This window comes from Hemitrygon akajei, chromosome 7 (assembly GCF_048418815.1).
Source record: "Hemitrygon akajei chromosome 7, sHemAka1.3, whole genome shotgun sequence".
In the NCBI taxonomy this organism is placed as follows: domain Eukaryota; kingdom Metazoa; phylum Chordata; class Chondrichthyes; order Myliobatiformes; family Dasyatidae; genus Hemitrygon; species Hemitrygon akajei.
Window position 1 is genome coordinate 84644388 of NC_133130.1, and position 216048 is coordinate 84860435.

Sequence of the window (216048 nt, forward strand, 5' to 3'; positions counted from 1 at the left end):
CTCCTCCGTGCGCACTAGCCTCCCCAGCACCGAGAATGCTTTCTGAAGGCATTGCCTCAAAAAGGTGACATCCCATCTTTAAGGACCCCCATCATCCGGAACATGCCCTCTTCTCATATCTACCATCAAGGAGGATGACAGGAGCCTGAAATCACACACTCAACATTTTAGGAATAGCTTCTTCCCCTCAGCAGATCTCTGAATAGACAATGAAGTCATGTACACTACATCACTATTTTCTCCTTCTTTTCCTGTTCTCTTTTTGCACTACCTATTTAATTTAAACTGTTATACATACATATATATCTTATTGTAATTTATAGTTTTTATTATTATGTATTGCAATGCACTGCTGCTGCAAAACAACAAATTTCACAACATATGCCAGTGATATTAAATCTGATTCTGATTCTGAGTCCTAAAACTGTGATGGTGTTGGGTTTGCTGTCCGCAGCATTCTGAACTCAGATGAAGATGTTAAGCCCTATTGAATATAGATGGCTATGATACCTCACAAAAGGGAGGTTATACTGCAGCCGCCTACTCTTCCCTGTTTATGCTCTACGAGTTTCGCTGCCAGTACCCATTACTTGAGCACTGGGTCTTCCCTCTGTAATAAGCAGAAGATACTTCCAGATAGTGAAGTAGTTTGAACACAGTTCATTTGTTTTTAGCAATTCAAGTTTAAATTTAGATAAAATTCTTAAAACACATTTAAAAACACAGAGGTTTTCTATCTTTTAAAAGGTTTCCAAAACACATTCCTATAAGCCAAAAATACATACCAAATAGCTCCAGACAAAAAAGAATCAAGATCAGGATTAATATCACTGGCATATGTTGTGAAATTTGCTGTTTGCAGCAGCAGTAGATTGCAATACATAATAATAAAAACTATAAATTATTATATATATTATATTTTTATACATATATATATATTAGTCATGCAAAAGGAGAGAAGAAAAAGAAGTAAAAAAAGTGAGGTAGTGTTCATGGGTTCATTGTCTATTCAGAAATCTGCTAATGGAGGGGAAGAAGCTGTTCCTAAAATGTTGAGTGTGTGTCTTCAGGCTTCTGCACCTCCTCCTTGAAGGTAGCAATGAGAAGAGGTCATGTCCTAGGTGATGGAGGTCGTTAATGATAAGTGTCACCTTTTTGAGGTTATCCTTTTGAAGGTGTCCTCAGTGCTGGGGAGGCTAGTGCCCATGTCAGAGCTGGCTGAGTTAGCAACTTTCTGCAGCTTTTTCCGATCCTGTACAGTGGTCCCTCCATACAGACAGCGATGCAACCAGTTAGAATGCTCCTCGTGGTGCATCTTCAGTTGTCTGTTGCAGAAACCAAAGACAGAGGAATGAATTCAAGTCACCCTGTCTTTCTATGTTTCTTCTTATCATTCCCTGACCATTCATAAAAATCCTGACTGCTCTCTCTAACATTTATACTGTATTTTTACTACTTGATGACTTCACATACATGGGAATTTTTTCACATACCTTTGCTGGGAAATTCACACAGATTGTCCAAAAGCTTCTGGGGACAGGCACACAAAACTAATGATGATAGGGCTGACTCTCTGAGCACACAGATCTCCCAAGTGTTGGATAGATCAGCTATTTAATGTGCTAAGTGATGGTATAAGTCCGGTCTGCAACCTTCCTTGAAATAAATAACTTTGCCAGTGTGTCCGGTTTGATTCAGGCCTGATTAACATAACCCCATTGTCTTACATTGCATCTCCTGAGCAGTCAGCCCCATGCTGAGGGCCAGCAGACTGTGCCTGTGACAAGAAGCTGAGCAAAGACTATTGGCTGGGAATTTAACTTACACAAAAACAACACTGGAAGAGTCAGCGGCTGTGTTAGAAAGCTAAGCTAGGAATAAAGACCACCCGGGTCCCGGGCAATGGATATCCATCACAAACCATGGGACAGTATTTGATAGATTGTGGCATGGTCTGATCAACTGGATCTCTTACAGCATTAGAAGCTTTCACTTGTAGCTAGATTATTGATATCAGTCATCAGTCATGACTCTGCATTTCTGATGTACTGACCTGATTTGATGAAGGCTAGCAGCAAGAGCACAAGGTTCCCTTCAAAAGAATTAACACAGGTACTTGTGGTGTACTGACGACTGGTGCCAATAACAAATTGTACATTTTTCTATTGAGAATGTAACACTAGTTTTGGATAGCATATAGTGCAATATCTGTAAAGCCTCATGATCTCTCATGTTGAGAATATTCTCTTAGAATACAATGTCAATCTTCCATAAAATTACCCAGGACTTGCAATTCAGAAACAGGTCATTCATCCCATTTGGTCGATGCTAGACTTTATGGTCCACAGAATGAGCTGTCACACAATTCATTTAATTTTTAATTCCTCTTCCACCTCTTTGTTTTTTAAGCTTCTTAAAATACTGTATAAGACTACAATTATGTGAATGTTCATTGCATTGTGGACTTTGGACAACGTGCCAGTAATGTGATTAGTACAGAAAGATACTTCTTTCTTTTCTTTCTTTTTCAATCTTTTTATTATTATTATTAATATCAACATGATAAGATTAATACATAGATAGTGGGATTACAAACTTACAAATTTAAACTGAACATGAAAGGATACACAAGCAATAGTTACAATATAGTTAAGTCTTCCCAAATCATGAATGATACAAATATCATATAAACAAAGCAGAACTAGGTATATCATATTATATGTAAAAAAAAACAGAAAAGAGAAAAAGAAAAAAAATAATAACCCTAAGAAAAACTAATCTAACAACCTAATAGCTAATAAAGAGAAAAAAAAGGAAGAAAAAGAAGAAAAAAATAATAATGAAAAAGGGGCTGTTTATAGAATCTATAAAAAAAATACAAAATCATCAGTGTCGCCAACTCCGATCCTCTCAACATATATATAATCAAAACCGGAAAAAACGAATAGGTTTGGAACAGGGTCAAATTACATCATATGAAAATAGATAGATACTTATCCATATATGATATGACTATATCTTTATCAATGCTGTTCACATCAATTATTCCTAGTTTTAGCAAGTTATAAATTTGCATCAGTTTTTTTGTGCTTAAGGTTTCTATTGCATTCCTATTTGACGTATTAATAATAATCTTATTAATAAGTCTGAGTATTGGTCTCCTATCTTCTCTTTATCTCCCCATTCTCAGGTTCCTTTTTAACCTTGCCCCAGGGAAAACAACCTGGCATTTTTATTCCAAATCAGTCAATTTCATCATCCAAGCTCCCATCGACCTCAATCCCACCACCACCACCCCAGACTTTATTTCCTCTGACGATACTATTATCATGCTTGTCCAACAAATCATGGAATGACAAGAACTAATTCCACAGGAGGTATTACAGCAAGCTGGGTTCTGTCTTCACCTAATATCCACACACAAGCACTTCTGTGCAAAGTTGTTGGATGACTATCAGGAATTCTGGCTTTTTTTTCTCTCTCTGTGGTTCAACACTGCACCACAGCTGTGTTCAATCACCAGAACTTCAGTCAAACCCAAACGTGGCCCTCACGATGATTACAAATGGAGAAGGAATTGTCTGCTTTATTTGCAACTATTTGCTTCAAGGAGTGGATTTTTTTATTTGCAGAGAACTATAGAAAGACTCTGAACTGCTTGTTTGATCCTGACCACACCTGTAAGGGAAATTTTAATGTTTCATTATTTATGTAAAATGAGTAACTCTCCAGATTGACATCTGCTAATCTACGTATGTAATTACGTGATTTTCCGAAACAATGTCAAAGCATACCACAAATAATCACAGCCTAATTTTTTTAAAAAACACCCAATAACACTTGAGGTTCAATTTGTTTTGTTACTTGATGTGTTGATTCTTATTACACACTAAGGTAAAAATGAAATGCTGCTGCTAAAACTAATTAAAAGATGCAGTTGTAGTAATGACAGGTGCTGTTAACAGCTTCTAAATTATCAGAGGCTATGATTTTTGGTCCTGGGTATGTAATGATAGAATGTTGGTAGACCTCACACCCCTTAATGGCATTCAGAGAGCACTTACCACCATAGCCCTTCATCTGAAAGTGGTTGCCATAATAAGGTTGACATACAAGGCACTGCTTGTTGACTGAGTAATTTGTAATTGGTTTTACTGAACTGTGAGGTTTACTTTTATCTGGCGTTTTCCCACATCTGAGCAATCATCAGGAAACAGGAGAGAAAAAAATCTTGTTTGTCTAATGTGGCCACAGGTCCTGTTCTCTTTTCTTATATATACAAGCTAAGTGTTAAGAGAGGACTGTTAATTTTCTCATTGCAACCAAAGAACAGGAACGCATAACAAACTTCTTTCTGACTTCATTTAAGGTGACAAGCTGGTGAAATATGGTGTGAGATCATTATATGACTGTGTGTTTAAAAAAAAACTTGATGGGAAGAAACAGCAACTTAGCATAGAAGCAGCACAGAACCTTAACATTTTCAATTCAAGGGTAGCTAGTTAGTCATTAGGAATAACTACATCTTTATTCTTTGAAAACACTGAGGTTTGATTCAATGAATAACATTTCCACCTGTATAAACCACAGGAAAATACGTTTGAAGCAGATCTTTCTCCTCAAAATCATTGAAATTACTGTCATTTGTATTTTTTATAATTGGAAATTTGAAGAGGGAACAAGTTCTTAAGATGGCCTCCCCATGCAGAATCCCCCACCTCCACTTTGGTAGCTTTGGTTATGACCTTGAGGTATGGTGGTAACTGGCAATAATGTTATTAGAAATCACAATGTACATTTTCCATTAAGCAAGATAATTTGTACAGAATCCTCTCCCTCTTAAAGCCTGTTCAAATCACTTTGAATAATTTTAATAATTTTAATTATGTCAGTGGTGATCTTGATGAACTATGTACCACACTAATAACATAAGCAAGTGAACAGAATTGGAGAATTAAATGAGATGATGGAAAACAGTGAGCTAATAGATGATACTGAAATGACAGGCGGCCTAAGTTATTGCTTGTGCCAATTGTAATTATGCTCACCATACTATTGAGCAAAGTAACTCCTCTTAACAATTGTCGAATGGCATCATACAACTAATTATCCACCTGCATGAAGATTTGAGGGCAACTTAAGCTGGGGGGACTAACATTTAACTGTCATTCATTTTTTGGGGACATTCCTCTGTTTTCATGGATGGTTGCGAAGAAAAAGCATTTCTGGATATATATTGTATACATTTCTCTGACATTAAATGTACCTTCGAAACCTTTGAGTTGGGGGCCGATCAGCTGTTTCACACTATTGCAGAGTCAAAATAACCATCAGGGAACCAGACTGAGAACGGAGAAGGATAACTAAAGTAGAAGCTGCAAAGAAGGCACCTTGAACATTATGCAAGTGGTTGGTAAACTCGTAGCTAAAGTCCCCAAATTAAAGGAGTCCAGAGTGTGAACAGCAAACACAGTGTAATTCACATGTTTCAATTAAAGTCCTGTTTCATATGGATATCAAATATGCTCCTGGATATTAGAAATGGAGTAAGTATTTCAGGGAGGATTCTACCATTTAAACAAAATCCACCACACATAGTTGACCATCATCAGTATTTATGAGATTTGGCCAGAATACAGAAGAAGAAATCAGTGCAACAACTTGCATTTATATAGTAACCTTAATTCATTAAGAATCCCAAAGGAAACATAACAGAATTCAGAAGCTGGAATATGGAGCAAAGTACAAGCCAGCAGAACTCAGTGGTTCAAACAGCATGTGTGGAGACAAAGGAACAATTGATGTTTTGGATCAAGACCTTCCATCAGGACTGAGAAGGTGGAAGGAGAATAGTAGGTGGGAGTCAGAAGGAGGGGTGAGACAGGGGTTGGTAGGTGTTAGGTGGAACCTGATGAGTAAAAGTGGTGGGCTGATGGAGTCAGGTGTGTTTGTGGGGGTGTGGGGGAGGTGGAAATTGATGAGTATAGGTAATGATGAAGGGAGAGAGGAAAAAGGTAAACAAACGGAGAGAGACCATGGCTGTACTGATGGGGTGGATATCATTCAGTAGCACTTACATCCACAGTGATGTAGTGTTTTGACAGGTTGGCGATGAATCTTATTAATTCCTGCTTAAGAAGTGACTTGGATCTGCTCCTATTTGCCTACCAGAGCAACGTGTCCACTGCAGATGCCATCTCATTGGCTCTTGACTCAATCCTGGAACATCTGGTTAGCAAAGTTGCATACAACAGGATGTTCTTTATTGGTTACAGTTCAGTATTCAATGTCATCATCCCCTCAAAACTAGTCAATAAGCCTCAAGAGCTTGGCCTCAATACCTCCTGGTTCAATTGGATTCTGGATTTCCTCACTTGCAGACCCCAATCAGTTCAGCTTGGCAACAATATCTCCTCCATGACCTCCATCAGCACAGGTGCACCACAAGACTGTGTGTTTAGCCCCCTGCTCTACTCACTTTACACTTATGACTGTGTGGCCAAGCACAGGTCAATGCCATATTCAAGTTTGCTGACAACACCACTGACGTTATTACCCTCAACCAACATGCTCTTGAACTATAGGGGATAACCACTCAGCTTCACTTGCCCTATCATTGAAATGTTTCCACAACCTATGAATTTACTTTCATCTCATATTCTTGATATTTATTGCTTTTTTATTATTATTATTATTTATTTCTTATTGTGTTTGCACAATTTGTTGTCTTTTGCACACTGGTTAAATGCCTAAGTTGGTGCGTTCTTTCATTGATTCTATTATGGTTATTAATCTATTATGGATTTATTGAGTATGACCGCAAGAAAATAAATCTCAGGTTTGTATATGTACTTTGACAATAAATTTACTTCGAACTTTTAAAGAACAAAGGGGTAATGGGCAGAGTTCTGGTTCTCCATGAAACGATAACCTGGTCAGGGCTTGTTCTCACCAAAACAAAAACACCAAGATGCTTTGCAGGAGTTTTGTCAAACACAATATAACATCATGTCACTAAAAGAGATATTAGGATTGACAACTAAAGATTTCATGAAGGAGGTTGATTTTAAGGAAAGTCTTACAGGAGGCAAGAGATTAAGAGAGGTTTTGAAAGGGAATTCCTGATCCTGGGGCCTTGGCAACAGAAACCATCACCACCAAACATGAAGATATTATTTTCTCAACACTGGAGTTCAAAATCATAGAATAATACAGATTTGAAACACGCAATCAAGCCTAATTTGTCACATTGATTGAGGTGCCCATCTAGGCTGGACCCAATTGGCCATGTTACCCCATTATACATGGCCTATCAGTAGCGTCAACGGATTTAAGAGCGTTTGTCCATTGTACATAGCCTATCAGCAGCTATAACCGGAGCACTAATTGTGAGTTAGATAACAAGGAAAGTTCAGGCATAAAAGGGAGACACTGCAAAGCGGAGTGGTCATCAACAGAGTGATCTGAGGCAGAGTTTAGGGCTTTGGCTCATTCGGGCTTCAGCGATAATGGATCAAGGTGAGGTAAGTTTCCTGTGAGGAATGGAAACAGGAAGTATGTCTGTGAGGCCGGTGTTCTGTACTGGTTGTCAGATGTGGGACGTCCGGGACTCTCCCAGGCTCCCGGACAGCCACATCTGCACCAGGTGCGTCGAGCTGCAGCTCCTTAGGGACCGCATTAGGGAACTGGAGATGCAGCTCGATGACCTTCCTCTGGTCAGGGAGAGTGAGGAGGTGATAGAGAGGAGCTATAGGCAAGTAGTCACACCGGGGACTCAGGAGACAGATAAGTAGGTAACAGTCAGGAGAGAGAAGGGTAAGAGTCAGATACTATTGAGTACCCCTGTGGCTGTCCCCCTTGACAATAAGTGCTCCTGTTTGAGTACTGTTGGGGGGGACGGCCTACCTGGGGGAAGCAACAGTGGCTGTGTATCTGGTACAGAGTCTGGTCCTGTGGCTCAGAAGGGTGGGGGAAGGAAGAGGATGGCAGCAGTGATAGGCGACTCTGTAGTTAGGGGGACAGACAGGCGATTCTGTGGACACAGGAAAGAAGCACAGATGGTGGTTTGTCTCCCAGGTGCCAGGGTCCGGATTATTTCAGATCGCGTCCCCGATACCCTGAATTGAGAAGGTGAACAGCCGGAGGTCGTGGTACATATTGGTACCAAAAACATAGGCAGGAAAAGGGAGGAGGTCCTGAAAACAGACTACAGGGAGTGAGGAAGGAAGTTGTGCAGCAGGACCACAAAAGTAATCATCTCGGGATTACTGCCTGTGAGTACAGGAATGGAGTGAGCTGGAGGATAAATATGTGGCTGAGGGATTGGAGCAGAGGGCAGGGATTCAGATTTCTGGATCACTGGGACCTCTTTTGTGGCAGGAGCGATGTGTACAAAAAGGACGAGTTGCACTTGAATCCAAGGGGGACCAATATCCTGACGGGGAGGTTTGCTAAGGGGAGAGTTTGCTATTGGGGAGAGTTTAAACTAGAATTGTTGGGGGGTGGGAACCGAACTGAACAGATGGAGGAAGGGGCGGTAGGTTCACAAATCAAGAAAACCTGGAAACAGTGCAAGAGGGAGGATAGGCAGGTGATAGAGAAAGGATGCACTCAGACTGATGGTATGAGATGTGCCTATTTTAATGCAAGAGGCATCATGAACAAAGCAGATGAGCTTAGAGTGTGGATCAGTACTTGCAGCTATAACGTTGTAGCCATTACAGGAACCTGGATGGCTCAGGGGCAGGAATGGTTACTTAGAGTGCCAGGCTTTAGATGTTTCGGAAAGGACAGGGAGGGAAGCAAAAGAGGTGGGGGCGTGGCACTGCTGATCAAAGATAGTGTCACGGCCTCAGAAAAGGAGGAAGTCATGGATGGATTATCTACTGAGTCTCTGTGGGTGGAAGTTAGAAACAGTCAATAACTCTACTGAGTGTTTTTATAGACCACCCAATAGTAACAGGGACATTGAGGAGCAGAAAGGGAAACAGATTCTGGAAAGGTGTAATAATAACAGGGTTGTTGTGGTGGGAGATTTTAATTTCCCAAAAGTTGATTGGCATCTCCCTACAGCAAGGGGTTTAGATGGGGTGGAGTTTGTTAGGTGTGTCTAGGACAGTTTCGTGACAATTCTATCTCTTCTACCATAACATTAGAGAGGGATAGGAACAGATAAATTAGGAAAGCGTTCAATTGGAGTAAGGGGAAACAGGAAGCAATCAGACAGGAACTTGGAAGCATAAATAGGGAATAGATGTTCTCAGAGAAATGTGGCAAGTGTTCAGGGGTTATTTGAGTGACGTTCTGCATAGGTACATTCCAATGAGACAGGGAAAGGACGGTAGGGTACAGGAACCGTGGTGTACAAAGGCTGTTGAAAATCTAGTCAAGAAGAAAGGAATATCTTACAAAAGGTTCAAAAAAAAACTAGATAATGATAGAGATCTAGAAGATTATAAAGCTAGCAGGAAGGAGCTTAAGAATGAAATTAGCAGAGCCAAAAGGGGCCAGGAGAAGGCCTTGGCAAGCAGGATTAAGGAAAACCAGGCACTCTTCAAGTATGTGAAGAACAAGAGGATAAGACATGAGAGAATAGGACCAACAGTGAAAAGGTGTGTATGGAACCGGAGGAGATAGCAGAGGTACTTAATGAATACTTTGCTTCAGTATTTACTACGGAAAAGGACCTTGGCGATTGTAGGGATGACTTACAGTGGATTGAAAACATTGAGCATATATCATTAAGAAAGAGGATGTGCTGGAGCTTTTGGAAAGCATCAAGTTGGATAAGTCTCTGGGACTGGACAAGATATACCCCAGGCTACAGTGGGAGGTGAGGGAGGAGATTGCTGAGACTGTGCCAATGATCTTTCCATCATCAATGGGGACAGGAGAGGGTCCGGAAGATTGGAGGATTGCAGATGTTGTTCCCTTATTCAAGAAAGGGAATAGAGATAGCCCAAGAAAATATAGACCAATGAGTCTTACTTCAGAGGTTGGAAAGTTGATGGAGAAGATCCTGAGAGGCAGGATTTATGAACATTTGGAGAGCCATATTATGATTAGGAATAGTCAGCATGGCTTTGTCAAAGGCAGATCGTGCCTTACGAGCATGATTGAATTTTTTGAGGATGTGACTAAACACGTTGATGAAGGTAGAGCAGTAGATGTAGTGTATATGGATTTCAGCAAGGTATTTGATAAGGTTCCCATGCAAGGCTTATTGATAAAGTAAGGAGGCATGGGATTCAAGGGGACCCTTCTTTGTGGATCCAGAATTGGCTTGCCCACAGAAGGCGAAGAGTGGTTGTGGATGGGTTATATTCTGCATGGAGGTTGGTGACCAGTGGTGTGCCTCAGGGATCTGTTCTGGGACCCCTTCTTAATTTTTATAAATGACCTGGATGAGGAAGTGGAGGGATGAGTTAGTAAATTTGCTGATGACACAAAGGTTGGGGGTGTTGTGGATAGTGTGTAGGGCTGTCAGAGGTTACAACAAGACATTGATAGGATGCAAAACTGGGCTGAAAAGTAGCAGATGGAGTTCAACCCAAATAAATGTGCGGTGGTTTATTTTGGTAGGTCAGATATGACGGCAGAATGTAGTGTTAATGGTAAGACTCTTGGCAGGGTGGTGGATCAAAGTTATTTTGTGGTCCAAGTCCACAGGACACTCAAAGCTGCTGCGCAAGTTGACTCTGTGGTTAAGAAGGCGTATGGTGCATTGGCCTTCGTCAATCATGGGATTGAGTTTAAGAGCCGAGAGGTAATTTTACAGCTATATAGGACCCTGGTCAGACCCCATTTGGAGTACTGTGCTCAGTTCTAGTCACCTCACTACAGGAAGGATGTAGAAACTATAGAAAGGGTGCAGAGGAGATTTACGAGGATGTTGCCTGGATTGGGAAGCATGCCTTATGAGAATAGATTGAGTGAACTCGGCCTTTTCTCCATGGAGCAACAGAGGATGAGGTGTGACCTGATAGAGGGGTATAAGATGATGAGAGGCATTGATCGTGTGAATAGTCAGAGGCTCTTTCCCAGGGCTGAAAAGTCTAATATGAGAGGGCATAGTTTTAAGGTGGTTGGATGTAGGTTTAGAGGAGAGGTCAGGGGTAAGTTTTTTATGCAAAGAGTGGTGAGTGCATGGAATGGGCTGCTGGCAACTGTGGTGGAGGTGGATACGATAGGGCCTTTTAAGAGACTCCTGGATAGGTACATGGAGCATAGAAAAATAGAGGGCTATGGGTAACCCTAGGTAATTTCTAAAGTAAGTACATGTTCAGCACAGCATTGTAGGCCGAAGGGCCTGTATTGTGCTGTAGGTTTTTTATGTTTCTTGTTTAATTTTCTTGTAAAACTTTCTTATCCATTTAAGTACTGTAAAATTCATTAAGATTTGTACTGCTAGAAGAATTTACAAGGAAAATAAAAGGTAGCAGTATGAACTGCAATTAGAAATGAAAAGGCAACACCACAACTGCAAATAAGAATGAAAATCATTAACTAGACATACTATTTAACAAAGGGACAAAGTAGACCAGCATGCATAGTAATAGTTCGCAAGGTGACTTTGTGCTGGTTAAGGCACATGCAGAAGAGGTTCATATGGTCCTCAACTCTCTAAAAGTGACCTGGGAGCTTTTGCTGCCGCTCGCAAAATGATGAGCCACCTTAATGCAAGATAAATAATGCAAATCAAGCAGATCAGTGGGCACTAAAACTACTGCCTACGTACCACCAGTCTGATCTGCAGGCCTATCAATAGTTCCCTTCTGAAGGATTCACACACCTCAGTGAATCACTAGACTTTTGTTACCTTTGAGAATGAACCATATCTTCATCTGTCGCCTCATCAAAAAGCAAAAGGAACATGGTATGGGGCTTCAAGATGTCCCAAAGCATATTTGTAGCATAGTCATTGACAGGACATGTAAAATAAAATCTGACAACCCTTGGATAGCAAAGATTTCATTTGCAGGGTAAGTATTAGCCTGAACCCTGGGAAGGATTCCCCTACTCTTACTTCATGGCATGCACTTGGCCGAGGCTGACCTCCAGATACTTACTGCTTCTAATGTAACCCACTGCTCAGTGTGATGAACCAGGACATTTATAGACTAGGTCTGTGGCATTCAAGACTGATGATCCGGAACTGTGCAAGTGGTCCAGATACGACCTACAGAAGGCTATTTTAAGAACAAAAAGACAATTCCTCTTGAAGCCAGAGACAGAATCTGATGCACCTCAGCTCTGGCAGGATTTGCAGGCCAATACTCCATACAAAGCAAAGCCTAACATCATGAATGTTGTGATGCTTCACTCCCAGCTGAGCCCAACACCTTTTTGCACTCTTTGAAAGGGAGAACAAAACAACACCTGTCTGAATCCCTGCAGCATCTGGTGACCCTGTGATCTCAGTCCCGGAGACCAACATCAGAACATCTTTCAAAACGGTGAACCTTGCAAGGTGTCAAGACTTGATGGTGTACTTAGTAGGGCACTGAAAAATTGTGCCAACCAACTGGCGGAAGTGTTCAAGAACATCTGCATACTCTCACTGCTGCAGTTGGAGATTCCCACCAGCTACAAAAGGGTGTTCATACAGTGCCCGTATGGGCAGGGTGAACTGCCTCAACGACTAGCCCTCAATTGCACTAGTCATAGCCAGAATCAACTCCTCCCTAAGCAACTACCTTGACCCACTGCAATTTGCCAATTGCCACAACAGCTCTACAGTGGATGCAGTCTCACTGGCTCTGCACCCGGCCTTGGATCTCCTGGACAATCACAACACCTAGGTCAGTCTGCTGTTTATTGAATACAGTTCAGCATTCAACTCAATCTAATTCTAATCATCAGATCTAATTAGATCAGTTTTAATCAACAAGCTCCAGAACCTAGGCCTTTGTACCTCCATCTGCCAATGTATCCTTGACTTCCTCAATGGGAGACCACAGTCACTGCAGATCAGAAATAACATCTAATCCTCACTGGCAATGAACACTGGCACACCTCAGGGATGTATGCTTAGCCCACTGCTCTACTCTTCTAAACCCATGACTGTTTGGCTAAGCGCAGTTCAAACGCCATCTGTAAATTTGCTAATGATACAACTATAGTTCACAGAACTTCAGATGGTGACGAGAGGGCATACAGGGGCGAAGCAGATCAGCTTGTTGAGTGGTGTTACAGCAACAACCCTGCACTCAACATCAGTAAGACCAAGGAATTGATTGTGGACTTCAGGAAGTGGAAGTCCAGGGAACACACACCAGTCCTCACCATGGGATCAGCAATGGAAAGTCTCAACTTCCTGGGTGTCAAAATCTCTGAAGATTTATCCTGCAATTACAAAGGAGGCACAACAGCAGCTGTATCTTATGAAGAGTTTGAGGAGACTTGGTATGTCACCAAAGACTCTTGCAAATTTCAGCAGATGTAGCATGTGGAGCATTCTAAATGTTTGCATCACTGTCTGTTACTGCACAGGACTGGAAAAAGCTGCTGAATGTCGTCAACTCAGCCAGCCCCATCATGGGCACTAGCTGCCCCAGCATCAAGGATGCCTGCAAAAGATGATGCCTCAAAAAGGGAGCATCCATCATTAGGGACCCCCATCATCCAGCACATGCCCTCTTCTCATTGCTACCATCAAGGAGGAGGTACAGAAGCCTGATGCCACACAGTCAGCATTTCAGGAACAGCTTCTCCTCTGTCATCAGATTTCTGAATGGACAATGAACCCTCACTATTTCTTCTGCTCTCTTTTTCACTACTTATTTAACTTAATATATACACACCCCAGGACCTGACACTGTGAGAGACTAGTGCAGAAATTGCAGGAACCCTTGTAGAGATATTTAAATCATCGCTAGCCATGGGTGAGGTGCTGGATGATTGGAGGATAGTTAACATTGTTCTGCTCTTTAGGAAAGGGTCTAAGAATAAACCCAGAAATTATAGGCCGGTGAGCCTGACATCAGTCATGGTAAATTTATTGGTAAGTATTCTAAGGATCCTGATATATAAGTAATTGAATAGAAAGGGACTGATTAGGGATAGTCAACATGCATGGTTGGTCATGTCTAACCAATCTTATCGAGTTTTCAAGGAAGTTACCAGGAAAGTTGATGAAGGCAAGACAGTGGATGTTGTCTACGTAGACCTTAGCAAGACTTTTGACAGGGTCCTGCATGGAAGTTCAAGAAGGGTCAGTCACTTGGCATTCAAGATGCGGTAGTAAATTGGATTAGATATTGGCTCCGCAGGGGAAGTCAGAATATTGTTATAGAGGGTTGCCTCTCTGGCTGGAGGCCTGTGACTAGTGATGTGCCGCTGGGATTGGTGCTAGGTCCATTGTGGTTTGTCATCTATATCGATGGTCTGAATGATAATCTGCTAAACTGGATCAGCAAATATGTGGATGACACCAAGATCAGGGGTATAGTGGACAGCAAGGAAGACTTATAAAGCTTGCAGTGGGAACAGGACTAGCTGCAAAAATGGGCTGAAAAATGGCAGATGGAATTTAATGCAGACAAATATGAGGTGTTGAACCTTGGGAGGACAACCAGAGTAGGTTTACATGGTGTGTGGTAGGGCACTGAGGAATGCACTAGAACAGAAGGATCTGGGAATACAGACCCATAATTTATAGAAAGTGCTAGTATATGTAGATATGGTCATAAAGAAAGCCTTTGGTACATTGTCACATTGGCCTTCGTAAATGTGAGTACAGGAGTTGGGATGTTAAGTTGAAATTATGTAAGACATTGGTGAGGTCTAATTTGGAATATTGTGTCAAGCTTTGGTCACCTACCTCCAGGAAAGATGTAAATAAGATTGAAAGAGTACAGACCTTAAGGACCTGAGTTATTGGGAAAGGTCGAATAGGTTAGAACTTTATTCCCTAGAATGAAGATGATTGAGGGGAGATTTGGTAGAGGTATACAAAATTATATGAGTAGCAGGATGGAGATACACCTTTACCAAAGGAGTTGTAAGGTGCTCCTTCCCTCCGCTAGCCTGCAGGTCACCCTTGGGCAAGATGTAGCACGTGAAGCCTTGGGAGCAGGTGGTGAATGGTCGTATGAGCAGCTGGCGCAAATCACAAGTACTAGTTATTCCAACACTGACGCCAGGCAAACAATCATTGAAGAGTATTGATAATGGCTGGGGTCACCCATCTTGTAAAGACACTGCCAAGAAGAAGGCAATGGCAAACCACTTCTGTAGAAAAATTGGCCAAGAGCAATCACGAGCATGGAAAGACCACGATTGCCCATGTTGTACAACACGCCACATAATGAACAAACAATACAAAATTATGAGGGGTATAGACAGGATAAATGCAAGCAGGCTTTTTCCACTGAGGTTGAGTGAGACTACTAGAGGTCATGGGTTAAGGGTGAAAGGTGAAATGTTTTGGGGGAATATAAGGGGGAATTTCTTCACTCAGAGAGCGGTGAGAGTGTGGAATGAGCTTCCAGCACATGTGTTGGATGCAGGGCCGATCTCAACGTTTAAGAGAAATTTGGAAAGTTACACGGATGGGAGGGGTACGGAGGGTGCAGGTCGATGGGACTTGGTAGATTAATGGTTTAGTATGGGCAGGATAGTCTGAAGGGTCTGGTTCTGTGCTGTATTTTTCGGTGACTCTACGTGAGTTACTACATTTTGGGAGATTGAATCTGGATAGGACTTGCACAGTGACTGGTAGAACTCTGTTATAACACCAAGGAATGTATTGTTCACTGAAAGCAGTGTCAGAGGTTGATGGGATGGAAAGGAAGGCATTTGGCACACTTGCCTTAAGCAATCAGGGCACTGAGTAAAGAAGTTGGGAAGTTGCATTGCAGTTATCATAGACAGCACAGGAGCATAGTAGTTAACCTAATGCATAATTGCAGCACCAGCATCCTGGATTCAATTCCCATCACTGTCTGTAAGGGGTTTGTGCATTCTCCCCGTCACTGCATCCGTTTCCTCCCACTTTCCAAAGATAAATGGGTTAGTATATTATTTGATCGCATAGGATCTGGAAATACAGATCCGTAATTCCTTGGAAGTACTGTCACAAGTAGATAGGGTCATGAAAAAAGCTTTAGGCACATTAGCCTTCTGAAATCAATGCACTGAGTACAGGAGTTGGGATGTTATGTCGATATCGTCCAAGTTGTTGGTGAGGCCTAATTTGGAGTATTGAGTAGTTGTGGTCAGCTAACTAAAGGAAATATGTAAATAAGATTGTAAGATTACAGAGAAAATTTCCAAGGATGTTGCCAGAACTTAAGGACCTGATTTACAGGGAAAGGCCGAATTGGTCACATGGGTGTAATGGGGCAGCGTGGGCTCATTGAACTGGAAGGCTCTGTTACTATGCTGTATCTCTAATTAAAATAAAATTCAACAAGACGTTAGTGAGGTTGCACCTTGATCATTATGTACAGTCTTGATCACCCTCTTATGTTAAATAATTTATTAAACCAGAAGCAGTGCAGAGAAGATTTATGAGCATGTTTCCTGACTTGGGAGCTTGGGTTACAAGGAAGGGTTGCCTAGACTAGGACTTCATTTGCTGGAATGTAGGAGACTGTAGAGTGACCTGATTGAGAAATATGAGATCACGAGGCATATAAACAGGGAGAAAGCAAATTGTCTTCCCCCACCCCCGGGTGGGGAGGGGGAGTTGGTAAATATAAGTGGGCATACGTTGGAGACCAGAAACAAGAGATATAAACTGGATATCAGGGACAACTTCTTCGTGCAGAGGGTACTGCGTACTTGGAATAAGCTGCCAGAAATAGTGGTTGAGTTCAAGTTCAAATTTAATTATCTTTCAACCATACATGAACATAGCCAAACAAAACAGCATTAATGATGCCTCTGGAGCCAATGGGCAAAACACTTTAGCAACAGCACATAGCGCATTGTGCATAGTATGTATGGTTTCAATAGCAGAAAAGCATATAGTCTCAAAGTGAAAATACACAGCTCCAAGTCCCTGAGTAGCATGGCCTGTTGATTGATGGCAGGTTGTCCTGGTCCACTATGCAAGCAGTGGAGGGGCCAAACCCCAACCCAGTATGGATTTCAGCACACCCACACTGCCTCCAGCCTCTTCTCTGCTGGTGGCTGCAACAGGCAACCCACAGCACGAGGGCCGAGTCCTTGCCCCAACTGAGGCAGCACGGCTCCCCCGCTTTCGATCTCACTGATGAACCAGTGAACCAGACTTGTCGTATTCTACATCACCAACATCCAACGGAGTCTTGCAATCACAATAAAAGCGTCCCAAGACAATCACTCACACCGTGCACCTCTTCAGCACAACAGTAGGTAACAGGTCCAGGTGACAATACAACAGCGGCACGTAACAAGTCCAGCTCCATCGCTATCCAGTACTGCAGGATGGTCCTGCAGTACTTGATGTCCTTAGTATCCAGCAGTGTCTTGTAATTGTTAAAACAGACATAAAGGGCGAACAATTACAACTTTAATTGGACCCAGAGTGACTGGTGTGTCCAAGTGCATCGCCATTTTACCAGAAGAGTTGAGGTGAGCACGTTGACAATATTTAAAAACCATCTAGCTGTCTAGCATACAGGCCAATTGAGGGCAGATGCAACAAGATTCCTGGGCAAGGTAGCTGGCAGGGGCATGTTGGGCTGAAGGGCCTGTACCTTCACATCCAGGCTTCAAGGCTTCACATAGTGAAGCAACTGATTATGAGCTCATCGCTACCTGATCAGCCAGTTTTGAACTATATGTCTGTACATTGGATGACTGTTCTCTGTACAATCGGTGAGTGTATGTAGAGAGTTCCTGGTAAGGTGATCGGACTCTTCTCCCACCTGTACGTGTAAGAGTGATCAACGCTTCTCCTTGACATGAAGAGTGGACATTGTGAGTGATTCTTTCCACCACAGCACCATTTACGAGTCACAGAGAAGGAAAAAGCCGACCCTGAATACCTCGAACTACCTCGTCAGAGACGCTTTACTTCCTGGACAGTGGCGCCATCTGCTGTTAGTTTTTGGCCTTGCGATCTCTATCTAATATTCACTGAGGTTTTAATGAGGACAAGGAAAACAACATTGCAGTGCCCTGTATATATCACATTCTTTTTCACCACATATTGTACCACTTTCAAAACCAACAGCGTACAAAATGCATTTTGCCTGAAGCATTCTCAGTGGGTGGACGGGAGAAGTTAAAGACAAAAATATGCCGAATGATACACCCCTACCCTCACAACCAAATTTTAAATGGGCACAAATCAGCAGGATCAATCATGTCCAAGGAAAATGCCATATCATTCATATATATTATTAAGTAAAGCCAAATATTTCTGGAAATATCTAGCATGTAAGGTAGCATCAGCTGAAATTAATGTTACACACTGGAGACACTTCATCTAAAGATTCAGATAAAGAGTCTTGGACTTGAACTGTTAACTCTGTTTCCACTTCCATGGTTGCTGCCTAACCTGCTTCAAACATTTTCTGATTCTACTTCACATTTCCAGAATCTGCATTATTTACTTGCAGTTATTTACGAGTCTGGAAAGGTAAGCCCAAGTTCAATGAACCATTACTTAGGACCAAGCTCAGCATGTGGATCAAGAGGGCTGGCAGTTTAAAACTGACGACATTCTTCCCTTAGTCCTTTTCTATACATTTTCCCAACCAGATATCCAAGCATGAAGCACTCCTACAGAACACCACCTTTCCGCTTAGCTTCAGACTTCTGCACTAATCTTGGCTGATTCATGCGATGAGGGATTCTATTTGCAGACCATTCTGATCCATTAAGCAGCTCTTCCGGCCTAGAATCTTCCATGTTTCATATGAATGTATTTTCAAATTCACGGTATTCGTTGTCGTGACATTTGACTTGAAATCCCTTAGATATACTGTATATAGCCTTATGCATGATTGAGTGATTGTTGCCATGTTAATGAATAACCATTTAACCATCTTAATGCTATTCTGTTTCCCAACACTGCTACAGGTGATATAGATTCTGTACAAGCCCAGTACCTCATTGCTCAAGTTGGCTTCAGCCTCCGCAGAAGAAGGATCACACTTAGGAAGTTACTTTGGCTAACTTTGGCTTGTGAGCTGAGGTCATGCGCCAACCTTTGTTCTACTAAAATAAATAACTAGTGCAAAAAAAAGAATAACAACATACTGTTCGTGGGTTCATGGACCCATGCTAAATAATTATATTTTGTTTCAGGTTTCATCTTTTGATTCAATCAACTAGCATCAAGCAAGAAGCAAACACTGCTTCAGATGGAAAATAAATAAATGCAGGAATTACTGAAAACATTAAGCCGGTCACAGATAGCATCTGTGGAGAAGTCAAACTGTAGTGCAACACCTATCTCAATGTAATTTTGGGTCTGTTTGGAGCTCTCAAATCAGGTATTCGTGCACCCAATATCACTCTGCACAGCTCATCAGACTTTATAGCCCTCCTCTTTACTACAGGAACTAGAGTCATATAATCACAGAATTATACAGCACAGAAACGGACCATCTCGTTCATGCTCATCTTTTTGCCCAACTATACCGATCCCATTTGCCTGTATTAGGCCGGTATCCTTTCAGGCCTTACCCACTCTAGTGACTGTCTAAATGTCTCTTCAGTGTAAAGATCATATCCAACTCCACCATCTCCTTTCCCAGTGAGATCCAGACACCAAAAAATCTCCATGTAAAAAAAAAACTTTTCACTTAAAATTCCAAACACCAGAGATTCTGCAGATGCTGGAAATCTAGCATAACAGACACAAAATGCTGGAGGAACTCAGCTAGTCAGGTAGCATCTACGAAGAGGAATAAACAGTTGATGTTTATTCCTTCCCCTCCTCCCCCTTCCCTCCCTCCTTATTCTGGCTTCTTCCCTTCCTTTCCAGTCCTGATGAAGGGCCTTGGCCTGAAATACCAACTTTTTATTCCTCTCTGTAGATGCTGCCTGACCTGCTGAATTCCTTCAGCACTTTGCATGTGTTGCTCTTTATCAACTACAGCTGGTATTCAATAGTATTATCCATATAACTATATAACAATTACGGCACAGAAACAGGCCATCTCGGCCCTTCTAGTCCATGCCGAACGCTTACTCTCACCTAGTCCCACTGACCCGCACTCAGCCCATAACCCTCCATTCCTTTCCTGTCCATATACCTATCCAATTTTACTTTAAATGACAATATCGAACCTGCCTCTACCACTTCTACTGGAAGCTCATTCCACACAGCTACCACTCTCTGAGTAAAGAAATCCCCCCCTCATGTTACACCTAATCTTTTGCCCCCTAACTCTCAACTCATGCCCTCTTGTTTGAATCTCCCCTACTCTCAACGGAAAAAGCATATCAACTTCAACTCTATTTATCCCCCTCATAATTTCAAATACCTCTATCAAGCCCCCCCCCCTCAACCTTCTACGCTCCAGAGAATAAAGACCTAACTTGTTCAACCTTTCTCTGTAACTTAGGTGCTGTAACCCAGGTAACATTCTAGTAAATCTCTTCTGTACTCTCTCTATTTTGTTGACATCTTTCCTATAATTCGGTGACCAGAACTGTACACAATACTCCAAATTTGGCCTCACCAATGCCTTGTACAATTTTAACATTACATCCCAACTCCTATACTCAATGCTCTGATTTATAAAAGCCAACATTCCAAAAGCTTTCTTCACCACACTATCCACATGAGATTCCACCTTCAGGGAACTATGCACCTTTATTCCTAGATCACTCTGTTCTACTGCATTCTTCAATGCCCTACCATTTACCTTGTATGTCCTATTTGGATTATTCCTACCAAAATGTAGCACTTATCAGCATTAAACTCCATCTGCCATCTTTCAGCCCACTATCCCCTCAAAACTAATCAATAAGCTTTGATTCTTGACCTCAATACAGTACCTCCTTGTGCAGTTGGATCCTCAATTTCCTCACTTGCAGACCCCAGTCAGTTTAGATTGGCAACAACATCTCCTCCATAGTCTCAAACAAGAGAAAATCTGCAGATGCTGGAATTCCAAGCTACACACACAAATTGCTGAAGGAACTCAGCAGGCCAGGCAGCATCTAGGAAAAGAGTACACTCGACATTTCAACTGAAACGTTATTGGCCAGGTCAAAATTGGTGATAAATCAGCATATAGGAGAGAAATTGAAAATCTGGCTGAGTGGTGCCATAACAACAACCTCTCACTCAATGTCAGCAAGACCAAGGAGCTGACTATTGACTTCAGAAGGAGAAAACCAGAGGTCCATGAACTGGTCTTCATTGAAGGATCAGGGATAGAGAGGGTCAGCAATTTTAAATTCATCGGTGTTATCATATCAGAGGACATTTCCTGAGCCCAGCACGTAAGTACAATTACGAAGGAAGCAGGGCAGTGCCTCTACTTCCTTAGAAGTTTGTGAAGATTTGGCATGAAATGTAAAACTTTGACAAACTTCTGTAGATGTTCATTGAAGAGTATATTGACTGGCCTGGTACAGAAACACCAAGTCCCTCAAAGAGAAAATCCTACAGAAAGTAGTGGATACGGCCCAGTTAAAGCCCTTCCTACCACTGAACACATCTACACAGAGCACTGTCGAGTAAAGCAGTATCCATTATCAGCATCTCCCACCACTCAGGCCTTGCTTTCTTCTCGTTGCTGCAATCAGGAAGGTGATACAGGAGCCTCAGGACTCACACCACCAGGTTCAGGAGCAGTTATTAGCCCTGACCATCAGGCACATGAACTAAAGGGGATAACTTCAGTCAACTTCTCTTTGCCCCTTCACTGAACTGTTCCCAAATCTCTGGACACTTTCAATGACTCTTCATCTCATGTTCTTGATATTTATTGCTTATTTATTTATTTATTTATTTATTTATTTATTTATTTATTTATTTATTTATTTATTATTGCACCCATATTGTACTGTGTTAGTACTTTTATATTTCTGTGCTGTAGCACTTACTTTTTATTTGCAGCTATTTTATAAATAACACTATTCTTTTGCACTTCTGGTTAGATGCTAATTGCATTTCATTGGCTTTGTATATATACTCGGCACAATGACAATAAAGTTGAATCTAATCTAATCTAACTATTATTTCCTTTTTTTTGTATTTGCAATGTTTTTTTGTCTTTTGCACGTTGGTTGTTTGTCTGCCCTGTTGGGTGCAGTCTTGCATAGATTCTATTATAGGTCTTTGATTTACTGTGAATGCCCACAAGAAAATGAATCTCAGGATTGGATTTGGTGACAAATATGTACTTTGATAATAAATTTACTTTGAACTTTGAATTTGATTTTTTTTTAATTCCTTCCTCTCACCTTAAGCCTAAGCCCTCTTAGAATTACTATATTGACTAACAATGGGTCAATCCTGTCCTTAGAAAAAAGTGCTGACTCAGAACCCTCACAAGCAGCACTGGTCTTGTTTTTCATGCACAGTGTGGCTGGTGTTCTCTCATACCACACCTGCTAGCAGTTGCTCGGGGTTAGCCTTAGCAATGCCACTGGTACTTAAATTGTGCCAGAGTCACCAATATTGGCAGCTCTTAGTTGAGCCTTCCTTCTTGGCTCAATGTCCTTTGAAATTTCTCCATGCAAATTACATTGCATTTTTTTTCCATTCTTAAGAATTTTTTCTGTTCGAGATCAATTGCTTATGTCCCGGTCACCAACGTATATCTGAGTTGTTACTTCTAAGTGCAAAGCCGGGAATATAATGAATCATTAAGAGATGTGAAATATTGCTAAAACACATGCATCTTGTACAATCTACTCAGATTCACTTTATTTATCAGATGTACACTGAAACATAAATTCATTTGCTTTAACAACCAACACAATCTAAGGATGTGCTGGGGACATACAACAGTTTTAAGCAAAAACTTGGGTAGATGCAAAAGATTATGATGATTCTTTTACATTGTCTCTACATTTCTAACTAGCTTATAATCTTAATTCTGCAATTATTAAAATAACATAACCATCAGATGACTGGTAATTGGTAACAAATGAAATGGAGGGGATGACTTGGAAAGAGAAACACATTTGTTTTATTGCTGGCTGAGCATACTGATATTAAAGCCAAAAATAATAACTCCAGTGTCCTTCCTGCTGAAACTAGCAAAATAAACACACAACAGGGATGGAACTGTTAACGTGGTTCATTGACAAACATAAATTTTCCCCATTAGACAGAGCTTAATTCTGTAACAGGTTTATAGATTTGTAAATTGAGAACTTTACATGGAGTATAAAAATGGCAGTAAAAGCAATTATTGAACAAACCTCAAAAGAAAATTGAAGTTTGATGAGTTTAGAACAGTCACCTAATACCTGAATCTCACAATGAACACCTTCTTTGGCTCTATTCATTCTCTCCATAGCAGTAAAAGGTAAGGGTTTAAAGGTATAAAAGTAAAGGTTTTGCTGTGGAAACATGTTGAACTAAGCAAGAACCATAAAAAACATACAGCATAGAAGTAGGCCCTTTTGGCCCAGCCCAGCCACACTGACCCTAAAGCTTTTCTATGCTAATCCTCTTTGCTTGCATTAGTATATATCCCTCTATCTATGCCATTCCTATCTGACCAAACCCCTTTTAGACCTTGCATTCGTATCTGCCTCCCCCACCTCCTCTGGCAGCTCATTATACATATACACCACCCTTCGTGTGAAAATCTTACTCTTCAAGTCTCATTCAAGTTTCTCCCTTCTCACCCTAAACCTGTGCCCTCTCATTCTAGACTCCCCCGCCCTGGGAAAAGGTCTCAGTGTATCCTATCTAGAAGCCTCGTAATTTTATAAATGTTTGTAAGTCAGCCCTCGGCCTCTTAAGTTGAAGTGGGAATAAATCCAGCCTGACCAAATTGCTTATCTGTAGCCCTCCATTCCAGGCAAAGTCCTGGTGATCTCTGTCCTGTTATACTACAGGAAGGATGTGGTAGCAAAAAAGTGCCCTCTCTATTGCTAGCACATCCTTCCTGCAATGTGGCAGCCAGGACTGTGTGTAGTAGACCCAGTGCAGACTAATCGATGTCTTCTGAATTGTGACATGGCCTCCCAGATTTTGTCCTAGGAAGGCGGGCCTGCCCCAAATGAATTCTTCACTACCCTAGCTAACTCTGCTGCCACTTTTAAGGAGCTATAGGCTTTTGCCCTGAAGTCCTTCTGTGCATCAATGCTCCTAAAGATGCTGTCATTTATTTTGTACATCCTAGAGGAATAGGTTGATTGGCAGTAGGTTTATTGTTGTTATTCCATGTACCGAGAAAAATACAGTGAAAAGCTTTTCACTGTATCTCCGTACATGTGCAGCTATCTAAACTGATCTTGTTGACTTCTTGTGGGTGATGTAGAACATAGCTTACAGCACTTCTACTCTTATCTCTCTCCCTTGCCTGTTTTCCTGGCAACTGACATGTATCTTGCTGTCATTTCCTACTCGTGCGCTGAACAGGAAGCTTCCCTTCACCTTTTACTATCAAAATCCCTTCTCTTGTCTTTATGTCATCTGTTCCTTATATTTATATTGTGCTTTTTATAATTTCTGACTTAACCAAAGAATTTGCAGTTAATTAACTAGGATAGATGCACGGTCATAATTATAGGCAATCAGATTACAGCAAGCTCCCCACAAGATAGATGGCAACATGATTGCTTGGGGAATAAGTAATAATAAAAAGAATTCCTGAAGCAGTGATCAATTTTATTGCTCATCAAAATTATCATGATATTTGAATGTTCCGAGTCATGTTTGTTTCGTCAGCCTGAAATTCATTGTCACCATCACAGCCATTAGCTAACGTGCTGTGATTTACTTCATGTTCATAAGGTACAATTGCACCCTCTCCTGGATGATTCCCAGTACTGCCCTTTTATATTTGGCAAAGAACGATTTCTGGATTCTGGGACAATTTTAAATGCAGTTTCAAACAGTGGCACATATTTTTCATTTAGTGTTGGGCCAAAAGTATTTATCACTACATAAAGTCAGAGAGAGATACAGCACAGAAACAGGGCTTTGGCCCATCGAGCCCATTTAAACTGCCTAATCTCGTTAACCTGCACTGGGACCATAGCCCTCCATTTCCCAGCTACCCATGTACCGATCCAAATTCCTCTTAAACATTGAAATTGAGCTCGCATGCAACACTGGTGCTGACAGCTCATTCCACACTCTCGTGACCCTCTGAATGAAGAAGTTCCCCCTCATGTTCCCCTTAAACTTTTCACCTTTCACCCCTAAGCCATGACCTCTGGTTGTATTCCCGCCCAACCTCAATGGAAAAAGCTAGCTTGCATTTACCCTAAGTATACCCCTCATAATTTTGTATATTTCTATCAAATCTGCTCTCAATCTTCTACATCCTAAGAATACAGTCCTAAAACCTATTCAATCTTCCCGTATAACTCAGGTCTCCAGGTCGGGCAACATCCTTATAAATTTTCTCAGAATTTTTTCAACCTTATTTACACCTTTCCTGTAGGTAGGTGACCAAAACTGCACACAATACTCCAAATTAGGCCTCACCAGCATCTTACACAACTTCAACATAACATTCCATCTTCTTTACTCAATACATTAATTTATGAAGACCAATGTGCCAAAAGCTTTCTTTACGACCCTATCTACATGTGACACCATTTGCAATGAATTATGTAACTATATTCCCAGATAATAATTGATAGCTATTAAAAATTTCTTAGCACAAAAATGACTTATTTAGAAGCTAAGAGAGATAAAATGTTTTACACACATATAAAGACTTCAAACTATCAATCTACACTTTTGAATCTACACTTTAAAATATCTATTTTTTTATTTCATAAATATATAATATCTGTATTATAAACATAGTCTTTTACCTGAAACTTTTGTGCTTCCTTAGACGTGGTGCAGAAGTAGTTGTCAAATTGATATCATAATTGATAAGTAATGAATCCAAGTTTTCACTCCCTGTTCTACCCCGTCTTGGGTCTAGCATCAGATTGCAGCCTGCAGCCTCAGTACCCACTTCCAGATTTCTACTTTCAAACAAGCACTCATAAAAATCCTGAGGATGGTATCAGATTTGCAACATAACAACAGTGAATTTTGGTGGTTTTGTCATTTTTCTCCTGTAAAATCCAAGCTAATATATAATTGTAGTACACTACATACTCTACATATGGTTCACAGTTTCTATACCACACTTTTCCATCACTTCGCTGTTCCTTGCTTAGATTCTCACCTAATGCTCAGAAACCATCGGTCTTTCGTGACTTGTATGGATTTGAAATTGCGCCTCTCTATCTCAGCTATCTCCCTTTTCTCTTATGCCATGCCCAGCAACCTGGAGGTTAAAAATTATTATTTTTATCTCTCTTTACTTCACTGCTGGAATCTGAGCTAGGTTTCTTCCCTCTGAAAACCTCTGGCAAGTTGTCTGCGAAAAGCTATTTTAAAAGCCCTCTTAAAAGTCTTTGACCATGATTCTGGCTTCTCATCCAAACCGGACAGCATTCTCCTTGCCCATCTCCTCACCCTCACTTCTGGCATTTTGAGCTGAGACCCTAGGATAGATTACAAACTGGCTGGCATGCAACCAGAGGCTTGGCCCAATTCTGTTACATCCCCCGAACCTTTTTCCTGCTGCAACTTGCCAAGATCCATCTTAATACACCATTATTTATGCTCATTCGTTAACCTGGCTTGAAAGCAGTTGGGTCAAAAAGGGAATGATTCGGCCAATCATGTGGTAATGAGGAGCCCTATTCAGCAGCAATCCTTGTTATTCCCATGGAGACTCAGGAAGAATTCATAGAAACATAGAAACATAGAAAATAGGTGCAGGAGTAGGCCATTCGGCCCTTCAAGCCTGCACCGCCATTCAGTATGATCATGGCTGATCATCCAACTCAGCACCCTGTACCTGCTTTCTCTCCATACCCCCGATCCCTTTAGCCACAAGGGCCATATCTAACTTCCTCTTAAATATAGCCAATGAACCTGCCTCAACTGTTTCCTGTGGCAGAGAATTCCACAGATTCACCACTCTCTGTGTGAAGAAGTTTTTCCTCATCTCGGTCCTAAAAGGCTTCCCCTTTATCCTTAAACTGCGACCCCTCGTTCTGGACTTCCCCAACATCGGAAACAATGTTCCTGCATCTAGCCCGTCCAATCTCTTTAGAATTTTATACGTTTCAATAAGATCCCCCCTCAATCTTCTAAATTCCAGCGAGTATAAGCCTAGTCGATCCAGTCTTTCTTCATATGAAAGTCCTGCCATCCCAGGAATCAACCTGGTGAACCTTCTTTGTACTCCCTCTATGGCAAGAATGTCTTTCCTCAGATTAGGGAACCAAAACTGCACACAATACTCTAGGTGCGGTCTCACCAAGGCCTTGTACAACTGCAGTAGAACCTCCCTGCTCCTGTACTCAAATCCTTTTGCTATGAATGCCAACATACCATTTGCCTTTTTCACCGCCTGCTATACCTGCATGTCCACCTTCAATGACTGGTGTACAATGACACCCAGGTCTCGTTGCATCTCCCCTTTTCCTAACCGGCCACTGTTCAGATAATAATCTGTTTTCCTGTTCTTGCAACCAAAGTGGATAACCTCACATTTGTCCATATTAAATTGCATTTGCCATGAATTTGCCCACTCACCTAACCTATCCAAGTCACCCTGCATTCTCTTAGCATCCTCCTCACAGCTAACACCGCTGCCCAGCTTCGTGTCATCCGCAAACTTGGAGATGCTGCATTTAATTCCCTTGTCTAAATCATTAATATATATTGTAAACAACTGGGGTCCCAGCACTGAGCCTTGTGGTACCCCACTAGTCACTGCCTGCCATTCTGAAAAGGTCCCATTCACTCCCACTCTTTGCTTCCTGTCTGCCAACCAATTCTCTATCCACATCAATACCATACCCCCAATACCATGTGCTTTAAGTTTGCACACTAATCTCCTGTGTGGGACCTTGTCAAAAGCCTTTTGAAAATCTAAATATACCACATCCACGGGCTCTCCCCTATCCACTCTACTAGATACATCCTCAAAAATTCCTGTCACCTCAAGGCAGCAAAATATCTGCAGCCTCTTCAAGAAGCATTGCCAAAACAAAATCTGAGACCCAGCTCATAAGGATTTTTAGATTGTGACAATGCACTCTGACAATGGACTAGTTGGAAGTAAATTTATTATCAAAGTACATATGGAGTATGTCACTGTATATTACATTGAGATTTGTTTTGGATTTATGAAGGAAGGGAGTGTGGAGTACTTCAGTGAGGAAATTTGATTGTTTAGAACCAAGTACTGAAAGATGATCACCAATGGTGAAATGATGAAAATTGGATTACACAAGAGACCAGAATATGAACAGTGCAGAAATTTCAAGGGCTGGAGAGCCCATGGAAGGACCAGAAAAAGGAAGGGGAAACTATAGAGGGTCTGTAACACAGGAGAAGATTTACTGGGCTAGAAGCCAATGCAGGCCTGTAAACACAGTTGGGATCAGTCAAGAGAAATTGGTGCAAATTAGGAAGCAGGTTTTGGAAGAGCTGATGTTTATGGAGGCTGAGCTCCTGGTCTGGAGAATATTTGTGTAGTTCCTAAGAAAATAACATCTCACTCACTTTTTGGGGCCTCTCCCTCTTGAGCACCTGGGCTAAATATGCATGACCTCAGTGTCTTATTGACATTATAGGAAACTGATTTATTTACAGTAGCAAGGCCCTTATCTGAGCTGCCCAGCTAAAGAACCCTGGAAATATGGTGACAAAACATGATTAATTTGCCATGGCAACTCTAAATCTGGTGCCATCAAACTACTGTTGTCCATTGGATAACAATCAGCTCTGCTGTACGAAGAACCCAATATGAATGTTTGTTGTTGTTTAATAAACTTTTAACCCAGTTCCACAGCTAGTCAAATATCCCATATCCTGTTTGGATAGTAAAACAAAATGTCAAGGTACTTTTTAAAAGTATCCCTTGCAGTCAAATCAGAATAGTTTTGTAATATTCCCTTGTATTTTGAGGAAGTGAAAAATGGATTATGCATCTGAGATTAAAGAAACCACACCAATTATCATTCAGGGAAAGTCATAATTATATCCAAGATCGACCGACATACAAGATATTTAAACAGGCTTCAATAGAACGCCAACTCAAATGAAATAATTGCTAATATTTTGAACTTAATGCACATCTTTGATTTTTATTCAAAACATTATTTTTGCTTCTTAAACCTCTCTTCTTTATGATAGTGATGACAGTTAAACTATGTTCCCATATTTTCAGGTGTAATCTACCAGCTCACTTTAAGATGGTAATGGCATGACACAATGATATTTACAGCTCTGTTTACGCTGGGTATATTTAACAACTGTAAACAAGGAGGTAGTATTGTTGAATGACAGAGAACAAGAGTCATGGCTACCTGTTTTATCGAATTCTTACTTTTAAAAGACTTCTTGTTCTAGTTTGCTAATGCCATGCACCTTATATTTTTACTCCTTCATTTACTTTGCAGAGGCCACAATGCAATTTCCACTGAAATGCCTCATGATTTGTGCTTTTGGGAAGAAGAGGATCTTTGTACAGCTTAACAGGAGGTGGGTATTGATACTGTCTCTCAAGATTTACTCCCACCTCCACCCAACCAAGAAGCAGTGTTCTGTGAGGGAAGCAACTGGACTTGCATCCCACAGTAGTGATTGTCGGGATCACCAGAGCCTTGAATGTTTATAATGCAATGGGCACATTAGTAAGATCATTGTTTGATCAGTTCTGCCCAAGTACATTATTGAGAAACATGCCCTAAAACATTTTTCTCGATGGATTACAGACACAAACACATAATTGTTGCAAACAAAGGAGCATTCCATTTTTGTATCGCTTTCATATTTTTGGGATATGTCAAAATGTTTTATGACCAACGAAAAACTTTTAACAAACAAGAGAAAATTTGCAGATGCTGGAATCCAAGCAACCTACACAAAATGCTGGAGGAACTCAGCAGGGCAGGCAGCACCAATAGAGAAAAGTATAGTCGACATTTCAGGCCCAGACCAATTTTGAGTTGCAGTCCATGAAACAGCTGTTTCTTTTTATTCTTTTTTTTTGGAATCTGGGAATTGCTGGCATTTATTTCCCAACCCTTGTAGCCCTTGAGATGGTGGTGTGGAAAACTTTCTTGATCTGCTGCAGACCTGGTGAAGATTAATTAGATCTAGCCTCATCTACCATTCATGAATTAGACCTCAACATCTCCACAGCTTCCAAAGTTTTTCCTATCCATCTTACCCTATTAGCAGGAATTTTTCTTGCCGTGAAGGTAAAAACAAAATTAAAATGCTATAGTCACAATTTTAAGCAAGAAATCCCTGAAGATGAGTGTTTTATAGAATCACAGAAAGGGTGCAGCATGGAAGAGGACCATTAAGTCTCTACCAGTCTTGCATAAGAATTGTCCAGCAAGAATCAGCCTCTTCACTACTCTGCAGAGTCTTTCTTTATCCAGCTTCCTTAGAACGCAACAACTGGATCTGCCTCCATTACAGGACTGTCAAGTGCAGTCCAGGCTCCCTCCATCTATTCAACTTCCACATGTCCTTTACAGCTCTTTCTACCAGTCCCCTGCATTCTATGCCCATGGGAACAACTTTTATCAACTCCATCTAGACTCTTATAAATTTAAGTCAGATTCCCTCTCAAGTTTCCTCTGTTTTATTGTGTACAAGCCCAGCTTCTCCAGTCTATTCACATAGCTGGACATTTTCATTCCTGAAAATACGAGGGGTGATTGATAAGTTCATGACCGAAGGTAGAAGGAGATGAGTTAACTTCAAACTTTCTGCATAATCACTCAAGGAGTTGAACTGCAAGCGCATGTAATGAGAGCGTCTTGGACCTCCAGGTAGTCCACAGCGGGGGTGATTGATAAGTTCGTGGCCTAAGGTAGAAGCAGTTGAGTCATACAGCTCTCGTTACATGCATGTGCAGCTAAACTCCTTGAGTGAAAATGCAGAAAGTTTGAAGTTAATAACTCATCTCCTTCTACTTTAGGCCATGAACTTATCAATCACCCCATGCTGTGGACCACTTCTGGAGGTCCCGGATGCCAACTTCTACAGAGAAGGGATCCGTATGCTCCACAACCGCTGGACTAAGTGTTTAAATGTGGGAAAAATAAATGTGCTAGGTTTTCTAAAATAGACTCCTTCTACCTTAGGCCAGGAACTTATCAATCACCCCTCATATCTTCTGCACGCTCTCCATGTTCTGGGAAGTGGAAGGTCTCAAACGGGGTGCAATACTCAGATTGTGGCTGCAGCAGAGGCTCACCATGCCTTCCTTCCTATATTCTCAGCCTATCTATTTGAAGACCACCTACCTATGTGCTTTAGTAACCATTTTTTAAAAACTTATCCTGCTGATTCAACAACTTCTGTACATGTGCCTGCACTCCTTTTCAAAACTGGCCCTGCGGTTTTCTAGTCTCCCTTTCCTCCTACTGACATGACTCTTTGTACCTTTCTGTATTGTATTTCATTTGCTACATGCCCAATCTTTGCATCAGTTTTCTTGTACTCTATGATTATCATTCTCACTGCTCACTACACTGCCTTCTTATTTTCAGATTTACAAACTGCCTTTTGTCCCCAGATTCATTCATTAGTATACTGTAGATTTAGTGTTGGTCCAAAGACTGGCACCTTCAGTAACTCTATGTTGAAGATCATATTGGCTGTAGAAAGATGTCATGGAGACAACTTTCATACTACAGAATATATATTTCATTTTTCCTCCGTTTATTACTTAAGGGGAATGGACAAATTGGGGTAGGTAAATTGGAAAAAGTTCACTTCACTTTACCTACTTTGTAAGTGTTCATGAAGAACTATTGTGGAATATTGGTCAAAAACTTGGAAGACAGATCCAACACCATTAGTTCTTCATGTGCCAGTCACGTACAAAAGTAACTTAACCCAGGGCAGATCACACCAGCAGTCATCTCTAGATGACATCGCACCCATTGCAAAATGAGCCCATGGACTGTGCAATTGACCAAACCAGAAGTGGCATCAGTCACACATCTAATGACATCACAAGCTGCATACTTCACATTTCCTCGCTTGGACTGCACGAATGGAAGCTTTGGCATTACTGTACAACTGGGAGCACACTACTTTGTTGTATTTATGGCTGTTAAAAGAAATATTAATTGGGCATCTTCAGAACTCACTGCAGGCTTGCAAAGACCACAGTGTGTGCTTTTAATCTGTTATAAAGCTCATTCAGTGGGCATCTCAGTGGGGACACCACTGGTGGAACACCTCAGCAACCTTTGCAGCTGAGGCATTGCAGAATCTGTAACAATGCCAGCAGCTGCCACATGGTTTATTATGATATATGCAGGGAGGTTTTGATTTAGTTATGTAAGGCATTGGTTCAACCACATCTGGAGAATTGTATACAGCGTTGGACTCATTGTTTAAAGAAGGATGTAAATGCACTGGAAGCAATTTGGGGAAGGTTTACTAAACTAATACCTAGAAAGGTTGAGTTGTGTGATGACAGAAGTTTGAACAAGCTTGGCTTGTTTCTACTGAAGTTGGAAATGAGAAGTAATGATTGAAACTTACGATGCGAGGGTCTTAACAGGGAGGATGTGAACAGAGTGCTTCCTCATGTAGGAAAATCTAGATCAGTGGTCACCATTTTAAGATAGAGCTGAGTTTTTCTCACAGTGGCTTTGGAACTTATAGGCAGTGAAAATTGAGCCTCTTTTAAAGAAAAAACGGATTCCTAGTATGTAAAAAGTTATTGCAGTTAGACAGGAATGTGGAGTTGAGGATACGATTAGACCAGCCACATTAACAAATCTCAGTAACAATCTTGCCCTGAATGACAACTGTCCACTTCCCTCCATAGATGCTGCTTGACTTACTGAGTTCCTCCAGTACATTGTCTGTTGCTCCAGATCCTGGCATCTTCAGTCTCTCAGGCCCCCAGCAGCAGTCTGCAGGAGAATCTCAGTAAGTCAAACAGCAACTGGGGGAGAAAAGGAACCATCCATGTGTAGGTTAAAACCACGTATCAGGATTAAATATCAGAGCAGATTCGAGAGGCTGAGTGATCTGTTCCTAATCATAATTCATATGTCCATTCCAGTGCCAATTTTTCTGCAAGATGAAAGATATTATTTAGACGTAAATTGTGATGCACTTCATTGATGCTAATGTGTTCAGAATTATTTATAACAGAAAACACACCATAAACAATAATACTTTGGTAAAATAACTCACCTCTTACTGTATAAGTGTCAGTGAAATAGAACTGCATGCTGAGTAGTTGAAGTCTGCCAACTGGAAGACTGCCCTCGCTCTCTTGGAGTCCATATGTTTGACTCAAATGTCTCCTGAAGAGCTCTTGCCACAGATAGTCTGACTGCTGACCACAACGAAATGAGGGACGGGCCTGGATGACTGGCTGAGGGAATACAGATGTGTATGTTGATTGAGAGCCTATGTGTTTTAGTATTCTTGTGAGGATGCATCAAAGTCCTGACTCTATGCACCAGACAACCTCTCAGAGTTCTTTTGTAGATGATGGGACAATTTGTTAGTACCCAAATCATTCTGACTAGGTAGACAATGGATCAATGATGTGTAGGAATCTAAATCATTCCACCGTTGTTTCTTGCCTCGAGCTAAACTGGCAATGACACCTTTAGTCGAATGGCTCAGCTGTCACCATAGTGTTCACTGTGATACTCGCAGGCAGCTCTCGGTGCAATCTCACCGAGTAGGGTTTGACTGCAGGGGATTTCCTTTCTCTCTGCTGCAGTAGTGACAATTGCACTTCCTTCAAACTTCTGTCAGTGGGACAGTAATCTACTCACATGTGACATTGCTTTGCCCACTTGGGAGAGCAAACTGCTGCTGCTGGGCATTTCTCTGCTCATTAGGAATAGCTAGCTGTTCATGTGTAGCACCATTTTGCCCTGTAAATCTACGAGCTACTATTACACAACAACACTCTCTCCACTAAGGGATGCTCACAATTGTACCAAAAAAGATTAAATATATTTAAACAGTCAACCTAATTTTAATATTGATTATTGTACTGTGTAGTATTTTGTACGCTTTATACGTTTTTATATTTGCAGCCAATCTTTTCTCAGAGATAACAGTTGTACATGCTGTGTATTTAATATTTTAGTAACACTTGAATAATTTTTTATATATATTGCTTGATTAAGGATTCTTGCTTAAATAATTCATTATGGATTATATGCATACTGTAAATACATGAATTGTATATGGCATCACACTACCGTATTGAAACGTGCAGGCCTTGCTTAAAGTAAACCCGTAGTAGGACCCTTATTTCAGACTCCTGTGTCTTCTTTGAATTAGTTTAATGTTTTGAAGTTACAAAACATAACAGAACACAGGAGCATGTTGCACTTCAGCAACTTAAAGTTTGGTTAAAGATCTGTGATAAGCAAGCCCCAAATACAACAGGAATAAAAAACCAGAAATAACAATTTAAAGATGCCTTGGAAACATAGAACACATTATTCAGCATTTGAAAAGAAAATAGGCATCTTATTGATGCTTCTCTTTTGCTTTCTGTTCCAAGGAATTGGCTGTCTATTTTCAACATTTTATGTTTTCATTTCAAGTTTCCTGTATTGGAGTCTTTTTTTTATTATTTTTGATAAGCACAAAGAATTCAGTTCATATAACATTCAGTTTACTTACGGAATCTGTCATCTAAATATTTATACGAGGGAAGGTGTTGGAAGGAAGACATAACTTCAGGAGATATTTACATTTCATCTGTTTAAATCACATTAGGATTCTAACCCACTCTGTCACCCTTAGATAGCATTACAAATTTAGAAATACTGCATATATGCATGATAGATAAGGTTATGTCGGGAACACTGTCTTTCAAAATGGCATCAAGACAAATTTAAGATTTCGAAGTTTCCTCATAATTATTAACATATGCGAGGCAATCGCTTTCTACTGAAAGTAGAAAAGTGACCTACTGAAATAACAGAAAAGTTGACAAGAATTAATAAATGTTCATCCCAAATTATATTATTCTTTGATTTTATTTGATTACATGCAGGAAATGAACACAAACTGTAAACACTAACAAATGTCAAGGTGGTGACAGAAAATAATAAACTATTGCTCCAAAAAACAGGGAATTACAAAATGTGAAAACCTAGGGAGGAGTTCAGAGAAGTTTAAAGGAAGAGCTTCAGATTGCCAGTTATGTGCATTCTGTTAAAGTGAGAACAAGTAGTCTATCTTGCAAATCCAACAACAGCTGTCCGGTGAATGCACCTTAGCGTGTGTACCTGATGCACGCCCTGGACTCTATCACATATACTCTAGTGGCAGAAGCAGGCAATGCAACAATGATTTGATTTACTGGTAATGCAGCTAAATCTAACATCCCCCAATCCAGAATTTCCTTCTAACGGTAAACTGCCTGTGCTGGCCAAAACTCCTGCTTAAGAGCAAATGTTTGGGCATCTGCTGATCTTATGGCCAAAGGTGTCCCAGTCGTCAACGGCCCGGCCCCTGATAGTCTATTAACACATTATTTTCTTTGTTTACCAACCAGATTATTAGGCAGGCATGACGACAATGTTCATGGCCAATTTCCGTTCGTGTTTTAAAGGCACATTCCAAGTATGACACTCAATGGCAAGAATGTTGAAGATAACAAGAAAATTCACGGCCTATGTTTTTCTATGACAAATCCCAGTCTGGTATTTTAATGGGATCAGTCCTTCATTTATTTTAACTAGATTACTACTTCTTGCAAAAGAAATGGGCAGATATCATATGCAGATAGTTACATGTCGATATCACACACCAACTTCTGGGGTTGGTCTTCATTTGTTTTGAAACTTTGCTTACTTCATTTTGTTGCTGCCATTCTTTTACGAAGTAGAGAATTATGGATTGTCCATTTGTTTTGAGTTTGTTACGTATTTAATAGCACAAGAACAAGAATGAGTGCAATGCTCTGCAAGTTTATCAGTGTTATCTGAGCTCATATTCAGTTACATCCTTGAGCACCCACTGCAGCCTGTGTTATTCTTTACACAGCCAACATTTATGGAGCCAGTTTTATTCCACTTTTGGCAAGTTTGCTTTTTCTTGATAGATGACATGGCTGGTGCTTGTGATCAAGTGACTTAAATGAACTGAAGTGTTATTTTTCCCTCATAATTTGAACTTCAGTGAAGTAGGATAGAATTTCTGTAGAAAATGCAGGAGAACAGTTCTGTGTGTATAGGGCATGGAAAACTAGTTCTGGTCTCCAGTGTAAAAGCATTAAACCATTCCTTTGCTTATATTAATTTTTTCCATAGAATTCTCATTAACCACCAGAATCGCTTCCATAAACAAGATGTGAAAGTATTCCCTCATCCATTTTTAGTTATTTTCTCCTTTTCTTTTGGTTTTAATTCTCAGTGAAAACAAATCTTCAACAGACTTTTTTATGATAGGGTTTGTCCATGCAGCAGGGGTAGAATTAAGCAATCTTGGTGACAGATGGATGGCGTGGTTGGAAGCTGGGCTGTGGTTTGACTTTGGACCTGAGTTGTGGTTCGAGTTGGGACCCAAAATGTGCAGTGAATGAGTTGGCTGATGCACATATCTGATTGCGGGGTGTGGGTTAGTCCTGCAGCGAAGGACCGAGTTGTGCAGTTCTGCAAGATGCAATTTGGAAGACTGCTTGGTTTAGCTACCATTTAACACAAGATAAGATGCTTGACAAAGAAAGCTAGTGGACCATTTTGTTGTAATCAATCTTAATGACAGCCTCAGCTAATAACAAGAAATGGTGGCTAATTTGTGACCAACGGGTTGTTTTCTTTTTCTCTTCCTAGACTAAGACCCTCAACCAACTTCCCCTTCTTATAAAATTCCCCTTCTCATTTATTTGAGTGTAATGATACATCTTATATTTAAGCATTGTTTGCTACAAACATCTTTACAACCAGCAGGAAATGCAGAAAAAACTATCTTTATGAAGAGGTTGGCACTAATTTACCTCAGGGCAGCATAAAAAGGAAAGAGATGGCAAGGTTTGCACATGGTTGCTTGTCACTCCTTGTGTGTAGTTTTTCATTGATTATATTGTATTTCTTCATTCTGCTGTGAATGCCTGCAAGACAGCAAATCTCAAGGTAGTATATGCTGACACATATGTACTTTGATGATAACTTTGAACAATAACACCACTGTCAGTTTGAAGTTGAAACTTTTGATCACCCAACCCCACATACACCAAATGAAAGTGGATTAATTGGAATCCTTACACCTATTTTCCAGGTTATCCAATTTAATTCCTATTTTGCTTTGTTACACTTTCATTACGGAAAATCATGCATAATAAAGAGGTCATCTCAGACTATGCTCCCAACTTGTTGAGTATGCTTCCTTGATAGATGCATTAACATTGCTCAGTTGTAGTGTGAGACACGCTTATCCTTGGGGATCTACAGTATACAAGTAAATTAGAGGGTGAATTCTCATGTCATTTTCCTGTTTGACACTTTTTCTTAGGTTTCTACAATTTCAGTTTGACTTACCAAGCCAGTAACTTTGCATTTTTCTCATTAAATTGCATCTTCCGCATTCTGGCCTGCTCTTGTAATCTGCCAACATCCTTTCAATGCCACTTTCCTTCCACAAAGTTGTTACAAATGGTAAAAACTTTGGTTTTAAGCTTTGCATCATCTATAAACATGGACACATCACATTTGTCATAGATTAGGCTTGTGAATAGCTGTGGCTCACACATTCACTCTCCTACAAAACCAAGAATGACTTGTTTACTCCCACTCTTTGTCCATTAGCTTATCGCCAAACTAAAACAGGAAATTCTGGAAGCATTTAGCAGGTAAGGCAGTAGCCTTGGAAAGAGAAATGGAATTAGTATTTCAGATCAAAGAACTCAAAGCAAAACTGACAGATTCAAATTCTCATTGGAGAAATGATCAGAACTTCAATGTCGTCATTCCTGGAAGAGAAAGGTAGACACTTCAACCGTAAATATAAGTCAATAAACTGCAGATGTTGAAAATCTAAATCAACAAAACACAATGCAAGAAACATTCAGCAGATTAGGCAGCATCTGTGGAAAATGAAGCAGCATTCATGCTTCAGCCCGGGATCCATCAGCAAATAATCTTCAATCCATCGTAATACATCATTACCATTCTCAATGAAATAACGGCAGCAGATTGGTAGCTTCAAAATCCAGTTGACATCTTATCAAGTGCATTTTGAAAATCTCAGTCCGCTACGATCCATTGGTTGACACTTAACTACCCTGCTAGTTACAATCTCAAAAACCTATTGATTGTCCAGTCACAGCTTCCCTTCTTAGCCTTTGTTGATGCTGGCCACTTTATTAGGTATACCTGTTCATTAATGCAGTTATCTAATCAGCCAATCATGTGGCTGCAACTCAATGCAAAGCACGCAGACATGGTCAAGAAGTTCAGTTGTTGTTCAGACTAAACATCAGAAAGGGGATGATCTAAGTAACTTTGACTGTGAAATGATTATTGGTGCCAGATGGGGTAGTTTGAGTATCTCAGAAAGTGCTGATCTCCTGGGAATTTTACACATAGACTTCTCTAAGAGTTTATAGAGAATGGTGCAAAAAACATTTAAAAAACATCCAGTGGATGACAGTTCTGTGAGTGAAAATGCCTTGTTAATAGAAGAGTCAGAGGTGAATGGTCAGTCTACTTCAAGCTGACAGGAAAGTGACAAGTAACTCAAACAATCACACATTACAACAGCGGTGTGCAGAAGAGCTGCACAACATGTCGAACCTTGAAGTGGATGGACTACGGCAGCAGAAGACCATGAACATACACAAATACACTCAGTGGCCTCTTTATTACACATAGGAGGTACCTAATAAAATGGCCACTGTGTGTATGTTAACCTTTAAAGATTCCTGTCATCACATCCCTAATGATTGATCCTATTATTTTCCTTAAAAAACAATGTCAGCTTAACTGGCTTATTTTTCCTGTTTTTTTTCTCTCTTTCCTTGAAATTCAGGTTTATATTCACTGTCATTTTAAAATCTCAGAATGTTTATACGATCAAAATTATTTGTTCCATTGCCTTAACAGATACTAAATACCAATTCCCTTGTCTATTTTCCCCAGTAAATACTAACCCATTTTGAAAGGCTATTATCTCTTGCTGAGGATCACATGAGTTACACATTTCTGACCTAAAGGTGAACTGTAAGCAGTTCTCCGAATATCATCTATCTTACCTCTATTACCATATAAATTTTGACTAGAAAGGAGGTGGCATTCACTCTCTGCCTGATTGACAATAGCTGCAATCATAATTGACTAAAACAAGGGAGCAGCTGAACTTGAACTTCATGCACCGCCCCCAATAGTCTCTCCTTCAGCTGCCATTGAAGTTGACATGTGCAACAGGAGCACTCCAGCAACTTGCCAAGGATGCTGTGCTAACACCTCCCAAACTCATAACCTCCACACCTCAAAGGACCAGGACTGCAATTGGTTACAAGTTGGTTTCCCTCAAGCTCACCTTGATTTAGGAAATAGTTACCATTGTTTAATGCTTGCTGCGTGAAAATCCTGCAATATCCTACCTACCATATAAATGCCTTCATCAAAGTGAATGCAGAAGTTCATGCAATCCTCTCTGGACTATCCTTCCACTGGCAGTCAAGGATAGGTGATATACGCTGTCCTTCCGAGCAATACCCACTTCCTGTATATGTTAAAAAAACTTTCACTTCTGGTTACACCCAGAATACTTTCTGAACACTGTGTACTGAACCACCCTACTTATGCATAGCAAAGTAACATAATCAAAGTGGATATTTTGCCTCTTGACCTTGTTCCTACTTTCAAAACGATTATGTCTGATCCTTTCCTTGTCTATTTCTTTACCTCACACCAGACTCCTCTTGGTTGGAGGAATCCACAATCAACATCCCTTGTTGGGTTAAAATTCCTTCCAAGCTGCAGAACCACATTCAACATGCCTTCTGCATCCACACCTTCTCCTGAGCCAAACCACTTACAGGATCTGCAGTCACTGTCTTCCCTATTTGAGAAGTGAAGATGGAACATTTCAACACACCCCATGCCCAAATCAACATCAAGATGATATAAACGTTTTGAACAACAAAATGATGAACGAGTGCAATGGAAAACTAAACAGAATTTAAATCCCAGTGTGAGTGGATGTCCTCAGACTTCTCCGCTAGAGGGTAGGACAAAATACAGCAAGCAAGCTTTCCTGCACCTGATTGTATGTTCTTCAAAGCATGAGCAGGTTAAGCCATGAGGAGCTCTACAGGAACCAATGCTTCCTATCAACACTTCAATAGAAGAGATGACAACAAAGCGAAGATGTGTGTGTGTGTGTGTGTGTGTGTGTGTGTGTGTGTGTGTGTGTGTGTGTGTGTGTGTGTGTGTGTGTGTGTGTGTGTGTGTGTGTGTGTGTGTGTGTGTGTGTGTGTCTCTCTCTCTCTCTCTCTCTCTCTCTGAGACAGAGAGACACATAGGAGGGGCTGAAGGGACAGGGCAAAGGGCCATTGTATTCTACAAATGATGTGTTTTGTTTGAACAAGAACCATTGTATACCAAGTTCGCGAACACCTGAAGCTTTTCAATATTGCAGACCATTTTCCCAATTCCAAAAAGTACACTCAGGAAATTATAATAAAAATATCTGTCAAATCCTATTTAGCATATCTGTATTGAAACAACTACAGAAGGGGGGTTTCAATGAGTTTCCAGCCTCTGTGGTGTCATCGCTCCATAGGGGTTATGTCCTTTGTCCACTGCAGCTGCCCACTGACTTTGGGAACTTTCATTTTCACCTTTTGCATCTTTGGTGGAGTAGATAGAGAAAAGAGATGGAGTTTTCAAAGAAGATAACTAGGCAACTGATGTGGTAGATGTGGTTTATGTGGACTTTAGCAAGTCTTTTCACAAACTCTTGCACAGAAAGCTGTTCTGGAAAGTCAGAACATATAGCATCTGAAGTGGCAAGCTGAAGCCAAACTCTACTAGGAAATAGGAATCAAAGGGTCAAGAGTGTAGTTTTGGCTGAAAGTCTGTAACCAGTGGTGTACCACAGTTTGTGAAAGAATACGAAGGGATATAGATCATCTGTAAAGTTGGGCAGAGCAATGACAGATGGGAATTCATCCAGACATGAATGAGGCAATGCATTTGGGGCCATCAAGTGCTAACAGAACATAATTACAGTAACTGGGAGGAGCTTCAGGAATTCTGAGGTACAGGGGCACCTTGGGGTGCAAGTTCATAGCTCCTTGTAAATGTTGACCCAGAAGGATAAGGAGATGAAGAAGGTTTTTGGCAGCATTCCTTCAGAGTATTGAGTATGAGTTGGGATCTCCTGTTGCATCTGTATAAAACATTGTCAGGACAACTTTGGAGTATTGTGTGCAGTTCGGCTCACCACACCCAAGAGGGACTGGTAGCATTAGAAAGAGTGCAGAACAGATTCACGGAAATGTTGCCTGTACTGAAGTGCATCATGTACACAAAGAGATTGGATAGGCTATGTTTATTCTTACTGGGGTGTAGGAGACTATGATGACCTTAATGAGGTTTATAAAATTATGGGGGGTATAGATAGAGTAGATAGTCAGAGTTTTTTTTTCTAGGGCAGTGCAGACTGAAACTAGAGGACACAGCTGTAGGTAAGAGGTGAGAAATTTAAAGGAGATCTCTAAGACAGGTATTTCACACAGAGGGTGGTGAGTATTTGGAATGAGGTGCCAGAGCAACTGGTAGAATCAGGTACAATTTGTTGTTGTTCAGTCGTTAAGTTGAGTCTGACTCGTTGTGACCTCATGGACCACAGGGTCCATAGAGTTATCATGGCAAGTTAAGGAAGTAGATTGCCAGGCCTTTCTTCTGCGTAGGTTGGGACCCGCCTGGGTGTGAACTCAGGACCACCTGCCTTGAAGTCTAGTGCTGATGCCACTACACCACCTGCCAGCCCTCAGGTACAATTACATCATTTAAAAAAGCATTTTAACAACTACTTGGATAGGGAAGGAGTGGAGGGATATGAGATTAAACCAGGCTAATGGGGTTAGTGTGGACAGGCATCATGGTTGACATGGACAAGGTGGTTCGAAGGGCCTGTTTCTGGGCTGTACTCTTCGTTAAGTGTATGACTCTAATTGCACATATCCTGAACTGTGCTGTCTCAGAGATAGTGGGAGTGGTCACCCCCTCACTCTTGGGAATCACGGAGTATGATGAAAGGTGAAGGGTATGGAGTGGAAGAGCATCTCATATGAGTACACCAACCAATGGCAAATCAATGGTTTATTGCCTTAACTTGAAGCTCTTTGAACGGGCTCCAGATGAACTGAGTGGTGTAATAAAAAGGCATGAAACAGTACATCCTGATGACTTTCCCATCATTTTGTGGGATTTTAATCAGGCCAGCTTGAAAAAGTCTCTGAATAGTTATTACCAACAAATCACTTGTAGTACCAGAGGAACCAATATACTCAACCACAGTTATATCACCATCAAGAGCACTTACTATGCTATCTCATGGCCATGCTATGGAAAGTCTGATCACCTGGCTGTACTTCTACTCCCTGAGTATAGGCAGAGACTGAAGACTGCAGCATCAGTAGTGAGGACCAAGAAGATATAGACAAGGTCTCTGGGGCAATAGTCAAATTGCAGTGGGTCCAGGTTCTTGCTCAGACAGGAGTTGATTCTAGCCATAACCAAACTGTCAAAGCATTTCTGCACCACAGATGTGAGTGCTACTGGGTGATAAGGCAGCTCAACCTGCTCTTCTTGGTACTGGTATAATTGTTGCCCTCACAGGACTGCTTTGAATCGGTGGACTGGGCTGAGTTAAAGGATTCATCGTCCTGTCTGAATGAGTATGTCACAGCTGTCACTGACTTCATTAAAACCTGCATGGAAGAGTGTGTGCTTACAGAACATATCCAAATCAAAAACTGTGGATGAAGCAGGAGGTTTGTAGTCTGCTCAGGGCTAGACCTGTGGCATTCAAGTCCAGAGACTCAGGTCTGTACAAGAAAACTAGGTATGACTTGCAGAGGGCTATCTCAAGAGCAAAGGAATAATTCCAAATAAGGTTGGAGGCAGAATCGGATGCATGACAACTCTGGCAGTGTTTGCAGGCCATTGCTTCCAACAAAGCAAAACCTAAAAATCATGAATGCTGTGTTGCTTCACTCCCACATGAGCTCAACACCTTTTGTGCATGCTTTGAAAGGGAGAATAAAACTGCAGCTACCGTATGAGGATCCCTGCAGCACCCTCTGACCCAGTGATCTCTGTCTCAGAGGCCAACGTCAGGCTGCCTTTCAGGAGGATGGACCCTTGCAAGGTGACAGGTCCCAGTGGAGTACCTGGTAGGGCTCTGTAAACCTGTGCTAACCAACTGGCAGGGGTGTTCAAAGACATTTTCAATCTCTCATTGCTACAGTAGGAAGTTCCCACCTGCTTCAAAAGGGCAACATTTATACCAGTACCCAAGAAGAGAAGCGTGAGCTGCCTCAATGACTATCGTCCAGCAGTAGTCACATCTACGGTGATGAAATGCTTTGAGAGGTACATTATGGCTAGAATCACACCTCTCTCAGCAAGGACTAAGACCCACTGCAATTTACCTATTGCCACAATAGGTCTATGGTGGATGCGATCTCATTGGCTCTTCATGCAGCCTTGGATCACCTGGACAACTCAATTACCTAGGCCAGACTGCTGTTTAATGACTACAGCTCAGAGTTTAACACAATCATTCCTACAGGTCTGATTGAAACACACCAGAACCTGGGCCTCTGTACCTCCCTCTGCAACTGGATCCTCATCTTCCGAATCAGCAGTGCAGATCGGGAATAACCACTCCACCTCGCTGACAATCAACACTGGCGCACCTCAGGGATATGTGCTCTACTCTCTCTACATCCATGACTGTGTGGCTAGGCACAGCTCAAATGGCATCTATAAATTTGCTGACGATACAAATATTCTTGGCAGAATCTCATATGGTGACAAGAGGACATACAGGAGTGAGATATATCAGCTAGTTGAGTGGTGCTGCTGCAGCAACCTTGCACTCAACATCAACACCTCTGAGGATCTATCCTGGACCCAACATATCGAGGCATGACAGCAGCTATATTTCCTTAGGAGTTTGAGGAGATTTGGTAAATTACCGAAAACACTCACATTCTAACTGGCTGCGGCAGCATCTTATGTGCGAGGGTGGGAGAGTGGGTTACTGCACAGGTTCAAAATAAGCTGCACAGAGTTGTAAACATAGTCGGCTCCATCATGGGCACTAGCCTCCGTAGTATCCAGGACATCTTCAAGGAGAGATGCCTCAAAAAGGCAGCATCCATCATTAAGGACCCCCATCAGCCAGGCTATGCCTTGTCCTCATTGCCACCATCAGGAAGGAGATACAGAAGCCTGAAGGCACACACTCAGTGATTCAGGAACAGCTTCTTCCCCTCTGCCATCCGATTTCTTAATGGACATTGAAGCCACTGAACACTACCTCACTAGTTTTTATTTCTATTTTTGCACTTAATTTAACTTATTTAATTTATTATATATATATATATATATATATATATACACTCACTGTAATTCATGTTGTTTTCTATTATGTTTTGCAATATACTGCTGCTGCAAAGAGAACAAGTTTCACAACATATGCCAGTGATATTAAACGTGATTCTGGTCCTGACTGAAGATATTAGTTCAGCCAGCTGCTTCTAAATGTTTTCTCAAATTTGCGAAGTTTTTGCATGGTCTCTTGTCAGTTAGCTTTCATTGTAAAATAGTCATTGACACAGAGGAATGGGTGCTGTGTTGCCATCTAGTGTCTTATCAAGTCACGGTAGGTTCAGAGGGATCACTAGTTCTCTAGTTTCCTATCAGTCAAGTAAGGTTATGCCCATTACAAAGAGGTCCCCCTTTGTACCACCAAGCTGTATGTGTACTGTGTCTCCGGGGCAGATTAACTGAAGGTTCAATACCAATCAAGGCAACAAAATCATTGCCTCCACAATCTCCCTGTTAGTGTTTTAGCTTTTATTGTTGCACAGATGTTTCATAAAATGTACAGCAAATCTCTTTAATCCCTAGAACCACTGGGATTTCCAGGGAGGTAGAACAAGGAGCAGTGCAGTGGTTATTGCTGCTATGACGCAGCACCAAAGACACTGGTTCAATCCTGTCTTCAGGTGCTAGGTATGGGGTTTGTAAGTTCTCCCTTTGATTTACACAGCAGCATGTTACACCTCCGCATGACGAGCAATGTCAAAGGACACAAAAGTATTGCAGATGCATGAAAGGAAAGAGACTGAAATTAAATGTTCATGTTAAAGCTTGAAGCCCAAGAGATTAACCTGTTGTACTCTCCTAAAATGTGAATTTCTCCTGACTCCTTAAGTTTCCACTCACATCCCAAAGCTAGTTGGTGAGTTAATTAGCTGCTGAGAAGTGTCACTACTGTAGGTGAGTGGGTGAAGAACTGGAGAGAGCAAATGGGCAAGTGAAAGACAATAGCTTACAGGGAGTGGTGGGGGGGAGTGGTGAGACTGAAGTAAATACTCTGATAATGGACATAGACTTGAAAGGTTGAAGGGCAGGAGAAAATATAAAAATAACAGTGATGACATGGAAGCACCAGAGAGACATTCTGCAATTATCAATAAACCTATTGTTTGGAATCAAATGACCTCGCCTGGTATCTCTGGGCGGTGTGTGTCTTCAGCTGTGCCCCCCTCCCTGGCACTCCTCTGCCACCTGATCCTCTCTCATCATTCCCAACATCCTTTGCTGCCACCAGAGTATAAAATCGCTCTCCGCTCCACATTAACAAATACAGTACTGTGCAAAAGTCTTAGGCACCCTAGCGATATACAAAAGCCTAAGACTTTTGCACAGTACTGTCGATCTATCATGGTGTATTTAATGCTGTTATCTACCACAGACTGGCATACTTAGCAAGGAAGCTGTCACTGTAAATAAGAGTGCCAGACAAAGCACTCGCCCATAACAACAGGTCCTATTCACGTGCAGATCAATAACAACACTCTGAAGCACAGATTCCTTTTTTTATATACAAAATATTTTTATTACAAATTCAGTGCTTTATGTACAAAACAGTGACTAACACAATTACTTCACTACAAATAGACAATGCACATTAAACCAAAGTGTTTCCATCTCTATCAAAGATGGCAAAACCCCCCCACAGAGCCCAATGGTCCCAGAACGTCTCTATGGTCGCTGTGGACTGCACGTGTTCCTTCTCAATATTTACCTGGGCACGAACATACCCCCTAAACATTGCTAGGCAGTCTACCCGGGCAGATTCTCCCGCCACCCGTTTCCAAGACCCATGGATGGGTGTTTTCACCAGCTCCAGGAGCAAGTTGACAAAGACATCCTCATCCCTCCGTGCCCCCTCCTTACTGGATGTCTGTATATAAATAGGGTGGGGCTAAAATGCAACCAGAAGGCAAGAAGCAGCCCATGCAGATACGCAAAAAGGGGCCGCAGCCTCGCACACTCCATGTACATGTGGTACATGGTCTCCTCCAGCCCGCAGACGTGACATGCGGGTGGGAGATCTGTGTACAAACTAAAGAACTTATTACAGGGCACTGCTCTATGCAGCAGCCTCCACCCCAGATCCCCCAGGTGCATGGGAAGAACTCCCTCATAAAGGGTCTTCAATTGTGGACCTCCCTCACCTCCAGTTGGAAAGACCGACCGCCAAGACGTGTTGGGATGGTGGACAAGGGCTAGGAAGTGGAGGGTGTGGAGCAGCAGACCATACAGGTACCTCCTACTTGCATCCCTGAATGGGATTGTGGGTGTCGAGGAAAGACAGCTCAAGTTGTGTGGACTCGGCTCTCGCATAAGATTGCAGGGTCTGGGCCCGACAAGCTGCTCAGCCTGAGTCGTTCCATTTCTTCTCTTCTCAGGTGGCTAGGAAAGTAACTTTGGACTGACAGGCTATACCGACCGAGGATGTCCTGCTAAACCCATCCTCTCAAAGCTCAGCCGTTGATGCTCCGGTCCTTGAGGTCACCACCTCTCCTGCCGCACTTTCCTCCATTTGCTGCCCCTTTCTGAATAAAGCAACAAAAATGAAGCCAAGTAAACTGATCTTAAAATATCAGCATTAATAAAGCAAGCAAGTAGAAAGGAGGCATACTCAAACATTTGAAATGCCTTGCCAATTCTGTAACCTCATCATCATAGTGTGACTTTAAGTAGTTCCTGAGGCCAAGTTCAAATGTGCTGACTGGCTGCTGGCTGAGACTCCCAGTCACAACAATGGGATAATCAGATATTTTGCTCAGGAGTTCAGAGACTTCAACTGCACAACTAAAATTGCAATTGTAGTGTTGCCAGCTAGTGTACCTGGTCCACCTCCCCTTAAGAACTACATATCCATCCTATCGAGTCCTGAGACTTTGGACCAACAGACCGTGTGGACCAGGCAAGAGTTCTAACTGGAGCCATGAGGTGAGCTTCCCATAAATCATAATGACTCTCTGACCGCTTACTCATAACCACACTGCCGTGCAACCTTACGCTCAATTGCTTTAGGGATGATCCTTCACATTATCTCCTTGCTGTCCAGCCCCTTTACACTCTCAACAAATAGAGAAGGGTTAAATGGGCAGAAACAATATCAGCAAACTTGATTCTCTCCCCCAGTGTGGCCAGATCTTTCTCTTCTCCCTTTCCTGGTTCTGTCTGCATTAAACTGTCCACCGCTGCCCCTCTACCATTCATCCACTGATTATTTATCCGTTTATTTAGTGACACAGCATGGAGGAGTGCCTCCGTACGACACTGCCCCAGCAACCCCACCGCCTACGCTAATCACAGGACAATTTACAATCACCAGATAACCCTCGTTGGGACGGTGGAAGTAAGCTGGAGCACGTGTGAAAAGCCACTCATTCCACAGGGAAGACACACAGAGGCTCCTTACAGAACAGCACTGAACTCCGGATCACACTGTAATAGTGTGAGTACAAGCCTTTGCAAGGTTGGCTCTGTTCCTGGCACATAATACAAGGCCTCTAGGCACATTTTCTTAAACTCCTGAGGCAATTCTTGACTCAATTCTTGATCATGAGGTTGGTAAAAAAAAATTAAACATTAACAAAAACCTCAAAAAAAAACTCTCTTAAAGTCTACCCGATAAGAAAACTAGCAACTAAAATTTTATTTTGAATTACTAGGTTCTTAGTGCAGTTTGCCTCACTAATGAGTTTGAGAAGTGAGCTTGAGTTGTCTGCCAAAACATACCACATAAGGGCGACAGAGATTCCCTTGCAAAGGCATTTAAGAAGTACAAATGGAAGAAACTTAAGGAGTTACATGATCACTAGTTTGCAAATTTGTATGAAACCCTTAATCTTATTTAATCTCAATCTGAAGAGATTTTTGCCTGAATGATTATTGGTCTGTTAGCACCACAGTAAACACATATTTTTAAAGGGAACACATGTTGACTTGCAGTGTATTACAGGTCGGGAGAAGCAGAAGAATGTAGGGAGTGGGAAAGAATGTAAATCACATCGCATGAGGAATGTGGGAAATGTCTAGATGATCGGGTATCTGATTTGCTAATATCCTAGAGGGTTTGCACAGTTAAAGCATGGGTCAAATCAGTGCTTGAAACTTGCCATGTCTGTACAGGTACTTGGATCTTGGGTGATAACAGATATGATCTGAATGCTTTAACTGGTGTAAAGAGAGATTTCAAAACAACATTCTTCAGTGCAAATTCTTACAACGTCTATGAGATAAGTAAAAACGCCACTGGACAATTTTCCAATTGCTGGTCAGGAATTAAAGTGACAGAATTATCAATGGGAAAGAACTGGATCGTGGAAGTTGACTCTACTTTTCCTTGTCTGTGGAATTTAAAGCAATTTCTAACACTTAATTTTCAAGTATATTATCTGCCTTTTTTGAGAGGTTTCTTGTGAGCCTGAAATCTTGCAGACTGTGAGCACAGGTCAGACAACAACTAGAGCAGTACCTCTGTGGTTCTTACTAAATTATTCAAAGATGATTCTTGTTTACATTAATGCCTAGTATACTAAATACCCACTGACTATGGCTCACCGATTATTAATGTTCATGGTTAGTCATAGTTAAGGCTTCACATAAGGAGCGGTGTGATGGTAAGTGGATTAATTTCGTTCCCAATGTGCAGTGGTGCCCTATGTGTGTGTGTATGTGTATATATATAGAGTATGCAGAGGTTTGGGCACCCCTGGTCAAAATTTCTGTTACTGTGAATAGCTAAGCGAGTAAAAGATTATGTGATTTCCAAAAGGCATAAAGTTAAAGATGACATATTTCTTTAATATTTTAAGCAAAATTACTTTTTTATTTCCATCTTTTACAGTTTCAAAATAACAAAAAAAGGAAAAGGGCCCAAAGCAGAAGTTTGGGCACCCTGCATGGTCAGTACTTGGTTACATCCCCTTTGGCAAGTATCACAGCTTGTAAATGCTTTTTGTAGGCAGTGAAGAGTCTTCCAATTCTTATTTGGGGGATTTTCGCCCATTCTTCCTTGAAAAAGGCTTCTAGTTCTGTGAGATTCTTGGGCTGTCTTGCATACACAGCTCTTTTGAGGTCTATCCACAGATTTTCGTTGATGTTTAGGTCGGGGGACTATGAGGGCCATGGCAAAACTTTCAGCTTGCGCCTCTTGAGGCCTCATTCTGGATTTTGAGGAGTGTTTAGGATCATTATCCTATTGTGGAAGCCATCCTCTTTTCATCTTCAGCTTTTTTACAGACGGTGTGATGTTTGCTTCCTGAATTTGCTGGTATTTAATTGAATTCATTCTTCCCTCTACCAGTGAAATGTTCCCCGTGCCACTGGCTGCAACACAAGCCCAAAACATGATCAATCCACTCCCATGATTAACAGTTGGAGAGGTGTTCTTTTCATGAAATTCTGCACCCTTTTTTTCTCCAAACATACCTTTACTCATTGTGGCCAAAAAGTTCTGTTGTAACTTTATTACTCTACAGGACTTGTTTCCAAAATGCATCAGGCTTGTTTAGATGTTCCTTTGCAAACTTCTGATGCTGAATTTTGTAGTGAGCGCACTGGAAAGGCTTTCTTCTGATAACTCTTCCATGAAGGTCATCTTTGTGCAGGTGTCGCTGCACAGTAGAACAGTGCACCGCCACTCCAGAGTCCGCTAAATCTTCCTGAAGGTCTTTTGCAGTCAAACGGCGGTTTTGATTTGCCTTTCTAGCAATCCTACGAGCAGTTCTCTTAGAAAGTTTTCTTGGTCTTCCAGACCTCAACTTGACCTCTACCATTCCTGTTAACTGCCATTTCTTAATTACATTACGAACTGAGGAAATGGCTACCTGAAAACCTGATGATCTTCACCTAGTCAGGGAGAGCGAGGTGGTGATAGAGAGGAGTTACAGGCAGGTGGTCACTCCGGGGCCACGGGAGACGGACAAGTGGGTCACAGTCAGGAGGGGGAAGGGGAAGAGTCAGATACTAGAGGGTACCCCTGTGGCTGTACCCCTTGATAATAAGTACTCCTGTTTGAGCACTGTTAGGGGGGACAGCCTACTTGGGGAAAGCAACAGTAGCCATGCCTCCGGCACAGAGTCTGGCCCTGTGGCTCAAAAGGGTAGGGAAAGGAAGAGGAAGGCAGTAATGATAGGGGACTCTATAGTCAGGGGTTCAGACAGGCAATTCTGTGGACACAGTAAAGAAACTCAGATGGTAGCTTGCCTCCCAGGTGCCAGGGTCCGGGATGTTTCAGATCGCGACCAAGATATCCTGCAGTGGGAGGGAGAATTGCCAGAGGTCATGGTACATATTGGTGCCAATGACATAGGAAAAGAGAAGAGGTCCTGAAAAAAGACTACAGGGAGTTAGGAAAGAAGTTGAGAAACAGGACCGCAAAGGTAGTAATCTTGGGATTACTGCCTAAGCCACGCGACAATGAGAATAGGAATAGGATGAGGTGTAGGATAAATGTGTGGCTGAGGGACTGGAGCAGGGGGCAGGGATTCAGATTTTTGGATCATCGGGACCTCGTTGAGGGCAGGTGTGACCTGTACAAAAAGGACGGGTTGCACTTGAATCCCAGGGGGACCAATATCCTGGCAGGGAGGTTTGCTAAGGCTACTGGGGAAAGTTGAAATGGAATTGTTGCGGGGTGGGAACTGAACTGAAGTGACTGGGGAAGAGGAGGTTCGCTCACAAATTGAGAAAGTTTGTAGACAGTGCAAGTGGGAGGATAGGCAGGTGATAGAGAAGTTGCACGCTCAGACCAAAGGCTTGAGATGTGTCTATTTTAATGCAAGGAGTGTTGTGAACAAAGCAAAAGAGCTTAGAGCGTGGATTGGTACTTGGAGATATGATGTGGTGGCCATTACAGAGACTTGGAAGGCTCAGAGACAGGATTGGTTACTTCAAGTGCTGGGTTTTAGATGTTTCAGAAAGGACAGGGAGGGAGGCAAAAGAGGTGGGGGCGTGGCACTGTTGATCAGAGATAGTGTCACGGCTGCAGAAAAGGTGGACGTTGGAGGGATTGTCTATGGAGTCTCTGCGGGTGGAGGTTAGGAACAGAAAGGGGTCAATAACTTTACCGGGTGTTTTTTATAGGCTGCCCAATAATAACAGGAATATCAAGGAGCAGAGCGGGAAACAGATCCTGGAAAGGTGTAATAATAACAGCGTTGTCATGATGGGAAATTTTAATTTCCCGAATATCAATTGGCATCTCCCTAGAGCAAGGGGTTTAGATGGGGTGGAGTTTGTTAGGTGTGTTCAGGAAGGTTTCTCAACACAATGTGTAGATAAGCCTACAAGAGGAGAGGGTGTACTTGATTTGGTATTGGGAAATGAACCTGGTCAGGCGTCAGATTTCTCAGTGGCAGACCATTTTGGAGATAGTGATCAAAATTCGATCTCCTTTACAACAGCATTGGAGAGAGATAGGAACAGACAAGTTAGAAAAGTGTTTAATGGGAGTAAGGGGAATTATGAGGCTATCAGGCAGGAAATTGGAGGCTTAAATTGGAAACAGATGTTCTCGGGGAAAAGTATGAAAGAAATGTGGCAAACATTCAGGGAATCTTTGTGTAAAGTTCTGTATAGGTACGTTCCAATGAGACAGGGAAGTTATGGTAGAGTACAGGAACCATGGTGTACAAAGACTGTAATAAATTTCGTCAAGAAGAAAAGCTTACAAAAGGTTCAGAGAGCTAGGTAATGTTAGAGATCTAGAAGATTATAAGGCTACTAGGAATGAGCTTAAGTAGGAAATTAGAAGAGCCAGAAGGGACCATGAGAAGGCCTTGGCAGGCAGAATTAAGGAAAACCCCAAGGGATTCTACAAGTATGTGAAGAGCAAGAGGATAAGATGTGAAAGAATAAGACCCTATCAAGTGTGACAGTGGAAAAGTGTGTATGGAACTGGAGGAAATAGCAAAAGTACTTAATGAATACTTTACTTCAGTATTCATTATGGAAAAGGGTCTCAGTAATTGTAGTGATGACTAGCAGCAGACTGAAAAGCTTGAGCATGTAGATACTAAGGAAGAGGATTTGCTGGAGTTTTTGGAAAGCAGCAAGTTGTTAAGTCGCTGGGACCAAACAAAATGTACCCCAGGCTACTGTGGGAGGCAAGGGAGGAGATTGCTGAGCCTCTGGCGATGATCTTTGCATCATCAATAGAGATGGGAGAGGTTCTGGAGGATTGGAGGGTTGCAGATGTTGTTCCTTTATTCAAGAAAGAGAGAAGAGATAGCCCAGGAAATTATAGACCAGTGAGTCTTACTTCAGTGGTTGGTAAGTTGATGGAGAAGATCCTGAGAGGCAGGATTTATGAACATTTGGAGAGGTATAATATGATTAGGAGTAGTCAGCATGGCTTTGTCAAGGGCAGGCCGTGCTTTACAAGCCTGATTGAATTTTTTGAGGATGTGACTAAACACATTGATGAAGGAAGAGCAGTCGACGTTTCGGGCTGAGACCCTTCATCAGGACCCTTCTCCCTATTGATGCTGCCTGGCCTGCTGTGTTCTACCAGCATTTTGTGTGTGTTGTTGTTTGAGTTTCCAGCATCTGCAGATTTCCTCGTGTTTGCTAGATATAGTGTATATGGATTTCAGCAAGGTATTTGATAAAGCTCCCGATGCAAGGCTTATTGAGAAAGTGAGGAGGCATGGGATCCAAGGGAATATTGCTTTGTGGATCCAGAACTGGCTTTCCCACAAAAAGCAAAGAGTGGTTGTAGACGGGTCATATTCTGCATGGAGGTTGGTCACCAGTGGAGTGCCTCAGGGATCTGTTCTTGGACCCTTACTCTTTGTGATTTTTATAAATGACCTGGATAAGGAAGCGGAGGGATGAGTTCGTAAGTTTGCTGATGACACAAAGGTTGGGGGTGTTGTGGATAGTGTGGAGGGCTGTCAGAGGTTACAGCGGGACATTGATAGGATGCAAAACTGGGCTGAGAAGTGGTAGATGGAGTTCAGATAAGTGTGAAGAGGTTCATTTTGGTAGGTTAAATATGATGGCATAATATAGTATTAATGGTAAGACTCTTGGCTGTGTGGATGATCAGAGGGATCTTGGGGTCCGAGTCCATAGGATGCTTAAAGCAGCTGCGCAGATTGACTCTGTGGTTAGGAAGGCATACAGTGTATTGGCCTTCATCAATCGTGGAATTGAATTTAGGAGCCGAGAGGTAATGTTGCAGCTATATAGGACTCTGGTCAGACCGAACTTGGAGTACTGTGCTCAGTTCTGATCGCCTGACTACAGGAAGGATGTGGAAGCAATAGAAAGGGTGCAGAGGAGATTTACAAGGATGTTGCCTGGATTGGGGAACATGCCTTATGAGAATAGGTTGAGTGAACTCGGCCTTTTCTCCTTGGAGCAAAGGAGGATGAGAGGTGACCTGACAGAGGTGTACAAGATGATGAGAAGCATTGATCGTGTGGATAGTCAGAGACTTTTTCCCAGGGCTGAAATGGTTGCCACAAGAGGACACAGGTTTAAGGTGCTGGGGAGTAGGTACAGAGGAGATGTTAGGGGTAAGTTTATTACTCAGAGAGTGGTGAGTGCGTGGAATGGGCTGCCGGCAACGGTGGTGGAGGCGGATACGAAAGGGTCTTTTAAGAGACTTTTATATAGGTAAATGGAGCTTAGTAAGATAGAGGACTATAGGTAAGCCTAGTAATTTCTGAAGTAGGGACATGTTCGGCACAACTTTGTGGGCCGAAGGGCCTGAATTGTGCTGTAGGTTTTCTATGTTTCTATGAAAACACTTTGCTATCTTCTTATAGCCTTTTCCTGCTTTGAGGACATCATTTATTTTAATTTTCAGAGTGCTAGGCAGCTGCTTAGTGGAGCCCATGGCTGCTGATTGTTGGAACAAGATTTGAGGAGTCAGGGTATTTATAAAGCTTTGAAATTTGCATCACTTGGCCTTTCCTAACAATGACTGTGCACAAGCTATAGCCCTAACAAGCTAATTAAAGTCTGAGACCTTGGTAAAAATTATCTGAGAGCTCAAATCTCTTGGGGTGCCCAAACTTTTGCATGGTGCTCCTTTCCTTTTTTTCCACTCTAAAATTGTACAAAACAAAAATAATACACACGTCTTGCTTCAAATGTCAAAAAGAATGTTTCATCTTTAACTATATGACTTTTGGAGATCAGTTCATCTTCTACTCACTTAACTATTCACAATTTTGACCAGAGGTGCCCAAACTTTTGCATGCCACTATATGTGTGTGTATAATATATATTCCAGAGCGAGCGAGCTCTGGAAAATATTGCTGTTCCCTCCCTCGACTCCCCAAAATAATATTTATTACTATTGTGTCCTTTTGAAATTTCTGTTAACTTTCCTCGTTGACCAGAACATTTTCTAATGTGCAGAACCGACGACTAGGAATTAAAGCTCTAGAGTTATCATTATGAAGAATCTAGATTGATGGAAATAGGCTCGACTTTTCACTGGGCTGGAATTTAAACCAATTTCTATCATTCAAGTTTCGAATGTGCTATCTGCCTTTCTTTGGAGGAATAACTTTTATCAGGGCTCTAGTGAGCCAGAAATCTTGCAGACTGTGTGAGTTGGCAGTCTGTAAGTACACAATAGGTCAAGTAGCATCTGTGGAGATAGAATTAGAGTTAATGTTTGAAGTTGAGAATTTTCTCCCAGAAGTAGCAGAGTAAAATAGCATCACTAATGCTCTCAAGTGGCACACTCAAATCTCCTTATTACACGGGATGCAACTAAAGCAAGGCAACAGAAGCGAAAAAATGGGATGAGTGTTGATTTGCACAGCGAACAGTAGGGACACGGTGGGCCAAAGGGACTGCTTCCGTGCTGTAAAGCTATCTGACCCTAACATCAAAAAGCTAAGTACAATAACCTATTTTTATTTCTCAATTTTGCAATCCCTCAATGAAGATTTTAAAATCAAAGCAGCTTGAAGATACCACTTGAAGAGTGAAATAGTGCATGGTTTATATTTTTAATTCTTATAATAGTAGGGCATTTAAAATGGGAAGTAGACAGACCAGGGAAACTCACTACCCTTTTGAATTTAGCACTTGGGTAAGTAACATCTGAACCACACCCTCCCTTGTATACATGTCTTACTTTGAACGTGTCACCTACCCACCTCTTTGTTTCCAGTCAGCAACAATTCCCTATTAGCCCAGGGCAAGGATTAATCTGGATTCTCATATCCAAAAGATTAATGTTCTGCTTGGCATGATTTTACAAAACAAGTCTTTTCCTCTCCTTGTCACATTTATTTCCCATTTATTTTCCCTTTCTTGTGCTGCATTTTTCTTACTTTCTCCTCACCTGCTTATTTTTTTTTATTTCTTACTAACTTCCCTTTATTGGTCTCATTTTTCTACTTAACACACACAAAATGCTGGAGGAACTCAACAAGCCAAGCAGCATCTATGAAAAGGAGTAAAGAGTTGACTTTTTGGGGCCAAGACCCTTCATCAGGACTGCGGAAAAAGAAGGTGCGAAGTCAGAGTAAGACAGTGAGGGGAAGGGAAGAAGAAATACAAGGTGGTGGGTGGTAGATAAAACTGGGAGCGGGGCAGGGGTGAAGTAAAGAGCTGGGAGGTTGATTGGTGAAAGAGATAAAGGGCTGGAGAAGGGGGAAATTGAATAATAGAGGGTAGAAGACCATGGAAGAAAAGGAAGGGGGAGCATCACCAGTGGGAGGGAATCGAGAATGGGGAATGGTGAAGGAGGGGGGTGATGCACCATCAATAACTCTCGGAGACATGAGGCGAGAGATAGACTTTTATTAGCTGGAAGGGAGAGCACTATCAGCAGCAAGAGACCATCACACCACATCCTGGAGACAGAGGGAGGAGCAGTGCCTCCAATCGCCTTTATACAGGGGTCTGTGGGAGGAGCCACAGGAGCAGTCAGCAGAGGGGCGTGTCCAGACAGGTATATGTAGTTCACCACAGGGGGAGGGGGAATTACCAGAAGTCTGAGATCGATTTTTTGGCATTTCTATCTACATGAGTATCTACTTCCCTTCCTCCGCACCCCCATGGTCACCACTGGAGATTTACTAACTGCCCTTTTAGCCTTTCCTGTTTCACGTTTCAGTGGTACAGACACTCCTTCCAGGCCAGGCAATAATTTACTTGCACTTGCACTTTGTTTGGTGCTCACAATGTGGTCTTCTCTACACTGGGGGAAACTTTTAGTTGACAGAGTTTCCAGTCACCTATCACTTTAATCCTCCACCCCAATGGCCACACTAAATTTTGCCTATGGCTGCTTATGTTTTTCCAATGAAGCACCATGCACGCTCATTTGCCGGTAAGATAATGATTAACAAAGTATTTACGGTAGTTATTTTCCTTGTTTTGTTGCTGAGATTCACAAGTGCCATCTTAAACCAGAAAAACACAGACGTCGTTCATTGAGCTTGCATGGGGCTTCCTTGGTCTTTTAATTCTCTCCACGTTCTCGTGAACTACCTCTAGATTCTACTACACCCAGGGAGCAATTTACAACCCACACATCCTTGAGATGAGAGGGGAAACTGGAGCACCCAGAGGAAACTAGAATGTGCAAACTCCACCCAGACATGACCTGAAGTCAGGATTGAATCAGGATCTCTGGCACTGTGAGGCAGTAGTTTTGCCAGTGTACACATCTTCTAAAGTCATATCCCACTTAACTGAGGCACTGCAAAATGCAGCACACCTCAGCTGTCAGTCAGGACTTGATATGACCTGATTTGTTCCATCACACTGAATGCTGCAATGGTCATTCCAATGTCTTCCATTTTACACTTAATGCTAACTATTCACTCCAATACTTGGGTAGCACAGTTCCCTCTCAAGATGGCACATAATTCTCAGTTGTAAGTTCACCCCAGGTCTCAGTTGTGGATGGTCCACTGGACAGGGGGAGGGGAGGTACTCAGAATTGTCCTTACGTTGTGGGCAAGAGGGAAGCATCTAGGTCAGCGGTTCATGTTAGACGGCTCCTCACCCACGCAAAGTGAAGTAACTTACCTTGAGAGTGGAAAACCAGAAATATTTTAAAGATTAAACATGAGTTTTGTTTGTCACATGTACATTAAAACAAACAGTGAAATGTGTCAGTTGTGTCAAATCAAATCAGCGAGGATTGTGCAAGTGTTGCTGTGCTTCTGCCACCAGCAGAGCATGCCCACAACTTACTAACCCTGACCATAAGACTCTGGAATGAGGGAGGAAACTGGAGTTCCTGGAGGAAACCCATGCAATCACGGGGAGAGCGTACAAACTCCTTACGGGAAGTGGTAGGTGTTGAAGCCCAATCGGTCGTCTCATGCACTAACCACTATGCTACCAAGCTACCTTATGGAGGCCTCTCTTCCTACTTGGACTACTTTTTGCACAGATCATCTTTGCCCTATGGTTAAGCTAGCCTTCACCATCTGGTAAAAGCCTACTCATGCAGTTGAAACCATGAAATCTTCTCTATTTGCCTAGACAGTTGCCAGTGCAGTAATACCCGAGAATGTCCTCTCAGCCAGAACAAGGCAGCAGGCTTAACTTGTGCAACATACACCATAGTCAAGGTTCTATTCTCTCCAACATTAACATATTTATTTGCATTGCTGGCTGAGACATCATTTCCTTTAAAAGAGTAAATCCCATTATTTATTTGCTTATTGTGGTACATCGTGGAATGGCACCTCCTGGCCCTCCAAGCTGTGCAGCCCAGCAATCCCCTAATTTAACCCTAGACTAATCACGGGACAATTTACTATAACAAGTAAATCTACCAACCAGTATTTCTTTGGACTGTGGGATAGCATACAGACTGCGGCAGGAATTGAACCCGGGTCACTGATACTGTCAGTACTACACTACCATACCGCCAGGCCTAGCTGCCAAAGTATGACTGGAATGGGTGGTAAAATTACTAACACAAGGGGAAACCTACAATATACCTGTCATAAATCCATCTGTCCATGACAGCATCGATGGTAATAGCCCGGTGGCCTTTGTGGAGATGGTCTTACCTTGGCATTGAGCATGCCTTCCATTTAGTTACAGTGCACTAACACTCTGCTGAATCAGATACATTAAGGAGAGATCCAAAAACTGATTATGCATTGGAAAGTGTGGACCCTCAATGGCAGCATAATTTTAATTCCCCTGCAGTCTCTGAACTCCAAGCACTGTAGTTTCCATCAAGCATTGTATTGCCTAGAAGAACCTTTTCCTTCTTCAAGCATCGTCATGCTTGGGAGAGCACCATTGTACCTGAAAATAAAGTAGTACATTAGCTTACTGTACAGAGCAAGATTTGAAAGTTAAGTAAGTGGATGCAGCAAGCAGTAAAAAGAGCAAAGAGAACCAGCACACAATAGCTCTGTAGACTTGCCACACCCTAGTTATAAAGTTGGCTGGTTAAATATCTAACAGGAGGGAAGGGCTCAATAATAAGGAAGCAGAAGGCCTTACTTGCCTATAGGTGGATGAGAGCTGACTTGATAGAGGTGTACGAGGTGATAGAGGAGGCATGGATAGAGTGATAGCCAGATAGCCAGAACATTTTCTCAGGGCAGAGATGGCGAATACAAGGGAGCATAATTTCAAGGCAATTGGAGGAAAGTACCGGGGAGATGTCAAAGGTAAGTTCTTTACACAGAGAATGGTGAGTATGAGGCACGCTCTACTGGGATGGTGGTAGAGAAAGTGCAGCAGGACAACTATTTTAACACATACAGCTAGTTCTAGCTATTTATTAAAAATCTTCACATTAGCAGGCAGAAGGAATAATATTCAATGATAATTACACACTTTGAATCCCATTCCTATTTCCTTAGACACAGAAGTACTCCATGGTCTGGTGCTGTGAAAGCTGTATCACACCAGGGTTGAACAATTGATTAACAAGTTTCATACATTTATCATGTCCAACACCAAGAGGAAATAAAATGGGTCATTTGGAACCTTGCACCTGTATGCCCTCTCAATGTGCCAGTGTGCCCAAATTTGTCTAATTAGCTTTTGGTTTAAAAAAAATTCAATCTTAGATTTAAAATTAACAATTGCTAGCATTAATTATCATCAACCAAACGTTCACCCATTCTTTCAGAATAACAGTGCCTTCCAACATTACTTCCTTCTGTCTCCACAAATGTTGCCTGTTTTGCTATTACAGCTGAAAAGCCAGATCTGAGTTCAGTTGAGATGGACCCTGTCCCAACAACAAAACTATTGCAGTACAGGACCTGCTGTTACATTAGATTTTACTCTCCTTTCTCATATGTTCTTCAGGGACTGCATGTGAAGAACAAAGTTACCTGCTCTGAGTTCTGCCACATCAATGGATTTTGAAGGGAACTGCTGCCAGAAATAGCCAGCCATTTGGTTACCCTTACACCCATCACATGATGTACCACAATCTCTGGTGATAGTGCCAAGGTCACATCACTCCCACTCTAGCACAAATTAAATAGAAGGCCTTACCTACAAAATGCACTTATATCTCATCCCTCAATTGACTGGAGAAGATACAATGGCCTTCTTTCTATTGTTAATTCTAGATTTCCAACTTGGGTTCATGCTCTTTCACTTACGTTTCAGCATTTCAGCAGCAGGAATGTCAAGTATGCATTGTAAATTGACTGTTGTCACTGCGCACATCTAGCATCCTGTCAGTGCAGATGCATCGTGCATATAGATGTGTGAAAAGCAAATTTCCATTTTGATCTATTGCAAAAAATTGCATCTGCTAAGTAATATAACTTCTGGGTCTAATCATTATGCTTCCTTGACCGACAAACAATTCACATTAATTGTGGACAACAATTATTTGGTGTGGCAAAACTGGGATTAGAAAAATCTTACCTTGATTAGAATCCAGTTCGAGCTCCTTTAAATTGCCCAATTCTTTTCTTCATATTCTCTACTATGCAATTGCAGAATTAATATGAACCCCCCCCCCCACCCACTTACAAGGACAGGGTGAATGTTATTAATATCGTACTGGCCCCACCCCTAAAAGATAATCCAACTATTCAAGTAGAGCAATTTTTTTTTAAAGATAAAAACCTCACACGAGAGATTCCAACTTTATGGAAAGAAGAAAGACAATGTGCCACTACTAATCTCAAACTTGGTAAATCATCCGTAGTCAGTACTGCACCATTTCATGCTTTTAAAATATATTTGATTTCTGATCAATAATAGTGTCTGTCAATCTCAATTTGATAAACATTAAACTTAACTCTACAGTCTTCCATTAAGCTCCATAAGTACAGATATATCTGGGGTTAATATTAGCGCAAAATGCTTTCAATACTTTCAACCTTAAACATTCCAAGGGCAGGTAAAGCAAAGATTAGCTACAAAATACATTACCAACCCCAGTACAGCAGCAAAAAGTTGGTATTTTTTAAAACTCAAACTTGTCTTCTTTTAAGATCATGCCAGGAGGTATGGGCTATTCTGCAAATTGTGATCACTGCCTCCTAAGGGTTCCTTTACATTAGGCTCCCTAATAATATCTGGGTTATTTCACAACACCCAGTCTAAGATAACCTTTCCCTGAGTAGGCTCAAGCATAAGCTGCTCTAAAAAGCCTTCTTGTAGGCATTCAACAAATTCCTTCATTACCCAAGGTCAGGACTGATCCAGAATTACTGGACTTGTGAGGTGGCATTTCCACTGCATTGTGGTTGAGTGGTTACATTGCTCATGCACAAGTCTCAGTTATACTTAAACACTTGTGCTTAAAATGTAATAATTTTATTAGGCCTACTGGGAGATTTACTTGTCCAAATCCAAAGGTGGACAAGTATAAAAAAATTATGACTGGGAAAGATACACAGCAGAGACTTAGGCAAAGGTGAGGTTTAGAGGGGATCAGAGGAATGTTATTTTTTTTACTCAAAAGCTAGTTGAAATCAGGAAGGTGTTGCTGGAGGAGTGGTGGAGGCAGGAAGTCTCACAGCCTTAATACAGGTCTAGATGATTTGAAACATGAAAGATAGAAAAATGGAGGGCTATGCAGGAGGTAAGGGTTAGATAGATATAATCACAGTCATAGAACACAGCACAAAAACAGGCCTTTTGCCCAGTATAGTTTGTGATGAACTAGTAATCTGCCTAGTCTCATCGACCTGCACCCAGAGCACAGCCCTCCATACCCTTCCCATCCATGTATCTATCCAAATTTCTCTTAAATATTAAAATCGATCCCACATCCATGACTGCAGTTCATTCTACACTCACACGTCCCTCTGAGTGAAATGGTTCCCCACATGTTTCCCTTAAAGATTTCACCTTTCACCCTTAACCCATGACCTCTGGTTCTAGTCTTGCAGTGGAAAAAGCCTGTTTGCATTGACACTATCTTTACCCTTCATAATTTGGAATACCTCTATCAAATGCCCACTCAATCTTCTACATTCTAGGAAATATATTCTAACCTATTCAACCTTTCCCCACAAATCAGGGCCTCAAGTCATATCTTTCAGTGGGAGAGCATTTTGGAGATAGTGATCACAGTTCTATCTCCTTTACCATAGCATTCGAGAGGGATAGGAACAGATAAGTTAGAGAAACGTTTAATTGGAGTAAGGGGAAATATGAGGTTATCAGGCAGGAACTTGGAAGCATAATTTAGAAACTGATGTTCTCAGGGAAACATACAGAAGAAATGTGGCAAGTGTTCAGGGGATATTTGTGTGGGGTTCTGTGTAGATACATCCCAATGAGACAGGCAAAAGATGGTAGGGTACTGGAACCGTGGTGTACAAAGGCTGTTGTGAATCTAGTCAAGAAGAAAAGAAGAGCTTACGAAAGATTCAAAAAACTAGGTATGATAGAGATCTAAAAGGTTACAAGACTAGCAGGAAGGAGATTAAGAATGATATCAGGAGAGCCAGAAGGAGCCATGAGAAGGCCTTGGTGAAAGGATTAAGGCAAACGCCAAGGCATTCTACAAGTATGTGAAGAGCAAGAGGATAAGATGTGAGAGAAAAGGACCAATCAAGTGTGACAGTGAAAAAGTGTGTATGGAACCGGAGGAGATGGCAGAGCCACTTAATTGATACTTTGCTTCAGTATTCACTACGGAAAAGGATCTTGACGATTGTAGGGATAACTTGTAGAGGACTGAAAAGTTTGAGCATGTAGATATTAAGGAAGAGGATGTGCTGGAGTGCTTCAAGTTGGATAAGTCATTGGGACCAGACGGGATGTAACCCAGGCTACGGTGGGAAGTGAGGAAGGAGCTTGCTGAGCCTCTGGCGATGATCTTTGCATCGTCAATGAAGATGGGAGAGGTTCCAGAGGATTGGAGGGTTGCTGTCAAGTCAGAGTTCTTGTTCTTCACTTGAAAGAGATTGAATGCACCTACCCAAAGGTTTTTTAACCAGATTCCACTCAATGACCAAACAACTTTTCCTTTTTTCCTCCTTTTATTTTTCGCAAGTGCAGCTGTTTGATAGTTCTGTTAGTTCCATCAGTCATTAGTCATTAGTAATAAGTCACTAGTCATTAGTCAGAAGTAATCAGTCATTAGTCATAAGTCATAAGGTGAAAAAACTGGCTGCCTCTGGGACTTTGTAGACAAATACCAACCTGCACAGTCTCCGTTTCTCTCATGGACCATTATGATCTCCGACCGTAATGTTTTCAAACTGGCAAACCCTCCCGAAGGTTCATGAACTCTTCTTAAACTCCGCACCATTTCCGAGAAGCGTCTGCGTGCGATGATCCCCGTGACGAAGCTAGGACTAACCCAAATGCAGTGACAGCAGTGCTCTTTTCCATGAAACAGTCTCTAAAGTTATTTAAAGTTCAGCATCTTACTGCAAATTCCAATGCTGCTCCCAGACTGCCGCTGTGACGCTGCGGCCCCCAACCCCTCCAAATGTTCCAGGCAGAAGCAGCACTCAGGCAGCGGGTCCCATCCAGTCTATCAGTGGATTCTTGCTATTACTTTTAAATTTTATTTTCTTTTGCCTCTAGGTCCCAATACTTTCTAGAAACTCAAGTTTGACTTGACAGTTACGGATGTTGTTCCCTTATTTAAGAAAGGGAGTAGGGATGGCCCAGGAAATTATAGACCAGTGAGTCTTATTTCAGTGGTTGGTAAGTTGATGGAGAAGATCCTGAGAGGCAGGATTTATGAACATTTGGAGAGGTATAATATGATTAGGAATAGTCAGCATGGTTTTGTCAAAGGCAGGTCGTACCTTACGAGTGTGATTGAATTTTTTGAGGATGTGACTAAACACATTGATGAGGGTAGAGCCGTAGATGTAGTGTATATGGATTTTAGCAAGGCATTTGATAAGGTACCCCATGCAAGGCTTATTGAAAAAGTAAGGAGGCATGGGATCCATGGAGAAATTGCTTTGTGGATCCAGAACTGGCTTGCCCCAGAAGGCAAAGAGTGGTTGTAGACGGGTCATATCTGCATGGAGGCCAGTGACCAGTGGTGTGCCTTAGGGATCTGTTCTGGGACCCCTACTCTTTGTGATTTTTATATATGACCTGGATGAGGAAGCAGAGGGATGGGTTGGCAAATTTGCTGATGATACAAAGGTCGTCGGTGTTGTGTATAGTGTGGAGGGCTGTCAGAGGTTACAGCAGGACATTGATAGGATGCAAAACTGGGCTGAGAAGTGGCACACTTAACCCAGATAAGTGTGAGGTGGTTCATTTTGGTAGGTCAAATATGATAGCAGAATATAACATATGGTGCATTGGCCTTCATCAATTGTGTGATTGAGTTTAAGAGCCGAGAGGTAATGTTGCAGCTATATAGGACCCTGGTCAGACCCCACTTGGAGTACTGCGCTCAATTCTGGTCGCCTCACTACAGGAAAGACGTGGAAACCATAGAAAAGGTGCAGAGGAGATTTACAAGGATGTTGCCTGGATTGGGGAGCATGCCTTATGAGAATAGGTTGAGTGAACTCGGCCTTTTCTCCTTCGAGCGACGGAGGACGAGAGGTGACCTGATAGAGGTGTATAAGATAATGAGAGGCATTGATCGTGTGGATAGTCAGAGGCTTTTCCCCAGGGCTGAAATGGCTTACATGAGGGGGCATAGTTTTAAGGTGCTTGGTACAAAGGTACAGAGGAGATGTCAGGGATAAGTTTTTTTTTATGCAGAGAGTGGTGAGTGCGTGGAATGGGCTGCCAGCAGTGGTGGTGGAGGTGGAAACGATAGGGTCTTAAGAGACTTCTGGATGGATGCATGGAGCTTAGAAAAATAGAGGGCTGTGGGTAAACCTAGGTAGTTCTAAAGTAAGGTCATGTTCGGCACAGCTCTGTGGGCCAAAGGGCCTGTATTGTGCTGTAGGTTTTCTATGTTTCTATTAGCTGTCTTCCAATCCTCCAGCACCTCACCTGTGTCTGAGGACATTATAAATATCCATTCAGAGCTGCTGCAATTTCTGCACTAGACTCCCACGGGGTCCAAGGAACACCTTGTCAGGCCCTGGGAATTTATCCACCCTAATATGCCTCAAAACAACAAACACCTCATCCTCTGTAATCTGGATAGGGTCCATGACCTCACTGCTACTTTGCCTTACTTCCATAAACTCTGTGTCCACCTCCCAAGTAAATACCATTGCAAATAAAAATCAATTTAAGATCTTCCTCTAGCTACGTGCGTAGATGATCTTCCAGAGGACCAATTTTGTCCCTCAGAGTGATCTTCGAGAAGGTTAGCATAACATCGTGGGCTGAAGGGCCTGTACTGTGCTGTAGTGTTCTATGTGCTAGATTAGTGCTTCAATCCAAGATTAAGGGTTATAATAAAGGGAACTTCTTTGGTAGCAAGGTCATGATGTATCTCTACTGTACAAACCCACTCCATCACTAAACTCTACACAATATCCAGCTACAGTGCTGGCTGGGAATCCCTGGTCTTACCCTGGGCAATTGATTTCTTGGGATCTGGCACAGGATACAAATCCTAATTGATTTAAATGCATATTTTGGGGCAAAACTTTGGGTGGCAGGGTTACCTCAGTTTGGATCTCCCAACACCTAGGATTCATATACCACCTGCCTCCTCCCCCTCCCTCCACCCTTTTATTCTGGCTTTTCTCTCCTGTCCTGATGAAGGGTCTCTGTCAGAAACATTGGCCGTTCGCTTCCTTCCATAGGTGTTGCCTGACTTGCTAAATTCCTGCAGCTCTTTTTGTGCGTTGCTCCAGATTTCCAGTAGCTGCAGTCTCTTGTCTTTGTGTTCAGCCTTTCAAACTGAAAAAGCAGTCATTTTTCAAATAGCTGGGCAGCGCCAAAGAGCGAGTTGTTTGTACGGGTGAGATAAACCTTGGTTAAAGATGGAATCTCTTACATTCCTTGAATCATGTTTAATTGTTTTGTAGTTTCTTTATTTTCAAATTATCTCTCCCATTTTAAGTATATACATTTTAAGACTTTTAAAATATCTAAATGTCAGACAATATTAAAAATTGACGACAATCAATTACAGATATGCCCCTGGCGAAATCCCGCCCCTGAATTTACCGTCAACCAGAACTTTTTGGGTGCTTTCGCGGAAATTTGGGATGGTGAGGGCAGGTGAGGTCGGTTCTCCGCTTGTGGATGGGGTATTGGTTTTAAGTGAGGTAAATCGAGTCTAATGGGTTATATGCTCGGAGTATAAATTTGAAATTGCAAATATAAGATTAATTTCAATTTAACCCCACTTGTTCAGGTAAATACTCACATGTTTAGTGCTAATGATTTAATGAGGAACGTATTCCTTCATGTGGTCGCTGTAAAGGTTTGATTGCTTAGTAAAGAAACAATGCCTCATCTATTTTATCACGTTGTCCAGTCCTGCTTGGAAGGTTTTGCTTACAGTGGGTGTCCCCGCGACTCCCTGTAGCTGCTCGTCAAGGTGGAAAGCGTGGCCCTAAAAAATTCCCAGCGCCAGATACAGAGCATGTGGGGTTGAGAATTAACTTGGTATTAAATCAGGGCAAGGGAACTGTTAACCTCCACATCAGTCTGCAGTTCGGCAATAAATTAAAAGAAGTTCCGGGATCTGAATAAAGCATTACTTGGCTGGCAGGAAGTGAAAATCTCTGCATTGAGGGGGATTGTTCGAAATCTCACCCTTCGCCTTGCATTTTATCTTGAACTTTGGTGACGACTGTAGTGCTGGTGGTAGGTCAGAATGCAACTCTGACTGGAAACGGGACTGTATTGCCTCTATTCCCCCCCCCCCCCCCCAAATTCAGCCGAAGGAATGTTTTAACTGAACGTCGCGGGATTTTTTCCTCTTTCTCAACCTTCCAAAGGTGAGTTTACCTGTTGAGTGCGCAAAAGCAGTAACCTTCAGCCGAAGACAGACAACATCGTCTCTCTCGCTATAAAATGAGTGACGGACGCGAAGGATAGGGACGGCTGCCGGACAAGTACGAGACTCTTAACGGCCAGAGATGATCTCCCCCCCCCCCCCCCCCCACCCTTTGTAGCACCTCCGCCACCCGCGAGGTTTTGTTATGGTTTTATTGCAACTTTGTAGGAAGGATTTGATCTCACTTTCCTATTGTGGACTAAATACCATTTCTGCCTTGGAATCGTCCTCAATATTATCTTTATTTTTTCCCATCTATCTGTTTTTTCTCTCGCGTTTATTTTCTTGTTCTATCGCCGTCTCGCTTTCATCGACCCTTCCTCGCAAATCGTTATCAGCGAACGCCCTTCATGTGTTTGCCTGTTCAATAGAGCCATTGTTTTTCCCCGCCTTTTAATACTCTGTAATATTTTAGGAGCGGAGTATTTTTGTGGGCTGAGTGTTGTTTTGTCCCCCACATGTAATCACTTGTTCAGAAGCTAGCATTATTGCTTGGCAGGTGGTATCAAAGTTCAGTTTACATTGCCGGGTTTCCTTCAAGTTGATCACTAGGAATGTGGGACAGCCAAATTCTCTCATTGTGGACGGCTCTGTTTGCATTTTTTGGACAGCAGACTTCTGTAAATTCGTATCTAATTCTAGTCTTCTGCCTTATTGAGTTATCAAGGAATGGTGACCTAATTTTATGTTGTTACTTTTCTGCCTCTCTCCCTTTTCTCTCCCTTCCCTGAACTACACAACCCCTATCACCACATTTCTTTCCCCTCCACCTCCCTCCCATTAGTGTGTGCTCTACCTTAGTCTCCTATCAAATTCCATCATCACCCCTTTATCAGGTAAACCTAAAATGCCTCCCCACTTACCTGGATCTACCTACTCCCTGCCATCTCCAGCTCTAACCCTTCCCTGTTTCCCTTGTTTCAGTCCAGATGAGTCTTGATTTGAAATTTTCCACTGTAGATTATGCATGTCCCGCTGAGTTCTTCCAGCGTTTGGTGTTGCACTGGATTCCAGCATTTGCAGTGTCTTATCTCCAGACTTGTTTTTTGTGTTCTACCCTTCAAGCGTTATGAACAGATCGTTTTTCGAAGAGTTGAAGTGAATCAGAGTGAGGTGTTTTACACAAGTGACACAAGCCTGGGTTTAAAGAGGGAATCAAAGTAGAGTTGAAAGCATAAAATGCTGGAAGCACTTCATTCACAGATCGGGCTGCTTCTGTGGAAAGGGAATCAAGTCAGAGAATGGGTCTTGGAGCTGAAATGCTACCTCTCTTTCAACAGATGCTGTCTGACATGTTGAGTGTCTTTAGCATTTTTTTTTACATAGAAACATAGGAAACCTGCAGCACAATACAGGTCTTTCAGCCCACAAATTTGTGCCAAACATGTCTCTACCTTAGAAATTACTAGGCTTACCCATAGCCCTCTACTAAGCTCTGTGTACCTATCTAAATGTCTCTTAAAAGATCCTATTGCATCCACCTCCACCACCGTTGCTGGCAGCCCATTCCACGTACTCGCCACTCTCTGAGTAAAAAAACTTACCCTTGACATCTCCTCTGTACCTACTCCCCAACACCTTAAACCTGTGTCCTCTTGTAGCAACCATTTCAGCCCTGGGAAAAAGCCTCTGACTATCCACATGATCAATGCCTCTCATCTTATACATCTCTATCAGGTCACCTCTCATCCTCTGTCACTCCAAGGAGACAAGGTCGAGTTCACTCAACCTATTCTCATAAGACATGCTCCCCAATCCAGGCAACGTCCTTGTAAATCTCCTCTGCACCCTTTCTATGGTTTCCACATCCTTCCTGTAGTGAGGTGATCAGAACTGAGCTCAGTACTCCAAGTGGAGTAATTTTTTGTGTTTTAATTTCAGATTTCCATTTTAAGCAGAGTATTTGAAGGAGAAATATGGAACTCTTTTAAACCCCTCACCTCACTTCACCCCCATGATGGTGGCTGATAATATTGATGTCAGTGGTGGGAGCTTGTTGAAAGGATCTGAACTTGAGGTTCTGAAACTTTGCAGACTTTGAAATGCTGGAAATGGGTGCGATGTGGCAAGGCAACATCTTGAAAGAAGTTAAGCATAATAAGGATGCAGCTTTTAAAGTTGAAGTACATAGGGCTTAGGAGTCGCTTCTTGTCGGTGAGCATTGTTGCATTTTGCTGCCTAGATGTGCACAAGTAGTATGCTTTTGAAAAGTATGTATTGTTCAGTTCATGGCCAGATGTTTGCGAAGTAAAAACATTTCAGGATGTGTATTGTATACATTTCTCTGGCATTAAATTTGACCTTTGAACCTTTGAGTACCTCGGGGGGGGGGGGGGGCAACTTTTTTAAATTCAGTGTCCAGTAATGAGTCTGTAAAATTAATCACAGATGCAAAATCAGTTGATAAACTTGCAATTTACAATGACACCAGCTCTCCATTCAGGCCATAAGACCATAAAACATTAGAGCAGAATTAGGACATTCAGCCCATTGAGCCTGCTGCACAATTTCATCATGGTTGATACATTTCCCTCTCAACCCCATTTTCCTCCTCCTTCCTGTAACCCTGCATGCCCTGACTAATCAGGAACCCATCAACCTCTGCCTTAAATACACTTAATGACCTGGCCTCCACAGCTGCCTGTGGCAATGAATTCCATAGATTCATCACACACTGACTAAAGAAATTCCTCATTTCTATTTTGAGGCTGTGCTCTCTAATCCTAGACACTTCTTCCCCCCCCCCCCCCCCCCCCAAACCATCTTCTCCACAGCCACTCTATCTAGGCCTTTAAACATTCAATAGGTTTCAATGAGATACCCCTGCGAGTAAAGGTCCAAAGCCCTCAAGCATTCCTCATATATTAACCCTTTCATTCCCGGAATCATTCTCATGAGCCTCCTGTGAACCGTCTCCACTGTCACCTCTCTTTTACCTGTAACACCACTGGCCTTTAGGGCAGCAATAAAGGTCTTCCATCCCCGGCAGTGTTCACGGCTTCCTTTACGATGTGAGCACGCCCTTTCTTAAATAAACCGCTCACAATACTCCAAGTGGGGTCTCACCAGTGCTTTAAAAAGCCTCGGCATTACACGCTTGCTTCACATCCAGGCGTGCTGCTGCGGATCCTAGCTCCTGTCCATCTACTCGTATAATCTTTCAGAGGTATCTCAAGATGACCTAATAAGGGCAAATTATTCAGGCAAGGTTATGGAGTGGGAGTTATACTGACTTGAAATGACTGCTATGAAAGATCTATGATCACAGCAGCACACGGATTACAAAGCATCACATAACTTGCGCCATTCATCAATGTGTCCAACATACTAGTCACAGGTAAACCTGAGGTTGGTTACCTCAAGAATGAAGAGGAAACTGGGTGATCCTAATTGATCACTCAGATTTTGCATCCAAAATCATTAAATGTGATCTGTTATGAGCATAAACCCCTCTCAAATCTGAAGGACTGTGTAACAAAGTCATGTAAAGACTAAGGAAATTAAAATCTTTCTTATTATGGAAAGGGATGCAGTGCTATTTTATGTTAGCGCACTCCTTTTTCATGTGCACCGTTTCCTCAATTGCATATATGCCACATAAATCTTTAAACCTGGAAGAATCTGGGATTATAACCATTCAAGCCTGTGATGCCTTTAATATGTGACCAGTGACTTGAAACCATCTTCCAAATTATTATGCGCATTTTGATTCTTCAAGCAGCTTCTCTAAAAATTCAAATTAATGTCTATGCTTCCTCTGTGAGAAGTAATACGACTTTTGCCATGATTCCCCTCGCTCGTGGGCTACCTGATCCGTTCTTCTGCCACTTGGCCACCACACCCCTCCAATCATTAATTAGTACAGAGAAGTTGGCCACTCATTAATTCTTAATGAGAGAAGAGGTGGGTCATGTCAAGTGTGAAAAAGTATAGGGCTGAACACTACAGACGCTTGAATCTCAGGGAAAAGTCAAAATCAATACATTGCAGAAATCCTAGGAAAAAATGTCAACTCTTCATGCATGAACTCTTAGATTGAAATCAAGAGATTATGGGTTTTTTGCACTTATTGTACCTTTCTTTTTAAAATCACTTTTTGGGATTGGACATAGTATGTCGGGCTGGCACTTAACTGCTTTCCATAATTACTCTTGTGTGAGCTACTTCTTGAATCACTGTAGTTCTTCTGGAGAAGGTACTCGCATATTGCTGTTGGAAGGTATTTCCAGGGTTTGGAGCTAGTGATGATGGAGGAGTAAAGATGAATTTTCAAGTTATGGCAGTGAGCAATTGGAGTGCCTGTGAACCCGCTGTGGTAGTCCTTGACGATAGGGGCTCTTGGTTCGGGACATGTAGAGGAGTAGCCTAGGTCAGTAAATGCAATGTATTTTGTAACTGGTATATGCTGCAGCCAGAGTGCATTTATGGTAGAGAGAATGACTGTTTGATGTGCTTGATGGGGTAACAATCAAGTGGGCTTCTTTATCCTGGTTGGTGTTGAGCACCCTGAGAGTTGGTGTTGCAATGATCCAGACAATTGGAGAGTATTCCATCACACTCCTATTTGATGCTTCATCGAAGTGGAATGGTTGCTGGGACGCGACTCTCTCACCTCAGCATAGAGGTAAACATTAAAGTTTAAAAGATTAGCTTTATTTGTCACGTGTTCATTGAAACAACTGCATTGTTTGTGACAATGACCAACACTGTTCGAGGATGTGCTGGGGCAGCCTGCAAGTGGTGCCAACATAGCATGCCCACAACTCGTAACCCTAGCTTGTAGATCTTAGAATGTGGAAGGAAAATTTAGCACCTGGAGGAAACCCCTGTAGTCATGGGAAGAACATACAAACTCCTTAATAACAGCTGCGGAACTGAGCCAGATGGTTGGCACTCTGAACCGTTACGTTAATTGCTAAGGTACTGTGCCACCTCCGAGTGGTTCCATATAAGTAATCATTAAAGAAAGGCCTAATAGTGCAGGATGGTGAGGTGGGAGTGAACAGAAAGTGATTTCATCGTATTTGATTAGATGTTTATTGGTCGAAGGGTCAGATGCTGATTAAAAAGATTCTCTCCCCCCCCCCCCCACAGAAACTGTTAATTTGGCATAGAATGATCATAATGAATTATTCTATGTGCATGAGCACAGGGATTGAGAGAATGGCTGTTTAATAGAGCATCAAAGTGCAGGTCAGCCCTATCAATCTTTCAATTAATGTTCTCACACACACAGGAAACACAGTTACTGTAGGTGTAGGGTATAATAAATTATGATTAGAATAGGGTTTGGGATTCCAGAGACAGCAGTACTATTGTTACCTTCAAATTCAGCTTTGGTGACAAACTGAATTTGGGGTTAGCAGATCTGGCACTATGATAAAGTCTGGAGTTCTGCTTCATTACCGGTTACTGCATATGAAAGTCAAGACGTCTGTCTATAACAAAGATGTTGAGTTGCAAAAAAAAATCTTTTTGATAAGTGAATTTACTTTAACTTTAAAAATAATTAAAAAGTAGTGAAATAATGTAAATTAAGATAAAGATTCTAAAGTAAGTTATGATTAAAGATGGTGGCGTGACACAGCACGCAGCGGCCACTCCAGGAATGAATATCTGTTATCTGTAAGTAGGGGCCGTGTACAATCCTGATTTGATGGAGACGGACATGTGAAGCACGGAGGAACATCTGGTGGAACTTTTGAAATGCCTGTTTTGCTGTCGCTGCTACTGTGCGATCGGAGAAATCTCCGGGAGGAAGGCCCCGAATCCTCAGCTTTGCCTGTTGCTTGGCGGCTGGTGCTGGGGTCAAAGCGCTCGGCAGAGATGGTGCTCGGTGCTGGAGGGCTGGTCGGAGGCTCGAAGTTTTCAGACGGACTCGGAGTTGGCTGTGGTCGGAGCTCCCAAAGTGCTGTATCAGCAGGCTGCAGCGCTGGAGGTTCATGGCAGGAAGAGTTTTTCTTCCTTCTACAGTCTGCGTGAGATGATGGGCTGTCAGAACTTTGAGACTTTCTTTTAAACCGTGCATGGACTGCTCTTTATCAGATTACGGTATTGCTTTGCACTGTTGAAACTATGTGTTATAATTATGTGGTCTTTGTCAGTTAGTCTTTTATCAATTATGATATTGTCTGCACTGTTGAAACTATATGTTAATATAACTATGTGTGACTATGTGGTTTTGTGTAGGTCTTGTAGCTTTAGGTTTGTCTGATGGGTTTGTAGTTCCTTTCTGGGGAATGTGCTAAGACGGTAGCGTGATATCGATATGCAGCAGCCTCTCTGGACTCTGGATTGGGGATTACCAAACGTTATGTGGTTTTTCTTGTGTGGTCTGTTTTGTGCTTTTTCGTGATATCATTCCGGAGAATGTTGTCTCATTTTTTTAACTGCATTGTATTTGTGGTTTATAAATGACAATAATCTGAATTACCTCTTAAAATAAAATGGTTATAATGAAAACTTTGAACAAGACAGTGCAAACTACTTTCAAGTATTAAGCTATGTGAAAACTCACAGTTTGAATGTTTTGCATTATTTTTCATTGCTAGAGCTGCAACAGGGTCCTGGCAAGATGACATCATCTAATGATTATGGAACCACTTCATGGGAGCTTAATGTTCAGGTGGATCAGCCAAGTGATGATTTACCATTGGAGTTTCAGCTGAGAGTAACAGGAGACTTTCATGTTGGAGGGGTAATGCTTAAATTAGTGGAACAAATCTGTAAGTGAATTTTTCTTTTATATATTCGTCTCTCTTGCAGGTTGGTAAAATTACACAATCAAAAATTCACCTTTTAATTTTCAATGCATTATATGAATTTTGTTCTGAGAGTTTCTTAGTATAATAACTTGTTGAAATAGTCATTTAATTAGTAAGTTTCAGTGACAGGTCGATGCTTGGGGATAGGCACCATCAACTCCCCAATCTCCCCATGCCAGTTAAAAAAAGATATTAAAAATTCAGCTATACAGTTCCTATAACTTTTCATTCCTTTCATTAGATCATTGTGGAAGGGGTAAAAACCAAACTCTTGATATTGCCAAACTTCTGATGAAGGATGAAACACTATCATTAGCATCTTTGAAATCCTTACAAAGCACCTCTCCACCTTTGTAACATCTATACCAAATACTCCAGCAATCCATCCTCATAGATTATTTCAAATGGGCCAGCAACTAGACTAGGACTTCAAAAAAAAAAATTGAGTTAAAAAGAAGAATGAGAGGACGTAGAGGGATATAGAACTAATGCAGTCAAGTGGGATTAGTATAGGTTGGCATAATGGATAGCATTGACCTGAAGGGCCAAAAGGCCTTTTCTGTGCTGTACAAATCCGTAATTCTGGGTCCAGAGACCCTCAGTAAGGATAGTGCGGTTCAGGTCACTTTGTTGCAAAGAATCATGGTCTTGTAGACTACATTTACATGTGTGAATACTTGTAAAATAGGGTTGGTTTTTAGCCCTTTAGCGTACAGTTTGCTACATTCCTGATATTCCGTTTTAGACTAACACTAAAGTACAGATGCACAAACAGAAATCCAATAAATAAATTCATACTGATGGCAGTAAGGTGACATAAGCCCTGCTGAATTTCAAGAATGCAGCACACGGTGACCTGCTTAAGGGAAACTAGGGACTGACAAAATTTGGACCTTAATCAAGGTCATATTTACAAAGAGTGCACATTGTGTTGCCCTTTACAAACTTGTTGTGAGCAATCAATAATAAGGAAACAAAACTCTAAAAACTCAAGTAACTATCTAATGACAGTTAGATTATAAGAGGTATCTGAAGAATTGTCAGTGACTGACGGTGAAATATTTTCTTATTAATCATTCATGTAGAGTGAAAAACTAGTATCTACTTAAGGATGCAGGTCTTACAGTGTTCTTTGATCAGAATGTTGGCAGCAGGACAGGACTAACCTAGAATGATTTCAACACACCCTTCATCCTTACCTCTGCCACAAAATGATAACAGCTTCAGAAAAAGGTAACTTCTCCAGCCTGGTTATAACATGCCTGTTGACCTTGGAGAGGACCATTTCATCCACCAGGTTAAGTTTTTTGCAAGTATCTTCGAAATGATTGTCACTGGCTGTCAACCAGTCTGGCCAGTCTGGTGGAGGAAAGGTCAGAGATGTTGAAGTGGAGCCTGGAGGATGTGGAGAGAAGTAACTTCAATAAGGGTTAATGTGGTGTATCCGAAAACAGTTCTCTATCAATCTGTTTTTGGTTCTGGTGAAGTAAGTGAAGGGTGGTGGGGTGGAGATGTGTCTCTACCAAAGGAGGTGTAACGTGCTCCTTCCCTCCACCAGCCTGCAGGTCATTCTTGTACAGGGTGTAGCACTTGCTTAGCCCCCCAGTCACGGTCATGTGAAGCCATGGGAGCAGGTGAACAACGGTTGTATAAGCAGATGGTGCATATCACAAGTCCTAGTTATACGCCCACTGAAGCCAGGCAGACAATCTCTGAAAAGTATTGATAGTGGCTAGGATCACCCGTTTTGTAAAGACACTGCCCAGAAGGGCACTTCTGCAGGAAAATTTGCCAAGAACACTCCAGGTCACGGACAGAGCATGATCACCCACATCAAACAAAATGGCACATAACAAACAAAATATATGAGCAGAGGCTCATTTTGGAGGTCAGTCAAAGGTAGATTGATAAAGAACCCCATATTTGACACCCTGACACCCCATTTTTGTTTTCAATATATTTAAGGAGAAATGATTGTTGCTCTTCAGAGTAAGATAGACAAAATGCACATGGAATTATCTTAGAAAAACCCAGCGAAGGAGAATAAGTTGTCTTCAAGGCAGCTCTAATGACAGGGTTCATGTTATACTAGAAAATTAAACAAGTAGAACCATCTTGCTGTGAAGTACAAGGGTTATAGTCTAAAGCTAAGAAACATGTTCAATTTAATGTGTAATCATCATTTTTTTCCAAAGGGTCTTGTTATTTTTGATTCAAATAATATTGTTCAATTGCTTCAGTGTGATGGTCTCTCTGATGGGCTGAAGGGTATTTTCACAGACTTCAGTACAGGACCATTAGATCAGTGAGAGAGATTGAATATCAGAATATTGGGCATTTGAATTCAATGCCCTTGGATACAGTAAACGTTTCTTTTTAAAGCCCAAGTTTAATGCTTGCTTTTATTCTAAACTATCAAGCTTGTATGCAGAATTGGAAAATTGGGTTTTTGTAGGGACAGGAATAGGCAGTATGCTACATATATCTGCTATATGAGATAACAGTTAATCTCAAATTTAATGCCATAATCTGTTTTTAGCCCCATATTCTTGATTGCCAGATCTTAAATTCAGAACACAAATTTAACTGTTAGCTTTCAGTAGGGAAGAATTTCACACTTAAAATAAAAAAACAGGTGCCTTCCATCTTTTGTACTCTAGAGCTGTTTGAGTTTAGCCATCATGATGAGGAGAATTGGCATTTTTTTGTCTATTCATGGGATAAATAAGTCTTTGCACAGATGTCATTTATTGCCCATTCCCAGCCTTTTCATGAACATTAAGTGTCAACTACTTGACCTGGAGCAACAAGCCAAACCAGAGAAGGTAGGCAGATTTTCTTCCAACTGTATCTGAGATCATGGTTCCAATAAGTTCCTGGGACATCAGAATGCTAATGTTCAATCTGCATATTACAGAATTACAATTGATGTAATGCAGCTTCAAGTGAACCAAATACCATATACTAATAATAACTTTTCAACTGGACCTCCTATTAATAGATTAAAAGAGCATCTTCTGTGTTGTAATTTTAGCATCTTGTAATATCAACAATTATTTATTATTGCTAGTTTAGTGTTTAACACATTTGAACTTTGATATTATACAGCCTAAGCACTGATTCTATGCAGTAATTGGTGACCCTGAGCTTTCCAGTGTTTTGTCCCTTTTATTCTTTGTTCCATTTTCACTCATTCTTTACTCTATTGATGCAACATATGCTCGTGAAACAGTGCCTCATCTTCATCTAGGCATGTTGCAGCCCTCAGGTCATAACAATAAATTTAATAATATTGCTCTCGCTCACCCTCTCTCACTCTAAAAAGGGCTCATAGTATCATATAATTAGCATTCACAAGAAAAACATAAATTATGTACAATTTTTGCAAGAAAGAACATAATTAGGATGAAAAAAAGCAAAGTCCATTCTAATGCAAAGTGATCATAGTGTTGCTAAACTGTAGTGATTAGGATTGTGCCGATTATTTCAAGAATTGAATGGTTGAAGGGAGGTAGCTGTTCTTGAACCTGGTGGTTTGACACTTCAGGCATCTGAGAAGAAGATCACATCTCCTGGATGTTGAGGAGTTTTGCCAATTTCTATCATTCAAGTTGCTGTACCAGTCCATGATGCATGCAATCAGGATACTTTCAACAGTGCATTTGTATAAGTTTGGAAGAGGGTTTGTAACAAGATGAACCTCCTGTGGATAGGTCTCTATCAGTTTTGCACATCTGGACACTGCAATTTTTCCCCATTTTTCTTTGTAAAACTGCAGATTGTCAGATTGCATGGGGATCATGAATGAACAGCCCTTTTCAAGTCCAACCACAAATTCTCAATTGGATTGAGGTCTGGACCCTGACTTGGCCACTACAGGACATCAACTTTGCTGTTTTAAAGCCATTCCTGTAGTTTTGACTTTATGCATGCGGTCCATATCTTGCTGGATAACAAATCTTCTCCCAAGCTGCAGTTCTCTTACAGACTGCATCAGGTTTTCCTCTAGGATTTCCCAGTATTTTGCCTGTACATTTCCCTGAAATGGTGTTTAGTCTGATGGTCAAAAAGCTCAATTTTGGTTTTTATCAGACCATAGAACCTTCTTCCAGCTAACTTCAGAGTCTCCCACATGCCTTCTGTCAAACTCTAGCTAAGATGTCATGAGTTTTTTTCCAACAGCAGCTTTCTCTTTGCCATGCGCCCATAAAGCTGTGACTGGGGAAGCACCTGGACAACAGTTATTGTACGTACAGTCTCTCCCATCTCAGCCACTGAAGCTTGTAACTCCCCCAGAGTTGTCACAGATCTCTTGGTGGCCTCCCTCACTAGTCCCCTTCTTGCATGGTCACTCAGTTTTTGAGGAAGGCCTGCTCTAGGCAGATCTACAGCTGTGCCATAATCTTTCCATTTCTTGATGATTGACTTAACTGTACTCCAAGGGATATTCAGTGACTTGGAAATTTTCTTTTATTCATTTCTTGACTTGTGCTTTCCAATAACCTTTTCACGGAGTTGCTTGGAGTGACTCCGGTGTAGTTTTTGCCAAGATACTGACTCCCCAGCAGTTGGACCTTCCACATATGGCTGTATTTTTACTACTATTAGTTGAAACACCTTGACTGCACACAGGTCTCCAAAACCAGATCTCTATTTAACTAATTCTGTGTCTTCTGAAAGCAATTGGCTGCACCAGTGATGATTTGGTTTGTCATGTTAACAGGGGTGAATACTGATGCCATCAATTATTTTTTGTTTTATAAATTTGTAAATAATTTAGATCACTTAGTAGGGGACTTTGACACGTAGAGTCCTTGTTTATTGATCAGTGTGGGAGTAAAAAAGGCAAATTAAATCCACTGTGATTGAATGTGTAAACAATAAAACATGAAAACTTCCAGGGGGGTGGGGGTGAATACTTTCTAAAGGCACTTTATGAGTTCCTGTTGCCCAGATGGTCCAGAGCAGAGTGGAGAGCCGGAGAAATCACATTCACTGCTGACCTGTTGTGGTGATATGCAGATTGGATGAATTCAGATCATTGTGAGATTGGAGTTGATTCACACCATAACCAACCTCTTAGAGCATTTCATTACAGTTGATGTAAGCACTACTGGATGGTAGTCACTTAGGCAGGTCACCATTCTCTTCTTGGGCACCAGTAAAATGGATGCCATTTTGAAGCACGTGGGAGTAAGAGGTTGAATATATCCATAAACTCCAGCCATTTGGTCTTTGCTGCTTGGCCAGATACATTATCTGGACCAGATGCCTTTCGTGGGTTTACTGTATTGAAGAATGCCCAGACAACAGCCTCAGAGACTGAAATTAGAGGGCCAGCTGGAGATGTGGGAGCTTGGGTGCTTTCTCTGCTAATTTAAAAATATCTTATATTGCATATAGTGGACTCTGCCCAATACATCATGAGCACGTGCCTCCCCACCATCTGTCGTACCTACAGGATGAAGGCAGCATCCATCATCAAAGATCCCTGCTGCCTGGGCCAAGCCATCCTTTTGTAGTAACTGTCAAGCAGGAAGTCCAACACCACCAAGTTCCAAGCACAACTACTTCCCTTCAGTATTTGTGTTCTTGAACCAACTAGCAAAACCCAAATCACTACAATTCAGTATGACAACTTAGACCACTTGACACTAACGTGAACTTTTTGTGTTGTTCTACTTAAGTTCTTTCTAGAAAAAATGTGTATAACTAATGCATAAACTCTTCTTGGACTTCCAGCCGGGTACAGGTGTTGGTGTTAACTGAAAAATATTGCGGTGAAGTTCCTCCCCGGCAGTGGGACAAGTAAAACGGTCTAGTGCTTTCCCAGTGTACATGACACACAAACTTCTCAGGCTTCCAGCTGGATCTAGATCTTCATTCGCTTACCTGTATGGGGAGGAAGTTCACTGCAATAGTTAATATTAACACCTGTATCCAGCTGGAACCCGAGAAGTGTTTATGCATCATATATGCTGGGAAAGCTTTAGATTCTTTGTGCATAACTTATGTTTATTCTTGTGAATGCTGCTTTTCTGAAATGTGCCTGTGATGCATCCACAAATAAGCTTTTCATTGTATCTCAGCAAAGTCCAGCTTAGTGCAGAGTGGTCATAGCATTGCTATACTGAGGCCCTCCATTGGTTGGGGTTGACCATGGACGTTGCGTCTCAGCTGTCTATGTGATACGCAAGCCAGGGCAGTACAACATGGAGAGCAAGCTGTTGCCCATGCTTCCCCTCTCCATGCTTCTGATGAGCCCAAAGGAACAGCAGAGGCGGATACAGTTTGGCACCAGCAGCATCGCAGAAGTTTCCAGTCAGCGTGGAGCTCAATGTAGGACTGCCTTAGGGACTCCAGCTCCAGATTTTTTTTTCCTCAGGGATTTCTCTCAAAGCCACAAGGCGGCAGAGGTGTGACTTCAGAGCTTTCCTTCTCCTAGATGAGCTGCCAACGATGGCTGACAAGCCCCATCTGCCTGGAGCAACTCGTTTTAAGGCACCAGTAACCCACTTTTGCCCTCTTCTGTCAGTAGAAATGGTTCCACCAGGCTTAGTAGCTAAGCCACAGGTGAAGGCCTGGAGCTAGACTTGGTGTCAGAGACTATTTGAGGTGCACGCCACTGGGAGCATTTACTAGGTAGTGGGAGCTTATTCCCTGGCGATAACAACTTTAAGGAACCAGTGATTAGGATAGTGAAAGTTGATTTGAAAACCAAAGGTTTAAAAGAAAATAAATGTTCTTTAACCTGGTGGTGTGGGTCTTCATACTTTTTTTTTGTACCTCCTGCCTAACAGCATTCATAATCAAAGGACAGAGAGAGTAATATGTGGTCAGGAGCTTGTAATGATGTGTAACTTGCGGGCATTCTTTCCTCTCACAAATTGCCAGCTGATTCTTTGGCGTAATAGCATCAGTTCTGTTATTTCTGCAACCAAGATTCTGAATTATAAAAATTATCTGGTTTTCTTCGATTTTTTTTTTTCTCTTTTACTCTTCAACCATTGCATTGAGATCCGGGGATCAGCTAGTACAAGATGCAGCTCTACTTGATGTGCCATGCTTGATTGACATTAATAGCAGGTGTAGGCCACTCCACTGAATAAGTGCAAGGTTGCTGTTGCAACACCACTCAATCAGCCAATCTGTCTCACTCCTGTAATCCTTCTCATTGCCATCTAGGATGCTGCCAACAGCAGTGTTGAATTTAGAAATGGATTTTGACCCTTGCTAGAGTTGTGAGTGTGGAGGCATGGTGGTTGTCATAGTTGCTCTATATTCATTTATTACTACTAAAATCAGATTTTTCAAAGAAACGTCTAAACCTCGGTGATTAATTGATTAGCCATTTTAAACTGCATCGGGAAGGAGTAGGCAGCCTTTGAATTCCATGTTGGCATGGAAATAATAGCAGCCAATGTGTCACTTCCAGAGGATTAATCAGATGTGGCAGAAGTGTAAGAAACTGTTTGCTGTAATTGACTTGTCAGTGCCAACTTTCTAGCATTCCACTCATCAAAGTTGAAGGTGAATTGCTATCACAAGTATTTTGTTCGTCAGGTACTAATTATATGTTTTCAATCATCCAGTTCACCAAGATTTTGAAGTGGTCTATCCAATGTAATTTGAGTTTTGCAATAATCACATAGTAGTGCATAATATATTTTTAAGATTAAATCCTCAATGCTGTTAGTAAGACTAATATAAAATTTTAAGCTCATTAGCTTCATTTTGTCACATGTACTTCAAAACATTGCAACATATATTCCGAGGAAGTGCTGGGGGCAGCCCACAAGTGCTGCCAAGCTTCTGGTGCCAACGTAGCATGTCTACAGCTTACTAACCAGTACGTCTTTGGAATGTGGGAGGAAACCAGAGCACCTTTGGAAAACCCACATGGTCATAGGGAGAATGTACAAACTCCTAAGATATTCTGTTTCTCTTTCCATCAATATTGTCGAGTATTTCCATTGTTTCCATTTTCATTTCTCAACCCCAGAAAGCCAGCATTTCTAGTTACCTGCATCACTGACCATTTCTCTGAGCAATTCTCGGCCAGTATCCAACAAAAAATTTTTTCACACAGAGAGCGGTGGGTACGTGGAACGCACTGCCGGCGATGGTGGTGGAGGCGGATACAATAGGGTCTCTTAAGAGACTCTTAGTTAGATACATGGAGTTTAGAAAAATAGAGGGCTATGTGTAGAGAAATTCTAGGCAAGTTGTAGAGTAGGTTATATGGTCAGCACAACATTGTGGGCTGAAGGGCCTGTAATATGCTGTAGATTTCTTTGTTCTGTGTTCTGAAATCCAGGATCTGAGTGATATTGTACTGTACTATAAAATGTAGTCACGTGATTCATCCCTTGCCTTCTGTGACTAGATTAAACTTGAAGTCGAGTGGATGAGAGACAAGTTAGCCATGGTTGAGCAAGAACCAGCTGGAAGACCAGAGACAAATCAAGAGATTGGTCCCGAAGAGCAAGCAAAGAAAGTAGAGATTTGGGTCATATTCAAGAACAGTGTGTTAAAAGTTCATTTGAATAACAATTTTCAGTTTTGCCATGATGAATTTCTTTCACCTAGAACAGAATGTAGCAACAAGTCAGTGCCCTTTTTTCTAATCTAAGTCCTTCTGTAGTCGCACTGCTTTCACAACACTGCCTGCCCCTCCATCTATCTTCATATCATCCACAAATTTGGCCACAAAGCCATCAATTTTATCATCCAAATTGTTGACATACAACGTGAAAAGAAGCGATCCAACACAGACGCCGGTGGAACACCACTAATCACTGGCAGCCAGTCAAAAAAGGCTCCCTTTATTCCCACTCTTCGTCTCCTGCCAATCAGCCACTGCTCTATTCAGGCCAGTATCTTTCCTGTAATACCATGGGCTTTTATCTTGTTTAGCAGCCTCATGTGGAGCAACTTGTCAAAGGCCTTCTGAAAATCCAAGTCCACAACATCCACTAATTCTCCTTTGTCTATCCTGCTTGTTATTTTTGTCAAAGAATTCCACCAGATTTATCAGGCAAGATTTTCTTTTAAGGACACCATGCTGACTGTAGCCTACATTGTCATTTGCCTCCAAGTACATGGAACCACATACTTAACAATCAATTCTAACATCTTCTCAACCACTGATCTCAGGCTAACTGGCCTATAATTTCCTTACTTTTGCCTCTCTCCCTTCTTGAAGTGTGGAATGGCATTTGCAGTTTTCCAGTCCTCTGGAACCATGCCAGGGTCTTTTGATTCTTGTAAGATCATTACTAATGCCTCCAGAGTTTCTTTAACTTTCTCTTTTGGAACCCTGGAGTGTAGTCCATCAGGTCCAAGTGACTTATCCACCTACAGGCCTTTCAGTTTCCCAAGCACCATTTCCATAATAATAGCAACTACACTCACTTCTGTCCCTTGACAATCTCGAACTTCCATCATACTTTTAGTGTCCTCCCCAGTAAAAACTGATGCAAAATACTTAATTAGTTTATCTCCCATTTCCTTAACCCCCATTACTATCTCTCTAGTGCAATTTCTAGCAGTCTGATATCTACTCTCACCTCTCTTTTACTCTTTATATATCTGAAAAAAAATCTTTTGGGAGCATTTTTGATATTATTAGCTAGCTAACCTTCATATTTCATCTTCACCTCCCCCATGTTTTTTTAGATGCTATCTTTTGGTTTTTAAAATCTTCTAACTTCCACTAATTTTTTTCTCTATTATATGCCTCCTCTTTTGCTTTTATATTGGCTTTGACTTCCCTTGTCAGCCATGATTGCATCATCTTGCCTTTATAATACTTCCTCTTCTTTGGGATATATTCAATCTTGTGTCTTCCACATTGCTCCCAGAAGCTCCAGCCATTGCTGCTCTGCCGTCATCCCTGCTAGTGTCCCCTTTCAATCAACATTGACCAGCTCCTCTTTCATAGATAGATAGATACTTTATTGATCTTAAAGTAAATTCCAGTGTCACAGTAGCATTATAAGTACACAGACATACAAATAGACCAATATTAGAAGAGAAGTACCGGTAAGTGAACTCTTGCTTCAGCCAGTGGTTGAATATAATGGGTGATTGCCCCCGGCCCAGCCAAACTTAAGAAATCTCATTTGAATGGATGCTGCGTGATGTGCCCCCTGTAACAAATCAGTACCCTGAAATAACAAACAGTACACCATATGCAATTAAACGATTATGCTTTATAATTCTTACTTTGACTATATGGTTAGTAAACAAAAAAAAAGAAAAAAAGGGCCCATTCTCATGAAAACAATCTATTGTGCAATGTTGGAGCTCACTGATAAGCCGGTTGTCCACCATCAACCTCCTCCGATCGTCTTTGACCTTTGGACCCTCGCTCCAAATCCACTCCATCCAACGGTCTACTGACTCTCTCCATTCGCGTCTTCTCTCCTCATCTCTCCCCGGCAAAAGACCACAAAAATCTCTTTTCCAGACTCACAAGAAAGAACAACATTTCTCTCATTGGATAGCCCCACATTCCAAAACCCTGTAATCTCTAGTCATAACCCAAACATTGCTGCTACAGAGAAACCATTACATTAGCAGTGAAGTCTCACAGTATGTTACGTAAGAAAGAATAAAAAAATAGTTACCTCAATCTGACAGGAGGGGATCTTCACTTCCCCGGCTATAGGTTGACTCATTATAGAGCCTAATGGCTGAGGGAAGGAATGACCTCATACAGCTCTCTTTAGAGCAGCACAGATGTCTTAGTCTATTACTAAAAGTGCTCCTCTGTTCAGCCAAGATGGCATGCAGAGGGTGAGAAACATTGTCGAGAATTGCCAGGGTTTTCTGTAGAGTCATTTGTTCTACTACAGCCTCCAGTGTGTCCAGTTTGACTCCTATAACAGAGCCGGCCTTTCTAATCAGTTTATTGAGACTGTTTGTATCACCCGTGTTGTTGCCATTGCCCCAGCACACCCCCTCATAGAAGACTGTACAGGTGACAACAGACCGTAGAACATGTGAAGGAGAGGCCTGCGTATTCCAAAGGACCCCACTCTCCTCAGGAAGTAGAGACATTTCTGGCCCTTCTTGTATACAGCCTCTGTGCTGATGCTCCTCTCAAGTCTGTCATTCAGGTGCAGCCCCAGGTACTTGTAGGTCCTCACCATCGGTGGTAGCAGGGAGCAGTAATTCCTCTGGCATGCCTCTGAAATTCCCTTTACTCCATTCCCTCAAACTGCAGGGTGAATTCTACCATATCATGATCACGGTTTTCTGAGGGTTCCTGTACCTTAAGTTCTGGAATCAATCCTGTTCATTACACAGCATTCAATCCAGAACTGCTGATCCTGTAGTGATGTGGGAGGAAATAAGATTGTCAGAACAAACTTATACTGCTTCAGGGAGAATGTGCAAACACCACATAGCACCGGGCAGTGTTGAACGTGGATTGCTGGAGCTATGAAACAGCTGCACAATGTTCAATATCACTGTTGTCAGGGCCCAAGATGGCTCTCTCCTCAAGGGTATGTAGGACCCTGTGGTCACCTTCTTTTCCTATTGGAAAACCACAGGGAAATATGGACCATGTTGTGCTCGGATTAGCCATTGTTAGGTACCCGATGTTCTGTGCTGAGCATGAGGCTGGCAGTTCTGTGCATTGGCCACCCTCGGCTCCCCAGGTAAGATTTCAAACCCAGGGTTGCACAGGATATCTTGATTTCCCCAAGCATTGCAGTAGAATTTGATGAGACAGAGGTGATGGGAGGACTACTTGATACAGTAGTGTGGGGTTTTACACTGATTATTTTCTTAATCTACTAAATGAAATTAATGTAAATAAAAATAGTAGGAATTGTAAAACCAGCTGCTGACTTACAATTGTCTTTTACGCAATAACATGATAGCATATTCCTGACAACACAGTAGCACAGTGGTTATCCTGATGTTATTATGGTGCAAGCGATTTGGGTTACAATTCGCACAACTGTCTATAAGGAGCTTGTACGTTACTCACATGACCGCATGGCTTTCCTCTGGGTGCTGCAATTTCCTCCCATATTCCAAAGACATACAATAGGGTTCATGATTTGTGGGCATACAATATTGGTACAGGAGGTGTCACATTTGCAGGTTTCCCAGCACAATCCTTGCTGATATGATGTGACACAAACAATGCATTTCACTGTATGTTTCATTGTACATGTAACAAATAAAGCTAGTCTTTAAACTCTTTAATACAAAGTTGAGATATACCTACTTGCATGCAAAAACTTAGTAAGGGAATCACAGCTGAAAATAGAGACCTTCATGTCTTGTATTCACATACGAAAGAGAACTTTATTTAAACTTACAGATTTATTTTAAATATTTTAACTGGATTTTGCTTTTCTAATAGCTGTAACCCAAGACTGGTCAGACTACGCTCTTTGGTGGGAACAAAAGAAGTGCTGGCTTCTGAAAACTCACTGGACTTTGGACAAGTATGGAATCCAAGCTGATGCCAAACTGCTTTACACACCACAGCACAAGTTACTAAAACTACAGCTGCCTAATATGAAGACAGTAAGATTAAAAGTTAGTTTTTCTTCAGTGGTCTTCAGGGCAGTGATCGATATCTGCAAGGCTTTGAGTAAGTAGACTACATTGGCATGTTTTCTAAAATCTACAGATATTGCTTGTATGAAGCATCATGTGGATGAAGTAATTTGTATATTATGCTACTGCATTTAAGCTTTGAATTACATTGCTTGCTGCAATTTGCTGGAAATGGAAGCATTGATAGTGCAACAGGGAAGTCCTGAGCATTTGCTCCAATTGGCTAGCTCTTTATTGAAATTAAAAATAATCAAAAAGCCTAATAAGCATAAAATAGACTGGAAAAGCTTTTATAGATGTATTGAAAGGAAAGGGATCAGCTAAAGTTAGTGTGGATCCTTGTCTGTCTGAGAGGGGGGACTAAGGAAATGGCACTGAAATTAGTTTGTCCATCATCATGCGGGAAGACAGTGTTACGTACCCTGTAACTGGGTCACTTACCAGCAAAGATAGAGAGGTCCGTTGAAGTCTGATGGTACTATTTTTAAAAGTATTTATTGATAAAGGGGCACAAAAATAAGATTAATGCAAACATACTGATAATATACATCGTCAATACTAAATCTAAAAGCGCGGGTATAATAATAATCAATAAGAAATAGCTCTATCATTGTCTAGGGGATAATGTATTGTCCGATGGAAATATAACAGTCACTGTTAGTTCGTTCAAGCTGCAGCGTTTTGGGTTTAAGAGAGACGGTTTTAAACTTGCCCAGGTCTTTTATGATGCCAGTCCTTTGAGTCGGGGGAGTTGGTTTCCCCGTTGTTAGCTAAAAGCCGTTTTCTGTGGTACCAGCCACCAGTTCCAGGCAACGGAACTGAACGCACGTGGCCTCCTTCAAATGGCTTCCCACTATTATGGGATCGCTAGCGTTTCTTCTGGTGCGTCTGAGGGGCTGTTCCCACAGACCCTCTTTTATCCTGACTCGCAAGGTCGCAGATGTCAATCAGGTTGGGGGTGATGCAATCCCTCCCTCAACCAGCCCACTTTGCCTGAGGGCTTCCACGTAGTACAGTCTTCAATCCACAAATTCGCCTTCCGGAGACAATGGCCATGTCCCGTAGCTTTATATCGCTGGGAGAATGAGACATTCCATACGTCTCTCTCTCATTTCCTGGGTCCCCTGACCCAACCCAATAGTGATCTTGCGATTCTCACAAAGGAGGGGGCTGCAGGCATAACAACAGATAGATTGAAAGCATTAGGTTGAGAATGAATAAGGGGATGACGAACAGCTTCATTAAGGAGCATGACTATCTGTTTTGTGCGTCGACACTCAAAACCATTTACAAACCCCAATCTCCTATTTAGGAGGAATTTACAAGTGTATGTTTTCCACAGATGACTTCTGCAGAAATTGTATTTGAAGCTTGGAGAAATCTGCTTTTACAGCTCACTGAGAGAATATTAAATGCTCCCAGAATTTGTTTCGACTACCATTTAAGATAACCTTCTGCAGTCAAAGTTTTAGCAGTAAAATGCAATTGTACCTCATTATATCCTCTATGAGTGAATATTTAATGGGGCTATTTCCTATGTTCAATCCTACAAGGGCAAATTAGTGTAATTAAAATCAGTTCTTGGGTTGAAGGTGCTGTTAAACTACTATGGAGGTTGTACTTTCTGCTTTAGTAGCTCGTACATTTTTGTTTGATGTTGCGTTTGCCTTTGGTATTGATTTCAGCCTAATTTTTGCTTTTATTTTTCTTCTTGCAAAACCACTTTTCTAGCTGTCCTTGTACACAAATGCAGTTTTGAAGGTGTGGTCTTGTTGATTACATCTAATCCTTACTGGCATTGCAGGATGTAACGGAGGTAGAATTGGAAAGCAGACATGGGTTATTTGGGTCTTCCCCTCTGTTTGATCAGATCATGACTACTCTGGGCCTCATTCTGAAAGCCTCGAGGATGATTGTATTTACTGACCTTTGTGCCACATCCTTTGAAGTTTCTTTATTGATCTCCATTGTGTAAATGTTCAGTTTACTGTAGTTACTGTAGGTTTTGGGTTTAGAGTTTCTGATGTTCATCACACCTAATGAAAAATGCCCATCCCAAGAAATCCCATGATCGCTTTAATCACCACAATATGCATCTTCCATGCCTCTCTAAATGCAAATGAATCAGAACAGCTTTAAATTGTTTTTTTTATTATCACGTTTTGAGGTACAATGAAAAACTTTGTTTTGCATGCCATCCATACAGATCATTTCGTTGCTTCAGCACATTGAGATAGCACAAGGGAAAACAATAATAAAATGCAGAATAAAGTGCAACAGTTACAGAGAAAATGCAGGCAGACAGTAAGATGCAAACCCATAATAAGGTAGATTGTGAGGTCATGGGCAGTTTTAACTAGGGGCAGTTGTTCCTAAACCTGCTGGTATGTACTTTCGGGCTTTTGTATCTTCTTTGTAAGGGAAGGAGGGAGAAGAAAGGATGTTCTGGTAGGATGGGTATTTAGGTATAGGTTGACTGCCTTACTGAGACAGGGAGAAGTGCAGACAGAGTCCATGGAGGGGTGGCTGGTTTCTGTGACGGCTGAACTGTGTCCACAGTTCTGAAATTTCTTACAGTCACATGCAGGGCAGTTGCCATTCCAAGCCATTAATCTTTCTTTTAAATGGTGAGGGTCAAAGGACACGTGCCAAATTTCTTCAGCCTCCTGAGGAAGTAGAAGTACTGGTGAATTCTGTTGGCTGTTGTATCTTCAAGAGGACAGGCTATTGGTGATTATTCATTAGGAACATGAGGTTTTCAACCCTCTTGCCCACAGCACTGTTGATGTAGACGAGATCAGGTGCACTTTGCTACTAGGGTCTCTTTTTTTCTTTTGGTGCTCTCTCTCTCTCTGTTATTTGAGATTTGGACCAGTATGCTTGTGTCACCTGCAAACCTGCAGATGAAGTTGGAGCATAATCAAGCCACACAGTCTGAGAGTTTACCAAGTGAAGCATGGGGTGCTGAGGAAGCAGCCTTATTTTACCAGTATGAGGGGTCAGTGTAGTAGGTGTGTGCTGCCTGTCCTTACTGTTGGAATTAGATCCAGGATCCAATTGGTCGTCATTTAGTTCTGTAAGCTCTATTGCCCCTGAATCATTTCTGGTGTAACTACTGTGCTGAGTATGTAGACTTTGCCACCATGAATGAAGTTTAATGAGGAATATTCAGCTTAATGTTGAAAGGGTACCATTTCAGATGTGTTGTTCCAGTCACATTGAGAATATAACTAACACTGGAATGTTAGTCTTCATTTCTCTTTGTATTATGCCCTTACTTGTATATTGTCATAGAACATAGAATAGTACAGCACAGTACAGGCCCTTCGGCCCACAATGTTGTGCCGACCCTTAAACCCTGCCTCCCATATAACCCCCCACCTTAAATTCCTCCATATACCTGTCTAGTAGTCATCTTTTTGTTAAAATTAACAAATACATTAAAGTGCAAAACTTGTATTTCATGTTTAATCCACTTTTCTTTATGGATTTCTTTCCATCCTATGTGTACAGGGGAAAAAAAAATGGGAAATAATCTTTTTTTCTGATTGATTCAAGTGAAATTATGAAGCGTGTGCCTTTCCTCTATAAATTGAAGTACCCACCTTTCATTTGAATATTATTTGGTTATACCTAACGATTTCTGCTTTAAGTATACCCAATGACTTGGCCTCTACAGCTGTCTGTAGAAATTCCTCCTCATCTCTGTTCCAAAGGGATGTTCAGTTCTGAGGCTGTGCCCTCTGGTCTTAGTTTTCCCACTATTGGAAACATCTTCTCCGTGTCCATTCTATCTAGGCCTTCCAACGTTTAGTAGGTTTCAATGATATCCCCTTTATTCTTAATAACCTCCAGCATGTACAGGATAAATATTACAGTGAGAAGGCAGGAGAATGGGGATCAGTGTCAGAGCAGACTTTTGGGGGGGGGTGGGGTATACATAGCAATGACTCTAAATACCTGGATTAGTGGAGGAGGAAAGCAAAGGCATTGCCTTTTCTGGGAGAGCAGTGGATAATTATGGATTTTCTGACTAAGTTGGATTCCTTCTGTAAAAGGAGCACTTCAGCTGAAGTAGATCTAACAAAATGAAATTCGAAATAGTTTAACGTTTCAGCTGTTTGGAACACAGAACAGTACGATAGAGTGCAGGCCCTTTGTCACACAATATTATGCAGACCTTTTAACCTGCTTTAAGTACAAACTAAAGACTATCTCTGAAGTTATTATTTTCTTTTATTGCAAGTAGCAACTGACTGCCAGTGCAGAATGCGTGTTTATGCCACGTCTGCCAATGAAAATGATCTACATTTGATAAGTGTACCTGATCTGTAATATCTGCAAGAATTCTGATGTGTAAATTGCATTGCTGTATGCTCTTTGAGTGTAGATACAGTATCTGCCTTGACAGAGAGAAACTATTTTATGCTGCTGAGGAGCACCAAAGGATTGCTGCCCACTTTGATTTTACTTTTTTTTTTTGGAGATGTTTCTTATGATTTTTAGACATGGCGTTGGTGTAAGGACTAGAGGTCAGAAATTTGGGGGCACATTTTCTTTGTTCTGCTCTCAAAACCCATTGCAGGGCCCAGGCCGAGTTGAGCTTGAAATAGAGCTGTGAAGAATATTGGTTCTTTGGGGTGGCTTATGACTATACTACATGTGGCTGTATGAAAGGAAACCTTGCATGTTGTAATGTGAGTATTATTAAAAGTAAGCTAATACTAATCGTGAAGCTGTTGGTAGCAAGAGGCGGGATCCGGGGTTGGCGGGGTCTTTACTTCCGCTCTTTTTACTCCCAGTATGCATTGTATATGGTTCCTCCACCCATGCCGCACGAGGTACCTGGAAGCCTCTGTATTGTAAATATCATTTGCTGTCCCAGATAAAGATGCTCTTTTGGCCATCAAGTTGTCGAGTAGTCTTTTTGTAAAGTAGAAGTTACCACAATGCAGAAAAGTAATGTTGGCTTAGCCCCAATTTCTGGCCAATCCAAGACTTCAAGAGGCAGCCCAGCACAAAAAAAAAACAAACAAAATGTGATTGCATTACTTCCCAATGTATTTGTGTAGATTGCTTCTCTTGTGCGGAGATGGCCCTCCCACATGTCTCATGTTGACTCTCAATGCCTTTAATGGACTCTCAAATATCTCCCATAAATTCTTTTAAGCAGCTGTACAAGCTCATAAATGTTGCCTACTTGCTACCTGAACATATTTTGTTAACCTTGTTTGAGTAATAAAGTTTGGAAAAACAAATATTCACTCAATAATGAGAAATGATATTTAGGGATTTACCTACTTGGCTGTGTAACTTTAGAGGAAGATGAGCAGAGTCTCAGCTGGTGTACAAGCATTTTTCTTTTTGCCGTAGTTATGATGGGTATTCAGGAGGGCCCTTATGGAATTTTCAGGCGTAAGTTCTAAATCTGTTGACTCAATGCTTTTGATAATAACTATAAAAAGTTAACATAAAAAAGTAAACTTCGTAATTCCAATATATTCCCTTGATTGTTAATCTTTAGCTCAACAGGAAACTTCTGTGAGTAGTTTGCAAAAATACTCAATTTAAATTTTGCACAACTAAAAGATTGTTTCAAAATTGTATTACAGTAAAGGACAATATTGCTACTGATATATGAGCCTTTCTGACAGTGTCCCCCCACCCCACCCCACCCCCAACCAACTGCTGCACACTTCTATGACTAACCTCACTGGTGTGTGTCAGAAACATGCTGCCTGAGAAAGTAATGGAGGCAAGTCACACATCATCTGGATGAGCACTTCAATCGCCAAGGCATAGTAGGCTATAAATAATAGATTGCTAATGCTCATCAATGTGATTAGTACAGATGGACAATTAATGGTCAGCATAGACATAGACACAGGCCTGTTTCTGTGCTGTGTGATTCTGACTTTATATCCTTCTGTTGTTTTATCCCTCAAGTTTGTTTTTGTCATGTGTTTATCCAGCTTCCCCATGATTGACCTTTCCGAACATTATCACACCAGAGTTGACTTCCATATTTAATCATTTAAAGTTATTGTTTTTGGTGTGAATAACTAATACTGGATTCAAACATACGACTATCACTTGCCTGAGAAAGCAAGTGAGCTGTGAGGAACAGTTGTGACCTTGAAGGTAACAATCTGCAGTGGAGTAGAACAGATTGACCAGCTTGGACAAGAGGGAAATGGGGCATCCAGGAACCAACGAAAACAAGAAAACTTGCAGATGTTGGAAACCTGAAAGAAAGTCAGGAAATGCTCAGAAGGCCACAGATGCATTTGTGGAAAGAGAAACAGATTTGACAGGGAGTTTGAGGTGGAGCCAGAGAGAAAGAACTTGTTTTCCTAACTCCACAATAAATGAGGCCTTCTTTTGAAAAATTTGCAGTTTGGAAAGCAGACCCCCAGAATCTGGGTGAAAAACATATGAGAATAATCATCAAGTTATGGTAAGATTGGTCGCTGATGAAATTTGAATTTGGACTCATTAAAAAAGGAGGTAGATCCAGTCTATGCACTTAAGAATATGTTGCGTGCATCTCATTCTAATTGAATGCACTAGATTTAATCATTTGTATTTTATCAATTTTCTTTTCAGATATTCGTAGGCCAGAGGAACTTTCCCTATTGAGACCGCAAAATACCGTCTGTAAAAAGAAGAGTAAAGAAAAAATTGATATACGTCCAATTAATGACGATGTTTTAGATTTGGATCAGGTACCATTATCCCCAGGATCAATAGGTAATTAAAATGCATTGATTCAATTTGGAACAAGATACCGGAAACCAAAATAAAAGCAGAAAAAGTTTGAAAAATTCAGCAAGTCAAGCTGCAGTCGTGGAGAAAGAAAGAGTGACAAGGTTTCTTGTTGAGGATCTTTTGACAGAACTGGAGAAGCTTTCTTGCATTGCCTCCACATGAGTGCTGCTTGATCTGTGTAGAGAAAATATTTTAAAAATTCATTCTTTGTTCTTTTCTGATTTGGCAGCAAGAGGTATCTGCAAGCAAAGGAGGCACTGTACACATTGTTGAAGGTTATAAGAAGTTACTTTGTTGGAAACATAGAAAAGCTACAGCACAATACAGGCCCTTCAGCCCACAAAGCTGTGCCAAACATGTCCCTACGTTACAACTACCTAAGCCCTCTATTTTTCTAAGCTCCATGTGGTCATCCAGGAGTCTCTTAAAAGACCCTATCATATCCGCCTCCACCACCGGCAGCCCATTCCACACACTCACCACTCTCTACGTAAAAAAAACTTACCCCTGACATCTCCTCTGTCCCTACTTCCAAGGACCTTAAAACAATGCCCTCTCGTGTTAGGCATTTCAGCCCTGGAGAAAAGCCTCTGACTATCCACACGATCAATGCCTCCCATCAGCTTGTACACCTCTGTCAGGTCACCTCTCATCCTCCGTCACTCCAAGGAGAAAAGGCCGAGTTCACTCAACCTGTTCTCATAAGGCATGCTCCCCAATCCAGGCAACATCCTTGTAAATCTCCTCTGCACCCTTTCTGTGGTTTCCACATCCTTCCTATCGTGAGGTGACCAGAACTGAGGACAGTACTCCAAGTGGGGTCTGACCAGGGTCCTATATAGCTGCAACATTACCTAGCCGCTCTTAAACTCAATCCCACGATTGATGAAGGCCATTGCTCTGTAGCCCTTCTTAAACACAGAGTCAAACTGCATAGCAGCTTTGAGCGTCCTAAGAACTGGGATCCCAAGATCCCTCTGATCCTTCACACTGCCAAGAGTCTTACCATTAATACTATATTCTGCCATCATATTTGACCTACAAAAATGAACCACCTCACACTTATCTGGGTTAAACTCCATCTGTCACTTCTCAGTTCAGTTTTGCATCCTATCAATATCCCATTGTAACCTCTAACAGCTCTCCACACTATCCACAACACCCTCAACCTTTGTGTCATCAGCAAATTTACTAACCCATCCCTCCACTTCCTCATCCAGGTCATTTATAAAAATCACAAAGAGTAGGCATCCCAGAACAGATCCCTGAGGCACACCAATGCAGAATATGACCCATCTACAACCACTCTTTGCAATCTGTGGACAAGCCAGTTGTGGATCCACAAAGCAATGTCCTCTTGGATCCCATGCCTCCTTACTTTCTCATTAAGCCTTGCAGGGGTACCTTATCAAATGCCATGCTAAAATCCATATACGCTACATCTATGGCTCTACCTTCGTCAATGTGTTTAGTCACATCCTCAAAAAATTCAAACAGGCTTGTAAGGCATGACCTGCCTTTGACAAAGCCACGTTGACTATTTCTAATCATATTACACCTCTCCAAATGTTCATAAATCCTTCCTCTCAGGATCTTCTTCATCAACTTACCAACCACTGAATTAAGACTCACTGGTCTATAATTTCCTGGGCTATCCCTACTCCCTTTCTTGAAAAGGGGAACAACATCTGCAACCCTCCAATCCTCCAGAACCTCTCCTGTCCTCATTGATGATGCAAAGATCATTGCAAGAGGCTCAGCAATCTCCTCCCTCACCTCCCATAGTAGCCTGGGGTACATCTCATCCGGCCCCAGCGACTTATCCAACTTGATGCTTTCCAAAAGCTCCAGCACATCTTCTTCCTTAGTTGAAGAATAAAATATAGAAAGAAAGAAAAATAGTCAATAAAGTAGTGAAAGACAAAATAATACTTATCGACCAATCATTAGGTCATGCTACACAATGTACTGCCGAAGGTAACCACAAGTGTCAGAAAGTTTTGCCAGTCTCTTTCCCTCTCAACATCCTTGTCTACCTCTAGCTCTTAGCACTAGTCACAGCTCAGCCTAAGATTCCCACTTTCAGAAAGGTGTTGCCCCTTTTTATACCCTTCAAAGATCTAATGTAACTTTTACACCAGGACATTTCCATCCCTTAGTGGCACCATCCTGCACTTTCTTGCTCTTGTGACCTTCAGTCTAGGCACATAACCTAGAAACAGAGATAATAAGTCTATAAAAAGGTACAAATTCTTCACCAGTATCAAATCTCAAGGATATGCATCCATTTCTAAGCTATTACTGCATTCCTAGGTAACACCATTTTGTCTTACAAATTTCCATTTTGTGTTAAACATTTTAGCATATACCAAGGAGGAATCAAATTCAACTCTTTCCTTACAACCTATTGACTACTTCCAGTGTTTCTGTTGGTTGCATGTATACAAGTGACTCAATAGAAATGCATTTGGGTTTCAGACAAAGCCTTTGTTTCATTTTAGCCTCTCTAAACTTTGCATCTCTCAGTATGTATCGGTTTGTTTTAATTCTTCTTATTGCACACATTTCAGGTTTAAAAAAAAAAGCCCTGAACTAGAAAAATATTAAATGCTGCTACTAGTAATTTATTTTTTCTAATAGTGCAATGTACTTTAATAATAACAAGAGATTCAGTAATAACTTGCTAAATAATTGGAAGTTTTAATTTGAAATTTTAAGCAAAATAACCCTTCTGAGCATAACAGAACCAACACTTGGAGCACTGATCTCTCCGTAATCTGGTGCAATTCTTGAGCTAACATGAGGTAGAATGATGGCCCATTTCATTGTTCCTTCTGATGCAATAAAGGAGATTAGCGCATAAATGTACAAGTGTTGCACTTCTGATTGTGGAGGGAGCAAGAAATTGATGTTTCTCTGCACCAACTAGAATTGGGGATTGAAGTTGCCTTTTGACAATAGTTAACTGTCACTTGTATGAATGGGTCTCCAGTCTCCTCCTCACAGCATGCTTTTCCTATAACATTTCTTTCTGTCGTGTGTTTATAACCTGCCAACCCATTCACGTCCCAGCACATTCACAAGATGTTTAGACTGGTGAGTAGCTGCCACTCTTTCCTATTGAGCCTGATTGCCCTGAAACGATTCATGTTGGCACTAGAGTATCATTCTCAGGCACTACATAAAATAAAGTACTATTATTCTTTTCCTGCCTGTTAACCTCTCTAGACGTGCCTGGGTAAAGTATAGTCACAGTACTGAGGCATGTCTAGCCCTCCTGTTCTTTGTTCCTCTTCCAGTTAATATAAAATACTATAGTGATGGGTAACTGAATAACCTCGTTGGTAGGCCTTAGTCCTGTAACAAGGAGACTAGCAAAGTACCAGCCACTACCCTCAGTCTCTCTACTGTTGAGAGGCCAAGAAATGACATTGTTAATATTTTCCTTTCTTCAGGCACTACTCTAAAACACATCAGGACAACGTCAACTAATCCACCCTGTCTTTCCCTCTATTAATGTAAACTCTTGCCACATCGTCTCTCTCCAGTTCTGGAGTGTGTTTCTCACTCCTTGCGTCCATTCCAATCAATGTTACAACTTGCTGATTTGTATCTTTCTGACTGTGTTTCCAATGAGGCTTCAGTGCTGAAGCTGACCCAGACAAACTTGGTGATTGTAGACTGGTGTTTCACCCTGGTGAGGGGGAAGAATTGGGTAGTTTTGGGGCAGGGGAAGAAGCTGGAGCACTAATGCGTGTCTTGGACACTATCTGACTGATGGTCTGACTGGATAGCTCCCATGCATTTAGTTGCCCCAAGCAAGGTAAGGATGCATCCGGGAGCCAGATATCACAGCACCAGGTATAAAAATGCTGCTGTCTTTGTTTGAGTTGTTTTGTGGGTGGGGGTAGAAAAAGCAAGCCCCTGAAAAGTTAGCTAGGCAGGGGCTGTTGGCAAAAATAAAGGACCCTTTATCTTGAAGCTCTTCACTGATTTTGTGGGAGTGGGGAATGGGGAGGTTGCTGCTTGTTTTACCAAGCGGAAAAATCTCGCATCTTGGGTTGGTTTTCTTAGCTTCCAGTTTCTGTCTGCAGCTGTGAAAACGGGTACCATGCCTGGAATGATGTCAGTAGATGTGTGTGACATGCTAGATGCATAGTGAATGTAGTTCATTCCCTATCACGCCTCATCCAATTTACTGTTGGATAACGATTTGCAATAGGAAGTGGGCTCTAATGCAATTTAACCTGGGGGAAAACATATTAATGTGAGATTTGTATTTTAAAAAATGGGTAAATGTACACCAATTTCTGGGTAATAATTTTCACACACCTTAACTGAACTGAATTAATATTTGGTACATATCCAACAATTACCAAGTGACATACAGCAGCAAAATAATCTCAATTACCATTTCCAGCAAAGTTACTTATTGAACAACATGTTTAGAGTGTTACAGACAATAGGTATCAGAGAAAACAGCATGCTAGCTGAAATGTTGCCTCACTTTAGCATTCTTAGTTTGTAAATTATGGACAATTTCCATTTAAACAAAGTATAGTGATGATCTGTCATTTGTCTGAATTATTTTATTGAATTAGATTTGTATCTTTCTCCAGACATATTGCCTTGTTTCAACAAGATGTTTTATACAAATGCCTGCAATTCGAAAGTCAGTTGCGCAAATGTTTCATCATTCCATTTGTTTCATTGAGCAGCAAGTCCTGGACTGTACAGCAAGACGATGACTCCCATTTATGACCCCGTCAATGGAACGCCTGTTTCTTCTACAATCACTTGGTTCAGCGATAGTCCTCTAGCTGAACAAAAATGCAATATTCTAGCTGTTAGTCAGCCAAACATTACGCCAGAGGTACTGGCCAAAATGTACCGGCCACAGAATCAAGTTGACAAAGCGAAACTAAATGCTGGGTAAGAATGTTTGAAATGGATTGAATGTTTGTTAATTGGAAGTAACATCTGAAGTAAATTAATCAAAAGCAATACCTGCCCTTAAGTATGCTTGTAATAAATATTGTGGTAGTGATTTTCTTTTTAAAGGAACAATTGTTTTTGAAGCTTAGAATATATTTTATATAGAATAGATATTTACATAATCAGAATATTGCTTTAGTTTTTAGCTTATTATCAAAGGTAGATCATAAATTTATGCAGAAAATCATCAGATTCTTAAATAAAATTTCAAGTGAAAGCAGAATGCAGAAGATGCTGGAAAATCTGAAATAACACAGATTTTTTTAAGCTTTCAAAAGAAAGGTAGTAAATTTAAAATGTTAACTCCAGCTCTCTCTCCATAGACTCTGCTTGACCAGCTGTGCAGATCCACCATTTTCTTACTTTTTTAATTTCAGTCAACTCAGTTTTATGCCCCATCGTTTTACAAGTGTTTAACCTTTACTTTGTACTTGTAGTGCTAACATTATTGACAACTACTTAGTAATTTTCCCAGAGTTTTATCCAAGGAGACCAAAGTATACGAGACAGTACTCTCTTTGTTTTGTGTTGAAACCTATTTTCTCAGTTTGCTCTTTCTTAATTTGGGCTGTTAACATGTTGAGAAAAGGTTAAACCATATCTAATGCATTGAGCAGAATTTTTGAGAAAATTAATCTGGTAAATGAAAGTAAAACCGACTCAGCATGTTACTTAGCTGTGAAGAAAGAAACTGTTAGTACTTCCAACAAATGGTGCAACTTGCATCCTGGGAATAGTTTAAAAATGCAGAAAAAATGTGAGTTTTAAAATGCAGACAAAGATGAGGGATGGGAAGAAAGGTATGTCTGTGATCAGGTAGTAAGCAGGAGTGAGTAAGTTGCAAAATGAGGAGATAGTAAGAAACTTGAATAATTATCTGGAAAAAACATGCATTCATGTTTAGATCCCTGCAACATGCTCAAGTAATGTTTTAAATGGTTGACGAACGTTTGTATGTTATTTTAGCATTGCTCCTTCCATGTAAGGAGCTCTGAAGATTCACATGAATGAATGAAAGGTTTCTGCTAATTTAATCAGTTGCTCAATTTACTGGAAATGCTACATTACACCTGGCGCCACAGGAGTAGAGAACATGCCAGCCAGCCGCTTAAGTAGAGGAACAAATATAAAATCTGGCAAATGAGGGTAAAACCTTTCCATTAGTGGTCCACCAGGATAGAGATGGGGCATCACTGCGATTATAGTGGAGGTCTGTCAGTAAGAATTAGGACCTTTGCTAGGCAAATAATGTGAACGAAGGCAAACATGGTTACACAGGTATCAAAAACTTAGGTGTGTAGGTTTGAAGTGGTGGGAGAGTCTTTTAAAGGGGAAATGAGAGAGGTATTGATATTTTTTACTCAAGTGGTTGATATCTGGAATGCCCTGCTACAGAGGAGGTGGAGGAATCAGATACAATACTATGTTAAAAATGCATTTAGTCAAACACTTGAATAGGTAAGGCGTAGAAGCATGAGCAATTGGGATTAACGTAGATGAGAAAAAGGTCTGTGTGGACATGGTGGTTTGAAATGCCTGTTCTTGAGCTGTATGACTCTGTGACTCTAGGTATTCCAAAGTATTTAATGAACAAAGTATTTGACACACCATGGTCTTAAAACCTTTCACACTATTGCTTCCACATGTGAGCGATGTCACTGACCTGGTTCAATTTTCCTGCCATCTCTTCGACAGTAATACCTCCGTAGGTGGTGGTGTTGCTCTGATGATCGTGTTTCAGAGAGCTGCTGCCTCTCGCAGTAACACTGGTTCCTGATCATTTTTAAAAACACAATGAAGCACTGGGGTTCATTTCTTAAAAGGAAGGATTGAAAAGCTGAGAAAAAATCTTAAACTTGTTTGGAACCTTGGGCTAAATCAAACTGGCTATCAAATGAAACAGGCACCTGAAAAGGTGCAGGAAAAGACAAGACTACTATAAATAATCCAAGGTTATCTGTGGGGAAGGTTGCAATTTAAGGCCCTGCAGCCATTGCACAACTTGGGGCTATAATCCATATAAAACCCCTTTAGAGAGTGAGATGAAGCACATAAATTGTTATAATTAGGAGCTGGGTAAGAAGGTGATATTCTCTTGGTTACATGATGAAGAAAGGGAGGTGTTTTGAGCATTACATAACTGCTAGCATTCACTGAATGGCCTGTTTACAGTGTATTTTGGGTAGTTCTGTATAATAGTTCAACTACCTCCACCCTAAGTTAATCATTACCTTGTAAGTGCAGGAGTTCTTCAAGAACTGCTGTACCTGAGATTACTGACCTCTACATACTCAGCACTCCTGGCAAACATTAATAATGTGTTGGAAATGCTGCGGGTGGCATTTGGGTGCAGGCGAGCACAGAGAGTGCCCATATTGACGAAGTTATGAAAACTGTCTTCCTGGGTCAAAGTAATGTTGCAGCATTTGAAATTATTATACAAAACTTTATCAGGATAACATGGTAAAAATCAATTGCAAAAATTCTGACTTGAAAATTCAATATTGATGCATAATAAATGTTGAAAAATAAACATCTTTAAATAGTAGATACTTAAATATAATAGAAAAATAGAGTTGGTATTTTGGGCAAAGAGATTAATCTAGTTTGCTTTGAATCCTTCCTATTGTGTTTTAAATTTCAATAAATCAAATGTATTCTATGTACAATGGTGATGTATGGAAGAGGTTTGCTAAGTGCTAACTAAGATGGAGACTGAGTGATTTTTATCAGTCCAGGTAGAGGAAAATAATTCAAAATCAAAGAGCAGAGACATTGCCTTGATTTGCGATCATTTCTTTATGGTGCTGTTTCATGTTGCGTTTCTGCAGATGGCTGGATTCGTCATGTTCACTGATGGAGCAGGGCATTCAGAAGGAAGATAAGCTGCTATTACGTTACAAGTACTACAACTTTTTTGATCTGAATCCAAAAGTAAGCGAGTCAGCCAAGTTTTATTATTCTCTGCCTCCTATCTCTGCACTAGGATCAGACAAATAAATTAACTCTTACGTGGGAGTATTTGTACGTTTCAACGTTGGAGAAGTTATGATATTTAGCTGATTATGGAGATATTTTGAAACACACAAGAACTATTGAGTTCATCTTTTGCACCAAGATCAAACTGATGAAGAGTTTTGATCTTTTAAGTACCGTAACACAAAGACCTCAGTGTGACAGCCTTGTGCTTACATTGTGGGGGTTAGCTATGCAAATGGCTACAATATCTGACCTGACTTCCCATTGAGGAGACAGTTGTGATATCACTAGCCCTATCACAATGAAGGCAGTTTTTCATCTTTATAATTGGAAAATAATGGTAATATTTGCATGGAGAAAGAAATGGATTTAATGTTCCAGGCTGATAACCTTTAATTAACCTTTAATTTGGTGCTGAATCTGTTGCCACAGAGGACTTATAGAGGCCAAATCATTAGGTGTATTTAAGGCAGAGTTTGATAGGTTCATGATTAGTAAGAGTTACAGGGAGAAGGTGAGAAAATGTGGTCAAAAAATACACCAACCATGATTGAATGGTGCAGCAGATTCAATGGGCTGTATAACCCAACTCTGTTCCTGTGTCTGAGTAACACACACAAAATGCTGGAGGAACTTAGCAGGCCGGGCAGCATCTACAGAATATTAACAAAAGGAAAGTAGACTTCCCTTTAATGTTGGGAGTATTTTAAACAAAACTATAGTAACTTAAAAAGGCCTTTTGGCTGAGATCCAAGGGTGTGTGGAAAGGATTCCATATTGAAGGTACATAGTGTGATTATTTTTTTTAATCAAACGAAAGTACCATTAATATTTAAATACCATGCAGTGAATTTTCTGTATCGTTCTAAAACATGCCATTCTGTTCTAGAAAATTCACTTGCCCTCTCAGGGAGGTGTGGGAGTGAGGTGGAGGTGGGAGCAAGAAGAGCTGGTACTAGACTATGCTATAGAAAAAAACTGACCTCCAAACATGGAAGGAGTAACTATTATTCTGTTAGCCTAGGTGACTGATCATAACTGTTAGTGTCTATTGACCTAAAACTTCATGATCATATATTGAGCTGAATGTGCCTGACTTCAAACAACTGCTCCCCGAAAAGCAGGCTGATTTTGTAATCATCTGTCCAGCTTCAAACCAGAAGCACAAAAGATTCTGCAGATGCAGGAAATCCAGAGCAACATACACAAAATGCTGGAGGAGCTCAGCAGGTTAAGCAGCACTTACAGAAATTAATAAACAGTCATCGACTGGCCAAGTCTTTGACTGCTCATTCATTTTCACAGATGCTGCCTGACCTGTTGAGGTCCTCCAGCATTTTATGTGTGTTCATGCCAGAAGCCTTAGCTGAATCATGATACTTTTGGATATTAGGTGTTATTTAAGGTGCTCCTTTCCTGCCTTTGCCCGCTGTGGTTTCTTGGTGCTGTAAGCAGTCAGGTCAATTTCCTTCTCAGCTTCAATGATTCTCCATTGTCACCTTGTAGTCAGATTGAAGCTATCAAATGGGATTGTTTGGTTTCGGGAGTAGATCATGGTGCCTTTTTCCTGCTTTCCCTGACAGCAGGGGTTGGTAGTTCATTGCTCAGTTCTCTCAATGGTGTAGACAGAAGGGACAGCTGTTACTGGAACCTGGGGCAAAAAACAAATAGCTGGAGGCGTTCAGTGGCTCAATTGCCATCCAGCCTCAATACAGAACATCAACTGGCCATTACCTAGAGATGCTACCTGACCCACTGAGTTCTTCCAATAGTTAGCGGTTTTCCTCTCCAATCATGTAGCAGCCGTTGTAATGCTGATATGTTAAATAAATTAGATTAGAATGAGACACCTGGCAGTAAGTAACTTGAATAACTGGTTGTTAACAATAAAGGACCAAAACACTTTCATTGCCTTTTGTAATAGAGAAAATATTAACAGCAAATCTCCACTATGTCATATTAATTTAGATGTTATAAACCATTATTGATTTGACACATTCTGGGAAAGGATGTTTTGTTTCTAAAGCTTTTATTTTATTCTCCACAATTTTAATAGAAGGGTTGCTTCCCCTTCTAAAGAGCTTTCAACAATCTGTAATTGCAGATTTTGACTTCATTGCCTACCTTTTTAAGAGATTTAAAGGGCTTGGAAAGGTACAACAGAGAGTTGTAACCAAAATCTGGGAAATACTGAAGCAATCTGTCCGTGCTGGGGTCTCCTTAACATTGGGGATTGATTGACTGCTCCATTCAGTTGGCAAGGACTTACCCTGAACATCCTGTCCTTGTAATTTGAATTCTCCATTCCCTTGTTGTTATGTCTGTCTGGAATCACAAGAAATTGCAGACACTGCAACCTAGAGCAGCAAATAAAATGCTGGAGGACCTCAGTGGTTCAGGCATTTCTGGAGGGAAACGGATAGTCAACTGGTTTGAATTGAAGAAGGGCCTTGTTCGAAAAAGTTAACTGTCCAGTTTCCTGTACATTACTGCTTGAGCCATAGAATTCCTCCAGCATTTTAGTTGTTGATCTATCTGGCTCTGGCTGGCAGAGGTGGTGAGTCCAGTGAGTAGGCTGTCAGAAAGGCATTGGTATGGTGACTGGTGAGAGTCCCTGATCAACTCATTTTCTCACCTGAGCCAAAGGGGAGCGCTGACAGCCATAGTAGTAACTTCCTGTTAGTCACTATGGCCTCTCTTGTTTTGAAGCTTCCTCCCCACAGGCGAAGTTGTTCAGCTGGTTGTTTTACAGGAGTTATGTTCTTTCAGATGTAATGGTATTATGGCAACCCGCAAGCCTTATTTTGGCACCTTTGGGACACAATTGAGCAAAAAACACTCCCTCAACCCTAGCATGTTGTTCAGTGAGACACCTCAGGACGTTGCTTCAGTTTGTTTACCATTCTCCTTTCTCAGCCATAAATATACTTGTTGGCCTCACAATTCAGTTAGAATTCCAAAGTTCACAAATCTTACGTATTTTATTCTCCTGTCAGATACAGCAAGGTAATCTAGATGCCTAAATTCTGTGTTCCCATGTTGCAGACCATCATAATTTAGACCCTTTTCTCCTAAAAACTAAAAACTGTTCTTCATCTAAATGCCATGTTGCACACCCTTTTGTGCTAAAGACACTAACAATGCAGGACCCTTTGCAAATTGTTCAAAAAGGCCTAAGGTAACTTGCATGAAATTTCCTTTTGTTTTCTTGTGCTGATGTGAATAGAACATACTCAGCTTTCCTGGAAATGAGATTAGGAACTTGCTGCATGAGGTGCATTTTCTGTGACAACTCTGATGCATCAGTACAAAACGCAGTTTGGATCAATGCTGACACTTTCTCTCCATTGACTGCAGTATGACGCGGTCCGGATAAACCAGCTATACGAGCAAGCACGGTGGGCAATTCTGTTAGAAGAAATTGACTGCACTGAAGAAGAAATGTTGATGTTTGCAGCGTTACAGGTATGTATTACCTGTAATGTAAGACCTGCTTCAGCAAAACCAACAACATGCCCCAGCAGGTTTAAAGAGTACAGATAGATCTCCAACATACCCACCTTTCTTCAGTTAGAATCTCGACTCATGTTTCTACTTTGGAAAAAAAATAGCTTGACTGTCTTGTAGCTAACTGTCAAGATGTTTTAATAAGATTCATCAAACAAAAACATTGTAGGTAAGGAAGTATTAAAAGACCAGAATTGGCCCACTTTGATCTTGTGTTGCTGTTGCTAGATTTTGAAGGTCATTTAGATTATAACTAGCAATAGGGAATTAAAATAGAAAATGCTAGAAATACTTGGCATCTATACGGAGAGGAATGTTTCAGATCAGTTTCTTGAGGCCCTCTGTTGGTCAGGGGGCGACCATGAATGTTGTGTCCCAGCAATCTATCCGATACGCAAGCCAAGGTAGTACAGTACAGAGAACGGGCCCCCCTTCTCCACACAGCTGATGAATCCGAAAGAATGGCAGCAGCTGATATAGTTTGGTACCAGTGGCGTTTCAGGAGTTGCTAGTCAACGTTGAACTTGGGGACTCTTGCTCCAGATTTTTCCTCGGGGTATACTCCCGAAGCCTTCCCTGTGAGTGGATGTAGCCGCAAGGCAATGGAGGTTTGAGATCAGAGCTTCCCTTCTCCTAGATAAGCTGCCAACCACGGCTGACAATCCCCATCTGTCTGAAGCAATTGGTCTTAAGGTGCCAGTAACCTGCCTTTACCCCTTCTGTCAGTAGAAACAGTTCTGCCAGGCTTATTGGCCAAGTCACACATGAAGGGCAGGAGCTGGACTGGGTTGTCAGGGGCTATTTGAGATGCACGCCATTTGGGGGTATTTAATAGGTAGAGAGTTTATTCCCTCTACTAATCCTGGCTATAATAACCTTAACAAACCAGATCAATTTCTACTCCCTACAAATATAGTGTGATTTTCCGTGTACTCTCAATAGCTCTGGATTTTTTTTAAGACTTCCAGAATCTAATTATTTCATGTTTGTTTAAATGAAATGAAATTTGTGCTCAAAGACTATATTTACCACAGAATTTAAAAATTTACACTTTAATTGAGATGTGGCTCAGAATAATTGCTTCACTCTGCAACAATGCCATTTATGCATATTATGATCTATGGTTATGCTGTACTATTTTTTCCTTCGTTTTAAGGTACATTCAAAACTGCATCTTTTATTTTGGTAGAATACCAGCAGTTAGTTGAATTTTCTTGACTGGCTCACAATACCCTGGGTATTTAATATAACAGCACAAGGTGAAACACTCAGCAAGACACATCAACTCATTTAGAAAAAACATGGATCTGTGACATCAACAAATCAAAGTCCCTCGACCAACTGGCCACTGTTGAACCTTACCACCTCCTGGCAATGAAAGATCGTGGCATAACCCTAGGCATCCTTCTCCTCCGCCCATGTGTAACGAGCCACTTTCACCAAAAGCAAATGTCAACAATGCCAGTGCAGCTTTCCGGACTCCTCCCATCCATGTACCAATCCCAATTTCTCTTAAAAGTTGAAACTGAACCCACGGTTGATTGAGTTTCTGAGAGACCAAGCCCAAGACTTGACGCAAATCTTGCGTGTACTAGGCAGTAGTAATCCCTACCTTCCCCTGTGGCTCTGAGAGTGAACTACCTGCAGCAAGATCTCAAGGCACTGAAAAAAAAATGCCAGTAGCACTCTCTATGCAAAATCTTCCAAATTCACTCTCAAGGACAAGTGAACCAGTGTCAGTGGCCTCTCCCAGGCAAACATCCCTGGCATTAGGGCCCTGGAGACCCTCAGGGCAACTTTTAGGCAAGCCGTTTGATATACCATAGAACCATAGAACATTACAGCACAGAAACAGGCCTTTTGGCCCTTCTTGGCTGTGCCAAACCATTTTTCTGCCTAGTCCCACTGACCTGCACCTGGCCCATATCCCTCCATACACCTCTCATCCATGTACCTGTCCAAGTTTTTCTTAAATGTTAAAAGTGAGCCCACGTTTACCACTTCATCTGGCAGCTCATTCCACACTCTCACCACTCTGTGTGAAGAAGCCCCCCACCCAATGTTCCCTTTAAACTTTTCCCCCTTCACCCTTAACCCTTAACCCATGTCCTCTGGTTTTTTTCTCCCCTAGCCTCAGTGGAAAAAGCCTGCTTGCATTCACTCTATCTATACCCATCATAATTTTATATAACTCTATCAAATCTCCCCTCATTCTCCTACGCTCCAGGGAATAAAGTCCTAACCTATTCAACCTTTCTCGGTAACTCAGTTTCTCAAGTCCCAGCAACATCCTTATAAACCTTCTCTGCACTCTTTCAACCTTATTAATATCCTTCTGGTAATTCAGTGACCAAAACTGTACACAATACTCCAAATTCAGTCTCACCAATGCCTTATACAACCTCACCATAATATTCCAACTCTTGTACTCAATACTTTGATTTATAAAGGCCAATGTACCAAAAGCTCTCTTTACTACCCTTTCTACCTGTGACACCACTTTTAGGGAATTTTGTATCTGTATTCCCAGATCCCTCTGTTCTACTGCACTCCTCAGTGCCCTACCATTTACTTTGTATGTTCTACCGTGGTTTTCCTTCCAAAGTAAAAACATCACACTTGTCTGTATTAAGCTCCATCTGCCATTTTTCAGCCCATTTTTCCAGCTGGTCCAAGTCCCTCTGCAAGGTTTGAAAACCTTCCTCACTGTCCACTACACCTCTAATCTTTGTATCATCAGCAAATTTGCTGATCCAATTTACCACATTATCATCCAGATCAATGATATAGATGACAAATAACAATGAACCCAGCACTGATCCCTGTGGCACACCACTAGTCACAGGCCTCCACTCAGAGAAGCAATCCTCCACTACCACACTCTGACTTCTCCCATTGAGCCAATGTCTGATCTAATTTACTACCTCACCATGTATACCGAGTGACTGAATCTTCCTAACTAACCTCCCAAGCGGGACCTTGTCAAATGCCTTACTGAAGTCCATGTAGACAACATCCACTGCCTATCCTCCATCCACTTTCCTTGTAACCTCCTCGAAAAACTCTAATAGATTGGTTAAACATGGCCTACCACACACAAGGCCGTGTTGACTCTCCCTAATAAGTCCCTGTCTATCTAAATACTTGTAGATCCTATATCTCTTAGTACTCCATCCAATAATTTGCCTACTATCGATGTCAAACTTACTGGCCTATAATTTACTGGATTACTTGTAGAGCCTTTTTTAAACAAGGGAGCAAAATGAGCTATCCTCCAATCCTCTGGCACCTCACCTGTAGATACTGACATTTTAAATATATCTGCCATCAGATTCTATACCAAGCTCAGTCATGGGAGGAGATGAACAGGACGTCTCCTTGAAGGGATGTGACATCCCCACTGGCCCCTTGCCATTCAAACTGGAGGAGTAGTATTCAGGATGGTTTTGAGAATTTTGAAGTCTTACATTGGGAACTCGTAGAACCCCTGCACAAGGAGTGCACCACTCACAATCTAGCCACTTGCTTGCTCTGACAGCTATCACTTGTCCCAACTGTGGAATATCTGTAGTTCACATGTCGACCAAATCAGCTCCTTCAAGACCCACAGGAGCAGAGGCAAATCTCCCTTCTCACAGGGTACTGTCTAAAAAGATTAAAAGCAAGTCATGTTTGATGAAAGCAAATTGTGCTTTTTGATTCACCGCCATGTAAAAAAGATTTGGGTAATGTGATTGATGTACATTTGGTTTTTCATAAGGTGGTTGCTATGTCCTGCATTAAAACTATTCAGGAAGTGCAGACAATATGAAAAAAAATGTCAGGAACACCATGGATGGGAAATTGGCATATTGACTGAAGAGTGAGTCATGGTATATAGTTTTTTTTCAACTTTGAGGGAGTCGGGCATAATGCTGGTGACATAATCGCTACCATTCATAGATACAAATGATCCTTATGGGTGTCAAGTGCAAAAATACAAAGTTTAGGAAATTCCCAACCAACTTATGGCTAAAGAGGAGGGAATACTTGTATCTTAATGGTTTAAATTCCATCTCCATTTCTCAGCCCTTCTTTCTAACTGATCCAGATCCCACTGCAAGCTTGGATATCTTTCCTTACTGTCCACTACACCCTCAAGTCTTGGTGTCATCTGCAAAATTTGCTGATCCAGTTAACCACATCCAGGTCATTGATATAAATGATAAATAACAATGGACCCAGCATCAATCTCTGCAGCGTAATACTGTTCACAGGCCTCCAGTCAGAGAGGCACAGGGATCTTTGCTATTTTGTGTTTTAGTCCTGTGCACAGCAATGCAATTATCTATTAACTGTTCATGGGATGGGCATGCATATTAATAGAATTCAAAGAATGCCATAACTTTCTGAAAATACAATGTACAGCTATCACCTGAAGCATTGGAGCATAACTATATATTCATATCATGTTTCATTTACAAAGCAGCGATCTTTTACAATTGAAAATCAGTAAACTGTGCCATAAGATCTCAGTGCTAATTTGATTTTAAAGAACAAGGAAATAATTGCAACATCTACATTCTTAGTTACACATGGTTTCACACACTGCAGTTACAGAAATAGTGAAATGATGCATGCAGGTTTCCACAGAAATTTTAATAATGTTTATAAAATTGGGTACTTGTACTTAAAGTTTTATGTCTAAGAATGTTCTGGGGAAAGTGCATTTTGCTATAATCTTTCAGTAAATTTTAAAATATTATTTCAGTATCACATAAGCAAGTTATCACTACTATCTGAGCCAGAAGACTACACAAATGAGCAAGATGTAGATGAAGTCGAGGCTGCCCTTACCAGTCTAGAGGTGACACTTGAAGGTGGAAAAATCGACAAAACTTTGGTAAGTACTTGTTAGTAAAAATTCTTACTGAAAAGAAATGTATTTTATTTATCAGTCAAATAATTAAAGATATTTAGGGTGCCTTTGCTTATTTAGTATACAGGTAGTCCCTGAGTTACGAACGTCCGACTTACAGACAACTCGTACTTACGAACCAAGGAAGGAGAACTCCGACTGCCATTTTAAGTCGGATCGCGACGCCGTCCACCATTTTAAGTTGTTGCCGTTAACACTGTGTTGAGTGTGTAACTTCGTATTTGGCTTAAATTTTTCTTAGCAAGATCCACCCTGTCCCGGTTGGCTGGTGGCGCAGTGAGATCAGCGCCAGGCTGGAGAAAGGAGTTTCCCGAGTTCGATCCAGTGACAGACCGCTCCCGCGCTGGGCTGATGTCAATCCAGTGACTCCCGTACCATCTGTGCTGGGTTGATGTCGAGCGCTCAACTTGACCTCCTAAAAAAACACTGCCACCTTCAGTTTAAATTCCCACATGGAATATTGTGGAGGATCAAATACCCAAACCCAGCACAGCCCCCACTTGTCCCATTTAACCTGTCTCAATGCGATGGACTTTAGGACCCGGGGAATTCAGTGCAGTGGTCATTAGGACCCAGTGGACCTCGGGAGCCAGCGGAGATCAGGACCCGCCGCCCACAGTCTTTCTGTTCCGTTGATTGGAAGCTATCACAATTGAAAATAAAGTGGAAATAATAAAGCGTTTGGAAAGAGTTGAAACGCCATCGATCTTTGAAAAAGCGTTAGGCTACAGTCGGTCAACAATCGGAACAATTTTAAAGGATAAAGTGAGAATAATAGAGCATGTGAAAGGCCCTGCCCTGATGAAAGCTACAATTATTACTAAGCAACACAGTGGTTTAATTATTGGAATACAGAAACGTTTCTTAAGTGTTTTATATGCATAGAAAGGTAAAATATGTACTATATACTAAGACATACGTTTGACGCTAAATAATACCAGATGTACTTGTTCTGACTTATGTACAAGTCTAACTTAAAGACAGACTCTGGAACGGAACTCATACGTAACCCGGGGACTGCCTGTATTGAAGCTCTGTGCTTCAAAATGAGTACATAATTTGATATTTGTGTCAAAGTGCAATTTTAGAGCATAAGATGCAGGAGCAGAATTAGGCCATTTGGCCCATCAAGTCTACTCTGCCATTTTGTCATGGCTGATCCACTTTTCCTCTCATCTCCAGTCTCCAGCCTTCTCCCCGTATCCCTTCGTGCCCTGGCCAATCAAGAATTCTGGAAATTTGTTATAAATGAACTTGCTATAAAATGCAAATTTGAAGCATTTAAGATTTCTCTTGACTTTATCACGTGGGACATTGTTTTGTTCAAGTTTGTTTGTTGGACTTGACAGTAAAATTGCATTTGCTGAATACCTTACTTCATTTATCAGTGACTGCAAAGTGTATTGAGTTTAATAAATTAGTTGGAAATGGACTGTAGAGAGGAATATTATTTCAATATGAAACCTTGCACTTTTCTGTTGATTTACTAAGACTGCATGCAAAATGTTGAGGACACTGTGATGTAAAAGTAGCTGAATAATATTAAATTGTACAGGTCATTCCTAAATTAACTGAGTAACTCTATCTCTGATATCTAATTACTGGGCCAACAACTGTCTGAAGTGGAAGACTCATTGTCCTAAGATCTGAACAAAATAACTGCATTGTTTCATAATCTTGTCTACTGAAAATCACCCCATACAAGTGGCTCTGTGGTCAGAAACTCTTGAGGACAAGTCATGAAGATTTTGATCACCTTAGAGTCTCTCATATCATTTGGATAGATAGGAAGGTGTTTTATCAGAGGACTGAAGTGCAAGTTGACCAGACAGGGATGTGTACAAGACAACAACCTTTCACACAACATCAGTCGGACAAAGGAATTGATTGTGGACTTCAGGAAGGGGAAATCAAGAGAACACACACCAGTCCTCATTGTGGGATCAGCAGTAGAAAGGGTGAGCAGTTTCAAGTTCCTGGTTGTCACATCTCTGAAGATCTATCCTGGGCCCAACATACTGACACAATTACAGAGAAGGCATGAAAGTCAGTGACAATATTTCATAGGGAGTTTGAGGAGTCTTTGTGTGTCACCAAAGATTCTTGCAAATTTCTACAGATGTACTGTGGAGAGCAGTTTAACAGGTTGCATCACCTTCTGGTATGGAGGGGCCGCTGCATAAGATTGGAAAAAGCTGCAGAAAGTTGTAAACTCAGCCAGCTCCATCATGGGCAGTAGGTTCAGGACACCTTCAAATGGCAATTCTCCAAAAAAGGAGGCATCTATCATTAAGGACCTTCTCCCACCCACCCCCAATCCCCAATACATGCCCTCTTCTCATTGCCACCATCAAGGAGGAGATACAGGACCCTGAAGAGACACACTCAGTGTTTTAGGAACAGTTTCTTCCTCTCATCAGATTTCTGAATGGACAATGATTCCATTTACACTACCTCACTTATCTTGCTGCCTTCTTGCACTACTTGTTTAATTTTTTATGTCTTACTGTAATTTATAGTTATATTATGTATTGCGCTGCTACAATTAAAAATAATTCTGATAAGTTTACTGGCTATTGGAGAGGCACAATAACCAGTATGTCCTTCATCTGAGGGATTGAATATATGCACAAGCACCCACAAGCTGGATGATTATTTGGAGGAGGCTGGCTCTACCACTCCTTATGCTCTCTCCTTCTAATTCTGTGCATTCCCAGATCCCCGGTAGATAGGTTGGTATCATTCACTTCTTTAATATTCGACGTCCACCTGGGGAATAGTCTCACTGCCATTCTGAAAATAAAATTTCTGGAGTGTTCCACATTGATGACGCCTTGCTACCCAGCCCTGCACCTGACTCCGCCATCTTGCCTCTCTGCCACTATGATCACAGGGACAGTCCCCCTTTACATTTTTGTATCACGTTGACAGTTTAAGTGCAAACTCTTGAATGATGTTGTACAGCTGATAGAGAGTGGCTTTCAATAAGTTCAAGAGCTGAGTGAGAAAAACTAACTTGATACATGTATTTCATTTAGATGAATTTTGTAGTATAGTGTTTTTACAGAAATTTCAGTTTGCAAAATTAAGGACAGCTCATTTATAAATAAGTCACGCACCCACGCTTCCAGAAATAATTGTACATTTGGCTGCAAGTATCCTATAAATCTTTCATCTTTCGTTTCATTAAAAGAAATGAGGTTTCTAATATGCTTAGTCTCTTCAGTGTTCCGAACCACATACTATAAAAGAATAAAACACAGTAAGCAGTTCGGTAATTAAATTCAGCAGCTGTTACAAATGAGCAAGTAAAAACATTTCTTCACTGACTTTCCTGAGAGTGAAACAATGAGTGATGAAATTCCAACAAAAAAAATCTGCCCAAAGCTGCAGATTTTCTGTTTATAATTACAATGTAAAATGGAAGAGATATGTAATTATCACTAAGTTTTTATTCTTTGAAAATAGGTCCCATGCCTCTGAATCTTCTGGCCTTTCTTTGCCTCTTCTACAATGAACTGCTCCAGGTCTCTCCTGGTTGCTGACATTAGATTACTGTTAACAGCGACAGGAGTGAATAGATTAATTCTGTTTCTCTTCTAGTGGTTACTCATGGCATCCACCTGATATAAACTGCTTCCCCCAGCCTGGAGCTGATGAGATGGAGATATGAAACAGAAATATATCACGTTTCCTATTCCTACTATATATTTCTGCGAAGAGAATGTAGAGAGAAACGTACGAAACAAAATTTGTATCTGGGTGTCCCTCCTGTCTCTGCTGAGGAAGAGGGAACAAGGAATGCTGAATCGGGGTGGAAGTAGCAGAGACACAAGTGGTTCACTGTTTCAGCTCTTAAAGCAGCTGTAGGGGGATTTAAGTAATTTCAAATATTACTTGCAGATTAGTGACCAATAGTAACTTATTGGTTAACTTTTAGCAATAATCACAATAGTAAATGTACACTCATTGGACAATATTAGGTTCACCTACTTGTTAACACAGATATCTAATCAGCCAGTCATACGGCAGCAGCTCAATGCATAAAAGCATGCCTAAATGGGCAAGAGGTTCAGTTCTTGTTCAGACCAAACATCAGAATAGGAAGAAATGTGATCTAAGTTACTGACAGTGGTGCTAGATGAGATGGTTTGACTACCTCAGAAACTGCTGATCTGGGATTTTGGCACCTAACAATCCATAGGCTTTACAGGAAAAAATACAAAAACAAAGAAACATCTAGTGTGCTGCAGTTCTGTGGGCAAAAATGACTTGGTAATGAAATAGGTCAGAGGAGACTGGTTCAAGCAGGTCAGAGGAGACAGCCAGACTGGTTCAAGCTGGCTGGGAGGTGACAGAAGCAATCACACATTACAACAGTGGTGTGCGGAAGAGCATCTCTGAACGTACAACACATCGAACCTCGAAGTGCATGGGCAGAAGATTGCAAACATACACTCACTGGCCTCGGAGTGTAACCATCCTGCTAGGTTGGCTTGACGGTCTTGTAGTAATACCACGTGTATGGATTTGGTGGATTCTGTTTTTCAAGTAATGACAGGTAGGCTGGCAGTTAGGTGCCACGTTCTAATGAAGCTGGGACCTTGTGCTGACTCAGAACCAGGCAAGTTCCCCAGAGGCCTGTCACAAAGCCTGGTTTCTCTCAAATTGGGGGAGAGCAAGCCTAACTGATCAGTGTGGTCCGGCGCGGTGCCTTTCCAGTTGAAGTGTATAGTCCCCAACAGGAGGGAATGTTTTGCTAACCGTTTGGACTTCGTCTTCTAATAATGTTAGCAGGTTATTACCTGTACAAGGTTGACAACACTGTAAAGAAGAGGAAATATGTGTAAATGACGTTCAAATAACATTGCTAATAATACCTTTATATTATTAAAACTGCATTTTAATTAAAACAAGGAAATAAATAAAATTAAATGCAAGTAGTTGAATCCAATTCAATAAAATTGACTTGAACATATCCACTATTACTTCAGGTTTTTTCCCCTTACCAGTGCTAGGCAGAAAGTTCAGAGGGCTCACTGAACCTCTGCCAGGTGTACGATGATTAGATTTTCAGTAAATTCCTATGATATTCTGGCTGGCTTATTTGATGTTCTTGTAATTATTAGTAGATATCAAAAATGCTTGCTGGAAGAATATCAAAAATTTAGAAACATCTCCCAAAGGATGACAGTTTCATGCCTTTCTTTACGTTAGTTGCAAATTTAAAAGGAAATACTTCACATCACTTGATGTTTAAAGAAGCCAGCCCCTTTCTACAGGATTCAACAAGATTATGACAGAAATAAACTGAAAAGCATGCAATTGGTCTGGCTTATTTGGAAGACTTGCATCCACAGTTTCAAATATTTGCCCCTTTCTCCATAATTTTTCATGAACTTTTACTTCCATGTCCTTCTGAGCAAGTCCATTTATAAGTTTTTACATAAATTTTATCCCATGTTTCTTCATGGTTTTAATTTTCTCCAATAGAGTTCATTGGGAGTACATTTGCAGTGAAATCTCGATCTACCATTGTTGTATCCCATGTTTCCATGATGTCAAATATTCTATTTCCTTCCAGTTTGCATTGTCTTAGTATATTTCCTATCACCTGTCTCTTTTCCCTTCCATTTCAGGCTTAAACTATCGTCTTCATTACTGATAACGTTGGTGGGTTATCTTTAGCACAAAATTCTTGACTTTTTTCAGCTGCCCCAGCTTTAATAAAACATCTTTGAAACTGAAAAATAATCAAAAAAAAAACACCACCAAAATGTTTATGGGAGGAGCATTGACAGGGTAAGTGGGTGGACAGTCTCAATGGAGAAATGAAAAGTCTTGAAAATACAAAACAATATCTACCATGTGAAAAGTTTGTTATATGAAGAGCAAAAACAACATTATCCTCGATATAGCTACCTGGAAAGATACAGCAGCTGTTTCACATAATTATAAACATGAATTTGCATTCAAAACCTATATTAAATTCTAATGTTTGCTCTAATTGTATTCCTTTTTCAAAGAATGTAAATTAATATGATTTAAAAATAATTACAGTACCTGCTTTTATTTTAGGAGGATATCACAGACATCCCAAAGTTAGCAGATTATCTTAAAATTTACAGGTAAGTAAATAAATGGGTTGATTATAACATATTTGCCTTGCATAATGTAAAACAAGTTGTTTAATTGTTCTGTATTTAATTCAAAATTGGAAGCATGTTGTGCATAAATTGCAATTAGATTTGAAGAGGTGGGTAACATGTTTTCCAGCTTCAATAGTGAGGTACCAACAATGAAATCTGTTTGCTAAACATTCATGTTTGGTAAATAGATTTCGATGACTTAACATCCAAACTCCTTAGCCAATGGTGGTTAATTTATTTGGAGCATCACGTAAGGACACTGCAGATTTATTCGCAATGTTAATGTCTACATTATAACAATTACCGTATTCTACAATAGGAGGCTTTTAAATTTCAAACACTCTTAGGAATTCTCTATTAAATTCTGCAGCTTGAGCTTGAATCACATACCCATGGAGTTGAGTTACATTTACAATTTGGATTTGTATGGTACCTTATTTGTTAAAAATAGATATTTTCAAAAGCTATGTTGACTGATCTAGTATTTTGCCACATTTTCTATTAAGTTCCATAATAGCAAGCAAAAGTCTCTGTGTTCCTAGCAATGTTTCCCACCCATAAGAGCCTAGATGTATTTATTCATGATGGATAAAGCCTACAGTATCATATCCAAGTACAAGCAAAATATCTTGAATTACCTTTTGTCTGGCTTTGTTGCAATGCTTAACTGGTGAAGGGTGCAAGAGGGCGCAGTAAAATTGAAGAAGTCCTTTAGATAATTAATTGGATTAATATAGAAATAGTTCTTAAAGAAAATTAAATATAAGGCATCATGTTCTTCAAACTAAAGCAATGGTCTTAACACAAATTTTTATGATTTTTTTTCATTTGAGGCCCAAAAAACTGTTGCTGAAAGCCTACAAGCAATACTACTTTATTTTTAAAGATACTTGTCTGTCGTACTATAAGAACAAGGAAGTTTCTCAAGGAGAACCAATTGAGCAATTAAACTTGAGAGGTGAGAAATCTATGCACTACTAAACATAGCAAAGGCAAAATTTAGAAAACTGGTGGTAACCAAATCATCGTCCCAAATATTGCTTTCGTAGTTACATTTCAAATGGAATAGTCATGGTGCTTTCAATTCTGTTAAGTATTGGGTTGTCATTTAATTGCTCTTAAAGGCTCACCATATTAGTTAAAAACCTTGGTCCATTAAATTGCTACACTAATGAAATAGCTGGAGAGTTATGAGGCAACAAGAGAATTTTGTTCAAAAATTGGATTAGCCTGCAGGCATTTCACTGACAAGTTAAATTACAACTACAATTTTTTTTTAAAAAATAGGAGGAGGATAAACATTTTCTTGTCAGTCATTCCTCAGTTTTGGAAGATAATTCTGTTGAAAGCAGAAAGCAAAGATTTTGGGGGAGGGAAGAGAAATTCTACTGTAAAATGAGAAGTTTTCTGATTATATTTCTCACCTTATCTCTAAGACTTATTCAGATTTCATCAAAGTTTTTAAGAAATCCAAAAATTGTCATAATGTATGTGACTCCTGTCTGAACCATTGGATGCCAAGACACGTTGCAGCCAGTTTATAATTTTGGAAAGGTTAGTTGCCAGTTCTCTGTGATAATCTGGCCACTATGCCCTTTTGAAATGCTAGCCTTCGAGATTGAAATCTTCAAACCCCGATTCAAAGTGCTTGCTTCTGCTTCTTCAAATCCATCAAGTCTCTGAAATCCTGCTCCCAGTGTAAAAGAGATGTCAATGCACTGAGTATTTTCACCATTATCTCTCAGTGAAATAGTTCTTTTAGAATTAGAACAATTCCATGAGTACCACAGCCTAGAAATCTGTGTATATTTTCAAACTCTAAAAATAGGGGGAAAAGTCCCATTTTTACCATCCATTTGAAGCAAGAAGTGCACTGAAGCAAGAAGTGCCACTCGTTAAGCTTTGTGTGATTGCGTGCATTACACATCCATAATTCCTAAGTCATTAACCAGTGCGGTTGTTAAAGCAGACACATTCAATTACAGAAACCACTGGACATTTTTTGGTAGCTGATGATGAATGAATATGACAAGTGCAGAGGTGGTCACTACCAATAGTATCCCTGATGACCATATGGAGATCATAATAGCTGAGGTGGCTACCCCGAGCAGATCAGTACTGGGTGGAGGGAGGTGGATGATTCAAGGACGTTTGTCAAGTCCTTTCCCGAATGTGGATTAGTAATCTGGGCTACCATAACAACTGAGGTGATCACGTCAACATCTTGCATGAAGAAATCCTCAAAGATACAGTTAAACCGTGTTGTTTAGATCCCACACAAGTAGGGTTGGTTTCCAATGCATGGGCTGTGTTGCTGGCATGCAGTCTATTGTGATGTTGATGAACTTTGCATCTTTCATGTGCATTCAGTTTGCAGAGATGCACAGAAAAATAGATGATTGAAGCCTGCTTCACCATCCAGTTTAGTAATGACAGGCCTCTTTTCATGATACCATGTCCCCACTCTCTCTTCATACACTGATTCACAAATAAATCAAGAGACTTGACTTCTCCAGTCTTCTAAGTAGCAAGTTAGTGAATTCCACAAATTTACCAATTTCTGAATGGACGCAATTTTGATCAGTCCTCAACATTGCACTACGTGTGGCCTTGTTCTTGACACCCCAGCAAGGGGGGACAATTTACTCACATCAAGTATCTCCAACCCCATCAGAACATTTCAGCTTCAGTTAGTTCTCCTTTCATTCTTAACTCTGCCATATACAACCTTTCTTTCAATGACAGTCCCACCTTCCCAGCAATCACTGCACTCCCTTGGTGGTTAGTATATCATCTCCAAGGAAACCAAAACTGTACTCAGTACTCCAGTTGTAACCTCACCAAGACCCTGTATAATTTTCACAAGACTTCCTTGCTCAACTACTCAAGTTGTTTTGCTTCAAATACCAACGTGCCAATTTGTGCCTTAACTGCTTGCAGCACCCGAGATGACTGGTGTAACAGAAAGCACCAGTGTTGTTTGTATATCAATACTCCCCAAAGTAACACCATTTAAATTGTGATTTATCCTTGTTAAGAAAAGTGAAATGCAATGTCATTTTGTCCTAAAGTCCTGATTGTGCTTACCATTTACTTTAAGTACATTTATTCCCGAAGTATGTATACCATTTACAACCTTGGGGTTCATCTCCTCGCAGGCAGCCACAAAGAAAGAAAAACAATAAAAACCCATTAAAAGAAACACACAACAAAGACCATCAAACACGCAATGTGCAGGAAAGAAGACCAAATCATGCAAACAATAAAAAAGTGACCAAGTAACGTTCAGTACGTTGACCGCAGAGTCCCCGGAAGTGAGTCCACAACCAGGAGCCAGTTGAACATTGAGGCCCCTTCTGATGGTCGCAGGCCACAGCTGCGGAGTCAGTTCAGTGTTGAAGCGAGTGAACCTCGCGGAGTCGTGAGTCGAACACTGGTTCGTCCTTCTCCCTTGGCCTTGACTCCTCGATTAAATCGCACAAATAGTAAAAAATAAATAAATAAATAGATGCACATGAATATGAATTGCCGAGTCCCTGAAAGTAACTCTGTAGCACATACAAAATCAAGCACTTATTATTTCAAATGCTTCCATATTTACCATGCAGGAACATCTGAAAAAATCTTTCACTTTACATCCCTCATTTAACTGTTTGGTTTGAAACTTTGCTTAATACAGGATGTGAACTTGTTCCAGATGTGAACATAGCAGGGCAGAAATTTGGGATCAAGCTGATGATTCCTGTGTCTGATGGCATGAATGAAGTATATATAAAATGTCAGCATGTAAGTATTTGATTCATAGGCATTAATGCTAGTGAAATGTTACCTTTGTTGAGCAGTGATGTTTACCAGCCAGAACAGTACTTACAATTAATTGTGATGACAAGAACGAGCACATAGACATGAAGACTGAAGCTTACTTGTTGAGCAGAAATCTCCAATAATGTAATGTCCTATTTTAGACCATAAGACATAGGAGCAGAATTAGGCCATCTGGCCCATCAAGCCTACTCTGCCATTCAATCACGGCTGATCCTTTTTATTTTTCTCCTCCTCAGCCCCAGTTCCTGGCCTTCTCCCGGTAACTTTTGATGCCAGGTCCAATCAATAACCTATCAACCTCTACTTTAAGTACGCCCAATGACCTGGCCTCTACAGCTGCATATGGTAACAAATTCCGCAAATTCACCACCCTCTGGCTAAAGAACTTTCTCTGCATCTCTGTTTTGAAAGGGCGCCCACTATCCTGAGGCTATGCCCTCTTGTCCTGGACTCTCCCACCATGGGAAACATCCTTCCCACACCTACTCTGCCTGGGCCTTTCAACATTCGAAAGGTTTCAATGAGATCCCCCCTCATCTTTCTGAATTCCAGCACAAACCCAGAGCCATCAAACGGTTCTCATATGATAACCCTTTCATTCCTGGAATCATCCTTGTGAACCTCCTCTGGACCCTCTCCAATGCCAGCACATCTTTTCTAAGATGAGGGGCCCAAAACTGTTCACAATACTCAAGGACAGGCCTCAATGAATTTTATTCGTTCATTGATCAGTACTGAGCATCGTCACTATTAAACCCATCATTTATCATCCTTCCAAATTGCTCTTGAAAAAGGTGTTATTATGAGGAAAGATGTATAATACTTTCTCTCAAGTTATGTACATCATTTTGCAACACACAGTATTATCACATTTGTACGTTATATTAGCTTTTCTAGTTTGGCTATATTCATTAGGTTTAGATATTTTCTAGAATCTTTAAAACCAAAAGGAATAAGGATAACTAGGTGAACCAATTTACCACAGATTTTTGGGAATTATGCTTTTCCATGTTTCCAACCAAAGCCAGCACTTTGATGTATTAGCTACAGTCCCTGGGTTTGTTGACATCATGATCATGCTGATGTTGGATGAGAGGAGGAAATCCTTCCAATTTAACCTGGCAGTGAGTGATTTGCTAGTTCAACAGCTTTGATTTATCACGATAACCACATTTTATTCTAGTGATCCTCCAACGATCCTTTTCCAGATCCTGTAAATCCTTCACCAGTTGATTGACATAGTCCAGCTGAGACCTAACTAAACTCTTTCATACAGTCTTTGTTTTATATGGAATTATTTCTGCTTTACATGCCAGACATAGATAATTTTCTTTTTCTGGACATTGTGGTCTCAGAGTTATATTTGCTAACTATGTTTCAGTGACACGGATTGTATGTAGGGAGCTGCCTGGCAGTGCCAGAGATCTCATTGAACCTTGATCTTAGGTGCTGTCTACATGCTGTTTGCATTTTCTCCTTGTGTGGGTTTCCTTCTCTGTCACAAAGATGTGTGTGTCAGTCTGCTAATTGGTCAGTGTGCTTCCCTAATATGGAAGTGAGTGGTAGAATCCGTGTCTGTGTGTTTGGAGCCAGAGAGGAAAGAAGGGAGTTGATTAGAATGTGGGAAGAACATAAAATTGGATTACTAATGAATTTATGTTTTTAAAAAAACGGTGGTTGACAATCTGTGTGGATTCAGTGTGCCAGTGGACGTTTCCATATTGTCTATCTAAATTTACTGTACGTTCAAATTAATTGTGCTTTCTACCTTTCGTGTATTTTTTTTAAAATTCAAATTAACAGAACACCTGTGTTTGACTGCAGGAAGTACAATATGCTAAATGGATGGCTGCCTTTCGACTGGCTTCAAAGGGCAAGACAATGGCTGACAGTTCATACCCAACCGAGATGTATAACATCCAGTCCTTCTTAAGGATGAAGAATGTAAATTCCTCACCTCACGTGATACACAACCCAAACACCATGGAGATGAATCCAGAATCACTGGTCTCACCCAGATATTTGAAGAGGTTCAAAACCAAACAGGTACTAAAATACAGTCAAGTACTTAAGTGTTATGCTGTAACTTCAGCCTTGCCGTCCTTATTGTATGAAATTTATTGATTTTGGAGCACAGGGTGATTTTGGTACAACTTTCTGGCCCTTCAAGCCACACTGCCCCAGCAACCGCAATTTAACTCTACCCTAATCATAGGACAATTTCCAACGATCAGTTACCCAACTCAGTATGTTTGTGGACTGTGGGAAGAAACTGGAGCACTGGGGGAAAACCATACTCCTTACAGAATGGCACCGGAACTGACCTTAGAACTCAGAAACTCCCAGAGCTGTAATAGTGTCATGTTAATTGCTACACTATCATGGTGCCCAAAATGTCAGGTGAAATTATGTATTGCAAAATAAGCATAGAGTGGAGGGATTTAGACTTGTGTGAACAGAAGGGAATAGTTAGGCACAATGTCAGACACCAAGGGCATATTCGTGTGTTGTACTGTTCAATTCTATGCTCTGTGTCATTACAGAATTCTAAGACTTTTTTCCTTCATTACATAACAATCTCAATGCACATCACTTTTAGTTAACTTGGTGCATTATTTCTTCAAAGAGAGATGATACACTCCATTCTCGTAACTTGATTCTGCAAAGCATTTGTACTTGTCCATCCTGAGTCCTGATGAGGGGTCTCGGCTTGAAACGTTGACTCTTCATTCATCTCCGTAGATGCTGCCTGACCTGCTGAGTTCCTCCAGCATTTGTGTGTGTTGTTCTGGATTTCCAGCATCTGCACAATCTCTTTGTGTTCATGTGCTTATCCATTTCTGTGTCCGAACAACTATTTTACAGAAGTGCAGGTGGGATGTACTAGCCTCAGTTAGTGCCCATTTTAAAATTATGCCTGGGTGAAAATAGATTAAAGATCTGCCACAGACCAGGTTTAGAACAGTGGCCAGCATTTATTTTCATAATTTTACTTTGAATCTTTATAAAAGACACCCTGATTCTTGGACTAATGCGTGGGTTTTCACATGACATTTTTTCCATTGTATGTATGGTTTAAAAATGGTTTCTACCAGCTGCAGTGAATGGAAACCTTTGCTTGAGTAAATGAGCTGGAGTCAAATTTCATTACTTTTCCTGCTGATTTCCACAATGTATTTATCTTCACCTTGTCCATTTCCAACTCTTCCCACAGCTATCCTGAATATACTTCCTCCCACTGCATCCTGTGATTGCTCTATTGCCATCATCTTTCCAGTGATGATAAGACTTTCTGCAGAGGTGCCTCAAATGTCTTCCTTCCTGAAGCCAGACTTTCCCCCCATTGTGGACAGATATCTTGACTACATCATTTCTTATACCACTGCTCTCACCTTCTCCATCTGGACAGAGTAAGGATAGAGATCTTCTGGCCCTCACATTCAACACAATATCCTTCACAAAGTTGTTCTAACAAGTTTTCACCATCAGATATGTCTACCCTTTCACAGTATGAAGGGACTATTCACTACGGTCTCCCTGGTCTGCTTTTCCATCACCATGATAGTACTCCCATGCAGCCTAGGGACCTATCGCCTCTTCCCTTCCCACCAGCCAGTGGGCTCAGTCTTGGCGGTGATTTACTGGCATTTAAATCAACGTGATCTAGTGTATTGCAATTGGTATTCACAATGTGCTCTTCATTAGAGAAACTAAACACAGTTTGAGCATCTGGTTTGTATAGTGGCCATGTTTACTCAGAGCTTCCTATTGCCTGGTACTTCAGTTCTTCATCCCACTCCGATTCGATTTGTCTGCAGCCTTCTGCCCTGTTGTAATGAAGCCCAGTGCAAGCTTGACAAACCGCATCAGCATGTCAACTTAGCAGCCAGAGGGGAGAATTTATTAGGTCTGGTTTATATCAGCAATCGTGGAGCCTATAAGACTGCCCACAACATCCCCCATCTGCCGACCTCACCTCAGATACTCTGACCACATATCTAATTTGCTAATTCCTGCATACGGACCACTGGCTAAATGAGTCAAACTATTTTACAGTGAGATCATGACCTAACCAGAAGCTACGTTGCAGGACAGTTTCAAAAGCATAGACTGTAAAATACTCAGGGAGGTGGCTTCCTACAATTATTACATCAACATTGATGAATATGCGGGTTTGGTGACTGGATCACTCTCCATTGGACATTCCATTGGACATTAGTGGCGCTGCTGTGGAGAGAGTGAAGAGCACAAAGTTCCCTGGTGTGCACATAACCTGGATCCAGAACACCTTCTCGTTAGTAAGAAGGCACAGCAGCATCTGCACTTTCTGAGGAGACTGAGGCATGCTAGGGTCCCTGCCCCATTCTAACAACTTTCTAAGAGATCACCATTGAGTGTGTCTGGTCTGGCTGCATCATTGTGTGGTACGGAAGCTGCAAGACCCTACAGAGGACAGTTAAAAACCTCCGAGGGGATTACTGTGGTCTCTTCCCCCTCACCCCCGGTTTGTTACACTTACCAAGAAGGGTTGTGGACTAAGAGCCCAAAGCATTGTTGAGGATCCCTACCACCCGTGCCACAATCTCTTTGACCCACCGGGAAGGAGGTACAGGAACATCAAGACAAGGGTTGCCAGACTGGATAACAGCTTCTTTCCTCCGGATGTTAGACTAGTGTCACACTACTGAGGTCTCGTCACTGGGATAATGAGCTGTTTACTGTACTATTTACCTGTGCTGCAAACTACATTCATTCTGAATTATATATTTTTAACTTATTTATGGTGACATTTTGTTTTATGTGCCGTGTGTGATATGCTTTGTGGGTGCACTGTGACCTGGAGGAACTTTGTTTCATTTGGTTGTATATACATACAGTCAGATAACAATTAACTTGAACACTCCCTTCATTGTTTAAGCACATTGTCATCCTCTACATTTGATGTTGCATTCAGGAACTTCTGATAAACTGCTTCCTGTGTCAGAAATGACCATGTTTTGCTGAAACTTAGCCGTATGTAGATAGTCTCCCTTTTGATCTTTACAGTTTGACCTGCTACTTTTAACACATCATACTATCATGCCACCCTCTGACCGACCCAGTAACAACATCCCTCCAGCAACTGTAGCCCCAATGCATCACAGGTATTCCCTTGCCAGGGCTAACCTCATTCCCATCTTCTCTACAACTCAAAGCAAACTATTTGTTCTTGCCCAGTTCTAACAAAGGTGCTACAACGTGAAATATTAATTGACTTACTTCCCTCAGATGCTGCCTGGCCTGCTGCGTGTTTCCAGCATTTCCTGACTTTATATGCCTCAAAACGGAAAATGCTCTTTCTCCCTTAGGCCTAAATACTGAGGCGTACCTTTGGCTCCATGTTCCAGTTTTGCAACTACATTAAACCTGCTTGCATCCCTCTGTAGCTCTCTGCTTCCATCTATAGTTTTTATTGATTGAAGTCACCAGAGAGACACTGAAGCTGGTGAGACAGAAGTCTTCATTCAGCACGACAAGTAGGCATTTTCTTGGAGATGTTCTTGCTAGAGGCCCTCAAACCCAAAAGTTCATCACATTTGTATACTCTTAAGGTCTAACAGAAGGTGATTCAGTATTTTTTTATATAGTTACAATGACATCGTTTACTTCAGTATGTTGTTTTGACAATGAATTGCATACCTACTGTGGGAGACTCCTCTGAATGTTCAGATCCCTTGACTGGGACATTTTCCTGAACTTATTTACATTTACAATGGTGCAAATTCCTTAAACCCATAGCTGATGCAGGGCAATAATGCAACCCCATTGCCTTAATGTTTGCTGCCCTAAACACCAGGGACGTAACGGACAGTATCATCTATCTAACTATTGTCTTAGTGTTTGGCTGATGGTCACCATTTTGCAAACCATATCTTTTAGTTTGTGGGCAGCTCTGCAGACAGGGTAACAGTGTGCTTTTAATTTCAGTTTACTACTTGCACTTTACGATCCATGTTAAGAACTGAAAGCTGGTTCTTTTTTGAATTAATTTCTGCTATATTCACTTAACTCCAGAATACACCCTAACAGGTCTTTTATACAATATCACCTACAGCCATGGATAAAGAGCAGTCTTCCTTCATACAATGATAAATTGTGGTCCTACCCCTGCTAAATCCTTGTGTAAAACCACATCACAACCCATTGACATCAGATTAGTGGACAAAGGGAAAGACTGTATATGGGGAACAAAGTTTCTGAATGCTGGAATAACCTGATTTTATATAGTCAATACATTAATAGAAACAAATTTATTATACTTGCAACAAACAATCTGCTGGAGGAACTCTGGGTTAGGCAGCATTGTCAACAGCATTGGTCAAGACTGTTGTCCTGATAACACACACAGAATGCTGGTGGAACACAGCAGGCCAGGCAGCATCTATAGGGAGAAGCGCTGTCGACGTTTCGGGCCGAGACCCTTCGCTTCTCCCCATAGATGCTGCCTGCCCTGCTGTGTTCCACCAGCATTTTGTGTGTGTTGTTTGAATTTCCAGCATCTGCAGATTTCCTCGTGTTTGCTGTTGTCCTGATGTAGGGTTTAGACCTGAAATGTCAACAATTTCTTTCCCTCACAGACACTGCTCAAACCACTAAATATCAGCTCTCTAGTTTCCCTTTATATATGCTTGTCAATGTAACCATACAGGATTTTAGAAGTTGTAGCATATGTATATTAATGTTAGAATCATTTCATGTAAAAGGACCATCTTTTAATGAGAATTTTACCTTAAGCTGCATAGACATATACCATGGAATCTATGTAGTTGGGAAGGAACATCAGGAATGAGTGTCGACTCTTCATTCTACCTATATTTCTACATACAAACAGAGTGGATACAGTCCAGTCCATCACGGGTAAAGCCCTCCCCACCAATTGAGCACATCTACATGAACCGTTGTCACAGGAAAGTAGCATCCAGGCCATGCTCTCTTCTCACTGCTACCATCAGGAAGAAGGTACAGTAGCCTCAGGGCTCACAACACCAGGTTCAGGAACAGTTATGACCTCTCAAACATCAGGCTCTTAAACTAAAAGGGAAAACTTCACTTGCCCCATCACTGACATGTTCCCACAACCTACGGACTCACTTTCAAGGACTCTTCATCTCGTGTTCTTGATATTTATTGTGTATTTATTTATTATTATTACTTCTTTCTGTATTTGCAGCTTGTTGACCTGCACACTGGTTGAGTGTCTAAGTTGGTGCAATTTTTCATTGACTCTGTTATGGATTTATTGCGTATGCCTGCAAGAAAATGAATCTCAGGGTTGTATACGGTGACATATATGTACTTTGATAATAAATTTACTTTGAACTTTGACCCACTTTACCAGAAAGCTACCCTGGTCAAACTGGAGTCATTGAGCTGGAAATTAATTAGTTTGCATGAGCCCAAAATATCCCAAATAAGAGGGTTTGGAGTCTGTGCTGAAAAATGGAATGAATTTGAAAAGCAGAGTACAATGCAGTGATGCTACTATGCAGCATATTGATTGCTACCAACCATCTATGCAGCAGCGTTTGTGACAACAGTTGCTAAACCAAACATTCAACATGTGATTTGTTTTCAGTTGACAACACGCATCCTAGAAGCTCATCAAAATGTTGCACAGATGACTTTGGTGGAAGCCAAGATGAGGTTCATCCAGGCATGGCAGTCGCTACCAGAGTTTGGAGTTTCTTATTTTGTAGTCAGGTGAGTGATGATGAGACTACAGGAGCATTCATAAAATGCTTTTATTAATATTATTTGTATTTTCATTATTTAGAGACACAGTGAGGAACATATCCACCAACCCACAGATATAATCCTAGCCTAATCACAGGACAATTTACAATGACCAATTAACCTACTAACTGGTATGTCGTTGGACTATGGGAGGAAACCAGAATTCCTGGAGAAAACCCATGCACTCACAGGAAGAACATACTAACTTTCTTACAGAGAATGCCAGAACTGAACTTCGAACTCTGACACACTAACCGCTACACTACCGTGGCACCCCGCAGAACAAAGGAGATGTAGAAAAGGACCATTTTATCATTTTTACATATACCTTTAGAGGACACATACTATGAGGAGAGATTAGACAAGCTGGGCTTGTTTTCTCTAGAGCTGCAGGGGCTGAGGGGAGATTTGATGGAAGCTTATAAAATTAAGCAAAGCATAGATAGGGAGATTGTATCTTTTGAGGCAAGTTTTTTTTCCATGCAGAGTGGCAAGGACCTGTAATGGTGGTAGAAACAAATGGTATAAGCATTTAAGAGACTCTTAAATAGGCACGTGAATATATAGAGAAGGGAGGGATTTGATTGATGTGCAGGGAAGAGGGATTAGATTAACTGGGAATCTTTGGTTTAATTCATTTGGTACAACATTGTGGACTGTAGAGCTTGTCCTGTGCTGAACTATTCTGTGTAAACCTTAATGAATACAATTAATTGTTATACTTCTGCAAGTAATTAAGATCCAGCAGTATTTCTTTAGGAACATTATAGATAAAACTGTAATGAATGCAACAAAGAACATTTCCATTTAAAGCCAACACAATCACTTGCTTCCACAGATTTAGAGGAACCAAAAAGGATGAACTGTTAGGGATTTCCTACAACCGATTAATAAGAATTGATATGGCTACAAAAGATCCTGTCGTAACTTGGAGATATAGCAACATAAAACAGTGGAATGTCAATTGGGAGATCAGACAGGTAAGTTACATCTAACTCGATCTTCTCTCAATCACATAAACGGGCTTGTGTTCAGTTATTTAGCAATACAGCACAAATCAGACCCTTCTGACACTTCAGGCTTCACTGTCCCAGTAGCCCCTAAGCAAATGACTTGCCCATGGGAGGAGTTAAAGTGTAATGGGTGGTGGGAGGGGGGGGCAAAATCAAAAAGGGTTTTTGATTTTGACAGTGTTTTATGTGAATGCACGCAGTATACAGAATAAGGTAGATGATTTTGTAGTGCAGTTACAGTTTGGCAGGTACGATGTGGATTATCCCCCAAGTCGTGGCTGAGAGAGCATAGTTGGGAGCTTAACGTTCAAAGATGCACACACTGTATTGAAAGGACAGGAAGGTAGGTGGAGGGGGTAGGATTGCTCTATTGGTTTAAAAAAAAATTAAGTCAAATCCTTAGAAAGAGGTGACATAGAATTGGAAGATGGCTAGAGTTAAGACACTGCAAGGGTAAAAAGACCCTGATGGGAATTATATACAAGCCTCCGAACAGTAGCCAGGTTTTGGGCTACAAATTCAACAGAAGATAGAAAAGTTATGTAAAAAGGGCACCCCAAGAGGGAATTTGTAGTTTGCCTACAGGATAGCTTGTGGTTGAGCCCATGAGGCAAAAGGCAATTCTGGATTTGGTGTTATGTAATGACCCAGATTTGATCAGGAGACTGTGATCATAACATGATAGAATTCACCCTGCAGTTTAAGAAAGAGAAGCTAAAGTCAGGTGTATCAGTACTACAGTGGAGTAAAGGGAATTACAGAGGCATGAGAGAGGAGATGGCCAAAGTTGATTGGAAGGGGACTGTAGCAGAGACGACGGCAGAGCAGCAGAGGCTGGTGTTTCTGGGGTAAATTTGGAAAGCACAGGAAAGGTTCATCCCAATGATGAAGAAGCACTTTAAAGGAAAGATGAGGCAACAGCGATGGACAAGGTAAGTCAAAAACAGCATAAAAGCAAAAGAGAAGACTTATATTATAGCAAAAATTAATGGGAAGGTAGAGGATTATGAAGCTTTCAAAAACCAGCAGAAGGCAACTAGAAAAAAGCCAATAATATAAGAGGGTACAATTTTTTTTCCAGATATTTAAGAAGAGACAAGAATGGGTATGGGGATGTCAGAAACGCGAGAGTGTGAAGGGGTAGAAGTGCTATTACTAAGGAGAAGGTGCTTGAGAAATTGAAAAATCTGAAGGTAGATAAGTCGCCAGACCAGATGGACCACACTCCAGGTTTATAAAAGAGGTAGCTGAAGAGATTACAGAGGCACTAGTAATTATCTTTCAAGAGTCAATAGAATCAATCAATAGAATGGATCCTGAGGACTTGAAAATTGCAAATGTCACAGAAAGGCAGAAGAAAGGAAATTCCAGGCCAGCAAACCCGGCTTCAGTGGTTGGTAAGATGTTGGTAAGGATGCGGTATTGGGGTACTTGGAGGCACAGGATAAAATAGACCAAAGTCAGCCTAGTTTTCTAAAGGGGATATCTTGCCTGACAAATCTGTTGTAATTCTCAGGATAGACAAAGGAGATTCAGTGGATGTTATTTGGATTTTCAGAAGGCATTTGACAAAGTTTTGCATGCGAGGGGGCTTAGCAAAATAAGAGCCCGTAGTATTATGTGAGAGGTACTAGAATGGATAGAAAATTGGCTGACTGACAAGAAGCAAAGGGGCATTTTCTGGTTGGCTCCCGGTGACTAGTGGTATGCCACAGGGGTCGGTATTAGGACCACTTCTATTCACATTGTATGTCAGTGATTTGGATGAAGGAATTGATGGCTTTGTGGCCAACTTTGTAGACATTACGAAGAGAGGTGGAAGGGTGACTATTATTGAGGAAGCTGGTGGCTGCAGAGGGACTTAAACAGATTGTGGGAATGGGCAAAGAAATGGCAGATGGAATATAATGTAGGGAGGTGCATGCTCATGCACTTTGGCACCAGCAATAAAGGTGTAGACTATTTTGTAAATGTGGAGACAATTTAAAAATTGAGAGAGGCAGAGGGACTTAGAAGTCCTCATGGAGGATTCCCCCAAATGTTAATTTGCAGATTGAGTTGGTGGTAAGGAAGACAAATGCAATGTTAGCATTCATTTTGAGAGGATTAGAATACAAATTGAAGGAAGTAAAGCTGAGGCTTTGTAAGATATTGGTCAGACCGCACTTGGAATATTGTGAGCAGCTTTGGGCCTCTTATTTAACAAAGGACGTACTGGCATTGCAGAGAGTCCAGAGGTTCATGAGAATGATCCCAGAAATGAAAGGGTTAATATAGGAGTGTTTGATGGCTATGGGCCTGTGTTCACTGGAGGTTAGAAGAATGAGGGAGGTCTCATTGAAAACTATTGAATATTGAAAGGCTAGATAGAATGGATGTACAGAGGATGATTCCTATAGTGGGTGAGTCTAAGATCAGAGGGCATAGCCTCAGAATAGAGAGACATCCATTCAGAACAGAGATGAGGAGAAATTTCTTTAGCCAGAGGGTGGTGAATCTGTGGAATTCATTGCCATGGCCATCACAGCTGTCTAAGTCATTGAGTATACTTAAGGCAGAGGTTAATGGGTTCTTGGTTAGGCAGGGTATCAGAGGTTAAAGGGAGATGGCAGAAAAATGCATTGAGAAGGATAATAAATCAGCCATGGTGAAATGGCTGAGCCCACTTGATGGGCTGAATGGCCTAATTTTGCTCCTAAGTCTTCTAGTGTAAACACCCTCAACTTTCATTGATTTTTATTACAAAATATTTTTTCTGCTTGGACCAGTGGTTCTCAAACATTTTGGCTTACCGCCCCCTTGACTCCAAACCACATTCCCAATGTCCAGACGTTACATAAAAGCTATAAAAGAATTTTGAATAAGGATGTACAGTGAAAGAAAATAGGAACTGCAAATTCAAAGCAGTGACAAATAACTTGAAAAATTTATTCAAAGGTTCAAATAAAATTATTTCATTAATTACAATTTTCATCAACAATTTTGGAGCATATATTCGCAGACCAATTATTCACGACATTGCTTTTCACCTTTCAATGAGATGGATGGGCTTGGTGCGTGCTATTAGCTTCTCAACATCAGGCTGAATGTCACTCAGGAGTCTCCAATCCCTGCATTCAGTAATTTGCAGTCTGTTTCATTGCTTTGAAATAAGCTGGGCAACTGCTCTGAAAAGATGGTGCTGGAAGGCAATGTAGAACATTGACCCTTTTCCACAGTGTAAGATGGTGCTCAGAGAATTCTTTCCGCAACCAAAAATCTTGATGAGACTTTTTTGAACTTTGGCTTCAGCTCTACATCATTTTGTAGTGAGAATTAGTTCTTCCTCCATCCTTCCTGTTGTACTTCCTCAGTACAAGTGTTCAGAAATAGATTTATTATTCAATCTGACATTTGGATCGAGAGAAGTTCCTGAACTCTCTCTGATATATCTTTATGCAGCTCACCCAGGTGGGCACAGTATACTTGAAGACCATTATCCAGTATTCTTTCTTTCTCTTCCAACTCAGAGGCTCAGTAACTTGGAAAAGTTCGCAAAGGCCAATATTGCATTTAAATAGGGTTAGCTTGGACAGAAATGTGGAGATGACTGATCTGATGTTAAGATTCATATTTCCTTGCAATTGAAGACTGATTTTATTAAACTGCAAATAACTCTGACAAATAAGCAATATCATGCTTAATAGTCTTGAGATGATTACTGAAACATTCAAGTCTTCAAATTTTCAGTTTCAAAAAGCGCATGGAAGTGTCACTGACAGTTTCCTCTTGAGAGCCACGTGACTTCTGTGTACCACAGCAAGCATTCCATCTGTTCATCAATCTCAAAACAAAGCTCTCAAAATGGCTGAGAACTGAGAGCATACAACTTGATTTTATTTACTGCTGTAATAACAATATTTATTGACTTGTGCAGCTAATCACTTAGTTTTTTTGCGACAAGATGTTGCCCTGTGAATTACACAATGAATAGTAAATATGTTAAGTACAGACTTCTTTAAGAATGTAATAACCTCCCGGTAGCATCCTGTCATTGATGATGCCCTATCTGTTGTATAAGCCAGACTGTTGGTGAGCAGAATATCATGTTTTTTTTTGAAAAATTGCTCAACAACCCTAAGTATTGACTCCCCTTTTATATCCCATTGCAAATACCAACTCTTGAACCACACTTTCATCCTTTAAGAAGCCAACATAATCAAGAAGGGAAGTTTTGTTGCATGGCAAAGTTAACTCATCTAACTGCAGAGCAAATTCTGTTCTCCTAAGTATATTGCAGAACGACTCTTGCTCATTCTCAGACATTTAATCTATTCATCTTTGAACGGAGTTGTCGCTGAGCAGAATTGCTTTAATTATTTGATCTGGTGACTTACACAAAACCATATTCAGAGCCTCCCTTACTGCTGGCAGAATCAGTTCTTCTCCAATTGCATGGGGCTTTCCAGACTTAGCAATGTGCAATGAAATGTTGTATGAGGTGCACAAGCCTTCACTGTTTCGTTGTGAAGTGCTGGTAAACATGTTTTGAAGTGTTTTCGATTTCTGAAAGTTTTTGCAAAGTGACTGAAACTAAGTTCCTGGTTACTTTATCAGAGTGTTTTCTCCTCAAGTGTTCAAGGAGCCTGGTCAGTTCCATTACCTCATTTGGAGAAAAAATTTTTTTCACACAACAGGCATATTGACTGCTGTTGGTTGATAGGTGCTGGTATAAATACATGTTTCAGACACTCCGCACCATATACTGTATACACTTTTCTATTTGGTCTGCTTCTGCCATTTTCATTATGGATTAACAACCATATTGTTTAAGTGCAATCTCAGTCACTGTGAACAATAAAGGGGAAAGTTATGATGTCATCATAGTTCAGGCAAAAACTAATTCTCTGCCCAAAGGTACTTAAAGTGGGGCAGCGATATCTCAGTTAGGCTGTGGGCTAGAGAAATATGGTCAAGACCATTTGAAAGGGCAGATTCTGAACTTTACACCATTGAACACCATGCCCTAATTCGTATGATTTGTGTCACTGCGTGATTAGAGTATGGAAATTGTACAAGCTAATACAGTACAATAGTAATGAATGACAATAATGTACAAGCCAGGCCTGAAAATAATGATTTCTTCAGCCCTGATTTCTCATGATACGCCAAATACAGGTGCCACATTACTATTCAAAAACCACCCCTCTTGTTACCGAATGCCCCCCCCCCACCCCCTTTATCACCCAGGGGGCAATATCGCCCACTATGGGAAACACTGTCTTAGGGAAATGGAAAATTTAAATGATTTTAAAACACTATACAGAGAAATGTTATACTTCCTCTTCATTAAATTCATTTTGTGTTTTCACACACATTTTTTTTGAAAGTGCTAAAATATTACTTCCCTCTCCAAATACAGTAGATTCCTGTTGATTGGGACATATTGGGACCAGTACATTTTGCCCAATTAAGCAGCTACCCAGATTAGTTGAAGTTTTGTAGCAACAATTAAAAAGTATAAAAGAGGCAAACCACCATTTAACTGAGTAACAAAATTATGTATTTAAGTGAAATACAGAACAAATCAGAATACTACCAACACTACAAGAATGTGTATTAGTTCCTAATAGTTATCGACAGAGGAATTTATCCAGTATACACTGCCACGTTCTTTTGACTGAGTTGAACAATATCACCAGACACCTAGTGTAGATAATGGACTGCCTTCATACAGTGTTTGCATCCTCTACATCTTCAAGATGCAATCCCAGCTATTTTCTCTATTAGTTTTTGTTCTTTAACAGTTGTCCCAAATAAGCAGCTGCCCCAATTAACCAGAATCTCATGTATTGGAATTTTTAGAAATTCTTGTTTTATGTGGATAAAAATAATTGAACCTTAGATTACTACATTAAATTAACCTTAAACACAATATCAGAAGTTTTAGCATCACACCATTGACCACCTAAGACAAATAATTGATAAGTAAAATTGGAGAACAGCATTATTTTGATTTCAAAATTCTTATTAATAATCACAACAGAATGATAGGCAATGCTAAATCAAGCTTTAGTTGTAAATAACTTTTCAGACATTTAAGGGACTAAAACCTGAGCACAATTGTATAGCTTTATAATGTGTACCTAGTTATATAACTAAGAAGGCTAATAACACATCTGAATTGTTACTAAAATAAACTGGAATCTTTACCTTTATAAACAGGATACACTATACAGACAAGATCATATTGAACCCTTAAAAATCACAGGCTCCATCCAAAGTATTATGTCCAACTCTAAGAATTATTTCTTGGGAGGGATAACAAGGATGTATTAGGGTACCGAAGCCACTGTTCAATCCATCTGGTCCACTCCCCTATATCTCTGCAACATTCACTCTCATGCCCTGTCTTTTTTGCAACAATGTATATGAAGTGCTACCTTACTGTAGCCAGTAAATTTACCAGGATGCATTTAGGGTGTAGGAGAAAACTACAGAAACCGGGGTTGGGGTAAAACTGCGAACTCCACATAGACTGCATCTGAAATCAGAAGTAAAATTGGGCTCTTGGTGCTGAGAGTCAATAGCATCATGCCAATGGGAGATGCCATTTAGAGAGGGTATAGAATTGATTCGTCTAAGATGCAGGACTTCATAGGAAGAAAGTGCCAAGGCCAAGCTTGTGCATAACCTTCGTCCAAAGTAAGCACAAGTCGACCAAATCACCACATTCTGGATTCTCAGTCAAAATTATTGATTATAATTCAACAACTATTTTCTCAAAAACATAAAACATTTGACTCTCTTCCTGTTTCGTTATGGTTATAATTTAACACCAACCTTTGTAAGCTATGAAGAATTGCCCCTTTACTTACCACAACCAGTAAGCAGCATTCTCGAGGAAACAGTGCCATCTAGGGGAATGTTGTTGAATCGCTAGACGAAAATGTAAAGGAAACTGATACCGTCCCCCATATCAAGTTGTTGCTTCTTAATTTCAGGTTGAAATTGAATTTGATCAGAGTATGGCCATAGCACTCACATGCCTCAGTGCAGACTGCAAGATTGTCCATGAGTACATTGGAGGATATATCTTTCTGTCAACACGTTCCAAGGATCAAAATGAAACGCTGGATGAAGAACTGTTTCACAAACTTACTGGTGGTCGGGATTAATGTTAAAGACCCCCTGAAGCTGTGGTGTAACCTCCGAAAGAAAGGGCAAATTTCAAATTTTACAAAGCCAGGTTATTTGTAACATACAGGTATACTATACTTTTGATAGCTACTACCTATGCTTATAAAAGCTACCAAGAAATATTAAATTTTAGTTAAGTATTATAAACTCTTTGAACTGATTACAGAGTGTGTGCTGTGCTCAGCTGTTGTCTCGTGAGTGGGGGAGAAAGGGCACGACTTAATCCTTGCATGTTAACCTCGATGTGCATACTCACTGAATGGACAGATAACGAAAAGGGTAATAAACAAAAGAGCATAAGGAAACCAGTGTGCATTATCCTTGGGAATGATTATGAGCGTCAAACAAAACATAATACTATTTAATAATAGGGCTGACCTTCCTTAAAAGCTGAGCACCCAATTTTCCACAAATCATGTCAGCGACTTGTGTGTCAGCAACAAAGAATTGCAGAGCTGGCTGTGAGAAAAGCTGCTTATTTCTGTTGCTGAGTCTTCACTCTGTCAATGGCCCAATCACACGTGCACATGCTATTTTTGCTTCTCTACCAAGTTTTTAAATGCTACTGCTTAAAAACGGGTCTAAAAAACATTTTTTCCCTAAGTTTCCTTCTCTTAAAATATAAGAAAATATTTTTGATATTCAGAGGACCTGCTGTCTGCCCTCTGCATGCTCCAGCTCTGCTATAATACCTGTGGGGGAACCATGGAGAGAGCTGCCATCCTAGGCCAGTGCTAAAGCAATGCTAGCAGTAGGCCAAACCTTTAACATTCCTAACCTCAAGTTACTAGAAGTTTGAAGCAAAACCTATTTGCCAAAAGAGATATCTGCTGGTTTTAGATAGGATATATGCTTAAATGGAAAGGCATAAGATCCAAGTGGTTGGCTATGTTCTTGGATCAGAGAACCAAACCAGTTCTCCTAGAAACGATGAGGTGGTAATAAAGAAAAAAACAAACCAAGTTTTTAAAAATCTAATCAGCAACAGCAGAGACATTACTGGACCATACGGAGCAGATAAAAGAATATTCTGCAAAACCCAGATCAGCAACTTGTAGATAACTCTCCACCTCACATCTCCAGCAAACATTCTTCAGCATTACACTTAAAGTTCTCAACTACTTCAAAGGCAAACATGAAAGGAAATATGCCATGTTAACCAACATCATGTTGAAAGGCTTGAGAATAGGGCCGCTGAGAAACCACTTGGAAATGGCCAACACAGGTTCCATGAGTTGAATGACTTCCTCCTGTTGATTGCATGAAGATGGGTGGGCAGAAGTTAACAATTTGGATGAAGGCTTGGTTCAGGATTCTGCTCAAGGATTCATTCATTTTAATAATAGGGAAGATCAGAGGAAAATACTGGTGCCACAGTAGTTTGCAGATAGAGTGAGGATAGGATTTTTTCTGTTAAGATTTTATTTTCATATTTCCATAATAGGGCTGAGTTCAAGATTTATATTTCCCTACTAAAGTCCACAACGAAATTGGTCTCAACATGTCATACTCAACTATAAAAGCTAACAATCTAACAGAAGCCTGTAGGCACACACTCAGCGATTCAGAACAGCTTCTTCCATCTACTGTACGATTCCTAAATGGATATTGAACCCATGAACACAACCTCACTTTTTTATGTATTATTTCTGTTTTTGCACTATTTCTCATTGGTTTTATTTTTTTTCTACATTATCATGTATTGCATTGTACTGCTGCTGCTGTTAACAAATTTCACGATGCATGCCGGTGATTAATAAACCTTATTCTGATCCGTTGTTAAAGAAAGCTTTTTGTAGCTAACTCCATCAAGATACATCTGATCAGTATCATAAAAGAAACAGATAATCTCTCCTTTATTTTCCTCCTTCACACTTATCTCTCACTCAATATTCCCATTTATACACGACCATTTGACTACCTCTCTCAATCTTTCACCTTCCTTTCTTGCAGTCTCTCTCTCTCTCTCTCTCTCACACACACACACCTACCTACCTACCTAGCTACTGCTTCCTCCGTCCACCCTGCCCTCTTTGGTTTTACAATGCTGTCTTACTTTCTGTACTGCTTTCTTCATCCATGTCCACTTTTTCATCTTTAACTTCCTCCAGTGTTAGTTCCTGGGAAGCAACTGTGGGATGCGAAGACAACACATGCCTTTAAAAAAAAGTGAGACCTGGTACAGGAAACTTTGAATAAACATTAAAGAGCAGCAAGGATCACAGGAGCAAGCCTTTGCAAATATTAAAATAGCACAGGAGTAAAGTAGAACAAGCACTGACTATGCTGTGGAGAAGAACTTGCGGTATGGGCCCAAGTGTAGTCAGTTGGAAAGGAGCCAGTCTTTCTCATCCTTCCTGTACCAGGATCAGTACAGTTTGGTTGGTTATTTTTAAAAGAACATTTAATACATAACAAATTTATACTTAAAGTTGCAAACTCAAAAGTTTTAGTTTTTAACAGGATGTGCAGCCTTTATGAGGATCTCTAGGTATAACATTGGCTTCCTGTGGAGGAAGAATGCAATCCTGTCATCAGAATCGGCTCTGGAAGTATTGTGCATGCATAGATGTACATAGTTTTGGCACATGAATAGGACCATTTAACACATTGTGAGCTAAACTTTGATGCAGTGTTCTGTAGCACAGATGTAAAGTACAAATTGTTTATACTTTACGGTTACATTACCCACAATGTTCTGGACATAGAGTGAAAATAGACCAGAAGGAAGTTTTATAAGATAAAATAAAATAATGAGATTTATTTTAACACAAGACCACTACTGGAAAAAGTAGGAAATCCAATTTTACCTTTGAGATTTACAAAAGACAACAACAGGTCATACTAGCTAAAAGCCAATTAAGGAGTGAAAGGAACAGGATAAAGATGTCGCCAGTACTCTAGCAGTATGTTACTCAGCCTATCAGAGTCCAGTTTCTCAAGTCCAGTGCTGACCATTTTAAATATACTTCTGGCGCAGAAATTTAAAACTGGTTTAATAAATGTTTGAACTCAAGTTTAATAACAACAATAAACAAGAGCGTTAGCATTTCAATATAATTCCCAGTTAATAGAAACTTTGCTTTAGTTTTAAATATGTTCTGTTGCTTGGATTCCTGCTATTGTTGTATTACTCCTCAAAAGTTTAATTTTATTGTGGGAGAGGAAAGAGTTGTAATGGTGGAAGATGAAAAAGACAGCAATAAATAGGTTGGGTTGTATATCTTGACTCAAGAACTTTAATTCAATACTTAGTATTGGTGAGTTACAATGCACCTCGTTAAAGGGTACTTTAAGACATAGGAGCAGAATTAGGCCACTCAACTCATTGAGTCTGATCCACCATTCTATCATGGCTGAATTATTAACTCTTTCAACCTTCTCCCTGTAACCTTTAACACCCTAACTAACCAAGAACTTATTACCTCTGCTTTAAATATACAATGACTTTGCCTCCACTGGTGCTCATGGCATTGAATTCCAGTTTCACTACCCTCTGGCTAAGAAATTCCTTCTAATCTCTGTTCTAAATGGATGTCCCTCTATTCTGAGGCTCTGCCATCTAGTCCTACACTCACCAGCTATAGGAAACATCCTCTCCACATCCACTCTGTCTAGGCTTTTCAATATTCCATAGGTTTCAATCAGACCCCCCCCCCCCCTTTATTCTTATAAACTCCAATGAGTAGAGGCCCAGAGCCACCAAATGCTCCTCATATGTGAAGCTTTTCATTCCCGGAATAATTTTTGTGAACCTTCTCTGGACTTTCTCCAATGCCAGCACATCTTTTCTATGATAAGCAGTTTAAAACTGCTCACACTACTCCAAGTGTGGTCTGACCAATGCCTTATAAAGCCTCAGCATCACATCCTTGTTCTTGTATTCTACTCCTTTCAAAATCAATGCTGATATTTTATTTGCTTTCCATACCACTGACTCATCCTACAGGATAACCTTTGGGGAATCTTGCACAGGACTCTTAAAGTCCCCTTTGCACCTCTGATTTTAGGACTTACTCACCATTTAGAAAATAGTCTACTATTTAGTCTAATATTCTTCAATCCATGCTAGTATCTTTCCTGTAATACTATGGGCTCTTATCTTATTAAGAAGCCTCATGTGCGGCACATTGTTATAGGTCTTCTGAAAATCCAAGTAAGCAGCATCCACTAACTTTCTTTTGTCTTCCTGCATGTTATTTCCTCAAAGAATTCCAACAGATTGTCAGGTAAGATTCCCCCTTAAGGAGACCATGCTGACTTTGGCCTAATTTATCATGCGCCTTCAAATACCCCAAAACCTCCTCCTTAATCACGGACTCCAACATCTTCGCAACTACTTTAGTCCGGCTAACTGGCCTAAATTTTCCTTTCTTCTGCCTCCCTCTCTTCTTAAAGTGTGGAGTGATATTTGCAATTTTCCAGTCCTCCAGAACCATTCCAGAATTTAATGATTCTTGAAAGATCATTACTATTCCTCCACAATCTCTTCAGCTATCTCCTTCCAAACCCTGGGGTGTAGTCCATCTGGTCCAGGTGATTTATTCACCTTCAGACCTTTCTGCTTCCCAAGCACCTTCTCCCTAGTAATAGCAATTGCACTCACTTCTGCCCTCTGACAAATGGAAGTTCTGGCATACTGCTAGTGTCATCCACAGTGAAGACTGACGCAAAATAGTTATTGTGCTTGTCCACAACTTCTTTGTCCCCCATTACTACCTCTCCAGTGTCATTTTCCAGTGGTTCAATACCCACTGTCACCTCTCTTTTACACTTTATATATCCAGTGTCCTCCTTGATACTTTTTGGCTAGCTTACCTTCATATTTCATCTTTACTCCTGCTTTTTAATTTTTAAAAGCTTTCCAATCCTCTACCTTCTCATTAATGTTTGGTATAATACATGCCTTCTCATTTGCATTTCTGCTGTCTTTGATTTCCACAGTTGCCTCATCCCCCCTTTAGAATACTTTTCATCTTTAGATGTATCTATCCTGCACCTTCCCAATTGCCCCTAGAAACTTCAGCTTGCTCCTCTCTCATGCCTCTGTAATTCCCTTTACTCCACTATTATACTGATACATCTGACTTTCTCCCCCTCAAACTGCAGGGTGAATTTTATCATACAATGATCACTGCCTCCCAAGGGTTACTTTACCTTAAGCTCCCTAATCATATCTGGTTCACTACACACAACACCCAATCCAGAATTACCGTTCCCCAGTGGGCTCAACCACAAGCTGCGTTAAAAAGCCTTCTCATAGGCATTCTACAAATTCCCTCTTGGGATCCAGCACCAACCTGATGTTCCCCATCTACCTGTATATTGAAATCTCCCATAACAAAGTAACATTGCCCTTGTTACATACATTTTCTATTTCCCATTGAAATTTATATCCCACATCCTGGCTACCGCTTGGAGACCTGTATATAACTCCATCAGAGTCTTTTTTTCCCCATGTAGTTTAACTCTACCCACAAGTATTCTACATCTTCTGATCCTGTTACCTCTTTCTAAGGATTTTATTTCATTTTTTAACAATAGAGCCACCAGCCTCCCTCTACCCACCTGCCTTTCCTTTCTATCTATACACGGTGTATCCTTGGATGTTAAGCTATTATGATATTCTTTCAGCCATGTTTCAGTGATACCCACAACACCATAAATGCCAATCTGTGCCTGCACTACAAGATCATCTACTTTATTCCATATACTGCAAGTGTTCAAATATAACACTTTGTCTTGAATTCATTACCTTTTTTGATTTGGCCCATGTTACGCTCCACCTCATCCCAATGATTGCAATTTTGAACTATCATCTGCCTATCCATCCTCACAGGCTCACTACACACTGCATTGACTTGTATATCTCCTGTCCCATCCTTAACCGTATCACTCTGGCTCCTATCCCGATGCCAAGTTAGTTTAAACCCTCCCCAACAGCTCTTGCAAACCTGCCTGCGAAGAAATTGGTCCCCCTCAGGTTCAGGTGAAACCCACCACCCTTTTTGTACAGGTCATACCTTCCCCATAAGAGGGAAAAAAGGAGAGGTTACACCTAAACCCAAGTGGGACTAATATCCTTGCAGGCACATTTGCTAGGGCTATTGGGGAGGGTTTCACAGCTTTCGCAAACCATTGTACTTTAAAGTACAATGTTCAAAAGAACGTCAAGTATTAAGGATAAGTAAACTAGCTGAAAGTTAAAAGTACTTATTTAGAAATAGAAACATTATTTTCAAATTTGCAGACTGTTATCTTTCATATATAGCCAGACCTCCCATTTAATTAATGATTTTCTTTTAGTTTCAAGAAGAACATAAGAAGATTTTCAGATTTAAAGTTAATACAAATCTTGTACACACTAAATTCTGGGAAACTGGATCAGCTGCACGCATCCAGCAAAAATAAGCCCAGAAATCTCTCTTTTGGAAAATTAAATTCCTGGTTGGTTAACATGCCTCTTTTATCAATAACTTATCAATTCATTATTAATATCTTTCTTGGGATATTATCTATCAGATTTCATTATACAGCTTCTTAAAATGCATCGTAGCTTAACATTTTTTTAAAAACCAGACTTTTCTGTTTGGTATTTCATTTGAAGGCTTCTTGCATGTGTAGAAAACCTTTGTAACTGGATCTAATATTAAGTTATTGCAAGATATGAAAAAGGAAAGAATCACAGGAGCTGGATCACAACACCCCTAAAAAAACTTCTTTAACCATTTCTTAAAAAAAGCACAATTCTAAACACTTAATATCATCGAACAAATATGCTTTTTTTAATACTTAAGTATTACCAATTTGGCTCTGACAGTAATTGCAAACATTCCTACTGCTGGGTTTGAACATAGATTTGAGTTCTTTCCAGAACCAATGAAGCACTGCAACATCAAATTCCCATTTGCCTTTTCCAGAGATTCAGGTGAAATGTTAAAAATTCAAAATGTAGTTCTAACACTCTGGCAAACATTGCCTAAATACAAAACAGATACTGTTAAGTATCCATTACTGTATTTGGACTTGGTAATGTTCAAGGATTTGAATCAATTGTTCAGAAACTTACTTTTTGCAGTTCTGAATTACATCGGTATCTGGCTGCAGTAGGCACAGGAAACATTAAAACAAACACCCCTCAGTTGCCAGAAATCTTTAAAAACTTACTTGTAAATTCATTCACTTGTAGTGTTCACAGTGCATAGATTCTGATTCTTTGTGCAACAATAAGTCAGAAGTTTGTTAAGATGCATTAGCAACCAATTTGGTAAATTATTTTAAAGTTTTGTAACAGACTCCATTTCAGCTTTAAGTCAAACTCCACCAGATTTAAACAGCTGAACAGAAGTGAAATACTAGTACCTATCATCATAAACTTCAGAAAAAAGTTATTTTAATAAATTTTGTTTGACATAATTAATGGTGTCCATAATTTATAGTTGTCATTGTGCAGATTTTTAGTTTTATCCTCTTCAGCTGCACACAGTAAACCTAATGAATAGATGTGACTGAATTCCTCAATACCACTGCCTGAAACTCCACTGTGAATCTTAAATTGACGCCATTATTTAAAACCTGACTTAATGCCACTCTGAATTTCCCATTCCGCTCATCTCTTGTCCATTTATCAGTGTAGCCCAGTAATCATTACATCCACTTTCTAATTCCTCTGGCCTTTTCCAAGAATCCTACAAGTGATTCATTTTCCAAACTTTTATTGAATTCCTTTTTGAGATTTATCATTGAATCCATTTTCACCATCCTATTAAACAATGCATTCCTGATTAAAAAAATGCAAAAATAATTCTGACAACCAATGGGATTATTTTACTGTAAAATTGGTTTCATTTCAACTATCTAAAATTGCAATAATCAGATTTTAAAAATCAATTCACCAATACATCTTATCCTCAACTTGTAACGTTCTGAGTTCAAAAACAGCATTACATTGAAAGCAAATGCAAAAGTACAGTACCATATAGATAGCATCATCCCAAATAATTTACCATTTGAAGATGGAAACAAAATTCAACACAGAAACAAGTAATTTCCCCAAAGAAGATCTTCAGTAAATCTCAGAGAGGCAAGATAAAAAGGACAACAACAGATGCTACTTTTAAAGATAACTAAGGGTGAACAGGCCTAAAAATCTTAAGCACACGAGAGACCCACTTGTGAACTTTCATTGAAAGTCAGATTATATATGAATACAGAATTTTCTTTTAATAGCTAGAGTTCCTGCCTTTCATGAGAATCTTACATCATTTAAAATCCATGGAGAAAACCATACACTGGTGACAGTGGATTTAAAAAAAAGCTCTTGCCCTCAGTCACAAAGGCAAAGGCCAAATAAACAGCTGAAACAATCTTCGTGAGCTGCACTCTGAAAAATCTCAGATTACAACTCATCTGAAAGCACCAATAGGGCATTAGAATGCAATGGGGAGAAAGATCTATAGGTGAGAAGTGGAATACCATAGATCAGGTGCAGACACAGGAGATGAACCGACAAGAGGCAACAAAGAGCAAATGAAGCTGTTGGTGACAGGGCAAAGGGAAACAATGGCAGAAAGGTGAACTGGGCGATGCAAAGACAGAAGTGAGCAGTGCCTTCGGTGTTGCATCTTGCTAAGGCTTTTGCACGTATCCATTCATACAGATTATTTGGATTAAAAATTCGAACACGAATTACCTGCAGAGTAACAAATCACATTCAACAATGCAGTGTTTGATAGAACTACTGCACAGTGTGCAATATCATTAAAACTAAATTCCACTATGCTGCCCAATATTTTGTATCCTTTGCCTTACTGTTTCAGCGACAGACAAGATCTCCAATGGTATGCAATATACACTGCATCAACTTGATTTTTAAGAAAACAATTATTGTTTAGTTTGTGATTAATTTCATATTGTGATGGAAACACAAAAGAAATTGCAAAACCATAGATGAAAGAAATCCATAATTTTTATTTTTATTATTAAATTTGTATCTTTTGATGGAAAAAATCCATATATATCTACATAATTTTAATCAATGTCTCTTTAGCATAAAAACCAAGATCCTCTTCCTGCATTGTTGTGCTGATTCCAGAATTCACTGGCCAGCTATGAAGAACTATTCACTTCACCCGATTCAAAACTTGCACAGCATTTTTGCCGTGAGTGTAGTAACTGCACCCTGATGCCACCGTTGTCAAGGCTGTGACATACCTGGAACAGAAAGAATGAGAATCAGCATCTGATTACTTCTTTTAATCAAAATATTAAGAGTTTAGTACTCATCTTGAACAAAACCTACTTTATTAGTTAACAAGTACATTTAAATAACACTATTTATAAAATGATATAGCTCAAAGGATTTTACAAATAATATTAGGCCAGTAAGTACTGGGAAATAAACAAGTGAACAAATAAAGTAGATTGTAATGAACGGGAGGATGAAACACATGCCAATGTGTGTGTGATTACGAGGAGGCACAGCTTTAGGGCAGTAATTACAAAGTTTATGATTGACATTGGTATAAAGAAGGTTAGAGCTGGGAGTTTGTAGAGTTGGACAAGATTCTGCAGATATAGTGCAGCGATGGCAAAGTAGATGAGAATTTTTAAACTCTAGTGTTCTTAGATCAGAAACCTACAATATATTGGTTAGTGTGCAGAATTGTTTTTACTAACAGGAACAGTCCCCAATGGGTAAATTAGAAAATTATTTTATTGAATGCTAAATATGTTGGCAGTTCATTGCAGCATTAGGTTTCAGGGTCAATGACAATGTCTTTCAAATGAGATATTAAACTGCCAGCCTCAACTGCACCTAGAAAGGCACAAGCAAATTTCACAAATAACTTTCCTTTCTGGCAAGCCATTTTACCCTGGAAACTTCAGTACTTTGTTGACATTTAAAACACTACCAACTCATCCTGTCTCTTATGGTTCTACCATATTTTAATTTCAATATCTATTTTATTTCCCTTTAAACATCCTTAATTCTCTCCAACACAAAGACCTGATGATTCATAAGATCATCCACATTATTTGACGGTACCAGTTGGCTAAAGCATGATCAGAGATAGTACAGGATTATAGAGCAGAGAAATAGGTCGTGCTGCATTGTCCCTAATACACAACATCTGTTTAAGTGCAACGATTCTGCCTCACTGTCTTCAGTTTCCACAGATCATTTCCAATCACTCTGCTCTCCCTGCAGACAATTGCTGTTGCTGTTTGCTTAGTTAGTTGCCTCTTTGCTCTGTATATCCCTGTTGTTGGTTCTTCCTAAACAATCCGCATAGCTTTCACCCTTGCAGGTTCTTGAGCTTTATCCTGCTGGGTCAACACCCAGTTTGCTAGATTCACTGGAGTCCAGACCATGTTGCTGTCTGCCACCCCTCAGCTCTCACTAATGGGGTTCACTCTCACTTTGTTGTGCCTTCCAAGTCAGTTCATCGTTCACCCTACCTAGTGCGGGCTCATCATCATACACTCGACTGTCCTTTACCCCAATTGCAAACATTCTCCATGTTTCACCCCAAGGCCTTGTACAATTAAAATTTCAAAAGTGAATCATTCTAGAGATGCTGCCTTATTAATGGAGACTTACTAAAGAGGAAGGGATGGATGAAAACAAACGAGAGTAACATTTTAAATAGACAAGAACAGAGGAGCCTGGCTGCATTAACAAGGCAAATGATCTGAAGATAACGCTAGACATTTGGAAGTATATTAGCTGTTGTTACAGCAAACCTTTAAAAAAAACTGTCAATATTAAGTTTCTGGTCACAAGGTCATTAGACCTAATGGAGAAGGGGATGAAGAGGGTGTTGTCAATATTGGTTAAAGGAACATAATGAACAGATGGCAGCAAAAAAACTAGCAAATACTCTGTGTTCCACCAGCATTTTGTGTGTGTTGTAGCAAATACTCTATTTTTTAGTGTATAAGAACTGCAAAAGAACACTTAAGAAGAAAATCAGGAGGGCTAAATAAAAGATGATGTAGATGATAATGTTGTAAACTGGATTAGCAAATCTGTAGATGAAATCAAGCTTTGAGGCATAGTTGACAGCAAAAAAAGTCATCAAAGCTTGCAACAGTATTTAAACCAGCTGGAAAAAATGGACTGAAAAATGGCAGATGGAATTTAATGCAAACAAATGTGAGGAGTTTACCTCTAGGAGGACAAGCCAGGGTAGGACTTACATGGAGAAGGGCAAAGCATTAGAGTGAAGTGAACAGAGGTGTCTGGGAGTACAGATCCAAAAATTCTTGAAAGTGGCATCACAGGTAGATAGGAATTGTAAAGAGAGCTTTTGGCATACGGGCTTTCTTAAATCAAAATGTTGAGTACAAAGTTCAGAGTAAAACTATCAAAGTACATATATACAACCCTGAGATTCATTTTCTGGTGGGGATTTGCAGACAATGTTTGTCTGCCATGTTGGGTGCAGTCTTTCATTAATTCGATTGTGTTTCTTGTATTTACTGTGAATCCCTTCAAGAAAATGAATCTCAGTTGTATACGGTGATATATATATGTACTTCTTGTATTTGCACCGCTTGTTGTCTTGCACAACCAATGTGCAAATACAAAAAAGGAAGTAATTATTATAATAGTAAATAAACAATAAATATCGAGAATGTGAGATAAGAGTCTTGAAAATGAGTCCACAGGTTGTGGGAACAGTTCAGTGATGGTGCGGGTGAAGTTAAGTAAAATTACAAGAGCCTGATGGTGGGTCCTGGAGCTTCTGTACCACCTTCCTGATGGCAGTAGCGAGAACAGAGCATGGCCTAGATTATGGGGGTCCTTGATGATGGATGCTGCTTTCCTACGTAAATGCTCCATGTAAATGTACTCAATGGTAGAGAGGGTTTTATCCATGATGGACACGGCCATATCAACTACTTTTTGTAGGCTCTTCCATTCAAGGGCACTGGTGTTCAAACTGTGATACAACCAGTCAACAAAGTCTCCACCACACATCTATAAAAGTTTGTCAAATTTTAGATAACACAATGTCTTTGCAAACTTGAAAGAAAGTAGAGAGGCTGCTGTGCACTTCTCTGTTGGACCCAGGACAGATCCTCTGAAATGGTAACTCTATGGAATTTAAAGTTGCTGACCCTCTTGACCTCTGAACCCCCAATGAAGACTGGCTCATGGACCTCTGGTTTCTTCCTCCTTTAATCAATAATCAGCTCCTTGGTACAGGAATTGGGATGTTATGCTGAAATCGTATAAGATGATGGTGAGGCCTAATTTGCAGAATTGTGTACACTTATGGTCACCTACCTGCAGAAAAAACATCAGTCTGATTGAAAGGGTGCCGAGAAACACTTCTATCCAACTTTATACTGTTATATTTACCAAGGGACACACTCCCTGCCATGCACAGATACTTTGATTGAAACCCAAAGTTAGTATAATTCTAAATGTTAAAATGTTATTTTAAAACTACCAACCAGATTCATCAATCATATCATGTGCTGGCCAAAAGATAGCATTAAATCAGCACCAGCATTTCACGACAGAAAAGGTACCAGGAAGAGAAATCACTGAGATTGACTCTGAATTATCAAGCCCTAATTCCAATATTTAAAATTCACCAAAAATAAGGCAATTTAAAATAAAACTCAATGACACCATAATATTTTTGGAGGCTAATTTTCAAAAGGTATAATGCCATTCAATGAGAAATAGTCCAGCATTAATTCAATGTCTCATCAGCGTTTTCCTGAATAATAAAATGCCATTACCATTTTATGTACAGGTTGAAGGATTGAGGCATCTCCTACATTTCTCAGATTTCAGCGGCATATAAACAAGCAGTAAACTCAGTTCACTGAGATTCTCCAGACATTACACTGCATGATAAATTCACTATGTCTCTGTGTTGAATGTCACAATGCTGAATGCTTGTCAGATTTCAAGGTTACTGGAGGACAATGTGCAGATACCTCAAATATTCTGCGCTTTCTGCCTGGTCAGTCATATAAACCTTGAATAGCAGAATCCCTCATAAGCATAATTTTCCTAACAAAATGGCCTTTCAAATGCATGATAGTTAGCGTATGTAATGTTGATCCAATATGAATGTAAATACTATTGGACTGCATGTCATATTTTAAAATTTGTAACATGCCTTTTAAATAGGTATGCTTATCATTAGTTAAATATGCAACTCAGGACCTCAAAGGAGAGTTTTCCCATTTCTTAAAACAAAACTAGCTACAGTTATATAAAATATACTTAAGCATTTTGAATCTTGTCCACGAGAGCAGTTGTTACCCGCAGAATAACCAAACCACAGGCAACCACTGGAACTACATGAGATTCTCTATGCAAAGATCAGCTAGCATAATATTGCAGCTAATCCAAAGCTAAAATTATCATTTGCTTTGGCTGGGAAAACGTGGGCAGCACTGGGTGAGAGACTTTGTTACGCATATTCTGTTCCCACACAGCAAAAATCATTTCTATAATATAAACATCAAAGTAATTACATGAAACCACAATATCAATAAACTGTAACCTTTAAGGTCTACATTCCCATCCATCTCTCCCACTCCAAAATTTATTAATTTGGCTTCCTTCCAGCTTTTGCTTGCATCACCTCACTTCCTAACAAACACTCTCAATTTGTTCATCTTCAAGCAATAATTCTGAAACACCCTTCTCTTTCAGATACATTTTTCCCCATTTAATATTGTCTTCAACATCGCATCCTACTTGAGAGGCATGAATGCTTTCACCAGTTACCTTTCCCAAGGCCTTTTTTCCTCACTTAGTGTCCATCCTTCTCTAACTCACTTGACACTGGCAGTTAGCACACTAAAAGCTGGAAGTATCCAAGCATCATTGCTGAAAACATTGTTGGCCTATGATAATTGAATAAGTTTCTGCACAGCAAAATTCACACTGTTTATTCATTTCCATAGATGATGCCTGACCTGCCAAGTTCCTCCAGCATTTTATGTATGTTGCTCTGGATTTTCAGCATCTGCAGAATCTGTGTTCAAGATTCATTTATACTATCTACCATTGGCACCATCAGATCAGAGAGCAATTAGCTGAAAAGACCAGCTACTGCCCAACTTGCCTGATATCCCAACATTTTCTGTTTTTATCCCAATGTATATGGCACTGGAAGGTGTCAAAATAAATTCAATTTTGAATCCGTTCAAATCCACATTCAACCAGTCAAGCAGGCAGAAGAGAAAATCAAGGATGTACATTAATATTGTACATTTACAGTACATCCTTCATTGGTACAGAACATCCCACGACAAAATCCATTTGAAGCAGGAAACCAAACTCAAATTTCCTCTGTCTCATAAATTATAACATTTGCTTGACTTACATGGTTAATTTGTTGCACAGTAGCTTTCCAGTCTGAGTTAAGCCACTAACAAAACTCCAGGCACACACAAACTAAGACGCAAAATCGATGCAGTTTTTCATATGCTCCCTAGATTCCAGTTACAGAATAGAAATAACTGAATCCTGGAAATTAGCTGACAATATGATCAACTGGAAGCAGGATGGGAAAAGAAGGTATAAAAAATATTTTGCTATCTTAAAAGGGGAAAGATGGGAAAAAACAATTTTTGATCAGTTTTTTAATGCAAAAAATAGTTTATCATTGCATTAATATCTGCCACCCTACATGTAACACTTAGTTATTTCAATATGTGACACTTCTGCAATCAAAAGTACTATCTTTACTGAAGATACCAAACTGAGGTTGGTATCGATCTAGATGCATGTCTCAATAGCTATAAAAGTTTGAAAACTTCCAAATTTCCAAAATCAGCAATCCACTATGCTTGGATCCACTATCAAACAGATTAACAATCAGTACCAAAGAAACAACTTCATCACCTAGATTTATTTTTAAAAGTTTTCAAAATATCTACTTTCAGAAGGAAAATCAGATAGTAGTTCAATAACAAAATCATTTTCACTAAGTGGATACGAACTATTTAGAAAAGGCAGAACATACACCTAAAATAGCTCTTCAAAGAATGGAGTTCTATTCTTGCTCTGTCCAGGAGGAGGGAGTGAGGGAATCGCAAGAAGTTGATGAAAAGTGATCAAAGGCTATGTCAACCATGGTAGAAGGGAAGCTGTGTATCAGGAAAGGAAACTGATATCTCTGAAACAATGTATGGATAGTCTCATTTCAGAACAAATTTATACAAAGACTGAGCAACTGGGATAATGTAATGTGTCCTTAGAAGGAAGTATAGTTAAAAATATCTGGGCTTGAAATGGTCATCGGCTACTTGTGTCTCCCCTGAGGTGGAGGAGAGCTAGACTGGGAAGAGTCAGCAATGGACCATCTCATTGTAACACAAAGAAGGAAACCTGCAGAAAAAAGTAACAAAATGTGTATCTTAACACCCCCCCCCCCCCCCCCATTGCAGGAAACAACACCAATACACTCAGTGACGTACTAGGAAAAAAATGGTCAAAAGGGCTAGAGTCAGTCAGAAACAAAGATTATCCCATGTATTCCACAACAGGGCAGGCCTGGCCCAGACCCATGTTAGATTCAGTAGTTATATTTTTATTCTGGAGGAAGTGAATGGTGTTGAAGAAATTGTTCAAAGCAAGAATATTATGAACAGACTAGTTTTCAATAAATTAGCAATGTAATGCAATGGATTCACTCTGCTGATCTCATCCTGTAACAAATCCAGCTGACCAGAACTCTTGTTGACTTCCACGGTTCCCTATCAATTACTGCTTATTTATACATCCAACCCAGACCCTGATATTCTGCTCTAACGTATGGAGAATTTACTCTATTCCTCCAACAGCCATCACACCAGTACAAACTAATATTCTCTTCTTAAACCTCTAAAGCAGCTTGCACCCACCTGCACTTCCCATATTTCCTATAACCAACTCGATCTTGCCCTGATTTCAGTAGTCATAGAGAAGTACAGGACAGAAACAGCTACTTCAGCCCATCTAGTTTGTGCCAAGCTATTTAACCTGCCTAGTCCCAATGACCTGCACTGGGACCACAGCCTTCCATACCCCTACCATCCACGTACCTATCCAAATTTCTCTTAAACGTTGAAATCCGAACTCACAATCACCACTTGCGTTGGCAGCTTGTTCCACACTCTCATAACTCTCCGAGTGAAGTTTCCCCTCATGTTCCCCTTAAAACTTTTCACCTTTCACCCTTAACCCATGACCTCTAGTAGTAGTCCTACCTAACCTCAGTGGAAAAGCCTACATGCATTTACCTTACCTATACCCCTCATAATTTTGTATACCCTCATCAACACTTCCCTTAGTTTTCTACACTCCAAGGAATAAAGTCCTAACCTATTCAATCATAGAACCATAGAAACCTTACAGCACAATACAGGCCCTCTGGCCCACAAAGCTGTGCCGAACATGTCCTTACCTTAGAACTACCAAGGCTTACCCATAGCCCTTTATTTTTCTAAGCTCCATGTACCTATGTATCGTTTCCGTCTCCACCACTGTTGCCAGCAGCCCATCCCACGCACTCACCACTCTCTGCATAAAAGAAAAACTTACCCCTGAGAAAGCACTTTAAAACTATGCCCTCTTGTACTAATCTTTCCTTATAACTCAGGTCCTCCAGACCTGGTAACATCCTTGTAAAGTTTCTCTGTTCTCCTTCAACATTATTTACATCTTTCCTATAGGTAGGTGACCAAAACTGCACACAATCCTCCAAATTAGGCCTCACCAATGTCTTATATAATTTCAACGTAACATCCCATCTCCTGTACTCAATACTTTGCATTATGAAGGCCAGCGTGCCAAAAGCTTTCTTTATGATGGTACTACGTGTGACACCACTTTCAATGAATTATGGACCTGTTTTCCCAGATCCCTTTGTTCTACCACACTCCTCAATGCCCGACTGCTCACTGTGTAAGACCTACCCTGGTTGGTCCTCCCAAAGTGCAACATCTCACACTTGTCTACATTAAATTCCATCTGCCATTTTTCACCCCATTTTTCCAGCTGGTCCAGATCCTGCTACAAGCCGTGATAGTCTTCCTCGCTGTCCACTACCCTCCAATTTTGGTTTTGAATGCAAATCTGAGATACAGAATCAGTTACACGCTGATTCTCTGCGGGAACGTGACCCACTCTTGGGGTCTCACGACTGGCCATTATTCGATACGCCAAGGATGCGGCCTAGAAGATTAGCTCATCTTTGGAGTTCCAGGATTTCGTGGCTCTGGAGGTCAGTGCCTCTGCAGGGAATCAGTGTGTCGTGGAAGATAGAAGATCGAAAGCAGCGAGCTGGCTGTGTGCCCAGAGCTTGAGAAAAGTGACGCGACAGACTTTTAACATCACAAATCAAGAAGTTGTTTGTTAAGTCTCCCCTCTCGCTGTGAAAGAGACACCTCTTTCTCCCTTATTAAGGACAGAGAGCCTCTGGTTTCTCGAATTAATGGGTGAACGGGTAGTCTTTGGGGTACTGCAAGTCTGTGTCTTTACTGATTCTTTGCTGCATGCTTGAGTGCTCGGTGGGAGGCTACTGATGTTTTCTTGCTGGTGGGGGAGGGGGGTCGTTGCTTTGCTGCTGCTTACGCAGGGGAGGGTGAAGCTGGGGGGGCTTTGGGGTTCTAACATGTAACTGTCATTCATTCTTTGGGGCACTCCTGTTTTTCGTGGATGGTTGTGAAGATAAAACATTTCAGGATGCTTCTTGTATACATTTCTCTGACATTAAATGTACCTTTGAAACTTTTAAAATATGCTGATCCAGTTAACCACATCATCGATACAGATGACAAAATGGACCCAGCACCAATCCCTGCAGCACACCACTAGTCACAGGCCTCCAAGTCAGAGGGACAACCACCTACAACCACTCTCTGGATTCCATGAAGCTAATGTCTAATCCAATTTACTACCTCATCTTCAATGCCGAGTGACTCAACCTTTTTGATCAATTTCCCATGCGGGACCTTGTCAGGTGCCTTGCTAAAGTCCACGAAGTCAACATCTACTGCCTTGCCTTCATCAACTTTCCTGGTAACTTACTTGAAAAACTCCTTAAGATGGGTTAGACATGATCTACCACGCACGAAGCCATGCTGGCTATCCTTAATCAGTCCCCGTCTATACAAACACTCATATCCAGTCACTTAGCGTACCTTCCAATAACTTTCCCACCATGTTGTCAGGCTCACCAGGCTATAATTTCCTGGTTTATTCTTAGAGCCTTTCTTAATCAATGGAACAACATTAGCTATCCTCCAATCCTCCAGCACTTCACCTGTCACGAAGGATGATTTAAATTTCTCTGCTAGGGCCCCAGCAATTTCTGCACTTGCCTCCGACAAGGTCCAAGGGAACACCTTGTCAGTCAGACCTTGGGGATTAATTCACCATAATTTGCCTCAAGAAAGCCAACACCTCCTTCTCCGCAACCTGTATAATCCATGAAGTTGATGCCACTTTGTCTCACTTCTATAGACTCTGTGTCCATTTCCTGAGTAAATAAAGATGCAAGAAATGCATTTAAAATCTCCTCCATCTCTTCTGGCTCCACGCATGAATTACCGTTCTGATTTTCCAGAGGACCAATTTTGTGCCTTGCAATTCTCCTTCACCTTGTATAAGGCAACCTCGGGCCTTCTTTTAACCCTCCTGATTCCTTTCTTAAGTTCTCTTGCATTTCTTATACTTGATAAGCACCTCATTTTTTACTACCTACCTATACCTGCAGTCAAGCTCCTTTTGTTCTTAACCAGGCCTCAATATCTCTTGAAAATAAAGGTTCCCTACAACTATTATCTTTACCTTTTATTCTTGCAGGCACAAACAACCTTTGTACATTCAAAGTTTCACTTGTGAAGGCCTCCTACTTAACACGCATACTTTTGCCAGAAAACAGCCCGTCCCAATTCACACTTGCCAGATCCTTTCTGATATCATCAGAATTGGCCTTTCCCTAATTTAGAATTTCAACCCGAGGACCAGGCCTATCTTACTTCATACTTTGAAACTAATAGCATTGTGATCACTAGATGCAAAGTGTTCACCCTAGACAAACTTCTGTCACCTGCCCTGTCTCATTTCCTAATTGAGTGAATCCATTGCATCACGCACTCTCTCACTGGGACTTCTACGTACTGATTGAGAAAACTTCCCTGAACATAGTTGACAAGCTCTATCCCATCCAGTCCTTTTACAGAATGAGAGCCCCAATCAATATGTGGGAAGTTAAAATCACCGACTATAACAACCTTATGTTTCTTGCAACAAACTGATCTCTCTTCAGATTTGTCCCTCCAAATCCCTCAGACTGTTGGGTGGTCTGTGATATAGCCCCATTAATGTGGTCAGACCCTATTTCTCAGTTCAACCCATGTTGCCTCACTAGACGAGTTCTTCAGTCTGTCCTGACAGAACACTGCCATGACCATTTATCTGACTAATAATTCCATCGCTCCTCCTTTAATCCCTCTCGCTTGGTCACGTCTAATAGAACCCCGGAATATTGAGCTGCCAGTCCTGCCCCTCATGCAAAGAAGAATCACTAATGGCTACAATATCATAATTCCAGGTGTTGATCATCCATGAGCTCATCTGCCTTTCCTACAATACATTTTGCATTGAAATATATGCTGTTCAGGACACTAGTCACTCCATGTTCAACCTTTTCATTCCTGATTTTGTCTGAGATCTTGCCAACATCTATCTCCACAATCTGTTCTAACATTCTGGTTCCCATGCTACTTCAACTTTAGTTTAAACACCCTCCACACCCCCCCCCCCCCCCCCGTATAGCACTAACAAAGCTTCCTGCTAGTGTACAAGTCCACTTCCAGTTCAGTTACAAACCATCTCTACTGTACAGATTCTGTTCTCCTAACAAATTCCCTACCGGAGACCTGATCACTGTGACTTTCCTCTACTAGGTCTCCCCCTCAACAGTACCCAAAAGTGATATACCTGTTGTTGAGGGGGATGACCACAGGGGTACACTATACTGGCTCTTTATCCCCTTTCCCCTTCACGACTGTCACCAGTTCCCTGTGCTCTGTACCTTGGGTGCAACTACCTCTCTATATGTTGTATCTATCACCACCCTCAGCCTTCCAAATGATCCAAAGTTCATCCAGTTCCAGCTCCAACTCCTTAACACTAAGTGTTGCCGGTGTTGTCATCAGCATCACTGGAGGTCTCCCTGCCTTCCTACATTCTGAAAGAGGAGCATTCCACTATCCTGCCTGATATCTCTACTGTTCCTAACAGAACAACTATAAATGAAGAACAATAAACTGTGGGGGAGAAATAAAACTCTACCTACAGCTTTTTTTGCCTTTTCTCACTGAAGCCTCTCCTTACAAAAGCCTCAAAATCTCCATTGTAACTCCGACCACTCTAACAATGGCCACTCCGCTTGCCTGTGCCTTACTTTAATTTGTTCTTGTCAATCAATCTCGAACACTGATTGGCCACTGCTCAAAGCTCTAAACTGCCGCAAGTCACTGCCTTTTCCACTCAATCGGCATCAACGTGTCCATTTATGAGATATTCCATTGGATTACAAGCAAAATAAAGCTGCTTTGTTTTTGCTCTTCAGCGGGGAAGAAAATTGTTTCCTGCCAATCTCACCATAAAGTACGAAGGAACATACTGTCCACAAAATGAAAAACTGGAGCTGCTAGTGATGCAGCCACTAGTACAAGTTGAACCGCTGTGTTAACCTGCAACAAAAAAATTGCAAATTAGATATTATGGTTCAGATATCAAGTAGCAATTGCTTGGTTTTCTTTTTTCAGATTCATAATGTGTATCTCTTGCCAAACATATTAAAAACAGGAGGGTAAATAGGTTAAAAATGTTGCAAGCTACCTGTATATCAGGAACATAAATACAGTGGATTCAGGTTAATTGGGGCAACCACTTATTTGGGACAACTGTTAAAGAACAAAAACTAATCGAGAAAATAACCAGGATTCCCTTCATTTATTTGGGACGCTATGCCACTTAATTGGGGCAGGACACTGCTCCCAAACAGCCTCTAACTAGAGTAAGACACATACACTTGCATAGCCGTTAAGACACTAAACTGTGCTTAGAGCAGACAGCTTTTAAGTAGCGTCAGTTACATGTGCTTGTGTTCAAAAATCAGTGATTCTTGTCACTGATAGTTGGCAAGACCTAAGCAGTAAGACAATTCAGAACTGTTTTGCTCACTGCAGTTTCGAGCACTCAGACTTGGAGTTGCCAGAAACAGCTGGGAGTGAAAATGAAAGGATTTCATTACTTCAATTTTCGGAACAATGAAGAGTTTGAAGGTACAATCATCTTGAAAGTTACAACGAAAATGAATATCTGGAGGATACAATTGTCAATTACAGTGCATTATGGCAGTCCATTATCTATATTAGGTGCCTGAACTGATTTTATTCATTTACTGTCGATCAAAAGAACGCATTCAATGGAAGAATTCCTCTGTCGATAACTATAGGGAACGAAAACAGGTTTATAGTATTGATAGTGTTCTAATTTATTCTGTACTTTATTTAAATACATAATTTATTCCTTAGTTCAACAGTAGTTTGTCCTTTTTTTAAAAATACCCTTTTAACTATTTCTATGAAACTTCGGCTAATTAGGGTAGTCACTGAATTTGGGCCAAAATGTACTGGTCCCGATGTGTTCCATTTAACTGGAATCTACTGTTTCTGGTTTTGAAGGAGCATAGTTAATGACTTCTGGAAGTAGGTACAAGCACACCAGGATCAAGATTTCTAAAAGTTAAATCCGTCAACGAACTTGTATATTTTTGCCGCATTCAAAAACATTGTTGAAATTTTAAAGCCACTGTGTTGTCATAATAAATAAATGAATTCTGTCATCACATATTTTAAGTATGTAAATTAATATCTATCATGTTATAATTATCTCTGTTTTGAATCAGAAGTTAATAGATGGATATAATGCAACAGATTTGTATGGATGCTGCTACCGTGCCTTTGTGAGACAACGATGTGAAATAGTGAGCCTCATAGTTTAAGCAAAGCAGATCCTTTCAATCGACAGCTCACTGGTTGGATGTGAAGGGAATCAATTAATAGGAAAATGAATCTTACCTTGCTGATAAATGTTGGTTTTAATTGGGCAGTAGCATAACATGGGTTGAAATACTTGCTCAGTGTCCTCTGTGGGAATAAAGAAATAAATTAACTGTTTGCAATTAATTTAATATGATCCAAACTGCCTATAAAAGGCTGTGCAATACACCAGTTAAGAAAGAGACCTGTAGGAAATTATAAAGCATCGGTAATTTTAGTCTGTATGCAAGCAATTGTGCACAAGCCAGCATAGGAAATTAAAGCAGTTGGTTCATATCAGCAGAAACCTGTAGATACATACATCAAGTGTTACACAAATACATTGATACACAGGCCACCACAATAGAGAGCAAGAAAAAAAAAGCAGCCCAAGGAAAGGGAATGGGGAAGAGAGCAATATGTTCTTACTTACTGGTGCTGGAACCGTTCGGTATCTAATGTAGAAACCAGCTGCAACCAAAACAACATCTCGCAAAAGGACCATAACAGTAAGAGGAGCTGAAAATTAAATGAATTATTAAGGTGAGTAAAAGCAGCAGGGAATAAAAGAAGTGAAATCACAGAGTGGGGCTAACAGAATGAACAATTTTAATTCCTTATTTTTGTTCTACTCTAGAGGGAACACCTAAATAGTTAAGGCCTAATTTCTCTATGAACTGAATAAGTGGCTTTAAGCTACATATTTATTTCATACCCTCCATTCCATGAACCAACACAAAATGTTCTGCAGAAATACAAACAGAAACAGAGATGACTCTGAAGCACATTATATACAAACACAGATGAGAAAACAACAGTAAATGCCATCTTAAACTTTTGCAGAATTTAAAGCTTTAAAGCAGAGGCAATATTGTGCATTAACAATTGGCCATACAGTCTTGTTTGTTATATGTTAAGTTCAGTCTTACTATTCAGTATGGTCCACTTAAAATATGGTGCAGCAAATTTGCTATGTATCTTTACCAAATCACATTGGTTGCAGTCCACCATCCCAACTTGCTGTGCACAGTGCCCAACCATTCACACAAACCTGATCTGGAAACAGCGTACCCAAGCTGACACACCAGCAAAGATTTGAACGCAGATGGTGAGTGAACTGGAAGGAAACATGCAGGAAGTGGTGTTCCCATCAGTTTGATAATCGTGGTTATGGATGTGGGGGGTATCCAAGTGAGCAACTGGAGTGTAGTTGTAGACAGTACACAATGCAGGCACCTTGCCCAACGGAAGAGAGAATGAATGTTTAGGCAGGTGGATGGGTTGCCAAATAAGTAGAACACAGTATCCTGAAATGACGCAAAGATTCTTGAATGCTGTTAAAATTGCATACATCCCGGCAAATATAAACCATTTAGTCACACTCTTGGCTTGTACCTTGTACACTGCAGAAAGGCTTTGAGCATTAGGATGACAGTCACTTGACACAGGATACCCAGCCTCTGACCTGCACTCAGAGCCATGGTATTTATCTAGTTAATGCAGCTGAATTTCATGTCAATGGCAATTCGCAAAATGTTGATCTCAGAGGATTTGGCAAGTAATGCTATTGAACGTCAAGGATCAGTAGCAAGATTCTCTCTTCTGAAAGATGGTCTTTGCTTACACTTCCTATAAGCTCTCAAGTCATATTTAATACGTAAAATGACTGAAATACTTGGCTGTATAAGGGATTTCCTTCATAACTTTTGAAGTTATTGGCCTTTTAAAAAATTAGCTTTATTTTCTAAGTGCTTAAAATAAATTTCCTAACAGCTTAACCTGATCAAAAGAAAATCTGATGTCACGCATTGGAGCACAATACTCTTGTACTTCCATTTTGACAAACACTGCAGTTGCATTGCTGCCCAAACTTCAAGCATGGAAATAAAATCTAGTTTTATCACAGTATAAATCTTAATAGCTTAGTACTTAATGATTTTTTACAAGTTCAGGTTATCGTCATTCAATCCTGTACATGTATACTGCCAAACGAGAAAACATTCCTCCAGTCCAAGGTGCACCATCTGTACGTATAATGCACTGTAAGGATGCACAACCATTCCTCCCTCTACATAATCATCAACATAGGTGCCCTCCCAGGGCTGTGCGCTGAGCCCATTGCTGTACACTCTGCTCACAGCTGACTACACGACCAAACATTCAAGTTCACCGATGACACAACATTCGTGAGGCTCAACTCTGACAACAAATAGACGGCCTACAGAGAGGAGGTGGAGGAGCTCAAAGCCTGAAGCCAGGCAAATAACTTCTTCCTTAATGTCAACAAGACAAAGGAGATGGTTATCGTCTTGAAGAGAATTCACACTAGTCACACACCCCCTTTGCGTCAGCAGCACAGCAGTAGAAACTGGGAGTGCACATCACACACAACCTTTCATGGTCCCAGAACACATCCTACACAATCATGAAAGCTCACCGACGCCTCTAGTTTCAGAGGAGGGTGAGGAGAACTGAGCTATGCATATCCATACTTGTGCCATTCTACAGATATGCAGTGGAGAGAATTCTGACAAGCTGCTTGGTACAGAAACTGCGATGCAGCAAACAGAAAAGCTCTACACAGGTAGTTAAAACTGCCCAATGCATCACTGGCACCAATTTGCCCATCTTCAGGGACATATTTATAGCAAGGTGCCAGAAAAGGGCCAGTAACGTCATGAAGGATACCATCCACCCTGCTCATGGACTATTTGCTCCACTCCCATTAGGGAGGAGGCTACACAGCATCCACACCAGGACCACCAGACTCAAAAACTGTTACTTTTCCCAAGCAGTAAGGCTGATCAACACCTCCACACACCAATTCCACCACTACTTTATTATTTCCTGTCAGTACAGCCTAGCATCTCTTTAAGGACATACAATCAATCTATGTATATAAGCTACTTATTGTAAGTATTAATATTTGTGTATTTTATTATTGTGTTCTTAATCCTTTGTTTTTTTTGGTGCTACATCAAATCTGGAGTAATAATTACTTTGTTCTCCTTTACATTTGTGCACAGGAAATTACTTAAATAATCTTGAACTCAGACTATACATATAGTAATATTATCACAAATAAATTTAACAAATAATATATTCCAGAAGAATGACACTGACATTTATTGAAATATATATTTGAACTTGTTTATAATTTTCTATATTAAAAAAACAGCATTTATTTTTGTTTTTCCATTTCCTGATGCCCACATACATCAGTAACATGATCAGGCTCAGTTGTTAGGGCAAGATTTGAAATGGTGACTGCTTTTCCGTCCCTATTCCTTAAAGTTTAGAATAATGACGGATGACCTTTTTTAAACAGAAGGATTCTAAGGGGGCTTGGCAAGGTAGAAGTTGAGATGTTTTCATTAATATGAGTCACAAACAAGGGAACATCATAAGTAACAATGGGCCAGTATTACGTGTGTACAAATTTCTTTCAGGATGAATCCCTGAAATACTCTGTCTCTAAAGTGGTGGAGTTAATTTCATTGTAGGAAGATGGCACCAGAGAACAATGCAACCAAAGGTGGTATCCTCAGTCATTTAACAAAACTACTTCTTTTACTTCTTCTTTCAAATATGATTCTGCTACCACTAAATGTGATGTACATTTTGATAGTACCTTTTCGGGTCGATTAAGCGTCTGGTGCTTTGCTGTCTCTGAGGGAGTTCGATGAGGTTTCAAGTGGAGTGTGTGTAGCCTGGAGGACAAGAAGTCTGAAGATGGGCTGCAAGCTCATGATCAACTCCACTTTTTGCTGATCTCACAGGTTAAAGCGTCGAACAAGATTGAAAACACCAAGGATGAGAGCAGGAAGTGAGCAGGTGTTCAGTGCCATCTGCTTGCATTTGATTGGTCTCTCTCTCTCTCTCCCTTTCACTGCTCCCAGAGGACGGTGCCTGCATTTCAACAGACTCTCCCTCTTGCTCAATGCTGCTGGAGTCTTGGGTCTTGGGCAAAGGTTAATTCACATGGTTTGTGCATTGGACAGTGCAGTTCATGCTATGACGTGTGTCTCAATTACTCCTTTTTTTAACTGCGATTTTGATCAACACTAAATTGAACTGAACTGAAAATTCCTAGAGTATTTCAATCACTTTGTGGTTTGATGTTTCATATTCTAGTATTTTTGCTAATTTTTTGCTGTTTGTACAATTTGTTCTTTTGCGTGTTGGGTGTTTGGTGTTTTCTTTGAACCGGTCCATGGTGTTTCTTCGTTTCAGAGCTGTCTGTGGGAAGACAAATCTCAGGGTTGTATACTGCATACATACTTAGATAATAAATGTACTTGAATCTTTGGAATCTTTAAGGTGCCGTCAGATATAAATATTTGAAAGATTGAGGAATTGGGGAACAGGCACTAAAGAGGAATAGTGACCAACATAGGAGGACCATCTGAGTGCCAGGGCAGGTTTGATGGGCTGCATTTTGCAGATTTTGCATGGTGGTTTGGCTAAAATTCTTCCCTTGAGTAACATTATACAGGAAACATTATACTTGCATTTTCCTGTGTAACAACTTTTCCAAATATAATCTACTAAGAAGTGACCTTTACTTTCACGTAAGGGAAAATGTAAGGGACGGTCTGAAAAACTGATGGTGTTAACTGACCTTTACTTTCAGTTAGATTCAATCAAATTATGTGATCCAGATTGTCCTACAATCAGAAAAGTAATAATATAAAGGTACTTCAATCACTGGTACCTGTCCCATTAACTGATAAAAAGATGAAACTGAGTACCTTGATACAAACAGTCTAATCTCCCTTCTGGAGTGGAGAGAAGCTTTAGAAAGGTGTACCTGGAATAAGTTCAGCACAAGTGAGACTGACATACAGAACGCTGATCAGAATTTTATCTGCTAACGGGTCCAGGGCGCTCCCCAAAGCCGATTTCTGATTAGCCCAGTTTCGTGCAATGTAACCGTCCAACTGCAAAATATGAAGAAAAAGAGAGTTAAACAGGCAATACACCATGCATCTGAGAATGGCATTTCTTTAGTAATATCTCAAATGTCTGAACTTAAGTCATACTTCCTTTAAGCAAAACAGCAGTTTTGATAATTCAAACATGCTGAAAACTAAATTGGCAAACTGCTTACTTGAGGACGAGCTATTTTAAAGGAGCACATGGCAGCATGCAGCTTGAAGCTAAGATCCAGTTTTGTTGAAATGGTGAGAGGATGATATACCTAAACTACTGATCAAAAAAAAATTCTATAAGAATTGATGCAAAAAGAGATATTCAGAGATTGCAATTTTAGCCCGATGGGAGTTCGGGGAGCTGGGTTAAGCACAATAGGCAGCCATTCAAACAGAGAGAGGAGAAATGGGCTAAAAATTCTATATCTGAATGCACGGTGTCAGAAATAAGGTGGATAAGCTCGAAGCCCAGGTGCGAATGGGTAACTATGATGTTGTTGGGATAATGGAGACATGGCTGCAGGGAGATCAGACCTGGGAAATGAATGTACATGGGTATACGTGCTATCGTAGGGACAGAAATGTGGGCAGAGGGGGTGGGGTGGCCCTGTTGGTGAGGAATGAGATTCAGTCCTTTGCAAGGGGGGACATAGGGTCAGGAGAAGTAGAGTCTGTGTGGACAGAAATGAGGAACAGTAAGGGCAAAAGGACCCAAATGGGTGTTGTCTACAGGCCACCAAACAGTAGCATGGATATTGGGTGCAAGCTGAACAGGGAGTTAACATTGGCATGTGGCAAAGGTAATGTCGCAGTAGTTATGGGGGATTTCAACATGCAGGTGAACTGGGTCAGGTTGGTGCTGGACCACAGGATAGGGAGTTTGTAGAGTGCCTACGGGATGCATTCTTGGAACAGCTTGTACGAGAGCCGACCAGGGACAAGACTATTCTGGATTTAGTGTTATGTAATGAACAGGATTTGATAAGTGATCTTACAGTAAAGGAGCCATTAGGAGGTAGTGATCATAATATGATAAGTTTTTATCTGCAATTTGAGAAGGATAAGGGCAGCTCGGAGGTGTCAGTGTTGCAGTTGAACAGAGGAAACTATGGAGCCATGAGGGAGGAGCTGGCCAAAGTTGACTGGACGGATAGCCTAGCAGAAAAGACAGTGGAACAGCAATGGCAGGTATTCTTGGGAATAATGCACAAGGTGCAAAATCAGTTCATCCCCCAGAGGATTCAAAGAGGGGAAAGGGCCCACAGTGGTTGACAAAGGAAGTCAGAGATTGCATAGCATTAAAAAAAAGGAAGTATGATAGAGCCAAGGTGAGTGGGAGGACAGATGATTGGGAAGTTTTTAAGGAACAACTGAACTTAACTAAAAAGACAATATGGGGGGAAAAAATTAGGTACGAACGCAAGCTAGCCAGGAATATAAAGGAAGATAGCAAAAGCTTTTTTTAGGTATGTGAAGAGAAAGAAGATAGTTAAGAACAATGTTGGGCCCTTGAAGAATGAATTGGGTGAAATTGTTATGGGAAACAGAGAAATGGCATAAGAATTTAATGAGTACTTTAGATCTGTTTTCACTAAGGAAGACACAAGTAATCTCCCAGATGTATGGATGGACCAAGGACATAGGGTAACAGAGGAAATGAAACAGATTGACATTAGGAAGGAAACGGTGATGAGAAGACTGATGGGACTGAAGCCTGACAAATCTCCAGGTCCAGATGGTCTACATCCTAGGGTACTAAAGGAGATTGCGGATGCATTGGTAATCATTTTCCAATGTTCCTTAGATTCAGGATCAGTTCCTGAGGATTGGAGAATGGCTAATGTTATCCCACTTTTTAAGAAAGGAGGGAGGGAAAAAACAGAGAACTATCGACCTGTCAGCCTGACATCGGTGGTGGGGAAGATGCTAGAGTCCATTATTAAGGATGAAATAGTGGCATATCTAGATAACAGTGATAGGACTGGGCCGAGCCAGCATGGATTTACCAAGGGTAAATCATGCTTGACTAATCTGTTGGAGTTTTTCGAGGATGTAACCAGGAAGTTAGACGGGGGAGATCCAGTGGATGTAGTGTACCTCGATTTTCAGAAGGCATTTGATAAGGTCCCACATAGGAGATTGGTGAGTAAAATCAAAGCTCAGGGCATCGGGGGGGAGACATTGACATGGATAGAAAACTGGTTGACAGATAGAAAGCAAAGGGTAGCGGTGAATGGGTGCTTCTCGGAATGGCAGGTGGTGACTAGTGGGGTGCCACAGGGCTCGGTATTGGGATCACAGCTGTTTACAACTTACGTCAACGATTTGGATGAAGGCTTTGAAAATAACATCAGCAAATTTGCTGATGATACTAAGCTGGGTGGCAGTGTGACATGTGATGAGGATGTTAGGAGAATTCAGGGTGACTTGGATAGGCTGGGTGAGTGGGCAGATACTTGGCAGATGACGTTTAATGTGAATAAGTGTGAGGTTATCCACTTTGGGGGTAAGAACAGGAAGGCAGATTATTATCTGAACGGTGTAGAGTTAGGTAAGGGAGAAATGCAAAGAGATCTAGGAGTCCTTGTTCATCAGTCACTGACAGTGAATGAGCAAGTGCAGCAGGCAGTGAAGAAGGCTAATGGAATGTTGGCCTTTATTACAAAGGGAATTGAGTATAAGAGCAAGGAAATCCTCTTGCATTTGTACAGGGCCCTGGTGAGACCACACCTGGAGTATTGTGTACAGTTTTGGTCTCCAGGGTTAAGGAAGGACATCCTGGCTGTAGAGGAAGTGCAGCGTAGATTCACGAGGTTAATTCCTGGGATGTCTGGACTGTCTTACGCAGAGAGGTTAGAGAGTCTGGGCTTGTACACGCTGGAATTAAGGAGATTGAGAGGGGATCTGATTGAAACATATAAGATTATTAAGGGATTGGACAAGATAGAGGCAGGAAATATGTTCCAGACGCTGGGAGAGTCCAGTACCAGAGGGCATGGTTTGAGAATAAGGGGTAGGTCATTTAGGACAGAGTTAAGGAAAAACTTCTTCTCCCAGAGAGTTGTGGGGGTCTGGAATGCACTGCCTCGGAAGGTAGTGGAGGCCAATTCTCTGGATGCTTTCAAGAAGGAGTTAGATAGGTATCTTATGGATAGGGGAATCAAGGGATATGGGGACAAGGCAGGAACTGGGTATTGATTGGAGTTGATCAGCCATGATCTCAAAATGGCGGTGCAGGCTCGAAGGGCCGAATGGTCTACTTCTGCACCTATTGTCTATTAATAAAGATCAGGCAATAAGTGATGTGTGAAATTAATACACTTTCCAAAAGGTATTGGAAGTGGCTGAGGTAGGTACAGTAGTATTAAGCAGCTCTTAGACAGGTGGAGGGATGGGGCTTATAAGGGCTGAACACAAAAAATTGCTACTAGCAGGGTGAGCGTCCTGGTCAGCATGGACTGGTGGGCTGAAGGATCTGTATCCAATCTGTAATGTTCTATTGCCCCATTTTATTAAATGATTGGCTCAGAATATCCAATTGCTTTTGATTTGCTTTCAACAGTTGTGAGTGCAAGACATTAACAGGGTTCAAGCTCTATTCCAGAGATGTGAGCATAAAATTATAGAGCAACACTCCATTACTGTACTGAAAGAATATAGCAATGGCTCAGTTCTTTGAGGTGAGATATCAAACCAAGCCTCCTCCTCCTGATCACAAGTGAAAATCCATGGTACTGATTCCATGAAAAAGTGTTCTTATTAATGTCCTTGTGAATATTAATGCTTGAACCACACATTAAAATGATTTCTTGCTCAATACTGGATTATTATAAGTTCTGACTGCGAAATGCTTTCAAATATGGAGAATAAACCATACATGAGGAAATAAAATCATCTTGCATAAATCTGGAGAGCATAAAACATTTTTTTCCCACAATTAAGATGCAGCATGCACTGTAAAATATGCATTAAATAATCTACCAACTGAAAATTAAATTACAACTTTTAATGAATTAACGGTAGTGTAGTGGTTAGCAGTACATTATTATAGTTCAGGGCATCGGGAGTTTTGAGTTCAATTCTGACATCATCTAAGAAAGTTTGCATGTTCTTTCCGTGTGTGCTTGGGTTTCCTCCAGGTGCTCCGGTTCCCTCTCATAGTCCAAAGACATACTTGTTCAGGAACTCTTTCTACCCCTCAACCATCTTGAACCAAAGGGGAAACTTCACTTAACTTCACTTGCCCCATCATTGAAATGTTCCCACAACCAATGGACTCACTTTCAAGGAGTCATCATCTCATGTTCTCGATATTTATTGCTTATTTATTATTATTGTTTCTTTTTTTGGTATTTGCACAGTTTGTTGCACTAGTTGGGCAGTCTTTCAATGATTCTGCTATAGTTATTACTCTATTGATTTGTCAAGGATATCCACAAAAAAATGAATCTCCGGTTGTATATGGTGACATATATATACTTTAATAATAAAATTTACTTTACTTTGAACTTTGGTTAGTCAGTTAATTGATCACTGTAAATTGTACTGTGATTAGGCTAGAGGTTAAATAGGTGGCGGTGTAGCAGAGTGAGCCAGAAGGGCCTGCTCCACACCGTACTTCTAAATAAAATTAAATTAAAAGGAAATCAGTTGATCATTGTCATACATGCATAATAAAGATTTTAAATGAGTGCAAATAGTTACAATATTTAACTAAATGAGTACAAAGATTCCATCAATTAGAAGCTAATTAATCTAATAGTTATGTTGGTAAAATATTCTGCTGGAAAACAAACTGGTTGAAAAGCACATTAGCCAGTTTATAAAAACTAGGAACCAATACTGATCAAATTAATCCTACAAGCAGCTTTTACATCGCAAGATGCAGTTCACTTCATTTTTAAAAAGAATTTTATAAGTTGCCTCAAGATTGATACAGAAGTTTAAAATATACAGAATAACGAACAATATGCTTGCATAAATAGAAAAACAATTTGTGAGAAAGTTAAAGACAAAAATGTCAAAAACTAATTAACAGGCGGTGGGGCATCCTTGTGCTAAAGTGATATAGAAAAGCTTAAAATAGGAGTTGCTAAGAAGGTTGCTAAGCAGTGTAAATTAAAGTAAAGTGCCTAGACAGTTAAACTTCTAGTTTGTCTTCAAAATAAAGGCATTTGTAAAATAGAAGTGCATGATTTATCACGTTCCTACCTCCCGACCTAAACTCCTCTCACTCAACATTTTCCAATTTCAAAAAATATATTTTGTAAAGAATTACACACAGAGTGTGGTGAGGTAATATAACAACAGAACAATCTGATCTAATACAAACTTAACCTGCCGTAATGCCTGAATAGCTTTCTCCTTATTACTTCCTTCATGGATTTGCATTCCTTACCATCCTGTTTGTACTGTTTCCTAAGGTTTACGCAAAAAAACAGCTAAAATGTGCCAAGTGGTTGACAAAATAACAACAGATTATGGCCACTGCTTTACTGTGTTGGGAACATTTGAACAGGGTAACCAATACACGAAGCCTGTCTGTTATTCTATTCGATCATGGTTGATATGTATGTCCATTGCATTTCCCAACATCTACTTCATATGCAGACCATCAACAAATTATATTTACTCCCGAAAACTTCAACTTACTAGTAACAAAATCTGTTTTGGAGAAAAACTTTCGGATGCCCACTTTTTTTTTGTGTGGAAAGAGCATTTCCTGGGTTTTATGCCATAATTGGTCTAGATATAATTTTGTTATGCCTCCTCATTCTGGAGGAAAGGAGTTCTCTAAAACAAAATGAACAAAATCTTCCCAAGAAGCTTAACCTTTTTAGCACCAGTATTAATCCGCTAAATCTGGTCCAGTGAAAAAATATTCACCAATATTCATCAGACAATAAAAGGACTGCTGCCTTGTCCAAACAAGACAATGCAAGTCACCGATCATCAACAACTGGATAACTTTCTCTCAGGTAGTCAGGACACAACCAAAGCAAGTAAGAGCTCTCCCCTAGAACGCTACTTCCCTTCATTTCAGGGAGGTGCCTGGACTTAACAAAAGACTGGACCTTAGCACAGCTGGACCCACATAGAATAAAGAGCTGTAGCCTCAACTGCACTATATCAGAATTAAAAGTACTGCTGCAAGTACAATGAAAGGGAATAAAATTAGACAATGTTGGAAATATACAACAGGCCTCGAAGAATTAGGAAAGTTATTTAAGGTTTTTGGATCAGGAGAGCTAGCTATGTTTATCTTAACAATTGAGTAAGAAAAACTACCACCCAGTTGCACTACTTGTTTTTCATTTTTTGGTTTCAATACACTATGTGCAATCTGAGAGTTTCTGAGAATAAAAAAAATCCCTATCATCACCAGATCCATGTTTATAGTTCAATGATTTTAAGAATCACATTTTCAGATGGCAGAAGGAAAATAGGTGTAACAATGAATGAAACATTAAAATTGTGAACACAACCACATCATGCCAGTGAAATAGGATCCAGTCAGCATGCTTTATTACCTATTTCACTGATGCACAATTAATGACCAAATTGTTCACTCTAGTCACCCCAATCTCCTCCACAAAAGTAATTTCTGCTCTTCAAAAAAGAAAATCAGTCATTTCCTGTTATCAAGGACAGCAAACAGCTGGGATAGATCTTTCACTTACATATACCATACTCCCAGTAATGGAATGTGCTTTTTGAGCTCCATCCCTAGCTGGTACGAACTCCTACAACACTTTATCATAGCTGTTTATCTTAATAATGGACCTGGAAATTTAAAAGCCCACACGACCACCCAACCCTTCAGCCAAGCCTCGCAACTACTTCAGAAATCTTAATTTTAAGAATGTCTGATGATTTTATAATTATCTCAATACTTAACCAATGAATTATGTCTTCTAACGTTTGCATCATAAGCAGTTTCCACATTCCCTAGTGGTTAAGTGCACTGCTCATAAGACATAGATGCAGAATTAATTAAGCCATTCAGCCCATCAAGTCTTCTCCACAGCTCCATCATGGCTGATGCATTTTCCCTCTCAACCCCGTTCTCCTCATAACCTTTGATGCCCTGACTAATCAAGAACCTGTCAACCTCTGCTTTAAATAAACCCAATGACTTGTCCTTCACAGCCATCTGTGGCAATGAATTCCAATACTCATTGCAATACTCTGTCAAACACACCAAAGGGTTTCCATATTTCACAGAGAATAATCAAAATATGAGAAAATGCCAATTTGGTGAGTCACTTGTATTTAAGTAACACTTAGCAACTGCAAGGGAAAACAAATCAGGCTCATTGATCTTTGGAGAGTTAATTTTCCTGTAAAATGGGATCAATGCAGTACAACTGGGATAGCAGGCCCACTTGCTGATACCAACTTGCACACAGTCAAATTTATTTTTATTCAGAGATACAACATGGTAACAGGCCCTTCCTGTCCAAGAAGCAACGTACCATCCAATTACGCACAATCAACCTCCTAACCCATACCCCTTTGGAATGCGAGAGGAAACCTACGTGATCATGGGGAGAATAAACAAACTCCTTACAGACAGTGATGAGAATTGAACCCTGGTCGCTGGTGCTGTAATAGCATTACACTAACAACTATGCTACTGTGCTGCCACAAGCATGGATTTTGTTCTTGTCCAAGGCCCCTGGTACTCCTTATAGTGAAAATCAAATCAAATGCACTTACTTGCATTATTTGGAATTTAACAAACTATCTGATTATTCTTGTCCACTGTTTAATCTGCAACACCATGACCTTCAAATAATCTACCATTTTAACTTCTCAATCACATTCTGCTTTCCATTTTCTCATTGCTAAGGAAACCACGGTAGATTCCAAAGTACAGAACTTGCTGAATAACCTAATTCAATGTGTTTGCATATTTTGTAAAGAAGTGGAACACAAATTTCAGACATTTTGTACTCCACATCTTATCAACTGTCGCAATAAATTTAACTTCAGATCTTTTAACACTATGCAAGTCAGTCAAATATCAATTGCAGATTCAGGTGTCAGGCCAAGAAAGGCTTGCAAACGATTATAAAATCCTTTCAAAGCTTCAAAAGGGGGTTGTTAAGTGGATATTCTGAATAGTTAGCTGAACAGATAGCTAAACAGTTAAGAAGTAGTGATTCTGTTCCTCAGATAAGTGATCAGCTATTTACAGCTGAGATAAAGAAAAATTGTTTCACTGGGAAGTTGTAAAACTTTTAAGTTCTTATCCCAGACAAACGTGAATAGTACCGGGTATACTCAGGAGAACATAGCAAGCGCACTGGAGATTTCAGATTTTGTTGAATAGTGGATCTGCTCTGCTTCCTAAAAACATCATTACATAATCAATAAAGTGACGTCTTAGAATAATCTTTCAGCTGTTGGCACAACCACTGTTTGTATCTTTCAATGCCACTTTTCAAACAAATTCTCATAGATTGAGTCATAGTGACCTTAACAAGTTCTGCAATGATATCAGTCATCTGGGGAACTTTTTCTTTAAACCTCTGGTGAAATAAAGGCAATTAAAGAGTTAAATTATTATATTGAGTTTATCTCAAAACAATTCTTTAGGGCATACTTTTACCTTTGCAGCCAGAGAACAGGCTGAGTACTCAAAAAGCACAGGTATACTTCCTTGTCATTCAGTCCAGGCCCTTATCCAATTCCAATCCAGAAAGCTGAAGTCACTGATGGATTCAGTAATCTTACACAAAGTAATCTGGTCATGTGGTTGGGCCAGAATAAGACCTACACAGAAAATGCATCTGAAAATTCAAAAAAAACTACATCTGACATGATTACACCCCTCCCCCCATGCTTTTGGATATTAGGGCCAGCCAAAAACATATAAATATTATAAATAATATGCCAACTTAAACAGAAAATCATTTGAATTGATTTGCAGCTTAATCAATTAAAAACAACATACAATGAATGCACTGCAGTTTATGTGATTATTTATTTCGCACACCCATTCTCACAAATGGGCCGTGTGATACGGAAACCGCATTGCGGTGGACTGGAGGGCTCTAGAGCAGGCAGTTAAAACTGTTCACCACGGGTACCGGCCTACTGGCCATCAAGGACATGCATACAGAAAGGTACCAAAAAGAAACAGCAGTTTCTCGAAGGATCCCGCCCATCCTGCTCACGGACCGTTTGGTCGCCCTCCCATCAGGGAAGAGGTGACGCAGCATCGATGCCAGAATGAATGGGCTGTATGCTTTTTATTTTTATGCTACTTCAGATCCAGAGTTTTCTTTTACATTTGTGCACTGATGAATCACAATAAGTACTGTTGAATCTTGTACATTATGCTCAGTGCTCTATACGGAGTGGTGTCCAGGGTGGGTTATGGCTAAATTAAGGCATAGAAATCACTTGTGGAGCCTTTGATAAATACATCTATTTTTAAAGGCTTATTCAGGTCTTTTGAATAAATAGTATAATTCATACCTTTAAAATCATTAACATATATGTTGTATATAAAAAAAACACTATTGTTAAAATTCTCACTTTGTTGGCCAGAAAAATGTCTCATAATAAACATAGTTCATTCCCTTCCCACACCTCTTCCAAAGAAATTACTCTTGATAAGTGTTTCTGGAAAATGGGTTAACCTAGTCTTTGCCTTAACTATGTCTTATTTTCCCATTAAAATCAGAGTAATTTTTAATCTGTAGATCACCCACAAATCCAATTTGAATATTTCTAGTTAATTAAAGCCCGCTAACCCTCAGTATCTGAGGCATTCTGCTATCAAAGCAGGTTACATTCCAAGAGCTGCTGGAGGAATGTACATCCACCACAAAAGAAACAAAGCAGTCACATGAACGACACAGACTCTGTGACCAGAGTCCGCAAGGACTTGGTAATGCATGGAACTGCACACGTTCAACTATTCTTCCTTTACAACACATGCAAATACTTATAGAAAATCAGCAAGGGTTAAAAGTCATCTGATTGATTCACTCCATACAACTGGGACATCCATTCAACAAGCTGAAAATAATTTGCTTCACACAGCCTAAATCAGTACTGTGATCAATTTGGTAAGTGTAACAGATGTTTTACTTTCAGAGAATGCTGTTGTAGCTACTGTAAATATTCTTGATAATTAAGCATCATATTACTTCGCCAGTGCTGGCAAATTTTCTACAAAATGTTAAATTACAGGTTAGAAAAAATAAGATCACAAATTGTTCTACCTTTGTGGAATTAATGCTTAACTATTATGTGCACCTTTTAGTCTTTACCCAAATTTATTACAAAAATAAGAAAACATAATTCAAGTTTACACAGTTAAATACAATCCTTTGAGTAAAGAAAACACCAGTTAAAAGTTAAAAGTTGTGCTTTTAGATTTAACAAAAATTCACGGGAGCATTCAATACAGTTTTGTAAATAGATATGGAGATGAGAATGGCAAAACAGTATGAAGTAAACTATATTCAGAATCTGTTATTAATTCAAAATTACAGCAACATGAAAAATATCATCCATCACAACACCACACCCCCCACACACACATAAAATATGTACATATAATATGTGTGTGTGTGTGTTTTTTTGTCGGAATTAGAACAATCAACAGCAAGAATTGATCCCTATGTAAGGCTGGCAATTGTCTTCATTTGTATCATGTAGTTATACCAATGTTAAAATTACAACAGCATGCAAGAAAATTCATAACCAACTTGTGAATAAAACACTTGTGTCCTAGCAGCTATTTTAAAAAGTTAATAGACTTTTTTATAAATCAAACAACTAAATGACATATCTTATGTTAATCAATAAAACTAATAAAATCTAGTGTGGTAAAAAAATCAAAGTCTCTAGTACACAAAAAATGATTTACCTCAAGTATCTTTAGTTCTTTTCACTATTTGGGAGTACAATATTTAAACATAAAATGTGCTCAAAACTCTAAGATGTTGTGGCATAGCTGTAAAAAAAAATGCTGATTTGCTATCCAAGTAGACTTTAGTTGGAATAAACTGAGACAGGCTAGATGTTTGGGCCTTGCAATTAATTGTAAGTAGCATCCCTAATCCAAACATAAAGATCAAAGTGTAGGGTGAACCAAAAAAAAATTAGGAAATAGGAATGAAATGCAGGACCTTACAAACATACTCAAAATTCCACTGGCTCTTTTTGACATGATCTGGTTTACTGAACCTGGGAAGATAGGCTACGTCCTGGAGAAGGGAACTTCTAACAGAAGCTAATAGTTTTATGGCTTTTATTCACAACCTTAGACGGCCACTACAAAATATTTTACCTGCTAATTTGGTTGTCAGTTAAATCTTATTCCTAGACAGAAGATTTATTCTGGAAACCGGACATTGAATAATGTAAAAACTGTAAGCAGAAAACATTATATAAAATTAGATAAAATAGTGATTAAAATTATCTTGAGGTTGCATATAAGAACTGAATATTAAACAGCAACAACAATTCACCTTGAATGTGTTTTCTTTTCCCTCCTTAGGAACCAGGGTGCAATAGTTTTTATTAGAAATGGAACTTGTGGCTCTGTTCCTACTAGTGGAGACAATTTTTAATCACCCAAGAATCGCTGGTTCACCAATTGATAAGTCTAAGCACTTTTCATTCTACCTTATGAAAACTTATTCTCAAAATGATACTCAGCTTCACCTGTCAAGAATGAACATTAGTAGTATTCCAGTTAATGCCTTCCAAAGTTTGAGTGGTCTGGAAATACTCGAGCTGTCACAGAACAATCTGACTTACAACAGCTTGCCCTGTGGATCCCTAAACATAACAACATTAAGGCGTTTGAATATAGCCAGCAATCAACTTACAACTGTCCCAACATGTCTACCCACAGCTCTCGAATTTCTTGACTTGAGGAAGAACGTCATTCAGTGGGTTAATTTTTCAGAGTTTATGGATCTTCACAAATTGAAAATTTTACTTCTAAGCCATAATAACATCTCAAAAATTGGGTCTTCAGGGACAAAGCTCCCACACATTGTTTCACTGGATCTCAGCTATAATAACTTTACAAGGTCACAATGGAAATTTCAGGGGCCTAATCTCAGGACGCTAAGACTTGAAGGAAATCCTTTGCAAGAAATTAGCCCTTATGAATTCAATCCTTTCCCCAAGCTACGTTACCTAAACCTGTCCTCAACATCTTTGGAATCATGCAGTTACAAAGCATTTGCATCTGAAACAAAAAGTATCGAAACCCTTGATCTGAGTGAAAACCTTTTCAAAACCTGTAAGTACTACTATGCTCAATTTGTTAAATTCTGTACCACAAAAATGTAGTGCCCTCTCAAAGAAGAAATGAACTTACTTAGCCTAGAGATTCTGCTCAATTGCACCAGCTTTTCATGGAAAATTCACCTAAAATCAGTGCACACAGAAGACTGCACAATTTGAATGCAAAATGTATTTCCTTATATTGATCTCAAAAACACCACACAAAAAGTAGGCCCATCCAATCAAACTGTATTCTCCCCCTACTGAGTTATCCATTTCTGGAAAATTTGTTAATTGCCTATACTACATAGATTCACAAATGTCATGATGGCACTTATGTTCATGAATGCATTTCTGAAGAGCTTGATTACAACTTGATTTCTTTAAAATACTTCAATAATGAATACCGTATCACAAGAGCTTGCAATTTTATAAGTTCCATTTAAAATCTGCTTATTCACAAGTAACAGAGAGAGACAAAAAAAAGATTAAAACATTTTCAGCAGTATTCAAATTTAAAGTTTTATCACATTACAGCTACATTTTAAAATTCAACGCAACAGATTTTGCATTACACGGCAGGCAACATACGGTAGAAATGTTGTTGGTGGTGCTTAGGACTGCCAAGGAGAATAATATGATTAAAACAATGTTCACCCATTTCAGAGACACATGAGACTGCAGATTCTGTAATCTGTAGCAGATTACAAACTGCTGGAGGAACTCAATGCACCAGGACATATCTGCGGAGGCAAAGGAATAGTCAACATCTCAGATCAAGACACTATCGACTGTCCCTTTACCACTCAGATGCTGTCTCACCCACCGAGTTCCTCCAGTAGTTTGTTTTTTGTACAACCATTTCACCTCTACCCCCGTTTATTCAAGTTCCTGAATTTGAAGCACACACTCAAAACTTTAAAACACATCAAATGGCTATCAAATAATAAACCAACTTTATCAAAAATAAATGTCAGGCAAGGAATGTCAGAATTTACCATGCCAACTGTGCTTAGCAAATTTAATAACCTTGCATTTAAAACATTTTATTCAGAAATTAAGAATTAAATTAGATGACAACATACATTAAAAATAGACTAAACTACCACTGAAGTGGGCCAGTTGGTGGTGTAGTGGCATCAGTACTGGACTTCAGGGCAGATGGTCCCGAGTTCAAACCCACCCAGCTGGGCAGCAGCAGCATCTGTGCGGAAGAAAAGCCTGGCAATCCACTTCCATATCTTGCCATGAAAACCCTATGGACGCTATGGTCCATGAGGTTGAAGAGTCAGACTTGACTTGACGACTGAACAACAACCACTGAAGTGAATTTGGATTGTGCGGGAGAGTAGAGGTAGTGACTCAAGAGGCAGAGAAAGGAGAAAGTCAGGAATTGGTATTTGACCTGACAAAAATATTCACTGGTAGCATTACTTGAAGGACATATTCAGCAGCTTAGTTAATTCTTCATTCTGATATCCCAAACAAAAGAAGAGCACTTCATCTATTTCAACAGCAACATTTGAAAATAATACATTGGTTGTTTATTTTAAATCAGGTGTTCTTAGAAGCATTCAAAACTAACCATGTTTCACAAATAAAATAAGACATCACACTCCAAATGTTGTGTCTTTTCTTCCCAACCTACAAAAGCTTTCGCTAAATAGTTCCTCAAATTTTGTCATATATTTGCAAGATGAGTTCTTCAGCTGTTTAAAAAAATAATACCCTAGCTAAAGTAGTTAAGTACGCTCTATGACTTCTACACCTTTCGCAGCTGATATTCACTTTTTATGACCTGAATGTGAAAAAGATCATCCGAATATAACACATACCGGTAACTGATTTACTGAAGGAGCCAGGACAAACATGTAAAGTCAGGGTAAGGAAAATTTATTTGTATTCAAGTTGGTAAACTCTTAATGAAGAAGCTTAAAAAAAATCCTATGTATCAGTCACTAAAAATAGCCATGAACATAAATGTCAAAAAACATTTCTGCTGCTGTTACAAATATAATTTTCAATAATTTACAAGGATTGGGATAAATTGTAGATTTAAAGAGGTACTCATTTCTGAAACAGCCATAATCTCTGATTTTCCCATCGTAAACTATAACATCTTTCTGTACATGGTTTTTTAAAGGAATGAATACACTAGATAATCACTAATTTTACAATTACAGTTGACCCACAGTGTTTTGAAGGATTAAGCAATTTGCAGATCCTATGGATGAGGAGAATGCCCTTTCTTCAGTCTCTGCCTGATGATCTATTTCTCTACACTTCAAATCTTACTCAAGTGAACTTGGAAGAAAATTCCCAACTACACTTTGTGAAAAGTAGTATGTTTGAACAACTCCCACATTTACAGACACTTTCTCTCAAAAGGTAAATTATTCAACCTTCCTATAAGTAAATCTATTTCCATAATACATTTTGTTGAGAAATAATTTAAATACCTATCCTTCTATGATATTTTTCCAGTTATTTATTAAATACTTACGTATTTAAATATTTATTAAAGTTTTCATTTGGAAAATTTAATACATACCTGTGCATGCCAATATATGATATAAATGCACTTAAGGTCATATACCTGTTTAACCTTATAAATTCATGATATTTTTCTTTCACAGTTCTGACAAAAGGTCTTTGATCTGAAATGTTAACTTTTTCTCTTTGTCTGGCCTGCTCAGTGCTTCCTGCATTTTCTGTTTTTATTAGCCTGGTCTTAGTTCAAATGCTTAGTTAAACCTTTTAAAAGGGGTGCTAAAGCTAGACGAGTATAGCAAATTATACGCTTTTTACTTGGAACAACAATTTCAAGTTCAATTTATCGTCATCCAACCATATGCATGAACACCGCCAACAGAACAATGTCCCTCCAGACCAAGATGCACTGTGTCGTACATATAACTCACAAAGTAATATTACAAGTAATTTTCATTTATGACACAAATAAGTAAACAGTATAAAGCTATAATGCAACCAGCACTTCATATTGATGGGACCAGGGTGGTAGCGGGACCAGGGTAGTAGCAGGGAGTTCAGATGTCTTACAGCCTGGGGGAAGAAGCTGTTTCCCATTCTAACAGTTCTTGTCCTAATGCTACTTAGACAGATGGGAGGGATCATTAACAATACCGAGAGCCCTGTGTACACAGCAGTCCTGATAAATATCTCAGCTGTCCTTGCAATCCTTTGTAGGTCTTGCAATCAGATGCCTGGCAATTCCCATACTAGAGGGTGATGGAGCTGGTTAAAGACACTTTCAGTGATGTTCCTGTAGGAATTGGTTAGAATGTGGGGGAGAGAAGCTGCATTCATCTCTGTCTCCTCAGGAAGTGGAGATGCTGCTATGCTTTCTTGATGAAAGAGGTGGTGTTGAGGAACCAAGTGTGCAGTATGTATCCATTATGTGCACTCCCAAAAACTTGCTGCTCCCACAGAGCAGCCATTTCTGTGCAGTGGGGAAAGGTCAGCGTGCATGTTCCTAATGTTCTCTTTGGTCTTGTCCAGATTGAGACTCAAATTATAGTGCACGCACAATTCTACCAGCTGCTCTATCTCCACTCTGTACACCGTCTCGTGGTCTTTGATGAATAGGGCAACCACTGTTGTGTCAGCAGTGAACTGAGCATGCACCCTGGGGGCCAACAACATTCAGCATGACGGAGCAAGAGATGGTTCCACCAACACAGCATGACTGTGGCCTTTCTGTCAGTAAGTCCAGGATGCAGTTACAGAGAGCAGTGAGGACAGTTTATCCACCGGTTTCTGAGGGGTGATCATATTTAACACCAAGCTAGGCAATAAGCAGCATTCAGGCACATGAGGCACAATTTTCCAGGTGTGACAGGATGGAGTGGAGTGCATCAGCATCAGCAGACCAACCTGGGTGATAAGCAAAATAGAAAGGGTCCAATGTGACAGGGAGTTGGGATTTAATGAGATCCATAACCAGCCAACCAAAGCACACTCCATTATTGTTGTGATCAGTGCCACTGGACAGTAGTCAGGCAGGTTACTGTCACCGTGTTGGGCACCGGGATGAAGCCTAGGGAGACAGTCCATTATTCCAGAGAAATATTGAAGATATCCATTAGATGGCTGCACAATCCCTCAGCACCTGACCAGGTACATTATCAAGCCCTGCAGCTTTACCTGGGTTGACCCTGGCTATGGTCTTCCTCATATCAGCTGCGGCCAGTCAGAGTGCCTGCTTCTCAATAGGAAGGGTTCCTTCTTCATCTGCACGTTATTCCATGCATCAAACCGAGTGTAAAAGACATTCAGACTGTCAGAAAGAGGAGTGTCACTGTCATTGATATGCAGAGCAGACTTGTAGTTCATTATGGTCTGAATACCCTGCAACATGCGTCTCATATCTCTGCTGTATGTTCCCTGTGAATAATCTCATTTTACCTTCCTATGGTGTGGGAAAACAGCTCCCGCTGACCTGAAAGCTCTCTTATCCCCCAGTCTGAAAGCAGCTTCCCAATCTCTCAGCCATGCCCGGACCTCAATTATCAGCCATGGCTTCTGATTTGCCGTCACATAGATTTGCTTAATAACAAAACCCCCAATGCACTTCTCTATGTAGCCAGTCACAGATCTCACATATTCATATATGTTAATATGATGGTCATAGGTAGCCACCTCCCCAAACACATTCAAGTCCAAGTTTTCAAAATAGTCCCACAATGATGAGGGTTTCCCTGAACATGCTCCAGTCCGTGTTTTCAAAATAGTTTCCTAATGCTAAGGTTGCTCCTTCCAGCCAGCTCTTTACCTCCCTTTGAACTGGTTTAAACCATCGAGGTGGGTGGTCTGCAAGTCATTGGTGCATTAGCACAGGGGTAGGAATGTATACAGCCACAATCACAATAGCAGTGAAGCCCCTTGGAAAACAGAAGGGCCTGCACTTCACCATTAAGAACTCTACCAAAGGCGAAAAGTGTTCACATACCAGTTCTTATTAAGATACCTCTCCACCATGGGTTTTGCCAGAAATTGAGGGAATTCTAAAAGCCCAAAAAGAGACAAAACTCTCTAATTGGATGGCTGCCTCAGGAGTCCTATCCTGGAGCCCCACGTTTCCATCAGAGTGAGCATACAGCTGTTCCTTATGTCATGCTGATTCAGTCTCAGACACAGGTTAATCTACTTTATTTTCCAGTGATCGATCCTCTCAAAGCAGAATTGACAGGAGAGCTGACTTGCAGGGTTTCGCCTTTAATCACACAAGAATACCTCTACACTTTTTGAGTTTTTGTTTCCATGCACACTGCTTCTGACAGTTTCTCCCCCCGGTGGCTGTAGCAGGTGACAACACAGAATGCAATAAGCCCAAGCTGTGAAGCACATCCGCCATCCAATGACTCACCAGTGAGGTAGACTTGCAGTACCTGGTATTCTAAATATCCAGCAGTGCCTTGTGATCGTACGAAAGATGGAAAGGACGAACAATTGTACCACTACTTGGAGCTGGATTCCGATTAGATGCATCACCATCTTGTGGTTCTGGACCAAAAGGGTTTTTAAAAAATAATTTTAACCAAAAAAAACATAATCATTCAAATTAATGAACTTACTGTGATATAATAATGGAGATATATTTGGCCAATTTAAAATCATCCTGTAATTAAAGTAAAAGGAACTTGGTCAGAAAAGAATTATGCTGATTATTTTGGGGAGTGCTGCAATATTAAGCACTGTTATGTTCCAAATACCACAATAACAATTCCAGCCAAACAGGGTATGTTTAACCATTATAACTAGAACATGAAGTAGTCAATGGGGGACAATTTGTGCCACAATACCTACTAGAAACAATAAAATTAAAAAAGCAGACACAATTCAGCCAGCACTGTATGTAATGTTAAGAGTCTGTAGATTACAAAATGTGCAAAGACCATGCAATCACAAAGAAAGTTACAATGGACAGAGGCCAAATGCATTCAGGAGGATCAGATCCTGTATGGCTCAGTGCAACAAAATAAAATTATTTAAAAGGACCATAAAGGAGATTAAAACAGCAAAAAAAAACATTTAAATTGTTGCTATTTGCTGTTCTAGTTGCAACCTAACAGAATTCAGACCCTGGAAATTATTCACCAATTCAACCATCAAAATAACCCTTTCTGGAAACCATCTGGTTTGTAGCTGTGAACTTGCCTGGTTGATTAAGGAACCAGAAAAGACATTTCTGAACAGGTAAGGGCTATCTTTACCATAGTGTAATTTTTGTAATTACGCATATAGAAACAGAATGCCATATTTGAGAATAACATTTAGTTGACTGTGACAAAAATAACCTGCTTGTCTTCATCCTTAACTACCTACCACCACATTCTCCTCTCAAAACTTTCTCCACCAGCACCAAAATGGATGGAGCTCTGCATGTAATTCAGGTCTTCTCCATCTAATCATTGCCAGATTTCCACAAATGCTTCTCATCACACTTTTATTATTTCAACCTACCAACCACACCCCTCACAACCAGCTTTCAAAGTATCTACCCTTTGTTTTAACAAATATTTCTATATAAACACAAATGATTGGGAACCCTTTGCAATTATCTGGCTTTCTGCACTACTCATAAAATGTGATCTGATCTTCATCTAAGTCACAGACAGACAAAAAAAATGCCTAAACTAATAACAAAATACAGTAACAATTGTACACAATAACACACAAACAATTGTACTTTACATGTTTTTATTGAACACACTGTTCAATCATTCACAATCCAGGCTGGAAAATGTACAAGTCCTTGAAGTCAGTAACTAGTAGAACCTCCTTTAGCAGCAATAACTTCCATCAAAAATATCCTGCAGCTGCTGATCAGACGTGCACAATGGCAAGGATGAATTTTAGACCATTTCTCCATACAAAACTGTTTCAGTTCATCAATATTTCTGGGATACGTTGCAGGAACAGCCCTCTTCAAGTCATGCCACAGCATATCAATTGGGTTAAGGTCTGGACTCTAACTTGGCCATTCAAAAACACAAATTTTCTTCTTTTTAAACCATTCTGTTGTTGATTTGCTCTTGTTTCAGATCACTGTCTTGTACATCATACAACTTGCATTAAGCTTCAGGTGATGTTCCGCTACCCTGATATCCTCCTGTAAAATGGCTTGATACAATTTTGAATTAATTGTCCCCTCAACGTTTGCAAGCTGTCCAGGTCCTGAGACAGCAAAGCCGCCCCAAACCATGATGCTCCTTCCACCATGCTTCACAGTTGGGATGAGGTTTTGGTGTTGGTGTGCAGTGGCCTGTTTTCTCCAAACACAGCAGTGCGCATTTCTCCCAAAAAGTTCAACTTTTGTTTTATGTGCAAACTTAAAACATGCAGCAATGCTTTTTTATTGGAGATCAGTGGTTTCCTCTGTGGTGTCCTTCCAGTGTTTTTCTTGTAGTGGACACATGATCAGAAACTTTAGCAAGTTCTAGAGATTTCTGCATGTCTTTTGTTGTTACCCTTGGGTCCTTTTGCACCTCCTTCAATGTTGCAAGTTGTGCTCTTGGTGTGATCTTTGCAGGACACTCACTCCTAATAATAGCAGTTAGCGGTCAAATGCTGATTACATCAATGTCAAACAGTAAACTAAAAGGACAGAAGCTTACTGTATAATTAGAGGCTGCAGGCTTCTGTGTTTTTAGTTACTATAAATGGACTAATATTGGTCATAATCTTGACACCAATTATTACATACAATTACCGCTGAAGTTTTGGGTGATAAATATACAATTTTCTGGCATAGTTTTGATTGGAGAATAAACAATTAAATATTATGTTTTGATCATATAATTAACTCTGTTTTTTAATGCTCCGTAACTTGCCTTCCTACATGTGTAAAAGAGCAAACGATACCGGATGTGTAAAGTATGGTCCTCAAAGACAGATTTTATTGCCTGGCTTCATTGACGAATGCAATAGAAATGGAAGGGCTACAGAAGAATTGCAGACTTACAGCAGAACTGTACAAAACCAACAGCAAGAGCATACGACAGCAGTATATCAGAATCCTTCAGGGATCAAGGTCAAGTTAAGCAGCAAATTACCAATACAATGTTCAACCAAGTTTCAATTAAGCTTCACATCTTTCACAAATAGTACTAACCTGCTCCATGCATTACTACTCCTTAAAACACCTTCTCATCCACACTTTGGTACTCTGCAGACCAAAGAAAGATCTAATAATGAAACTTGGAATAAAATTAAATCAAGCATAAAAATTGCATTAACACTGCCTATCACAAGCAGATATCAAACAACAGCTAAACACAACCCCCAAACCACCACAGATCACACAGAGACTGGTCCTCACACAACAAATAATGGAGGAGAATCAGAGACTGAGATTGACCCAAGCATCAGAAAAGGAACTGTGACCAAACCTTATCCAATGACAACTGGCAGAAGTCAATCCAGAACTATCAGAGATCAAATGAGGGCCAAGCTTTACCCCACAACCAAATACCACTGTAGGACTAAACGTCACTCACTGACAACCACAAAAGAAACTGGGACTGAACCTCACCCAACCAGAGAACAAACTGGGACCAAACCTCACCCAACAACCAACGAACAAAATGGGACTGAACTACACCCACTGACAACCAGAGATGAAACTGGGTCTGAACCTCACCCAACCAGAGAACAAACTGGGACTGAACCTCACCCAACCAGAGAACAAACTGGGACTGAACCTCTCCCAACCGGAGAACAAACTGGGACCAAACCTCACCCAACCAGAGAACAAACTGGGACCGAACCTCACCCAACCAGAGAACAAACTGGGACCAAACCTCACCCAACAACCAACGAACAAAATGGGACTGAACTACATCCACTGACAACCAGAGATGAAACTGGGTCTGAACCTCACCCAACCAGAGTACAAACTGGGACCAAACCTCACCCAACAACCAACGAACAAAATGGGACTGAACCTCACCCACTGATAATCAGAGAACAAACTGGGACTGAACCTCTCCCAACCAGAGAACAAACTGAGACCGAACCTCACCCAACCAGAGAACAAACTGGGACTGAACCTCACCCAACCAGAGAACAAACTGAGACCGAACCTCACCCAACCAGAGAACAAACTGGGACCAAACCTCACCCAACAACCAACGAACAAAATGGGACTGAACTGCACCCACTGACAACCAGAGATGAAACTGGGTCTGAACTTCACCCAACCAGAGTACAAACTGGGACCGAACCTCTCCCAACCAGAGAACAAACTGGGACTGAACCTCTCCCACTGATAATCAGAGAACAAACTGGGACTGAACCTCACCCAACCAGTGAACAAACTGGGACCGAACCTCTCCCAACCAGAGAACAAACTGGGACCAAACCTCTCCCACTGATAATCAGAGAACAAACTGGGACTGAACCTCACCCAACCAGTGAACAAACTGGGACCGAACCTCTCCCAACCAGAGAACAAACTGGGACTGAACCTCTCCCAACCAGAGAACAAACTGGGACTGAACCTCTCCCAACCAGAGAACAAACTGGGACCAAACCTCTCCCAAACAGAGAACAAACTGGGACTGAACCTCTCCCAACCAGAGAACAAATTGGAACCGAACCTCACCCAACAACCAGAGAACAAACTGGGACTGAACCTCACCCAACCAGCGAACAAACTGCAACTGAACCTCACCCAACCAGAGAACAAACGGGGACTGAACCTCACCCAACCAAAGAACAAACGGGGACTGAACCTCTCCCAACCAGAGAACAAACTGGGACTGAACCTCACCCAACCAGAGAACAAACTGCGACTGAACCTCACCCATTGACAACCAGAGAAGAAAATGGGACTGAACCTCACCCATTGACAACCAGAGAACAAACTGAGACCGAACCTCACCCATTGACAACCAGAGAAGAAAATGGGACTGAACCTCACCCATTGACAACCAGAGAAGAAAATGGGACTGAACCTCACCCACTGATAATCAGAGAACAAACTGGGACTGTACCTCTCCCACTGACAACCAGAGATGAAAGTGGGACTGAATTTCAGACACCAGCAGCCAGAGATCCAACTTGGAACAAATCTTACCCAACAACATCCAGAGACGATACAGGAACAATCAGAAGTCAAACTGGGACTATAGCTAACCTGATCACTACCAGTGATCAAAATGACAATAAACACTACCCACTGTTTACCAGAGTACAATCAGGTACTAAACAATACTCAACAGTAACAATGCAGACAGCAACATACACACCCAAAAAGGGGCCCGTATTTATACACATTGAAGATGACGATACAGACTCGTTGGAAAAAGAAGAAATCACAAGCCCTATGCCTGGTGACTGTAATTATGATCCATGTAGACACTGGCAAGTACCTTGTCATGACTTGCAACATTTGACAGGCTGTCTTTGCCCTGTCACAGCTGGAGAAGATGTTATACCGGATCCAGTGAAAATACAAAAGGTTATGAAGATTACAGACAATTCAGCAGAAATCTTCTGGTGTGCTCCTAGCTCTACAGTAATGTATTACTATATTATTTATCAATCTGATGACAACAGACGTTTGTACAAGACTGACACCATCAAACCGACATATCGAAGATACACTTTACGTGACCTTACTGCAGACAGCACATATCATACCTGTGTGGTGGCTGTGAATAAAGCAGGATCAAGTACCACAAATAGCATCTGGCCTTCAAAAGGCTCATGCTATATATTCAAGACTAAACCAAACTACAATAATATATTTTATATAGCCTCTACTGTCATTATTGCCATTCTTTTCATACTTGTAATCACACTATCGTTCTGCTTGTGCAAAATTTATCAAAGGGGACGATTAACTAGTTTATCACGCATAAGCTTGGATCCCCTTAGTTTGCAAAATCCAGCATTTGAAGACCATCTGGAGCTAGCAGATCCAAGAACAGAACACACAAATAGTCCAGACTCTGAACAGATTCTTTAAAGTTAAAACTTAAAACCACTCCAAGGAAAACCTGCCTAAAATTAACTATGTAACAATTTTATAATTATATTTTGGAATCTTATACATCTCATCAACTGTTGTTTGTTCTTTTGCAATCATTCAAACTATACTGTTATTTATAAAAGTATGGTTTCATTAAGTGTACAAGGTGCAGATTTTCAATCATTTACTCAGATTGCTATGTGAAGGAATTACGTAAATATGTGAAATTAAATAAAACATTTCCTGTATTTACTACCTTAGATAATAAAAGGATTTATCAAAAAAAATCTCCAGTGTTGCACTGCTCTTTAAAGAGCAAACTGTAATACAAATTGGCATGTGGCTGAAAGAGGAAATGTGATCTGTAAAGAATAAATAACAAATTCTGGGGGATCAAATCAGTGAATGCTTTTGATGCAAACACCTTCCAACTGAGAAATAAAAAGATGGATTTTTAAATGGTCAACCAACTGTTTTGAATTAGAATTAGGTTTAATATCATTGCATACCTCATGAAATTTGTTATTTTGCTGCAGCAGTAGAGTGTAATACATAATATTACATATTTAGGAAAATTACAAATTACCATAGGAAAAATATTTATAATTAAATAAGTAGAGCAAAAGAAGAAACCAAAAATAAATACGGTGAGCCGGTGGGGAAGAAGCTATTCCAAAAATGTTAAGTGAGTCTCTTCTGGCTACTCAGCCTTCTCCTTGACTGCAGCACTAAGGGGACATGTTCTAGATGATGGGGGGGTCCTTAATGATCAATGCCACCTTTTCGTAGTATTGTCTTCCGAAGATGTCCTCCACGCAAGGCAGCCTATAATGGAGCTGGAGCTGGCAGAGTTTACAACTTTTTCTGATCCTGTGCGAAGTCCCTCCATACCAGACGCGATACAACCAGTTAGAATGCTCTCTGGAAAAATTTGTTAGTCTTTGGTGACATACCAAATCTCCCCAAACTCCTAATATATAGCCACCGCTGTTCCTCCTTTGGAATTGCATCAATATGTTGGGTCCAGGACAGATCATTAGACATTCTGACATCAAGGAACTTCAAACTGCTCACCCTTTTCACTGCTGATCCCTTGATAAGGATTAGTGTTCATTTCCTCGACTTCCCCTTCCTAAAGTTCACAATCAATTCTTGGGTCTTACTGACATTGAATGCAACAAAGTTGTTGCAATGCCACTGAACCAGCTGATTCATCTCACTCCTGCTTGCCTCCTCATCACCATCTGAAATTCTTCCACAAATGATGCCTTTTCCACTGCATGGTTTCAGTTTTTTTTTTAAACTGAGAGTAGGGGGGGAATTAGGCATACAGTCACCTACATTTACAGCATTTTATTTTTTCTTCATAAGCACCTACTATATATCATGCCTCACACCTAAGGAGTTTTCATGGCTTTGCTTCATAAATATCCTTGAGTAGAATTCATTCCGCTGTGTGACTGGGTAAAGCCACTTCTAACTTACTAAAGATGTCACAATAAATCTTGAGTTTTATAATGTTTATTCAGGTTTTAAATATGAAATAATATCTTATATAAAAGCATCATTTCTAAGATTAAATAATACCTCATATCCTGCTTCAGCTTCTTTACCTGGGCACAGATTCCCAATCCAGGAGTTTGGTTTATGCTTCTCTTCTGATAAATACATTACATTAAATCACTGACTTCACAGCTATCCAATTTTGCAACAATTTACTGCCCATTTCTCTCATTCATCCTTGTAACCACCCACTGACTAAACCTGCCCTAAACCATTTACTATTACTCTAACCAACTTGTTCAAACATCCAGTGTCATACAACTCTGTCCATTTACTCGGAGTATCAAATCACTTGCTTTGATTCCATCCTACAGACACTTACATCAATTCCCCGCAGTATCTGCTGCCATAACCACAGTAATTAATCAAAGCTGTTCATTTAAACTGTTCATCATCCAAACTATCCAATAATCTCCAAAGTGCTGATTTTTTCTTTCCCAAAGCCATTCATAATCTAAACCTTGCATACCCATCACATCAGCCTCCTTTCCATTCCCCCCTTTGGACCTCCTCAAACTTTCCACTAAACGAGGACTCAATTCCCAACTATATTTTACTGTTCTGCAGGGTTCAGTTATCCAGGTATACCAGTAGTAGGCCTTAACCTCCTCCAGGTATTCAGCATTCCTTTTCTAATACAAACTGATAGCCAAAATCCTCGATATTGCCTTTTCTTCACTCTTTCTACCAAATAAAACCAATTTTTACTATCCTGCAGGGTTCACACAAACTACTCATTATGATTGTCCAGAAAACAGGCCTTAACCTCCTCAATCTATTCAGCAATCTTTTTAAAATTTGTACTAATTCAAACTATTCTGATAGCCAAAATCCATCTTTCCAAAACTATCTTCAAACCACTCTTCCTACAAAAAAAAAGCAATCCATGAAATTGCATTTGCCATCACATATTGCCACCAGTCTGAGAAATACTCTGAAATCCCTTCCATAAAAAGTATGGATGAACAATAACAAAGTATTCCATATGTGCATTATTTTTCATCATATTCTTGTACTATAATGTATGCAATGTTACATACAGTTGCAAGAAAAAGTTTGTGAATCCTTTGCAATTACCTGGTTTTCTGCATTAATTACTCATAAAATGTTGTCTGATCTTTATCTAAATCACAATAATAGACAACACAGTCTGCCTAAACTAATAACACACAAGTAATTGTACTTCTCATCAATACTGAGGACACCATTTAAACAATCACAGTCTAGGTTCAAAAAAGTATGTGAACCTCTAGAGTAATGTCTTCTGCAAAAGCTATTTGGAGTCAATGAATGCTGAAGAGGGTGAAAAAGAACTCAAGGGTAACACCAAAAGATCTCCAGAGATCTCTGGAACTTGCTAAAGTCTCTGCCCACATGTTCACTTTTAAGAAAAACACTGAACCAGCATGGTGTTCATGGAAGGAAACAATGGAGGAAACCACTGCTGCACATCTTGAGCTTGCAAAAGATCGCCTGGATATTCCACAACACTCCTGGGACAATGTTCTGAGGACAAATGAGACTGAAGTTAAACTTTTTTTTGGCAGAAATGCACACTGCTGGGCTTAGAGGAAAGAGGGCACTACATACCAACACCAAAACCTCATCCCAACTGTGAAGCACTATGGTTTGGGGCTACATTGCTGCGTAATGGCCTGGACAGCTTGCAATCATTGAGGGAACAGTGAATTCAAAATTACATCGTCATTTTACAGGAGAATGTCAGAGTAGCTGTCTGTCACCTGAAGCTTAATAGAAGTTGGATAATGCAACAAGACAATGAACCAAAACACAAGAGTAAATCAACAAAAGAATGATTTAATAAGAAGAAAATTTGTGTTTTGGAATAGCCAAGTCACAGACCAGACCTTAACCCACTTGAGATGCTGTGACATGACCTGAAGAGGACTGTTCATGCAAGATATCCCAGAAATATAGATGAACTAAAAGTTTTGTATGGAGGAATTGTCTAAAATTCATCTTCGCCATTCTGCAGGTCTGATCTGCAGCTACAGGAATCATTTGGTGGAGGTTATTATTGCTAAAGGAGATTCTACTAGTTATTAAATACAAGGATTCACATACTTTTTCCAGCCTGGACTGTGAATGATTAAACAATGTGTTCAATAAAGACATGAAAAGTACAATTGCCGTTAATCTCAACAGATTTGTCTATTATTGTGACTTAGATGAAGATCAGACCACATTTTAATGAGTAATTAATGCAGAAAACCATGGAATTGCAAAGGGTTCACAAACTTTTCCTTGCAACTGTATACAAGTGACATATTAAATTTTGGGGGTGCCACAGTTGCATAGCAGTTCGTACAACACTTTTACGTCTTGGGGAAATTGAAGTTCAGAGTTCAATTCCAGCATCCTTTGTAAAATAAAAAGTCTGTCTAGTCCTTCCACGTGTACTCCAGTTTCCTTCTACGTCTTCGACTGTACCAGATAGTAGGCTAATTGGTCATTGTACATCGTTCTGTGATTAGGCTAGGGTGTAATAGGTGGGCTGCTGGCTGTCACAGCCCAACAGGCCAGAAGGGCTTGTTCTACACTGTACATTAAATGACAAAATAAAATTGATGCATACTTCCAGTAGGTATTGCAGACGGTGAGGCTGAAGGTGGCAATGAATCAGCATCTAGGATGGAGATTGAAAATCTGGCTGAATGGTGCCACAACAAATTTGTATTCAACATCAGCAAACTAAGGAGCTGATTATTGATACAGGAGGAGGAAATGTTGTCTCCATGTTGTAGTTAAAAAAAATGACAGTTTTCCAAGTCGAAGTTTATTGTCATATGCACAAGTCCATGTATGCACTGGTGTAATGAACAAGCTACTTACAGCAGCATCACAGGCACACAGCATCATACAAGCAGATTTAACAAAAATTCACTATGTTTACAAGAGAAGAAAACTAAAAAAAAATCCAATTTAGTGCATAGCAATTAGTCACAGTGTTGTTAAACTGTAGTGATTCTGTTTTATCCCCATTTGGTTCAAGAATTAGTTAGTTAGAGGGATGAAGCTAATCTTGAATTTGGTGATGTGAGACGCAAGGCTTCTGCACCTCCTGCTGATGGTGAAAAGATGGCGAGAATCTTTGATGATGGATATTGCCTTCTTGAGGTAACAGTTCCTGCAAATATTACCAATGTAGCAGAAAGGATGTGACCATGATTTATTGGTCAGAAACCACCACTCTCTGCAGCTCATGTTTCTGTGCATTTGAATTGCATACAAAACCATGACGCAACAAGTCAAGACACTTACAACAGTATACACTTAGAAGATCATTAAAGTGTTCTGTGATGATGTTTTGCAACGGATCCTAGCAAAATAATATTTGTGACAGCATGAGGCACTGTAAAACACACATTCCCATTTTGTAATAAAATTTGTATAAAAGGTACACATTTTCATATTAGTATAGCAAAACAAAATGAACTGGTTTTTAATTATAAACTAGCATTTAAGATGTATTTACTTAATAATCAGGGACAACAGTTAATTTTGTCATCTTGATTTAATACTCCCACAGAACATTCAAACAAATTAGCATGAGGATGATCCTTTGCGTTGACTGCCATTATTCCAGTTAATTGGGCCATGGGTTAATCAGGGCAGCTGCTTATTCGGGACAGCTCTTAAAGAATAAAAACTAATCGAGAAAATAGTCTGTATTCTCTGTTTCTTTGGGACACTATGCCGCTTAATTGGGACAGGAGACTGTTGCCAAACAGTTTCTAACTAGCATCATTCTCATCCACTTGTGTATTAGGCACTACACCGTGCTTTGAGCAAACAGTTTTTCAATAGCATCATTTGCATGTGTGGATGCTTAAAAGCCAGTGATTTTTGTCACTGATAGTTGGTGAGAAATGAAGCTGCAAGACAATTCTGAACTGCAGATTCAAGAATTCAGGCTTGGAGGTGCCAGAAACAGCGTGGAGGGAAAATGAAATGATTTCATTATTTCAACAAGTTAGGCAATACGGAAAATTTGAAGTTATCGACAATCACCTTGAATGTTACAATGAAAATGAAAATTTGGAGAATGCAATAGTGAAGGGATTGTATGAAGGCAGTCCATTATCTGCACTGATTTTATTCATTTAGAATCAATCAAAAGAACAGCAGTGTACATTGGATGAATTCCTCCATCAATAAGGCCACCTGTAAGCAGTGTAACCCATGGCTGTGTGGGTTTCCTCCGGGTGCTCCGGTTTCCTCCCACAGTCCAAAGATGTACAGATTGGATGATTAACTGATCATTGTAAATTGTCCCATGATTAGGCTAGGGTTGTAACAGGGGTTGCTGGGCGGTGTAGCTTGAGGGGCCAGAAGGGCCTTACTCCATGTTGTATCTCAACAAATAAAAAATTAGCAAATAATAGTTTTATAGTACTGTAGTAGTATTGATAGTATTCTAATTTGTTCTGTGTTTTATTTAAATACGTAATTTGGTACTCAATTAAACTACTTTTTTTTAAATATACCTTTTTAATAATTTGCATTGAACTGCAGCTAATTGGGGCAATCAATTACCGGTAATTGGGCTAAAATGTACTGGTCCTGATGTGTCCCAATTGATTGGAATCCACTGTGTGATTTTGATTTTCTGGACAGCCATTAACAAATGGGAGTTTTAATTGGTTTTAAAATCTGTCCAATGCACAAAGCCAAATATCAATGAGACAAAATATGGAACTGGATGATTTCAGACAGCTTTTTGCTCCTAAATTTTGCACCAATATATCTGTAAAATGCTTATGTAAAAACTCTGAATAAACAGCAATTCATCTTCAAAAAGGTTGCTTGAAGGACTACATTGCAAGTCATATTTTGGTAGTTGAGAAATCTGATGTTGCAAGTGCTTCATTTCTACAAATCATAAATAAAAACAGAACAAAGCATACATATGCTTAGCTTGAATATGCTATTTCCTTTAGACCAGATAAAAACATTGTGCTGAACTCTCACTGCACAATGCATCAGTAATTTGAGATGCTTTGCAACACTTCAGAGTATCAGCAACCACCATCGAAAAGACATATATGGATTATTTTATGAAATGAAGACCCAACAACATTTTTTGTGCTAGATCAGTACTTTCAACCTTGTGTGGCAAAATACAAGTCTAACAAGTCACATTTGCTTGCTCATAGATCATTTTCAATCTATACTATAACATAAAAAGCTGCAATAATGTGAAAAAGATAAGAGGATCTTTGAACCTCGACTACAAATGAGAGGTTGATCAATACAGAATGTTTTAATCATCTTCTCAACTCTGATTTGTTTCCTTTAAGCATGTTAAACACTAAAATCCAATTCAGAAATGCAACAAACATCATAATAGTGTGATCAGTTGCAACAAAAACTAAAACCTTAGGTACAAAGGTTCTGAAAATTAATGAATCAACTAAATTGATTGTATGTATTTTTAAAAGAACTAGGTTACAAGAATTAAAATGTACATTACAGTATAGGTTATTTGATGGTTGATTAATAGATCAGGGACAGGATACAAATGACCCAACTTACAAAAATTTGACTTTACACAAGTTGCCATATTTTTAAAAGGATTTTTAAGTTAGTACCACAATATGTATTCTATCAGTTCAATTCAGAGTAATGTTAGGGTGACTATTCAATGTTCTGGAAGAATTATGGCAAGTATACACAGAGCAATATGACATAGGTAACAACAGAAAACAGATGTTTTTGACAAATGGAGAAGTCAGCTTACACGGCTCTCATGAACAGAACCCAAACTGTAACTTGGGGACTGCCTGTGCTAAAGGCAGCTTTAGCACTTGACCATAAACATTTGGCCCATTGAGTGAGCTCCACCAATCATGGCTGATCCTTTTTTTCCACAAATTCACCACCTTCTGGCTAAAGAAAGTTCTCCATATCTGTTTTAAATGGTAGCCCCTCTACCCTGAGGCTGTGCCTCTTATCCTAGACACCCCCATCATGGGAAACATCCTTTCCATATCTACTCTGTCTAGGCCTTACAACATTTGAAAGGTTTCAATGAGTTCCCCCCATCATCCTTCTAAATTCCAGTGAGTACAGACCCAGAGCTATCAAATGTTCATATGATAACCCTTTCATACCCAGAATCATCCTTGTGAACTTCCTCTGAACCCTTTCCAATGCCAGCACAACTTTTCTTAGATGAGGAGCCCAAAGCTGTTCACAATACTCAAGGTGAGGCCTCACCAGTGCCTTATAAAGCCTCAGCATCACATCCATGCTCTTGCATACTAGACCTCTTGAAATGAATGCTAACATGGCATTTGCCACCCTTATCACCATCTCCACCTGCAAGTTAACCTTTAGGGTATTCTGCAGGACTCCCAAGTCCCTTTGCATCTCAGATTTTTGGATTTTCTCCCCATTTAGAAAATAGTCTGCACATTTATTTCTTCTACCAAGTCCATGACCATGTATTTTCCAACATTATTTCATTTGGCACTTTCTTGTCCATTCTCCTAATCTGTTTAAAGTCCTTCTGCAGCTGACCTGTTTCCGCAACAATATCTGACCCTCCACCAATCTTTGTATCATCTGCTAACTTGGCAACAAGCCATTTATTCCATTATCTAAATCAGTGATATACAGCATAAAAAGCAGTCCCAACACAGACCCCTGCGGAACATCACTAATCACTGACAGCCAACCAGAGAGGGTCCTTTTATTCCCACTTGCTGCCTTCTACCAATCAGCCAATGCTCTAACCATGCCAGTAACTTGGTAAGCAGCTTCATGTGTTGGCACCTTGTCAAAGGCCTTCTGAAACTACAAATACACAACATCCACTGCATCCCCTTTATCTATCCTACGTGTAATCTCTCCAGAAAATTCCAACAGGTTTGTCAGGCAGGATTTTCCCTTAAGTAAACCATGCTGACTTTGTCCTATCTTGTCCTGTGTCACCAAGTACTCCATCACCTCATCCTTAACAATTGACTCCAACATCTTCCCAACCAGAGGTCAGGCTAGGTGGTGTTACGTACTCGTGACTGGGGTTGAAGCTATACTGGACTTGAGGTAATGGTCTTGTGATGGTGGAGTGATGTCATTTTCCCGCCAGTAGAGGTCATGTGACAGGTTTTTTTTTACAGGGTATAAAAGGAGGACCCCTCCCTGTGAGGAGGGGCAGTTCGTGGCTGGATTTGCCATGTTGACTTAAAGCTACTGCGTGATTTAATGTTATGACGCAGTTTAGTTGAAAGATGAAGTTTTATCTAATGCCTAAAGTTTAAAAGGTCATTGCCAGCAGTTTCTCTACAATACTGCTAGTTGAGAATCAGTGGAGAGTGAAGATCAGAGTTCGGGAGTTAAAGATCGAGGAGAATCGATTTCGACTGTGAAACAGGTTCGACCTTGTTTGATCCTTATTCGGAAGGAATTCGTTGACTGTTCTCGTGTTAATCCCTGCGAAATAGCAGAAAGGATTGGGAATAGTTCTGTAAAGGAAAGGTCAGTGCCTTTAAGCCGTTTTGTTTCGTAAATTCTTCGTGGGAAAAAGTTCGATCTTGGGAACCGAAGCAACACGACGGAAAAGAGAATTTAAATCGTCTTAAAAAGTCTCTCCCTTAAATGGACTGTGAGCATTTTGAACTTTTGGCAATACTACTTTGAAGAACTGTTTTTGCAACATCGCTTTAAGAACTGTTTAAGCTTCATTGCTTTAAGAACTGTTTAGGCTGCCGCACAGCAGCTGATTTCCGGTTACGTTAGTGATTTGTTTACTTTTGGGGGGTTTGTTTTCAGTGTTTAATAAACATGTTATTTGTTATAAAATCCCCTGCCTAACTCATATATTTATTGTTGCTTGAATCCGTAACAGTGGTCTATAATTTCTTTTCTGCTGCTTTACTCCTTTCTTAAGGGTGGAGTAACATTTGCAATTTTCCAGACCTCTGGCACCATGCCAGAGTCCAATGATTTTTGAAAGATCATTTCTAATGCCTCCACAATCTCTATCACTACCTCTTTCGGACCCCCAAGATGCAGTTCATCTGGTCCGGGTGGCTTATGTACCCATCGGTCTTTCAGCTATTTGAGCACCTTCTCCCTTGTAATAGTTTGCACCATATCAAAACTTGCAATTAAATACCAAACTGAGGAAAAGATAAAAATTACAGAAAGAAATCTTTGTTTTTTTTAAATTAAGTATATTGTAAAATGAGTGATCATTGCTGATTTAGATTAGCTAACATAAAATGGCATATTACCTATAAAGACTAATACATGATGCCTAGAACCAATTTTGTTGGCAGTTAAACTCTGGGATACTTGATGTTATGGCAACACCTTCTTTGTCTGTAACTGCATTTGTTGGTGTGAAAAGAAATCAAGACATACTTATCAGGATGGTATGCAGCAAAGTGGGCGAAATAACCAGTCAGCCACAATCATTACACCATCCTTCCTTTCAGGAACAAACATATCAAATAGCATGCTAAAATGTACTGATTTTATCCTTTCCCAAAATCAATTCACACTACACACTGCCTTACCTGTAGTTTATTTTAAGACACTTCACTTACACTACCAAAGTGATATACTAACAACAGTACATCATTGACAAAGTAACTGTCTCTCTCGGACATATTAAGACCAGCACTTGCTTGCATAGAGCTGCAAATCCTATCATTAAATCCATCTTAGTTTACAGAAATAATATTTTTGTTCATTGTGTATATTGTGTTCAGAAATTAACACAAATTTGATGAGGTTATTTATTTTGTGCTCAATGCACAAAATTAATCTCGAACTGATTCAGCACTGGACCAGGTATTCGAGACCAAAGCAGCTGTGAATCTAATAGACATTCCTGAATATTTAAAGTTTCTAAACTTAAACCTTTCAATCCCTGACAAGAGGTACAAGGTAATTATTGACTTTTGGGTCAGAATTAGCTTGAAGTGATACTGACAACATTTGAGTGCTGAGCGGTAGTGGAATCTAGCTTGCTCCGAATATATAAATAGAGTAAACAGAATGAAGTTGAATACTTCCCATGAAGTTTCTCAGTCCAAAACTGAGCTTTACAGCATAAGCCACAATGAGGATATTTGAATAAAAATGTTTTATACTCACAAATAATAATTAGTAATTTCCATTTTAAATATGGAAATACAGAAGTTGCTTATGACTTAATCAAAATTGTAAAAACTTGGCAATTAGAAAATGCTTTTCTATAGGTTTAAACATGAGAGGCTTATAGTAAAATAAATGGCTCACTAGAATATTCTATATGCATGCATACTGATAAACAGGGCTTGCTCCTTGAAGCAATACGCACAAAATGCTAGAGGAACTCAGCAAGTCGGGAAACATCTATGGAGGGGAATAAACAGTTGACATTTTGGGCCAAGATCCTTCATCAGCACTGGAAAGAAAGAGGGCAGAAGTCAGAATAAAATAGGGGAAGGAAAGGAGCACAAGCTGGCAGATGTAGGTGAAACCAGGCAAGGAGGCAGGCAGGCGGGTGGGGGAAGTGGAATGAAGTAAGGATCTGAGACATCTAGACAGCCTTACTCCTTCAAATTCAGATTGTCCTTAAACAAAAAATAATCAGGGCAGCCTAAAAAGCTGGACTTAATGATCAAAGCAATTTGGCCTAACCTAAAACCACCAACAAACAATATATCAAAATAAACTGTGCAAGGTATTTTCAGTCGGAGCAATACAGCATGAAAACAGGCCCTTCAGCCCATCTGGTCCATGCCGACCAAAGCATCCTCCCTGTTAGTCCTGGCTACCTGCGTTTAGCCCATAACCCTCCAAGCCCCCTCCCCCATCTACCTATCCAATTAAGCATTGTAATTATGCCCACCTTGTCACTCTATATAGTAACTCATTCCAGGTACCTACTACACTCTGTGTAAAGAACAGTCTCTTAATCTCTCACCTCTTGTACTTGTGCCCTCTGGTTTTGGATTCCCAATCCTGCGGAAAAGACCGACTCCCAGCTCATCCGCACCCCTCATTTACCTATGCTTCAACAGATAAAGGTCCAGAATGACCAACCTCTTCCTACAATTCAGACTCTCCAGTCTAGGGGGTTCCCAGCCTATTAATGCCATGTACCAATACCATTAAGCAGAGTCTGTGGACCCCAGGTTGGGAACCCCTGCTCTAGTCCAAGTAACATCCTCATAAATCTCTTCTGCAACATCCCCAGCTTGACAACATCTTTCCTGAAACAGGGTAAACAGAACAGTACACAATATTTCAGGTTCAGCCTCACCAATGACTCATGCCAGCATCCTAAATACCCCTACTTCACCCCATCTACTTGCATGGCTGCTTTTAGTCAACTGTGTACTCATACCTTCCGGGTCCCTCTGCGCCTGATGAAAGATGAACAAGCTTGATAACAAAAATCAAATTACTGAATCCTAAAGCTCTGTTTAGGAATTAAAAGTCCAAGATGGTACTAAAATAGACACTGTAAATTTAATTACCACCTGGCCCTTTATCATAAAGGCATAACAAAAGGTGTCCATTTAATCACAGAACTAGTTACTCACCAGATCAGTAATGCCCGCCAATGTAAAAAGACCAAGGGCTAAATTGAATTCTTCTTCTACAATTAGGTAGCCCAAATAGGGTGATAAGCCAATCCTCGCCATACATAGAAAGTTTGGAATTGTCCATGGATTTTCATACTACAAATAAATTAAAGAAAGTTAGTAATTTCACACATATATACAAATTCCAGATAAACAAAAGAACCGGGTACCTGATGCAACAGCTAGCTTAAACATTCCCAGAATACTGAGAAAGTCACATTAATCCTTTGTTTTCTTCAATATAGAAAGCATTATTCCAAGTACTTAGCAGTTGTTCCATGTAACATTCAGAATAAGCTATTCTTTCTATTTTGTATTTTATTATAATGTTCAACTCCAGGTGCAACTCAATAGAAAATAAAACTACACAATGCAGGCACAGAATTGGACCAAGATCAAAGTCAAGTAGAATAGCTAAGTGGCTCGTAACATTCACAGAAGTTGTTATACCAGGTAACCAACCACTTGCCCGTGGTATTAATGGCCCTGCAAATCCTTGACCATTGAGGTATCTAAGTACATGCACGTTACCATACATAACTCAGATAATTTTCTTGTGGGCATACTCAATAAACCCTTAACAGAGTAAGTTCAAAGTACGAATAAACTCTTCTTGGGCTTCCAGCGGGTACAGGTGAAGATTTTAACTGACCTTTCAATGACAAATTCTGTCTTCTTCATCAAGGAAGACAGAGTTTGCCATCGAAACGGCAGTTAAATTCGATACCTGTACCCAGCTGGAAGCTCAAGAAGAGTTTATACATCACATACGCTGGGAAAGCACTTGATCCAAGTTCAAAGTACATTTATTATCCATGTACATATACATTATATAACCTTGAGACTCATCTCCTTACAGGCAGACACAAAACATATAAGCATAATAGAATCAATGAAAGCCTGCACCAACTTTGCTGTTCAACCCTACATCTCACACTTCACTAATACAATCAAATCAGGGGACCAACTCTGGTTTAGTCCACTTGAAGGGACTCATCATGAAATATTAACTGTTTATTCTCCTCCATAGATGCTGCCTGATTTGCTGAGTTCCTCCAGCACTTCGTGCATGTTGTTCAAGATTTCCAGTATCTGCAGAATCTCTGTATTTGTATCTATGAAGGAAATAATAAGACCATAAGATCTAGGAGCAGAAGCAGGCTATTCAGCCCATCAAGTCTACTCCACCAATCATGGACTAATCCATTTCTTCCAGTCATTCTCACTCCCCTGCCTTCTCCCCATACCCTTTGATGCCCTGACTAATCAAAAACCTGTCCATCTCTGCTTTAAATGCACCCAATGACTTGGCCTCCACAGCCACTCGTGGCAACAAATTCCACAGATTTACCACTCTCTGAGTAAAGTAATTTCTCTGCATCTCTGATCTAATGGATGTCCTTCAATCCTGAAGTTGTGTCCTCTTGTCCTAGAATCCCCTATCATGGAAAATAGCTTTGCCATATCTAATCCGTTCAGGCCTTTTAACATTTGCAATGTTTCTATGAGATCCCCCCCTCATCTCCCCTAATAGGTGATGTTTTGGGTTGAGATCTTCACCCAGACTGGAAGGAACCTGACCCAAAATGTCAACCATCTACTTCCTTCTACAGGGACCTCTGGGGGAGCAGAAACTTTGGCAGTTGATTCTTCAGAGAGCTGTGGAAGCTGAAGAATTAATTATATCTGGGGCTGAGAGAGACAGGTTTTTGGCCTACAGGGAGTCAAAGCTCACAGTGAAGTTAAAGCTAAGTTAGATCAACCTATGACCTTATTGAAAGGCAGAGCAGGTTCCAGGGTTCTCAAATGATATGTGAAATTGCCAGCAAGCCACTCATTTTACAAGCAATTAAGAATAGGCAAAAAATACCAGCCTTGCTAACAACTCCTGTTAATAAATAAATGTTACTGGACAGACTAAATAATTGTGAGTTGCTTTCAGAACAATATAACCCATTCTGAAGAACTTTAATTTTACTTCAAAGATTAACAGAATGACATTAATTTTCTATTAAAAAATCAAAAATGATCGTTATTTATGTAGCAAACATACACTGGTAGACATACCAGTTGGTTTCCTTTCCCAAAGCTAGTCAGAAATTTAAATGACGCTACTGCCGGAGAAGGAACAACCCAAAGTTTAGACAATTTAAGTGCCAGGCCAGATTGAAAAGGTCAGCGTGTTGGGGCTGGAAGCGAAGGATGGGCCAGCTCTGCACAATGAACTGAGGCTAGGGCCTACAACCAAATCACTTTCATGAACTTCAGCTCTGAATGCTATCTGCTTACTTCTATTGCTTGCACGATTTATTTTTTCCTCCCTCGGCACACTGTTCTTTTGGGTTTCTTTGTTTTGTGGCTGCCTGTAAGGAGATAAGGTTGTGTAAAGTATACATTCTTTGATAATATGTACTTTGAACTTGTATAATCTCATGTTCAAAAGCAGTATGCACACTGATGAGACATTTGCCAAGTAATATCACAGTTGTGAAGTTGGATACAGCGCTGCCAAGCAACCCCTTGGTGTAAGTGACTGCACAAAATTCAGGCCTGAAATTTCTGCAGTTAACTTTATTATTGTAATTTACTGCAATCACCATCATGCTGAAATGATTTGGCGCACGGGCAGGTGTGTAGCCACGATCAGCATGGGCAAGAAGTGGGCATAAAGCCAGGAAGGCGGAAATGGCAGCAATTACTTTGCTTCAGTATTCATCAGTGATAAAAAAGGGGTGATGTAACACTGGATGATGAGGTGACAAAAGAGAAATACATTTAAAACAGATAAAACATCATTTAAAATAAACTGACAAAACTTGGAATGGATTGCTGGCTGACTTCAGGACAGCAAGCAGAGGGCAGTAAAGAGTAGCCACTCACAACAGAAAAAGGTAGGTATTGGCATTCCACAAAGGAATCAATGGTGGAGCCATTACTTTACGTGCTTTAATCTTTGGAAGATTTAGACAGAATTTCAGAAGGATGGAAACCACAGTGATCAGGCTGTCAGTATACAAGAAGATGCAGTGCACAGCAAAAATGTGAGGAAGGACAGCCAGATGATACGGCAAAATTACAGTCAGTGGAATGTGTTGAGCTATAACATGGAGACAACATTTAAAATAATGACGAACACAGGACTGAATGTGTTATATTTGAATGCACACAGTATGTGAAATAAGATAGCTGATCTTGTAGTGCAGTTACAGATTGGCAGATAAGACATAGGTATCACTGGGTCCTGGCTGAAAGAAGATCATAGGTGGGAGCTTAACTTCTGATCAAATCCTTACAGAGGTGACATAGGATCAGTAGGTGTAGAATCCTTGTGGGTAGAGTTCAGAAAATGCAAGGGTAAAAAGACCCTGATGAGAATCATATACAGGCCTCCAAACAGTAGCCAGGATTTGCGATACAAATTATAACAGGAGATAGAAAAGACATGTGAAAAGGGTATATTTACAATAGTTGTGGGGATTTCAATATGCAGTTAGATTGGGAAAATCAGGTTGGTGCTGGATCCCAAGAGAGGGAATTTGTAGAACACTTACAAGATGCCTTTTTGGACCAACTTGTGGTTGAGTCCACTAGGGGAAAGGCAAATCTGGATTGGACGTTGTGTAATGAACTAACTTTGATTAGAGAGCTTCAGGAAAAGGAAGCCTTAGGAGGCAGTGTTCATTATATGATACATTTCACCATGCAGTTTGAGAGGGAGAAGCAAAGACAAATGTTTCAGTAATTCAATGGAGTAAAGGGAATTACAGAAGCATGAGTGAGAAACAGGCCAAAGTTGTTTGCAAGGGAATACCAGCAAGGCAGACAGGAGAACAGCAATGGCTGGAGTTCCCTGGAGCAATTCGGAAGGTGTAGGATAGATTCATCTCAAAGAGGAGGTATTCTGGATGACACAACAATGGCTGGCAAGGGCAGTCAAAGGCAGCATAAAAGCAAAAGAAAGGGCATATAATATAGCAAAAAATAGTGGTAAGTTAAAGAGAATTGGGAAGCATTTGAAAACCAACAGAAGGCAACTAAAAAAGCCATAACAAGAAAAGATGAAATATGAAGGGAAGCTAGCCAATAATATAAAAGGTGGATACCAAACATTTTTTCAGCTACATAAAGAGTAAAAGAGAGCAAGAGTGGATATCATGGATATCAGACCACTGGAAAATGATGCTGTAGAGGTAGTGGCGGGGGACAAAAAATGCCAGTCAAACTTAATAAGCATTCGGCATCAGTCTTTATAATGGAAGACACTAGCAGTTTGAGTGTGTCAGGGAGCAGAAATGAGTGTAGTTGCAACTACTCAGAACATGCTTGGGAAACTGAAAGGTCTGAAGGTAGATAAGTAACCTGGATCAAGTGACTTTCAGAACCCTAGCATTCTGAAAGAAGTGGCTGAAATGATTGTGGAGGCAGTAATGATCTTTCAAGAATCACTGGATTCTGGAATGGTTCCACAGGACTGGAAAATTGCAAATGTAACTCCACTCTATGAGGGAGGGAGGGAGAGTAAAGGAAATTATAGGCCAGTTAGCCTGACTATAATGGCTGGGAAGATGTTGTGAGTCCATTATTAAGGATGAGGTTTTGGGGCACTTGAAGGCGCATGATGAAGTAGGCCAAAGAAGGGCATGGTTTCCTTAAGGGGGAACCTTGCCTGGCAAATCTTTGAGGAAATAAGAGGCAGAACAGATAAAGAAAGTCAGTGGACTTTATTCACTTGCATTTTTGGAAGTGCTTGACAAGACGTTGTACATGAGACTGTTTAACAAGAGCCCATAGTACTACTGAAAGATACTAGCACTGATACAAGATTGGCTGACTGGCAGTGTAATGTACTGTGTGAGTATTCGTAGGTCAGAGTGCGTGTGACGTCAGAACAGGGGTTAAGAAAATGGAGGTCTGTTGAATAAACGTGGTTGTTCAATCTACAGCGGTGTCTGAGTCACATCAATACTACATGGTGTCAGAAGTAATTGTGAGGAAAAAAAAGGAGTAAAAGATGTCACAGTTACAGCCACGGTCGAGTTTAAGCCTACGAGGGAATATTGCTGAGAATTGGAAGGTACGGCTCCAGCAGTTTGAGCTGCTTTGCACCGCTAGTGGCGTAGCTGAAAAGACGGAGAAAGTGCAATGTGCTACGTTTCTGCAAGTGGCGGGGGCAGAGGCAATAAAGGGTTGCAACACGTCTGTCTTCCAAAATGATGAGCAAGACAATATTGAAGTGTTGAAGAAAAAGTTTCAAGATTACTGCGAACCGAGAAAAAACTTACCGTACATCCGACACTTATTTTTTATGAGGGCTCAAGGACCGACAGAGACCATAGATGCCTATGTAATAGATTTGAAGAACAAGGCAAAAAACTGAGTCCGGACAACTGCATGGTTCTTTCATACGCGACAGGATTGTATGAGGCATACGAGATGATCATGCGAGAGGCAGGCTATTGAGAGAGGCGAAGTTTACATTAGAAAAGGCGATTGATGTTTGCTGTGCCAGCGAGATCACGTCAAGTCAGGTTAAAGTGCTTAATGAAAAAGTTGAAGTGCACAAAATAAAAACTGTGAAAACTGACAAGAGTAGGACAAAGCCAGCTCCACAGGATAATCAAAAGGAAGTTAACTGCAACAGATGTGGTTATAAACATGGATACAGAAAATGTCCAGCCTTTGGTAAGACATGCAAATTATGCAGGGAAAAAATTACTTTGCAAAGATGTGCAAATCGCAGGAGCAAGCAAGGAAATTGCATACTGTGGAACAGAGTGAGTGCAACAGTGACATGTTCATTGGAACAATTGAAGTGGAACAGGAGGTATGCATCAAGAATATTGATAATGCGGAGATGGATGTTGAAGATGAATGGACTCAAGATCTGATAATAAACAGGAGGAATGTGACGTTTAAGCTTGACACTGGAGCGAAGTGCAATGTAATGTCAGCAGAAACATTCAACTCACTGGACATCAGAGGAAGACTGAGAAAAACCACCTGCAAGCTTGTTGCATATTTTGGCCACAAGACAGCACCATTGGGAAATAAAACACTCGTGTGCACAAAGGGCAAAAACACAAGATAGAGTTTGAGATAGTACAGCAACATGTTCCAGCAATACTGGGCAAAGCAACATGCACAAAGCTAGGCCTGGTGAAGTGAATCTATGGTGTGGAAAAAGAAAATGACATTCTCAAAGATTTTGCTGACTTGTTTTTTGGATTAGGATGTTTACCAAGGAAACACCATATCCAGATTGATCCAACTTTTGCACCAGTCGTGCATGCGCCGAGAAAGATTCCAGTAGTTCTCAGGGATCGAGTAGTGGAGGAGCTACACAGAATGGAACAGATGGGAGTCATAACAAGACAAATAGAACCAACTGACTGGGTGAATAATATGGTGACAGTGGTCACAGAGAAAAAGATGAGGATTTGCATGGATCCACAAGATCTCAACCGACCCATCAAAAGAGAGCACTATCCGCTGCTCACGGTTGAAGAGGTTGTCTCCCACATGCCTAATGCGAAATACTTTTCAGTATTAGACGCAAATCAAGGTTTCTGGCAGATCAAGCTGGATGAGGAAAGTTCCAAATTATGCACTTTCAACACGCCCATGGGGAGATATCATTTCCTGCGTCTACCCCTTGGGATTTCTTCTGCATCACAAGTATTCCAGAGGTCCGTGGCACAAATGATTGAAGGCCTGGACGGAGTGGTCAATATCATTGATGATTTGCTGGTATGGGGTGACACAATTGAGGAACGTGATCAGAGACTGAGGAAGTTTCTGGAGAGAGCACATGAATACAACCTAAAACTGAACAAAAGTAAATGTAAGATCAGAACTACAGAGATCAAATACATAGGTCACATACTCAGCGCTGATGGGCTAAAACCAGATAATGAAAAGGTCAGGGCTGTGGTATAGCTACCACAACCCGAAGATAAGCAAGAATTATTGAGGTTCATGGGCATGATACAGTATCTTGCCAAATTCATTCCCAACTTCATTCAGAGGTCAGCACTCCACTTCGAAAGCTACTAGAGAGCATCGCTGAATGGCATTGGGAAGACGAAAACAAAAGAAAAGTTTTGACACTTTGAAGTAGTTGGTTACCAATGCACCAGCACTCAAGTTCTGTGATGTCAATAAACTGGTGACGATGTCTGTGGATGCCAGTTCAGAGGGAATAGGAGCTGTTATACTGCAGGATGGGAGGCCTGTGGCGTATGGATCACGAGCACTCAGACTGTCAACGCCGATATGCTCAAATCGAGAAGGAATTACTCGCCATAGTTTATGGGTGTGAGAAGTTCCAGCAATATGTATATGGCAAAGAAATCCAGGTTGAGAGTGATCACAAAGCACTTGAGAGTATCTTCAAAAAGCCACTTCACCAAGCTCCTATGAGGCTGCAAAGGATGCTTCTCAGGCTACAGAGGTACACTCTCACAGTCACCTATAAGCCAGGAAAAGAACTGTACATTGCTGATGCTTTGAGCCGTGCTTACCTCAAAGAGCAAAAGGAAGAGTTGCTAGGAAGAGAGCTGGAGGTCAACTGGGTTACACCTTAGCTACCCATCTCTGAGGAGAAGTCAAACACGTGCAGGAAAGTGACTGCAAATGATCCTGAAATGCAAATGCTAAGAAACATTACAATGGCCAACAGAAAGAAAAGATGTTCCAAAGGAAATGCAGAAATACTGGACATTTAAAGAGGAAATCAGCTATGCATCAGGACTAATGTTTAAAGCGGCAAAACTCATCGCATCAAACCAAATGAGACAGGAAATGCTCAACAGAATTCAAGAGTCACACCTGGGGATAGTGAAATGTGAAGAAAGAGCAAGGGACATTCTCTATTGACCAGGTACGTCAACTCAGATAGAGGACATTGTGTCTCAGTGTGCTGTCTGTAATGAAAACAAAAACAGCAATCCACGAGAGCCTTTGCTTCCCCATCCACTACCAGGAAGACCATGGGAGATGCTTGGCACAGATCTCTTTCGCTACAATGGTACAGAATATCTGCTTTGTGTGGACTACTACTCAAAATATCCGGAGATCACCAAGTTAAGTGACATGTCCAGTCAAGGTGTCATTACTGCAATGAAGTCGACATTCGCAAGACATGGTATTCCAGATATTGTCGTTAGTGACAATGGTCCACAATATGTCAGTGGTGAGTTTAGAGGGTTCTCAGAAAGCTGAGAATTTCAACATGTTACTTACAGTCCAGGGCACACTCAGTCTAATGGACAAGCAGAAAGAACTGTTCAAACTGTCAAGAACATGCTCAAGAAGACACAAAGCAGCAACAGTGACCCGTACATTGCTCTGCTTGAATACTGCAACACACCGATTAAGGGTGTGGGGTTCTCTCCTGCGCAGCTGTTGATGGGACATCATCTGAAGTCCAAACTGCCAACATCCACAACTCTACCGACTCCTGAAGGTAATCTTCAAGTACATGACAAGCAAAAGTACAAGCAAATAAAGCAAAAGAGCTACTATGACAGACAGACAAGACAGTTGCCAGATCTGCATACAGGTGAATATGTCAGAATACAGAGAGGAGACACTTGGCAGCCAGCCGTGGTTGTGAACAGACATCAGCAACCAAGATCCTTCATAGTTCGCACGTTGGATGGAAGAGTCTACAGGAGGAACAGGAAGTACCTGCTGAAGACAGGCGAGCGGGAATTTCCACGTACAGATGCACAGGACATTTCCACAGATGCAGACATGGAAACAAACAACACCAAGAGTGAGGGGTGCAACGAAACCCCACGACGCAATGAAGGTGAAAGTTTGGCACGGGCCTACCGAGGTGGGATTGCAGACCGCAAAGACACAGAGGTCACTCGAGAGGCTGACATTGATGAAGGACAAGCACAGTCACAGTTGTGTCACACACGGTCTGGGAGACAAGTCAAACTTCCAGCTAAATACAGAGACCAGATCTACCTACAGACTCACACAGTTTGAGGCAAAGTCACACGTTATAAGTTCCAAGGTGTGAAATAAAAGGTTTATTAGTCTATGTTAGTAAAAGAAAATACACTGCTGTTAGTATTGTAAGATACAATGTAGAATACATTATAAGAAGTTAAGATGTTTTTTTTAGTTTATGTTATGGCTGTTGCAATAAGAAAGGCATTGTTTTGGTAATTCACAGAGTTGTAAAAAAAAATCTTGAGAAGGGGGATGTAATGTACTGTGTGCGTATTCGTAGGTCAGAGTGCGTATGACGTCAGAACAGGGGTTAAGAAAACGGAGGTCTGTTGAATAAACGTGGTTGTTCAATCTACAGCGGTGTCCGAGTCACATCAATACTACAGGCAGGGAGCAAAGTGTGGAAATAAAAGGAGCTTTTTCTAGTTGACTGCCAGTGACCAGTGGTGTTCTACAGGGTTCAGTGTATGGTCCGCTTTTCACATTACACGTCAGTGATTTGGATGATGGAACGGATGGCTTTGTGGCCACATTTGCGGATGATACAAAGATAGGTGGAGGGGCAAGTAGAGTTGAGGAAGCAGGGAGTCGGCAAAAGGACTAAGGACAGATTAGGAGAATGAGCAAAATTGCAGCAGAATATAGACAATAGACAATAGGTGCAGAAGTAGACCATTCAGGCCTTCGAGCCTGCACCGCCAATATACTATGGTCAGGAACTTTGGTAGAAGGCATAAAGGCATAAACTCTTATATAAGAGAGAAAATTCAAAAATCAGAGGCGCAAAGGGACTCGTGCAAGATTCCCTTAACGATTAACTTGCAGGTTGAGTTGGTGGTAGGAAAGGCAAAGGTAATGTTAGAATTCATCGCAAGAGGACTAGAATAAAAAAAAAGATGTAATGCTGAGGCTTTATCAGGAATTGATCAAAACAAACTTGGGAATATTTTGAGAAGCGATGTTGACGTTTCAGGCTCTCCCTATACATGCTGCCTAGCCTGCTGTGTTCTACCAGCATTTTGTGTGTGTTGTTGTTTGAATTTCCAGCATCTGCAGATTTCCTCGTGTTTGCTCTGGGAGTATTTTGAGCAGCTCTGGACCCCTCATCTGAGAAATGATATGTTGACATTGGAGAAGATCCTGAGGAGATTCAAGAGAATGACAGGGTTAATGTATGATAAGCATATGATGGCTCTGGGCCTGTACTTACTGGAATTTAGAAGAATGAGGGGGAATCTTACATAGAAACCCTACTGTATAATACAGGCCCTTGGGCTCACAAAGTTATGCTGAACATGTCCCTACCTGAGAAATTACTACGGTTACACACAACCCTCAAATTTTCTAAGCTCCATGTACCTATCCAAAAATCTCTTGAGACCCTATTGTATCTGCCTCAACCACTGTTGCCGGCAGCCCATTCCACGCACTCACCATTCTCTGCATAAAAAACTTACCCACAACATCTCCTCTGTACCTACTCCCAAGCACCTTAAACCTGTGTCCTCTTGTGGCAGCCATTTCAGCCCTGGGAAAAAGCCTCTGATTATCCACATGATCAATGCCTCTCATCATCTTTATGCACTTCTATCAAGTCACCGTTGCTTCAAGGAGAAAAGGTCAAGTTCACTCAACCTGCCTTCATAAGGCATGCTCCCCAATCCAGGTAATATCCTTGTAAATCTCACCTGCACCCTTTCTATGGTTTCTACATCCTTCCTGTAGTGAGGTGACCAGAACTGAGCACAGTACTCCAAGTGGGGTCTGACCAGGGTCCTACAAGGCTGCAACATTACCTCTCAGCTCCTAAATTCAATTCCACGATTGATGAAGGCCAATACACCGTACGCCTTCTTAACCACAGAGTCAACTTGCGCAGCTGCTTTGAGCGTCCTATGGACTCAGACCCCAAGATCCCTCTGATCCTCCACACTGCCAAGAGTCTTGCCATTAATACTATATTCTGCCATATTTGACCTACCAAAATGAACTACCTCACACTTACCTGGGTTGAACTCCATCTGACACTTCTCAGCCTAGTTTTGCATCCTATCAAAGTCCCGCTGTAACCTCCGACAGCCCTCCACACTATCCACAACACCCCCAACCTTTGTGTCATAAGCAAACTTACTAACCCAATCTTATTGAAGCCCATCAAATATTGAAAGGCCTGGATGGCGTGGATATTTCCTATTGTGTGGGAGTACTGGACCAGACAGAATAGCCTCAGAGTAGAGATGTCCATTTAAAACAAAAATGAGGATGTCTTTAACCAGAGACTAGTGAACCTGTGGAATTCATTCCCACAGACGACTGTGGAGGCGAAGTCACAGGGTACATTTAAAGCGGTGATTGATTAGTTAGGGATCCAAAGATTACAGGGAGAAGGCAGGAGAATGGGGTCGAGAGAGATAATAAATCAGCCATGATGGAATGGCACATCAGACTCGATGGGCCAAATGGCTTAATTCTGCTATGTCATATGGACTCCAAGATGTAATTTCTAAATTTGCAGGTTGTACCACACTATGAGGAATAATGAATGACAAAGGATTACAAGCAAAAAGAACAAAGATATTAAAAAATGCTGTGATTGAGTAAATAATTGGCTTATGAGATTCAACACAAATGAGGTAACCATATAACAATCACAGCACGGAAACAGGCCATTCCGGCCCTCCTAGTCCGTGCCGAACTCTTAATCTCGCCTAGTCCCACCTACCTGCACTCAGCCCATAACCCTCCACTCCTTTCCTGTCCATATACCTATCCAATTTTACCTTAAATGACACAACTGAACTGGCCTCTACTACTTCTACAGGAAGCTCATTCCACACAGCTATCACTCTCTGAGTAAAGAAATACCCCCTCATGTTTCCCTTAAACTTTTGCCCCCTAACTCTCAAATCATGTCCTCTCGTTTGAATCTCCCCTACTCTCAATGGAAACAGCCTATTCACGTCAACTCTATCTATCCCTCTCAACATTTTAAATACCTCGATCAAATCCCCCCTCAACCTTCTACACTCCAATGAATAGAGACCTAACTTGTTCAACCTTTCTCTGTAACTTAAGTGCTGAGGTAGTACAGTAAGAATAAGTAAGAAAGCACATTGTTGAGAAGGCAAGGTTGTGGTGCTTGAATAAAAAGTACAAATATAATAATCACTAAAAATATTGTTACATATAGAAAAACCTAGTACTAGAGTTTATTTCCAGAGTGATCGAACTGCAACCTTTTTGATTTCTGATCGCCATATTCAGAAAACAGGATACTGAGGCAATAAAGTGTGCTCAAAGAAGATTTAAGGACAGTGAACAATCAGGTACTGTATACCGATCAGCAACCAATGAACAAACGGCCCTCTTTAATCTTGAGTAAAGAAACTGAGGGATCTTTTAAAAGATGGAAAACTTCGGTGATGTGGATGCAGCTTGAGTATTTCCAGCCGTAACACTGAATGCAACTTGTGTCCATCATTATTAGATAGTCAGCAACAAGTCCAAAAGGGAATTTGGAAGAAATCCCTTTACCCAGTGGTGAGAAAGTGAAAAACATTGCAACATTGAGTGGTTGGAGCGACTGATGTTTAAGGGGAGGCTGTTCACGCACACCAAGGAAGAGCGAGTTACACGTACAGTTTACCAGGAAGAAACAACAGGTATATCTGGAGTGGAGAACAGACGCCTGCATGGACGAGATGGGTCGAATATACTGCGCCTGGACTCACCAGCTCCGGAGACCCAGCGGCGGCCGCCGCCGCTCGCTCTTCTCCCTTCTCTCCGGGCCCAGTGTACGAGCAGGGCTCGGCGGCTTGCCTCTTAGGAGCGGGTTTCCCGGCTCCGTAACGGCGGGCGGGCCCGACTTCGGGACCCACCTGCTGCCGGAGGAAGGCGCAGCACCATGGCCTTCGGCCGGACACAGGACGGGGCCAGGTGACCGTGATCCGGAGTCCCGATCCAGGCCCGGCTGACAGGAAGGGGAGCGCGGCCGAGCCCTGCAGCCGGCAGTCCCACCCGTGCAGAAGCGAGGAGGTCCGTACGTGGAGGCTGAGGCCTGGCCGCAGCTCCCCGGTGCCCGCTCTCACCGGCCCGCTTAGCGCCCTGCCCACGCCGCCGATTGCCCAGCGGCTTCTCCGCAGGAACATGCTCCAGGCCCTGAGGGCCGTCAGTGCGAGCACCGCACACCGCCACCCTGGGCCCGCCTTCTTCGTCGACCCTCCGCAGCGACCATACCCGTCCTTCCTCGTCCCGGGACCCTCTGAACCCTGAGCCCGATTACAGCACCCGCTTAAAGGGCGCAGCCGCCACGCGTTGTGTTTGGCAAGATCAAAAATCTCCGCTTGAAGCTGTACGTCCTTCCGTTGCCGCTAGGTGGGGCTGCACGTAAGGCCAGGATCAGAAAACGTGCCCCGGCCCCCGGGCCGTGTGCCGCCATCGGGGTAGCAATTGACGGCTGAAACCATACAAAGCATTTTGCATTGTGACATCTACCGGTTTCTTTCTACTTCCATAATCGAAGCAATTCAATAAGGTGTTGAATTAGTCAAGGATTTTCCTGCCATTATTCCCAGAAAAGTACTTGAAGGACAGGTTCGTTTTACACAGAGAGTGGTGGGTGCCTTGGGCACTGCCTGGGGTGATGATAAAGGGACTTTTAAGAGAATTTAGATTGGCACATGAATATGCAGAAAATGAAAGGATATGCACATTGTATAGATAGAATGGATTTGTCTAATTGCCCATTTGATTACTCATTTAATTGGTATGGCATAACATTGTGGGCCGAAGGGCCTGTTTCTGTAATGTACTGTTCTATGATCTATGTTCTTTTTCTCAATGTCAACGCGTTCCAGCATATTACTCTGTTCTGCATTTATCAAGGCCCCTCTCATTGGTGAATACTGAAGCAAGGTATGAATTAAGTTTCTTCCCTGTCTCCTCAGAAGCCACACACCTCTTTTATCCTTGATCTGTCCTACCATCACTCTAATCATCCTCTTCTTCAAGCACCTGTAGAATCCCAGCAGACTGATAGCCACCAAAAATGGAGAAACCAGTCAAAAGGAAAATCAATGTATAGCCTAATGAGGCAATCACTATGCTATAGCAAACACGAGGAAATCTGCAGATGCTGGAAATTCAAGCAACACACACAAAATGCTGGTGGAACACAACAGGCCAGGCAGCATCTATAAGGAGAAGCACTGTCGACGTTTCGGGCTGAGACCCTTCGTCAGGACTAACTGAAAATAAAGATACTAAGAGATTTGAAAGTAGTGGGGGGAGGGGGAATGCGAAATGATAGGAGAAGAGCAGTGGGGTAGGATGAAACTAAGAGCTGGAAAGGTGATTGGCAAAAGTTAATGTCCCTCCTCCCCTTCTTACCCCATCCCTGACATATTTAGTTGTTTGTTTTTTTTCTCTCTCTCTCTGCCCATCACTGTGCCTGTTCTCCATCTCCCTCTGGTGCTCCCCCCCTTTCTTTCTCCTGAGGCCTCCCGTCCCATGATCCTTTCCCTTCTCCAGCTCTGTATCACTTTCACCAATCACCTTTCCAGCTCTTAGCTTCATCCTACCCCCTCTGGTCTTCTCCTATCATTTCGCATTTCCCCCTCCCCCCCCCCCACTACTTTCAAATCTCTTACTATCTTTCCTTTCAGTTAGTCCTGACGAAGGGTCTCGGGCCGAAACGTTGACAGTGCTTCTCCCTATAGATGCTGCCTGGCCTGCTGTGTTCCACCAGCATTTTGTGTGTGCACTATGCTATAGGACTGATTTGAACAGACTAAAGGGAGATGTTCAAAGAGGCCACCACAGAAAGTGATGACACAGACCTTGAGGAATATGCCACATCTGTCACTGGCTACGTCTGTAAGTGTGTAGATGACATTGGTCATCTCACGGCCCAACCAGAAGCTCTGGCTGGATGCAGAGGTGTGCTTCCTACTAAAATCCTGGGACGCTGCCTTCAAGCATGAAGATAGAACAGAGCAGCCAGGATAAATCCCATTTTAGGCATCAAAACAACAAAGAACACCTACACACAAAAAAACCAGGAAAACCTGTCTGACAACAAACCTGTATGTGGCTAGTATTAAGGGGATTACCGACTACGCAAGAAAAAACAGCATTCACTGCATCAGTGACACGTCCATCCCTGATGCTCTCTGAACAACTTTCATACACGCTTTGAGACATGCTACACAATGCCAGCCATGAAATCTCCCACCATCCCACCCCCCCCCCCCACCCCCCAGATGAGCAGCCACTGTCTGTCATAGCAGCAAACATGAGAAGGACTCTGCAGAGAGTCAACCCCCGTAAGACAGCTGGGCCAGACAAAATCCCAGACCGAGTACTGGAGAAATGTGCACACCATCTCACTGACACCTTCAGAGGCATTGTCAACACTTCAATCATCCATATTTCAAATCAGCTTCCATCATCTCCATACTAAAGAACTCTACACCTTCAACAACTAAGCAACTACCGCCTGGTGGCACTAACACAAATCATCATGAAGTGCTTTGAACAGCTGATAATGATGATAATGGAACATATCAAAAACTCTAATCCTGCCACATTGGACACTCATCAATATGCTTACCAACAGAATCGCTCTACCACAGACACCATAATATCTGTCATGCAACTGGCCCTGACACGCCTAGAAAACACGGACACGTATGTCAGAACTCTATTTCTGGATTTCAGTTCAGTATTCAATACTATTCTTTCTCTGACCTTGGTGAGCAAACTCCTATTTCTCAGTCTAAATACATGACTGTGCAACTGGCTGATATTATCGATTGCAAGAATTCCTACTGGTAGTATAAAAACATCAAAAAAATGTCCTGCAATCACTTGAGTTTAAAAAAACATGCAAATAAGTTACAGTAATTCCTAACCCTTGGTCTAAGTACCTCACTGTGCCACTGGGTGTTGGACTTCTGAAACCAACAGTCCTCAGATAGTCAGGATGCACAACCACTCCTCCCTCCCCATCATCCTCAACACACTACCATTGTTGGGCCATTTCATTGTTTTTGCATTCACAGTACATATTAAAGGCTGATTTATACTTTTGCGTAGCAGTCTACGCTGTAGCCTTCGTAAGTGGCCTGTGCCATTGTGAGCATTTATACCTGTGCGTTGGTGTGACTGCGTCACTCTGCAATTCACCGCCAAAACGCTAGTTGGCTGTGGGGTTTCTATGCCACCGTGTAGTTTCTTCATGTACTGAGCGCATCACGTTGGAGTTGGAGCTAATAAATGTTGAACAAGGGTTACTTTTATTGAAATTACTGCAACGCAGAAAAGAGAGAAAACGTCGGAGGAGATGGTATGTACGACCATCGAATGGATTGAGGCAAAAGGAGGGTGAATTTTCTGTGCTTGTCCGGCCACTGAGAGACATGGACAAGGAAATGCATTTCAAATATTTTCAGATGTCGCAGGTAGATTTGACGATTTGGTTCATCATCTCCAACCATTTAATTCGCATCAGTGTACGCACAGTATGCCTATAGACAGGAGGAAATGCGATGCTACCAAGTGGACCAAAGACTGTTGTTGAGGTCTGCATCGCCGCGACGCGCAGTTACATTTTTGGAGAGGTGCACGTCAGGCTACAGTGTAGGGTACAGCGTAGGTTACACAGCTACGCCGTACCTATGATGTTAATTTGATGCAGAAGTATAAATCAGCCTTAATACCATGTGTACTGTTTACTCTGAGCTTTACACATGCAAGGAATTTCCTTGCATCCTGGGGTATATGACAATAAACTAATCTCACCTCCAATATTCTCCCTTCCTCTCTGAGGTCACTGTGCACCATATACAGAACCACAGCAGCAAAGTGTCACTGTTTCATCAATAGCAAATCACAACCTGCAGACTTCAGCACCCAGGAAGACAGGAGGAGTGAATGACTGCAGCATCACGATCACAGAGTTACCCCAGAGTCACGACCTCCTTTATAGAAACTTGCTCAACTGTTGTGTCATCATTGGGAGTCACAGTTCCAAAACTTGCTACATAACATATGCTGAGAAGTTTTCTTCATCACGTGAACTGCAGCTGTTTAAGGCCGCCCAAAGGTGATCAGTAAGTGCTGACTTTGCCAGTAGACAGCACTTTCCAAGAATGAATACAACAAAGTCAGTGAGAAACCGAACATGGAAACATTCTCAGCAGTGTCGGAATCACGAATAACTGCTCGTGAATAATCATCAATTTTTATTCCTTCCGAATTTTAGAGTTATTTGCATGACATCTATGATTTAAGTGACCAATTTATCAGTCAGGATCTCCTGCTTGCAACCACAGACTCTGAGATACGGTAACTCCTACTCATCAAGAAATCCATTATGTCAAAGATAGCATCAGAAAGTTGGCAGCAATTTTAATCTCAAACATTACTTTTGGCAGTTTTGAAAGTAATGGAATGGAAGTGATTTATATGAGGACACTATTTTTGAAGCTGTCAGAAAAGAGGGTTTAAAATATTTTTTAAATCTTTTGTGAACTTGCCCTGCCATCTGCTGCTTTTTCCATCATTAGAGACCAAGATGACATCTTTCCCATCAGCCTTTCTCCCTCGTTCTCTCCGAGGCCGGGACACAAATTACAGTGCAGCGCCAAAGGTAGCAGAGAGTTCACAAATATGGCCGTGACATCTGAGCTTGCTCCATGCCTTTCGCAGGATCAGTCCGTGGTTCATGATAAGAACAGCTCGATGTTCTATAGTGCAGGGACAATTAGGCCAACCATATTTATTTTCCAGCCTCAGCAGCTGGTACCACTCATCACAACCAATCATGTCACTGGTCAGCTTGTCCTCTAATTCTCTCACACCCCCTGCCCTAAAATCTTAACCTGACTCCTAACTCCCCTGTCTGTCCCCAAGATCATCCATTTGATGGGTTGTGGTGAACTACATATACCTGTCTGGACATGCCCCCCCTGCTGACTGCTCCTGTGGTTCCTCCCACGGACCCCGGTATAAAGGCAATTGGAGACACCGCCCCGGCCTCAGTCTCCAGGATGTAGTGTGGTGGTCAATTGCTGCTTGTTCTTTCTTCCAGCCAATAAAAGCCTATATCTCGCCTC

General features: G+C 40.6%; 3 protein-coding genes across 6 annotated transcripts; 2 read left to right on the forward strand and 1 right to left on the reverse strand.

The window, feature by feature from the left end:
- Positions 1-59346: 59346 nt before the first annotated feature.
- Positions 59347-135835, forward strand: fermt1 (FERM domain containing kindlin 1). Of its 4 annotated transcripts, none has more exons than XM_073051329.1 (15): positions 59347-59363; positions 73627-73800; positions 86225-86458; positions 93031-93174; positions 97911-98124; positions 101019-101121; positions 104524-104631; positions 109424-109555; positions 115670-115719; positions 116574-116698; positions 119420-119526; positions 121390-121611; positions 127181-127305; positions 128177-128318; positions 135335-135835. In XM_073051329.1, the coding sequence occupies exons 2-15, from the start codon at positions 73650-73652 to the stop codon at positions 135506-135508; spliced, it is 2031 nt and encodes a 676-aa protein (XP_072907430.1). In that variant the 5' UTR covers positions 59347-59363; positions 73627-73649; the 3' UTR covers positions 135509-135835. The 4 variants fall into 4 exon arrangements, with proteins under 4 accessions (XP_072907430.1, XP_072907431.1, XP_072907433.1 ...); XM_073051330.1 differs by lacking the exon at positions 59347-59363 and adding an exon at positions 66784-67016; XM_073051331.1 differs by lacking the exon at positions 59347-59363 and adding an exon at positions 67046-67133.
- An 8645-nt stretch (positions 135836-144480) lies between these two features.
- Positions 144481-211288, reverse strand: crls1 (cardiolipin synthase 1). The gene is made up of 7 exons (XM_073051334.1): positions 210664-211288; positions 197927-198064; positions 162421-162550; positions 158044-158129; positions 157650-157718; positions 156166-156257; positions 144481-144743 (listed from the first exon to the last, which is right to left on the reverse strand). The coding sequence occupies exons 1-7, from the start codon at positions 211078-211080 to the stop codon at positions 144653-144655; spliced, it is 1023 nt and encodes a 340-aa protein (XP_072907435.1). The 5' UTR covers positions 211081-211288; the 3' UTR covers positions 144481-144652.
- Positions 172393-186228, forward strand: LOC140730621 (uncharacterized). The gene is made up of 5 exons (XM_073051333.1): positions 172393-172623; positions 174063-174818; positions 176986-177190; positions 180881-181018; positions 182675-186228. Exons 2-5 carry the CDS (start codon positions 174092-174094, stop codon positions 185793-185795), a joined length of 4191 nt encoding a protein of 1396 aa, XP_072907434.1. The 5' UTR covers positions 172393-172623; positions 174063-174091; the 3' UTR covers positions 185796-186228.
- Positions 211289-216048: the final 4760 nt, after the last annotated feature.

Bases quoted from the DNA above. Each gene is read 5' to 3' on its own strand.
- fermt1 (XM_073051329.1), top strand. From the start codon at position 73,650: ATGACATCATCTAATGATTATGGAACCACTTCATGGGAGCTTAATGTT. The intron at 116,699-119,419 runs GTGAGAAATCTA...TGCTTAATACAG, and splicing joins TGAGCAATTAAACTTGAGAG to GATGTGAACTTGTTCCAGAT. The intron at 127,306-128,176 runs GTGAGTGATGAT...TTGCTTCCACAG, and splicing joins GTTTCTTATTTTGTAGTCAG to ATTTAGAGGAACCAAAAAGG.
- LOC140730621 (XM_073051333.1), top strand. From the start codon at position 174,092: ATGGAACTTGTGGCTCTGTTCCTACTAGTGGAGACAATTTTTAATCAC. The intron at 174,819-176,985 runs GTAAGTACTACT...TTACAATTACAG, and splicing joins TGAAAACCTTTTCAAAACCT to TTGACCCACAGTGTTTTGAA. The intron at 181,019-182,674 runs GTAAGGGCTATC...CATGTGTAAAAG, and splicing joins GAAAAGACATTTCTGAACAG to AGCAAACGATACCGGATGTG.
- crls1 (XM_073051334.1), bottom strand. From the start codon at position 211,080: ATGTTCCTGCGGAGAAGCCGCTGGGCAATCGGCGGCGTGGGCAGGGCG. The intron at 162,551-197,926 runs GTGAGTAACTAG...CATATTTTGCAG, and splicing joins TGGCGGGCATTACTGATCTG to TTGGACGGTTACATTGCACG. The intron at 156,258-157,649 runs GTAAGATTCATT...TTTTTGTTGCAG, and splicing joins AACCAACATTTATCAGCAAG to GTTAACACAGCGGTTCAACT.